At 41.1% G+C, this 210999-nt stretch overlaps 8 protein-coding genes and 1 long non-coding RNA gene across 34 annotated transcripts; 4 read left to right on the top strand and 5 right to left on the bottom strand.

Annotated features, from left to right (window-relative positions):
- The first annotated feature begins 4379 nt into the window (after window positions 1-4379).
- RFTN2 (raftlin family member 2) lies at window positions 4380-56666 on the top strand. 5 transcript variants are annotated; one of them, XM_042851690.2, is made up of 10 exons: window positions 4380-4518; window positions 4950-5096; window positions 10730-10913; window positions 15328-15439; window positions 17033-17330; window positions 23621-23821; window positions 30776-30897; window positions 37162-37265; window positions 48796-48874; window positions 53696-56666. In XM_042851690.2, the coding sequence occupies exons 1-10, from the start codon at window positions 4413-4415 to the stop codon at window positions 53963-53965; spliced, it is 1623 nt and encodes a 540-aa protein (XP_042707624.1). In that variant the 5' UTR covers window positions 4380-4412; the 3' UTR covers window positions 53966-56666. The 5 variants fall into 5 exon arrangements, with proteins under 5 accessions (XP_042707624.1, XP_005294361.1, XP_065416954.1 ...); XM_005294304.4 differs by having other exon boundaries at window positions 4382-4522; XM_065560882.1 differs by having other exon boundaries at window positions 4396-4522; window positions 4895-5096.
- LOC135974148 (uncharacterized) lies at window positions 37259-65440 on the bottom strand. 2 transcript variants are annotated; one of them, XR_010591356.1, is made up of 4 exons: window positions 65266-65405; window positions 58861-58978; window positions 47942-47983; window positions 39139-39277 (listed from the first exon to the last, which is right to left on the bottom strand). It is a non-coding gene; the product is annotated as an uncharacterized LOC135974148 (long non-coding RNA). The 2 variants fall into 2 exon arrangements; XR_010591355.1 differs by lacking the exon at window positions 47942-47983 and having other exon boundaries at window positions 37259-39277; window positions 65266-65440.
- On the top strand, window positions 60390-63666 carry LOC135974146 (uncharacterized). The gene is made up of 2 exons (XM_065560884.1): window positions 60390-61870; window positions 63531-63666. Exon 1 carries the CDS (start codon window positions 60535-60537, stop codon window positions 61816-61818), a length of 1284 nt encoding a protein of 427 aa, XP_065416956.1. The 5' UTR covers window positions 60390-60534; the 3' UTR covers window positions 61819-61870; window positions 63531-63666.
- On the bottom strand, window positions 62474-64750 carry LOC135974147 (uncharacterized). The gene is made up of 2 exons (XM_065560885.1): window positions 64038-64750; window positions 62474-63043 (listed from the first exon to the last, which is right to left on the bottom strand). The coding sequence occupies exons 1-2, from the start codon at window positions 64612-64614 to the stop codon at window positions 62568-62570; spliced, it is 1053 nt and encodes a 350-aa protein (XP_065416957.1). The 5' UTR covers window positions 64615-64750; the 3' UTR covers window positions 62474-62567.
- A 12482-nt stretch (window positions 65441-77922) lies between the features above and the next one.
- On the bottom strand, window positions 77923-107615 carry LOC101950505 (MOB-like protein phocein). 6 transcript variants are annotated; one of them, XM_008174250.4, is made up of 9 exons: window positions 106504-106636; window positions 103195-103359; window positions 88978-89040; window positions 88324-88424; window positions 86450-86492; window positions 86085-86171; window positions 82586-82665; window positions 81411-81522; window positions 77923-80215 (listed from the first exon to the last, which is right to left on the bottom strand). In XM_008174250.4, the coding sequence occupies exons 1-9, from the start codon at window positions 106600-106602 to the stop codon at window positions 80084-80086; spliced, it is 882 nt and encodes a 293-aa protein (XP_008172472.2). In that variant the 5' UTR covers window positions 106603-106636; the 3' UTR covers window positions 77923-80083. The 6 variants fall into 6 exon arrangements, 3 of the variants coding, with proteins under 3 accessions (XP_008172472.2, XP_005294359.1, XP_008172471.1); XM_005294302.5 differs by lacking the exons at window positions 103195-103359; window positions 106504-106636 and adding an exon at window positions 90316-90532; XM_008174249.4 differs by lacking the exons at window positions 103195-103359; window positions 106504-106636 and adding an exon at window positions 89771-89887.
- Window positions 106983-126670, top strand: HSPD1 (heat shock protein family D (Hsp60) member 1). The gene is made up of 12 exons (XM_005294297.5): window positions 106983-107203; window positions 108673-108848; window positions 111523-111775; window positions 112565-112647; window positions 113830-113925; window positions 115056-115149; window positions 117525-117693; window positions 118159-118258; window positions 122457-122702; window positions 124889-125063; window positions 125789-125967; window positions 126084-126670. Exons 2-12 carry the CDS (start codon window positions 108675-108677, stop codon window positions 126225-126227), a joined length of 1713 nt encoding a protein of 570 aa, XP_005294354.2. The 5' UTR covers window positions 106983-107203; window positions 108673-108674; the 3' UTR covers window positions 126228-126670.
- On the bottom strand, window positions 126526-145971 carry COQ10B (coenzyme Q10B). 5 transcript variants are annotated; one of them, XM_005294300.3, is made up of 6 exons: window positions 145621-145772; window positions 142183-142300; window positions 140464-140613; window positions 136099-136291; window positions 132733-132834; window positions 126526-128613 (listed from the first exon to the last, which is right to left on the bottom strand). In XM_005294300.3, exons 3-6 carry the CDS (start codon window positions 140586-140588, stop codon window positions 128446-128448), a joined length of 588 nt encoding a protein of 195 aa, XP_005294357.1. In that variant the 5' UTR covers window positions 140589-140613; window positions 142183-142300; window positions 145621-145772; the 3' UTR covers window positions 126526-128445. The 5 variants fall into 5 exon arrangements, with proteins under 5 accessions (XP_005294357.1, XP_005294356.1, XP_065416959.1 ...); XM_005294299.3 differs by having other exon boundaries at window positions 142218-142300; window positions 145621-145760; XM_065560887.1 differs by having other exon boundaries at window positions 143918-145733.
- Window positions 145972-147366: 1395 nt separating this feature from the next.
- Window positions 147367-158582, bottom strand: LOC101948872 (uncharacterized). Of its 5 annotated transcripts, none has more exons than XM_008174248.4 (4): window positions 158263-158582; window positions 155406-155583; window positions 150017-152120; window positions 147367-148768 (listed from the first exon to the last, which is right to left on the bottom strand). In XM_008174248.4, exon 3 carries the CDS (start codon window positions 152076-152078, stop codon window positions 150051-150053), a length of 2028 nt encoding a protein of 675 aa, XP_008172470.1. In that variant the 5' UTR covers window positions 152079-152120; window positions 155406-155583; window positions 158263-158582; the 3' UTR covers window positions 147367-148768; window positions 150017-150050. The 5 variants fall into 5 exon arrangements, with proteins under 5 accessions (XP_008172470.1, XP_065416952.1, XP_005294353.1 ...); XM_065560881.1 differs by having other exon boundaries at window positions 148588-148768; window positions 158274-158437; XM_065560880.1 differs by having other exon boundaries at window positions 147367-152120.
- Window positions 158583-168488: 9906 nt separating this feature from the next.
- SF3B1 (splicing factor 3b subunit 1) lies at window positions 168489-210754 on the top strand. Of its 8 annotated transcripts, XM_065562024.1 has the most exons (26): window positions 168601-168661; window positions 181406-181572; window positions 182952-183053; window positions 183596-183710; window positions 185560-185639; window positions 193144-193213; window positions 194741-194908; window positions 195126-195360; window positions 196568-196780; window positions 197141-197262; window positions 198106-198303; window positions 198405-198506; window positions 199017-199196; window positions 199821-199907; window positions 200118-200388; window positions 201643-201788; window positions 201878-202024; window positions 202185-202310; window positions 203278-203499; window positions 204174-204356; window positions 204460-204571; window positions 204683-204803; window positions 205341-205472; window positions 206774-207046; window positions 208098-208314; window positions 209921-210754. In XM_065562024.1, exons 6-26 carry the CDS (start codon window positions 193172-193174, stop codon window positions 210077-210079), a joined length of 3456 nt encoding a protein of 1151 aa, XP_065418096.1. In that variant the 5' UTR covers window positions 168601-168661; window positions 181406-181572; window positions 182952-183053; window positions 183596-183710; window positions 185560-185639; window positions 193144-193171; the 3' UTR covers window positions 210080-210754. The 8 variants fall into 8 exon arrangements, 4 of the variants coding, with proteins under 4 accessions (XP_005294349.1, XP_065418096.1, XP_005294350.1 ...); XM_005294292.4 differs by lacking the exon at window positions 193144-193213 and having other exon boundaries at window positions 168489-168661; XM_065562025.1 differs by lacking the exons at window positions 168601-168661; window positions 181406-181572; window positions 182952-183053; window positions 183596-183710 and adding an exon at window positions 184310-185242.
- The last annotated feature ends 245 nt before the right edge of the window (window positions 210755-210999 follow it).

Here is a 210999-nt window from a genome sequence, read left to right as displayed (position 1 = left end):
AAAGAAGTCCAGGTAATGATAGAATACTTGCCCTTCAAGGGCATGGAGCTCTTCAGCAACCAGATAGAAAAGGCATTCCTTTCCTTCATGTATTCAAGGGCAATGCTGAGATTCTTGGGAATTTACACTCCAGTGCCGTACCACAAGACATTCCTGTACCAGTCCCCACAAAGCATAAAATAATTTTATTTCCACATTCACCAACTGGAACACTTGCCTAAAAAGCAACCCTGTTAAAACCAGGAGGTGCCAATCATCCTTCTACTCTATTGTGCATCAGGCTCCCTCCCAGAGGCAGCAGATTTGACAGGGATATTGAGAGTCATGTCAACACCATGCCAGAAATTGCCTTGTCCCTACTTCCATTGGGCATGGTCAGAGATTACAGCCAACAAATATCTGCTGTACTTTGTCACCCATGGCTGCCCCATCCAATTCCTTTTTTGGCCCCCTACCTTTGCCCACTACCTTCCCCACCATAATTTTCTCTGTCCTTTACACTGCTCCATCTATTTGTGACTATAGCTAGCTGCTTCAAAGGTCAGGCTATTTCATTGCAAAAACTGTCAAAATGGATGCTGCATTTCATTATGTTACCAGCTGGTTGGTGTACTTCTCCCACCAATTAGTAAGGCTCTCTCCACCAGAGCCCAATCGACATACTTATCGTACTTCTGAAATGTGCCGATATCTGAAATCTGCAAGGCACATGAAGCAACCCACTCACATTTGTCAAGCATTATGCACCGATCTTAACTACTAGATAAGATACCAAGTTTGGGAGAATAGTATGCCAATCTCTATTTAACTGATGTAGCGGATACTACTCATTCCCATGATTCTGAGAGGGTACTTATTGACAGTCACCTTCAGTAGGATCCACACTGACACATAGAGAAGACAGAACGGTTATTTACCCTACAGTAACTGGGGTTCTTTAAGATGTTGTGGTCAGTGTGGATCCCACGACCTACCCTCCATCTTTACTTGTTTGAGTCATGAACTTAGAATTGCAAGGGAACTGAAAGAGCGTTGCAGCCGTTCCGTCCTGTATGCCCTCTCACTGGGTCATGAGGAGTGTCAGGGTGCATGCATGGCCCCAACTAACACTGCTATTCAAAAGATTCTGAGTTCATGCACATGAGGTGCATGCACACCTCCAGTGTGATTCAAACTGACTACATCATCTCAAAGAACCACAGTTATTGCAGGGTAAATATCCATTATTTAATTATGAAATATTCTCTTTAAACCCTATACTAAATAAATTTCTTACTTTTTCATGAACCGTGAAACAGTTCTTATACATTTAAATGTTGCTACAAAGAAACAACTAACTAATGTCGCTATAGCTTTTTAAACATACATTTTGTTTAACTAAAAAAAATACTGACAGTTCTTCAAAAAAAACACATTTACAAGTGTGAGAACTATTTTGCTGTTCATGTAAAAGCAAAGATTTTTTTTTTTAGTATTAGGTTTTAAGATTTAGTATAAGGTTAAAATAATAGTAGTTGCTGGGGGGACTGAGCCAATACTGAGCAATTCTGTATATAAATTATTTGAATACTGAAGTACCCATCCACTTCAGAGTGGATGCTGACATTTTCTACCTTCATTCATTATTCTAGGACTCCTGATTCGGGCAGACAGCATCATCCCTAGATCATGAGACAGTGGTCTGTCTGGACACTAGAAGGGAATTTAGCAGGGAAATGTAATTTAAGGTGAAATAGTTTTGTAGTCTGGTATGGTTCAACTCATGTAACTCTTTCATACAGTGTGCTTTACAGTCTAACTGTTCAGTTCCTCTCAAATTTGAGCCCAAAGTTTCTGAGAGCCTCTCTCATCTTTTTTTGTTCATTTTTTTCTAGATTTTTGAAAGTAAGCCAACTTTAATTTAACCCTTAGTAATAGGAATCCTAAAAGCATATTTTGTACATGCCTATACTTTATTAAATGTCTTATGTCAATAGTGATTGATATAGTTCTTATTAGAATGCTGATCTCTTAACCTTTGCATTCATGTGCCTGCGTCGTCTAAAGACCTGAGCATTCAGACCATAATTATGAGAGATGCTTGGTCCAAATATTCTCTCATTCCTTCTTTTTCTGCCTGTGGGTCTAGGAAGTATCAAATTTTTCCCTGTCAGTTGCATTTGTGTTGGATCTGTCTGAAACCTTAGTAACTAGTAAGATTAGTTTGTTTCGTTTTTAGAAAATTAGTACAGCTTTAAAGTTGCTTTAGTTCATTATGTGGTGCCCATCACTCCCTAATCTCAAAATGGAATATCAGGACAATAGGTCCATCTTTAAAATATGTGCAGTCTGCAATAAGATGTCTATTGCACATCAGCCCACCAGTGATTTAAAATGTCTGTGTGAAGACATCCTCAACAATGCACGGCCAGTGTTACTTTTGCCCCTCAGCTTGGAGTAAGTAGATAGACTGTTTGAGGTTGTCCTTCTCCTCAAAGACCCCTTATGGACTCACTTAGCTCCAACCAGTTGAGTCTCTTCTGAAAGGAGTAGTCTCGCAAGTCAGAGCAAGAAGTCTGATCCAAAACAGTTTCTAGGTCCTCTGATACAGTACTTGAGGTATGTTCTGTATCTCAGAAATCTTTGGTTCCACCCTTGGCTTAATTGACCCAAAGGAGCTATGAAGCACATTGGATGCACAGAATATGGCTTTTTTGGACTAATTACTGGTAAACTTCTTAAATGAAAGCACAAACTATGTATTAACATTATATACACTACAATGGAACAGGAGTAAAATCAGAGAACATAAAACTATTAATTTAATGCATTAGATTTTGGTAGTCAAAGAGAGGTTAGGACTAAAACTGGGTGAATTTTTTTTGGCAAAACCTTTCTTTGATCAAAAATACAGATTTAAGTCAACCAAAACATTTCACAAATTCATGTTGATTTCAGTGAATTGTTCTTGTCAAAACAAAAAAATATATAAGATTTTAGAAATGTCAAAACGGTTAATTGATGTTAAATAAACATCTTATTCTGATTTTGGGGCTATATTCACACACCGAAACCACAGGAGGAGGAGGAGCTGCCCCCTCATAACCTTTACCCCAGTGGTTAGGGCACTCATGTGGGACGGGGGAGATGATCTAGGTTTGAATTCCCATTCTGGAGCAGAGACTTGAATCCAGGTCTCCCCCTGCCAGGTGAATGCCCTAATCCCCAGGTTAAAGGATATTTTGGGGTGGGTCTACATACTTCAATGTTCAGTGCAGGAGGGACTAGAACCCAGGCATCTCCCTCCATCCCTTCCCCAATGAATGTCCTAACTACTAGACTAGCAGGTCATTCTCACGCTCTTTTCTCTCTCTGACAATCCAAAACAAAATTTTTCTGACTTTTTCGATTCACTGAAAATTCCAAAAAATGTTGGGTTTGGTTCAACCTGACCTGAACCAATTTTTTCCTCCTATTTTTTTTTTGAATTGCCAAAAAAAAAATATCAATGAATTGTCCAGTTCTAGTTAGGACACTGTATGCAAATTGACAGCAAAATCAAACTCCCTTCTCTCTGTGTCTCACCATAACCAGCTCAGCTAAAACAATACAGTACACGAGACCTTTCCAAAAGACCCCGCCTTTTCAAACTGCTATCCTGATGTAATAAAATACCACACATTAAGCCAAATTCTGTCCTCTATGTTTCATGGGTGCATCTCCCACTGAAATCACTGACTATTATCTTGCTATGATGTACATCCTGGTACAACTGCATGCACTGGGTTGTATGTTAGGGCAGAATTGGAACCAGTGACTTCAATGTGAGTTCTGTTCCTGCACCTGAAGACAAAATTGGGTCTACTGTGTCACTTGTGTCTATGTTGTTGCTACACCATATCCCATTTTCTCCACTGTAAAAAGCTCTTTTATGTTACAAGTTCATAGAGCTGTGTGATGTGATTTAAAACCATCTCTTTACTAAGATGAAAATCCATTGCTGTACTAATCACTGTAGCAAGTCTGATAAAAGAAAAGTCTTAGACTACTTAATGTACTTGGAGAATGGAAGGGAAATGGCCACAGAACTTTGTTCATACTGCATAACTTGAAACAACAGTCTCTTTGGTTTAACATAAGGTGCATTTTAGTATGACTTTTTAAAATAAAATATAACAAAAGTTGAATTATCTTATTAACCTGGATTTTTTAAAATAAATTTTATTGTAATCATATATACTCTTCTTGCCAAGAAAATTCTTTATTACAGCATGATCATGTTTGCTTTTCCATCTGAAAGAAAATTCCTGTGGAAAGAAAATAGGAACCAAACTTTCAAATCTAAAATAGAGTCTAAACTGCTTTTCATTTACTTTCCTCCCCTTTGAGATGCCAGAAGCAATTTCCTCTTGAAGCTGACTTCCTTTCTGGAAATGATTTTCGTCTCTAACCATGTTGAGACTCTCTTTTCTCATTCTTTCATTCTGACTTGCTCTTTTTCCTCTCATTTACAACTGCATCTGAATAGATCTTCTGACAGTAGGTAATTATATATGTTTCCCTCTAACTTTATTATTTCAGTTCTTTTTTGCCTCATTATCAGTCAGCCAAGAGGGATAGACAAAGCACTATTGGTGTCCTCTGCAACAGAACGCTAAGGGGGGGGCTGGCTGTAAATTGACGTGGCATGGAAAATCTCTGCTAAGTTGTAGCAGCTTGTACGTTTCTGTAAAATCAAGCCCACTTTTGCTGAGTTAGTAGCTTGAAGTCATTATGGGTGCAATGCTTATATGAAAAAATTAATAGAAAATGTCTTCACTTTCTAACTTGGGAACTGAAATTTTTCTGTCTTTGGATTTATGGCTACTAGTAAACAAAATCCAAGGCAGTGAAGTTTGTTACTTCTTTTTTTCAGAGTAACAGAACTTGCTGCTTTCCCCACCCCCTTTCCTGCAATTTTTTCTTTGCAGATCTTGCCATGGGGTGCGGACTACGAAAGCTAGAAGACCCAGATGATAGCAGCCCTGGAAAAATATTTTCTACGTTGAAGAGACCGCAAGTGGAAACAAAGACTGACTCTGCTTATGAATATGTATTGCTGGATTTTACTTTAGAAGGTATTTTTCTTCTATTTTATATCTTATAAGTTCTTGCAAAAGGAGGAATTACATTTTACTATTTTTATTTCTTCTGACTAAAATAAGAGAAATTGTAGTTCATTTACCTTATCAAAGGTAATCAATATACCAGCCTTTTACTTGGAAATATTAAATATAAGGTCCTCAGATAAAATTAAAGTTGAAACTTCTTACATATTAAACAAAAAAAAAGTTACACAGTTGTCCTTATTAAGGAAACTGGACAAAAATTGCTTGAAAGATTTTCCTAGATTCCTGTGAGCCAGATTCTGCCATCCTTATTGACTTTGAGTAACACACACTCACATGAGTTTAGTGTGGCTACTCACAAAAGTAAGTACACTCAGCGTGAAGTGGTGGAATCGCCCTAAATGAATAACTCTTTTTTAAAATGTATTCATCTTCCAAAAACCTATACTCATAACTCATTACTTTATGTGGAAATAGCTTCTAAGATGCTATAAGGAAACATTTTTTCAGCCTTATGGCAGATATTTTAGTAAGAATCTTATAGACTAGTTATTAATGAGCCTATTTTTAAATCCTTCTTTCTACATCTTACTTTGCAACTGCTTACGGGTATTTTAAAATTGTGCCTGAAATAAAATTAAAATCTCTATGTACATTTAGAGGCAGACAGTACTCTGTGGGGTACTTCCATTTGCAGGGTGTCCCGTCTCTAACAGAGTAATTCCCTGTTCCAGAAAGTTGAAACACAAATAAACAAGCCCAGATGGCTGCCCTCTGACAACAGACAGCTCTGTGCTGCAGTTACTTTGTAGGACCTCACATTTTATAACTAACCGTTTTACTAGATGTTCTTGTTGGCTGGGATTTAAAGTAAATACACTGATAAGTGGAAAGAGTCAAAAGGGGGGAAATTGTGATGTTATCTGTTATGTGACTTGGTACAGGAATATTTTAATAAATATAAAAGTCTGACCTCTATTGAACTAGGTATTTGAACTGCCAGATTACATTAATGTTCATGTTTATACATATTGAAATGTTGATGATTAAGTAAGTGGCATGACTTGATGAATAGAAAACATAATATTGTACTAAATTATAGTACTTGACAACCAACAGTATTTTTAGCTTTTAATTAGAAAGAGGAGTTGTTCATTCACGTGTTTGGTTCCGGAAACAAAACTTCTTTGTATTGAGAAGTAGTAGTAACAATATACTCCAGGACTAGAGCTGGGCTGTGTAATACATAAATTAACTACCTGCTGCTGTATTGCTATGAATGTGTAGGATAATAAAACTTATTTTCTTGACTCTGAAGTTTGTTTGGAGTTTCTAAATATTTCACTGTGTTCTAAATCATATTTTTAAGCACAAAAGTTTATGAAAACAGTGTGGAAGGGATGTGTTTTAAAGAAGTTAGTTGTTTTCAATGTTAAACTCAATATGTACTTAGTACGGGTGGGAGGGAAAGATGGCTCTTTTAAGCATCATCATATGTAATAACCGGTGTCGCATTGCAAAAAAAATTATGGCCATATTTTCAAACCATGGTGCATATTATTAGACTCATGAATCCATATTAGGCACTTGACTAAAAGTTATTTGATATTCAGTGCTGCCTAGTACCTCTAGCTTGCATTCACTTCATTGGGAATTATGGGTGCTCAACAACATTGAAATTCAGGTAACTTTTAGTTAGTTGCCTAAATATAGATTTAGGAGCCTAGCTTTAGGCACCTAAGTTTGAAAATATAGGCCCATCTGTGAAAAACAATGTCAGCTGTGTGCATATATTTTATATTCTCATGTACCTCTGCCTTTCAGAGCTAGGTTTACATGCACACACACAATATCTCAGTACACACTTGCTCTCGCCCTCTTTTACTAGGAAAATTCTAAACTATAGTGAACTTTGGTTTTGGTCATGGAATACAGGGAGTGGCCAATTTACTGTAGGGCCTGTTTTGAACCTGTACCTTTTCTCCTTCGTATAAACTATCAGCTCCATCCTGCATCTTGTTGCACCAGTATCTTTGGGATAAAGGGAGCTCTATTAAGAGCTCAGTTAATATAGTTTATGATCAACCAGCATGTATCACTTCTGAGCAACATGAATCTCATGCTGTCAGAGAACTGAATGCTGTCTTCATAGCACTTTCAGTGTCTACTGGTTGAGGAAAAAGAAGATCGTGCCCAGCATGTACTGCTCATTGTGTGAATTTTTATACCTAAGTACCTGATCTGGGCCCAAGTAAAAAAAAAATTAAAAATCTTATTTTGACAGCCTTTCTATCCCCACTTTACATATATTATTGTATACTGGGATGAAAGTATAACAAGCACAGCGTCTAAACTCAACAAGTTTATGGTCAAAGAAACAGAATGAAGAGCTTATCAAGGAGACTATTAAAACACACTGATTTTCTATCAAGCCCTTACACCAGTTAGAGCAGCCTAGGAACTATCAACCAACTAAGCAGAGCTAGAGCACATTGTGATCTGGCTTCTCGTTCTTGTCCCTAACATGCTCCTTCCTAGCTGTAGGGATGGTGGCTTAAGACTGGCTCCATGCCCACTGGAGGCTCCCCCACACCAGGAGAATCCCTAGGTAGGAAGATACAATCAGTCTTCACTTTGCACCACTTGAGTGGAATAAAGGGAGTGGGATAGAGTAGAGAATCTACCCAACTGTGGTATTAAGTGTCCATTTCTTAGTGCCAATTTTATCTCTGCAGCTATGAGGTGTGTCTCACATAAACAGCTTGACTAAAGTATTTTGGAAGGTCAACTAAAACGTACATGGGGATCACTAGAATTTTCCCCACACTATATAGTGCATTATGCCTCCTTCATATCTCTTCTTTTAGTAGAAAGGGGAAACCTGTGTCTATGTTCTTCGTATCAGCCTTCTGAAATTTCAAACAATAAAAAGTGCCCTATCATTTTGAATAAACACAAATGTATATAAAAAATTGATTTGCCTTCACCTTTTACATTTCAAATGTCTGGGTTATATTATTGTAACAGTTTTGATTGGCTGTTGTGAGAGAACACAATAAGATAGAAATTCTGTTTAAAATTTAGAATAGTTGCAACAGTTTGCAACATGAGGTAAGTGGGCCATGCCTTACACATACCTGCTTTTTTGGCTGTGGCATGCAGTCTAAGCTATCCCATATGTGTTTTCAGTAAACCTGAACATGTCCATTGGCTTCACTATGCAGAGTGTGCTTAAAGGAACTATGGTTAGGAATCTTATAGCTCTGTTCACTTAGGGCTCAATCCTGTCATCTTGCATGCAAAGGGTGGGGGGAGAAGATATTTGAAATGAGCCTCTTTTCCTACACCCCACCTCTACACAACTAGCAAGAAATGTTGCATTTGCACTGTACAATAGTCAATTGTAAGGTACAGCCAGATAATACAACAGCCCTTGCATCATGTCCCCAAGGGAGCATAGTTTGTATTAGTGGGAGTATCTAGATTTGTGTCTGCTAGTGCCCATTCTGCCATCAGTGCATATGTGGGGGTGCATGTTGTTCCTGCCCAGAGGAGCAAAAGAATGTTCCCCACAGTGTGTTGTCCAGCTGTTGTCAGAAATCTGCCCTGTGCCAGCAAGATTCCTGTGGCAGAGGGCACAACAGGCATCAGGCTTTCCCCCCAGATACAATTTAATAATACTTAGTATTTACACAGTGCTTTAATTTTTCAAAGTACTATACAAACATTAACTAATTAGTCTTTAAAAAACCCTGTGATATACATGTCAATATCATCCCCAGTTCACACAGGAGAACCAGGCAAAGATAGATTGAGACTTTGCAGACCACACTGCAGATCAGTGGCAGAGCCAAGATTAGACATCACAAATTTAATCTTAACCGCCAGATCCCAAAAGGCTGATTAAATGAAAGTGTCACGGTCAGTTACATATTCTACATGTGTGTTTACATGAGATATGGAAAATAGGTGCACACTCTCTGATTTGTACATTAGACAGACCCTTTACATGTGGGGAGAAGACATGCTGCCATGAGTATATTGTGCTACAGCACATCTCTTTTCTGGGGGGTGATTAAGAAGAGGGAGATAGGGAACCTGAATTGAACCATAAGGATTCCATTTTCAAAGTGGTGTCTTTATCACTGTGCATTTATGTACTTTTGCCCCTTTATATCAAAGAGGCTGAGGTAAAATCAAAGGAGAGTGAACTCATTTAAATTTAAGTTATTTTCTTTTGAGAGGGAGAGACAGACAAAGAGAAAAATCTTAAAACAGCACTTAAAGGGCTTTTTAAATCTAAAAACTACCATCATGGTTTCGGTATTTAATTCCAATCTGAGTCTCACATTGATACTATTGAACAACATAGTCCCTTCCTTCTCTTCATCCACCAAACGTAAAGTGAAAAAACTAGGAACTGTAAGAACTCTAAAATGAACTAAAGGACTTGCAGCAGGTGTTACTGCTGGAGAGTGTCAAATTCCAGTCAAAACAATCTCCTCTCTAGAGTCCACAGTTGTGCAGTGGGATAGAAAACATGATACTGACAACTGTATCTGGGGTTGTAAGTGAGAAGAGTGGTTCTGCCTTCTGTAAACACTGCTTGATTTTCAGAGAGGCTGAGCACCCACATCTCCAACTGAGAGTAGAAAGTACTAAGCACCTCTGAAAATTAGACCATCAACCTATTATGCAAGAGTGTTTGAACTAGTGAACATGAAACAATTCTTTCTATCTGTGCAAAAGCTGTGGGTCATCTCCAGCACAAAATAAAATGTGCCTCCAAAAGTACTCGTTTGTGTTTCTGCTAATTCAACTGGAAAATGTGACTATATTGAGCCATCACAGTTTGAGCACAACTCCCCAGTGTGACCAGGGGGAATTCTGCTAAAAACTGATGGCATTGTATGGCCCCTCGCTGCACACTGTTTGATTTACTTTGGGATGGGATAAGGATAGTATTAGTGTCTGAGGCCTTGTCTACACAAGAAAAGTGTTCTGTTTAAGTAAAAGTGTGATTTTTTAAACTGGTTTTGTTAAACTGGAACAAGCCTCCACGTGAACATTTATTTTGCTCTAAACCACACTTATTTCAGTTTAGCTTAAATTGATTAGGAATACGTTACTCTTAAACCAAAATATAAGTGTTCACACAGGTTTGCACTATTTTAACCAAATTGGGTTAACAATTGATTTAAGTTAAACCAGTGCAACTCTTTCATGTAGACAAGGCCTGAATCCCAATTTAGAAAGAGAGTTTTTATTCTGTTCCCTTTTTGTCGTCTTCCTTTTCATCAGGAAGGGTTGTTGGAGGTATAGATGCAGACACAGCTCTTACGCTCTATTAATAAAGCCAGACAGATCATTAAATTGTTGCCAAACTGATTAAAAGTTACTCTGATCTTCCTATTTTGTAAGATGTATAACTTTATCATTGTTTTTACTATCCCTCTATAATTCCTGGTCAACTGTGCATCTGCTATATTTTGTATATCTGTATAGTGGGGAATATAGATTTATTATATCTTTTGTGCTACATTAAGATATAGGTAAGTAGCTTATTTGTATGTATGAACACATGCATACTGAGTAACATTTGTGCATAATGTCCATGTTTTCTGTTCATTCAATTCCTTTAGTGTCCTCAAATCCAGAAGTTATCAAGATCAGTTCTGTGTTGGATATAGCAACAAAAGTGGAAGAATATTACATCAAAGGATATGTTGTAGGAGCAATTCATCCTATTATATTACCTGTTGGGCGAAGAAAGCACTTTCCTGCAAGTTATTTGTATCGAGTGGTACTATCACGACTCAAATTAAGGTAAAATATGCAGAGGAGAAAAATTATTTGAATTAAATGACATAGAACACATCGCTTCATTAATATTTTTAAAATTTGCAAATGGCTTTTCAACATGCATTCCTTGTAACTTTTAATACTAATCAGGACATTAGAAAGCACCTTCAAGGATGAACCAAGGGCTGAATACTCAAAAGCAGTGTTTCTCAAACTGGGGTCGCCACTTGTGTAGGGAAAGCCCATGGTGGGCCAGGCTGGTTTATTTACCTGCCCCCCTCCGCAGGTCCAGCCGATCACGGCTCCCACTGGCTGCGGTTCGCCGCTGCTGGCCAATGGGAGCTGCTAGAAGCAGCAGCCAGTTAGTCTCTCGGCCTGCGCCGCTTCCAGCAGCTCCCATTGGCCTGGAGCAGCGAACCGTGGCCAGTGGGAGCGCGATCGGCCGGACCTGCGGATGGGGCAGGTAAACAAATCGGCCCAGCCTGCCAGGGGCTTTCCCTACACAAGCGGCGACCCCAGTTTGAGAAACACTGCTCAAAAGGGTTTAGGTGTTGTGCATCACAATGCCAAACTTTTGGGCACCTGAATAAATCACTGCAATTCAAAGTCTGAATTATGACGTAGGCTCCTGTACATGAATGGGGAGAGATAGGCACCTTAGAATGCCATTCACAAAGGCCAGCAGGCTCTGCACGGAACAGCATAAACTAGCAAATGGGAAATGCTGACCAGAGGTGTGTGTTCTAAGCCCTACTTCTCACAGAGATAAGCACCTAAGACTAGGCTACAGGGAAGCACGTATCTCTGTAAGTCAGGAAAACCTCTTTTGAGTTAGGGCACCTATGCCATTTTAGCAAGAAGACGGATGTCAATCTGTCCTGCAGTGGCTCAAAAGCATAAGTACCCAACCTCAGGGGAGACTGTCAAGAAGCAGGGCACAAACCCTACATTGGTTGTGAGTTCTATAATTAGATTTCACCAACCAATTACCAAGTGTAAACTCCTCATGTACTATAACAGCTTTAACATGGAGCCACATACATTCCCCTTGGGTACTCCGATCTGTCTTGCTGCCCAGGTAAGTCTACCTTTGATAGATGGTCCTTTACACCAAGGATCACAGCAATGTTAAGGTTGCTCCCAGTCTCAAAGGACCAGTCACTTATCCCCAGTCAATTGCACCTTAGATCTCACACCAAAGACAATGCTTGTAGCCAGTCCTATAATAAACAATCTAAAGATTTATTGTACAGGAAAAGGAAATGAGAGATCTTTACAAGGCTAAACCAGATGACATACACACAAAATGAGTTACAATCTTAAGTTTCAAAAGATAATAGAAGCAAACTCCATATGTCCTTTAGGGCTAATCCAGGCTAAGCACTGGGGTTCTCTTGCTTATGCCTAGAAAACCTTACCCCTCAGAGTCCAGCATAGAGATACAATTAAACTAACTTCTTGTTAGGAGTTTTTATTCCCTTCCCCACTTGAGCTCTGAGCTGCAAACTCAGCGGATGGGAGGAATTCACTTGCATGACTCATCTTTATGGGAGAGAAATCAACAAATTGTTTCATTGTCTAATGTTCCACAATCCTTCGTCTGGTGTTGATGGGTCTTCCCTGCTGGGCAGGACACGACACCTTCAGTGGGATACCAGCATTTCACACTAGTAATGTCTCTCTCTTGTCTAGTGATTTACACAGTTACAGAGGCTTACAATACAAATGCTCAATTATCTTCTTATAATATGGGATACAGATGTTAAGTGAGATTAATGCATGCAGCAGCTTACAAGCATCCCATAAAGTCTAAGCACTAAACATATTCTTTTCATTCTAATACCTATTTTAACAATACTAACACACAGGTGAGCCAAACTGATTCCAGCTACGTATGTGTCAGTATTCAATTGAGGCATGGGGATCTTGGCTGGTCTGCCAGCATCATACTGGGGTGGGTAGGGAGGACCACCCTCGTAACATATAATCCAGTGGTTAAGGTACTCTTCTGGGAGGTGGTAGAGCCCATGCTCCAGTCCCCCCTCCACTTATGGAGGAGAAGCAATTTAAACAGGGATCTGCCACTCAGAATGAGTGCTCTAACCAGTGGTCTGTGGGATATTCTGATGTAGGGAGTCTCTCCCTTTCTCCTGTTAAAGCTGTTGCACTGTGGATAAATAATGAAAGACCCACTGGATCAGGGGGACTAGATCCTGGGTTTCCTACATTGTGGATGAGTGGTCTAACCAGTAGGCTACAGAGTCACTCAGGCTTGTGCTCTCCAGCCTAAATAACAGGGAGAGACAAACGAGCAGGAGCATGCACAAGCATGAGAATGACTATAGCCTGGTGTTTCGACCACTCACCAAGTAAACAGGGTGTAAATCTACCCCTCACTAGCCTGCTGCACCATTAGTGTCCATGTGGACCCTGCTACTGTGCATCTACCCCACCTCCAAACAGAAGTAGCCCAAAATCTCTCTCTGTGGGCTTTTTCTCAGAGCCACGTTCCCAATGCTTGTTCTGGCTGTGTTTGACTTTTTGCTGCTTCTCTGTTTTTCCTGACTCTCTCACACAGAGACACATCATTCCAAGCCCTCTCCCCCGATCCACCTTTGAGTTTATAAGACCACTGTGGAACCTGCTTGGGCCACATGATTCAGCTTCTGCTGCAGCCTTGCCTTTGTTTTGGGCAGAGGCCTCTGATGTTTCAGCTGTCTGGTTCCATAAAGAAACATAATTGTTTCTAACATTTATCCCAAGTGAGTGGCAGCTGTTACACCCACCAGTTTCAACGGGGTTTAACCCAACCCAAAACATTAGTTACCTTGTGAGTATACATTGCAAGTATTGATTTAAACAAAAACAAACTGAAAAAAGCTGTTGTGTGCCTTCTATGGAACAATTAGTAACTATTAAGACATGCTAGCTTAAAAATACCCAGTTACAAGCTTCTCTTCCAGTTGCCTCAATCCCACATTCATTCATGGATGCTTAGATTTACAGAGCAACAGTGAATACTTCCTGCCTTGTCTTAAACTTAAAACAAAGAGAGTCCTTAGGTTACAAGGTTGCAAGTTGGTCACTCTCCTGTTTGTCCTAGCTATTAAGGAACAAACAGATGTGCCTGTAGTGGGCATTCTTTGGTAAGTTGCCTTCAATCAGCGCCTGGAGGAGTGAATTCATTTGCAATGTGATTCTACACTGAAATGTGACACTGTAAAATTATATTGTGGGTTCAGTTTTCTCTCAATGCTTGCAGGCCAAACTGGCTCAACTGACTCATAAAATCATACGTTTTCTCATAATCAACCATTGGGATTACTAAACTTGGGATCTGATAATCAAGCTATGTTAATTCTGATTTATACAGCATCTTAAGTCAAAGTTTCTACAATCTAGCTAAAAGTTCTGCTGATACACAAGTCAGGAAACAACCCAATTTACTCTCATATAGCTGGAAAGAGGAGGAGGAAAGAGTAGTGAAAACTGTGGCTGATATTCTGTACCTCTAGAGATGCAGCACAGAAAACTTTATACTGCTTTTGCACCCTCCCTCTTCAGGCCTCTGAGGACCAGGAGTTGCTCTAAATTACAGTGCCCCTGCCTGACCACTGCAGCATATATTTGCCATTGCAGGAGGGAGAATCCCTCCCCACACTCCTTTCTCTACATCCTTGCACTATGGGGATTCTTTTACTGCATGCTTCCCCCTGTCCTGAAACCCCTGAAAAGCTCTTGCAAGCTCCACGAGTTTGAGTAAGATGGCCTGGGGGAGAAGGGCCCCCTCCTGGTGCCTCCCCACAAGAATCAGTATTTACACTTTGTGCTGTGGATCCCTGTGAACACATCTCCTACAGCTGTGTTTGTGCAATGAAAATACTGACCATTTAAATTGAAAATGTATGTACCGTATTGCAATTCTTAATGACGTTTTTCCAAGTAAGCAACTGAATAATAAACATACTGTGTAGCTAAATCTCTCTATTAAAGTTATTTTAGTCACTCCATGTATGCTTTTTTAAGAAGAGATCTTTAATCTATAACTATACAGCACTGATTATACCATGTAATTACTTGATGTAAATTGTAAAATATTGTGTTTGGAAATGACAAATCTGAACAGGGTACTGTGTATGTAGAACTCCAGAATCATGGCTATATTTTTGAGATTAAAATGACACTGTCTAGAACTATTAGCATTTTATGTATATTCACATACATTTATTTACATGCGATAGTGTAAGCTGAGGTTTGTAACATAGTGTGTTTCTATTATTTGAGAACACAGGATCACTTCTAAGCAGAAGTGTGAAAAAAGTATTGCCAAGCTTTCATTCATAACTTTTTTCAAAAAAGAAAAGAATTCTACATGCAAGCATTTTGTGCAAGTTAGCAGCAAGCTGCTGACAAAGTCTGCTTTCTTTCTGTGTTCCAGCCCGAAGCATACAGCACTCAGAAGACAAAGACACCCCAGGCTTTTGATTGAGGAATGTCCTTTAATGTATGAAACACTGACAAATGAGGTTGTGAAAGGATTGTTAGAAAAGGTATGGCAGTTTTTGACAAAAAAATTAACTTCTCTGCTCACAGGATTCTTAACTGTAACGTATGTATTTACATTTACAGGTGAATTATTTTTCAATTTGCAAATTTTGACCTTGTTTTCTGGCTTATAAAAACTACCAAGGCACTCGTTTAACTAAGAAGGAAGTGTTGCTTTTTCCCCTTCAGCACTTCTGACTTTGTTTAGCACTCTGTCTTGAACCCATTGAACTCAAACGGAGATTTCCACTGATGTCAGTGAGAGCAGGTTCTGACCTTTATTTTGTTGTTTTTCATGGTTTAGGCAACAGTAATCAAACTTTCTGTTGGGATATGCACATATAGTAGCTCCTTCTAGAATTTTGATGTAATATTGTATTAAATTAAAATCTGAAAATGCATATTTATTTGTTCCTTGTTAAGTAATATACTCAAATAAAACTGACATCTGTAGATGGATTTTCTAAGCAAGGACAAATAGATTGTCTCATCTCATTCCGTAAATTACAATAGGCATGCAAAAGTGTTGCTTTTATAGAAGTATTTACCTTTGATTACTTATGCAGTAAATCTTTTAAAAACTAAAGAACATTAAACTTCCACTCTAATAAACTTTGTCTCTCACTTCCTCTGCTAAGTTGAAGACAAGAAAGTTTTGTTATTACAAAAATTATAGTTATATAGTTGTCTAAATTAGTTGCTAGGGAAAGTTTAAAGGAAGAGCATCTTTAAAATATTTTAAGATCATTGAGGTTGTGGCTGAGAGAGCTATTTAGAGATTTTAAATGGCTGTATTAGAAGTACTCTGTAAAGTAATCAGAATTTAAAATGAGACAGTTTCATGTTTATACAAATTTGCTTTGGTAAGTCAGATATACATTAATACCAAATAAATATATTAAATTATAAATAAACTTAAAATAAGCATTTGTTCAGTCTTGTACAAGGAAATCTGAAGTATAAGCATTAGAGGAAATATTTTATTAGTCAAAAAATTATCCTTGAATTCAAATCTTTCCAGTATTTTAAAAAATGATTGAGTTGATAACCCATGGTTAAATCTTTTAAAAAGTTAAAAATGTAGTAATTTGGAGGGGGAATGTCTCTTGTGCTTCTAAATCCTTTAGGCACTTTTAAAAATCTCCCTCAACATTACTTGCTGCCCTCAAGATAATTTTGGTTCTGTTGCAAAATGGATACCATTTTTGATCCCAAGTGGCTGCATTTTAGTGGGTTGTGAAGTTCACAGACATGTAATAAAACGTTTGTTATTCTTCTACATGAAAGGTGCTATATACATTTAAGTTGATATTACTAACTAGTATTTTAACACATTTCTTGGGCGAATCATAGAAGCTACCCTGTTTGCAGAATTCCTATTGACTTCAGTGCATGGAGAGCTTGCAGAATTAAGCAAACTGATATTTGCCTTAAAATATATAACTTGAGAACTCCATAATCCTTAAGTACATTGTGTCTTGGATATATTTGCTTGCAAATCAACATCTTCATTTATGGAATATGTGTGACATAGAGATGTCCTATTGTCAACCTGTACATTCACAAAGTTTCAAAATAACTCTATTTTATACATGCAGGTCAATGAAGCTGCTAAAAGAGGGAAGAAGTTTGTTGGATTTATAACACAGCATTTTCCTCAGACTAAATTCTGTAATGGCACAAACACAGATGGAAATGCGGACTCTGAATCAGCACTAAGTATAAAGAGTAGAGAGCACAGGAAATACAATTATGACGAAAACTATAAAAACTGGAATGAAGGGACTTTGAGTGGTCAGTCATCTGAGAGTGGAATAGAGGAAGAAATTCAGCCAGAAAGGGGACAGTTACAGGATGCTGATTTCCCCAGCCCTACTAAACCAAGAAAAGGAGAAGGTAATAAAACACTACCTGTCTATTGCATGAGCAGGATAATTACATTGACTTATAGCAAAAAAGGATAACAAAAATGTAAAGTAAAATTTATTATAGTATATTCTAGCTTATGAAATATAGGTTTTAAAGATCTCTAAGTTTAAATACATATTCATTTTTAAAGCAGCTTGAAAAATAGAAAACAATACTAATTTTGTCTTCTGTAGTCTGTATCCAATATTATGTAGAAATTACCTTTCTCTTCTCATAGAATATCAGGGTTGGAAAGGACCTCAGGAGATCATCTAGTCCAACCCCCTGCTCAAAGCAGGACCAATCCCCAGACAAATTTTTGCCCCAGATCCCTAAATGGCCCCCTCAAGGATTGAACTCACAACCCTGGGTTTAGCAGGCCAATGCTCAAACCACTGAGCTATCTCTCCCCCCAAAGGAACAGTTTAAAAGTGAACTGTTAAAACTTTAGACTGTTAAAGCATAGCCAGTGAAAGCTCATTGTTTTTAGTATTGCAGGCAAATAACTTTGTATGACCAATGTGTGCATAAGAAAACACAACTGTGTGTGCCTGAAAAATAGTGTCCTATCATCAAAGGATAATTGTGTTACAAGATTTGTTACCCTTATTAATCAGCAATAAACTTTTAATAGGCCCCTAAGATTACACCACAATGATTCAAACTCCCTAACTTGAATTAAATTTAAGACAAATGGAACCTGTTAGGTGCTAGTGATATCATTCAAACATATTCCTCTCCATCCCATGTAATGCATAGCAGACTAATCTATTCATAACAGACTGATTTTGGTAACATACCTTCAAGAGGTACCCTGAGGAAACTCAATTTAATGCAATAGTGAAATCAAAGAGAATAATAGATAAATAATTTATTTACATTAGAGGAAACGTGCATAAAAAGTGGATTATACAGAAAAGTCATTGGTGAACATTTTTGTTAATGTGGCAGAAAGCTTAGTTACAAAAGGAAGTTGTAAAGATATTAAAATATACAACCCATTCTGTTTGAGAAGTCATCTAGAACACTGTGACTCTGGATGTCAGGCATCTTTACTTTGGCGATGTGTTCACTGAGAAAGAAAGTGTGTTCTTCTTTAAGTTAGCTGATACATGGGAACTAACATGAAGTAAAATCCTAGAGAAGGCAAAGCAGCTCCTAATTTTCACACATGAACAAGTCATGGTAAAGCTATGAGGGAGTCCAGAGTTTACCTCAACCTGATAACTCATATTACAAACTGCCATGTGTTCCCTAGGACCTCATGTTAGTTCCATGCAAGAGCTAACACAAGTTAAGAACAGACCTTTTTTCTACTAAAGATGCACCCTTTGCGGGAAACACAGAGAGGAACACATGGGTTTCCCTATTAGGCCTTTTTAGTCCATTCATCCTTCCTTCCTTTCTGAGGTGATGGCTATCAACCATGCCAGCCTGCTACCTAACAGGTGGATTTTAAAATGACTATTTAGCATAGTGAATTCTTTCATTATGTACCAGACACATTCAAATTCAATTCAAAGGCAGTTTTTCCACCCTCCTGCTAGGAAGCAAGTACCCTCCTTCATTTGAGGACTGCAAAGAAAACCTATTATTATTATTATTATTATTAAACCTGAATTCAAGTGGTTCTTGTGCAATATGCTGAGCCTTTATAACATGACCAGTTAAAGCATAACTCTTTCCTCCCAAAGTGAAGGCAGGTTTCATTAGTCTCAAAGATTAGTGGAATATAAATATTAAAATTGTAACTAAAAAGTCAGAAATCTTAGTCAGTCACAGCACTCTATACATGGATATTTTTATAACCAGTTTATCAACCAAGACATTTCCTGAATGCAAACATTTTATGGGAATCTTAAACGATTTCTATCCTGGATTTGTCTTACTTTTCTTCAGCTGTTAGTCACACGATCATAGAAGTTATTAGCATTTCTAAGATAATGACCATTGGAAATGTAACATCCACTCTTTTTGAACACTGCATATCACCCTTAGTTCCTTAAAAAAAAGTTACAAGCACACATTTTGAAAAAAATGCAATTAACTGCGTGCCATTCTGCATGCAGATTTGCATCCTATTTTGATATGCCATGTTCATCTCAATCTTTGTGCAGGAGATACAAAATAAAATTACATGTCTGAGTGCCAAATTTTAGGAACAGCAGATGTTCAAGGTTTGAATATCTAGTTCTGATTATATTACTACTGGTATGTAATATCTCTGGTAGACATGAACATTTGCATAAAATTATAATTGCACTAAGATTTTGTGCTTCCTATTAACAAATATGAAAGCATGAAGCAAAAACATTAACTGCGTTAAATTGTGTTACTTAACAGTACTGGTACAGATAAAGCAGTATAAGCCCCTGGTATGGATGCAGTTATACTGTATATAGGGGGTTATACTGTACAGGAACAATACCATTATAAGCACCTTTATACAGCTATAACTGCATCCACACTAGAGGAGTTGTACTCGTGTAGTTATATCAGTAAATCTGTCTGTCTTCTCACACCCTAACCAACATAGTTATACTAGTACAAAAACTGTGTGTAAACCAGGCCTTAAATGATCTGGTCAGTTGGACCATCTAAAACTGAGTGAAAACAAATTATTTTTATGGATGCATGTGTTGTGTGTTAACACAATACTACAAGTAAGTGTCAACTCACCAATGGGCCCCTCCATCAAGGCTGGATATGGCACAGCAGACTCTTCTCCTCTGGGATCCCCTGCTGATGACCACTCCAGCCCTAGAGTGGTTCACCTTTTCTCATGACTCAGCCCTCTAGCCAGGTCACGTTTAATCACACCCCACCTGGGATAATAGATAGTCCAACAAAAACAAATGTCCGATCCCTCCATCCAGTCAGCCACACACAATTTTGAGCCGAGTGGTCTGTACACTATTTTCTAAGAGCTTCTGATAGTCCGTATTCCCTTCTCATGGGCTTCACACCACCTTTCCAGTGGCTGGAAGGAGAACCCAGGCCTGCCCTCTACACTGCGTTCCAGTCCAGGGTCTCTAGGACAGGCAGTCAAGGTTCATTCCACCAGACTGCCTGCTGCAACCTCCCTTGGCTTCTCAGGCCAGATCCACAAAGCTACTTAGGTGCCAAGTCCCATTTTGTGGCACCACTATGATCCACAACACACACACCACACCACCTTACCCCATATGTTCCTAAACTCTTTCAGCACCTAAATTTTTGCAGTAAAAGTTATCTAGCTGCCTACGTTTCTGCCTCTGGGCATGCACATTCCTGTCTCACTCTAGGCACCAGGATGCCTCTCTCCCACCTAAATCTCAGAGCAGTCCATAAACAAGGGGAAGATAGGTGTGCCTCTGCCTAACTCATGTGTAGGGCCCAATCCAGTAGGCATGGTCAGAAACTACCTAAGTCCACACAAGACAGTGGCCGGGGGTGGGAGGGACAAGGAGGAGCTCCCTTATTACTTTAAGCCCAGTGGTTAGGGTACCCACTGGAATGTGCCCACTTCTGCCAGATGAGAAGGGATCTGAACAGTAATCTGCCACCTCTCGGGTGAGTGCTTTACCCATTGGGCAATAGCGATTCTCACTCTCATCCCAATTAATTGTTAGGCAGTTGTTTAAAGTTCAGCAACTTCAATAGGAGAGATTGAAGGAGATCTACATCAGAATATCCTGTAGCCCAATGGTTAGAGGTGGCAGATTCCTGTTCATATCCCTTCTCATCAGGCAGAGGGGGAACTTGAACAGGGTCAGCAGATCCTCCCTTATTCCAGGTAAAAACTCTAACCACTGGGCTCAGCGTTATAAGAGAGCACTTTCCTGCTGTTTTGTGTGCAGTTAGGCAGACTTTGAACATACCTATCAGATTGGGTACAGTATGAGAGTTAGGTGGAAGAACACTCATCTTCCCCTAGTTTGTGGGTTGCTAGCAGAGATAGGTGCCTAAATGCAGGCTGCAGGGAGATCCTATCTCTGCAAGATGGAAAGGGCTTAGGACACACCCCTCTCATCAGCATCTCCCATTCGCTAATTTAAGTGGCTACCTACCTAGCCTGTGGCTTTTGTGGATTGCACTCACAGTGCTGTTCTTGAGGCTTTCTACACACCTAAAAGTTATGCCCTGCTGCACTGAGCATCATAACCTCTATATCCTTTTGTGTATGTAGGCCCTTCCTACCAAATATTTTTGAGACTGTCTTTTCACCTTGCAAAAGGCTTCCTGTTCTCTACAGATCTCGTCATTCCCTTCTCCCAAAAAAGCAACCACAGTTTCTTCCCTATAGCTTCTTCTGCTCTAAACTTGGTCTGTTTATAGCACTACCCAGCCCTTTCCCAGCTGCATTTCATCTTTAATCACATCTGGCCCACCCTCTGTATGCAACCAGGTAGGTTAATTGGCCTCTTGGACCACATTAATCCTTTCAGAGTCATTATGGGGTACACACCCCATCACAGTAAACTATGCATACTCAACCAACTTCTAATATATAAATTCTGACTTGAATTGTCATTTCTACTTTGGCTGCTGTCCATCACTTCCCTGGAAAAGCTAGATTGCAGATGTTTTAAAAGGAAGTGACTTAACTAACTGTTGCTAGTAAAATGTTCTTCCTTATAAATAGATGGAAAATACTGGAATTGCTTTTTACCATTTTGAAAAGGACAAGGTTTCACCTTTCAAAAAACTATGTATTTTTAAAGGATAATGGTGGAATATAAAGAATCTATATAAAATGAACTACAGAAATAATGAAACAGTATCATTAAGTAGTACAGATGAAACAAAAAGGCTTTAAACAGTGGAACTTTAATTATCTAGCACTGATAGAAATATCCAAATGTCCCAAGAACCAGATAATACTGAACATACTGTTCACTTAGCTGTTGAGGAGCCTGGCAATTATCTTTCTTCTCTGCACAGCTTTCAATAACATCAGACTTCTGAGTTTTCTGAATAATACAAATATTCAGTATTGTTCAGTTACTTCAGTTTTCTCCATTCTGTTTCCTGGCCTACGCCAAGGCTGAAGAAAAGATATGTAGGGACAGGAGTGAGGGTGGACACTGAGGGTGAAATCTTGGGCCCATTGAAGCCTATGACTAAACGCCCTTGAAGAGCAGAGCCACTTGAGCGAGCTGTGCAAGAAGAGAAGGTCAGGCTCCCTGCATCAGGAAAAACACAGGAAAGGGCTAAAAGGCGTGCTGCAGTGCTCAGACTGTGCACAGATTTGCTGATGGGAGTCAGGTCCGCACACAGACACCTTTCAAGCTTAGTCCCAGAACAAATTCCCCACATATCCCTCATCTCACCCAGGAATATATCCTCTATATATGTTCTGTTTCTAGCTCTGAGGCAGTCATGAAATAGTAAATCTTAAGCCTGTCAATAGTCCAGAGTTGATAAATTGCCTAGTCTTCACCTCAGACTGTGGTCATTTTGGAGGGGGGAGAGGAAACATTTCTCTGATAGGTTTGTTTTTTAGATGGTGCTGCTTGAAGTTGCTCAGAGGTTTGAAATGTTAGTAGTCCCAGGGATTTGATTTGCTGATAAATTAGTCCAAGGTGTGCACACAAAAATGCAGTTTATTCCATGGCTTTGCCCACAAATATATCAGCATGTGGGTGAATGTAATTATATACCTATGTAGTAAACATTTATTTAGCTAAAGCCTTATATAACCAATCACTGCAGTGTTCTTTGATAGGTTTGGATTTGTGGAATTAATTCAGCTGGAACTCCATTTACTGGTGGTTATGTTTGTTGAGTAGAATAGTATTATTTTAATGCTTTGATATAGAAAATAAGTGAGACATTCATGTTTTTTCAGTAGACTCCCTCAAAAATTTAATGATTGTAATGGGCTAAAGGAATACCATCAACTCACGATCTAGTCAATTAAAAAATAAGTTAAAAATCGTTTCAAGCACTACACCTTCCCCTGAATCACCCTGATAATTCTTGTGGTTTTATAATGACATTTTGCTGCTTTTTTTTTATTTTTTTCCCTGCCATGTTGCCGTGTGAAAAGATCCACATAAGCAAAGAAAACTGACTAGTAGATTGACAGGGACACCATAAAAATTGTATACAAAGTACTCTCATTGTATAAAAACATTGAAAGTAGAGAAAAATAATTTGTCAAATAATAATCTTAATGATTATTTGTAATAAAAATAGCAAATAATATTCAGACAGAAGTGTAATTTTTAAGTTGATTGTATTCCTTTAAGGCATCACTTTTTCTGAACGTTTTCTTTTCTTATATTTTCCCTCAGATAAATTATATACAGTCTTCAATGTTTTTGATGATGACTCAACCTGCTGGACCTATCATGAGGGCATTTTGTCTATGAAAGTAACAAGAAAAGGGGCAGTCATTAGTACTCTGGATGCAGATTGGCTAGAACTAACCACATTTTATTATAAACAAGGATTGTCATTAATTGATTCTTTTGTATCTTGGGAAACTTCTAAAGGTAAGTAAGTGTATTTTTCATGAGATTTTAAACCGTTGTGTTTATTTTGCAAAACAGGTCAGATTTTGCTTCTTAATATGGAGGAGCAAATCTGATGTTCCTGTTTGTAAAAATGATGGGTACTATGGTAATTTTTGTCATTGCAACTTCACAGAATGTGAGACCTGATTTAAAGAGGGGAGAAAAAAAGCCTTTCGCTGTTTCCTTGACAGTCATATATTAAAATAATTGACATTTTTTGTTTTACCCAGCTCAAAGTTTTCCAAAGGGAAAAAATAGTATTGTATCAATTAGAGCAGCACTTACTGCTAATGCTATTTTATCAAATACTTATTGCTAATAATAATTACATATAGTAACAAAATATTAGGCATAATATTCTCAGAATGCATCCCTAATTCTCAGAATGCGTGTCAACTGCTATTCACAGAAGGCCTAGTCCTGCGATTTGTTGAGCCCTTCCAGTGAAATTCTGAGTACCCTCAATTACCATTGAGTATATAGTGTTATAATTATACTATAAGATAAATACTGAAGACCTGTTCCTGCAGTCTTTATTCCAGCATGATACATTCTGAAGTCAATGAGAGTGTTTTGTGTGTGTTAGGATGGAAGGATTAGGCCTGTAGGGTGAAATATTGGCCTCAGTGAAATAACCCACTGGCTTCACCGGGGCCAGGATTTTACCCCTAGTGTTTTTCTGATAGTATCTATTAACAAACTGCTATGTCCAAATTACTTATACTTTTGTTGCTTATGTACGCCAACAGGGTTCACCTGACCAGTTAGTGCACAACGTGCTGGTGCACTCTAGAATTTACACCCCAGCTGGTGCACACTAATGTCCTTAAATTTTTCTCCTTGGCTACTGAGTCTTCTTTATCTTTTCCATTCACTACCACAATGTACTCCTCACTTACTAAAATAAATGTAGTAATTAGAGATGGCCCTAAACCAAACCTTGCATCTGAACACCCATGAATTCTGGGAAAGTTTGGAATCTGTTCTAGAGTCAGAGTTCTTGTCTTTAGCTCATCTCCAGTAGTGATACCCCTCTTTTGTAAATGTTGTGATGAGGCAAATGTCATTTCTGATCATTCCAGATGATTAATGCACAAGCATCAGATCACCCACAACTGGTCAGGTGCTTGTTTTGGATAGTCACTGAGAATAGCCACATTATACTTAAACACAACACCATACATTGTAGAAGTTAACATTTAATCCTTTAATCATGTATTATCCAATCAGTAAAATATGACATATAGGTCACTCTAATTACAAAGCTAGCTTCTCAAACAATTCATTAAGGACCACGTTTCTATTAATCATTTAAGTAACAAAATTTCTATGTGATTGGGTATTATGTTGGTTTATAGTTTCAAAACTCTTTAAAAGTCAAGCCCAGATGTTCACACCAGCCTGAAGTTCCATTTATTTCAGTCACTTGGCAAGAGAGGGGGTTATTTCTTCTTTTTTCCAATAGTAGTTAGCCATAGGGTTTGTTGTTGTGGGGTTTTGTTTTTCATTTGTTTTAAAAGTAGCAAGATTTTACCAATGGCTCTATTAAAGGGGTTCTCAAACTGTGGGTCAGGACCCCAAAGTGGGTTGGGACCCCATTTTAATGGGGTCACCAAGGCTAGTGTTGCACCTGGACCCCAGCAAGTCTGAAGCCCAAGCCCAAGCCCCACTGCCCGGGGCTGAAGCTGAAGCTCAAGTCCCACTGCCCAGGGCTAAGGTTACATGCCCCCTACCCAAGGCAGAAGTCTTTGGGATTCAGCTTTGCACCCCGCCCGAGGTGGTGGGACTCAGGTGGCAGGGCTCAGGCGGGCTCGGTCTTTGGTCCCCCCGTCCTGAGGTCGTGTAGTAATTTTTGTTGTCAGAAGGGGGTCACAGTGCAATGAAGTTTGAGAACCGCTACTCTATTACTTCAGGACAGAAACCAATAAACCTGGCTTCTGGTCTCAGCTTTGACACAGAATTGCTGTATTACCTGGAGCAAGTCATGTAGTTCCTCTGGGACTGTAAGCTCTTTGGGGCAGGGACTGATTCTTACTAAATGTTTGTACAGTGCCTATCACACTGTGCCCTAATCTCATTTGATGCTTGTAGCAGGGTCTTTCTTGAACTGGCAATGGACCCTGCCAGTGCCTCAATTTCCCCTTCTTTGAGTTCTCAAAAAGTGTCCCTAACCTCTTTTGCAAATCAAATACTATCCCTTCTTGGGGTCTGGTTTATTAAAGTCACTCGGTTCCAATATCAACTTAAACCAAAACAAGTCTTTCCCCCACTTCTTTTTCTTCAACCCTTTGCGGGACTCAACAGTTCCTTCCAGTTCCTGCTGTTTCCTCAAGCCTCTTCCTCTTAAGGTTTCTGTCCTGCCCCTCACTGAAGGTGGCTCTATATCACTCAGTCATCTCTGGATTCCCTCAAGGAGCCTCCCAATTTCCTGCAAGTCTTTCTCCTTGGCTGTACTGAGGCTTCAGCGTCCAGCTTGCATGGGTGCACATGCGCTTGCTTGCTTGCTCTCTATTCTCTACATTCCTCTGGGCAGGGGAGCTCTACCAGGCCCACTCTGAGCTTATCTAGAGAAACCTCCCCATTCTCTTTCCTAACCTCTGATCTAACACTACTTTAAGAGAGCAAGCTCCTTCTTTTAGGAAGTCCTGTCCCTGGGCTACCATCATGTGATGCCTGGTCACCTGACCACCCATCACCTAGGACCAGATGATAAGGCACAGGTAGGGTTGAATCCAAATCCCTTGAAGAGTCAGCCCGTCCTGTGACAGATCCTCTGGGTTCTACTATACTACAAATGATACCTTCAAAAACTGTTTCTTACTAGAAAGTCTGTGGCTTCAGTATTAGACTACTGTACTCTAAGGTATGGTTAATATTTTAATTAAGATGGAATCATGATTAATATTTAAGTTATGTATTCTTCAACTGAATATGATATCAAAAACAGGAAATTATCTTACTGGATTGCAAAAAAAAATTATGTAGCAATTTCTTTTGCAAGTATTTGAAACTGAACTTTACATACCAAACGTAAATTTTTAGTCAAAATTAATTAATACATTGCTATCTTCCTTACCTAATATTAGTTGATTTAAGATTAGAATATAATGCAAAGAAGAGAATATTTTGTAGTAATACTCTGTTAGGTGAACAGACTTGAACTGCTTGACCTATTTAGCTCCTTGAATTTTACTCAAGTTATTTTGTGCTGAATGAAGAGTTTACGTTCCTCTAAAGTGGAATTTTGTCTATTGCCCAAGTTTTGTTGTTTTTCAGTTGTCCTAGATTCTAAATGGTCAGTGTTCTTTTAGAGATGCTTATGGCGGTCGTGTCTGAATGAATGGAGCACAGGACTTTAATTCAGAAAAGCTGCTTTGTAAAAGTTCATTGAAGTGTTTCTTCACAGACTCTCACAAACAGTTTATGCAAGACTCAAACTCATTCTGTGTAAAATAATCAAGTATATTAAGAGTGCTAGCTAAATAATATATTTTAAGGTAACTTTTTATGAGTCATTTAGTATCTACTTGTTCCCTGACAATTCTATCCCCATTATACCAATCAATTTTTCTGTTTATATGACAATTAACTTTTGCTGTGCATCACTTTAAATCTCTGTAAATCATGAGGCCACAGTTCTAAGCCAAATTCATTCAGTGCATGTGTGTTTGAGAAAAAGCTCCATTTTTCAGTTTGCAAACAAACAGGCATCCCAGAGTTGCTAAAGAATTATTTTAAAAGGCGTAGAATATAAAAGTGAGCAAGCACTTTCTGTTATTTGTGACTTTCATCAGACAGCATGATTAAGAGGAGGCGCTCCAAAAACTTTCTCTTTTCCCTCCCCCTTATACAATAATTCCTGCAACAATAACTTAACTTGGTTCTGTTTACCTAGTCTGATTAATCCTCCCACCTTGCAGGGTCATAGAACCTGGGCTCCAGCCCGAGCCAGAACATCTACATCTCAATTAAACAGCCACATAGCCTGAGCCCAGGCCAGCTGCAGGTTTTTAATTGCAGTGTAGACATACCCTTTGACTTCAGTGGGAGTGGAATCATGCCCTTAGACTTTAATAGATTTCTCCCAGTGCTGGAAATAGAGGGGACAATACCTGTTATAATTCATCGAGGAGAACTGCTTCAAACCAAAATTAACCTCAGCCACTGTTGGCCCACAGAATTTCCACAAGCCTCCCATTCTCCACAAGTCTTTACTATTTTGTTCTTATAAAGAACGCTCCCATCGTTAACACCTGGGGAATGTCTTACTTCAGCATTCCACACTGCCTCCTTTGAACAACTGGTGCCTCTGATTCTGCCCAGTCTGATTGTTATATATTGCAGTTGAGATCTTGGGAGTAACAATGCTGGATTAAAATGAATACATTTAAAGAGACAATCTAACATGTGGGTGGGCTTTTCTCCTTCTGATCAAGTGTCTGTAACCCGGGAAAGAGTTTACAAAGGGATTTGAGCTGAATTTAGCTACTGGATTCTTTCTTGCCTGATTTGTTTGTTCTTGACATCAACCTAAAAGAGTTTATATAATAAATTGAATATTTGAGCTGAAATCTAAAACCTTTCTGAACAAAAATAAATCAATCAATCAAATGGAATTTAAACGATGTTTCCCTCCCATCACCTTGACTACTTTGCTTGCGTGTTCCATCCTTTATCCTCGCTGCTTTTTTTTTTTTTCTTCTTTAATAGGTGTTGCGTTCTTTTTAGCAGGAATTGTCTTCCTATTTGTCTGTATATCACCTAGTACATTTTAGGCTTTATTGCAATATGAATAAATAACAACACATGTAGCCCAAACAACTGCAGAAATGGTCATCTGGCTCAGGCCCTATGGAAGTTAAAAAAGAACATTTTAGCAAAGAAAACAGAAGTATTTCCAGAAGCTATCAGAACAAAACTTGACAGTATTCTGTTTATTAGAGTGGTTGAACTAGTTCCTATTTTAATGCAAGAGAAAGTATAATGAATATTGAGCCACAACACAGTTCACTATTTCTAATGCAGAAAAAGCTATTGTGGCAACATTTTATTTCCTCCTCTGTTTGTACAACTATCTATGAGATATTTTTAAAAATATTATACTCTAGAATTTGTTTTGGGTACTAGCATTAGAAACTGAAACTCCACTGAAGTTGATAGAGTTTCACCAGTCACCAGGGAGGAATTTATCCCAAAATATTTTGTGAATGTCGTAAAAAAAAGCTGGAATTTTTAAAAATATCTCAGAGGTGACTTTTATTTCAATAAGTTTGTAAAATACACAAGGCTGGCGCTTCCACTAGGCGACCCTAGGCGGTCGCCTAGGGCAGCAGGATTTGGGGGGCGGCATTTTGCCGTCTTCGGCTGAAATTCGGCGCCGGGTTCTTCACTCACTCTGGGACCCGCCGCCAAAGTGCCCCGAAGATGCAGAGCGGAAGGATCCCCGCCGCCAAATGCTCAGAGGAGGAGCGCTGCCACTTAGGGCGGCAAAAACCCTGGTACCGCTCCTGAAAATACAGAAGACCTATCTGACAAGGTTGAAATATTAAAGATGAAAATATTTCCTAGTTTTGACTGTCTATTTCAAGCACCTACCTAAAACCTGAAGAGAAGGTCTGCAGTTAATGAATTTATAGAATTGAACTGTTTGCAAACCCTAATAAAGTGTGTGCAGGTGTATTGTATACACACAATCACATACATATATATACATACACACACATTTACACACCCAACCACATTTTGTGTGTGTGTGTGTAAAAATTAAACATTATACACTATTTCTGTACATGCCTGATAGGCATATATGCCTGTAAATATGTAATTTAATTCACATATCTCCAAAAACAGGCAAGATTTACTACAAATGCAGACCCAAAAAGAAGTAAGATTATTGTGACTCTGTTAATACTTAGCATTGATTAGGAAACGAATGTTTGTGATGGTCAAATTCATACCGTATTTAGAAAATTTATGCCCATCTGGTAAAATTCCAAGTCAGACCAACTGTGGAATTCTTTCAATTATTCTCCAAACAAAATTACAGTATCACAGTATTTCTGCATAACCATAAGTTATGTGACAGAGACACTCTTCTCTTTACATTCATGGTATGTTGGAGAGGATTTAAAGCTGATACTGTATTCTGAAGAGTATTTCTATTTTCTGTTTAAATTTAGTTTAATTTTTTTTAGTTTTTAAGATTCTCGGCTATTGAGGTACCACTACAGAAAGGGCTTCCAGATGGCTCTTAGGAGATGCACTATGCTATCAAACACAGAAAATGAACCAACATATGATGCACAGCTTTAGTTTGGGCCAGCTGGATATTATCAAACTCTCACAAGAAGTAAGTCAGGGAGGTGCTCTCTGAAACTTCCTTCCCATCAGGAATCCTCCTATATTTACTTCTGTTTCAGGCTCTTCCTGTGGCCAGTTAATATTTTTTTTAAGTGATTGTGGATAGACACTGTAATTTGTTTTGTTTTTCTTTAATCCTCTCCCATCTCCAACAACCATATTTGTTTTGGTCATACATATGTCATTTCAAAGTTGAGCATAGAGTTTTTGTATCTGTGTGCTTCATAAACAGTGGTTATCTTTCTGTTGTATAAGAAACAGAAATTCAAACTCAGATATGGCACTTGCTTGCTAAAGCTTTTAATAGTATGGAAATTTGCATTTAATTAATAGCTGACTCCCTGTAGAAAAGGGAAAATACCGTATTTTGATTAAGAATATGACTTCATAGCTTACAAAGTGGTGACTGAGACAGCTGAAAAAAACTTTAAAGATCAATTTATTTGATGCCTCAGATAATGTGATTTCAGTGGGACTATAAGCTGTGTATGAAGTTAAGAAGGTGTGTACATCTTTGTAGGATATGGGCCTAAGTCTTTATAGTTCACCTTACACATTTCCTTGCTTCCACAGGAGACCACATGACCAAATCTTTAGAAGGATTATTTATATATGAAGAAGGTGGTTCAGGAGTTCCAGGTTCTAACAGGAAAGGAAATGACACAATAGTTGTAGAACAATGGACTGTCATTGAGGTAACTTGCTATTTATTTACCAATTTAACATTTTATCTTTAATTTTCTGTATTGTTTTTTCTTAGTATGTTTGTATCAAAGTTAGATACAAGTTTAGTTTGCCTTCTTAGAGTCATCTTTACACAAACAAGACTACCATTGAAATCATAAGACTGAATGCTGAATTTGTGTATTTCTAATCAAATCCCTAAAATAGGTAAGTAAGATCTAGCAAATCAGACTCTACATGTAGTGTAGGAATTTGATCAAAAATACATGAAAAATCATCTTTCCCACTTGCTTAAGAGTGGCTTATTTGTTTTACAGACTATGTAATGTTTGAAAATGTGTTTTTAATTCATTTCTTTCTACATCAGTGGTTCTCAAACTGTGGGTCGGGATCCCAAATTGGGGCACGACCCTGTTTTAATGGGGTCGCCAGGGCTGACTTAGACTTGCTGGGGCCTGGGCCTGAAGCCAGAGCCCCACCACCTTAGGGTTACCATACGTCCGGATTTTCCCGGACATGTCCGGCTTTTGGGGGTTCAAATCCCCGTCCGGGGGGAAATCCCCAAAAGCCGGGCATGTCCGGGAAAATCGGGAGGGAGGGATGGAGGGCTCGGCCGGGGCCTCTTTGGCCGGGGCCGGGGTCGCGGGCATGGTGCCGGGCCGGGCGCGGGGCCGGGCGGGGGGTCGCGGGCATGGTGCCGGGCCGGGCGTGGGGCCGGGCGGGGAGCCGGGGGCGCGGGGCCGGGAGCCGGGCCATGGGCCGGGGTAGCGGGGGGTGCGCCGGGCTGCGGGGCCGCGAGCCGGGCCGGTTTAGCTGGGGGGGGGGGGTGCGCCGGGCCGCGGGGCCGGGCGGGGGTAGCGGGGGGGATGCGCCGGGCCGCGGGGCCGGGCGGGGAGCCGGTCCGGGGTAGCGGGGGGGGGGTGCGCCGGGCTGCGGGGCCGGTTTAGCTGGGGGGTGGGGGGGTGCGCCGGGCCGCGGGGCCGGGCGGGGAGCCGGTCGGGGTAGCGGGGGGGATGCGCCGGGCCCCGGGGCCGGGCGGGGAGCCGGTCGGGGTAGCGGGGGGGGGGGTGCGCCGGGCCGCGCGGGGAGCCGGTCCGGGGTAGGGGGGGTGGGGATGCGCCGGGCCGCGGGGCCGGGCGGGGAGCCGGGGGGTGCGCGGGGCCGCGGGCCGGTCCGGGGTAGCGGGGGGGGGGTGCGCAGGGCCGCGGGGCCGGTCCGGGGTAGCGGGGGGGGGGGTGCGCGGGGCCGCGGGGCCGGGAGCCGGTCGGGGTAGCGGGGGGGGGGGGGGTGCGCCGGGCCGCGCGGGGAGCCGGTCCGGGGTAGCGGGGGGGGGGGATGCGCCGGGCTGCGGGGCCGGGCGGGGAGCCGGTCCGCGGTAGCGGGGGGATGCGCCGGGCCGCGGGGCCGGGCGGGGAGCCGGTCGGGGTAGCGGGGGGGGGTGCGCCGGACCGCGCGGGGAGCCGGTCCGGGGTAGCGGGGGGGGGGGATGCGCCGGGCTGCGGGGCCGGGCGGGGAGCCGGGGGTGCGCGGGGCCGCGGGCCGGTCCGGGGTAGCGGGGGGGGTGCGCTGGGCCGCGGGGCCGCGAGCCAGTCCGGGGTAGCGGGGAGGGGTGCGCTGGGTCGCGGAGCCGGGTGCCGGTCCGGGGTCGCGGGGCCGGGCCGCCGGGGGGTGCGCTGGGCCGCGGGGCCGGGAGCCGATCCGGGATAGTGGGGGTGCGCTGGGCCGCCGGGGGCCGGCAGTGCTGGGCGGGCCGGGGGTGGTCGGCCGGGGTCGCGCCTCCCCCCCCCTTACCTGCTTCAGGCTTCCCGCGAATCAAATGTTCGCGGGAAGCAGGGGAGGGGGCGGAGACTTTGGGGGGGCGGAGTTGGGGCGGGGCTGGGGGCGGGGCCGGGGCCCCGTGGAGTGTCCTCCATTTGGAGGCACAAAATATGGTAACCCTACACCACCTGGAACCAAAAGCTGAAGCCCAAGGGCTTTAGCCCTGGGTGGCGTGGCTCAGGTTACAGGCCCTTGCCTGGGGCCGAAGCCCTTGAGCTTCAGCTTTGCCCCACCTCCACCTGGGGCAGCAGGACTTGGGTGGGCTCAGGCTTCAGTCCCCCCTCCTGGGGTCGTGTAGTAATTTTTATTATCAGAAGGGGGTCACCGTGCAACAAAGTTTGAGAACCCCTGTTCTGCATCCACTTATGAAACATTTTCATGCAAGGTTGCTGACTTAAATAGGTGACCAGTAACCACTGCCAAGTCTTCTGCTTTAAGTAACTAGTTTCTCAGTCTCCAATATGGTCAGGTCCCATAATCTCAGAATAGTCCCTTCTGTTCTCAGTAAATTTGATCACATATGTCTTTTTAATCGGTGCTCTTACAGTGTTACCCTTCTCAAGCTCCATTTACTATGACCGAATACACCTTCCACCTTATTTGCCTATAGGCCAGCTTTTGCTATGGAAACACTTACACAGTTTATTAGTGTGGCAGTTCAGCACACTTTGTGAAAAGATACAATTTTATACCCCGCATTTCTTTGGAGTTCTTATTGACTGGGCTTCAAAATTTTCAATTTACAATCCTCTCAAAAATTATAGTTAATGGAGTTGGGACTCCAATTTGACAAGGAGTGACATTCTCAGAACAAAATTAGACTGGAACTGTGTGAAATTTTTTGACAAACTTTTTTCAGCAAAATATGCAAATTCAGTGACACCAAAACATTTGCAAATTTGTGTTAATTTCACTAAACTATTTCAGTTAACAAATATATGTATATTTCTGAAAAAGTTGAAATCTTTCATTTTGACACTTTTTAAATTAAACATTTTGATTTTTCTTTTTCAAATGATTGTTTCAAAATTTCCTTTAATTTTATTTTAAAAAGAAAAAATGTTTTTAATTGGTCAAAATTGAAACAGAATGTTTTGTTTGACCAAAACTAATTTTTTTAATTTTTCAGAATTTCCAGCAAACTGAAAAAAATCGCTATCAATTAGCTCTAATTCAAATGCCTTTATACAGTATAAAGTACTATGTGTCAAATGGGGAAAAATTAAAATGTAAAGATAATTATTTTCTGGGCAAAACATGGACCTTATCTGCAAACATTTGGCACTTGAGTAACTTGACACAGGTGAGTAGGGACACTGAACTCAATCGGAGTGCACAAAATTGAGACATGGTACAAACAAGAATAACTTCACTGAAATCAGTGAAGTTGCACCTGCTTAAACTGAGGTCTGAATTTGGCCTCCAATACAGAACACTTAGATGTTTCCTTTGGAAGCTAGATTTGTTTGTAGTGCACAAAGGAAGGATTTCAGGTAAAATTTTCCAAAGTGCCCTAAATGCCCTGGAGCCCAAGTCCCATTTTTAAAAGTAATTTAGGCATTTAGAAGCCTAAACCTTACTGACAGTCTATAGGACTCAAACTCCTAGGTCACTTAAGTGTTTTTGAAAATGTTGCCCTTCCTCACAAGAGCTTTTTGCAGCTTTTTAAAAGCTTTGTTTTCATCAGAAAATGTTTGAGAATCCATTAGTTTTCAGACAAAGAAAAAGATTTGAGGTGCTTACATATCACAGTCATTCCAATGGAATATTCCTGACCAGCTCTACAGATGACCACTTGCTTCAGATCCTGAAACAATTGCTGGTGTCTTTTATCCTGTCCATTTTCTCTCTTGCCTCATTTTTTCTCTTCCTGTTTTCTTTTTTCTTTTCATATATTCTGTATTCCACACGCATGCCTTTTTTTCCTCCTTATTCCTTGTTGCTCTTTTTACATATTTTCACTGACTCTTCTGCTCCTCTCCAGTAGCTCTGCCTATACACTAGAATAAGCGTGGGCAAACTACAGCCCTCCAGATGTTTTTAATCCAGCCCTCGAGCTCCTGCCAGGGAGCAGGGTCCGGGGCTTGCCCCACTCCAGCCAAGGAGTAGGGTTAGGGGCTTGCCCTGCTCCGCGCGGCTCCTGGAAGCAGCAGCATGCCCCCCCTCCGGCTACTATGCATAGGGGCTGCCAGGGGGCTCTGCATGCTGCCCCCGCCCCAAGTGCCTCCCCCGCAGCTCCCATTGGCTGAGAACCATGGCCAATGGGAGCTGTGGGGATGGCACCTGCGGACGGGGCAGTGTGCAGAGCTGCCTGGCCGCGCCTCTGCGTACAAGCTGGAAAGGGGACATGCTCCTGGTTCTGGGAGCTGCTTGAGGTAAGCGCCGCCTGGAGCCTGCACCGCGACCCCCTCCCATACTCCCCCCTCCGAACCCCTCGGTCCCACCCCAGAGCCCTCACCCCCCCCCCACACTCCAACCCCCAATTTTGTGAACATTCATGGTCCGCCATACAATTTCCATATCCAGATGTAGTCCTCAGGCCAAAAAGTTTGCCATCCCCTGCACTAGAATCTGCAGCTCACGCAGTCCTAACCTGTTAGCGCTGCAGGCCTAGCAAGAGGAAAAAGCAATTTTTAAAAATTGTCCTTTTAAAAATTAAAAAAAATGGCCTCTCCAAGATCACATTTGTGGAATATATTGCACCTCATCCGTAACATATTTAAAAGTAGACTGGAGAAATCAATAGGAAGCATACTTTCATGAACAATCTTGCATTGACGGCGGGAGAGGCTAGATCTGTTTTCCATATTTAACTTCTGTGATTCTGTAATCAGTAATCTAGTTTTGATTGGTAATTACATAATCTCAGTTTCTAAAGCTAAGATCCTTGTATACTGTTATACTGCCCTTCTCTTTTCTTCTACTTCGTTCCCTGTTTCCACTGTAGTCAAAGCTGCCAATTTCCACACTCCTCCCCCACTCAGTGCTGTCCTGAAGCCTGATCAGCTGCTTTTTAGTATAAATTTAATATTTAACAATTCAAGTAAATGAAGGCAACTAGCCCTTTTCAAGGCCATCCTTCAGGAACTGTAGTATCTTTTGGAATTCAATCTTTGATCCAGGCACCAGTCCACTGTGCACAGTGTTCAGATCTCCTCCTATAAGTACTACAGAGCAAGCAAGGATGCAAGCTAAGTGGAAAAAACTCTTGATCCAAATGACCTATTTGTGTTGAGATGCCCTGTTAAGAAGCCATAGTAGCACCACTCCAAACAGTAATACATTAATGCAACCTAGGGAACTTTTAGTGCTTTCCAGGAGGATCCACAATGGGCCAGTTAGTGTGCAGCATACTTACACAAAGAAGTATTGTTGATACACAGTCCTGGAGAAACCACACAGGGAAGAAAAAAAGTTGATTGTTTTTATACCTGGGTATTCCAGCGATTTTTGGTGTTGCCTATTTGGTAAAGGCCATTTTTCTGCTCGCCTGCTGGGAGCATTCATGTGTGCTAGGAGCTGTTGCTGGAAAAAGGTGGGAAAATTGTATAGTAAAATAGGTTTCTAAGTAATTAGCACATTTAAAAGTTGACTTGTTCAGTTTTCCATCTGCATAGGTCCCAGATTCTTAGGATCCTAAAATAATATTTTTCCTAGATCCTGATAGGTTTTCTAATAATTATTCCTTTAAATGTTTACCTGCAAAAATCATTGGCTTTGAGCTTTACTCAGTAACTCAGTGACATGTTTGTTCAGAATGCAAAGTCAAAAATCAGGTTAAAAAAATCAATGTCATTAAAAATGATTATTCTAATATTATAATCAAACTGGAAATTTTCTGTTATGCCCCAAGTCAACAAAGTACTCGAGTACATACCTAACATTAAGCACCCAAGGTGCTTGCTGAAGTGTCTTGAAGAATTAGGGCTTTAGTCCTAAACCCATATACTGACTTAATACCCCCATCTCTTTGTTTTATCCACCTGTTGTCTATAGTCTGACACTAAGGCCTGGTCCCCACTAAGCCCCCACTTCGGACTAAGGTACGCAAATTCAGCTACGTTAATAACGTAGCTGAATTCGAAGTACCTTAGTCCGAACTTACCGCGGTCCAGACGCGGCAGGAAGGCTCCCCCGTCGATGTCGCGTACTCCTCTCGGCGAGCTGGAGTACCGGTGTCAACGGCGAGCACTTCCGGGATCGATCCCAGAACATCGATTGCCTGCCACCGGACCCTCCGGTAAGTGAAGACGTACCCTAAGATTGTGAATTCTTTAAGGCCGGGACTGTCTGTTTGTTATATGGGTGTATAGTGCCTAACACAATTACACCCTGGCCTCAAGGTGTTATTGCAATAAAATAATAATAATGTCAATTGTAATTTGTTACATTATATACGGAAATAAGGTAAAACTGCAGAGTGCATTTACTGTTTTTATATTGGTTTATTAATGTAGGGATGTGAAATTAAAACAGATTATGGACCTTTACTGCACACGCTGGCTGAGTTTGGATGGCTTCTTACATGTGTACTGCCTACACCGATCATCCGACATGACAGGTAACCAGAAAGTAGTTTAAAGCATAAAATATGCATTTCTGGAATGTACTATAAATATAAATCTCAGAGTGTATATTTGTATATATAACTGATCCATATACAATAAGGAAGAATATATAAATAATGTTAATGAGATTCAGGATGTAAGTAGCTTTATTTAGATAAGAGTTTGTGGATTTTAAAGAAGTGTCTTGTGATTTAGGCCATTGACTTCAAATGGTTTTGGATTAGGCCCTGAGACCTCAACTCAGAAAAAAATTTAAGCGCATGTTTAATTCTAAACATGAGAATAATCCCATTCCTATTTAGGAAAGCATTTAAGATTTTACTTATTCCATTTGACCTTACTGAATAAGGATGGGATAACTTTTAAGGTTAAAGTTAAGCACAACAGTGTTTTGCTGAGTCAGAGCCTGAGAGACTAGAAACATGTTGTTTCAACCACTTAAGAAACAACACTATCATAAAACCAGGCACATATTATTTATAGCAAATTAAGGTGTGTGCTAATCCAGCAAAATTGAGCCTGTTCATCTCCATTGATGAGTGTGCCATGTTTCATCATTATATTCATAGCAAACTAGTGGTGTAGTTTTTTTGTCACTTCAAGTAATTCTTACTCACTCACACTCTCTCTCTCACACACACACACACACACTTTCTAATGCAGGGGTTCTCAAATTGGGGGTCGGGATCCCTCAGAGGGTCATGAGGTTATTACATGGGGGGGGGGTCCAGGGCCGGCGCTTCCACTAGGCGACTCTAGGCGGTCGCCTAGGGCGGCAGAATTTGGGGGGTGGCATTTTGCCGCCCTTGGTGGAAATTCCGCGGCAGGGGTCCTTCCGCTCCGGTCTTCGGCGGAAATTTGGCGGCAGGTCCTTCATTCACTCCGGGACCCGCCGCTGAATGCTCAGAGGAGAAGCGCTGCCGCGTAGGGCGGCAAAAACCCTGGCACCGCTCCTGGGAGGGGGGTCACAAGCTGTCAGCCAGTCTCCACCCCAAACCCCGTTTTGCCTCCAGCATTTATAAAATGGTGTTTAAATATATAAAAAGTGTTCTTAATTTATAAGGGGGAGGGGGTCTCACTCAGAGGCGTGCTATGTGAAAGGGGTCACCAGTGCAAAAGTTTGAGAACCACTGTTAATGCATAGTATTTAAATCTCTTTTTAGATTAAAGGCTAAATTATACTTTTCAGATCTGCCCAGCAGATTTCACCTCTCTTATTCTGTTCTCACAACATATGCAGAATTCTCAGAGATCTCAATGGGAGATCCATGAATGCATAAGTTGGACATGAGTGTAATGCTTCAAGAACTGCTCAAATAAATGGACTTATTCCAAGTGAGTTGACACAGTACCTGACTCAACTCCCTTAAAGTGGAAAAAAAAAAGTATAACTGGCTAGTGAACTGTTTACTCAGGATTAGATAAAATCCCCTTAGTACAATTAGTTTTAGACAGGAGAAAGTTTTGGGCACAAAAAATGGCAAATTGGAGACCTCTAAAAATCACACCATTTTTGCTATATTCTGCAATTTCTCATCAATTCTAAGCTTGCTTTCTTTTTTTAAATTGTAAGCCCTTCCTCTTGTGGGGATGCTGTGTAAAATAACATGCTGTTACCCTTTTAACTCATCCCTGAGGAAAACTTTCTTCTCCTAATAACAGTAGCAGCAAAAGTGTGAACACCCAAGGAATTGTGAATTGCACTTCCTACAAAGGGACCATTTAAACGTTTGTATTATTAGCCGCTATATAAAATATTAATTAAGCCTGAGTCAAGGAGCTTTTCTAAAAGATGGGGCGGGGGGGGGGGGGGGGAGAAGGACATAGGCCAAATCCTACAGCTATGGAGAAGCTCCAGTACCCCTTCAGGCCCTGGTTTCTCTTCCTTGGTAGTTGGGGGTAGCAGGTGGCAGATTATCTTGAGCTGCTGCTCCTCATCAGCTTCTTTGCAGACTTCAGTCCCCACTTGTAACAGGCAAAAGTATCCAATTTACGCTTCATGGCCCTGCAGAGAGAACATGAGGCCACTTAACCAGGGGGAAAAACAAGGAAAACTAAACATTTCAGACATGGGTGTGTGCTGCAGGAAGTGCTCTTAATGAGTCAGTAGGTGGATACTCCTAATTTACTGTCAACCCCGTACCCTGGGCATGATGCTTACGTGATGATTCTTTGTGGTGTGCTGTCTTTTAAATAAAGCATAACATTACTGTTACTAATTGTGGTCATGCAAAAGGAGGGAAGTTGCATCCTGGCCAGATTTGAACCCGGATAGTTATATTATGGCTAAGTTAAAAAAAATAAATCTCCGCTGGATAAAGTATTTGTTTCCTGTCCCAAATTATTGGATATTGTTTGTGTGTACTGTTAAGTATATGTTGTGTTAGGGTGACTGGTGAAGTGCCTTTGGAAGAAACTCACTTAAAATGAATCTGATAGGAACTATATAAATGTAAGTCCCTAAAGGGACAGTGTGAATTGATAAAACTGTTATAAAGAAGAATGTGTTGTACCATCTGAGTAGAATTTCTATTGATAACTACTATTTCCAGGTCTCAATATAGCTATTTAAAAAAAAGAGAAAATTCTTGAAACACTAGTATTTGTGTGATAGGCATTATGCCATCATCAGATTATCCTAAGAATCCAAGTTAAAAGTCTGAATACAGAAGAGCATTCTATGCAGTCTATACAGCTGTTCCTTTTCCCAGACTTTGAACTCTGACCTCAAAACCAAGATAGAATATTAACAGGTTTCAGGAACAGTATCTAATAGACTACACTGCTAAGAATAGTCACAATTAGCATTTTTATCTCCAATAAATGGAACATTTTGGGAGGTCATTTAGTAGAGCACTAGGAATTCTGGCAAATGGTTTTTCTGTATCTTTAAACAAAGTTAACTTGTATAAAATAATTCTTAATTAAACTCTGTTTAAAAGTAAAGACTTAATAGCAAAATCTGCTTTCCATTTTTAATTTCTTCTTTAAAAGTTTTCTATTTTCCCAATTTATCACACAGAATCTGTTCTCTCCATTAACTATTAATGTTCATTGTTTCTCTGTAGAGATGTGATGGTCTCAAAACTGACATTAATAAAACTGACTGATCCTCCTCCCATTAATGTTAGCATAAAAACTCACATTTAAGGAAAGCAGGGTTGGGTTCTAGCCAGATTTATCATGTGATGAATGGGCTTTCTTTGCTGTCTCTTGTGGTTCTGATCTGAATCAGCATGGTGTGATGCACTGGAGTTCTAGATTCAACTTCTGAAACTTTTAATAGTTAGTCTACTTTACAAAATAAAAACTCCTATAAAGGCATGACAGCAGCAGTTCATGGATTTTTGTCTCAGATCTGGGAAAGCGAGTGAGAGTCTGGAAAGCCTGCCCTCTGCTCTAACTCCCTATCTCTAGGGTTAGGTCACATAGGACACAGGAAATATTTCCTTAAAAACAGTTTTCTTTGCTATTTAAAAACATAGCAGAGAAGCTGGACATCAGGACCTAAAACCTACAGCACTGTATGTTTGTGCAATGACATTTGAAAAACAAGCTGTGACTTTGTAGGAATTAGTCCAGTAATGCGGCATAGGATCAGCATTGTTGTGATTGTTATTATTGGAGTACAGTGGAGTGTGTCTTGGAGAAATGGATACCTGATGTGACTTTTTTAAAATATTTGAGGTACTGATGGATACTATTATCCTGCTAGCAACAAATGAGGGGTTTACTGAACCTTGGTAGGGGCAAGAACAAAATGGAGTTAAGACTTGTGATAATTCTAAATATGAAGTAAAGGGTATTAGCATTCTCTGGACCGTTTATTAAAGAAAAAGGTAATTTACAAAGAAAGCCTGAAATGTAAGAAAACATTTTTCAGACTCAGAAGTTATTTGCCAGTTCTTGGGAATTACCAAAAGTTCAGATGCTCAGGATAATATTATTAGTAATTTTAGGAATGAAATTTGTTGCCTCTTTTCTTAGTGGTGGATAAAGCTTTTGGGGGAAAATCTACCCAACAATGCCTAATGCTACAATAGTTACTGATACAGATTTACTCTAAATTCACATAATTAAGAGAGTCCTGGGGGGTCTAGGATTAAATCTCTTCTGCATCATTTTTCTGAAGAATTTTCCCTGTTGTAGCAGAGGACTCTCCAGTTGAAAGCAGAGAGACTGAACTCTCCAAACTAATCCACGATTGTTGGAAAGTCTGAATGTTGTTTAACTCAAACTGATGGCACAGCATTATTTTCAGGATCACAAACAAACTGAGTTTGGTATTAGAATTTACAACTCCGCTTCTTGCCTTCTTTTCCTAGGAAATGTCCCTAAACTTCATCTTAAACACTTGAAATATCCTGCATGATATCATCCACATACACAATATTCAAGCATGACAAATAGCATCTTAGTATCAGAGCTGGTGGCAACCTTAACAAGCTCCATATTTTTTTAAAGGACTGATTTAATGATCACATGTATATTAAGAAGACAAATTTATTGCCCACACACCATAAACAGACAAACAAATTGCCAGTGGGATTAACAAAAGAGTCTCTGTGCTCCTCTCCCATGACCACCCTGCCAAAAAGGACACTGGGGGAGGGGGGGGGGGGAGGAGGAGAGAAAAAACATCTCCCCTACAGAGATTTCAGCAGCTTTACTTTGTAGTGACCTTTATTTCCCCTTACTGCAGTCCCTGAAAATGGGCAGGACAGACAGTCTACAAGCACCAGAGGGCAAATATAGTGCAAAAAACTGACATTGCTGTAATTAGTTTATTGTCACTAATTACTTAACCTAAGTTCTCATAATGCATTGGACCCAGGAGAAAGCTGGAATGTGGGAATGAGAGGAAAACTTGAAATAGTTCATTTTATGTATTTTTCTCTTTCTAATTTAAATTCTGTGGCCATCCCACTGTCATTCAATTCTGTTGTGAATTAAGCCCATGGCTGTTTTGTCGTGTGCAGCATTTCAATAAGGCTGGACTTTAAAAATTGTTAGTTTGCCTGTTACCTACCCAGCATTCACCATCTCCCCTTTTCTTGATCAGAGTTTAAACATTTAAAAGCTTAATATTATTTGTTTTTCCATTCCTTTATATGAGATGGGATGTACAAATCCTATACAAAATCAGGCAGAGGCCCTGCCCCATGCTAGAGAAACCATTCAACCTGAAAGAGAGGATTCCCACCTGGTATCATTGAGGCAGGCATATAAGCAGGAGGGAAGTGTGTGGGTAGGAGCCTTTCGAAGCATATCTATACCCAAGTATAAGCCCACCTGACTCCCTAGGCTAGTCCATGCCACAACATCCATACTGCTATTTTTTTTTTTTTTTTTTTTTTTTTAAGTACAGCTAGCTTGTGTCTGTCTACCTGGGCTGGGAATCACGCTCCCAACTGCAGCGAATACATACTCTCCAAAGGGAGAAGATACTCATTCCCTACTCCAGGGAGTAAGAGCCAGGAAGCTCTCAGACCAAACCCCAACCAAGATGCATGAAGACCCCGAGAAACAGACTGGTTGGTCACACCTGGGGTCTGTAGTATTTGACTCTCCTCTTAATTCAAGGAGGTCATGAAGCAAGGCAACTCCCAGATCAAGAGGCATTAGTAGCTTGGGGAAAGTTGACAGTTTCATCCCCTCCAGAGGGCTGTACTCCTCAACACAGAGTCTGTTAAGATTGCTTATTTTCCCCATCCAAGAAAAGTGTGCAAAGGCAAAACTATGGGTATGTGAAACAGTCACCAATATATAGCAGTGGCCATTTTAAATAAGGTTGTACATTCTGTCCTTCCACCTTACCACTTATCTTCCAGTAGTAGTTACCTGGGTATAGACAACTGGGACCTTTACTCTCTTCTCCCCCTCAAAAAAAAAAAAAAGTGTTGGGATTTCATCATTAAATAAAGGAAACGCTGAGTTTGGAACAGAAGCCCATTTATCTCGCTTTATTACAAGTGGACAAATTTCCTCAAAGTCCAGAATTACTCATTAAAGTGATATTCAACAGATAGACCACCTTTTATATTGGGGGGCAGGTGCAAGGCATAAAATACTATGTCCCTGTGTTACCTTCCCTCCCAGATATTTCAGCACATTTTCTTTATACACATAGATGCCTCACTGCATGTTATCCAGAAGTGGATTTGTATACAGCAAAAATAATTATGTTACTGTTTGGTATCTGGTGATTCCAAAAATAGTAATTTATTTTCTTCCTCCCCTATGTAAAGTCTCCTATGAAGGTATTTCCCACATAGGAAATGGTCTGAGCCATTATTAATTATTTTTATTATTATTTTATTGTGGATTTAGAGCTTTTAATAGCTGCTGAGTTGACACCTTTTATCCACAGAAGTAGCAGTGCAGACTTCTCACCTTGCCCTGTTATTGCCCAGCTCCTACCAAGAAACAGTTTTTAGTCACCAGCAAAATATGCCATTTCCAGTGTTTTCTATTCATTAAAGTATAAGCAGATACAGAGCCACAAAGAGAATCTGAGGACATTTGTTAAAGACCTGGATTGGGTCAAAATGGACCTTTCCATGGTGGTACCAGCACTTATCTTGTGGCCTTATCAATTTCTGCAAAATGTAAGCTTTAATTGCTTTACAAAATTAGGTTTCTAGTTCTTATAGTTGTGAAAAAAACTTTCTTTCAGAACATGAACCAATACAGTACTGAGTCTGCAGACCAACAGAATGTAACAGCTCTAAAGGCCAAATAGTGAGTCCACCCCATCACTCATTGGAAACAGAAGATCCAAAACAATGTGCCCTTGCCATGGCTGCAATGCAGAGTTTCAGCAATGGGGGCACAGAGACAGAACTGACCTCTCCCCATACAAGCAGCCCGTTGTGGGTAGGGTTTATGTACAGTGGCGGGGTACTGTGGAGAAACTTGCATTCCGACAGCTAATGCTGCAGCTGTTCTGTGATTTCATAGAGGCCACCAGACTAGGGCTGTCCATCTGACACCTTTCATCAGTAGTAAATTCATTTAGTGTGGGATTTTCAAAAGCACTTAAGTGACTTAGGACCACTATTCTGTTCTATACTATATAGATTCATCCCAGTAGCTGAGCACTTTCCAGCATTGCACTAAGCAACGTGACTAAGATCTGTCATGTGTTTGTTCTCTGATCCTCTCCTCGGGGAGAAGTGTGTACAGTGGAGTGTGTTTGTTTTTAACTGTGTGTCTGTCTGTCTATAACAGGGGTAGGCAACCTATGCATGCCGAAGGCGGCACATGAGCTGATTTTCAGTGGCACTCACGCTGCCCGGGTCCTGGCCACTGGTCCAGGGGGCTCTGCATTTTAATTTAATTTTAAATGAAGCTTCTTAAACATTTTAAAAACCTTATTTACTTTCCATACAACAATAGTTTAGTTATATATTATAGACTTATAGAAAGAGATCTTCTAAAAATGCTAAAATGTATTACTGGCAGGGGAAACCTTAACTTAGAGTGAATAAATGAAGACTCGGCACACCACTTCTGAAAGGTTTCAGAGTAACAGCCGTGTTAGTCTGTATCCGCAAAAAGAAGAACAGGAGTACTTGTGGCACCTTAGAGACTAACAAATTTATTAGAGCATAAGCTTTCGTGGCTGTAGTCCACGAAAGCTTATGCTCTAATAAATTTGTTAGTCTCTAAGGTGCCACAAGTACTCCTGTTCTTCTTTTCACTTCTGAAAGGTAGCTGACCCATGGTCTATAAGTTTGTTAGAGAAAGGAAAGGGAAAGAAAGAAAGTCCCATTGACTTTCAAGAGCAACATTAAAAAGATTGAAACTTGAATGTTAACACTATAGCAATATAGTTCTAAAGTAAAAACATTGACACTTGGAACTTCCAGTAAGATGGATTCATCATTTTGAATATCTTTAAACGTTATAGTACATAATTCCTAATATATAACAATTTCTGAAGTGGAATTTACTCATCCAACTCTCTTTGCTTCTGCATTTATGTTTAACTTTGTGCATAAAAATAAAAGCCAATATGTTTTTTTAGATTTCAGGAACATGTGAGGGGAACAAAGATACACTGTGTAACCTGTGTCTCATACTTTCAGCATCCGTTGACAGTCATGAGCCATAGGATTCATTACAGTCAGCTTATCTTGGCAGGCTGATAACAGGGCACTATTGTAGTAATTAGACAATCTGGGCAGCATGTGAACAAATAGAAAATAATGTCAAATGTTACATAGTGCGGGCAATCCTAGAAACTATTGGGCTGTCCCGGCTAAATCAAACATCACATCAAAGATACTCTGCTGTGCCACAGAGAAATCATAAATGTCAGCCACAAAAGAGGTCTGTGAATTCACTACAAAGCTGAGACATCTTTTAAGATTATGTTAAATTGCCCTGAAAATCACTGGGGTGTTAAAATAAATACACACATAACATTTAGTGTGAGTGAAATTGTACTCTCCGATGAAAAGCCTGAGTAAATGCAAAAGAAAAGATAAAATTCTCCACTCACAACCCACAGTCAGGGCATAGGTAACCCAGGTTCAGTTGGATTTCAGCTACTACTTTTATCCAGAGATTCCCACTGTACTTAATCACAAATTGTCCTCTCTCCCATGCATGCTACCATGTAAGTGGATCGCTGAAGAGCTGAGCTCCAGAGTGCACAGGTGGCTGTGGAGTTCAACTACATTTTGAGATTTGTGCAGCCCCTTGATTATTAGGATCATTTCTCTTTTAAAGAAGAAAGAGAAGGCAGAAACACAATGAGAAGGGATGAATTTCCTATTTTGAGTCCAATTTTTGTAAATTGTAGGAAAGGCTCAGTTCTTACATTGGTGTGAATGCAGAGCATCTTCATTGAAGTTAGACAGAGTTACAGTGGAGTAACTCCACAAGTATCAGGAGGTAGCCGTGTTAGTCTGTATCCACAAAAACAACAAGGAGTCGTTAAGGTGCCACCGGACTCCTTGTTGTTTCCACTGTAACTGAAATTTACACTAGTGTAGCTGGTCATTATTTGGTCCAGTGTATAATAATTAGAGTATGGAATAACAGATAATAGGTGGCCTTTGTTTCTTTTACAAGTATCTGAACTAATTGATTTCTTCATGTAGTGAAACAACAGCCTGGAGTATATTCAATATGTGGGCAAAGAAAAATGCTTATAATGAAGAAAGAATGCTAAATAAGTATAACTGTCTGATTTCTTTCAATCAGAGGAGTCCCGAATAATATAAAAATAGAATAATGGCATGTCTTAGCTCATCATGAAGAAAGATACTGTTGGAATTAAATCTCGGATGTTTTAAATAAATTCAAGTTCAAACGTTTATCTGAACAGTGCTCTGAAAATGGCATTGTAGTGTTTTTGTTAACACCTCCTCCTGAAAGCATAAAATTGCTCTTCTGTCAAAGCAATTTTAAATGAACTCTATCCTGAATGAGAAATATCCTTCTTTTCCCCTTACCGCTGGGAGTTACGGTCATGTTAAAAGGCGATTAGAGTCAATCTCATTATCAGCTGCCATCTTTAAAAATACTGATTTATGTATAAATTAATTGCATCAATAACTAATGGTATTCTAAGTTGGGTGCTCAACAGATCTTAGAAAATGCTGGTGGTTCTTCTAATACTTTTTGTTGTTGTTGTTCCACATAAGAACTTGGTAGTACACAGTAGCAAATACATTAGGACTTGTCTACGTGGTGCAGTAGTGCACATCAATGGGGTGTGAATTCTAATGCACACCAACGTGTGGCTCATAAACTGACCTGTGTAGACCCTACTGACACACACTAAAAATTCCCTAGTGCGTGTTAATATAGACCCATTTCAAACAGTACAACATTAATGCACACTAGGGAACTTTTAGAGAACACCAGCAGGGTCTCCACAGGCCACTTAGTGCACAACATATTGGAGCACCTTAGAATTGTGCACTGATGTGCACTACCACACTGTGTAGACAAGCCCGTAGAGACCTTCATGCATAATAAAAATTGTTGCTCAGCCAACATCAGTCACAAAGCAGCCCTTGCCTACTAAGCCAGTGAGCACTCCTGAAAATTGTTTCAGAAGGATTCAAGTTCTCCAGCTATCTTTGGGAAGGTTAAAGTGCCATGATAATAGTTGGTTTTGGAATGTCACAGGGGAGAAAAAACAATAAATGACAATGTCTTAATATTCAAAGTTAATAATTACTGAATTCTCAGAGGTGAAAACTTATTAGAGGTGTTCATAATCACACACGTACAAAATGCATTTACATAGATGTGTGTGTATTTGTGTGTGTTGCATACAAAATAAACCCTATATGAATGTTCAGGTTGCAAAGCTAAGTACTAAAAATTAGGAAATGCCAGAATTAAGGTTGTCTATGAGTATACAGGTTTCTACGACATGAGCTAACTGTGAAACTGGCAGCAGTAGTAGGCTATTATCCTCTATGTGACTCAGCCACTAAAGGGTGATGAAACACAGATTTTTCCAGTGTGTTTAACAGCTATTTGACAGCAGCGGAATGTGGAGACTGAGGAATCCTGAATTCGATTCCAGGTTTTGGAGGGAGTGTGGTTTAGTGACCTATAGACCATTCTGCCCCTGTTCCCACTACTCACTCTCTCTCTGATCCCCTCTCCATCTGTCCATCCCTACCCCCAATTTGCTCCTCACCTCTCTGTATTCCTTCAGGTCAGGTAGCTTCCTCTTCACTGCCTAGACACCAGCAACAGGAGCATGGAGAGAGAGAGAAAGAGAGAATCTTTCTACTGTCAGTCCTGGTGCCACAACAGCCCCCAGCGGCTAGGAACAGTGATTAATTGCAGGAAAAGTCCTCCTCCCCACTGTCCAAACCATGGGATAGAGCATGCTCGGTTGTTCTGTGGAGAAGGAGCATGCTCATTACAGTCAATACATAGGAGCTGTGAGAGTATGGGGAATGCTAGGAGCAGACAGAATTTTTGGAGAATGATATTGACCAACTCTAAGAAGTCTCTATTCAGCATGTGTGAGCTGCACTTTTCAGAGGTTTATATCTTAAATTTTCATGGGGCAATAAAAGGAACATTCCTGCCACAAGGACACCCCATTTTCCACCCTAGTCAGCTAAATTTCAAGTCCCTGCTTCAACTTATGGCATTATTACAACTTCTCAGTAAGAGGGTTTGTAAGAATTTTTGAACATGGGCAAGACAACATTTTCCCTAATCTCTGCCTCATAAATGGCTGAATTATTTTATCTACAACTTTCCAAAAAAAACTTCAGGCCAAGACAAGCACTGGCATGGAAAATTTCAGCCCAAATGGTTAAAGTTTGGCAAAATTAAAAGCAACTGAAAACAGGGCCTATACAAGCAAGTGTTAGGCAACCTTAATTATAGGTGATACTATCAACTCCTTCTATAACATATGTTGTGTGTGCGCATCATAAAATGTACAGTTACCCTGAAAGTCTAGATAATCAAAAGCAAGCTACAAATAAATGTTATTGCCTCCAAAACACTCAAATTATCTGCTTTAACTTGCAGTGAAGGAAATCTGGCCACAAAGCAAGTTGTTTTCCTTCAGAGACCTGTTATGTGGAATTCAACTACCCAGACTCCAGAGGTGAGTAAAGATTATGTTCTTACTGAGTCAGTATCAGCAGATACTGTAGTTGAATATGGACAGAGATTGGTGGCTGCTGATTAACCTTTTGCATCAACAGTTTTAGGTAATGATTTTTAGTTTCATACAGAAGCAAACTAGGATTTGAAATCAGGGAATAAAGAGTGATAGAATGAGCCTTAACTATAGCAAGTTAGATGCAGGTTTCTAGAGGATATTAGCAGTTGTCTCAGTATAGGTCGCGTTGGGGTTTTTTAGTTTTGTTTTGTTTTTCCCCTTTTTGACTGGTTTGCATTTTATCTCAATTTTTCTCCAGCAGTGCAGTTCGTTAATAAGTGAAGCAGTACCTGGATGAAAACAATATCTTGTATATAGCCTAAAATCTATTATTTAGACTGAAATATTGTTTCCAGAATTAATCACTTATCTGGTTGGATATCCTGTAGCTTGTTCCTTCAAGAACTTTGGCAAGCCTTTCAATGCACTGCAACCATACAAATTCTACAGGTATTCCACATCATAAAGAAAACTTCATTCTGATCTCAAAACTAATTGAGAAGAATATGCAAGTGATAACATAATCTTTTGGTGAGCTGTGTGACAGGACATATGTTACCACATGGAAAAAAATGTGGTAACAATAAAAGGCCCAAGAATAGCCCCTGCAGCAGCTGAACTTCAGCTGCTCCCTCTTCCATTTGGGGAACTCCCTCCTCGTAGCAGCACTATAAAAGGTACATTGAGCATTATACAACTGGTGGTAATAACCACATGCTGTCAAGGGCCAGAGTTGCACAAGCAATTATAGATACGCAGTGTAGTAAATTCTGCCATCCACACAGCCCCACCAGATCTGGCAGGCAGGACAAATCCTTGTAAGACACTGCAGATATGTTCATCTGTATCCAGCCCCAAATTAGCAATTTCACAGATAAACATTTTTGTAATAGTATTGTGTGATATAGTAAGGACATCTTCCCTTTGTCCATCTGTGTTGACAACTCCATTAGCCTCCCAGAATCTCAGGCTCACCACCTTGAAGTCATATTTGAACCCTCCTTGTCCTCTCCTCACATCCAAGCTGTCACCACATCCTGTACTAATCTCCCACTCCCTCTCTGTTCCTGGTTCATGTCCAGATTATCTCTTGCCTAGACTAGCATAACTTCCTCCTCTCAGACCTCCTCCCAGATCTGAAGAAGAGCTCTGTGTAAACTCAAAAGCTTGTCTCTCTCACCAACAGAAGTTGGTCCAATAAAAAAGGTATTAACTCACCTCCCCTTCTTCCTCCTCTCAATGACTTTCCTGCCTCTTGTCCCTCCCTTTCCAATTTAATAAATATGTACAGCTCAAATAGTTATCTCCAGTCATGTCACATTCTCTTCATCACATACTTGCATTTTTTAAATCCTTTCACTGCTTTCTTGTCTCTTTACTCAAAGTATGAACTCCTTGCCTTCAAGACTCTGTATGCTGTTGCCCTTGCCTACATCTCAGCAACCTTCAACCTATTCCTCCTCTTAGATTTTGCCAGCACCTCAGGTTTTAATGCACCCTTTGTCTTTTGTCTCCAGCTTGTTGCTTTGCAACTTTTTTCACACTGCCCCTTTGCCTGGAACAGTTTCCTTCCTCCAGGACACCAACTGTCCTCAGTTATATTCTTCAAATCCTGTTATTTACTCTTCTCATGCCTGACATTAAATTCTTAATGATTTATCTCATTAAATTTTTTTAAATGACATCTTGTTAGTTCCAAATCAGTGTTAACTGTTAACAAACCAAACTATGTGACTTTTCTGATGTTTTCCTTTCCCTGTGGGGTTTTTTTTTCTGTATTATGTATAAATTGGATTTTAAATCTCCTCTGAGGGACCTTGTCTTCCTGTATATCTGTATTGCACCACACACACTACTAGTAATTATTAATTATTATTATCTCCACCACCACCTATATAGCAATTACAGAACAATTAAGACAGGTTCCCACTGTGAGAGGTTTAAAATCCAAGTAAACGATAGTTTGTTAAAAATAATCTGAGTGACTAATCAATCTTGTAAGAGTGCTCGAAGTTCAAGACAGGAGACATTTGTACCCACCCGTTTAAATTCTCTGTTTCACCTAATCTTGTGACGATCAGCAGTTGGATGAGCTTTACATCATTTGAGTTAAAGAACCATAAGGATAAGTTGTGCTGTAGCCATTCTTTTATTTCACTGTAATCTGAATTCCTTGACTTAAATATTAATGTACAGGAAGTCTGTATATAAGGAATAGTTGATGTGTATCTACCTACTGTCATATGGGACCTGCGAATTTACAACATAAAAGACCTCAGTATCTAAATACAAATGCCCTTTCTAACACTGATGAATGTTTTGTTTCTCTAGCAGGAAATCTCAATGCACTGAGGTCATTTCAGTGTGGAATGAGTAAGTGGTTCAGTCTGGAGCTGAATAGCATTTTTTAAACTTTTCCTGTTTTTCCATTTATAACATGATTTTTTGTCTAAATCTTAAACTTGACTAAAGAGACAAAATGTCATAAAGGATAAGTCATTTCAACAAAATGACTATGGTTTAGCAACCAAAAAATTCTTAACTCTATATTCCTCCATTTAATGGATGAAATCCATATGCTTACTAATTCTGCCTGACTAATGTAGTCTGTCTCACAAGCTGTGTACTATGCAGATAGATTTCAGGTATAAACTCAGTTATTGAGATCTGAAGCATTCTCCGTTTTTAACTTCTGCCCTAGAAATCCTTAATGAATAAATTCTCGTTACGATGATCCCTGCATGGGCTAGTTATAATCTGATCTACGTGAGGTATTAAATGTTGGCAAATTAATGTTTCTTTTTGCTTAGCAAGACCTGGGTGACTTCCATGGTACTGAGGATTACACTTTGACTTGTATTTTATTCCTGACTATGTCTCTTTTCTGATGGCTGTTGTGAAGTTTGCATTATGTTGAAGCTGTTGTTTTTCAAGAAACCTCTTTAGGCCCAAAATGTAGGTTTTATAAAAACAAGAGAATTGTTTGTTGTTTAAAAATAAAATTCTGATGGAAACCATTTTTTGTTTGGGTCTAAACATTCCCCTAAAGCATTTGCGGCTCAAACATTGCAGCACATGAGAGTCAGAAAGTGAAACTGACTAGGTTACTTCAGTCTAACTGGTTGAATGACACAAAGTAAATAAATAGCCTCAGTATTGCCTATCCCAACATTTAAATATAATGAGTCAAGCTCCAGAAACAATGAGATTGGCTTAAAAATCATGAGATTTTAAAATCATAATTTTTAGGTTCTTTTTATTTGCTTTCTCATAGTGGGATCTTTAGGGTTCACAAGCTTTAAGCTTTTCTCTGCAACTATAAGGGCTAGAAATGCACTTTATTTTTGTTTTCTAAGAAAGTTGAGATTGCCAGGTAATAACATGATTCTAGCAGCAGGGGCTTTAAGAAAAACACCAAATATCACAGCATTCATAATAAAAATCAGGAGTTGGCAACACTGTAAATATCAGCCCCTATCCTCCCTTCTACTGCGCAGGGTATAGAAGCCTGACCCCAGGTAGCAGCTGGTATATGCAGCTTACTTTTCTCAGTGGCAAGCAGCAAGGATCTGCACTGTTTTGGGGGAAATGCCCCAAACTTGTTCTGTGGCCCCACAAGCCCCCCGAAGAAAGCATTAATTAGGAACTGTCCATTTCCTCTCTCCTCCACTTCAGGCTTTATGATGGGATGGTAGAGTTTTGTCTGGCCCATGATTTCCTTACTTTACCTGAAGAGGTATAATATTTCAATGGCCTCTTGGGTTACAGGATCATATTAGTTTAATGTTTTTCGTCTAATGATAGTTATAACATTTGTTTCCCTCAACAAATGGTTCAAAGGACGGTGCAACTAAGTCAGAAAAGCAACCCTGAACGATAAAGCTCTGACACTGACCCATACACAAAGTTTTATTTGACTTCCTTCCTTCCTTTTGTGCAGGCCTCACCACCACCTCACTGAGGCAGCCAAACAAAATCTATTTCCCTTCTCTTTCTCCAGGGACCACTATTTCCCTTTAGTCTTAATGCGCAGTCTGTCATGTATCAACCACCTCCACATCCCTTTCCTTTAGCCAAAAGGGACATTTTTTAATAGTTTCAGAAGGGGTGCAGGAAAAAGTTCAAACTGTATAAGAGAGAGTTAATGCTGTCTAATGGTCTGAGAATGGCACAAGGGGTCAGGAACTCCTGTGGTCTCATCTTGGCTCTGACACTGACTTTGTGTGACCTTGGCCAACTCATTTAACCTAGCCATGCCTCAGTTTCCTCACCTACAAAATGGAAATAATTATGCCTATTCACAGGGGTGAAATGAGAAATAGTTGGTTAATGTTTGTAAATGGCTCTGAATCTGTAAAGTGCTATATAAGTGCTAAATAATATAACATCTACTTTCTGTTAACATGGGTCCTGTGCTTGCTCTAACCTTGGTCCTATACAGTGTCTTTCCTTGCCTTTTGATCTGAGGCAATTACTTTCTTCTTTCTCAAACTGAATAAATTCTTTCTTAAGTTTTATTCTTTATTTATCATTTCTATATTCCAAAGGCGTTTGTAATGTAGGGCAACTGTATTCTGGAACAAGCCAAAATATTCCTGTGGTGTCCTATAAATCTCCTCTGCAACTACTCCTTACATTAAATTTATATGTTTTAGGTGTGGAACCTTTTAAATCCTTTTAGCTGTTTATTCTGAAATCCAGGTTCTAACTCATTTTTTTGCCTGTTCTATTTAACACAGTGCTCAAACATCTCTTGTGTTTCAGAAAAAATCCACAAGGCAGCTCAGAAGTGACGAGAAAGGCAAAGTCTCTAGCAGAAGTATTGGATTAGACACAGCTACGTCTCACCCTATAGAAAGTGGGCATCCACCTGATGAGTTTCATCTGTCTCCTTCTAAACCATGTTGGATCAAGGAGGGATCTGCCCAATATGAAAGCTTCTCAGGATTCAATAGCAGCGATAGTGTGTTAAGGGAAATGGATGATGGACAGTTCGAGCAGGAAGATGGGGCCACTCAGGTCACGTGTATGTGACCCAGTAAGTAACTGTATTGGAGGGAACTGTAAATAATTAAAACAAATGTAAAGACTGAATTTACTACATTACTTTATATGAATTTGTATAATCCTTTAGTTTTCCCAGACTCGTGTTTATATATCTTTTGCTACTTTCTAGAGTTATACGGTTAGCAAATAATACTACTACTGTAAAATACCTTGGGTTTATGTCTGTTCTTAATGGAACATTGCATTTCTAGAACTCTGCTAACTTCATTGGTGATATTCTCAATGATGCTTATAAACAACAGGGAAGCAAACTTGGCAGATCAGATATGGCTTGTGGTCTAAGAGACAGTGGAGTGGGAAAACATAATGCTTTCCACAAGTAGAGGGAAATGGTATTTTTCTAAAAGAGTATCACAAATGTTGGAGGATTTAAAAAAATTAACTATCCAGTTCTTGACTGTCCTTTTAAGTTTTAATTGCAATTTTCAGTTTATTTGCCTTGTCTAAATCCAGAACCTGTTAAACCTAGAAATGTCAGTGCTGCACTTTCAGTCTCAATGAGAGTACTGTAGCAGGATGTACCTAACACACAAAGCCACATTCCAGCTTGCATATGTGCACACTGTTAAAACCAAAGGCAGTGGGAGTGTGTGGGGTGGATGTTTTCTGCCCTCATTCAGTTACATCTAAAAGAAAGGAGCTGTCAGGGACAATCCAAAGGTCCTCCTAGGATATGATCAGCACAACTAAATATTACCTTACCAATCAATTTTAACAGATCATTTGGAAGGCTATGCAAACAGTGTTACCAGTAAGATTATGGGTGCACACTAATGCTGCTTGTATGTAGCTCTGTTTTGGGGGTAGTCATGTGGAGAGGCAAAATTTGACCCATAGGATCACATATGAAAATATAAAAGCTATGTCTCAACTGAATACATATATTACTGTGTGTAAAATGTATTCACCTGTTCATAAAGTTCCTGGCTGGAAGAGACTTGCTTGTAGATGTAATTATGAAAACTATTATAGATCAGCATCTTCAAGGAGAGTAGCTCAAGAGGCTTGAGTACTGAGAAACCCTAACATTGACATAGGTGAATTGGAAGAGGTGTTAATAATGATCTTCTGCAGCTGTAGTGCAATAACACTAATTCAGTCACTGCCTAATTTGATCAGCCATTTAGCTTATTAAAAACCTCTGGAACCAAGTCATTAGTATAAAAATAAATTAACAGCTTTCATCCTTTATTCTGATCAATGTTGGGGTCTTTAGGCTGGTATTGTAGTTCAGTCATTTCCTATAGAACGTTGTCATTTAATAGAGAATGCAAAATTTTTAAATGAGAAAAGGATGGAGAGTGGGGGAAGCCAAAGACAAATGCATGTGCCGATGATAAAGGTGATTGAATAATACAAGTTTTAGTTGCAATCAATCACTGTTATGGACATTATAAGCACAAGCTGTCACATGCACTGTCACAAGACATTTGATTAACAGGATCAATCACTAATTTCATTTAAACTGATAGGAACAGATTTGGCCAAAATAAGAATGGCATAGTACTAAATGTAATTAAATGACAATCAGGGTCCTTTTACTACAGTTGGATGGAAGGAAGGCTGACCCTTCTCTTTCTTTAACCACTTTGCACACATGATGCATTAGGTAAAATCCTCCTCCAGTATTATCCCATATACATCCCCTTTGAAGTGGCTCTATTACAGTAGAATATTTATACTTCAAAGAAGGCCACTGTGTTCAAAGGGACTTCTGGCCAAGACTGGTAGTATGGTGGAATTCACAGTAGACAGAAGGAATGATAATTGGATCCTCAGGCCAGCAGGGTGGTGAGAACATGTTTATGTTATTACTGTGTAATGAGCAACACCGAATCAGGGAAAGGTTTAGTGCTGTTTCAGTTCAGTTCAGTTCCATGAGGTTGTTTGTTTGGGTTTTTTTTGTTTGTTTGGGTTTTTTTGTTTTTACAGAAAATCCAAGAAATAACGCACGTCAGAGAATGAAGATATTTTAATGGAAGCTGGTAACAACCCCTCCATTTAAGTTGCCTAACACTTTTTCTATTGTAGAAGATTCTTGCCAGTTTGTTTGGTTGGTTGTTTTGAGAAGCTGTAACACCTCTGGGTATTTAAATCTGGCAGAGAAAAACTCTGGGATTAGAGATGTGCCTTTACTTGTCCCATGAAATTCCATTCAGGTTTGGCGGCGTTCTAAATGGTTTAAAATTGCCATTTCCCCTCTCTCTCTCTTGGATTCTTCAGGAAAACGTTGGCAGCATGTCAAAATAATAACTGAATTTGAAAGTTTTAAGAGCCAAGTCTATCTCACAGCAGCGCACACAACTGGGTACACTAGGAACTGCCAGAGTAGCTTATGCAGTGGGGTTTTGGGAAAGAGCTTAGTTGGAGCTTCCCCCATGCCCTCAGCCAAACAGACACAGCATATGACTGCAGCATCTCATCCCATTTCTGGGGAGCTTGCTACACCTCCCAAGGTGGAGGGTGTGATGTGGTGCACTCTATATGGTTTTATAAAAATATGATAAGTGAATATAATGTAACTGGAATATGCTTCATGCAAAAGGTTTCTTGTAAGGTATCATTACAAAGCTTAATCTACTGAGTGTGATCATCCTATTTGTATAAATATACTACTCTTGTATTTAAAACTAGAAATATAAAATATAACTCTGAGGGTCTATTGTAATTATGCAAAGTGTGGGCCATTAATGGTGATTTGGAATCTTGATAACTCCTATTAACCAGGACCATTGTTTGCAGATGGCTGTGTTTTACCTGTGAGTCTTCCTGTATATGTGTGTGCTGGCAAGTGGGTAATGAAGTCTTGCAGTGACATGTGATCATGTCACCTGAACTGAAATCCATCTTTAACCTGGTGCTTTTCCAGTGAGGGGGGGTGAAAACCCAGAGGGACAGAGGGTTCCTGCCTTATGCAAAAGATATATAAAGGAGTGGAACAGAACAGAGGGGAGAGAAGAGCCATTATGACGAATCCCATAGCTATTGCCTGAGCTGCAATAAGAGCTGTACCAAGGGAAAGAATTGTGCCCAGGCCTGGAAGGTGTCCAGTCTGAGGAAAAAACTTACTGAAGCATCTCTAAGGGTGAGATTATTTGTACTCAGTTTGATTAGACATAGATTTGCGCATTTTATTTTATTTTGTTTGGTAACTTACTTTGTTCTGTCTGCTACTACTTGGAACCACTTAAATCCTACTTTCTGTATTTAATAAAATCACTTTTTACCTATTAATTAACTCAGAGTATGTATTAATACCTAGGGGAGCAAACAACTGTGCATCTCTCTCTATCAGTGTTATAGAGGGCAAACAATTTGAGTTTACCCCGTATAAGCGTTATACAGGGTAAAACGGATTTATTTGGGTTTAAATCCCATTGGGAGTTGGGCATCTGAGTGCTAAAGACAAGCACATTTCTGGGAGCTGTTTTCAGGTAAACCTGCAGCTTTGGGGCAAGTAATTCAGACCCTGGGTCTGTGTTGGAGCAGAAGGGAGTGTCTGGCTCAGCAAGACAGGGTGCTGGAGTCCTGAGCTGGCAGGGAAAACAGGAATAAAGTAGTCTTGGCACATCGGTTGGTAGCTCCCAAGGGGGTTTCTGTCATCCAACCCATCACAGTGACCTAGTCGAGCAGGATCTGTGCACAGCTGATTGCTTTGAGGTACTGGTAGTGATTTGAAGTGAGTTTTAAGTGTGGTGGCTGGAGAACCGACGAAGTGGTTACTGGTTTGTTATTTTCTGTTTGCTTATTTCGGGAAAGGGAAGTAGGGACAGAAAAGGAAGCAAAATAAGTAAGAATAAAGATTAAAAAAAAAAAAAAGCTAAAACTACACAAGTTGCAAATTGCCCAAAAAGACTGAACAATGGGCGCTGGGAAAGTCTCTGTTAACTAAGAAGCTGCTGAGCTGAGTGCATCTCAGTTTCAGTGAACTGCAGATGGGTGTGGCCCAACCTCTGTCTGTGCTGAAGCTGACTGGAGTGTCTAACTTAGCAAGACAGGAGTGGAGGGGTGCCTGTTCTGGCAGGAGGGGGTTCTCTGTGGTATCCCAGCTCATCGAGTAATGGTCTCAAGGAAAAACAAATGAAAATTGATGTACAATTTGACCTGGAAAAAGAAAAGGCTGCCCACCAGCCTGGACTTAAGAAACAAAGCAATTAAGACCCAGAAGCATGAACTGGCTGTAAAGGAGTGGAAGAGGGGCACAGAGACATGTATCCTGGAGCTGGAAGTTGGGGTCCTGGTGACTGCTGCGGTGGGAACAAACCCCAAGGACTCTAGCTGGAAGCAAACCCAACCTGAGTGAAAGGCAGGGGGGTTTGCTGGCCAGCGAAAGGTCTGTCATAGCTGGTAGCTGTGAGCCTACAGCTGGATCAGGGTCTCTTTCCCTTTTGGGGGACACAGGAGTGTCTGCCCCATAGGGGAGCCCAAAAACTAATTTTAGTATACTGCCTCTGCCATGGTCAGTGTCCAAGTCTCTGGCAGTAAGTTCAGGAGGAGGGTGTGACTATATGGTTTTATAAAAATATAAGTGAATATAATGTAACTGGAATATGCTTCATGCAAAAGGTCTCTTGTAAGGTATCATTACAAAGCTTATAATCTGAGTGTGATCATCCTATTTGTATAAATATACCACTCTTGTATCTAAAACTAGAAATACAAAATATAACTCTGTGGGGCTATTGGAATTATGCAAAGTCCACTGTGATGGGTTGGATTACAGAAACCCCCTTGGGAGCTGCCATCCGATGTACCGAGACTACCTCTGCTCCTGTTTTCCCTGCCAGCTCAGGACTCCAGCACCCTGTCTTGCTGCTCCACACAGCATATTCCAGTTACATTATATTCACTTATTATCATACCTCCAGGGATCCAGCACATAGTTTCAGTGGCCCACTCCTTCTCTAGGATAACGGCCTTCTTCTGCAGCCAGCGAATGTAGTTAGTCCTGTAGCTCAGGTGGTAGTTCGTTTTGCATTGCTGAAAGTTCAGGGTTCAAATGATCATAATGATGCAGGAATGAGGGGTGTAAGAGTTCTTACAGTTTAAAAAAAAAAGCTACATTTTTATGTATAAGGAAAAAAGTAAAAACATTTTAAAAAATGGTTTAGGTTGCAAAGTCTAGCACTTGCAGGTTAGGCAATCCCGAATTTAGGGCTGCCTATGCAACCTTCGTTTGGCTCCCTGGTGCCTATTAATTATGGTACATAAGAACGGTCTGACCCAATAGGGCCAAAGGTCCATCTAGCCCAGTATCCTGTCTTCCGACAGTGGCCAATGCCAGGTGCCCCAGAGGGAATGAATAGAACAGGTAATCATCAAGTGATCCATCCCCTGTCGCTCATTCCCAGCTTCTGGCAAACAGAGGCTAGGGACACCATCCCTGCCCATCCTCGCTAATAGCCATTGATAAATATATTCATGGAGGATAGGTCCAATTCTTTTTTGAACCCTGTTATGAAGTTGGCCTTCACAACATCCTCTGGCAAAGAGTTCTACAGGTTGACTGTGCTTTGTGTGAAGAAATGCCTCCTTTTATTTGTTTTAAACCTGCTGCCTATTAATTTCATTTGGTGACCCCTAGTTCTTGTGTTATGGTAAAGTCTTTAATTGCATGATCACATGCTGTTTTTTCTGCAGGACCCCTGCTTCAATAAGTACACAAGGGGAGACTTAAAAGTTAGGAAATGCCAGATTTATGTTGAATGCTTGACTTTGTAACCAGAAAAACAAATGACATTAAAAGACAGTTAATATATAATGAATACTTAGAGTATATCAGTCAAATCTGCAGAAGCAGCTAAATACACACCTACACACACACACAAAATAGGCAAATGTATCATTACACTATACCAAGAACTTTGTAACATGCAAACTTAAAGCTTTTTTCAAGTTATAAAAGCTCCAGTCCAACTACTTTTTGGGGGAAAGGGCTAACTTGTATTCCTGTGTGGGATAGTTTAATGGTAGTAAATCCTAGAGAACATAAAACTTAACTGCAACTTCAAGTAACATGTTATCACTGAAGAGTATTAAATTAAGTACAGTTAATCTTTCTGGGTAAAAGTTAAATATATTCACCTCAAAAAAACAAAAGCTAACATATACACTAGTTTAGAACTAATTTTTCTCTGAGATCAGCTGTTGGAATCTCAGGCCTTGTCTACACTACGAGAGTAGTTCGATTTTACTTGCATCGAATTTTTGTAATCGATATTGCAAAGTCGAACGTGTGTGTCCACACTAAGGACAGTAATTCGACTTTGTGCGTCCACACTAACGGTGATAGCGTCGACATTCGAAGCGGTGCACTGTGGTCAGCTATCCCACAGTTCCCGCAGTCCCCTCTGCCCATTGGAATTCTGGGTGTAGCCGGCAATGCCTTCTGGGTAACAAAATGAGTCGAGGGTGCTTTTGGGAAACTGTCGTCATCCGTCCATCACTCCCGCCCTCCCTCCCTGAAAGCGCCGGCGGGAAAACAGTTCGCGCGCTTTTCCAGTCATTGACAGCGCGGACGCCACTGTACTCCGAGCATGGAGCCCGCTGCGACCATCGCTGCAGTTGTGGCCGCTCTCAACGTCTCGCAGCTTATCATAAAGGTTTCCCTGAGGCAGATGCAGAAAAGTCAGGCAAGGAGGCTACGGCACCGCGGTGATGTCCTGAAGTCTGAGAGTAGCACAGACCTGTCAGAAAGCAGGCGACCCAGCGCCGAGGACATCACAGTGGCAATGGGTCATGTTGATGCCATGGAACGGCGATTCTGGGCACGGGAGACAAGCACTGAGTGGTGGGACCGCATAGTGCTGCAGGTCTGGGATGAATCCCAGTGGCTGCGAAACTTTCGCATGCGGAAGGGAACTTTCCTGGAACTTTGTGAGTTGCTGTCCCCTGCCCTGAAGCGCAGTGACACCCGGTTGCGAGCTGCACTGAGTGTACAGAAGCGAGTGGCCATAGCCCTGTGGAAGCTTGCAACGCCAGACAGCTACCGGTCAGTCGCGAACCAGTTTGGGGTGGGCAAATCTACCGTGGGGGTTGTTGTGATGCAAGTAGCGAAGGCAATCGTTGATGTACTGCTGCCAAAGGTAGTGACCCTGGGAAACGTGGAGGCGATCATAGATGGCTTCGCAGCGATGGGATTCCCAAACTGCGGTGGGGCCATAGATGGAACTCACATCCCTATCCTGGCACCGGACCACCAGGCCACCCAGTACATTAACCGAAAGGGATACTTTTCCATGGTGCTGCAAGCACTGGTGGACCACAGGGGACGTTTTACCAACATCTACGTGGGATGGCCGGGCAAGGTTCATGACGCTCGTGTTTTCAGGAACTCTGGTCTGTTTAGACGGCTGCAACAAGGTATTTACTTCCCGGACCACAAAATAACTGTTGGGGATGTGGAGATGCCTATAGTCATCCTCGGGGACCCAGCCTACCCGCTAATGCCCTGGCTCATGAAGCCCTATACTGGCGCCCTGGACACTGAAAAAGAACTCTTCAACTACCGGCTGAGCAAGTGCAGAATGGTGGTGGAGTGTGCTTTTGGCCGTCTCAAGGGGAGATGGAGAAGCTTACTGACTCGCTGTGATCTCAGCGAAACCAATATCCCCATTGTTATAGCAGCTTGCTGTGTGCTCCACAATCTCTGTGAGAGCAAGGGGGAGACCTTTATGGCGGGGTGGGAGGTTGACGAAAATAGCCTGGCTGGTGATTACTCACAGCCAGACAGCCGGGCGATTAGAAGAGACCAGCGGGAAGCGCTGTGCATCCGGGAGGCTTTGAAAGCAAAGTTCCTGAGTGAGCAGGGTAACCTGTGATTTTATAGTTTGTGTACTGAGAAGCTAAACCTGCCCCCGTTTCTTTACCCAGGTAATGTTGACTATCCTATCCAGTTACATACCCCCTTCACCCCCCCTCCAACACACGTGTCGAAATAAAAATAGTTCTACTTTGTTAAAGCACACCGTTTTCTTTAATACTGTTTTAGCGGGAATTTTTTAAAACTGGGACGCAGACTGTGGTGCGGGGCGGGTCTAGTGTTGTGATGCGAATGCAGCTTCTAAACTCAAGGATTGACAGGCTCCGCTGCGGTGGGATGCTTGTTTCAACGGAGCCTGTCACCCCTCCTGATCGGGACTGTGTGTATGGGAGGTCTATTTGACTTTGTGGCAGGGGGAGGACGGTTACAGATCCCATGCTGTGTGGCTCTGTGATCCTGTCTAAGGACCGGCGCTTAAGATCTGTAACTGCCCTCCCCCGCCACAAAGTCACAGAGCAACCCACCCCCCCCAACATTACATCAAAACAACCTCCCAGACTAACCGGGGCAACTAGTCACTGCATCACTGCACTGTGTATGTGCCCTGCTGCTGTGCCTGCCCCCGACTATGTACCCTGCCAAAGGAGACTGTCCTGTCCAATTTCCAACCCCCTTTCCCCTCCTCCTCCAAAAGAACATGATTGAAACAGTAGTTAACAGAAACGAATTTTTTATTATCAACTACACATGGCATTGGGAGGTGAAACTTGGACGTGGGCTTGTGTCAGGCGGGAAGGAAAGAACTTTTCAAATTTTGGGAAATGAGAGCCTTCTGCTACTAGAGCTCTCTGCAGGGGTGGAGTGAGAGTTAGCAGGGACTCTGCCGCCTCTCCTTCTTTGCACTTTGGGTGAGGTGGGTATGGGACTTGGTGGCGGGGGAGGGCGGTTAGAGATGGACTGCAGCGGGGCTCTGTCCTCCTGCCTCCGTTCCTGCAGAACATCCACAAGGCGCCGGAGCGTGTCCGTTTGCTCCCTCAGTAGTCCAAGCAGCGTTTGAGTCGCCTGCTGGTCTTCCTGCCGCCACCTCTCCTCCCGATCCATGTTGGCTTGGTGCATTCGGGTCAAGTTCTCCCGCCACTGGGTCTGCTGTGCTGCCTGGGCTTGGGAAGAGGCCATAAGCTCAGAGAACATGTCCTCCCGTGTCCTCTTCTTCCTACGCCTAATCCGCGCTAGCCTCTGGGAGTGTGATTCCAGGCTAGGTTGTGAGACAGTCGCAGACGGGGCTGTGGAAATGGGAAAAAGGGAGTGAATTCCTCTGAAAGATAAATGTAGTTGTGAACAAAGAACATAGTCTTTCTCTGTGAACAAGACCATGCACAGCACCTTTCACATGCGCACTCAGCACAAGGTCGAATTCTCGGCCTTCGCATTCTGTGCCTGGGGTCTTGAACAGCACATTTGAGAAGCGAGGCAGCACAACGGAATTTCTGTTGCAGGCAGACATGGTAAGCCGTACACTTGTGGCAGTTTAAAACTTTTATATTACCACTGGCCTCATTTCACATTTAAATCAATGTCAGTCCCTGCTGCCAGCAATCCGGCAAGCGGGAACTCTGCCCCTGTCCCACCCCCTCGCGGCTGTCCCCGGGAATGATCCCTTTCGGCTGCCCCTCTCCCGCCTCCACCGCGTGGCTGCAAACCAGCGGTGACAGTTCTGTAAAGGAACGGGAAAGCAGTCCCAACACTAACATTCCCCTACCTAATTAAAAGCAGGTCACCATGGCCGACATCACCCTGATGAGGATCTCCGAGAGCGACAAAGAGAGAATGCTCCGGGAAAGCCTCCAAAGACCAGGGCCGTATGCCGCCCTGCTGTGCAGAGCAATGATCCCCGAGTACCTGATAATCTCGTGGCGCGGCAACGTGTCGTACTTCGGAGGACCCAATAAGGCCGCTCTCCCCAAGAACCTCATGCAACGGCTTTCAAGTTACCTCCAGGAGAGCTTCATCGAGATGTCCCAGGAGGATTACTGCTCTATCCCCGCACATATAGACCGCATTTTACTGTAGCTGCAGTAGCAGGGAATACACAGTAGAGCGGCTTGTGCAGGACAATCACTGAAAACCGGACATTGCTAGATTTCTTTTCAAAACTTGCACTGCCCCTTACTAAACCGTTAAGCGCCTAGGGCACACTAATCATGAACAACCCATTCTTTTAATTGTTAATATTCCTGTTTTGTTAAAAATAAATGTTTAGATGTTTACAACACTTACTGGCTGATCCTTCACCAGATTCTGTGTCCGGGGTAATGGCTGGGGACGCTTCGTAGGGGATCTCTGTAAGGGTGATGAAGAGATCCTGGCTGTCGGGGAAATCAGCGTTGTGAGAGCTGCCAACTGCCTCGCCCTCCTCATCTCCTTCCTCATCTTCCCCGTCCCCTAACATGTCTGAGGAACCGGCCGTGGACAGTATCCCATCCTCAGAGTCCACGGTCACTGGTGGGGTAGTGGTGGCGGCAGCACCGAGGATGGAATGCAGTGCCTCGTAGAAACGGGATGTCTGGGGATGGGATCCGGAGCGTCCGTTTGCCTCTTTGGTCTTCTGGTAGCCTTGTCTCAGCTCCTTGATTTTCACGCGGCACTGCGTTGCATCCCGGCTGTATCCTCTCTCTGCCATGTCTTTAGAGATCTTCTCGTAGATCTTTGCATTCCTTCTTTTGGATCGCAGCTCGGAAAGCACGGACTCATCGCCCCACACAGCGATGAGATCCAAGACTTCACGATCAGTCCATGCTGGGGCTCTCTTTCTATTCCCAGACTGCACGGCCATCACTGCTGGAGAGCTCTGCATCGTTGCCAGTGCTGCTGTGCTCGCCACGATGTCCAGACAGGAAATGAGATTCAAACTGGCCAGACAGGAAAAGGAATTCAAATTCAAATTTTCCCGGGGCTTTTCCTGTGTGGCTGGTCAGAGCATCCGAGCTCGCACTGCTGTCCAGAGCGTCAACAGAGTGGTGCACTGTGGGATAGCTCCCGGAGCTATTAGCGTCGATTTCCATCCACACCTAGCCTAATTCGACATGGCCATGTCGAATTTAGCGCTACTCCCCTCGTCGGGGAGGAGTACAGAAGTCGAATTAAAGAGACCTCTATGTCGAACTAAATAGCATCGCAGTGTGGACGGGTGCAGGGTTAATTCGATTTAACGGCGCTAACTTCGACATAAACGCCTAGTGTAGACCAGGCCTCAGATAAGCAATGTAAATAAAGAATTATCTTTCCCATGTGCATAAATTGGAGGATTTTTCCATATTCTGTTCAGAGTTTAGGCTAGATTCACACCTCTTGCATGTTGGGGCAAAGGGATCTTTCAGAAGGTAAGTGTGGTTCGTCCAGAGAGAGTGTTTTTTAGCACATTCCCACTTTTAGAAAAACGGGTTTTTGTTTGTTAATTGAGAGACAAGCGACACCTCTAAAGTTAGTAAAAATAAAATCTGATTACCTGTTTAATTTCCTTCTCCTTCCTGCAAGCTTTAACCTTAGTTCAGTCTTTGTCCCATAGATAGTAGTGATAATCAGGCTTTAATATGTTACCAGCTTCTGTGAATCCTTTCCCAATCCTATAAACCCATTTGACAAATAGTAAAGCTGTAGGCTATCTCCCATCAACCTAGTCTACAATTATTATTCAGCTGTGCTGCGGCCCAGCACTCTTGTATTTCACTCATCTGATAGATGACATAGGAGTTTCTTCTTCCCCCTGCAGGAGGCCCAGTATATATACTATTTACCTCAGACGTGATTTTCCCAGAACGCTCACCCTGTATACTAGGGCTTTTTATTTTCTTTTGCTACATAACCAGCAAGTGTAAGGGCTTTTGTAACTCCTCACCGTCTGCCTATAAATTCCTGCCACAAACTTGAGGTCACTTAAGAGAGACTGATGTTTCAAAGGAGGACATTACGAAACAACATCAGAAACTTAAATACAGTCAGTCACTAGGACTGGTGGTATTCATCTAAAGGAAATAAAATACAGAATAAAATATCTATAGTAGAGCTCTGCCTGAAGGATAGAAATTGTTCCGTAAGACAAAGCAGTAACTTATCTGGTGTCCAGATTGAAGAAAAGCAGCTGAGATGGAGACAGGTAATGAGATACGGAGCTTTTCACCTCTCAGAATACTGCCCTACAAAGTTCGGCACACCCTCAACTCCCACTACAGTCACATTAGGTCACTCAGCACCTTGCAGAATTGGACCCCAAATTGCCAGTTCAGCAGCAACCCAAAGCTACTGCTGTTTGGTAGCCATTACGAAATGAGTTTGTGGCCTTCGTTCAGCTGAGCTACTGAACTGCTTTTTTCAAATCTATTTTTAACCAAAATATAAAGCAGTGCAGACAATTTGGGAGTAATTAAAACATTCTAAATAACTAGTGAAAAAAGGCAGCTAGCAGGAATGCTTAGAAAATGATAGACCTATCAGCAGACTCTGATAACATGCCTCCTAGGGCAAAATGGAATTGGCTAAAGGATTTATCAAACTGACAACAATTCTTTTTGAAGCTGTAGGAGAAATAGGCCTGGAAAAAATGTGGTATTTATATTCAGAAAAGGGGGGGGAAAGGAATGGTCCCAGTAATTACTTCTGGTAAATCTCTCTTTTCTTCTTAGCAAGATGGTAGAAGAAATGTTAGTGAGAGAATGTACAAGTTGAGAGGATAATTAAACTATGAGCAATCTGCACAGGTTTATAAAGAAAAACTGCACCAAACTTGATTGCTATTTTTGATAAAATTACAAAATTAGACCATGATACAGCAATGAGTTTTACAGCTCATTGCAGGAGTGGAGCCTTAGTGGACAAAAAATACAGTAGCTGTTATATTTTTACTTTTAGTAAAGCATTTGACATGCTGTCCCATGAAATTTTGGTTGGAATACGAATTCATGTGTGTTCTCCATGAGCACTGGCACCGAAATTGAACAGTCTGAAAAACCATTAAAGATAAATTAATAGTGGAGCAAGTCCCAGACCCAGCACCGATCATGGCGCCGTTCATCGTCTTGGTGTGGCTCCAGACCACCGTACTGCTCCAGATCCCAGCACCGCTCTCCTTCTCCTCAACGCTAATCCCCAGCACAGATCCGCTCTGCACTGCCCTAGCCCTCGCGGTCCGGATCTCATTCCTCGGGTTCGGAGACAAGATCGCGGTTTTCAGACCCGGACCGCTGCCAGTCAGACCATGACCGCCCTGAAGCAGGGGCAGGACTATGGCAGGGACACGGGCAGGGGACCCCGTGGGCGTACCACCAGACCCAGGGTGCACAGTTTGGTGCTTCCCAGTTGGCCACCTCTGAACCACGGCTGCCAGAAGCCTCCGTCAGTTGGCCCACTCCTGGGGGTGTGGAGGAGGTGTCATGCCCCCTCCCCACCTTGGGACCCCCTCCGACTCCAGTTCCCGAGCCTGGGTCCGTGGTCAATGACGCAGGGCAACAAGCCCCTGTGGCACAGGGGGGTCAGGATGACCCTCTCCCGCCCCCCATGTCCTCTTTGTCCTCCTCCCCTGACGAGGCTATGGTGGGCACCTCCGTCTCCGGGCCACCCTCCATAGATATTCATGCGCATCAGGACCTCTGGCACAGGGTGGCACACAACATGGGTCTGCAGGCAGAAGAGGTGGTGGAATCAGAGGACCCGGTGGTGGACATTTTGGCCCCGGAAGGTCTGTCGAGGGTGGTCCTGCCCCTCATCAAGACCATCCAGACCAATGCCAAAACCATCTGGCAGACCCCGGCCTCCATCCCCCCTACGGCCAAGGGGGTCGAACGTAAATACTTTGTCCCCTCGAAGGGGTACGACTATTTGTTCACGCACCCGCAGCCCTGCTCGCTGTTGGTTACAGCCATGAATGAGAAGTAGAGGCATGGGCAGCCATCCCCAGTGCCCAAATCGGAGGACACCAAAGGGCTGGACTTGTTTGGCTGCAGGGTGGGCTCCAGCTCTGGATTGCCAATCAGCAGGCACTCCTGAGCTGCTACAACTTTAACTCCTGGAACTCCATGCTGAAGTTCAAGGAGCTTGTGCCTCCTGAGTCCAGGGAGAAGTTTGGGACCCTTGTTGATGAGGGCAAGACGGTGGCACAGACCTCTTTTCAGGCCTCACTGGACGCTGCAGACTCGGCTGCGTGTACTTCATCCTCCGGGATTGCCATGAGGCACACCTCCTGGCTGCAAACCTCTGGCCTGCCCCCTGAGATTCATCAGATGCTGCAGGACCTGCCCTTTCATGGAGAAGGCCTCTTTGCAGAGCAGACTGACTCTTGGCTGCATAGCCTTAAGGACTCGAGGGTGACCATTAAATCCCTGGGTATGTACACCCCAGCAACCCAGCGGAAGCACTTCAAGCCCCACAGCAGCGTTCCTATCCTCCTTGGGCAAAGCAGGACTTTTACAGGCAGCGGGGGGGGGGGGGAAATGGCAGGAGGAAGCCCTACAACCCCCCGTCTGGGCAAAGCCAGGGCCCGACCAAGCCATCGTTGGGTTCCAAGCAGGCCTTCTGAAGGGACACCCGAGGACGGCATACCAGACTTACCCCCGGACCCTTCCCCGCCCTTTCTGAATCGCTTATTCCACTTCCACCGTGCGTGGTCCCAAATAACGTTGGACCGCTAGGTCCTTCGCACGGTGGAAGCGGGATACTCTCTCCAATTTTGTTTCTTCCTGCCCTCTTCATCTGGCGCAAAGGTGCTTCCTGCTCTTTGTGGTCAACCGTGAACATTACCAGTTTACGGCCCTTCTATTCGGCCTTTCCACAGCCCCCCGGGTGATCACCAAGTGTATATCAGTCGTGGCTGCCTTCCTCCATCAACGGCAGGTGCAAGTGTATCCCTACCTCGACGACTGGTTGCTTCGGGGCCACACCAGAGAGCAGGTGCAGTCCCACCTCCACCTGGTCAGGTATACGTTCCAACGGCTGGGTCTCCTCCTCAACATAGTGAAGTCGACCCTGGAACCAACCCAGAGGATAGAGTTCATCAGGGCGGTCCTGGATTCTGTTCAGGCGCCAGCCCTCCTACCGGACTTGTGTTTCCAAGCTATCGTGGGCATCATTAGAGGCCTTCAGTGCTTCCCGATCTCGAAAGCACAGGGCTGCCTGTGTCTCCTTGGCCACATGGCTTCGTGTACATACATGACTCGGCACGCCAGTCCCTGGCTCCGGCCGTTACAAGCATGGCTCGCTTCAGTCTACCGCCCGGGGGAGCAACAGCATGAATTCGGTGGTCACTGTCCCAGCACGGGTCCTCGCCTCCCTCCGCTGGTGGCTTGACCCCTGAGTGGTGTGCGAGAGAGTCCCCTTTCACAGCCTTTCTTGTCCCTGGTCATGGATGCGTCCACTATGGGGTGGGGCGCTCATCTGGAGAACCTTCGGACTCAGGGCCTGTGGTCTCATTCCAAGCTATCCCTCCATATCAACATCAGGGAGATGATGGCGGTGCGCCTTGCTTGTCAAGCCTTCCAGGCGCACCTGCGCGGTCGTTGTGTGGCGGTTCTCACTGACAACACCACGGCCATGTTCTACATCAACAAGCAAGGGGGGCCCCGTTCCTCACCTCTCTGCCAGGAAGCCATTCGGCTGTGGGAATTCTGCATAGCCCGCTCCATTCACCTGTTTGCGTCCTTTCTTCCCGGGATCCAGAACATGCTGGTGGACCGCGTCCGCAGGTCCTTCCACTCGCACGAGTGGTCTCTGACTGGATGTTGTCCACCCGATCTTCCAAAGGTGGGGGTTTCCCCAGGTCGACCTGATGGCATGCCACCTGCAGCAACAGGAAGTGCCCAGCATTCTGCTCCTTCCAAGGTTGTATCCCAGGCTCCCTCACAGATGCGTTCCTGCTTCCCTGGATGGGTCACCTGCTCTACGCCTTTCCTCCGTTCTCCCTCGTGCACAAGGTCCTGCTCAAGATCCGGAGGGCGATTCTGGTAGCTGCAGCATGGCCTCACCAGCATTGGTATACCACACTGTTGGAACTGTTGGTGGATGTTCCAGTCCGTTGCTGCCTCTTCCCAACCTGCTCACTCAGGACCATGGTCGCCTCTGTCATCCCGACCTGTGGTCCCTCCACCTCACGGCGTGGTTGCTGCCTGGCTGAACCCCACAGAGCTTCTGTGTTTGGACCCCGTAAGGCAGGTCCTGCTGGGCAGCAGGAAGCCCTCTACTCGAGCCACATATCTGGTGAAGTGGAAATGGTTTTCATGTTGGTGTGACCAGCACCGCGCACACGCCCTCCAGGTGCTGGTGCCCCTCATTTTGGAGTTCCTCTTGCACCTGAAACAGCAAGGCCTGGCGGCATCCTCCGTGAGGGTTCACCTTGCTGCCATCTCGGCCTTCCACCTGGGTGCATCTGGCCGCTTGGTTTTCACCAACCCAATGGTTGGTCGCTTTCTCAAAGGCTTGGACCTTCTCTTTCCTCAGATCCGGCAGCCTGTCCCTGCGTGGGACCTCAGCCTAGTCCTTTTGCAACTCCTGGGGTCCCCGTTGAAACCGCTGGCCTCGTGTTCCCTCCTGTATCTTTCCTGGAAGACCGCTTTCCTGGTTGCCATTATGTCGGTGAGACGCATCTCTGAGCTGAAGGCCCTCACCTCAGAACTCCCTTACACGGTCTTCCACAAAGATAAGGTGCAACTCCAACTGCACCCGGTCTTTCTCCCCAAGGTGGTGTCAGCCTTTCACACCAGCCAGGATATTTTCCTGCCTGTTTTTTAAACAAAACCTCATGCTGGTCCCCGGGAACAGCGACTGCATTCCCTCGATGTCCGCAGGGCCATGGCTTTCTACATCAAGCACACTAAGCCATTCAGGAAATCGACCCAGCTTTTCTTTGCAGTGGTGGACTGGATGAAGGGCCTCCCGGTCTCCTCTCAAAGAATTTCCTCCTGGATCACGGCCTGCATCCATGCTTGCTATGAGCTGGCCAGCATGCCAACCCCAGCTCTCACCGCACACTCCACTAAGGTCCAGGCCTCGTCAGTGGCGTTCCTGACCCAGGTACCGATCCAGGAAATCTGCAGGGCAGCGACTTGGTCCTCGATGCATACCTTCGCCTCACACTACGCCATCATCCAGCACGCCAGAGACGACGCAGCTTTCGGTAGAGCAGTACTCCACTCAACATTCCTTCACTCCGATCCCACCACCTAGGTAAGGCTCGGGAGTCACCTAATTGGAATCGATACGAGCAAGCACTCAAAGAAGAAAAAAGTTACCTTTGTAGCTGTTGTTCTTCAAGATGTGTTGCTCATATCCATTCCAAACCCACCCCCCTTCCCCTCTGTTGGAGTAGTCAGCAAGAAGGAACTGAAGCGGCGCCGGGTCAGCAGGGTCATATATTGAGCGCCATGTAGGCGCCACTCCAGGGGGCTCCACAGCCATCCGACAGATGCTGATTGGGGAAAATCTTTCCGATGGCCATGCACGCAGCGCGCGCACACCTAAATGGAATCGATATGAGCAATACATCTCAAAGAACAAGAGTTACAAAGGTGAGTAACTCTGTGTGTGTGTGTGTGGGGGGGGGGTTGTTTGTTTGTTTTTAAAACCTGACAGCATCTTGGTAAGCTTTGGTTTTGAGGCCCGCGATTTGGGCCCCCCCAGGTTAACACTAGACTGTTAAAGAAGAGTCAATGAAGAATGAATGTCTTGTGAAGCTTTTGGCACTGATGCTATACTGAATAGGCTAGCTACAACTGAAAACATGCCAGCAGGCAGGCATTTTACCCAGCTGATGACTAGACCCTTTATTTAACTTCATTCTAGGGTACAATTACATAGTAACTCGGGCATGTTGGGAATTGAGATTCAATAGACATTGCCTATGGCAAATTTTCCCTATTGCAGCAATAGCTTAGGCAGTCAATGCTGAGGAATGACAAATCAGACAGCTGTAAAATGACATATTTTGGCTTCTGTGACCAGGGCATATTGATGCCTCTGTAACAAAGAGTTTACACTGCTAGTGAACACAGATAAATGTTTGTCAGTCTGACTCTGTTCACCAATAATGTGTCACAAGCTTGACTACTTTTAGACTCACAGCTGACTTATGTTTTTATAATTGAAACAGGATCTAAGTGAGGACTTCAAAACCTAATTCATTTATTTTTTCAAGTTGCTGGTCCTATAAGCCAGCAACCAGGTGCAACCTCATTCTGAATCCTGACCCCCTAGTCTACTCCAAGAAATTAGGTTGTGCCTGTCCTTGAAAATGCCAAAGGCCGTTTAGACATGTCCATGAGGCTCAGGACTTGGCCAGGCCCTTTCCACTCTTCCTCTAGATCCTCTGCCTCCAGCAGTGTGGCGGGGCCATAGCAACAACTCAGCATTGCTGCCTTATCCACTGCAATCCTAATGGCTTCCCCCCTTTAATGGCTCATTTGGGGGGATAGTGAAAACATCTTTCATCATTCTCTCACCTTTTCCTTAGGGGACTGACAATTCTAGGGCTATAAACTGGCCATCAACAAGTTTAGGCTCAAAATTAGGGGAAGGTTTTTAACCATTCAGAGGAATGAAGTTCTGGAACAGCCTTCCAGGGAGACCAGAAGGGACCAAAAACCTAACTGGCTTCAGAACTGAGCTTGATATGGTGGAGGTGGTATGATGGGACTGCCTATGACAGCAGGTGGCCCATTGCCGACTGGCAGTAGCAAAAATCCCCAACTGCTAGAGACAGGGCACTACACGGGGAGTTACTACAGAGAATCCTTTCCTAGATATCTGCCTAGAGGGTCTTACCCACATGCTCAGGGTCTAACTGATCATCATATTGGGGGTCGGGAAAGAATTTTCCCTCAGGTCAGATTAGCAGAGACCCTAATCTAGTGTAAATGATGAATTTTCTGTAACTTGAAGTCTTAAAACTATGATTTGAGGACGTCAGAAACTCAGCCAGAGGTTACGGGTTTATTACAGAAGTGGGAGGGTGAGGTTCTCAGGCCTGCAATGTGCAGGAGGTCACATTAGCTGAGTCTAGGGCTTTGTTCCCTGAACAGGACCACCAGCTGTACTCCCCTCCAATGGGTGGAGCAAGCCAAAGGCCATGAGTTGCTCCACCTGCCTGGAGACACGCTCTCACACACAGGAGCTCTGCTGTGATTACCCCAAGACTGCAAGCCCTCACTTAGTCAAGGGAAGAGTCTCAGAGTCTAGACAGCCTGTTCAGGCCTTCCCACCAGCCAAATTGCCTCAAGAGACATGTCCACTAGGTCAAATCCGTCCTCTGCAGCTTTTGGGACACAACAAACTGAACCAACATCACCAATCAATGACTTTCCAGAGAAACTCCAACCAGGCTACTGCCAAAGAGCTGCAGGCTCCCATTTCAGCTTCTCAGCTGGGTAAGAAAGTAACTTAGCAAGGCATCAGGCATTATTTTAGACTCTCTTCCTTTTTAGGAATGTTCCCCTGATCTTCCCTCCCATTAGATTACACTGTTGAGGAAGGACTGTGCTACAGACATGCTGCATGGGATATGACCTCGATGGGAGCTGCAGTCAAAAGACAGACCCCCTTCTCCTGCAGGAACAATCATTCTGCCACCAAAAGGAAAAAAGGATTAAATCACTCTGGATCCCCATTTCCCTCCACAAGCTCTGGCTCCTTCCAAACTCTCAACTTCAGATCATAGACCCTCTCCTGCTTCTCAAATGTGGGGTTTTCTGCCAGCCATGCATGAAACCATAGGCGCCAACTTCTTCAGGCGCCAGTGGGTGCTTGACCCTCCTCTGCCCCTGGCCTGCCCTGACTCCAACCTTACCCCCCCCATTCCAACCCCTTCCCCAAAATCCCCCCCAACCCTACCCCCCCATTCCAACCCCTTCCCCAAAGTCCCTGCCCCAACTCAATTCTCCCCCCCCACCCTTATTCGACTCCTTCCCCACCTCCTACCTCCCAGCACTTGCTGTGGCCAAACAGCTGTAGCAAGCGCTGGGAGGGAGGAGCAGAGACACAGTGCACTAGGAGGAGGAGGTGGTGGGGCGGGGAGCTTGGCTGCTGGTGGGTGCATTAATTTTTCCCCATGGGTGCTCCAGCCCTAGAGCACCCACAGAGTCGGCACCTATGCATGAAACTGTGAGAAAAGTGGTGACAAGGGAAATCTCCTATCCACCACAAAGACACAAAATTTACCACCCCCTGTATACTCAGCCTTTGAAGAAATTGCTAAGGAAGAATAGGAAATGGTTCAGTCAGCAATCCCTGAAATTCTAGAAGGTTCCAAAACCCAAAGATTCTCCCAATTTTCCCTGAAGTTAATGCAGTGGTTCATTTCTGGGTAAAACTTTCTTCCCAAGAAATCCTGGAGGCATGAACATAGAAGATACACACAGGGGATGTAGAAGCTTCAGCAGCCAGCCTTGAGCCCTCATGGGTAACAATATACTTCCCTAGACCCACACTGACCTAATGAACTCCAGAACCATGATTAATTCAAGTCAGTACTAAAGGAAATAAACCTAGTTACAGCCACTATGTATGGATCCAGGTCTTATTCTAGACATCACATGAGTAAGGGAGACAGTAAAGCAAGAAAACTCACTGGAGCTTCATGTTCCTCCACATAGGCTCTTGAGATATATGGGTGGAAAGTATTGTATAGGATAACATTGCTTAATATGGCAGGTCCCAGTTAATGAGCCACAAAATAAAACATCTGCCAAAGGTGGAACTATTTGGGAACCTTTTGGTAGTTTCAGAAGAAATGCAAGGATTGAATGCACATGGAGCCTGAATTATCTTCTCATTGTATGAAGTGACCCCACCTGGTCAGGGCTGAAGCATATTGTTAGGCAGTAGGCACCTTACATTGCAGGTGTCTGCCTGTGCATTATACTAACAGAAATAGAGGACTCTCTGATGTCCCTATGCAAGTTTTCATAACTTAATTCACACACCATTATTTAAAACAAACCTTTTTCAAAGAAAGGAATCAGCTGACGTTAAGAGACAACTTTTCAAAAGTGCCTTCCAAATTGCTCTAGCAGGTTTTACATATGTATGTGATTATATAGGTAGATCTCAATTTAGCATTTGTGAATTGTATAGTTAAATGTGTGACTACTTGATTTGTGCATACAAATACCTTTACATGTGTACAAAACAATAGCTTTGAACATTTAACCCATAAAATGCACCATACTTCACTAAAAAGCCTATTGATGTGGGCCTTCTCAAAAAGCTGGATGCCTAAACAGTGGGATCAAAATTACTGAGCAACCAACAACTCCCCTCAGTGAATAAGAGCGATAGGGTGCTGATCACTTTTGAAAAAATCAGGTAACATATTCAAGTGCCTTAGTAAGGATGTAGGAACGCAACTTTAGGAGTATATTTTTACAACCTTGAACAAGACAAACCTTGGGTCAATGTATCTTCAAAATCAGCAAAGTCTACATGATTTCATTTCATGTAACGATAAGTGTAATTTAAATAATCCAGTTTCACATTCATTCCTGATCACAAATGTTGTCATAAAGGTGCAGTCAATCACACGTTGTCAATATGTATTCTACTCTCCAAAGTAGAATTCTGCTGAGAATGGATCTGTCTCAAACCCTCCCCTTCCCTCTGCTCTTTTCAGTTGCCATCCACATTTTTTCTTGTCACTGTTTTTTTTAATATTTTCTGTTTGATTTCTTCATTTTTCCTCAGCTCCCAGTAACCAATGAACATTGCATTTTTTTTTTTTTACTTTTATGGGAATTGAACTATACTTAGGATTAATACATCTCTATCTAAAAATGTATTTCCCTCCCCCACAAAAGTTTAAGTTAAAGTTGGAACGCTCTCTCTGACTAAAGCTTCATTGAAACACAAGGTTAAAATACAAACCAAGTCAAACTCAGGTAGGGGTGAGATTTTATTTCCATTTCACCAATAAATTGAGGCAGAGGTTGATGGGCACATCTTGAGAAGGGAAATGTGTCAGAAGGCTGGTATGCGGGCTGCCAGCACCTGAGAACACAAAACCCTGCCTTTCAGGTGGGGCCTATGCAAGCAAACCTGATCTCTGGCTTAAGCTAAATCTTCATTATATTAATCATTCTTAGCACTACTATAGAGTATTTCAGCTGTAGTTCTCAAAGTAGTTTAGAGGTGAATATAATTAACTTAATTTTACAGATGGGAAAACAGGCACAGAAAATAAGCGATTTGCCCATCGTCACATAGGAGTACAGTGGTGAGATAAAAAGGCATCTGACTTCTATCCTCTAACTTTAAAAAAGTACCTAAAACAAAAACTTAACCCCCATTTAGTGTGAGGGCTTTTGGACATCAAACAGAAACAATGGGGAAAATGCTCGTCATCAGTATTATTGACTATGTTGAGTAAGTTTACAGAGTCCTTGAGAAAGCTGAATAAAAAGAGCTCTGTGGTTTGCAACCACATGTATCTAGAAGTCTAATTGTCCTTGAAAAACTGAAGCTGTATTGGTTGAGGAGTAGGATCTATGCAGTACCTTTTGAGAATACTTATTAGGCGCATTTAAATAGCTTCTTATTGCATTTTAATGTTCATTCACATGTAAGTAAGGAGACTTACAGCCATGCATGCACTAAAGTGAAAAAATATACTTAAATTCTTGGCTTTGGATGAAGCGATAGATTCCAAAAGGGACAACTGCATTAAGAGAATACCCACTCCTTATAAATACTAGAACCAGCATCTTTCTCAATATGAGAGACCGAGTTCTTGTTGCTTTACAAACCTAGTCAGGAAAACTAAGCCTAGCGGCAAGTCACTTATTTTTCATATTCATACTCCAGTATCCCTGTTTGTGCAATTTATATCTTCACCAGCTATACAACATATGTTCTCTTACGTGAACTAGTTCAGTATTTACAAAATTACTGAAATAGTATTAAGAATCAAGCTTGAATTATTTACTGGCACATGGATTAATTCTCCAAAGAAAAATGAAGTAACTAATTTGATTACACAGCATCAAAACAGGAATTTGACTTGACATCTGTGAGCTACAAATGGGTCCCTTGTCTGTACACCATAACAGAAATACACTAAAAACTATTAAAAGTGGAGTTTGGGGATATAATTATACTGTTCATAAGCGTCTCAAGACCTTACACTTTCCAATTCCTAAGTTATTTCCTGTCCACATATACAATTTCTCACTGCTTCTGGTAATGTATGTGTGTCTAAATACAATAGTCTACTGCAGGGGTTAGCAACCTTTCTAAGTGGTGTGCCAAGTCTTCATTTATTCACTCTAATTTAAGGTTTCGCATGCCAATAATATGTTAACATTTTTAGAAGGTCTCTTTCTAGAAGTTTATAATATATAACTAAACTATTGTAAATTAAATTAAATTGCAGAGCCCCCCGGACCAGTGGCCAAGACCTGGGCAGTGTGAGTACCACTGAAAATCAGCTCATGTGCCACCTTCGGCACCCATGCCATAGGTTGCTTACCCCTGGTCTACTGTGTCCATCACATAGATATAACTGATTCATTCTCACTACAACAGTTTATGACAAATACCTCGGCAAGTGTAAAAAAAAAAATGCCAACACCTCCTGCAGTTCAGGTGCTACATACATAACCAGATTTTTAGTGGCTTCTTTGTAAAGTTGAGATCGTTTTTGTATTTGTGACTGGGAGTTTCTTAGTGTTAGAGGCAACTACACCAATTCAGCTATCAGTTTTTCTTAATTATGTTTGGCTAAAACTGACGAAGTTTTGGCTTACTTAGACCACAGTAGTTTATACCACTCAGGAGGAGATTAAATCTCTTATATTTTTCCCTTTAACAATTTATGATGCATAAAACAAAGCAGGAGTTTGGTTAGATTTCTAAACTCTCTCTCAAACACTAGTTACATTTTATTTATATTTAATACATTTGCTCTTCTGAGCAAAGAGGAGTCAGGTTGCTGTTTTAATAATTCCCAGCTGCTTAGTCCACAGAATGGAAGGGGTAGTTGGAATTTTGATTTTCAATACTGATTTGCTTTGTCCAAACAAACAATTGGCATGACATTTTGAATTAAAATCTCTTAGTATCTGTTTAATGTTGACTAGCAGAATTACTGTGGCTAAGTAATACAAATCAAACCATGAATCAGAAGAGACACAAATCGTTCAGGGAAAAATATTTACTGAACAAATCAATGGTTTGCTTAGGCTAACTGAAGTTTTATGGTACCACTCACATAAATAGTAGCAAGGAAAATATAAGCAGTGTTTCACTGAGGCAGCTTTACAGTATGACATAATATTAATTATGTGAATGAGAACAAACAAGATTAACAGTTCTGGAGGCTTTTACTAGAACTCAAAGCATGAGAGAAGGGGAAGAGAGAAGTTTAAGATTTTAATGAAGTTCTGAGCACTGCTCCACTATCTTCAATTTTACCAAAAATGTTTAATAGTGAAGAGCACCAGCTTTTTGCCTGTCCCAGGCCAATATAAGTTTGTTAAAGTGGCTGTACAACAGAAATATACTAGGGTCTATCTTGCAACAGCAGATTACTACAAAGCTAAATACATTTTATTACCTCCAAAGTGTAATCCTCTACCCTCAGGACAGATTTAAAGATATCAAATCAAGTCATCTGACCTGTAGAAGATAAACCTCAAGTGTGCAAACACAATAGCTAAAGCTAGTCACTAAGACTGCATCTGATGCAGTGACCCTGCTGACCAATAAATACAATTTTAAAAATGAAAACACACAAAAATCTGTGCCCAAGAAGGCAGCACTGTATAAGCAATTTAAGACCTTTATCTCTCCAGGTTCTCATTGTTTAAATGCTTAGGGTATACTTGACTTGTAATATTTTGTATTTAACTACTTAAGGCATGTTCAGTATATTTTGAAGAAATTACTATTTAAAAATAAATTAGCTCTCATTCCCAGGTAAGCATACCTTCAAGAGGAAGTATCATTTAGATAAATGGCTGGGCCCACTAAGGCCAACACTTTAACCTGTTTCAATACATAAACAGGCCCTCTACTATGTGAAGAAGCCACAAAACTTACTTTATCTAGGCAAGCTCCATTTAATATAAGAACACTGCTAGTGCTTTTAGACTCTCTTCATTTATGTACACCATTAACAATAAGTCTGCTAGAATAGTCTTTAAAACATTTAATTCTAATCAAATTCTGGACAGTTCAACACCATTAAGCAGCACTCATGGAACTTGTGAGTTATTGCAAATCTGCAAACAACTCCAACTATGGATGTATTTCACCTCAGAGTGGATACAATCCAGGTGAATGGATGAAAGCACATTATTAATCATACTCTCCACATGAATCAAAGTATTGCAAGGCTAGAATTCAATTTTTTTGCTAAGACTATAAACAAGACTATGCTAGTACATTGTTCTGTAGTGTAATATGAACACTGTGAGGTATAATCTGTAAGCAGTTATTATAGATATGCACAGGTATAAAACCACTAAGTACCTTACTATAGCCAAGAGGAAAAGTTATTTTCAGCCACTGCTATTCTTTTGAGAAGTCATGGGAGGAACGAAAGTGGAGGATTTTCATAAGAAAAAATAATCTTTCCTTTCCTTAAGACTCAACACATCACTTCCATGATGTAGACAGGCCTCCACTGTTACAGAAAGGCAAGTCCAGAAAGTACACAACTATCTCTCATATAGATCAAAAATATACTTTTAGTAGCATAGTAAAGTTATCCTTTTGGTATTACTAATACTGTAGTTGTGTTTAATATCATACAAGAATAGTTAATACTATATACGCACGCCCAAAAGCAGAAGTAAAACTTAGAAATAAATGAGTTCTTTGAAAAAAAGTAAGAGCTAAAATTAGGAATAAGCTACATTACAAGGACCTTCCTGCAGCATTCTAAATTTAAGGTACGTATTAAACTCAGAACTAAGGCTAACATTGCTATTTCATTAGAAAATGGCTTGTGTGAAACCTTAGTCTCACTTATCTTTTTTAATCAGACACATTTGAGGATTGTGATCCAATGATTGTTTAGCAGCAATTTTACACAACTGTAATTCTTTTATTAACAGGTATTATAAACAGATAATACTAATTTTATTTAAAAACCATGAGTGCCACATTGATGAATATACAGTTCATGAATAACTTAAAGTATTTCCCATATTAAAAGGCAATGCACACAGCATACAAAAAAGTATACTAAACAAAGCTATAATAAGGATACATGATTGAAGTGTCTAAAATGATATATACAGTACATAATGTCAATTGTGTGTTCAGTACAGTTGCTTTCTGTACCACAATTCCCATCATGCCTCACTTTCCCCAGACACTGAATTCTGCACCTCCTCTTCCAAAATTGGTACAATCAGGTTATCCTTGGACATCAAATTATATTTCATCACAAATTTAGTGAACCGGTGACACAAAAAGGTTTCATTCTGAGGATGGAAAAAAAAAATTTAAATTCCAATGTAAAATAAAATGCATTATGACATATACGAGAAGGGAATATTTCAAAGTGAATTGTGGGAAATTTATCATAAAAATCCTGGAGCATAAATAAATTGTCCCCTTGGTATTGTAACTTTTAGGAACATTGGGTGGTTTACATCTAAATAATACCACCACAAGGAATCCATTAGTAAAATAGTTTTATTTCCCCCTTTTATATTCATAAGAGTGGACACAAGCACCTATTTAAGCTTTAATCAATGTTAAAAGCACCCGAATAGGAATATATTCAAGTCCCACTATACCAAGCATGAAATCAGATAAGCAATTCTGTGTCAACTAAATTCTGGTCCACTATGCAAAGCCCTAACAAAAGCTGTATATAGGCACCTGTGGTAATTAAATCCCTCCCCCACCACACACCCCCACACCCCAACTAAACAGTAAACTGAGTCAGTCTTTAGCTGCTACTACAGTCCACAGGCTCCAGTAGTATGTGTACCCACTGTGCTCCTCCCCATGCTAGTCCTTAGCCTTGTTTTTACTGCTATTCACACATCTAAGCCCCCTTCCTGACTTAAAATTTAATCAGTTAAAAAAATATATATATAGTTTCAGGTAATATACATGCTCCTGAGTCCCCTGTTGATTCTGTGGCTTTACCATCAGACTTCCCAACTGTTAAAATGTTTCCTCCACTACTGTGTGAAAGATGTACACAAACAAGTAACTGACTGTACAAAAAAGTGCTGTCAAGCATAAAGTAAACTGAAAAAAATATTTCTCTACTTTCAATGATAATAATCCTAAGGGTTTCCTGTAACACTCAAAGGCAAGCAATTTTCATAACAAAGGTCACTGAAATGATCGTATTAAAGTTCTTGTAAAGCTTCCTGCTTCTGTATCGTGAACTTCTACCCACTTTAGGAGAACTATAATAAACAGGATTAAAAAAAGCACACATGAAATTGCTTAGTTTGAAGACCAAAGTCATTCACATAAAACTTCACACAATTCTTACATACATGTAACCTATTATGAACTGTACCTTGCTTGCTAAGGAGGTCTGCGTAGTGAAAGTGTTAAGAGAAGAAAATATGTAACAACTGCAGAACAACAATGCTTGGCATCACTTTAGTAAATGCACTACTGAAAGTACATGCAAAGTACTCAGTTACTTACTTCATATTCATCAAATATCTGCCGATGATGAAAATACGCATGGGAAAATATTCTGTAAATCCTACGGCACACTGATCCTAGTTTGGCTACAGAGGATTCCTTTATGCTAACTCTGTAAGCATAAGTCAAATGTTATACAGTACTCAGTTTTACAAATCTACAGGTTGAATACAGATATAAACATGCACATGTGCGCCTGTGTATTTAATTTTAGTTGTTTATACTGGATTAATTGATTCCACAAGAAATTCCAAAAGTTAGGTTTTGTGGATGACTGATATTTAAATTCTGTAATCATTATTCTTGAAAGAATTTAGTAAAAATATATTATAATTTTTATAGTATAGTATATTATACTTATACTTATAGTATATTATACAACTTAATATAGTATATTATAATACTACTATATTAAGTTGGTTGATTCTGCACATTTAAAACTTCATATTTTGATTGCAGAAACACTGGCTTCTTTCCACAGAAAGGTTTTAAAATTAATCTGGAAGGGGCTAGATTCCCCATTTCTAGCACAGAGGGATACAAACTGCACACTCCTTCCCCAGCGGGACCACTGTGCTCCATGGAGGCTCCTCCCCAGAAAACTCAGCTTTTACTTTTCCATCTGGGGTTCCATAAATTGGCATGGAGACTGCCTGAGAAACTGAATCTGTGCACATCCTTGGCCAGGCCTCTTTGCAGTCAGTGGTGTCCACTTTTGGGACTGCACTAGTTTGGTGTGGGCTTCCCAGCACAGCATGTCTAACAGTACCTTGAGCCACCACAACTCCCTCCCTCCTTTGAGGTGGGATTTTCCCCACTGGAGACCTAGCCTACACTGGAAAACCCAACTTGATTAAATTGGATTGGTAATATAGTCCCTTCAACACCTCTGTTTTACCTCTAACAAGCTGGTGGCAGAGCAGTACTAAAAGCAGGACCTCTTCCCATACTTAGCAACAACAGTAACTGTGGACATGCTGCCACATTTAGTATTTTTCATCATATTCTGTAATACTGTAATACAGTAATTTATTCTACTAGATACATGAAAAACAATTTGCATTACCAAACACTGTTTCAGATTTGTTCCACGTATGAACAAGATTTTCTGTAAGTAAAATAACCCCTCCCACCCCCCCAAAAAAAATTAAAGATGATGCTTCTAAGAGTTTTACCTGCTGGGGAAATATTTATTGCTATTCAGAAGACATGCAGCTCCATCAAGCGTGTGCCTGGTGTAGTCTATAGCAGGACACTAAAAAATATTAGGGGGGAAAACAGGTATGACACTGCATCACACAATATTTCACACAGAATTGTCTGACACATCATACAGCCATTTTGAATTCCAAAAGTTTTACAGAGTTTTTATAAGGGTTTGAGTAAACTTCCCCCATATGAGAGCTGTCTCCACCTCCCATGTTTTACTACTTATAGCTCCAAGTACCCCTGATTGGATTATTTCAGGAGAATGGTTGTTTTGGCAATGGGGCATATGCACAGGAGTAGATGTTCTAATTAAGTGTCTCTTTAGCAACTGACATGACAGAAGTTCTATAATGGAAGACCACTGCCAAAGAAAAAGTTCATCCCACCACCTACAAGTTAGTTTGGCTTCCATGGCTCAGTCATGAGGGCAGACCATGGACTGCTCCTCAGTTGCTTTGACAAGCAGGATCAGAGTCCATGATCTTCCCACTCCTTGTGCTCCACCCATTTCTCCAATAAACTTACACTAAATCCCTCCCTACCTAGGAGAACAAAACTCATTTTATGGAAAATTCAATTGCGTGGATGTCTGCTTCATCTTGACTGAGGAGAAAAAGAGTTAGACGGTAGATGGGATCATTTGTTTTCTGCGGCTGAGTTTTCTACTGCCCAAAACATGGGTTCTGAATAGCAGTACATGACTAAACACTGTGAGGTGAGGAAGAACAAGAGTCAAAGTTTCTCCCAACCCAGACATGGAGGTAACTGGGCTGAATGGAATTTACTAGTGCTTAAAAATATATTTTTTTTCCTTATCTAAACCTTAATCTGTGTACAGAACTTACCCCTTTGCTCTGCATGCTATGTACCTTTGGGGTGAACAGATACTGCTTTGTTTTGAAGAAGCTGTTTTAGAGTCTCTTTAATCAGCTGCTATCAGGTTGCCAAGGGGAAAGGGCTTACATGTGCCAAATACAGTTGGGTTTGTCAGGTTAACACAGTTAGTAAACAGGGAGGCTGCAGCTGAAAGATCCAGTCTAACAGTGGTAGGATCCCACAGATCCACCCAAAGAAGGGTGAAGGTAACAAAATCTGTCATGTAAGGGGTCTACTCAAGAGGGAGTAAAAGGGGTTGAAAATGCAGTTCACCTTGTAATCTCTTCATCTGGTTTAAATTAAAGGAGGCAGGACTTTGGGCAAAAAACTAGAACAATTTTAAAGGAACACACTATTATTATGGAAGACTAGGTATGAAGAGAGATCAGATAAGATAGACAGCTCTACTATCCTCTCAAACAGCAGCCACCAGGAAAGCCACTCTGAAGATAAGAAAATATAAGTTTACCAACTGGGTGGCTCAGACAGGAGCTTGGGTAATGTTCCATGTGCTTGGACATTCAGATACGTAACTCTGCAACCCTCACTGTCAGAATTTGAAGATGCATGCTCCTTTGATCTGCTCTTGAGGTGCTAGTAGGGTTATCTGATAACCCACAGTTTGTGAAGCTGCCTCTCCCTTTAGGACTGTGTTCTCGACAAGGCTGAATATCCATGTGGTATCTCATATTGTCAGGAGACTGGCTGGCCCCTGGAGAGGAAAGCCTATCCCTAGTTTGTGTTGATTTTCCCACCAGAGCAAAGATCTTTTCACCTGGATGTTCCAGGTTGTCTCCTAATCAGACTCCTGTGATAACTAATTCAAGTGAATGCACAACATGCTTAATGCAATGGTGCAAGAGGGACAACTATGGTATTTTCCTCACTCAATTTTAACCTTCTCTGGGTGTTCCAAGCTGCTAGAAAAATTCTCTTGAGGAAAGTAGGGCAACATTCCTGTATGTTGCTCAGAGTGAGGCAGGACAAACTGGAAAAGCAGAGAAAGAGCTGGAGAGTATGAAAATCCTGACGGTGATTGGTCATCATTGTCCCTGTCAACATACTAGAAGGAACCAGCCCTTGGTCTGTGCTGTAGCAGACCAAGCCATGGAAAAATTAAAATCCCTATACTTAACTGTTTTAATCATGCAGGGTTAAAGATAGATCTCATTGACCGAGTGACAAGTATTGCAAGCTAATACACTATACTTGGTTAGTCTGGACACATGAAACATATCAACACACCCATGAAGGGGTAGCAAAATATCAATTTCACTTCTCTTTTCATCAATACTCCATAATTATTCTGTACTGAATTTTAGATGACAAACACTGTTAGCTTGAGAATGTAGAAAATAAGAAGTAAACTCATGTAATATTTCATTGAGTTTTAGCCTGGCCACTTAACTACTTTCCAATTATTAAGAACATACTAAAATCAGTTTCAGTGAGGAAAGGGAAAAAAAATATGGAACTCTACCTCTGCTAAAAACACTAACCAAGATTCTGGATGGTTCCTTTTTTTTTATTTTGTATATTCACTTCCAATTCCATTTCTGTTTGAGAAAGTTTGTTTCCCACCTCCCCCAAACTTCTTTCTTCACTAACTTCAAAGGGAAGGTGTCATCATGTGCTTATTACACCTTTTTCCCCTCCACCAAGTGCACATTATTTCTGGTGAAAGATGTTGAACTTCTAGCTATGGAACAGGCATTTTTATTGCTCTGTACAGCAGGTAATGGCACGGCAAGCATCCCCAAACCATCCCACCCGAGTGCCTCAACCCTCCCCTAAAAGGAAACTTTCTCCAGGGCTGAGAAGAAAGTGCAGTCTCCATGGCTACTTAGTCCTTGATCTCTTTGCTAAGACTCTCAACGTAATAATGGTTGTAATGTGAACAGTTGTACACCAGGGCCTACCAATCATGCATCAAATATTACTAACTCTTGTTCATGCACCAGTACAGAGAAATTAAGTCAGACTAATCAGCAGTCTACAATCTTACTACCAAAATTTACTAAAGTAAAAAACCAAGGGCCAGAATGGTCCTTCCCAAGGAGAAAGCCACAGGAGGGTGTCAGAGGAGCTGAAGATGCAGAGGTTCCCACTGCAGAATGCCCTGCAAGTTGTCACCAGAAGCAGGGACTTGAGAGTCCACAGGGAGGTGGGGGGAGGGGGAGGAAGAGAGGAAGCCTTCCAACTCCATGAAACCGCAGAGAAAGGCAACTTGATCTGCTAAAAAAGAAATCCCTTTTCGTTACTCAGTAACAACTATGGAGGTGACCAGAGAAAATTTAATACAGATTAAAGCTATATTACTCTTCCAGATTCCCACACAAAAGGTGAGGGGGAAGTAGGGATCTGTATGAGACTGTTATGGAGAGCAGCTGGTTCCCTGCTCTTCTGCCTCCTATGAGTCACTATGGAGGATGTGAGAAGCAAGCAGGGAGTACTGCTATGAAAGTCGCATTCCCACATATCCCTTCAATTTGACTAAGACAAGATATGCACGGATGGCCCCTTCTGTGCATGGATCCCTGAAGAAAATATGAGCCTTCACAGATATATTTCAAAAAATACCCTCCTTACCTCTTTGGGAGTTTTATGGGCTGCACAAAGAAAAATCCATTGTTCAGTTGCTGTCATCTGAGTGCATGTATCTGGGTGGCATTCACTCTGTTGAAACAGTTGTTCAGTTAATAAAATACCAAACAGAGAAAGCAAGATTTGATCATTATTAATAATTTAACTCTCAATTCCTTAAAATCAGAAAAATATTTTAAAGCTACTTGATCAACTAAAGTCTTCTGGAATCCTAAAACTATGTTCCTAAAGTCATGCTGGCTAAAAATATGTGAACGAAAAGTTTGCAAAGCTTTGTGAGCTAATATTACATCTAAAAATACAAAAACAACCTGGTCTCTGACACAAAAATTAAATAAGAAGAGAGTTACCTGAAGCTTGACAGCAAGTCCATTGAGCTCGAGACAGAATTGTCTAGAAATTTAAATACAGCATTGTCAAAACAGTTTCCCTAATGGAAACATTTTAACGCAAAGAACAACTTGTCATAAACACTAATGGTTTTATGCATCTCTAGCACTTTTAATAATTACATTGGTCTCTTCTGGGGTGTAGAAAGCAGAAGAGGAATGAGATCAAATGTAAAAAATATGGTTCAAAATAATTTCAGCAGCTATGACAAATTTAGAATCTTGGACATATCTGTAGAATATACAAGGAAGAAAAGAATAAATAAGAGGAGACTATGAGATAACAGGAATACAAAAAGAAAAGTCCGAAAATTTTAATTTATTATTCGTTCAGAGGAACTCATACAACTATATTCGAGTTTTCTCCTTTGTCAAAAAGGATAAACTGAACAGTATTCCAATAGCAGAGACTAGGAATATATTATTTTCTCCCTTAGGAAAATCTACATTTTACAAATTTGCCTTTGATAGCAATTCATGTTTAAGAAAAAAAAAAAAGTAAAATCCCTTAAACATACACTGAAGAAAAACACATCATAAGGTGCAAACTGATCAAACCCATCTATGCTATACACCCTGAAAGTCCAATTCTGTGGCTTTAGTGCCATCCCCAAATGCTCAAGAGACTACTACTGAGACCTCCAGGAGTACCTCTCTATAAGCTAGCCTGAGTTGAGGTGTAATGCAGTGAGGCTATGTGTGAAAGCTGCTGATTGCCTCACTCTCAGGCACACTCTAGCAGACAGTTTAGAGAAGATTTAATGCTTCAGAGGAAGCAGGGTAAAATTTTCAGAAGTGACTAACTTAGGCACCTAAGTCCCATTTTCAAACGAAATATAGGTACTTAAGAGCCTAAGTCTCATTAAAAGTCATTGGGACTTAGGCTCCCAAGTGCCACATTTTTAAAGGTATTTAGGTGCCTAGAACCGAGGTGCCTAACTCTCATTTGGAGGCACAAACTTGAAACTATTCTTAGCCTTGAAAATGTATGTTGATGGAATGACAAGACAATCAAACTAAGAAAAAAACTGATTTTTTTTTCAGAATGTCAGGACACTAATCATAGCAAAGTGATGTAAAAATCAAAGCAGAATAAGGGTGGAAATATCAGTGAGCAGAATACTGAGTCTGTACTATAATAAAATAAAACACTTTCAGTAACAAGGACAGTTTGGAGACATAAAAGGCATCTAGGTACCCAGCTTAACCCCAATGTATTATAACAGCTAACAGACATAAAGAGAAGGCCAGAAAAATTGTCACGATTTCTCCGATAGTGACTGGAATAAAAACGGAGAACATGTTTACTACAAAACATATTTTCTTACTGTTTGTTAAAAACAAGCCTCATAGCTAAAGGCTATTCTGGAGAGTATCTAATGATTACAATATTCATATTGTAGTAAGTGAAAGTAAGGGGTTGATGAGATTGAGGCGGGGAGGTGCTGTGGAAACTCATGGCTGTCCTTTCAGTCCATACTGACATAAATCTTTGAGTTCAATTCTAGAAGTATTTAAAATAAACAAACACGTATGTTGACATCACACATTTTTAAAAGCAAAAGGGAGTTTAAGGGAATCCTCACAACAATGAACTTGGTAATCAGAAAAGGAGCAAATAAATTCCATTGTTAAGACTACAAATCTATTACTAATACATAATTCTAAAATGTTTAATAGTACAAAGTTTTGCTCTTGTCGGTTTGTTGTTTTTTTAAACAGTCGTAAAAAAATATTTAGAGTCTATAAGAGTCAGACTATTATGATTCATTACTACTGCTAATCAGTGTGGTGGGATTCTCGATTCTACATTTTGACAAAGCATGAATTCTTACCGTAAATGTTCATACTTCCATACACCTTCATCCTGTCCTTCAGGAGGTTCCAGGATTTTGTCAATGTTAGAACAGTCTGCCCTTATGTTTTGTTGGATATACTGAGAAGAAAAAGTAATAATTTCTCAAAGTTGTTTAAAGATAGTAAGACACCATATTTAGGACTGTGCCACAACTCTAGCTACTTTGATATATACCTAATAGCCACTACAGTAAGGATAACAACTACTTATTTCTTTAGTCTAGCTGAAATTGAGCAGCTATTTTGATAGACAAAAGTAAGAGGACAAAAAAAAAAGTAGCAATAGGTGGAGAAGGAACAAAGCAAATGTCCCAAAAATACAGTGTGTGAAAAACATGTCTTCCCTAAATGAGAAATGGTAAGAGGAGCAGTGAGTTTTACCAGGTAGCAATAAAACCTGTTCAGCTGGTGAAACCGGACACCAGGATTCTAGTGATTTCTACACAGAAAATTACTGTATTAACCAATACACTGATTTCTATTTCTCTATGGAATTATGAAGTTATTTTTGTACAACTATATCACAACCAAGAAGAGAATGTGCCCTTTTGCTTACATCTTGCCAGAAGTCACAAGATTTGGGTGACTAAACTTATACACATGAAAAAAATATTTATTAGAACAAAAAATACCTGTTGAACAGCTAGTGTGCTATCCATTTCTTCAAAAGATTCATCAGGCCAATTGTAAAAATCCTATGGAAAAAAACCCCAAATTTAAACCAGTTTAATAAAGGGTGGGAAAGATAGTATGTCATTTGCAGCAAATTCTGAATGCTTAATATCAGGAAACTTCAACATGCTGTAGGAAAATAACCTTTACAGTTTCAACAAACAGGAAACTACATCTAGAAAGAGAGGAAGCAAACAAAGTTGCAAAGGACTATATGGGACTAATGCTCAACCTCCTAAAAACCAAAATATGAAACTTACAATAAAGGAGCTACCACAAAGTTATTTCATATCTTAAAATTAAAGCTAAAGCTTTGCTTGACTTGTAATACTGGAAATATCATCTTTCATTCCTTTTCATATGCTAAGAAGAGTCAGATCTGGTTAATACTTAAAGACCCCAAAAAGAAGTCCAGGGTTCTGAAGGAAGTGGTATTAAAGTGATTTCACAAGGGACCAGCAAGATAGGAGTAATGGTACTTCCAGCAGCACCTCTGGGTTGTTATGATGGGGTGTTGGCCTAACTCTGCCAAGACACTTAGCTATTATTCTACCAAATATCCTGCCTGATTTTTTCTGATTGAATGTTTTGTTCATTTTCATCCTAAACCATCATGTAACATCATTAGATGCTGTTAAAAAGGTGTCAACTTTCACCTCAGAGGTGGCTGCCTGCCAGTGGCTGGGGAAGTAATTCATACACACACACGATCACGTAAATAAATGTAAGATTACGTTAGCTGGAGTCACTAACATTTAGCGACTAGGACTCTTCCTTATGACCAGAGACTCCTGAACACCTAGGCGCTGCCCTGGGAGGGGCTCCCGGCCAATCCCAGTGGAGAAAACACCTTTCTTAGCTGACAAGGCTACAAGCGGAACAGACTCATCCCCACAGCGGGCCGGGGGGGATCCTCACCCCCGGGCGCCGAGAAGCGCTGCCAGCCCCTGCGGGGCCGACAGAGCGAGGCCCCCGGAGAGCAGCACCGGCCGGGCGCGGGACAGCCCAGAGCGGCCCGGCTCCGGTGACAACCCGAGCGCGGGTCCCTGCCAGGCGAGCTGGGCCCAGAGCCCGCTGCGGGCCGCACCGCCCCGCCCAGCCCCGCACCCGCCCGCCCGGCGCGGGGACACGGGCACCCCTCCCGGGGCCGGAGAGGCCCAATGGCTCCGCGCCGGGACGCACCGCGCCGGCTCCAGCCCGCGGGAGCGCGGCGGCCGGGCAGGCCCAGCCCGCCCGCTGCTGCCGGCCCCTCGCCCCGCGCGGGCAGGAGGCGGCCGGGGCGGAGCGCGGCGCCTCACCTGGGCTTTGGTGCCCGGCCTGTTCCGCCTCAGCACTGCCGTCCCCTCCGCCATGACCATAGTGACAGCGGCGCCAGGACCCGGATGCGGCAGCCGCTGACGAAGAGGGGGAGGAACAGGCGCGGCGGGAGCAGAGGGAGGGAGGCCCAGGAACAGCTGGTGGTGGGGAGGGTGGGAAGAAGATGGAACAGCCCGCGTGACGACCAGAAAGGGGCGGAGTGTGGGGGGGGGGGGCTGTGGGTGAAGCAGCTTCCTCGCGGAGGGAGGCAGGCGGAAGAGCCGGTGGGGAGGCGGGAGTGGCAGCGGTAGCGAGAACAACCCTCTAGAGGCGGGGGGCGGTGCCCCGTGGTGCGCGCGCTATGTGCGCGGAGGGAGGGAGGGAGAGCTGGGTCACGGGGCTGCCACTGGCCGCCCCGCGCGCTGCCAGGGGGCGTGGGCGGGGCCTCCAGCGGCCTTGGCCAGGTTCAGAGCCAGGGCCTGCTCATACAGTGTCCCCAGCCTCTCACACCAGTCAAAAGTTCCCTAGAGCCATCTCCACCACACAAGGGTGGGTCAAGTCTCTTAAGAACTTGGGATCAACCCTCATCGCCAATCAGAGATTCTCTTGAACAAAAAGTAACCCTTAGGCCAGTCTACACCAAAAGGAAAAGTTCTAATCTCCCTTTCTCAGTGCTTACATAGCTTGTATTTAGATAGTCAGTAAGAAATAGGGCTTCCTTTCTGATTTTTCTCAAGAGGAAAATCCATGGTGTCTTAGAAATGTTACCCTATGCTTGCTCTTCAGTTACACGTCAGATGATAGGAACACATGGCCTCAAAACACCTCCATGAGGGAGTTTCACCTAAGAAAAGATCCTGGCCTCACAAAAATAATTAGTAGGATTCATAAATTCTAAGGCCAGAAGGGACTCGTGTAATCATCTAGTCTGACCTCTTAGATAACACAGGCCATAGAGCTTCCATGACATACCATACAACTTCCCCCAAAATAAGATATACCTACTTTTATCAGATGTGCATTTGGCTCCAAAAGGCTAGCAAGCTAACCAGGTTGTTGCTTTGCAAACAAGATGCCTGTATGTGCAGAAATTCCTATTATTATAATTTCTTCGAACATCCTGCTGTTGCATCCTGCCATTCTCTCTGACCTGTCTGCAGCAAGGACTATCTTATATCAAATGTATACACAGCTCTGAGCACAATGGGGCACTGATCCTCAAATGAGGCCTCTAGACATAAAAATTTTATTAAAGCTATTGTTAAAATTATATAATACACAGGTTGAGAAAAGAGTGTCTGTACATCTGAGTATAGTGCTTAGATTATCCACAAATACAAACTTTGTTTTTAAAATCATGAGATACATATAGTGCATAATCAGCAGTAACCCAAATTTAGGTGAGTAAATTTAAGAATACAGTTTAAATCTTAGCATCCAAGTATTTGGGTACATCACTCATGAAAAGTTATACAGAGAGTTGGTTGTGGAAAGCACATTTATCAATGAATGAAGATTGTCCCTCAATAGTTGAGGATTAGGTAGGTTGTCTATTTAGAAAATATAATCCATGAGACAAGTATTTCAGTTACTTTACCGACTGCGCTTCTCATCGGCACTCCAGCTCATCCCTTCTGGTATTGCCGATGTCCGGTGATGTGTTCTATGTAGATGTCCCTCGACCATCTGATGGTGTCAGACACCGTGAGTTGCCGCATCAGCCGAGCGTAGCGTTGACCAATTCCGCATTCTCTCAACACTCACTCGTTACTGGGGTCCCATGCACCCAAGGCTCTGACGATTAGTGCGCATGTCTGAACCTGGTAACCCTTAGCTCTCAAGGTTTCGGCCAGAGGTGCGTATTTCTCCACCTTTCGAGTTCGGGCATTGTGGAAGGCTGAGGTCCTGTTCTCAAAGGGCACTGTGATATCCACCATGATGATCTTCTTTCGGTCCACATTGGTGGTGATGATGGCCGGTCGCAACTGGCTGTCAGTTCTGGGGATGGTGGAGTTCACTGCAACCTTCCCCATGAGTGGCGGGATGGCTCTGGCCAGGCGATCTTGGATGGCGTTGTGTCACAGCTGCCAGTCTCTGGAATGGGGCTTGCAACTACACAGGACGTGGGGTAGCATCTCGTTGGCATAGCCGCACTTCCTGCATCGCTTGTCCCGATTCCTGTGGTGGACGGCTCCGTTCAGCAGAACACAGTTGAGCCAGGCCCTGGGGATGAACCTTCAGTCGGCAAATTGGGTGAAGCTGTCCCCGGGGAGGAAGTGGTTGCTGGCGTCCCACTTGCATGTCACCTCAAACGCCTTGTCATGCCCTGGCTTTCATTTCAGGTTTTCCATATATTGGCAGCAGATGATATCCTTCAGGTCCTCTCCAGCATAGTTCTAGCTCTTGGAGTGATGATAGTGTGATCCGTGTTCTTCACCTATGGCACCAGGACTCCCAGCTCCTAGCATTCCTTGCACCACGTCCCGCGGCAGACAATACGCTTCTCCGGGCATCACATAGCGTTGCGGGCGCAAGTCCAGAGCGAAGCAAAGTCTCCCCCCTCTCTAGAAATATTAGAAATAACATGGAAAAAAAATAGTGACAAAGTAGTAAAAAGTTATAATGTAATTAAAGGGGAATTTAATTCTTTTAGTACCGGGGGGAAAAAAGGTGTCAAAACATTATAAAAGCAATATTTTAGGAGGATACAGATAGGGCTGCAAAGTTGATCTGGTTTCTACCAAGCTAATATGTTAGTGGCAAAATGGACACAAAGCATCTCAGGTCCCTTCAGAGTGAAATGGCTAGAAAGGCTAATAAGTACCCCATGGCTGCAGGCTGCAGTGAGCATGCATGAGAAGGGTTGGCCTTGGTTCTGGGGTGAAACAAGCCAGGCACTCCCACCTGCACTGGCACCTGACCTGGGTACAGTAGCTGTCACTGGAGGTGCATATAGAACAAATGCAGATGTAGAAATAGAGCTGGCAAAGGAACAAACTCTCACCAAGATGGAACAGCTTCTGTAGGACAGGGAGGAGGGAATGGGGATGGAATATTCTTGTCAGGGTCTAATACCATGCTCATCATCATTGTTATCTGAGTGCTAGTGGGGGGTGACGGAAAGCAGAGAGGAGAAATGGAGATAGAATAAATTCTGCTGAGATGGGGATGGAAGTTAGGGAGGAGGAGGGAAAGTGCCTGCTAGTGGAGGACAGAGAGAAGGAAAAGACAGAGATAGCTATGCCTGTAGAGAGTGGAAGGCAAAATAGAACCACTTGGGAGGGGGGATTGAATGGGACAGGACAGATGGATCAGAAGGTGGATGAGACTGAACATCTTGTTGGTAGCAAGGAAGATAAAGAAAAAGGGGTGGGGTAAGGAGTTTTTATCAATTGAAAAGGTAAATAAATGATCTTGCTACATCAAAATGTTTGTAGCAACCTCTGTCCTTTAATAAAGGTGCATAAGGGCCACAGAGCATGCATTCTTATTGCACCAAGCAAATAAATTCTGAATGAGACACACTTTCAAACTGAAAAGTTTTTCCTTGCACCCCTTGCAGGGTCATCTTCAGTTTGATAGCACGTTTAGTGTAACTTTTGCCTATTCCTAACATTAAAGGGTTCATAATCTAAATTGTAAACTTTGTTTCCTGCTGTTAAATCATTCTGAGTTTTTGTTTTGCTTGGGGACTGTCACTAACAGCAGTCCTTTCTTGGTAGCCAGATTGACAGTCAAAACCTGAGCAAGATAAAATGATGGGAAATAAGGGATCGTCAGGGCTCCAATGCATATACCCCAAAACTACCTCAGAGAGCTGATAGTGTGACTGGGTTGGCAGTTCCATACAGGATGTACACAGTAATGTTGGACAGGTGACAGTTTAGTGCATTAGTGCAGTTTGCATTGAATGGTAATTAGCTTCCCGGCCCGCAAGCACATTGTAGGCTAGTATTCCAGGCTCAGCAATTGCTTGCTTTCTCAGTCAAAAGGTTGAACATGGCACTTCTATGTGAAGGGTGATAAAATTAGAGGGGGAAAATAGTGGCCTACAATGAAGGATTAGGTAAAAATATCTAGATTAATATTCCATCCTATTTAGACCTGGTACAATCCAAAATTAATGCCTTGAAAGATGGCATTCTGCTCAGCTAAGCATGGCACAAGGCAGACACACTCATTAGCTGGAGGGGTTCCCTTGCCACTAGGCACTGATCTTTTTCCTTTCCATACTTTCTAAAGGTTAACTAACATTTGAAGCACAGAAGTTAGGGTTTTGATAGCTGCTTGTCCCTGACTTTAAATGCAAGGACAGCAGAGCTTCCAAAATGCAAATAAATCAAGCTGAAAAAAAAACATCTGTCAGATGGCAATATGTATCCGCTCTATCAATCTACAACCAGGTCACAGTTTTTGCAGGTCAAAGAGAAAATAAATTAATGGTATTTTTTAACCAAGAAGTTTTAAGTGGGACTTTAAGCCTCTCTCCCTCCCAGTATTTAGTTACTTATGTCTGGCATTTGTCCAACCATGTTAAATTTTACCAAGTAGATGAGTGTTTAAAGAATCATTTCACCTTTTTTTTTTTTTAAACCTGCACCCTCATTTGTCATAAGTGAAAGTCAGAGAGAGTATTTGGCCAATTTATTTAATATTAATGAAATCATCCACCTAATGTGAAGCAGCAGTCAAAAAAGCAAACAGAATGTTGGGAAATCATTAAGAAAGGGATAAGAGAGAAAATATAGTATTGCCTCTTTATAAATCCAGGGTACACCTACATTTTGAATACTGCGTTCAGATGTGGTTGCCCCATCTCAAAAAAGATATATTGGAATTGGAAAAGGTTCAGAAAAGGGCAACAAAAATGATTAGGGGTATGAAACAGCTTCCATATGAGGAAAGATTAATAAGACTGGACTTTTCAGCATGGAAAAGAGACGACTAAGGGGAGATATATGATAGAAGTCTATAAAATCATGACTGATGTGGAGAAAGTAAATAAGGAAGTGTTATTTACTCCTTCTCCTAACACAAGAAGTAGGGGCTCACCAAATGAAATTAATAAGCAGCAGGTTTAAAACAAACAAAAGAAAGTACCGTATTTTTTCACATAATGCAGTCAGTCTGAGGAACTCTTTGCCAGAGGATGTTGTGAAGGCCAAGACTATAACAGGGTTTAAAAAAGAACTAGGTAAGTTCATGAAGGATAGGTCCATCAATGGCTATTAGGCAGGGTGGTGTCCCTAGCCTCTGTTTGCCAGAAGCTGGGAATGGGCAACAGGGAATGGATCACTTGATGATTACCTGTTCTGTTCATTCCCTCTGAGGCACCTGGCACTGGCCACCATCGGAAGACAATACTTTGGTTTGACCCGGTATGGCTGCTCTTATGTTCTTGTTCTTATTATTTCTGCAGGGTTAGGGCTTCTGGCTATAATGTGCTTTTTCACTTAGAAGCCTCACAAAGGCACATTCCTGCCTCATCATCACAGGGGATGGAGCCGGCCTGGGCAACAAAGTTTCATGAAGATAATACAGCTGCTTCTAGGCAGGATCTATAAGGTGGCCGAAGGGAAATGACATTTGAAAGGCATACCTATGCCCCCACTCCCACAATCAGATGTAGTTATTGAAAGGCTGGGGAGAAAGTCCAGGGGTGAATAGAAGTACCTGTACCTCCCCATTTCACCTACCTGTAGTCTAAAAAGCAGAGGAAGAAATAGACAACCTCTGATACGAGATAAACAGCTAGAAGTGAGAATTTTTAACAGGTGGCTGCCCTCCCCGCAATAAAACCTGAGGGGTAACTATTGGCACACAGTCATTGACTTCAGATTGATATGACAACAGCAGATAAAACACAGTTGCTAAGTCATCCTGTTCCTGCCCCCAGTGATAGCCTTGCAGAGAAAAAACAACCTTCACATTATATGCAATCTGTGCATATTGGTCCATCATTCATCTAAGCACTTTATTTATAGTGCAGAGTGGATTCAGGGCCACACTATTACTTTGCACTTGTAAACTATAACACCCTTTTTTCAAGAACCTCAACACACTTTACAAACATAAACAAGTAGGAAGGCATTATCCCAGTTTTCAGACGAGAAAACAGATCTTAAATCCCCCAAAATTTCAGTCAATTACATAAAGTTCAGAAGCTACATCCATTTTGGGCACTTATATAAGTGGCCTGATTTTCAGAAGTGCTGAAAATCTCAGAGACCTGAGAACATAAGGAGGGAGCAGAATACTGGGTGAAGTACCTGTAGCAACATTAGCATACTAAATACACCCAAGTGACTTTGGGCTGCTTGTACAGTACCTAGCACAATGGTGTCCCGGTCCATGACTAGGACTCTTAGTCACTAAATACAAATAATCAGTGGGATACATGCTAAGGAAACCTGTATCCCTCAGGGCTCCCTTGCTGAAAAATGCATCTTCCAAGACTATGATGCCCACTCCTGGTAGCCTGGTACATGGGGCATCAAGCCCCTAGAGATATCCACTAAAAATAAGACTCCTGTGTGCATTTTATCTTTTAAAGATTCTTATTCAGAGGGAGTCAAATATTAGGCTTACCCAGTGACCTACATTCAAAGACAATTTCCACCCCAGTTCTTATCTATGAATAGTTATCTTACAAAAACAAACTAGGCTGTTAATATTTTAAATCTCAGTCAGCTCAAAGATTCAACTTATCATGTGACCTGTTTAAATCCCAGAACACAAGCATCATCATAGAAGATAAGTGATTGCATCATAATTGCTGTGTAGCAGAAGGTGCATTTGCACAAGCTTATTAGCATTTGGATTACACAATCCATTGGTTTTAAAATAGTTAGGGTACAGTAATCTTCAGTTTCAGAAATAAAATGCATCACTAGAATCATGAAGTAAAATTGAAATGGGGCAGCTTTCAAGGTAGACAAGTGTTTAGGCTTCATTTTTATGCTAATACATGAGTTCGCATTTATTCAGCAGCTTTCATTCTAAAACACTTTACAGACTATCAGACAAGTCAATAGGAGTTTGTCTCAAACTGGTAATACCCACATGATTTTGCCCAATGTCATAGAATATCAGGGTTGGAAGGGACCTCAGGAGGTCATCTACTCCAACCCCCTGGCTCAAAGCAGGACCAATCCCCAACTAAATCCACAAATGGCCCCCTCAGGGATTGAACTCACAACCCTGGGTTTAGCAGGCCAATGTTCAAACCACTGAGCTATCCATACCCCAAGCAGACCCACTGAAAGAGGTGGGTGGTAACCAACTGATACTACAAAACTAGGACAGGGAACATTTTGGCTAAAGACACCAGCTCACATGAGATCATTAATGTCCACACATAACACAGGGGTCTTGACTAAAACAGCCACAGTTGGCAATCCTTATCTACCTTGGAAGATCAAACGACTAAGCTAACATTATCAGCAGATGATCAATACGAAATACAGTTATGGTTCCAGGAAGTCCAGCTTAGACCATTAAACCCTCAACTCACTATATTATTTAGAGAATAAAAGCAACATCTTTTAATAAAAGTCCTATCCTGTTGCCATTAATTTCAATGGGCTCAGGATTGGGCCTGTAATTTCCTTACATTTTTCTTGGAACATTGATTTCACAGTTATTTTGGTAGTCTAATATATAGATCGGCTTTTTTATAAGTAGCAGTATTTTCCATACTATTACTGTTAAAGTTTTGTCAGTAGTAGTAACAACTGTACCTCAAATTTCTTTGCTTAAAAAAACCCCCATGTATAGGAATCAGAATTCCATTTACGATGTAAGTAAATTCAATTAACACAAAATTAAATCAGGTCTTCGCAGGCCAAATATTACGCTTCCCTATTGAAAAGGAACATTCTGTATAAAGGTTTTCACACTGTTAAGTTTGAGTGACCTTGAATCTCCTTTTGAAGAAGTTAGCTTTTTTTTTTTTTTTTTTTTTGGTAAGAAAATGTGTACAAGGGTTGGTTGCTTGAGGAAACAATGTTACTTCAGTTAAAATTAAATCATGGCTGGGTAATATTTACCATATAAGAATGCTACATTTGTGTAAATGAACCACTGTATGTTCATGAATATGCTTTTCGATTAACAAATACCTCAGAACCACCAGTGCTATTTTCTTTGTAGTCCATATACTACATGATGGGAAAAGCCTTTAAACCCAGCCTCTTTTGCCATTACCAAAAAACAAACCAAATACACACAAGCTGAAGCCTAACTTGGTTCCCCCATTCAACCATCAGGTTCATAAACCAACACATACAAGGTCTAAATTTGTTATGGGTCTTGTTTAACCCTAATGTAGGGGGCTGGGAGAACTCCCCTGCAGTTGTTGCGCCCCAAGGGCTCTGCCAGACATGGAGCTAGATCCCCCCAGCCGGGTGGCTCTTATAAGCTCCATGAGCATTCACAGGGGGCTGGGAGCTAAGGAGCAGCTGCAACGCTGGGCACCAGCAAGAAACAGGAATGCTGCAACAGTCTGCTCCATGGCACCAGTCAGAGTAGCAGTTGCCCCACATTGCTTGGCTTCTGCTTCCCACCTCCTACCTGGACAGGTGGTGGGGCCTCGGATGCAGGGAGGAGGTGGGCGTTTGGGAGCTACCTCCAGGACTGCCCAGCTCTGACACTGCAGCCTGGGGGGCAACACTCCTGTGCCCCCACAACTCCACCCATGGGCTCCTGGCTTCTGGCCCAAGGGGAGCAGGGCCAGAGAGATTCAGGGCCACTGGGATCAGAGACCACTGGTTGAGAACCCCTGGCCTAAATCACAGTACACATTTCAGACAAATTAAAACTACACTTTGCTGCTGGTGGAAGAAGGGAGTAGCAAACTTCAGCCTCACTGACTGCTGAGTGGGTGCATCACAGAAAAGGCCAAGGTGGGGGAGTACAGCAGTGTCTCAACCTTTCCAGACTAGGGTACCTATTTCAGGAGTCTGATTGGTCTTACATACCCCAAGTTTCACCTCATTGAAAAACTACTTGCTTATAAAATCAGATGAAAATTCAAAAGTGTCACAGCACATGATTACTGAAAAATTGATTACTTTCTCATTTTTACCATATAATTATAAATCAATTGGAATATATTGTATTTACATTTCAGTGTATCATATATAGAGCAGTATAAACAAGTCATTGTCTATATGAAATTTTAGTTTGTACTGACTTTGCTAGTGCTTTTTATGTAGCCTGCTGTAAAACTAGGCAGATATCTAGATGAGTTGAGGTACCCCCTGGAAGACTTCTGTGTATCCCCAGTTGAGAAGATAATTCTGCTCCAGTGGTTATGTCTTTACAGAATGTGACAGGACTCAGAGCTAGCAGTGATGCCCTAGAAATGCACTGAAGTATATTTTGTAAAAACATTGGCATCTAATTGACATTAAGCTTCATTACAGAACATAATTTTGCTGAGTAGATACACAGCATATTAATAAGATTCTACTGTATAACTAACTCTACTGTATAACTAACATGAATATTCAACTTCTCTGCCTATACAATGTCTTTGTTTGAATGTATATAATTGTTATTTAATATAGAAGTTAATGTTACTATACATGATGTCTGGTTCATATTAAACCAAAAAAGATGTTGCCACAGGCAGGTTGAACAAGAAAAGAAGGTTCACCTAGTTCAGCAACAACAATAAAATACTACTTTTCATCTTTGCAGCACTCCTCTGTGGAGAGGGTTTAGTCCTTCATCTCTTCGTGTATTTTTTTGGAAACAGTGTTATCAGTACAATTGTACTGCAGGTGTGCATGGAAGTCATATTTGGATGTAGCCAGTTTCACTGTTTCTGGGGAACAGTAAGAGAAGCAGAATAATAATGAAACCACGCAAACATCTATAAGGCAGGAAAAAAAAATCACTAAAATTCCTTTAAAATAAAAAAAATCAGGACAGTTGAGAGGATATCAAAATTGAATTTTCTGAAATCTGGAAAAGAGTTACAAAAATTAAAATTAACACCAGCACTTTGAACTGTTCAATGGAACTCCAAATAAGAACGAACGTGTGTTTCTCTGACTGTACATATTTTATTTTGAAGTGTTTGGATCACTACAATGGGACTGTAGGAGTTATTTCAGAGAGACTGGTTATCCGTTTATTATAAAATAAAGAACAGGAAATTATTTACATGATGGAAAAAGATTTCAGCACTTTAGTGGAATGGACAACTTCATGATACTGCAGCCATTTGAGAAATTTAGTCCACATACTTTCCAAGAATGTCACCATCTCTAAATAAGTAATACTCCTGCAAATGGAGAGAAAAAAAAATAAGTTAATATCTGTTGCAGACAAATCTCACAGAACTAGTAACTGGCTCCAAGGTCTGTAGTCCCGGAGATTGATTTATTGCTGAAGGCTGAGGCCAATACTACACAATCAAAGGAACTATTAACCCAAAGACTTTTATAAATATCTGTTGCCCTGAGAGCCTGTCACTATGTTTCTTTCATTCCAGGGGATATTTTTCACCCCTTTGGGCAAGGCTCTGGGGTAAATTTTCCTGGCAGGAGCATCCTTTGAGACCATGTTCACAAATTCATGGGGATAGTAACATTAAGTGGTAGAAGGCTCTGGAATCTTCTCTCCTCCTCAGCAAGGAGGACATTGCAGTCAGCCCTCTATATATTTTTTTTCCTCCCAAGATAAGGTGGCAGGTACAGAGAACCACTTTCTCTCTACAGCTATGGGGAAATGGCAGGGGCAGAAGTGTTTCTCTCACAGCAGAGGATCATAGATGTGTAGTGTGCAAAAGCCACAGGGCCAGATTGATGCTCCTCAATTTGAATGTTAGCAGTTGTCTCTCACATTCAGTTGGTCAACAACACTATTCATTTTTTTCACATGGCCTATTAGCTAGAAGGATTTTAAAATAATCCTGAATATTAATAAACCAATTTAGTTTGCAATTATAAAGTTCAGCAAACAAACCTTGTCTTCCAGTACTACTTTAGTACCGCCATATTCTGGTAGCAGAATCTTCTCGCCAACTTTGACACTAACTGGCTGAATCTCTCCACTCTAAAGGGGAGGGAAAAAAAACAACCTTGTAAATTTCTACAAACATCCTACATTTGTTCATAAGCACACACATTTATTTATGAAAATTTATTTCAAAATACCTGTTAGCAAGTATGTCTGTAACAATACAGACAAAAAAAAATCCCCCCAGAAGTAGAGTGTTACACGGTTACCATATAGAGCCAGCGTGGCCAAACCAGCTTGTGAGCCGCATGCGGCTCTTTTACAGTTAAAGAGTGGCTTGCAGAGCCCCCCAGGCCTGCCCATTCTCCACCTACCAGACTGCCTTGCAGTGGGGTGGTGAAGCTAGGGGCTTCTGCCAGAGATGTCTAGCCTTTTGGGGGTCAAGGCAGGGCCAGAATTTAAAGGTTCACTCCTGCCCAACAGCTTAAGTCACACCCCCCATTATGCTCAGTGGGCCCTCTCTGCAGCTCCCAGGTGTTAGCTCTGCATGGAAAGGCAGCAGTAAACTGCTGGGAGGGGCTGCTCCTTTAGCTCCCTGGGGAAAGGCAGCTGCAAATGCAGCAACTCACCCTGCAGCTCCCAGCTGTTTTCCACTGCCTCTCCCCACAGCCACATCTCCCAGCTTGCAGGCTCCAGAAGCTCTTGTGCAGGAACGGGGCCATGCAGCACTATGACTGAGCAGGGCCAGCAAAAGCAGGCAAAAGTCATAGGAGGTGGGGAGGGAGAGGGAATGACCCCACGTGCACTTCCCATGCATTGCCTTTGGCTTCTGCCCAGTGGGGGGCGGAGGGGGTCTCAGAGATTCAGCCCCGGCAGGTGCATGCCGTGAGCCCCAGCAGGGACACCTATATCCTATTTTATACTAGTAAATCTGATCTGAACATGCTCATATAACTGCTCCTTAAAAATGAGAAGATTTGTATACATAGTTTCTCCCTATGCCTTGAAGGCTACATCTACATTTTTTGATTAATTGCCTTACTTACTAGACACCACCAAATACAGACCAACTTCCTTCCAGTTGAAGAATTTTAATCTACAATTATATAATATTTTTTACTTCAAGGTCCCAGAAGCACAGACAAGGTTTTCATCTCGAGGCCAAAAGACCAAAAACATCAGGACACTTGATCATGGCCTTGGATAGGCCAAGAGACTACTGACACTTGATCTTACTAAAACCAACACAGAAGTACCAGAAGTCAGAATATTTAAAATAACTTCGGTTAATTAACAGATGATATTTTGCACAGCACAAGAGTACCAATGATAGTATTTAATATAAGTCATGCTCTGGGTTTCTGTTCTGCTCCTAAACCTTGGGAACGTGTTATGTGTCTGCAGCAATTTAATCAGTAAGGCTATTCAGAAATTTAATTTATTGGATGATCCTAGAACAAACCTTTAGCCTCCCAGCACGGGTGCACTACATCATTTACCAATTCATGCCAGAGCAAGAGAAACCATCCTCATGGAAACACTTCTATAAAGAACTTATTTTCTTCAAAGCTCTTTACAACCATCAATAACTGTCTCTCTCAAAACATTTGTGAAACAGGTATTATTCCCCATTTTACAGACAGGGATAAAGAGACAGGAACACTAAATTGATTTCCCCGTGGTCACAGAGGTTACCACTGCCAGGTTAGGACTCAAGAGTTCTTGGCTTCTCTTCTTGTGCTCAGGCCACACTTCTTGTTTTTTTTTAATTTCTTCTTCTTCTTCTTCAAAATATTACATTTACTGTTTTGATCAGATGCAATATAAATGTAATTTTTTTTTTCAGATAACATCCCGCTTCTATCCCTTTTATCCAAAAAAGTTAGCAAGGTGCAAAATCTGGACATATTTACCTTTCCTTTGGATCCTGATCCAACTGCCACTACTGTTGCTTGTAGCACTTTTCCTTGAGATTTTTCCGGAAGCATGATGCCTCCTTTGGTTACAGTCTCAGCTGCACATCTTTCAACCAGAACACGGTCAAACAGGGGAAGAAACTTCCTAAATGCTTTCCCTGCCTGTTGAAACAGAATTTTATATTTTTGTACTGTACATAAAAAGGACCCATTAACATTTGAGACTGCAACAAAATTGCAATCCTAAGCTCAAAAACCACGATTTTACTATTTAAATAGCAAAGTAAGGACTGGAGTCTAAGCATCTGCAACGCCCACTGGTGTAATGAAAATTGCAGGTACTCAGCATCTCTCTGAATTAGGCCAAAAATAAATTAATATTAAAGCAAAAACGGATCTAAATTATTGTTGCAATAGACAAGTTTAACAGTTAAGATGCACAGAATTTTAAATAACTGCCTAAGATAACTTAAAACATTAACAGATGAGGAAAGCTTTAGGGAAACCCTATGTAGTTTAAACCTCTGTAGATCTAAAAAAAGCATAAGATATGTTATTAAGATTAATTACTTCTGATTAAATTAGTTCATATACAGACTGAAATCAGAGTCACCTATAGCTAAGATATCAGACACCCGTGGAACAGTTATTGTAGTTATTTTAGTTGAAAGCTTCAAAACAGAGAAGCAAAGATTAAGCATGTCACGTTGGTCAGGGCTTCTGAAATATTCAGGTTTAGCATTCCATACAATAATTAAGGTACAATCTTGTGCCAAGTTATTTGGGAGAAAAGACAATACACTCATCTTATTTTGCCCACTTTTGAAATTTGAGATAAGGTATACAAAAAAATGTTTGAAGGAATGCCAATATCTGCAAAAAGTTTTGCAGATACTGTCCAGTGATTTTTACAAAAGTGTTAAGATTTATAATTTTTCGTAAAGCTTAGCATATGATACACTGAAGTATATTACAAACATTGCCACTTTGAGTGAACAGAAAGCAGGAAGGGGGAAAGCAGCTTCGGGTGGAGAAACTAAATGCAACAAAAGTACTGAGGATTGCAATTATTGTTTTGAACTCAAGTTAGCAGTAGACAATGATAAAAATGTTACCAGCCTAGGGCTGTCAATGTCAGCCGTAACTACTGAGTCAGCAGGTAACAGTAGTATTTGAGATCACAGAGCAGAAGCCACATACAAGTCTGCAATCCCTGCAACTTCACTAAGCAGGCAACACAAGAAACGGAGGCACAGGGAGTGGGAACACATTTTAGTTCAAAAAATAATCAAGCTGTGGTCTGTGAAGAACTGCCAAGTCACATGGTGCTGACTCCCTGCTCCTTTCCAGTTGCTTCTACAGATGTCTGGACGCCACAGCCTGGACACTTGTAGAAGCAGCTGGAAACAAGGAGAAAGAACAAGAACCATTAGGGGCTGCTGCTTCATAGACCAGTGCTACTAACAGAAGCAGAGCGCTGTTATTCACAAATGTATTAGCTAATTGTAGATCATCCCCCCACTTCTATTAAGACATGGGCAACGCTATCAATATGTTGAAAACACTTAGTTTAAATAACTCAGATTTAAGCATCTAGGGCCTTTTATACTAACTCCTGTTTTTTTTGTGTGTGTGTTTTTTTTTTTTTTTTTTTTGCATCAGTGATTTCTCTGGCAGGAAAGACAGCAGGAGGGAAGGATCAATATAAGAAACAACAAGGAGTCTGGTTTCAGAATGGTAGTTAGTCTGTATCAGCAAAAAGAACGAGAAGTACTTGTGGCACCTTACAGACTAACAAATTTATTTGAGCATAAGCTTTTCTGTGCTAAAACCCACTTCATCGGATGCATGCAGTGGAAAATACAATAGGAAGATATATACACATACACACACACACGCAGAGGACATGAAAAATGAGTGTTGCCATACTAACTATAAGGAGAGTAATCAGTTAAGGTGGGCTATTATCAGCAGGAGAAAAAAAAAAACTTTTGTAGTGATAATTAGGCCATCTTTTTTACCCACAAAAGCTTATGTCCAAATAAATCTGTTGGTCTTTAAGGTGCCACCAGACTCCTCCTAGTTTTTGTAGATACAGACTAACACGGTTACCCCTCTGATACAATATAAGAAAGCCACAGCCAGAAAAAAGATGAAAGGAATTTTTTCCTCAAACTCTGTAGGGTTTAACATTGTCTAAAGACACATTACAGATGCCTAAGAATATTAGCTCACTCTCGCACATTATTGAGGTTTTTTTTTTAAAAAAAAAGAAGAAAACCAACAACATTGTTTCTGATAGGTGACAAAGCAAAAACATTTGAACAGAAGGACATCCTTGTTCTCCCTGTTTCTATTGGTGTATCAGTATCTAAATGACCTTGTGACCATGCAAGGTCACTTTCATGGATAGGCCAAAAAGAGAAAAAATAGTTTAATTAATTAAACTATATTAATTAAAAGAGATTGTTACTGGGTAAGTTACAGGTCAACTTGAAATACATGTTGACTTCAGAAGCTCCTGACAGCAAATTCCATTACTTATGCATGCTGCCTGGTAAAAGCAAACACTTTCATTTCACGGCTACTTATGGTAGCCAGAAGTTAGACACAGCACGAACATGGTCTTTTTCTACAGTCTTCGCTCCTATTCAGGTGGAATTTATATGTGATCACTGGCTTAACTTCTCAAAGGGGGGCGGAAGGGCTGGCTCAGCAGGCCCGCCGAGGAACAGACTGGAGGTCCATGTCGCTATCTAGCTCCGAGGCATGAAATGCAGCCTTGCCCGGGGGTAGCCACGTGCTCTAACCCCCCCCCCCCCGTGTGCGCCTCACTGCGAGGCTGCTGGGGGTGTCCGTGCCTATAGGCCGACTGCAAAGAGAGCGGGAGACCCGGGGGCCCCTGTCCCCGCCGGCTGCAATGGGGGGAGGGGAGGAGAGGGCGGGAGACCCGGGGGCCCCTGTCCCCGCCAGCTACAATGGGGGGAGGGGAAAGGGGGGGGGAGACCCGGGGGCCCCTGTCCCCGCCAGCTACAATGGGGGGAGGGGAGAAGGGGGGGAGACCCGGGGGCCCCTGTCCCCGTCCAGTTGCAATGGGGGGGAAGAGGGCGGGAGACCCGGGGGCCCTGTCCCCACACAGCCCCGGGGGCGCCCGGAGCAGCTCCTCCGCACACGATGTGCTGGAGAGAAACACGAGCGCGGCCCCTACCTGCTTCCCTCCCGCCTGCCCCGTGCTAGTTGCCCCAGCGCAGCAAGTCCGGCCGAAGGGCCCACGGCCAGACCGCGCGAGGAAACGGAGACACTCACCATGGCGCACCGAGTCCCTCCCGCTCGCCGTCCAGTGAGTCCAGAGCGCCGCACACCCACAGCTAATACACGTGGGGGGGTGCCACTCTGACTGCGCATGCGCCACCACCTCCCCTCTAGCGCCGCGCGCCGGAAGGCGGGGCTACTTCCGTTGTCCCTAGAAGACAAATGTTATTTCCACGTTTATTTTTTACTCTCGCAGGCGTTTTACGCCCTAGACCCGGATTCTCTATGCAGCAGAGCCGAACACCTGCGTCAATAGGTCCTCGTTACACCCAGCATCGGCCCAACGACCTGAAGTGACGTAATACCACCTTTGACCTGTGGCGAGCATGAGCGTTCCAGAAGGTTCTGGAATTGGGAGGCCCCGAAACCTGTTTGATTCATACGCGAGTAGCCGGAGCTCACACATAGGACGCATAGTCCCGCAGGCCCCGCCCACTCCCCGGCTAGGCCCTTGCACGATTGGCGGAAAGCCGCGCTCCGCCTCCAACTGGGACAAACGTATGCTGTTATGCTGGTTGCGGGGCCCGGCTGCACAGGACCCCACATGGGTCGCTGCCTGAGCGGGGGAGGGGCAGAGTCCGTGAGTGCTGTGTTCCCTCCTGGCTCCCGTCACTCGGTCACACCGCGCTGTGCTGCTCGTCCAGCTCCCAACCCGGACCGCGGAGCCGACTACTGCCTTGCCCGCCTTACACAGGTGAGCGGCCCGGCGCGGGCTCGGGGGCTTGTGCCCGCTGAGGCGGGGCCCGGCGCGGGCTCGGGGCTGCTGCGCCGGGGCCTCTCCTCCCGCTAGCCATGTGCGTCCAGGGCACCGGGCAGCCTCTTCCGGCGCGGTGCTGCCATCGGCGCTGAGGAGGCAGGGGACGGCTCCCCGCGGCTTCCCCGAGCCCTGCCCGCCGCCACGGAGCGCGCACGCCGCTTCCCGCACGTGCCCGGTGTCTCAGGGACTAGGGCGTGTGAGAGACTCTCCCCCCAGTCTCCTGCTGGGGGGGGGGGGGAGAGCGGGGGTGTGACAAAGGGGGGCCCCCGGCTCCTACCTTGGAGGGGTGAGAAAGGAAACGCCTGCTCGTGTGTGCGATTTCTCTCTCCTGCTCTTCTTTGTGTGTGTGTGTGTATGAGATTTTTCCCGCCTCCTGCCCTTGAGTGTGTGTGTGTGTGAGACACCCCGTCGCCTTCAGTCTAGGAGGGGGGTGTGGGACTGTGTGTGAGAGACATACGGGGTGCGTGTGCAGGCTTCCTACGTACTGTGTCCCCCTCTCTTTTGCACTGGAAGCATTACCAGCCATTGGCTACCCCTTGGCAGGGGGGCACTGCCCTGTTAGCAGGATGGTTTCACGCCGTTCATTGCTGGGCTGCAGTTACAGCCTTTCCCATAATCTCTGGGAGAAGGGGCCTCCATGAGGGTGGCTCCCCTGCCTGTGCAGGTTGGCTCATCCAGCAGCAGGGGGCGAGTGTCTCTTGACCTTGTTATGTCCTGATGGAGAGAACCATGTGGAAGGGGGATAGGCCTGGGTTTCTGCAGGCTCTCTCTGCCAGGCTGTTGATACTGTTGCATTTTTTTTTTTTAAGTTTATCACCAGATGCTCTCAGCCTTGAAGTGTTCGTTTTTCACTGTCACATTCTCTTTTTGAGATAGCAACTTTACTTTTAGGATGCTTATGCTGATAAAGCTGCTGAGCTCTGACAAACTTTCTTCTAGCCTGTAGTAGTCTCAGTAAAATATACTACTTTTCCTGCTTTATCATACATAATACTAGTATGCTCATAACACTCGTTGTTGCTATAATCTCTTCACATACAAAGAGTGAACTTCACAGTGCTCTTATGAGCTCAAACTTTATTCCCATTTTAGAGAAGAAGAAATTGAGGTGCAGAAGTTGTGACTTGCCCAGGATCACATAGTGAATCACTGGAAGAGCTGGGAATAGAATCTAGGGGTCTAGACTCCTGGAACTTTTGCTCTAGTATCCAACTGTTACAAAAATTACGACACTAAAATATTTGATCAGTCACCACTTTCATTTAAAACTCAAAACTACTAGCAACTTGTTGTTTACTCTAAATCTTTGGAGGAGTTTGAGAACAAAACACAGGAATATGGTTGTTCAAAGGACTGCCACAATAAAACTAATGTAGTATCTTAGTTTTTTTTTTCTTTTTCTTCAGAAATGCTCCGTTTATCAACAGTGCTACGTCACATGAGGCCAGTGTCCAGAGCACTGGCCCCACACCTACTACGGACCTATGCAAAAGATGTTAAATTTGGAGCAGAGGCTAGAGCTCTTATGCTACAGGGAGTAGATCTTCTAGCAGATGCTGTAGCTGTCACCATGGGACCAAAGGTATATTAAAAGCTATTTTTTGTGTAATGTGAATACTTGTACAGTACAGCCCTGTTTTGTAAACTAATTGGGGATTGAGGAATTCATAAAATCAAAAAATTGATAAAATGGACCATTTCAAAATTACAGTAGGTACAGTGCATAATTTATCAGTCATTCAATCACTGTGTACATAACAAATGGTAAATATATAGTGTGCCACACTCTTGTTGGAGAGAATTGAATCTCTTCTTTGCTGCTAAATGTGTCTTTCCAGTGCCACACAGCCACTTAAATCTTGGTTGAACAATTGAAATCACATTCAGTGGATAGAAAATTACTTGTAGCAGGATATATTTACGGTGGTTAGTGTTAATGGGGTCTGTGAACATACAGAGGAGAAAAAGAATAGAGGCAGCTTAACTGCCTGCAACAAGTTTAGGCTTTCAGAGTAACTAGTTGTTATGTCCTGCTTGATCATATGATGTTGGAACAAGACCTAATTTGGAGAGGGCTCATGATTAAAGCAAGACCATGGACATCATACATGCCTCTAGGGCAGTGGTTCTCAAGGGTGTAATAATAATGGTGGATGATGGGTGAATGCACCTTTAGGGCCCAATTTTCCAAATGTTTATCCCAGTGAGTAATCCTATTGATTGAAGTTGGACTACTCCCATGAATATAATTATACACATTAGGTGTTTGCAGGATTAAGGCTATGTATACTACTATAGAATATTTGTCTGTAATCAAGTTTGTCTCCAAAGGTAAGTGTCCCATCACTCTACACTCCTAAAGTTTTCTTTTTAAACCAAAAATACAAATTAGATATCTATCAGCTTAAGAGAGAAACTTTCAAGTGGGGAGGAGATTCTATTATTTTTAAAAACCATGATATAAATTACATAACCGACAGCGTGAGACTGGGTGGCTCAAAGCAGTTCTTTTTCACTGTTAATGGCTGCCTAGCTTATGAGAAGTTAGTTGGTCTGTCCATTTATTTCTTCATCACTATAACAAGGTGACCCCCAAGCCACAAACTGCACCATGATGTGTGTGCCTGTCTGTTTCCTCTTGGTCTAGCCATTAAAGAAATACTGTCTTTTTCAATGTTCAATTCAGTGGCCTGTCTGTAGTCATAGTTTATTCTTGTACGTGTTCAATAATCTGCAGAACCCTCATGATAAAATCATTCTTTCCAAAATCCCAAAGTACAGGAGGTTCTGAGCTTTTTTCCTTATCTGTTTCTGGGACATCATGTTCCAGAGCTCATCTCCAGGCCATCCACTTGAGAGCTCCCAGATTTGCTTCTAACTGTGACTTCTCTGGTAGCCCCAAGTCAAGCCTCTCCCAAGAGAGCTCCCTAGCAGTGTTCCCCTCACCCAGGCCTCCCTAACTGGGTCCTACCCATACTCTTGGGAGCCATTCTCCTGACCTACATCAATTCTATTGTTTCATGTTTGGTTACCCCTAACCAGGCTGGTTTTTCCCTTTGTTCCTAGGGGCCTCTGTACAAGCTTTCTTGTAATTCAGCAGGGGTTCACCAGCGTTGGCGAGTCCTCACCAGTAATGTTCTTTACCTTTTGTTCTTCCCAGTGGCTCTCTGTATCCACTTTCCTTTGCTGCTTCTGTTTCTCCCTGCATCTGTCCTTTCCTCCTCACGCAGCTGTTATCTGCCACTTTTTTCTGACTTTCTCCTTTATATGGGTCAGGTGGCTTCTCTTAACCCCATTTGGGAGGCAACTAATCAATCAGGGGCACTGGCCCCTGCCCATTCTTAAAGGAGCTAGTCACCTTGTAACAATTGGGAGTTGGCACCTTCTCAGTTTTTCTGAAGGGCAGAAGTGTAGTGGCTGTAGGTGAAAGGCTAGTTTCTCAAGGTGAGGGTTGAGAAAGTGATGAGACTGAGGTCAGCTCTATACCTAAAATGCTGCCACAACACCCAGTGCAGCTGTGCTGCCATAGCCCTTCAGCGAAGATGCTACTATGCCAATGGAAGATGACGTAGTTAATCCACCTCTGCAAGAGGCGGTAGCTGTGTCAACGGAAGAAGCCCTCCTGTTGACATAGTTAGACTTACCCATATGTGTCTTATTTGATGATGAATATGTGTTTGCTACCTTATTGCTCCTGTTGACTTTACAGGGATGAGAAGGATTGAACTACATTGTGTTCCATTTATTCATAACATACCTTGTTTGTGGAAGTTGGATGCTCTCCTTTTAAAATGGTACCTTATGCTTTCACTGATTTCTGGCTCCAAATAGAAGAACCATTATAAATCTCATTCTGACATTGGAAAGTAGGAGCACAAACTTTCCTCTTCATAAAAATAAGAATATATTAAGTGTGTGTCTTGGTGGAAAGTGGCTGTCTGAGGGTATGTCTACACTGGAATAAAACACCTGCAGCTGGTCCATGTCAGCTGGCTTTGTTTGGGCTGCAGGGCTATAAAATTGCAGTGTAGATGTCTGGGCTTGGGTTGGAGCCTAGGTTCTGGGATCTCCCCCCTTATGGGGGCCCAGTGCTAGGGCTTCACAAGCCCATGGACCATTCATGCGTGTTTTATTGCAGTGCAGACATTTTATGTTGTGTAGATGTGCCAAGTGGTAATTCTGTAGTAATACCTTTTGTCTGTGCTGCTTGGTATCATTTTAATTATATACCTCTTATGTATGTTGGATGATTTTAGGGTAGAACAGTGATTATTGAACAAAGCTGGGGAAGTCCCAAGGTAACAAAAGATGGTGTGACAGTAGCCAAGGCAATTGACTTGAAAGACAAATACAAAAACATTGGAGCCAGGTTAGTTCAAGATGTTGCCAACAACACAAATGAAGAGGCAGGAGATGGAACTACTACTGCAACAGTACTGGCGCGTTCCATTGCCAGGGAGGGCTTTGAGAAAATCAGCAAAGGAGCTAATCCTGTGGAAATCAGGAGAGGTAAGAATTTAACAATCTTTGTCACTGGTGCACTTAAGGTGTTCTCTAATATTTGTCTCTTTGGTTTCTTCTCTCTGCTTCAACCATGGCAAATTTGACTGGTGTTTTGAGATAGGAAAAGGCCACATGACCCTTTTGGGAAGGGGCAAAACATAGAAAGGAGTCTAACTTTGCTGGCAAGTGGGTGAACTAATATGGTCAGGCCTTATTCTTTTAGATACATAAATTTTATATAACCTGTGGTATAGAGCTCTTTTTTTTTTTTTTCTTATCATTGGATCATATTTACTTGTCATTCATCACAACAGATCTCAGTAAAGTCTGTCTTCTGATAGCCTTATCTTATGGAAGTTCTAAAACAGAAATGTTTATACAGTGCTTAGTATTATGTGCCTAGAGTATTTATTTTAAATTCTGTTTAACTTCTTTACCAAGTATTGTCATAGCTATCTCTGCTTTCCTTCCTCCCCTCACTGAATATTCTGTATGTACTTGCAATTTAAAATTGATAAGTGTTTAAAAAAAAATTGTAGATCTGTCAATGTGTCTTGTGTTTGTAAGATTGGGACAGGCTGTCCTTTGTCCTTGAAAGTGCATGGCCTAGACTCAGCAAAATAAGTACTCTACTTTGTACGCAAATGGGGGGGGGAAATGTGTTGCTGCTCTTGCATTGTTTAATTTGCATTACAATTTTGAGGAATTTAGAAGCTTATCATGAGACTTGACTGTTCTGCACCATGTAAATAGAATTCCTATGAGTAACCATAACTATCATATTCTTCTATCAAGGTGTGATGCTAGCAGTAGATGCTGTCATTGCTGAACTAAAGAAACAATCCAAACCTGTTACAACTCCAGAAGAAATTGCCCAGGTGAGACTTTGTTCCTTCTTGGTTTACTAGTTTTCTGTAACTGTCATAAATAAAAATTTCATCCAACAAGCGAAGATGTGCTATAGAGAGTAAGAAAATAACTGTAATGGATTCAGCTAAATTACATTTTGGGTATATGGCATCAACTTGCTATTGTGTTGATCAGACTCTTACTGCAACTCACATTGAAAATGCAACATTTTATCTTTAGGTCTCTGTAGCCTGCATGAGTCTCTAGTACTCTGCCTCAGCTTTCTCTAGCTGCTTTCTGTTTTTTCCTCTGATTCTGTAGCAGAGGTCCTGGGGAAGAGGGGGGCATGGTGGGTCCCAGGCATCCCCCAGGAGGGAGCACCACCCAGCCCCGTTCCACTCCCAGCCTTGCCCTCAGCCCCAGGCTGGGGCTCCGCTCCTGGTCCCAGACCCACCCCCAGCTGCGGCCTCATTACCCCGGTCTGCATTTCCCCACCCTTACCCCGGAGTCATGGCTTGGAGGGGGGCAGCTAGGAGTACGGGGGGCATGACCCTGAAAAGTTTATGGACCACTGCTCTATAGAGACCAGCTGCCTACTCTCAGGCCCCATTCAGAGGCTGTTAATGAGGCACAGGAGGGCTGGACCATTGGCCTTTAAAGGGTCCATTCCACTCTCTGATAACCAGCCTTTTGTTTAAACCAGCTTTGATCTTCAGCTGACTCATTAGCTTCCCAAGTAGGATCTGTCTTCATGGGACAAAATGCCAAGTGACTATTGCTATCTTGATTCACAAGTGAATACTACATATATTGAGGAAAGAAACAGCTATATATTAAACTCGTTTGTAATTGTTCACTGGCTATCTATGGAAGAAACATAAATGTTAAAATAATGGTTACATTTCTAGACTTCTCAGAAGTTTAACATGAGATGAAGACTTTAGGTCCCATACCAACTCTAATTTTTTGCTAATGAAAAATGGAAGAGACTTTTCCTGAAAAGGCTATAACTTTTCACATATCTAGTATTACATATCTAATCGCATGGCAATGTTAATGCTGAAATTATCATGTCATGAATTGCATCCTCTTGTTCTCTGACCTGTAACTCTTTAGTCTTATTGCTCCCTTAAAAAGTCCCTAAACTTAATTTCTGTAAACAGTTGATTAATCAAGTGCTAACGGGAAAAATAACTAACATCTCATTGAAGGTTGCTACAATCTCAGCAAATGGGGACCAGGAAATCGGCAACATAATCTCTGATGCAATGAAAAAAGTTGGACGGAAGGGTGTTATCACAGTTAAGGTAAGAGTAACTCTTATGCTTGTTGAAGGTTACCTGCAATTTTCTTGAAGATAAACTTGCCAAGTTAGGGGAACATCTGCTGAAAGCACAGATAACCAGAGTAAAAAGTGAACTCACTGCACTTGTAACTAAACTCCTTCCACTTTAATCTGAAATCCAGACCTGCTATATGTTGTTGGTTCTTGCTTTGTATGGCATCGCTGCATGTACTCTGCCCTCACTACAGAACTCCACTAAATTGGAGTTGGATTAGGAGTACATAGTGTTAACAAGCTGTTGGGCTCGCTATCATAGTTTTGCCTCATAGCCAGGGAATAGTGAAAAGAAACTCGAGAACATAACTTTTTTTTTAGGAGGACTGCTGCTTGCTCTTTATAGTCGGATGACTTACAGACCAAAATTATGCAGTGGTTGTAACATCAGCACAGTAAATACAGGAACATATGGAATACAGTGAATGGAAACTGAATCAGTGATGAGTTGGACTGCAGAGCAGATACATATGTCTAAACTAATGTGACATGCTGAATGGTTCTCAGTAGCCTGGATATGAGACATACCAGTATTTTTATGGTGCATAATACTTAAAGATAATTGGGAGAATGTGGCAGTTTCTTAACTGCAATAAATTGAGGTAAGACTGACTATACTGGCCAACAATCACTGGTTCGCAAGCCTTTTTCCCCTCTCCCCTTTTCCTTTCACTGTTTAAGTTATCTAGAACAATAAATATTGCTAAGTGGTCAAGATAATTTCTGTTAAAAGACTAATACAGGATGAATTTAGCTATAAAAGTAGAGGTGAACTTCCTTGATGTTTCTGATATAATTCTTGAGACCTTGTTTCCACCGCAGGAGGTAAGGATGTGTTTTACAGAACACAACTTGTGTGCACTGATACTTCCCCCTTAGAGACAATATCTCTTTTAGATTAACCCCTCTTTCTCTCCCTCATTGTTCTTTTCCCCCATAAAGGGGGGGGGGGGGAGGGCTAAAGAATACAACCACAGTGAAGGTAGCGCAGAGAGACTTGGATTACATGGTGATTGACATATTAAAAATGTGCATAGAAGCAATCTATTTACTACCTAAACTATAGATTAAATGTAAATTATCATCATATTTAAACAGGATGGAAAAACCCTGAATGATGAGTTGGAAATAATTGAAGGTATGAAGTTTGACCGAGGCTACATCTCACCATATTTCATTAATACAGCCAAAGGTGAGTTTGCAAAAGTTGCCATCAAAGTGCCTTGTGCTATAACCTATATGAACAAAAAGAAGGTCTTCCTAGAGAGCTTACAATGTAAGTAAAGTGAATTTTGGGTAACTTATCAACATTTATCCATAACTTTTCTGAACCCAAAGATGTTTCCCTATTTATATTCAGTTAGCTGCTTGCTTTTTTGACTAAAACAAATGTTTACCTTTTGCTGGCTGTATTGGCTCTGTAATACTCAAGGAACTAATAGAGGCGGTATCTAAGCCTCTAGCTATTATGTTTGGAAAATCATGGGAGGAGAGATTCCAGAAGACTGGAAAAGGGCAAATATAGTGCCCATCTATAAAAAGGGAAATAAAAACAACCCAGGAAACTACAGACCAGTTAGTTTAACTTCTGTGCCAGGGAAGATAATGGAGCAAGTAATTAAGGAAATCATCTGCCAACACTTGGAAGGTGGTAAGGTGATAGGGAATAGCCAGCTTGGATTTGTAAAGAACAAATCATGTCAAACCAATCTGATAGTTATCCTATCAAAGAAAGCTGAGTCTTGTGGATAAGGGAGAAGCAGTGGATGTGGTATACCTAGACTTTAGTAATGCATTTGATACGGTCTTGCATGATATTATCAATAAACTAGGCAAATACAACTTAGATGGGGCTACTATAAGGTGGGTGCATAACTGGCTGGATAACTATACTCCGAGAGTAGTTATTAATGGTTCCCAATCCTGCTGGAAAGGTATAACAAGTGGGGTTCCGCAGGGGTCTGTTTTGGGACTGGCTCTGTTCAATATCTTCATCAACAACTTAGATATTGGCATAGAAAGTACGCTTATTAAGTTTGCAGATGATACCAAACTGGGAGGGATTGCAACTGCTTTGGAGGATAGGGTCATAATTCAAAATGATCTGGACAAATTGGAGAAATGGGCTGAGGTAAACAGGATGAAGTTTAACAAAGACAAATGCAAAGTGCTCCACTTAGGAAGGAACAATCAGTTTGACACATACAGAATGGGAGGAGACTGTTTAGGAAGGAGTATGGCAGAAAGGGATCTAGGGGTTATAGTGGACCACAAGCTAAATATGAGTCAACAGTGTTACGCTGTTGCAAAAAAAAAAGCAAACATGATTCTGGGATGCATTAACAGGTGTGTTGTGAGCAAGACACGAGAAGTCATTCTTCCGCTCTACTCTGCGCTGGTTAGGCTTCAACTGGAGTATTTTGTCCAGTTCTGGGCACTGCATTTCAAGAAAGATGTGGAGAAATTGGAGAGGGTCCAGAGAAGAGCAACAAGCATGATTAAAGGTCTTGAGAACATGACCTATGAAGGAAGGCTGAAAGAATTGGGTTTGTTTAGTTTGGAAAAGAGAAGAATGAGAGGGGACACGATAGCAGTTTTAACTGCCGGGGTGGTTTAACACTGGAATAAATTGCCTAGGGAGGTTGTGGAATCTCCATCTCTGGAGATATTTAAGAGTAGGTTAGATAAATGTCTATCAGGGATGGTCTAGACAGTATTTGGTCCTGCCATGAGGGCAGGGGAGGGACTGGATTCAATGACCTCTTGAGGTCCTTCCAGTCCTAGAATCTATGAATAATGGGTGTGAGCCAGAAAACATAGCTTAACTTTCTGATCCTAAATTGACTTTTCAAAATTGGCAGGAAAAAAAATCTTGCTTACAAGAAAATGCCACGTTGGTCTCTCCAGAGTGTAATCACGTGCTAATGAAATTTAAGACTTATGTTTAAATGGAATAGAAGTATCATTTGATCTTTGAGAAACATCAGAGTTTATTTGCATGGCTAGTTCTTGCATTCCCTTGTAAAACTAGAGCATTCTTTCCTAAGTAAGGGCTGGGGAAAGGTAAAATCATCTTCACTTAACAAATTGAAGTAAAGGGGCAGGGTGATGTTGGTGGGTGTTCCTTTACCCCAGAATATACCTGGATGTGTGCAAAAGCTTGTTATAACCCAAAAGTATTATTTGTGTATATATTGTTCAGGGTTAAGTCACCAAATAAAAATTGAGGGTGTGGCACAGCTTTAAGTCAAAGTGCTAAAATTCTTAAGTGGCTTGATCATGTGCAGTAGTTTTCAACTACTTCTGACTATGTAGGAGTTTTCATGACAGAGAGAAAATAGAAATGCTATAAAATCACAAATTGGTATCAGGAGTAGAAATGTTACTTGAAACTAGTTTTTACTCTTTCATTTAATTTGTCTTAACTGCATTCTATCTAATATAAATGTAAATGGAGCGTGTAGTAGCCAGATTTGATCAGATCTGGGGGTTGTAAAGGGTACCTTCATATATACTTGCTAAAATAGAACACTTAGATAGTTCAAACAATACTTATTGCCTCTGCAGGACAAAAATGTGAATTCCAGGATGCTTATGTCTTAATCAGTGAGAAGAAAATTTCCAGTGTTCAATCCATAGTTCCAGCTCTTGAAATTGCTAATGCTCACCGTAAGCCTTTGGTCATTATTGCTGAAGATGTTGATGGTGAAGCTCTCAGTACTCTCGTCTTGAACAGGTAAGGCTTGAATAGGTGTACCTCCATATAGAACCTTGTCAATCTACTTCAGAGTCAGAAAACTGTGGTGTTCACTTTGTCTTTAAAAACAGCAGACGTTCCCGCACAGTTTACTCTGTAGAGCAATAGACCCAGTTGTATGTCTGAATTTGACAAATTTGCATTGCTTCTTATTTAGGTCTCCTCTCAGCAGTGCAGACAAACAGTAACCGCTGTGAATAGTCCCATTTGGGTGATAACTCTGAATCCTAGTGATTTGGTGGTTTAATTGCTAATCAGTTTAGTAGAAAAAGCCAATTGATGGGCTTGTGGGATCCATTAAGATGGCATTTTTGCTTTGCTTGTCTCACTTGCACTAAAATATCTTCATTTAGAACATTCTTTTGTTCTCTCAGCTACTGTAACAAGTGAACAATTTAACACTTTGTAAGAATTAGTGTTCTCACTGCAACTTTTTCTTTTCAGATTAAAAGTTGGTCTTCAGGTTGTTGCTGTAAAAGCACCGGGTTTTGGTGACAATAGAAAGAACCAGCTTAAGGACATGGCAATTGCTACTGGTGGTGCTGTAAGTAAATTATATGCATGTGTATGTAAATATGTACACATTTATTAACTTTGTGGCCAAGCACCCATTTGATTTTAACTTCCTCCAAAATGCTCCAGAGGATAAGTATTTGGTAACAGGGTACAACACTTTTCAGGTCACTGATTCACATTTGGTCCAGGGTGAACTGTCATGCCATTGTATAGCATGGTAAGTGGCCAGTTGTTCTGGCTGGTTATTAGGTGTCCACTTCACATCTGCAGTTATTTTTAAGTCTATTCAGCGTATTGGATGGGCATGGAACTGTTCTTGTCCATAGGTCATCGCTCCTTAAGAGACGCTTGATGTGACGGAGCTGTAGGAGAACCTGCACTGTGGCTGGTTTTTTGCCTGTTCTGGAACTACTGTAAAAAGCTTTAATATGCAGGGCAGTCAGATTGGCACCTTGAAATGTCTAATTTATGCACTTTTTAATTTAAAATGTTAATGTTTATGTATGAGTAAGTTTTGAGAGCGGTAGTGCAATGCAACTTTATCTGCTTGTGATCATTAAATAGCTTTTTCAATGACTGCCTTTTAACATCACATATAGACCCTCCCCAGTAATCTTCAGGGTAGTAGCTAGGTGGTGCCCAGGAAACTTGTCAGAGTTGTTCTGGAAGTTTTTACCTCTTATAAAACTGAACGAAAGCTTGACCAAAATTAATGTTAGTGAACATGTCATGACTTCTCAATGTTCAGTGCAGATGTAAATCTTTTAGAGTTTGGTCTGAAGGAGCGTGGAACGTTCTGTTGGGCAGTTTAATTTTATTTTTTAAAATCTATGGTAGGGGCAACTATAGTATTAAAAAGCCATCTTTATTTTTTTTGTATACAAGTCTAAAAACACAGCAGCATTATACGAGACCCAAACTAATTCATGAAAAGTATAGACTTCGCTGCAGTGCAAAAGGAAATAGGATAAACTAAATGTAAAATCCTCTAAATTCAGTTATAATTGCAGGCATCAGTAACCTAGAGAAACTCCTTGAAATGGCCTGACAATGTCTCTGTAACACAACTGTCACACCTGACATGCTGGAGATAAATGTGCAAAGTATTTCTTTTAGCTTGTCACTGCTGAGGTCTGTAAACTAGATTTCTTTTTTCTTAAACGGTGGCCAAATTCATCACTACATACAAGCATTGATAACAAGGTTAGGGACTGTTTATACAGGGAAACTTTCTGGCATAGCTGTAGCAGAATAACTATTCCATTATAGCTATTCAACTCCGCCATGTGGTAAATCTATTTTGGAAGTGACAATCAATGGGACACAATCATTCCGGGGTACAAAATCTATCGGAAGGACAGAACAGGTCATGGGTGGGGGGGAATGGCTCTATATGTGAAAGAAAATGTAGAATCAAATGAAGTAAAAATCTTAAATGAATCCACATGTTCCATAAAATCTCTATGGATAGTAATTCCATGCTCTAATAAGAATATAACGGTAGGGATCTATTATCAACCACCTGACCAGGACAGTGATAGTGACGATGAAATGCTAAGGGAGATTAGAGAGGCTATCAAAATAAAGAACTCAGTAATAGTGGGGGATTTCAATTCTCCCCATATTGACTGGGTACATGTCACCTCAGGACGAAATGCAGAGACACAAAATTTCTCGATACTTTAAATGACTGCTTCTTGGAGCAGCTGGTACAGGAACCCACAAGGGGAGAGGCAGTTCTCAATTTAGTCCTGAGTAGAGCGCAGGATCTGGTCCAAGAGGTAACTATAACAGGACCGCTTGGAAATAGTGACCATAATATAACAACATTTAACATTCCTGTGGTGGGAAGAACACCTCAACAGACCAACACTGTGGCATTTAATTTCAGAGAGGGGAACTATGCAAAAATGAAGGTTAACTAAAAATTTAACTAAATTAAACAAGACCGTGACTAGAGTGAAATCCCTGCAAGCTGCATGGACACTTTTCAAAGACACCATAATAGAGGCCCAACTTAAATGTATACCCCAAATTAAAAAAACACAGTAAAAGAACTAAAAAAGAGCCACCATGGCTTAACCATGTAAAAGAAGCAGTGAGAGATAAAAAGGCATCTTTTTAAAAGTGGAAGTCCAATCCTAGTGAGATAAATAGAAAGGAGCATAAACACTGCCAAATTAAGTGTAAAAATGTAATAAGAAAAGCCAAAAAGGAGTTTGAAGAACAGCTAGCCAAAAACTCAAAAGGTAATAAAATGTTTAAGTACATCCGAAGCAGGAAGCCTGCTAAACAACCAGTGGGGCCCCTGGATGATCGAGATACAAAAGGAGCACTTAAAGACGATAGTCATTGCGGAGAAACTAAATTAATTCTTTGCTTGAGTCTTCACGGTTGAGGGTGTTAAGGAGATTCCCAAACCTGAGCCGTCCTTTGTAGGTGACACATCCTGAGGAATTGTCACAGATTGAAGTGTCACTAGAGGAGGTTTTGGGATTAATTAATAAATTTAACAATAACAAGTCACTGGGACCAGATGGCATTCACCCAAGAGTTCTGAAAGAACTCAATTGTGAAATTGTGAAACTATTAACTATGGTTTGTAACTTGTCCTTTAAATTGGCTTCTGTACCCAGTGACTGGAAGATAGCTAATGTAATGCCAATATTTAAAAAGGGCTCTAGAGGTGATCCTGGCAATTACAGACCGGTAAGTCTAACGTCAGTACCGGGCAAATTAGTTGAAACAATCGTAAGGAATAAAATTGTCAGACACATAGAAGAACATAAATTGTTGGGCAAAAGTCAACGTAGTTTCTGTAAAGGGAAATCATGTCATACTAATCCATTGGAGTTCTTTGAAGGGGTCAACAAACATGTGGACAAGGGGATCCAGTGGACATAGTATACTTAGATTTCCAGAAAGCCTTTGACAAGATCCCTCATCAAAGGCTCTTACGTAAATTAAAGTTGTCATGGGATAAGAGGGAAGGTTTGAGAACTGGTTAAAAGACAGGGAACAAAGGGTAGAATAAATGGTAAATTTTCAGAATGGAGAAGGGTAACTAGTGGTATTTCCCCAAAGGTCAGTCCTAGGACCACTCCTATTCAACTTATTCATAAATGATCTGGAGAAAGGGATAAACAGTGAGGTGGCAAAGTTTGCAGATGATACTAAACTGCTCAAGATAGTTAAGACCAAAGCAGACTGTGAAGAACTTAGTGATTGGGCAACAAAATGGCAAATGAAATTTAATGTGGATAAATGTCAAGTAATGCACACTGGAAAAAATAACCCCAACTATACATACAATGTGATAGGGGCTAATTTAGCTACAACTAATCAGGAAAGAAATCTTGGAGTCATCATGGATAGTTCTCTGAAGATGTCCACGCAGTGTGCAGTGGCAGTCAAAAAAGCAAACAGGATGTTGGGAATTTTTAAAAAAGGGATAGAGAATAAGACAGAGAATTGCCCTTATAAATCCATGGTACGCCCACATCTTGACTACTATGTACAGATGTTGTCTCCTCGTCTCAAAAAAGATATACTGGCATTTGAAAAGCTTCAAAGACGGGCAACTAAAATTATTAGGGGTTTGGAATGGGTCCCATATGAGGAGAGATTAAAGAGGCTAGGACTTTTCAGCTTGGAAAAAAGGAGACTAAGGGGCGAATATGACAGAGGTGTAGATAAAATCATGAGTGGTGTAGAGAAAGTGAATAAGGAAAAGTTATTTACTTGTTCCCTTAATATAAGAACTAGGGGCCACCAAATGAAATTGATGGGCAGCAGGTTTAAAACAAATAAAAGGAAGTTCTTCACATAGCGCATAGTCAACCTGTGGAACTCCTTGCCTTAGGAGGTTGTGAAGGCTAGGACTAGAACAGGGTTTAAAAGAGAACTAGATAAATTAATGGCGGGTAAGTCCATTAATGGCCACTAGCCAGGATGGGTAAGGAATGGTGTCCCAAGCCTCTGTCTGTCAGAGGGTGGAGATGGATGGAAGGAGAGAGATCACTTATGTTCTTATAAATAAAATCACCTATTCCAGAATTACTCTGCTTCAGAAGCTAAGTAACTATTCCAGAATAAATCACATTTTGCCAGAATAGTGTCCATATCAGGGAGTTAAAGCAGAATAGTTCTTCCACTATAGTTGTGCAGGGAAATGTCTCCATGTAGATAAGGCCTTAGAATCCAAGCTTTTATATGATCTATTTCAGGTATTTGGAGAAGAGGGTTTGGGTCTCAATCTAGAAGACATTCAGCCTCATGACTTTGGTAAAGTTGGTGAGGTCATCGTGACAAAAGACGATAGCATGCTTCTGAAAGGGAAGGGTGAAAAGGCTCAAATTGAAAGGCGTATCCAAGAAATCATTGAACAATTAGAAGTTACTACAAGTGACTATGAGAAGGAGAAACTAAATGAACGACTGGCCAAACTCTCTGATGGAGTAGCAGTACTAAAGGTGAGGAACTTTAAACTTCTTCCTTTTTAGATGAAAAAAGCAGTTCTCCAACTATGGGGCAGGCCTCCCAAGGGAGGTGCGATATGGGGTTGGGGGGTTAAGGGAGCTCTGGCTGTCAGTTCTAGGTGGCTGGAGCTTCTGTAGAAGGGGCCATGCACACCTGGGAGGTGGGCATAAAGGGGACAGCTGGAGCCCCACCATTCAGGCTCTCCTCCCCTCACTTGGAGGTGGCAGGGCTCCGGCTCTCCAGCCTTGGGATGGCAGCAGCAGCGCAGAAGTAAGGGTGGCAATAGGATGCTAAGTCTGCTGGGAAAAGTGATATTATTTTAATTAATTAATATCACTTTTCACATTTCCATCTTCTGTACTGCTGGTGCAGTGCTGCCTTTAGAGCTGGGTGGCTAGCCAGTAGCTGCTCCCCACTCTGCCTTCCGAGCTGAGTGGCAGGATATTTATTGGGGTGGGGGCATTAAACTACTACAGACAGAAGGGGGGGGGGCACTGATCAAAAATGTTCAAGAATCCCTGGACTAAAACTATGCTATACCAAATGGACAACCAACAAAATTTTACTTTTCACTAAATCACTTTGACTCTTTAAATGCTTAGCAGAGATGTCATCTTTAATTTCCACTTCTAAAGTGCCAGAAAAAACCCACCACGTTAATCAAACCTGGTAAATTGGACCTCGGCTACGCTTTTTTATTTTTTCTCTTCTTCCTTCTTGTCAGGATTGCTTAAAATAGGGTGACATTCCTGTTCGACATTACATTAGTTTACGTGCCTTTTTCCCCTCTCAGGAGAAAAACCTGTCTATTAGAAACAATTATAGTGAAGGGTGTATGGTTATATCATTGATATTTTTCTTAAGGCCTGTCATGGAGCAACTGTGCCCTATAGCAACCCCTGCTGGCTGAGCATTGCACTGCTAATACTCCTGGCTCTCCACACACTGGTCTGTGCTGGGGATGTGGCTTATCCCTCCAGCCAAGTTACAAATTTCACCCCATCTGTGGTAGCAAAAGTCCAACTACAAAGTCCCCCAAAACCAAAAAGGATCTTCTACTCTTTGGGTGTTTTCACACCACCCTGTTCCCATTTTTCTGGGCTACTTTTTGAGTCTTTTTCTAGCTAAGGAATAGAATACATCTGGTTCCCCTGGAGTACCATTCTGGGTCCCTGCTGGACTCTGTTCCTTCCATCCTTTCCTGATCCACTAGAGCAGGCTGGCTCCCTTGGAGTACCTAGTCTCCTGCAGACCTGGGCTCAAGGCTTTCTGCAGGAGCCTGCATTTTCCCTGTAGTTCCAACCAGTGCGTGATCTCTCTCAGCCTTCTTATAAGGCCCAGGTGTGCATTAACCTATCACCTCTTTAATCCCACCCCTTTGGGCTGGGAAGCAGCTAATTAATTACAGCACAGGTGGGGCTGACATCTTTCCTCTAAGGGGCCAGGACCCTGTGACAATTTGCAATTTAACAACATTTATGTAATCCCTTAATGCTTCCCTAGGTGCAAGAGTGGGGCCTACTTGGTCACATAGGGCCTTAGTTCAGGAGAGGCAGTTTGGCTCACTAAAGTTTGGAAGCTGTGGAAAAGCTAAACTGTTAGGTAGTGGTGCTAAATTGGTAAGTAGAAATTGCCCAGTAGCTAAGGCACCTAGCCAGCTGCGGGTGCTCTTAGACAAAAATGGAGGTCTTAATTCTTTGTGGCCATTAGAAATCCAAAAGATGCTGTGTACGTGAATAGGGCTGTTAACCACTATCTACAGGTTTAATTTCCTGAGACAAGGTAGGTAAGATAATATTTATTGTATCAACTTCTGTTGGAGAAAGACAAACTTTTGAGCTTACACAGATCTTCTACAGGTCTTATTTCCTGTCACTTCAACTCTGATCCATTTTTACAGCAGGAATACATATTTTTGCTTTTCAGGGATGGATGAAGTGATACGTTTACACCTTTAGAAATGTAAAGCATCTTAATTGCAAAAGGCTCTCTACAACTGAAGTACATGCAGAAATTGGTCAAAACATTATGTTGCTTTTTGGCACTCAAATGGAAAAGTCAGTTTGTTACTGATGTTTAACTGGCCTGCAGTGCTTCTGGAGTCTGCAGCACTTTCTTGCCTTTGAGAATGTATGGGGACTTTACGCAACTGACAAGACATGTGGTTTGTTTACTCTAGGTTGGTGGCACAAGCGACATTGAGGTGAATGAAAAGAAAGACAGAGTTACTGATGCACTGAATGCTACTCGTGCTGCCGTAGAGGAAGGTATAGTTCTAGGAGGTGGTTGTGCATTGCTTAGATGCATCCCAGCACTAGATGTTTTAACGCCAGTCAATGAAGATCAAAAAATTGGTAAGCAAACTACTTGAGAATGGATTTTAATTTGAAGATTAACATTTTCCTTGTGATACTACTTACCTTCAAAAACAGCTGCACACTGTAGATTAGAATACAGTTCATTTCAATGAGTCCTTTATGGTTATTTGGTCTGGTTAACAAGCAACCTTTGACACTCCTCCTGATAATCTGTTTTACATTAAAAATGGGAAGACTCTTTCCTTGTGGTCTAATTTAGAAAAAGCAGGAAAACAGCTATTTTAAGACCATGGTATTTAATGCGAGAGATAACTAACCTATTACTTTTCTAAACAGTTAAACAAAATGGGTCTCTCTGATACTGCAGTTATAAGTAAAGATTGAGAACATTTCACTTAATTTGGGGAATCTAATTTGACAGTGGCTTCTAAAGATTCTTTAACTCAGAGCGGATCATACTGTATCAAGTTTTCCTACCCCTGTTTTGAGGGGGGAGTGTTTGTCTTTGGTTAGATAAGATCATAGCTTTATTTTCAAGAGTGATAATGGTAATTTAAACTGGTGCTTGAGCCTTGTACTAGTAATGGCCTCACTTGTAATAGATAATGACCTACTGCTGGGCACCAACACTTTCCTGCAGGAGGCAGAAAATTGTTTGCTCTCCTTGTAACTAATTAGCACATCAATAAGTTGGAATATTTGACTTGCAATAGATTGCATAGAGAATGTACTGTATTTAGAACACTAAATACTTTTTACAGGCATAGAAATCATTAGGAGAACACTGAAAATTCCAGCAATGACTATTGCTAAGAATGCAGGTGTTGAAGGATCATTGATAGTTGAAAAAATCATGCAAAGTCCAGCTGAGATTGGGTATGATGCAATGCTTGGAGACTTTGTAAATATGGTAGAGAAAGGAATCATTGACCCTACAAAGGTAATGTAATTTTTTTTTCAAAGAACTTTAAGGTTGTACCTTATTTTAATGTTGGGGGGGGGGGGGGTAGAGGGGAAGAACTAGTATTGAACTACATTTTGTTTCCATTCTCTTAGGTTGTAAGAACTGCCTTGATGGATGCTGCAGGTGTTGCTTCCCTCTTATCCACAGCAGAAGCTGTAGTTACTGAAATTCCTAAAGAGGAAAAGGAAGTGCCCGTAGGCGGAATGGGTGGAGGAATGGGAGGTGGTATGTTCTAATTCCTGGAATACTGAAACATCATGAACTGTGATGGTTGAGACTGACAGTTTGTTAAAAACTTCAGAAGTCAGTGCCAGGGGTGGATAGTGACTGAAGTGAGGCTGGTGTTTAAAAGAATCACTGTAACCATTAGTTACTGGATTTAATTTAACTGATGTAACTGTTTAGTCACTGTCCATGCCTACAGATAATTTATTTTGTATTTTTCAATAAAGACATTTGTACATTCCTGCTACTGGGTGCAAGATCCACATGCCAATGTTCTGCTTTAAATTTAATCAATTAAGGCACTTGAAATTCTGTTTAATCAGAATTTATTGGTGCTTGCCACTACTAGGAAAAGTTCAGATGAAACCATTGTGTGCAAGACTAAAAAAAAATTGTACAAAGACAAATATACAATTATGTGACAACCTCTATAATAAAAGATTGTTCAAAGTTATGAAATGTATTACCTTATTCACCTGTCTACAAACCTTTAACAAAAATCAAACCTAATGATACAGGGATCATATTTAAACTCTGCTAGAAATCTGACCTTTAGTGCTGGGAAGGGATGGAGTATTTGTTTAAGAAACGATCCTCCCCTCAAGTGAGAGTGAATATAGACCATGGGTAGTTTTGATGTTATAAAATTCTGGTGAGAAACATATCCAAGTCCACTGAATCTTGTATGTCTACAGAAGAATTAGCAGGTCTTGTAAAAAGTAAATTAGTACCCCTGTGATTGAAGACTAACAGTTTCATATCACCAGACATCTACTGGAACATAAAGAGGAGGAGATTTGTCACTGGTAAAAATATACACAGCCCAATATGTTTAAACACCTGAAGTTAAAGAATTAGACTGCTGCAGCTGCCTGAAGAATGTTGTAACTCATGATGTCCTCCAGGGAAAGTGAGAGTTTTCCTTCAGTTTAAAGTTTGCAGAGGACCAGAAGTCTCATGGTTCCTTGTTCCCAGCAAACTGTGAAGCTATTCTAGGGGGAGGGAAATTGTGCACTCAGTGTAGGGCCTGCAACGGATTTAAATGAACTCAGTTTAAGAATCTGAAGGGATTCAAGTTTTCTGGGTATCCGCTCTTATGTACACTTAATACATTTACCCCTTTTCCCTCTCAGAAAAGTCAAACTTTAGATTTGAAGCTAAACATTTCACTTAACTTCAGACTTGAGCTAATGCTAAAATTAAAACAGGAATTAGGCAATTTAATGTAATAGAAAAAGGATGCAGATCTATTCACTCACTTAGTTTATATCTTTAATTTGAGACAATTTAGCTCCAGCTTGCTTTTGGAGAGGAGGGGGAAATACAGAAAGTTATAACACAAGGGAATAGCCCTAGTGACTGGAGATAACAGTGCCAGCCTCATCAAATGTGTTCAAAAATCCTTGGCATAACTTACCCCTTTCATTCTTTTAATGTTATAGTAATCTGTTTGATGGGAGTACTGAATGTGAAAATTTAAGTAGATTTCTTCTAAAAAGCTTAATTGCTTCCTTTAGATCTTTTATTTTTTAAGTCAATTATATACTTTGTACACTACCACACTGATTTAGTTTAAACTCATAAGTTGTAGAACAAGTAATTGCTGCTCTTAACTTCTGTAATGTGTCAGTTTATATTTTTACCACAGCTACTAATGTAAGATGGCACTGCTTTGTCTACTAGAGCCTTGTCAGTTAAAATGTATTGAAACTGTCCATTAGGGGATTCTTCTTTCAGTCTTTTGGAGCATAAAACTAGTATTCCTGATGCAGGGAAAAGTAGGAAGTTAAGGGCAATTGTCTTAAACTTTCCCTGAACTTGTTTAGGTTGATGCTAATATCATGAGAATAAGTTACATATGTTCAAAAACTAATAACTTAAACATCATACACTTATTACAAACACTGCAAAAAAATTAACAGTTTAGATAAGGCAGTAATGCTGATGTGCTGTTCATTATATAATCAAACTGTTTGGCAAGGTAAAGGCAATCTTGATTGGCTAGCTTACAGTAGCTGCCACTCAGTTTGTTACAAACACCACACCCTGAATTGCACTTGAAGCTTAATATTCTATGTACATGGTTCCATATTATGTGCATGTTTTGTACAGCAGTATATTACACACAATGCTAAGTTAACAAATAGATGCCCACAGAGAAAAGCACCTCTTATAAATAAGGTGTACAAATTAGATTATAATAAAGATAGAGAGCTAACTTTTTTCCCTTTATGTGTGATGAATTTCATGAAACATTAGCTCCCGAGGTATACTAGTTTCTGGCCCATAGATTTTGGATGCTCTTCTTTCAAAGGCAGCTACCATCTGTTTAACAACTTCATCAAAAAATAGTGTAGCAAGTTGAGAGTGTAGAAGTGAACGAAACTCAAAAGAAACCTGTTTGAGAGATCAAGAAAAAGATATTTCTAGCATCTACCATTTCAGTAAATTGTCTTGCTTTATCAAAAAGTCCATCTCCATGTACTTAATGTGCATTCTATGGGAAGTGGGGCTGGTATTTTTGAATTGTATATCTAGCGCAATTTAAAAAAAATTTGTAGGAAGTGGAGCTTTAACCCTCTGTAAATGAAGTTTATATACAACTCTAAAAAAATTTCAAGTGAAAACTCAAGCCGTTCAACTCAGTTTATTTTTAGATAAACTGTTTCATACATGCTGCATCCCAGAATACTTCATTATTAATACAAAAGCATGATAGTTATAAAAAAAGTGAAGATGATGGGTGAATAAAGCATGCACTTATAAGTTAGTGACTGAGGAAATCAGACTTAGAAGTGTGGAAAGAGATTTGCATTGGTTAGAGTCAGGTAGGGTGACCAGACAGCAAGTGTGAAAAATCGGGACAGGGGTGGGGGGTAATAGGCACCTATATAAGAAAAAGCCTCAAATATCGGGACTGTCCCTATAAAATCGGGACATCTGGTCACCCTAGAGTCAGGTGAGTAAGGGCTAGCAGACATGGAGTTACAGCCAGAGACCATCTGAAAAGGGAAAAAAGGGGGGGAGGGGGGCTAGATCTTGAAATGGAGAGGGAATGTGTAAACACACTTGAACATAAAAGACATTTCATTTTAACACTACATCTAGTTTTTACCTTGACTGGTGGTTGTCATGCTATAGCTACATTTAAAGCAAGGAAAGAACAATATGGCAATTAGGGAGGGAGACCAGCTGCTACTCTTCCCCATCCATCTTTCAGTACCTAAGGCTGTAGCTTTAAGTTTGCTGCAAACTACATTCACTGCTCTCACCACCTTTGGATCTAAGTATTCCAATTAGTGAATGGTCTTCCCCTTAAACACAAAATGAGAACAACTGATTTTGCACAGAACTGATGTACTAGTTATAAGCAGCAAGCCCTCAGACTACTACAGTACCAGATTTGGGATCTTATCATTCTCTAACCATTTAACTATTCTTGCATTTAAACCAAAAATATTGGTATAAAACAAGAATGAGAAGAAGCTTACATAACTCATGACAGCCATGTTACTGTTTACGTGAAATAGCCTGTCATATTACTTTGTGCTGTCCATGGTTTCAGTTTAGTTAGGGAATACTTATCTACACTATAAACTGGACTCGTGTCTTAACTCAGTTATATTGGCTGCATACACAAGTCACCCTAGTAAGAGAAATCTTTTTACAAAATTCCCATAGGGTTTAGTAGGTGATAATTTACTACAATCAGTACTGAGCTGCAGCATGGTGTTATGATGTGCTCAGCTGCTGCAGGTGCCGTCTTTCCTGTAAGATGCTTAAACATCAGTGTCATTCTTCTTAAGAGTCAGTGTTAAGAATGGTGTCCCCATTAAATTCCAAATGAGGCACTCATAGCCTGCCTATAAATTGTCCTTACAGCTTCAAATAGATACAGCAGTCTTCATCTGGTGTTGAGTGAATATGGTGCTGCATATTAATCTACTTACACATTCCAGCACAGAAACGATTGTTTACGGGATAAGGGTTTTTTTTCTTGAGTAAAGTAGGAGTGATGTTAAGGCAAGCACATTTTGCAACTCTCAAAGTTCTTAAGGGAACAAGAACTCCAGAGCAGGGACCCAGAGTTGTCATGCAAACAAGTATCAGTTTAATTTCATTTAAGAACTTCTGATAGTACAGATTTTTCCAGTGAACTGCAAACACTATGCTGTACTTAAGGTCTGTAGGAAGAATGGTTAAAAAGGGCTATAACACAGTTTAGACTCAACTACCTCTCATTCAGAATTCACTGCTGACTTGGTAGAAGACTGGCATAGTAGCCTGTAGGAACAAGCAGCAGCTCACAGCTCAGATTTCTATTTTTGCATCTAAATCTACATCCCTAAAACTAAATTTTTAGTTGTTTCACTTAAACCCTCAATTATTGCAAATAACTTAGTTTTACTTGGTCACATTCTCTTCATTTCGCAGATGGGGAAAAGACTTATTAAATTACTTCGCTGTAGCCACACAGCAAGTCAGTGGCAGAGCAAGGATTAGCATTCCTAAGTGCCTCATTCAGAGTCCTTTTCTACACCCAATGAACTAAACTATCTCTACTTCTGTTACTGACACAAACCATTTACCGCTTCAAAATAGTGTGGATAGCAGAGGGCCATGATAGCAGTTCAAGTAAAGTTGAACAGTGTCTGTTTTAAGGCCAATTTTGACTCCCTTTAACAAGGTGTCAACCTAGATTGCCATAAAATGGTTTAGGTAAAAAGATTTTTTTTTAGTTTCTGTTTCCTTAGAACAAGGTATCTGGATTATGGGATTTAAAACCAGTCATTCTAACTTTTTCAACTCAGACAAGGTTTGGGATAAAGCCTTCAGCGTTTCTGCACAATAATCATCACTGGGAGCGAGCATACTGCTTTTTTTTTTTTTTTTTTTTTTTGAGGCACTTTAGAATAATACATTTTTCTGGGGAGCTTTTACGTTCTATGAGTAAAAGAGTTTGGGGGTCCATACATCTTGCAAGATTAAGTGGCATGTCCTGTGAGAGAACCAATTGAATTTTACAGGCATGTGCTTGTTTTTCTATTACTGAACTTGTGATGTCGCCAAGCCCAGTAAACTGAAGGAGATTAGCCCAAGCAAGAGAGTCTCAAATTACAAGAGGCACCAAAAGAGCTTTCTCCTATTTCTTAAATCAGGGAACTCCAGCAGGTGGCAACAGTATCTACACAGATTCGAGTACAGCATTTGCTGCTGTAGGCCAGGCTATATACAGAGGTGCAGGTTTACAGGTGGGTCCCTGGCTTGGGAATGACAACAAACAAACAAACAAACACACGCATACTATATAGAGAGACAGACACACAGAGAGAGAGGAATTAGGAGATAAATTTTAAAAACCGAATAACTAAAAAGAGAAAATAAATAGGAGAAACTACAGAAGCAGTAATACAAGGAAAAAGCTACCTAGAAGTATTAGCAAATCAGATATTGTCTCTAAAGAGACAACAGTTTTGAACTGCAGTGGTTTCCCATCATAGAACAGAGAGTTGTTATTTGCCCTGAATACAACTCCAGTGTAACTGTGTCTGGAATACTACATCTAACTGCAGCCACCTCATTACCAAACCATATAAACGGTATGCAGGCAGTTCATAAGGGAGCAAAAAGTGATTGGGGGCTGGAGCACTTACGTTGAGAAAAGATTAGAACAGAAGAGCTCATTACATACAGCTTGGCTAAGAAACAACCAAAAAGGGACTGGATAGCAGTACAAAGAAGGAAGAAAGGACTATACACAAAAAAGGAAGAGAGTCTACTCCATGCTAAAGAGCAGAGGGAAAATACCACACGTCCTGACTGAAATCTATTAGAGGTTGTGGAATAGGCAACCAACAGAAGTGGTGAAATCCTCTCCATTGGAAAATTTAAAACTAGAAGCTAACATGAGAACAATCCTGTATTTGTGGGGACATGGTCTATATCAGGGGTTCTCAAACTGGGGGTTCCAAGGTTCTTAAATAGGGGGTCATGAGCTGTCAGCCTCCACACCCCAAACCCCGCATTGCCTCCAGCATTTATAATGGTGTTAAATATATATAAAAGCATTTTATTTGATTGGGGGAGGGGGGTATGCACACCCAGAGGCTTGCTATGTGAAAGAGGTCACCAGTAAAAAAGTTTGAGAATCATTGGTCTATTCTATCACTGACTTACAATTATCCCATATGTATTTGTTTGTCTGGCAACCTGGAAAACACCAGCATTAAGTGTTTAGTAGGTTTTTTTTTTGGGGGGGGGGGGGGGAAGAATACTCAACCCCCTGAAATACTTCATTGCAATGGAAGCTAATGTTTTCATCCAAGAAGTATTTCTCATGAGGACTACAAAGGGAAATTTTCACATGATAAAATTTAACAGAGTAAGTTTTGTAAAGTTAGCTTGATTTTTCAGTGCATGTGCTTAGCATATTTTTCATTAGTAGCAGCACATTTGTGTTTAAGTACATTTCATGTCCCATTTCCAGCAGTCAGCGAGCTTAATTACCATACTTACTGAAAAATCCAAGGTACATGTTCTTGGATAACCTGGGATTCCTGGACCGAAACGCCATACTGTTTCCAGATGATTAAATAGTTTCCCATCTGTGCAGGATGCCTAAAAGAAAGTTCGAGTTAAGCTAGAATAAGTTCTTGTACATTAAATATACAAAGAAAGTTAATGTTTCCACATTTCACTACATGTTAAAGGGCATGGTGCAGCTAAGAATTCCTCCTGCATCGAAGCCAAGATAAGATCAGTTTACCTAAAATAATTTAAAGCAATGCAATCAAGTTATCTGCATGAGGAGCAGTTCTTAGGTGGAAAAAGGAGGGTGTGGAGAGGGCTAATTTCTGTTCTCATATCCACAGAACAGATTTCAAACCAGGTGCACAGAACTAAGATCAACGTATGTAGGAGAAGCAGAATAGTGCCCTAGTATTGTAAATTGCAATTATTTAGTACCATTGTGCTGTAAGTACCATAGTTTTAAACAAAGCATCTGATATTTAACCTTTACTGTTTCTTGTATATATGCACTGAAATGCCTCCAATATTCATAATTACACCGTATAAGTAGTCTTAATTTGTAAATATTGTCTTTTGATACTAAACAGTATTAGTGGCTGTATGTTAAACTACCGTAGGTCTCAAGTTCAGCCACCTTTGTAAGTTTGAGAGTTCACAAATATTCTATCACGAGAAATACATGTCATTAAGGAACATATTCTACCACTTTCACTGAATGAACAGTCTCATTGATTTCAATGTAAGGGTTTAATCTATAGAAGAATAGCAGAATCTAGCCATAAGTGTACATATTTGGCTTCAGTTCCCAGCAAGCAGTGTTTAAGGGTAGATCTGATTAGAGTCCTTGCCTAAAGCTTTATATTAGGGGAGCATACTGGTGTTGGCTTCATAACCTCCACTCTGGGATTAGAAGATCAACGTAGCCCTTATTTTCACTCACTCTTGTTTGCTGTCCAAACCCAGATTTGGGCTGGCCATACTTCCAGCAGAGAAGGACTGAACAATGCTCCCGCTTCAAGAGTCACCCAAATGCTGCTCCCCAATTGGCAACTCTTCTAGCCTCAATGGATGCATCAACACTAGAATTGTTTTCCTTCACATCTGCCACTGTTGATATCAACAATTCAACTCTGTCAGCAACAGCAATGGTGGGTAGGCGCTGCTGGTGTTTTAGCCACCATAACACCACAAGGTAGAATGCCAGCAGCTCCTTGTTTACGGTAACATTCCTACATTGCCAACACTGATGGATCTGAACGGTGGGAATTTTTAGGGGAAAAAATCCTCGTATAGACAAAGACAGTAGGTCTGGGAGAGACCTTAAGCACCAAAAATAGATTTCTCCCTTCAACACTCTTAGGGGTGAAGTATTCTAGTCCAGTGGTTCTCAACCAGGGGTCCGCGAGCCCTTTCAGGGGGTCCGCGGAGCCCTATGGCTGAAACCCAGTGCACTGAGCCCCAACGCTGAAGCCTGGAGCGGTGTGGGGCTGAAGCCAGCGTGCTCCGAAGCCAGGAGCGGTGCAAGGTTGAAGCCAACACCCCATCCTCCTTCCCCCCTCACTCTCAAGATGGGAGTGGTGTGGAGCTGAGTCTGGCACCCCCTTCCCTCCACAAGCCAGGAGAAGCGCTGGGCTGAAGCCAGGAGCCACACTAGGAGCCCCTCCCCCACCCCCACACAGCCCCTAGCTACCTGCTCCCTGCACCCTGAGTGGTTTTCAAGCTTCTTGAACTGACTCCTCTCTTTGAGTTATATTTTTTGGTTGCATCCCCCCACAGCCCAGACAGGCTGGGTGGCCTCAGTGAGTCAGGGGTGGAGGTGGCACTCCCTCCCTGGACCCCATTGTGCACAGCTGGCTTGAGCCCGACTTGCTCCCCCTCCCTCCCCCCAAAAAATAGAAGTAAAACTATGCCTATGCCCAAGGGTCCGTCCGTCCCCCCCCCCCGAACCCACTGGGCTCTGGCGTTTTTATAGCACGTTGAGGGGGGGGTCTTAGCAAGAAAAAGATTGAGAACCCCTGCTCTAGTTTTCTCCAAGACTAGATGAGCTCTTTTAAGGTGCGCTGTAAATTAAGAGATAGTTGATGAGCAGCCTGATGTCTACATTCAGCGTTATCTTTTAGGTCAAGAGCCAGTCTTGTAGGGAAACAGCAGGGAGAGAGTCCAGTCAGCATGTGAAACCTGAACTTTCTGCTGTAATTGTTCAGCTGTCTCAGGTCCATGATCGGTGGGAGACCACCTTTTTTCCCCCCAGAATGAGAAAGTACTTTAAATAAAAGCCCTTCCCCCCACTGTACTGTCTTGGCATCTTATATCTCCCATACATAACAAGGAATCCATTTCTCCTCTTAACTGTTTTATAAAAGGAATCCCTGGAAAGAATGGGGATGGGAGAAAGAACAGATTTGGGCTGTTTAACCGAACAGTTATCTTTGACACAAGTTATCTATGACAATTCCACTCCATGCTGCAAGAAAATCGAGGAGACAATTCCCAAGGTGAAGGAGAGGTGTGGGACGAAGAAGCGTAAAAGAAATAGAGATTAGGTTCCCAAGCAACCCTTGGATTTGAGCCTGAGTAGGTGTACAGGACAAAAGAGCAGCTGAAGTGCCAGACCTCTGCTTAAAATGTTGTCCTTTTAATCTGCCTTTTTGGTTACTGCCATGGTTGAAACTGTTATGAAGAAGGGTAAAAGGAAACAGATGAAAGTTATTGCCTCTGGAACGTGAAAGAAGATGAGGTAGGTTCCTTCTCTTCTGACCAGGTTAACCTGAAAGACAGAGCAGTAGACACAGTCTCCATCTTCTCATCAGTCTTGCTACTGAGCAAGCCTTCACCATTAAAGGGCTTGAGCCTTTCCAGCCAAATAATGTAAGTCATGAATGCTGGAGGAAAGTGATGACAATGCCACAGTTCTTGCTGAAGTGTCTGAAGCATCATACCCACTCCCCAAAGAAAAAGGGTAAGTCAAGATTAATTTTAAGTTATTTATATATATATATTATACACATACACACATACACACACACACACACACCTTATAATGAAGAGAACCAGGAATCTGTATATACACATATCACATAAATGGCTGGTTATTTCTCACATAATAAAAAGAATAAGGCAAAGATTTTTCTGCTTTGCAGCTCACATTTTAAAAACCATGTTCAATATCCCTCAGCTGTAATTAGGTCTTGAACAGAAGCTACACACAGTCTTTGAAAATACAGCACCACTCAAAATCATTTTTGAATTTTGTTTTGAAGTCATAGTTTCCTGTTTTCTTTAAAGTATTAAGTTTATACAATCGGATATTAGGAAAAGTTACACACAAGAAATACACAAAATAAGAATTACCTTAACCAAGTGAGGTCTCACTAGGGTAACAACTGATGTATATTTCTCTACTACAGGAGGAAATCCTATTTCTAAGTGGGCTTTGCAGTATCCAGAACGTTTGGATAATATGTCTGACTTTTTACACCAAGGAACAAAGAGTTTGTAGTCCTCCACAACAGCTACCACTTCATACATTTCCTGCATGGAATACCTGAAAATAGAAACATGACATTACCAGTTATAAAACTGTAGTAATTTAAATATAAAAGCTTTCCAAGTTACTATAAGTTACATGGGCAACTTTAATTTTGGTATTTCAAAAATGTATGAGTTCTTGACTTTGCAGCCTTACATCCTTTTAATATTTTAGCAGTAATTTATTCAGCACTGTAAATGCTGACTACACTTTACAAAAAGCTAAATAAAGAAGATTTCCATTCTAATAATAATACAACTTAGAATCTCAAAAGATACAATCAACTGAAGACAATATAGCTATTATTAAAAAATGTACAGGTAACTTGGCTAATTAAAAATAGTTAAGAACAAGTTGTAAGCAATTTGGTACAAATCAATATTTGCCCAAGGGAAGCAAGACATTGGAATAGATAAGATGCCACAGGTTGGGATGAGGTATGTTGGTAAAACTAGATGGGGAAGCCAGCACAGTGCTTACCCACCATCTGTTCTGTCAAGCTGCTGCTATTAGTCCCTTGCATTCGAGAGCTAAAGTCCCAACCCTACAAACACACAAATGAGTAATTTGTAATTTCATGCATATGACTAGTCCCTCATATCGTTAAGTGTTTGCAGGATTGGAGCCTAAGTTATTCAGTATTAAAAAAAAAAAAAAAAAAAAAGGCAAGCTAAAAGCCAATTTCAAGCAGTCTGAACATGCAATTCTTCAAGATAAACACTGTTGGTACTAAATTTTAGAAGTGTCTCAAAAAGGGGGGAACCTTTTAGTCTTAGGTTTTGGGGCTTTTTCAGCGACTTCTGTATCAAATGGACTTTACCAAAAACAAAACCAAAGAAACAAAAAACCTAAAAGGAAGCCATTAGGCTAAAATGCTGGATTTAATAAAAACCTCCCCTCTCCCTCTCCCTCTCCCTCCCCCCCCCCCCCCCCGACTTTTTACTCATTTACTCAGAATCTCATTCAAACCCTTAGGGTGAAAGCAAAGTGGAAATTCTAGTCTTGTCTTGAACTAGTTTTTAAATTAGGTAAATGCGGAACGGAATTTTTACTGATTCTGACCCATATACGAAGTTTCAGCCCAGAGTAAATATTTATATCACCTTCATTTGTAATGGTCAAACAAGGATATCAGAAGATGGGAAAAAATGTTGCTATTTTTCCTAGTTATCCATTAAGGCTCTTCAAATACTTCACAAGTGATTTTCCACAGAACAGTTTTTATACCTCTAGTTCAGACTTCTAGACAAATGCAAAATTGCAGTAAATTCTACAGAGATACAGATTCTGTAGATCTTTATCTTTTCATCCCACCCTTTAGCAAATCAGCCACATTAATGTTTAGCAGATCTGCATATGCTTTTAAAATATACAAACTTTAAAAATCCTGTATTATTAGGAAAGCTGATACAACTGCTAAAGGCAAAGCTGCAGTAGTGTCTCCAAAGTTGGTTTCTGTTGGGAAATGATTTTTGGGGTGGTTTTTTTTTTTTAAAGGGGGAAAGGGCTGCAAAGGGGTGTTGAGTATATGCCAAGTTTGAAGGGGAAATTGCAGCTGCTTTTGGAAAGGGGAGAAAGCGAACTTGCAGACACACACAAATAATAATAATATTGCAGCCATTTGACATGGTAATTGCCCTCACTGAGACCTGTCAGAGTCTTCCGAAGAAAACTGATTTTGATTTAACCAGTTATGACTCTTTGAAAGTCAAATTTTGTGCATATACAATACAATGAGTATACAAGAGCTTCTGGAAAACAACAGATCTAATTAAAGAATCCTCCTGCTGCTGTAGTCTCTTTTCTATCTGCCTCTAACCCTTCAACTCATAACTCCTCCTTTCTGCCTATTTCACCTCCTCTTTACTCTGTAACCACTCTCCCTTATCTGGCTCCTTTTCCTATTATCTTTTATCGTAGTGGGAAAACCTTAGCTCAATCCCATCTCCAGACCCTTCATTTCTTCAATCCTTCAGCATGCTGTGAACTTCCTAGTTTAACCCTCAAGATACATCTATCAGCTACCTCAGGAACTCCATTATCTTATCCCATCAGCCCTTGTCCTCACATCACCCTCATCCTGTGCCCAGCATTTTGTTGTCTTCCCTCATACATCTTGTTTAAACTTCACATCGCAAATTGCTGGGGGCATGGACATTCTTATTTGTCTGAAATGTTAATTACATTTATGATGCTTTAGAAATAGTAAGTAAGATCAGCCCATACCCACAAAGTGCTGAGCACCTCCTGATAAGTACAGAGTGCCCTGACTTCCAAAGTGCACAGTGCCTTGCAGGATTGGACCCTAAGGAAGTATGGGGATGGGTTTAAATTAAAGATTAAAAAATTGTAAGGAGCATTTGGAAAAAAAATTAAAAACAAAATTCTGATCTTGAGTTTCTCCTAAAACAACTGGTGACATTACAAACAATTAAAGGGCTGTGTGTTCCACTTTGCCTTTTCTGCTTTAGGTGTCCCAATGTCAGTCATCAAATTGAGACGAAAGAGATCCTGAACTCTTGCATGCTTCCTATCAATTTAAAATGGAGGTCCCTAAACTAGGGATGTCCGGGGGGCATGGTGGGCCTGGGCCAGCCCCCACAGGGGGCGGGGAGGGAGCACCACCCAAACCCTCTCTGCCCCCAGCTCAGCTCCAGTCCTGCCACCAGCCGCATCCTCGGCTCCTGTCCCCAGCCTCGGCATAGCTCCGCTCCTGGCCCTGCCCCTAGCCTCAGCCACTGGCCACAGCTCCATTCCTGGCCCACGGCCAAGGCCAGGAGCAGAGCCGCACCTGGAAGCGGCCCCATTCCCAGCTACAAATCCACCCCCAATTGCGGACCCAGCCCTGGCCCCTTTACCCCTGTCCGTGTCTACCCCCCACAGCCGGAGCCTCGTTCCTGGCGGAAGGGACAGGGGGCAAGGGGGGGGGCAACTTCAAAAGTTTGGGGACCACTGATTGAAAGTAACTCCTTAATGTTTAAAAAACATTTCATTCCATCTTTAAATATATGTCAACAATGCAGACTTATGAATCCAGCAATAATGTCACATTAACAAATATAATTATATGTCTGACAAATTAAAAAAAAAAAAAAAAAGCCCACACAAGTGAGAGACATATCTGGATTGTGGCCAACACTCCTCAGTACTAAGAGACCAAAGAAGTATAGTATTTCAGCTGGGAGGTAGTCCTTTTTCCTGCTCAGCTGTATCCAAGTTTATCAATTAAACAAAGGTGCTCTACAGGAGGAGAGATACTACACTGCAATAACTACAAAGAGGAGATGTGTCAAAAGTGAAAGGGAATGCTGTTTTTCCTGCATCCTAAAAAGGAAAGTTCTGCTTTGGAAAAATGAACAGAGAATCCATTCCAGAGAAAAAGGATCATAAACATAACAGCTGTTGGCCAAGTTATTCTTTTGGCTACACATATGTAGCTCACTGAAATTCAAGGATCACTTGCCATTTCATGCAAAGGCAGTGTTTGAAGAGGAAATAACGTGTCTCATATCCAGAACATGTGACTGGGAGGCCAAGAGCCCTAGCATGAAATCCTGGCTCTATTAAGATCAACAGGGGATTTGCTGTTGACTTTAATGGGGCCAGATTTCACCCTGGGCTGTAGCTCTGTACTTTTGTTTCCCCATCTATGAAACAGGGATAATGCTTCCTCTCCACACACCCAATAGCAATTTAAAAGAACTCAAGATCCTCAAATGAAAGGTGTAATATAAGTGGAAAGTATCAGCATATTCTTGGAGCAAATGAGGAAAAACTAATTGAGTTCATACCTTTGTTATTTTGCTGGAATTAGTTTTCTGCAGAAGCAAATTAAATGGTTAAGGCATTCTTTCCACTAGAAGGGGTAGCTTTTTTATTTATTATAATTTTTTTTGAACACCAGGTTTAATTTCTGGACAAGACAACAGTCACATAATAAACCTTTCAAAACTGGCTAGTGATTTTTAGTATCTTCATTTTTTGGTGTTCAATTTGAGGCACTTAAAAGGGGCCTGATTTTGAGGGGAGAGAGACTCTGCACTTTCTGAAAGTCGGGCTCCTTTAAAATCATTAGTCACCACTAAACATAAGCCATAAACATTTCTAGTATTTCTGGTTATCTACAACAACTTGTGGAAACCAAATGCACACAGATAAATCTATTTCCATAGTTCTATTATACAAACCCTATAATCCTTCTCTCAGAATATTCTTTTCTTTTATTTCCAAACGGTGAAGCAATGTTGAAGAAAGTTCTTCTTTCGAAGGTACGGTTTGTTACAGATGCTTGCATTGGAGGAATTCTGCTCATCAGAATACCACATGAAGCCAAGTGCCTGCAATTGTGAAAATGTTTTTTATAGTGTGTTTTTGATTAACAAAACAATTATTAATGCAATGAAGTGAGACAGACAAGGTGGGTGAGGTGCAATAAAAAGATATGACATGACCTATCTTATCTCTCTAATATCCTGGGACCAACATGGCTACAACACTCCATACATTAAAGTGAGACATATAGGCAATCTGTTCTACAGTATTGCTGAAAATTTTGGATTCAGATGTGAAAGTGAACTCCGTAACAGTCTGTAAGCTGTTCAAGATGCAACGTTAACCTTTTTTTGCCTTTGGTGAAACTAAAAATAGCTCCCAGTCACGGAAAAAAAATTGGCACACAGTAAAATACAAAGGCCTTCCCTTAAGACTTGGCTTCAAGTCAGTCTGAGGCCATACACTAAACTGAGTTCACTTTGACTTGCAGAACAGCATTTCCTGCTAATACATAAATAGTTTTCAGAAGTCATCTCTAATATTTTGTCCCATTCTGAATATGTGAACAGGAAAAGAAGTGAGATACGCAACTGAATGCCATTATAAATACATTCATATTTTTATGTTTCAGATTACAAGAAATTGGTTTCTCCTCCCCCCTTATTTCTCTTAAAAAGCAAGTTCCTGGGTGCATGGCCTTTTGGAGAGGAAACTACATTCCTTATCCTACTTTAGACATTTGTTTCTCCTGAAAGAGTTGAGATCATCATATATAATCTTGAACTCAAGTGTTTTCAGAAATAAAACCTCATCATTTACTTTTCAGAAATACTTATAAAGGTTATATCTGTATTCTGTCAATGAATTTAAGATTATGGAAGAATACAAAGCATATTTCAGTTTTTAAATGTGAATCATCACATTTATAGATCTATCTACACTGTTAAATTCTCAACTCTGCTTAAGTTGGGATCTATCATTGTTAAAAAGCACTAATATATTTTACACAAAAGTTAACCTCAGGAAGACCTGATTCCTGGCATCAATGCATTTAAAAGACAGAGCTCTACTATCTACCAGTGGTACCTCTCCCCATAATATCTAATGAACTATCTATTTCTATCATATTTCTAACAACACAATCAGAATTGTAACTCTAGATTCAAGCAGTCATATGGATGAGGAGTTAAAAATGGAACTGACCTTCCCCAATAAGCTGAAAGTTTTTTTTTTAACATAGCATACTTCTCCTTAACCACTGAAGTCTAGCAAGTTATGATAACCAAGTGTAAACTGCCAACTATTTAAAGAAGAAACTATTAACTTTTGCTAGCCTGTGAAACACCCAATAATGTCCTACAATAACCAACAGTGTAAACTTATGGGGCAGACATTCAAACCACCATGGAAGCATCACATACCTGCTCTGCACTCACCTCAATGGAGCTTTATTACAGGACATTCAAATAATGCTGTAATTATACAAGCCATTTTACAAACATTCTTGGGACACAATCCCTGCTTTGAGGAGCTTATATAATGGAAATATCTACTTGAGTAACTAAATTCTATTCAAAACTATCGTGAAGACTTTTGACAAAAATGCTTAAGCCCCTAAGAACTGCAATACTAACCCTCGATTGTACAACTACCCCAGGGCTACACTTGCATTTAGATCTGGTTCACCATGTTAGCAGGCCGAAAACCAATCTGGGAGGGACTTCAGAAGAGAGCAAAGAACACGATCAGAGTCTGGAGAGATAATATATACATATTTTGTGAGGTAATAAAACATGTGAAACAAGACCATAGACTACAAATATTTAAAACTGTAAACACCAGAGACAGAAAAGAATTATTTGGGATTGTATCGGAGATACAACCAGGAGTATTGGTATGAAATTAGGAAAGGGAAAGTTAGGCTGAATATCTGGAAAACCCTTGAGACTGTAGGACAGTTGTATCTCAAAAGATGTGAATACAGTCCCATAATTTAGCAACAGTGTGACAAGATGCGGCAAGGGGTACCATAGAGAAACAGTCTTGCAGTGCCAGAGAGATGGATATGGATAAGGATTTATTAATTATTTTATCAAATTTCTATAAACCTGGTCAATGCACTCAGAAAACTTGGGATAGGCCTTATTTTACATTTAAGTTAGCCTCTCTCAACCAAAGACAAAAATAAAACATGAGAGTTTTTAACTATGTATGTGATACATTGTCAAAAATAAATGTGTATTTAAATTTCTGTAATGATCAGTAAAAATATTTCAAACCATTTTTCCGGTAGACTTGGTTTGCAACTTCCAAATCCCAATCCTTTATGTTAAATAACATAAATAAGAACAATGAGAAATAACTGCTGATAGCTAATGTCTGGTTTAGAGTTTTAATACCATTCAAGGCAGGCATGATTAACATAAGAAGAAATTACAAGGTTAACAAGTCTGGGGAAGTTTCATATGGAATACTGCATCATCAGTTTATTTTCTCTTTATTTTATCTGAAGATAAATCAGATATCAAGAATGTGCTGTCTTCAGCTAAGATACAGGAAAGCATCCTTACAGAAGACATCACTTAAATACTGTAATACCAGTGGGACTTAAGTATAGGTGCTTTCTTGAATCAGACTTTTAACTCTTTCAAGGTCACATGTAGTAAGTAGCAAAGTATTTAGTCTAGGTATATAAAAAACAGTGCTCAACACTCATTGTTCATCCATCTTCAAACACTAAACATTCCCAATTTTGCAGTTAGGGAAACAGATGTAGCATATTAGTGATTTGTTCAAGGTCACAGAGGGCAGATAGCAGCAGCGCCCATATTAGAATTCAGAAGTACTTGGCTTCTAGTCCTGCATTCACCCCTCTCTAGCAACAGGGCAGCCAGCTTTCACATCTTAGTATACTTTTTTACTATTAAAGCAGCAAATGATTGGATTGGATATCTCCAAATGCTAGGACACCAACTATGGTACCACAGGGCTTTCATGCTCCACGGAGTAAACAGTTACTACTGTATCTTACATGTTCAAATAACAGACTCCATGATTTTATTAAATTACAAAAAAAAAAAAAAAACACAGATCTGTTTTAAGATTAAAGTTGATTAGAATCAAGTACTAGAAGAAGAGATATCTAACAAATGATAAAAAAGACTGAGATTAGTACTAAGGATGTGCCAGTGTAACCGTATTCATAGTTTCTCAAATATCAGTTTCATCAAGTTAATGTCAACTGGTGGCTGTTTTATGGTCTTTGACATCAATGTGACATAAGTTGATCTCATTCCAAATCCCAGTGGACATCAATTTCTCCCTCATTAGTTAGTTTGGTACTCAACACACAGGCAGAACAAAGCTCACACATTAGAAGGTTGTAAGCAGCTGCGTGGTGTTAAGATACCACATGGACATCTTTCCTTTTCACATAATTGTGCAGCTTTCCACAGTGCTCCTCTCTGCACTAGGTGACAAAGGAAAAAAAGTGCTTTATGGAAAAGTGGTCTGAATGTCTCTCCCTCTTTTATTAATAGCACGTTATTGATTAAAACATTAATAGATAGAGGTATGTATTTGGTGCATGCATTATACAAGTTGTTAAAGATAAGTTTATATACAAGTTTGGTACAGATTGAATCTATAGCTAAGTATTTGGTAGATCATGAACATAGTGCTTATAAAAACCCTAGTAATAGCTACCCTCCCCTAATTCTTTATCTCACTTTCAATGCAGAAAGTCCTGAACACACTATCATTTTAAGACAAGTTACACTTGGATCAAAAGCACCTAAACAACGTGTTTCTTTAAGATAGGCTATAACCATATTCAAATGTTACTAGGTACCAAATGTTACTAGGTATCAAGAGTCTAAATAACAGGCTTTTCTGTGTTAGACACGGTTTCTGGGAATGTTGTTTGTCCTCAAACCACACACATTAAATCATTTTAAAAAGCTACTTTCATTTAACAAGGATGAACTATTTTAGTATCTCCAGCCCACCTTAAACTTCACTTGAATAGGGACAGGACATAAAATTACATTTTTTTCCCCTCCAAAGAGGGGGAAAAAAAAGATCCCACATTTTGCTACTTCAGTCCGTGTCAAACAACTGAATGTAGTTTATGACATCATGAAGGGATTTCACTTCCAGCCTATTTATTACCAGTTTTAAATACGGGGAAAAGGGGAACCACACACACACCGTACCTCAACCTTAACATGGAGGCACAACCAGCAGCTCCCTAATAACAATAAAGACTGGAAGAGCCCTTTTATTATTTCACTCCTTATTAAGAGAAATAGTTTGAGACCATTTTGCTTTCCAAGTTTTCTTTTGTTTTCACACAACCTGCCTCTATAATTGAAAGACTGGGTTCAACAGAACCGGTTGTGACACAAAGTGGGTAGGTCTTGACTCTTAATCAACCTTACATTTATTAAAATGTCATGACATAGGTCTTGAAATATGTTTGAAATGTGCCCGAAAATTATATATATTGGTTCAGCTAGAGAGTGTGTCAGTTTGTAGACTGTTAATGTTCTGCAGTTCCTTCAAGCAGAACCAGACCTTTCATCTGCACTAAAGTTTTTTGGAATCATCACAATACTCCTGTGACAGTATTTCACCCTTAAATTATCCCCTTAACTCCAGCGTGATGTTGGGGTTTCCCCAGAGAATGTACCTAGCTACCTATTTATTGCCTTTGAGTTGGAAAGAGACTTGAGCCCCACGACCCCAAGTGCCCAAATCCTCAGCCAGACGGGGGCTCCGAGAGGAGCGAGCAGTTTCCCCGCCCAGCGCCAGCGCGTTCACTCTGGAGCCTACTGATCGCAAGGCGAATGTCAACGTTGTTAGTTACCACCACTCAGCTCCCGGGCGCCGGGTGGAGCGAGCAGGGGCCGCCTCTCACGAGCTGGAGGAGCGGCTCAAGGGAGATTCCCAGTGCCTAGGCGGTGGGAGGAGGCGCTCGCAGTACGGGAAAGAACGGGGGGGGGGGGGGGTCACCAGCCCCTTTAAACCTGCCCATGTCCCTGTGACTGGCCGGACGCGAGGACCCCACCTACCTGAGAACGCTTCTGTGCGGCGCCGTGAGCCTTTCGGCGAGCACTTTCCCAAGCGCCCGGCCGCTCCGCGCCATGTTCGGCCCCGCTGCCTCACCTCCCCATCCCAGTCAGTCAACCTAACGGCTGCCAGCGCCAGACCCGCCCCCATCTCTAGCAAGCCAATCACCGCGCAGCAGCCGCCCAGACGCCGCCAATCACCGTGTCCAAAGTCCCACACGTCACTGCTATGTGATCCGCGGTGTCCTACCCTCGACACACCCTCTCCCACACCCACCCCATGACTCTGGTGCGCGAGCGCGAGACAGAGCTACGGGACCGCGCGCAGTCACAAGGCTTAGGGCTCGCTTTGTCGGGGTTACATAAGGATGGGCGCAACAGGGGCGGGATGAGTGCTGGAATCAGCCCGTTGATTGGCCGAATGGCGTGACACTCAGTAGCCCTTAAAGTTACACAGCCTGGGGTCGCGAGGAGCAAGACACGGTATTGCGGCGTGTACCTCCAGCTCCCGCGCATCAGCGCGCGGGGCAATTCCCCCCACCAGCCTTCCGTTCCGTTCCCGCCTTCCAGCTCCCCCCACCGCCTAGACCCTGCCTCGTCTCCAAGCCTCCCCTCAGACTCTGCCGGGCCTGGTCTCGTTTCCCCGCGCCTCAGCCCACACCCCGGCTTGCCCTTGGTCTCCAGCTCCCGGCCCCACCCCTCAGATCCTGCCCTGTAGCCCCCACCCTTCAGATCCTCCCTAGAGCCCCTTTCCCTCGTCCCCAGCTCCCCCTACCCCGCCTCAGATCCTGCCCTATAGCCCCCTCCCCTTGTCTCGTGCTCCACCCACCCCTCACTGCCCTATAGCTCCCTCCAATGCGTCTCCCTTGTCACCAGCTTCCCCACCTCTCAGGTCGTGCCCCTTATCTCCAGCTCCCCCTCCCCACCCAGGCATAGTTTAACTTCTATATTTTTGGAGCAGCTCCAATCTAGTCAATGGGGCTATGTAATGGGGGGGGGGCAAATTCTGTGAGGCTTGCATTTTGGGGTGACAATACCCCCCTGCCTCACAAACTACACTATGCGCCCTCCACGGGCCCTGCCCCTAGTCTCCACCCCCCCCCCCCCTCACACAATCCAGACCCAGCCCTGTGGTGTCCAGTGCTCCTGTTCTCACAGACTCTGCTCCCTTGCTGCCTGACCCCTGCTCCCTCCCCACAGACCCAGCCTGTGATAATGTTTTTATATTTGTTATTCCTAAGAAGAACTGATGGTGTATTGAACTCCAAGTAATACTACTTTGTGCATAACCAGGAATAAGTTTACCTTGTGCATTTTACTCAAGAAGTACAAAGGAAGGTCACTGCCTCTAAACTCTGGGGCTTTCAGGGTTAGAGAGTCAGCATTGTAACCTTGGAGAAGTTACATACCTAAGCAGAAGCTGCATGTAGGCCTAGTTTCCGGGTATCTGGGCTCTGTTTAGGAGTGGTTAATATACTAGGAACTGTAAGGAATAGTATTCAGAAGATCCAGTTCCACAAGCTGCCATAGTTAGGGAACTATAAAATATTCTCTGCCAATAAAAACCAAATTAGAAGAGTTCCTATGGATTTATTTTCCTTTGAGGTGACCAGCTGTCTTCATACACATCACTAACTACACTGCTAGCGTTCACTAGTGCCATATTTTGAATGCCCTTGAGAATTAAGGACATTTAGCATCTCTCACAGTCAGGACTTTAGTTTATAACAGCAGAATTACAAGTTTGTATTATACGTTATATCAGTTTATTACAAAAATTTAGAATGTACATTAAAAATTAATAAAAGTGGGTTCAAAATAGGTATTACAACAGTTAAAATATTTATGGTGTTATCCTACACTGTTATAATTCCAGACTATTTTAAGTTATTAATTCATACTTGTACATAATTCATCTAATAAAAATACCTGTTCCAAAAGAGAGCACAAGACAATACCATTAAGAAATTACAACTATCTTACAATTATTTTAATAATCTTTAGCCTTTTTATGTACAATATGCCACTTTGAATTTCAGACTTCTCTTTACTCCTGAGGGAATTCTGTGCCACTGTGCATGTGCAGAATTTACATCCCCAGCAGATTTCTTTGCTTCCCCACAGAAAACTGACTTTCTGATAGAAAAGCAAAGGGAAGCCACAAGAGCAGTCATGTGACCCTCCCCAGCAATATGTTTCAGGTATCCAGGGCAGCTGGCAGAGAGGTAAATCACTGTGAGGCAGGGAACAGGACTGGGGAAGACCCGGCTGGTGGCTCCAACCCTGCACCAGGCTCAGCTGCTAGTCTGGGCTGGGCTGGGCTGGACAGGACTTCCTCTTTCCCTGCATGGCATCTGGGGCCAGGTCAGACCCACCCCCAGATTTCTCCCCCAGTTGCAGGGACCTCTGCAAACTGTGCCCCACCCCGCTTCCTGCGCCCATCGCTCCTCAGCTGCAGGGAGAAGGCTCCCTGTACAGGGAACTACTCCCCCATCCGCCCAACCCCCATGGATCTAGAACCCCTATACCCAGACCCTCCTCCTAAGCCTCACCCCCTGCACTCAGAACCCCCACAATGAGCCCCACTCCCCCTGCACCACCCACACCCAGATCCCCACCCCACCGAAACCCCAACCAGCTGCACCTGGATCCCCATCCAACTGAACCCCACTCCCCCAGCATCTGACCACCACTGAGCCCCACACACCCAAACCCCTCTACAGAGCTCTATCCTCCCCACACCGACCCCCTCTGCTGAGCCCCAACCACCTTTACCTACCCCCCCCTGCAGAGTCCCATTACCGTTGCACCCAAAACTCCCCAACAAGCCCCTGTGCATCCAGTTCCCCCCTACACTTGGATCCCCCACTGAGTCGCCTGCACCCAGGTTACCCCACACAGAATCTTTTCAACACACCCCTGGATTCCTCCACACTAAGCCCCGCCACACTTGGCTCCTGCCTCCCATACCTGGTGCACCTGGCATGGAGGGGAAGATCCCTGGGGTGTGTCCGGGGCAGGCCCAGTCCTAGCGCTGTGTCAGGGTTGGGTGCAGCCTCACCACTGAGTCCGTATCCCCAGGGGTAGCTGCACAATAATCTCCCACCTCTGTGCAGCCAGTGGCCTATGCATGCGGAGCCTCCACATTTATCTGACAAATAAAATGTGTAGAGTTTTTAAATTTTAAAATATTGTGCACAGAATTTTTTTGGTGTAGATTTTTTTTGGCACAAAATGCCCTCAGAAATATCTCTTAACAGAGTTGTAAGTACAAATTATTCAAGAGTAGTGCCCTCCAAAACTTATATATAAAAAAGCAGGTTTTATTTAATCTTCACCCAGCCATGGCTCCTGCCAGAGTATTGTACTGAGGCATAAAAATGTACTGTTAAGTTGTGTATCACTCAATATAAAAATATGCCATGACTGTATTACATTAATAGGCTAATGGGGAGGAGGTTTTTGGTGCACTGTCTAATCAGCATCTTCAGTCAAGTGTGCCCCCCACCAAATGAATTACTATTAGAGCAGGGGTAGGCAGCCTTTCAGAAGTGGTGAGCCAAGTCTTCGTTTATTCACTTTAATTTAAGGTTTCACGTGCCGGTAATACATTTTAACGTTTTTTAGAAGGTCTCTCTAAGTCTATATTATATAACTAAACTATTGTTGTATGTAAAGTAAAGAGGGTTTCAAAATGTTTAAGAAGCTTCATTTAAAATTAAATTAAAATGCTGATCTTATGCTGCCAGCCTGCTCAGCTCGGGAGTGTGGGGGGGGTGCAGGGCAGAAGGGGGGGGGTCAGGGCAGAGGGCTGGGGTGCTCCCAGCCCCCTGCCCTGAACAGCTCATGGCAGGGGGCTGGAAGGGATAGGCCCTGTCCCCTTCCCCAAGGTCCCGACCCTACCTCTTCTCTACTTCCTCGACGGAGCAGGGAGCACGCTGCCACTCCTCCCCCTCGCAAGGGCCATCAGCTGATCGGCGGCAGGGAGAGGGAGGAGGAGGGGCAGGAAAACACCACACTGGGAGAAGAGGGAAGCTTGGCTGCCGGAGAACCAAGCTTCTGCCTCCGCCCCCACAGGGGAGAGCGGTGGACGGGGGGGCTGAGTGGGGCTGGGACCGTGGCAGGCAGCAGCGTGCCACTCAAAATCGGCATGCGGTGTTTGGCACACGTGCCGTAGGTTGCCGACCCCTGTACCAGAGCATGCCTCATTAATTTTACTTTAGTTTTTCAAAAATCCTTTTCTAAAAAGGGTTGTGTGGCTTTATGCAATGTATCTTCCTCTATGAAAAGTAGTTCTTACTAAAGGAATGGGAAAACAGATTTGTAGATAGAACAAAATTTGAAATGCATGAGTCAAATAGTTCAATTGCAATGAGCCATTTTGAAAATCCTTGCTTACTTTTTTAAAAGAGATCCTCTTCACTTGAGTCTTTTCAAAAGATATCCTCCTCAGAGTCATCTGTAGTGTCCTTGCTATTAGCAATTGCATAAAACTCATTATTAAACAAAGATATCATCTCTTTGGATGGTTGAAACTGGTTGCAGCAAATCTTATTTCGGTGCATATAGGCCCTAATCCTTAAGATATTTTCAAGTAGGCTGTCCTGCAGTCTGTTCTTTAACTTGGTTTTTATCAAGTTCATTTGTGAGATTGTACACTCCACAGCTGCAGTGCTGAAGGGCAAGGTGAGAAGGGCAAGGGCAAATAATCCTAGCTCAACAAAATCCTTATCACCAACTTCATCTGTGTGTTTTGCAACTTCTATCCAGAACTGTTCTATTTGGCTATCTTCTGTGTTTGTCCATGAGACAGCATCCAGATTTTTCCATTGCTGTTTCAACTTGATATGATCCCCTCTACATAAGGACAAAAAAGACAGGGTTGAGAATTCAGGTTTTGTAGGACTTAGAACAACTGAAGGGCTCAGAGCACTGAGAGATTCTAGATGATGGACATTTGGAGGCAGTCGGAGCTTTATTTGCTTAGCAAACTCAAGGATACAATCTCGACATCTGCTTTGGATGGTCTCTACTGTATGTGAGGAAAGATTTGCATTTATTAATTCAGACAAGAACGCTGATCCAAAGTTAACCTCCGAAAGAGGCATGTAGTTCCTGTTACAGTGAATGTCATAATTTACAATGGATGACCATGTTGTAAAGACACAAGGTTTCATGACTCTTTGCACCAAATTCTGATAGAACAGCATTAATTCAGCAATAAGGTTAACTGGATTAACTGTTTCAAATTGAAATAACTTGTTGATCCTATTAGCTTCCTGAATAAGAGGCTGCAGAAAAACAAGATAGAGTCTATTTACTGGATCAGAATACATTTGATAGAGAAGCTCAGCACTGTAGTCCCTTTCATTGTCTCTTATAGACTGAAAGTGCAACATCAGAGTTTCATACTGATCAAGTACTCTGTTAATACAAGGGCTAATGGACAGCCATCTTGTCTCAGTAAGCTGCAGTATTTTCAGGAAATTCTCTCCAACACTGATGGCAGCATATAGTTCATGGTACCTCTTCTGGTGGAAAGTGCTATGGGAAAACCACAAGTATGTCCGTGAAACCATATACTCTATGTTCAATGGAAGCACATCAATGGCTTTTGAAGAGCACAAATAGAGAGAGTAACTTACATATTTGATGAAAACTCCACAAGGATTGAGTTCATAAAACTTTTTGAGCAATGAATTTTTATTTCCACATAAGCTTGTATTGAAACCATCAGCAGCAATCCCAACACACTTTTTTATGTTCAGCTTGTTGTCATTTAGAAATGTCAAGAGGGCTTCTGTGATAGTACCACTTCTAGTCAAGTTAATGATCCCTGCAAAGGATGATACAATACATTTAAGCTTGTTGCTAAAATATCTTACTATCAAGCAAAGTTGCCTTTGTGCTGATACATCTGTACTTTCATCAATGATCAACGAGTAGTGTCCATTGCCAATGTCTCTCAGAAGTTCTTCGTGTACAGTAGGACCAATGACATTTCTAATCAGTGTGGAGCATTTTGTTCTATGCAGACTAATGTCCTTCTCTGCTATCCCTCCAACAATGCAGCCTAGGTGATCCACTGTAAAAATGCTCATATGGCAAGCTATGTGTGCCGCTAGCTTCAGTGCACACACATTAACAGATTGATCCATTTTGGCTTGCGTGATATCATCGTCAAATGAATTTTGGTTTTCAACTTCAAATTCAAATGAATGTTTTTTCATATCAGAAGAACATGAAAATAAAGCAACATGTCTCTTGTGCTTTTTGGTTTTACTGTGTGCAACCAAATCACTATGATGGGCTCTGATTTCACATGCGCAATATTTGCATGCTGCCTTTGTGTCATCTCCTGGTACACTTCGAATCCATTCTTTTAATCCAGTTTCCCTTTCCCAATCTCGACAGTATCTTTTTCCATACTTTTCCCACTTCCCAAGTGGTTTAGGTGCCATCTCTGGTCATGTGTTATGGGCTTCCCCAAGAACATAAGATTCCTTAAAAATAAAAATAGTCAATTACTATAAATCTCCCAAGATAAAAGTAACATGAAAAATCTGAAATCCCTTATTGGAGGATTAAAAAAAAAAAAGAAAAGAAAAGGATTTCACCAATAAATTCTGACAACCAGTTCAAACTCTTCAAAAGGAAAAGGCTTGCTAAACCTTAACAAAAATTTCTATATGAAAGTATAACTCAGGGTCCAAATATTCAAACCTGTTAAAATTTCATCTGAATATGGGCTGCTAGTTCAAAAAGTTCAGAGTTACTTTAACAAAACTGGTAGGCAGCAAATTTTACAACTCCAGGATGCTTTCTTCTTCCCAAATGGGAAAAAAGTTATATAGGACATAATTAACATGTTCCCTCAAGCTATTTTACTAATAAATGTCTTGTGCCTAATGCCCAAGACTGGGCTTAGGAATTCTGGGTTCTATTCCCAGCTCTGTCCAGACTTCTTGTGACCTTCGGCAACTCACTTAAATCTCTAATTAGGCACCAAAATAAAAATGGACTGATTTTCAAAGGTGTTGAGGCCCTCAAGCTCTCACAGACTTTAGGGGAATTTGAAGATTATCAACATTTCTGAAGGTCAGCCCATTTGTGAATTTGTGCCTAATTAGAGATTTAAGTGCCTAAGAGTAGAAACACCATTTTAAAAATTTTAACCTCAACTCTGTGTTTTTGTTTATCCATTTATAGGGACAATACTTTTCTACTATGCAGATGTTCTGAGTCTTAATTAATGTTTTTAAAGTGTTTTGAGATCTTTGGATGGAAAGCTGTACGTAAGTAAAAATCACTGTCTAGCTTAACAACATCTTACAATCTTATATTACCCAATATATCACCAAAATACTCTCCATATAAAAGATATTAATCCCCACTCTTCCCCAAAAGTGCATACCGTGCATTAAAGGGAAAAAGTGTCCACAGGTCGTATTATACAAACTATAATATCAAAGCAAAAGGAGAATAGACTGCTCACGTGACTAGTAAGGGTCTGTAACTCTTGAGGACACTGGTTCTAATCAACTCCAAGTTGGTTGGGGTCAGATTTTTAAAGGTATTTAGATGTCTAAAGATACACGTAGGCACCTAAATACCTTTAAAAGTCTGGCACTTGGTGACTGGAAATCATTGCTGCCTGATAGCTGCTTAGTGATCTATGAAATTAGTTGATGGTTTCAGTCCAAAGCTGCCTACATCACAAGTTCCATCACTGCAACTATTACACTTGGTGCAGTCTTAGTAGAGAGGCCAAAGACAGAATCAGTCACATGGCTAGAACCACAAAAGAGCTTGGGCATTTCAGTGCCTAACTTTTAAGTACCTTGCAACCCACAGCCTTGCTCAGGCATGTAGGCTCCTTATACAATACATGGGAAGAGCTGGACATCTAACAATGGGATTACAAAAGCCAGAATAGTGAGTAGGAACCAACCTAAATTAGCCAATAGGAAATGCTGAGGAGAGGTACCACCACTCAAAGGCACTTAGGTATCCAAGTCCAAGCTAGACTGTCTATCTCCACTAAGGATTCTTAGCCAAAAACTCTTTTCTGGAATTACGGTAGGTATCTACGCTGTTTTGTTTTTTGAAGACATGCCACAGAGAAGGTGGTAGAACCTCCCCTAATAATTTTTAACTCAGTGACTAGACCAGGGGTCGGCAACTTTCAGAACGGGTGTGCTGAGTCTTCATTTATTCACTCTAATTTAAGGTTTCGCGTGCCAGTAATACATTTTAATGTTTTTAGAAGATCTATTTCTATAAGTCTATAATATATAACTAAATTATTGTTGTATGTAAAGTAAATAAGGTTTTTTAAATGTTTAAGAAGCTTCATTTAAAATTAAATTAAAATGCAGAGCCCCCCAGACCAGTGGCCAGGACCCGGGCAGTGTGAGTGCCACTGAAAATCAGCTCGCGTGCCAAAGGCGGCACACGTGCCATAGGTTGCCTACCCCTAGATTAGACCATTCACTCAGGATATAGATGACCCAGGTTCAATTCCCCCTCTGCCTGATGTGGAGAAAGGATTTGAACTTGGGTCTCCCATGAGAGTACCCTAATCACTGGCTATGGCATAATCTGATATGAGCCCCTCTCAATTTATCCTGTGGAAGCTGTTCCACTGTATATAAGTAATTAAATATGCAGTTGAACAGAAAGAGAGTGAGAATGATCTATAGCTGTTAGTCGCTTTGGCACTCACCTGGGATGTGAGACACCGAGGTTCCAGTCCAGCATATTTGATTATTTATAAAAGTGGAACAGTTTCAACAGGAGAGAAAGAGAGTTACATGTCCCAGAATACCCCTTGGGCCAGTGGTTAAGGAAATCACAAAGTAAAGGAAGACACATTCAATTCCTTTCTCCACCTCAGGGAGAATTGAACCTGGGTCTTTTACATTCTGGGTGAGTGCTCTAACCACGGGGCTAAACATTGTAAGGGGGCAGCACCACCATCACCTCCTCTTTTGTGTAGGAACACGTTATGGATCAGGCTCTACAGGCAAGATAAGCAGAGGAACACTTAGTTTGAGGACGCTGCCCAGGGCTCAGGTGCCCAGACACCTAGACTGAGGTGGCTGTGCATGTGCTCACTGGCAAAAACCAGGGGACTTTACCAAGGGAAATTTAAGCACCTAGGGACTTGGTGAGGCAGCAGGTGAGCAGGGATTTTGAGGATCTCAGTGGTGCTTAAACGTTGGCCTTAAGCATCTAAATCGTTTTGTGGATCTGGCTCGCAGTGACTAAACGTCACTCTCACCCCAAAACTGATCCTGAAGACTAAGGCATAGGCCCAGCGACAGCCGGTAATGAAGGCAAAAACATCCCTATGTACTTTTTTTGTGAATACATCTTCAAGGATGTCAATGGCCATCTTTCATGAGCACTAAATTCAGTTAAAATCCCAATATGTCCTTGGTTAGAATCCTATTTTCTGCATCAATCTAAAAAAGAAGTTGGTAAACATCTTTGATTTTTAATTTCCAGCTCCCAAGAAAAGTTTCCTGGGATATTCAAAAAACGAAATCCAGCAACATCATTTTCTTTTCTTTTTTAAATAAATAAAACAAAGTTTCAAGAAATCTGTGCAAAGAAACAACATTTCAACACAGTAAAAATACTCCAATGAAACATAAAATACATAGAAGACCGGAAGAAAAAATAAAGGGTGAGTATTTTAAGCCTTCAGAGCGTCAGACTTGATTTATTTAGTTATTTACAGAGCAGGAGCTTCTTTCTGCTGTTCCTTCTCTTCTGGTACCAACCTTTTCTTTATTCACAAGTATTCCTCTTGACCACCAAGTATTTTCTCTTCTCTCCGTATTTCTCTTGGTGTCCTGGGAGTGTCTCTATCACGGTTGTTGTAGAATGCTTACTCAACTCCATAGAAAAATTTTGAAATCAGCAACACTCCCTCTGTTCATTACCAGAAGATATCAAGATCTACCAAAAAATAAAAACCCAACCTAACTCTCAGCAACATATCTCAAGAATCAACAATTAGAAACAATCATAAAACAAGCTGTAAAATATTTTTCCATCTATGTCAGACATTTCTAACATGCCCATCATTATAAGGGAAAAGAGCAGGAAATGCAGTCTCGCTGTCTACTTTATGTAAATATACTCTGATATCTAGGTGATGGTCACATTAAAAATCCCTAAAAAGAGTAGAATCTAAGCCCCATATATATTGAGACACATTAATTTGTCTGTAAAAGATCCTGTACTTCATCTCTGCTACTTTTAGCAGTTATTTTAATTCCCTCCTATTCACCCATTATATGTGTTTTTTGCTTTGTACTCTGAACATTGTCAGGTTTGGTCTTGGCCTGATTGATCCACAGAGACCTACAAATCTGTGGATTTATATTCCCAGACCATTTTTGCAGATCGCAGATCAGATGTGAATATAAATTTTGTATCTAGAGCCCTACAAATCTGCAGATATCTGCTTTATATCCACGGATGGGATGCGGATACAAATTTTGTATTTGTGCAGGGCTCTACTGATCTATTCCAGTAGGGAAGTTCCACATTAAAGGTGCTTTTTTTTTTTTTTATTAAAACATTTATATCACACCGTCCTAATGACCAACAGAGAGCTTTTTTGATATTATTTAAACCTGGTTTTCCTTTTAAAAAAGAGAAGCCACCAGCACAATCAATCCTATAATACCAAATTAGAGCATACATTTGCAATAGAGGAAAAACTGACTAGAAAGTTAACAGATTCATTTCAACCTTCTAATTGTAAGTTAAAAATACTTTTACAATATCTAACACTTTTCAGAGTCATTTTATGTGGGCAAAGAGTGGTTCCTAATTGGAGCTTGCAGAGATGACCATATGTGATAGTGGATAATTACTGTTTAAAAACCATTGCATTTTTAACATGCTGTATTTACAACTGGTTCTATAGATAGCTGAATAGTGCAACTGTATGGGATGCGCCATTGGCAGCCAAAGCAATAATAAAGCTTTTTTTTTTTTTTTTATAAACAAGACGACTTTCAGAGTGCCATCCATCTAAATAACCAAGAAAGCTTTACACGTAACTGTTAAGCCAATATAACAATTCTGTGAGGCAGGGAAATAGGCCAAGTCACTAACCATTCTGTTTCAAGGTGATATAAATTGGTGGCAGAGCTGGAAATTAAACCCAGATTTCCTTTCTCCTAGTCCTGTGCTTTAGTCACAAGACAATGATAGAAAGTGAGCTTCACTAGCATGTACATGGGGATGTTAGGGCATTGAGCCCCTCTGGTGGGGCAAAGATGGAAGGAAGTCTCTCCTCACTAGCTTTATCATGTATTTAATTGTGAAAATACATACAGCATTGGCAAAATTTCATAAGAAATTGTAAGCTAAGAAAGGAAGCTGAGAACATTAACTCTCTCAAAAGTAGACAGCAATGGAGTTGGATTATGTTCAACTGATGGAAGGTCATCTAGAATTTGAAAGCAAAGCTAGATCTCTACATTTCAGATGTAATTTAAATGTATCAAGAACAGAGGTTCTCAAACTGGGGGTCGTGAGGTTATTATATGGAGGGTCACGAGCTGTCAGCCTCCACCCTAAACCTCACTTAGCCTCCAGCATTTATAATAGTGTTAAATATAAAAAAGTGTTTTTAATTTATAAGGGAGGGTGCTGCACTCAGAGACTTGCTCTGTGAAAGGGGTCCCCCAGTATAAAAGTTTGAGAACCGCTGATCAAGAATATTAGAAAAGTTTTCAGGTGAAACGAAAAATTATGATAGACATGAACTATTCAATGGAAAATACACAGTAAGTTTTGGAAGTATTATTGCATCTATTTATATTTTTAGGAAGTGGTGGCAGAGGCATGAAATTCCTGCTAATAGTTCTACAGATGCTTTCACTACAGTGATTCAGTGGCTAGGGTTCTTGGACTTGGAGACCAGGAGTCCAATTCTTACTCTGTCAGATGCTTCCTGTGTGACCGTAAGTCAGTGTATGACCATCATACAGTGGCACTGCTGCAGCATAAACACATCCTACATCAACAGAAGGGTTTTTCCATCAATTTAGTTCATCCACCTCTCAGGGAGATGACAGATCAAAGGAAAAATTCGTCCCTTGATCTAGCTGCTTCTACAGTGGGGGTTAGATCAACCTAACTACATCAACAGGACGTGAAGTTTTTCACAGCCCTGACCAAGGCAGTTAGGTCAATTTAATGTTTAGGTGTAGACGAAGCCTCTGTCGCTATGCCTCAGTTTGCCATCTGTACAATGGGAATAACTGCCCTTCCCTGCCTCTGCAGGTGTTGTGGAAATGTGAGATAAATACTCTGAAGGCTGAGGCAGGGACCGGCACTAGGGAGCCATTTCCGTACCTAGATCATCCCTCTCCTGCGTTATCCCTGTCCTGGCTCCTGTCCATAGTCGGTCTCTCTCTGGGGGCCCCCTCTCACCCCCGCCAGCTCGGGCTCCGCGAGCTCACCCCGCGCACACCCGGGCTCCGCGCGCCACTTTCCGCCCCACGCCCAAGGCTCTGGGCGCGGGAAGAGCCCCCCGCGCACCGCCAGGCCGGGGGCCTGCGCCCTTCCCACACCGCCGCCTCCCCGCCACCGCTGCCGCGCCTGGGCCCCTCTTACACGCAGCGGACCCTGAGCTCGGCTCCCTGGCTCAGGGGGAGCCGGTAAAACAAAGGCAGCACGCCCCGGGCACCAACGCTTCCGGACGCCGCCTTCCCATCGCCGCTCAAGCCTTGGCCCGGGCAACTACCGCTCAAGCCGTAGAGGCAGGGCCCAATCAGCGCCCGGTTCTTCTGACTGACAGCCCGTTGTCCCAACAGGGCTGGATGTCCGCCCAGACTCTCTGATCGACAGCAACGCCCCCCAATCGGCTGTTGTTCAAAGAGGTAGGGGCCCGGCGCCCCAAGGCGCTCACTGCAGGCTTGAAGGAAGCAGCGCACGGAGAACGTGTGCCTTTACAGCGCCACCTGCTGGGCGAAGGAGGGAAAAATTGCAATGTCATAACGGTAAGAACAGTTAGAATCTATTGATTATGCAATTAATCATTTGTTAAATATTTATATAAAATCTCACTCAGTATTCTAACGCAACCTGTCCCCCAACAAAGGATATCAAGGTGTTTTACAAATAGTGGCCCTTATCCTGTATCTGTATCCACTATCACAACTGCCTATGCCTAGATAGAGTCCTATGCAAGAGCTGAAGTCTGTGCTGCTCACAAATCCTGATGTAGGTTCAAGGCCTTCATGCATAAATAAGGAACTGTGAAATGCAGCTACTTCTGATTAGGAGAGCATCAGCTAACATGCTTCACAACTGCAGGATGCGAGGCAAGGAACGATTTTATCCAACAAGGTTGCCGGAGAAAATAGGTGGAATTTCAAAACGTGTCAGGGACTCTTCAACATCTGTGCACATTATAGAGATTCTGTCATCCAAAAGGCATACACAGCAACTTGGGCATGTAGAAAGTTAGGTTGTCAACTCTCTGCAATTTGCTAGGAATCCAAGGGAGGAGAAAGCAAATTATATCAGCCATTATCTTTATGGATTCGTCTCCTGTCATGCTTCTTTATAATATATAAAAGAGGCCTGAAGAGTTGTTTTTTATTTCAGACATGTGCTTTTCTGGTTGACTTTTATATTAGAAGTTAGATGTAACTAGACTGTTTTTTCTTGAAAATTATAGATTACTGGATAATTATGAGATTGAGGCACTATAGAAGTGAAGTTGCAGCTGGAAGAGTTTTTTATTCAGGCTCATTTCTTTATGAGAAGATCTTTTAAACTCAGACATCTTATAATTTCTCATGCAAGAAATTTTATGTCTGTTAAAGATTACTAAGGATTTAGGCCTGATCATGCAAAGATTTATGCACACATTTAATTTTGTGCACTTTTGAGTACTCCCACTGAAGTCAATGCAACTACTTACATTGTGTAAGAGTTAAGCACACGATTAAGACATCACAGGAGTGGGGTCTTAGATGAGATCTACACTATGAACTTTTACTGGTATAATAATGTCAGGTGGAGGTGTGATTCTTTACAACATTTTCATACCAGAAAAAAGCCTACAGCAGACAGTTATACCAGCAAAATTTCATTTGGGGAACTGGTGCAAGCCATATCAGTAAAAAATAACTCTTGCCTGTATAAGCTGCATCTTCATGAGGGGTGTTGCCAGTATAAAAATACCAGCAAACCCTTTGTAGTGTAGGCGAGGCCTTACAGAGCTCTCAATCCACATCCTGTAAAAAGACTTCTTAAAAAAAAAAGAGAGAGAAAAAAAAGCCTAGTTTTGTTTTTAAGTTTTTGGACCTCCATTATAAGTCTCATTTTTCCTTGGCAAGTCACCTTTAAAGACATAGAACAAAAAGCCTTCACTGACTTGTCCACTTCTCCCTCAAACACTTGTTTTCTCTCATACCAACCCAAATGCCTAGCACAGACACCCCAAAAATGTTTTTAAAGCCACCCCAGACCCTCCTTTAGATTCAATTCTGATAATGGCTGGAGAGGCTGCTATACTGTGTGCAGCTAGCCTACACTAAATATGCTCTACATCACTGTTACCCTATTCTCCCTTCCCCCACTCTGACCAATTTGTTTGTTTCATCCAATAATCTTGTTGGTCCAGATTGTGAGCTCTTCAGGACAGGAACTATCTCTGCTATATGTTTGTACAGCACCAAACAGTGGTGTCTTGATCCACAACTGTAAGTTCTAGACAGGCCTGTTGAAAGAGAACTTGAAGCCCCACCCTTTCCTATTTCACCCCAGTTACAGACTTTTGGTAGTGGGGCCCTGAGCTCAGGTACAATTGTCCCCACTTTCCTCCCCTCTCATCACCCCTGGTTTTAGTCACAATTTAATACCCCAGAAGTTATTAGGACTTTGCATTTCTATAACCTGGTTTTGGGCAGTTGTTGCCATCTTTTATAAAGCACCATGTACATCTTCATAGAATATCAGGGTTGGAAGGGACCTCAGGAGGTCATCTAGTCCAACCCCCTGCTCAAAACAGGACCAATCCCCAACTAAATCATCCCAGCCAGGGCTTTGTCAAGCCTGACCTTAAAAACCTCTAAGGAAGGAGATTCCACCGCCTCCCTAGGTAACCCATTCCAGTGCTTCACCACCCTCCTAGTGAAAAAGTTTTTCCTAATATCCAACCTCCCCCACTGCAACTTGAGACCATTACTCCTCGTTCTGTCATCTGCTACCACTGAGAACAGTCTAGATCCATCCTCTTTGGAACCCCCTTTCAGGTAGTTGAAAGCAGCTATCAAATCCTCTCTCATTCTTCTCTTCTGCAGACTAAACAATCCCAATTCCCTCAGCCTCTCCTCATAAGTCATGTGCTCCAGCCCCCTAATCATTTTGTTGCCCTCCACTGGACTCTTTCCAATTTTTCCACATCCTTCTTGTAGTGTGGAGTCCAAAACTGGACACTGTACTCCAGATGAGGCGTCACCAATGTCGAATAGAGGGGAATGATCACGTCCCTCGATCTGCTGGCAATGCCCCTACTTATACAGCCCAAAATGCAGTTAGCCTTCTTGGCAACAAGGGCACACTGTTGACTCATATCCAGCTTCTCATCCACTGTAACCCCTTTTCTGCAGAACTGCTTCCTAGCCATTCGGTCCCTAGTCTGTAACAGTGCATGGGATTCTTCTGTCCTAAATGCAGGACTCTGCACTTGTCCTTGTTGAACCCCATCAGGTTTCTTTTGGCCCAATCCTCTAATTTGTCTAGGTCCTTGTGTATCCTATCCCTACCCTCCAGCGTATCTACCACTCCTCCCAGTTTAGTGTCATCTGCAAACTTGCTGAGGGTGCAGACCACGCCATCCTCCAGATCATTAATGAAGATATTGAACAAAACTGGCCCCAGGACCGACCCTTGGGGCACTCCGCTTGATACCGGCTGCCAACTAGACATGGAGCCATTGATCACTACCCATTGAGCCCGACGATCTAGCCAGCTTTCTATCCACCTTATAGTCCATTCATCCAGCCCATATTTTTTTAACTTGCCGGCAAGAATACTGTGGGAGACCGTATCAAAAGCTTTGCTAAAGTCAAGGAATAACACGTCCACTGCTTTCCCCTCATCCACAGAGCCAGTTATTTCATCATAGAAGGCAATTAGGTTAGTCAGGCATGACTTGCCCTTGGTGAATCCATGCTGACTGTTCCTGATCACTTTCCTCTCCTCTAAGTGCATCAGAATTGATTCCTTGAGGACCTACTCCAAGATTTTTCCAGGGACTGAGGTGAAGCTGACTGGCGTGTAGTTCCCTGGATCCTCCTTCTTCCCTTTTTTAAAGGTGGGCACTACATTAGCCTTTTTCCAGTCATCCGGGACCTCCTCCGATCGCCATGTGTTTTCAAAGATAATGGCCAATGACTCTGCAACAAAACATAAGAGCAAGCAGACATAGATTTGGCTCCTTGCCTTAAACTATCTCTTTCTCCATTCAGATTCAATTGGCTTCCCTCAAAACAAACTTTGGGGATTTATTGCAAGTTAATACACTTGGGGTCACAGCACATACCCTCCAGCTGTACCTGTTCTGCAGTGTTGTAGAATGCAGTCCCAGAGCACAACACCTCACAGGGCAATGCACTAACACTGCTTCAGTTTCCCCTCATCTGAGATGATCATCTGGGCCTTCAGCACAGTTTGGGTGCTTTGGTGACTTAGTCCTCCAGCTAAATCACAAAAATCAACCCCTTTCAAGGTATCAAAATACAAACAAGTCTTCCACCCCCATCTTGGCAGGCAAGATTCTTCCTGCCTGAGGGACTGTCTTTTCCTTCATCTTCACCTCATTTCCAGCACTTCTCTCCCAGGCTCTAATCAGTCCTATATTCTCCTTATCTACAGGGGTCACTACACATCATCACAGGGTAGCAATATAGGAGGAACCTGTGGCCACCCTCTTCTATAGAGTCCCAGGCCTGGAAACCCCTCCAATAACCACAGTCTATTCTGCTTCTCTCACCCAGGGCCTCTTCCTATACTACAAGCCTTCCTGGCGGCCCTGCTTCTCTTTTATAAAGCACCAAACTCTGAAGTCTCCACTCACTGTTCTACTCGCTCTGGATTCTCTCCCAGCTCTCTTCCTTACCCCCAGTCCTGGTCTCAAACTTCTCCCTCAAGGCAGGGGGACCATAATCCTCCTTCCAGAAACTTCATTTCTAGCAAGCTCCTCCCACTTCCCCATTCTGTTTTACCCCAGGACACCCCTTCCTCCAGTTCTCTCCTGAGTCTCAGCTCCCCCTCTATCTAAAAAGCAGTGCTTTATCATGCTCAGGAGGTGGTGATTCTACTGGCACGTGTCCCCCATTATCAGCTTGGTTCCATTATTCCTTCCTGAGCAGCTGTTCTTAAATGGCCAGGCCTTGGAACAGGGTGGGTTGGCCCCAGGTTCCCACTGACAGTAACGGGGATAGCTCACCCTGTTACATGCAGGTATAACTTTTTTCAAGGCTGGCATTGGGTATATTAGTAAACAGGATCAGTTGCCTAGTGCCTTCTCTGTCTTGCCCTTCTGAGACTCACACATACATGCAGATTTTTTTTCTTATAACTACATTTAAAAATGTGAGGCCTTCTTCAGGGTTACATAAGGCTACTGTGTGACAGCTCCACTGGGATACAGGAGTCATAAACCCAGTAGAAATAACTACCAGAGAATCTCCCTGATGTGGGGTGGAGGGAGGCATAGAGCTGGTGGAGCATGATGGGGATATCACAAAAGGAAGGAAAGAATGTGTCAGAGAAGGGGCCATGGTAGGCAGCCATAAGTTAGAGTGGTCCTGGGAAACAGTCCTTTGCTGCTTCCAGAATCTGTGGGGGAGGAAGGATGAAAGCCTTGCCTCCCACCCTCAGACTGCACCAAACTCAGTCACAACACAAAATTGGGGCTAGGTTTTCTAGTTTACAGGAGATGGCCTATTCTGAAGTGAATTATTAGAAGTGTTCCTGGGAGTCATGTCCTCTTCAACTATTGAAATATGCCTTATTTCTCTGTTATGCTGGAGGATGTATAGTCAGAGCAACTATTTGTAACTAGAGATGGTCAAGACTCTGAATTTTTGTTCCACGGGAAATTCCATCATTTTGAAAATGTGTTGACTCCAAATAAGAAAGAAAACTAGAAATTTCAAAATTGCCTGTGGAAAGGAAATTAAAAAAAATGTTATTTTAGGAAATATTGAAAGATTTCCATTTGATTAGTCCTTCCCCGATTTCTAGGGTCTTCTCACACTGCCTCAACTCCGGGGGATTCTCTGGATTGCTCCCAGGAAGTCAGGGGTGGCCCAGGAAGTCCCCTGGAATCACAGGAGTCTCCCCCCAGGAACAGAGTGCCTAGAAACTTTTAGCAGGCTCCTAGCTATATGTCAGGGTCTCAAGCCAGAGATCTCAGAGCTTCCAAGCTCCCTGCTATGGAGCTGTGAGCCTAGAAGCCTGGGATTCCCTGCCTTGGGGCAGTCAGTGTGGCAGGGCCACCCCAGAGCCATGGACCCTGGGAGCTCCAGTCCTTACACTGTCCACATGGTGGCGATGCCCTGGAGTCATGGACCGTAGAAATCTGGGCTCCTCAGCAGCCTGCCGGATGAGGTGGCAGGAAACCAGGCAGGTTTCTAACTGAACCCTGCCCAGGCAGGATCCCATTGGACCCTTTTTGTCTATTAGCAGAAGTTCATCAACACTGAAATATGTCTGTGAAACATTTAGTTTTGACTAATTAGCATTTTCCAACAACAACAACAACAAAATTGTCAGAAAATTCCTGACCAGCTATACTTATAACCTTGCTGCTGATGTTAACTCTGCAGCACAACAGACATTAGAAGCCAAGCTTGAGATGCAAGAGAAGGAAAGACACTGCACACTAATCATTATGGGGAACACCATCACGTGACAATGACTCCAGTTGGTTACTGTCACCCGCAAACTCCTCAGTGCCAATTGTCAAGGGGGTAACAAGAATATCCTGATGTTGGTATGTACATTCTGGTTCACCAGAGAATATCACGTGAGGTCTTTACAGAAAGCCAGGATGACATCGGTCATTAATATTGTTGTGAAATGTATGTACTGACACTATGTAAGGAGTTATGTATGCATGCTGAAAATATGTTCCTGAAGTCTGTGTCAAGGCAGAATTGACAAACAGACTTCTGCCAGAGAAATATGTTTATTCACCTGTCTCTTTTGGGCTGCATTTAAATTAAGCATTGTAAACCAACACAATGGAAGCCCTATTTACATACAAAATCAACAGGGAGTCAGCAAACCGGAAAATAAACAACAAGGGGTCAACCTGATTCTGGGAACAAACAATGAACTTTGGGGGATATAAGGAGAAGGCAAAAGGAGACACCTTTATCCCTGCATCTAGGAAGTAAATGGACAGTGCGTTTATTTTCATGAAAATGGGCTCTGAACCAGGCTTTGTTGAAAACGCTGCAAAGGACATTTGGGGTGAGCTAAATGTATTTAGACTAAAGGTTAACCTGTTAAGTTTAGTCTTTAGAAAATGTGTTATACTTTTGTTTTATATGTAACCTCTTGTTTCCATTATTCTTACTCGCTATCTCTTAAATTTTGATAATTGACAATAAAACTTATGTTTTAACTATAAATATATCTTAGTGCTGTGGCGTTATACAAGTAGCTGATCCCGAGTTGAATCATTCAAGCAGGTGTGTATACTGTTCCTTTAGGGACAGCAGACCTGGTATTACTGTGAGTGTTCAGTGGATAATGGGCTGGCCACCACAAGGGAATGTTTCAAAGTACCGGAGTATACCTATTGTTAACCTGCAAGGCAAAGGAAGGGCTGGCATAGCCCAGAGGAGATTGTTTGGGTGATTAGCAGACTGGAGGCGTCAGGGAGCTGACTTCCACTAAAGCACAAGCAAGCCCCTCTCTCACTAGAGGCAGGAGGGTAACAAGGTGACTCACAGTCCTGAGTACCTTGAGAACTATCACAGTGGCATAGTCATGGCAGGATTTATCCACAGTTTGCTGGTTAGCTAAGGATCATGTTCCAAGCACTGAAGTAAGAAGATTGGAAACAGATAGAATTGTTACAGCTGATTATTTTCTGTTTATGTATTTTGAGTAAAGGAAATATTATAAAAGAAGGTTTACGATGAGTAACCATAATGAACAACAAAAAGACAACCTGATCTATCATAAGGACTTGAGGTCTAAAAGACTGGAGGTGTCAGGAAGCTGACAAGTTAAGCATAAGCAAGACTCTCTCTCGCTGAAGGAAGGAGGGTAACAAGGTGACTAACAGTCCTGGGTACCTCGAGAACTATCACAGTTACACACATTAAACTCCTGCTGCACTGAATTCTTGTCTATCTTGATCTCCTGACCTGGATCCCCAAGAGACTCAACAAATAATCCTTTCTGTGGCTATGGGAAGAAGGGGTGGGGTGTCAGTAAAGAGAGTCTAGCAAAACATGAACTGATAAAAGGGAATATAAAAATAAGGGAAGAGAAGAAAAGATCCTCACCATCTTCAGCTATTTGAATGCCCAGCTCAAATAAATGGAAAAATTATAACATTCCAGATAGATCATTCTCCAATGAAAACAGAATTAGACCATACAGCTTGACAAAATTTATCTGCAACACAGAAAACAAACTATAATAAAATATAAACTTCCTCCCCATAGCAACATCTATCCCATTAAAAACTCCACCATTTATCCCAATAATAATTCCAAACAGCTGTGCTAATCCATCTCAATCTGACTTTAACAGGATCTCTTAAAGTGCCCTTAACGAACTCAAACTGCCAACATTGGCTTGACTAATACATTCATTTAAACTTTGCTGGTACATCAGGAAAATAGGAGATATGATTTATGACATCTTTGATCACCTACTTGCTGGTGAGACCAGGTTGCTGACATCTGTCCAGCTAATCTACCCATTATTTGTATTTATAGAGCACCCATCATGGTAGTATCTCAGCATAGTATCACTGAGTGGCTGAAAACCATTACAATCTAATAGACGTTGTGAGCCTAAGTGAAAATGGTGGTGGTCTTGCTAACTCAGGAGAATAAAAATAAAAGCCACCACAGCTTTTGCTATAATTTCATGCAGTTTTCTGTTGCTCTTTGTTTAACAGAATACAGAGCCTTTCACCCCTAGGTTGCTAGTCCAAGTCCAATTCAGCTTTCTGCGTGTTTCCTTTAGGGTTGAAACTTTCCAGGTTTGGTCTGAGTCTAAAGGTGGTTTTTTTTTTTATTTTAATTTGAGAAAATCCACTTAATATGTTTCTGAGTTTAGTTAAGGTTTCTTTCAAGCCTTTCCAGCCAAGGCAGCCCAAAGGAACATACGGAATTAGCATAATTCCTGCGCGCCCTACACAGTGTCTAGCAATCACTTTTGTGGCTGCAATGACCAGCTGCTGTAGCCACATTGAGAAGGATTTGCAGGCACTTTGGGTCAGATTTTTACAGGAGTTAGGCACTGAGGCACTTTTTGAAAATCCCACTAAGTACCTATCTGCATCTTTGGGTGCCTAAATACCCTTTAAAAATACCAGCATAAATCAGGAGTAACTCCAGATAAGTCAGTGGAACTGCACTACTGTAAAACTAGCAAATAAGATCAGACTTGGACAACATGACTTTTCACAAAAAAATCCCCAAACACTTAAACATTACAGAAATCATGGTGGTGACACACTGCTGCCCATACTCGTAAGTAATAATGCTCCTGTATTCTAAAGTAGCAGCCTCAAGCACTGCTACTTGCTGTAGTGTTACTGCAGGGTCATCATCAGATCAGCAGTGACAGATAGAGTAGATCAGATGTCTCTCCAAGCCGTTTCAGGGTTATACTGATTTCCTGTGCTGTGGGTTTTGGGCCTGCTTGCAGGTCCCAGGCAGAGCAATCGTGTTGCCACACTGTGCTATATCATTCCAGTCAGCACATTGGCACTCAGGTGGAACTCTGTCACAGTTTGAGGATAAGTTGACACTTTCTTGGCATGGTGCTACAATCTTCTAGCACTGTGAAAGGCAAAGGAACAGCTGGCACCAATAGCATGGACATGACTCGACCTAGGGGAGAATACATAGCATTCCCTATATTCCTGATCCACCATCTTGTGCTCCAGAATGTTTTTTTGAAAACGTCTGTAGCTCTTATTGTTATGAATATAACTTCCAAAATATAAAGTAAGCCTAACTGATTTAGTGACTTCTGCCTCCGTTTTCTGGACCTGAGACAATATCTTTGAGGGATGTGAACTGCCTCATTAATCTCAGTGAGGTTTTAACTCAGAGATCCAATTATGAGAATTAAAATGTCAGCATTAACTGTCTCGCTGCTCTCAAAGCGAGTAAGAAAGGAGAAAAGGCCCATGCAATGAGCATCCGCACACTTTGCTGTGAGTGACATCACATTTTCGTGCCAGGCCGGGGGGGGTCCAGAGAGCACCCCAATCTGTCATCTCCAGAATCAGGGAGGAACGGCGCCTGGCAGAACACAGCCGGGCACCCAGGCTCCATGGGCGAGCCCAGCAGGACATCCGAGCCCCGCCAAGCAGCGTAGCAAGCGGCATCTGGCTCTGGCATCCCCCACTGGGCGGAGCTAGGAAAAGCTCCACCCAGCGCTGAGCCCTCACGCTACAGCGAAGCCAAGCACGCTGAGGGTAACAGGCAAACGTGTGGGGGGTGCCCGCTACAAAGAATCGTCCCCTTAGACTCCCCCTGGCGCTTTCTCACGCCCGTGAGGCCCAGCACTGCGCCTGCGCAACTGTTGCCCCCGCCCCGTCGACGCAACCGCACTTGCTCAGTGAGTCTCCGTCGCCTCGGACCGTCGCTAGCTGACGTACATTGCGCCTGCGCAGTGAGTCTCCCCTCCCCCCGCCCCTCGTAGCGGAAGTGGCTGGGGACTGGGAGCTCCAGTTCCGTCTCGGTGTTGTTCGCGCTGCACAAAATGGCGAAGATCGCCAAGACCCACGAAGGTGAGAAATGGAGCCACCCCCGCTCGGGTGCGCGCGCCTTGTTGCCCCCGTGCACCCCGTCGCCGGGCCCGGTTGACCGTGAGGGGAGCGGCGCAGGCCGCGGCGAGCGCTGGGTGGAGGAGCGGGCGAGTGGGCAGGGCCTGTGTGTAATGGCGTCTCTGCCTGCGTCTGTTCCAGGTCCCCCTCCCCCACCCCGGTCTGGCCTTGCCTGGCACCATCCGGGCCGCCCCGCCGCGGGAGAGCGGCGATGGGTTAGCGGCGGGCGCCGAGCGAGGAGAGCGGGGGTGGTGGACGCCGTAACATGGGGGCGGGCGCAGAGGGGCACGAAGGCGACGCGGTGGCTGGCGGGAGCGGCTGCGCTTCGTTTTCTGAAGGTGATGTCTGGCCCGTGAGCCCCCGGTCCGCCTCGGGTCGGAGCCCGGCTCTGTCCTGCTCAGTCGCCTTCCCGGCTCCGTGTAGAGGCGAGCCATGTGCGGATCCAGTCTGGATGTGATTCAATGACGGAAACTCCGCCTCGCTCCCCAGGCTCTCTCCGTGTTCCCATTCTCGTTGTCTTCCATTTAGAAATACAAACACGGGTTATTGTCTCCTACTGACTAAAAAGTGTGGTGGTATTCCCGCGTTACAGATGGCAAGTCCAGAAACACTTATTAAATACTGCATGTTACAATTTACTATCCTTCCACACCAGAGACTGGGAATTGGTAACACTAGTTGATCTTCTTGCGTAGTCTCTCTTTCGCTCGATCTCCTCCATATCAATAGTATTTATTTTGTAATAAAGTAGTTAATACTGGGTTGCTAGGGTGAATAGAGACACTTGTTACTTATAAAGTGCCCAAGTGTGATGTTCCTGAAATAGTTAGCCACTCTGCCCAAGTGAGGTTATACAGTAATCTGTCCTGATGAGAGCCCAATTCTATATGGTAGGAGCACCGTTGACTTCATTGAGGCTCTGAGTGGGTGTAAAAGGATCTCTTCGAGCACAGTCAGTTGCAGGATTGGGCCCTTAATTTGTCATTCTAGTAACTGCTGTTATAAAAGGTTTGTTTGGGTTATTTGTTGCCAGATTCATTTCCCCAACTGAACATATGCAAAAACTGCCTTGCCACAATATGTCTGCAATACTTCCTACTCTTGAAACCGCTTTAAAGCTAATTGTGAGATAACTGATAGAACAAGGGCACTTAGTAGTCCACCACACATATAAACAATTTCTATTTGAATGCATCATACATGACTCAAATGGAGGGTGTTGATCTGCCAGGATTTGTCTGTACTACCAGACTTCATAACCATAATTTACTAGTGCAGCTCCACTGATGGTTGTGATGGTGGACCCTGTAATGTAGATAGGGTGCATATGTTACTACTGAATTATGTGCAAATGATGAATTAGTTACAAAGCTTTCTACTTCAGAGGAACTCCTGTGCACGAATGCTAGCTCTTGGGAGCTCTTAATAGTTCACAAGAGCTGCAGATCTAGTTCCAGTTTGTGGGACAAGGCACAGGAAAGCTTACATTATTTTGTCAGAGAAGCTCTCTTTTTCTAAAGTTTGCAATGAGTTTGTGCACTGTAGTATATATGACATTTATTCAGGTGAAGTGATCTTGCAATTTTTCCACCTTCCTCTGCAGCATGGGGTGCAGGTCATTTGTTGGGATTATCTGAGTAGATCTAATTTAATTAGTTCCTGGTCATTTCAGAGGCCTTGGGCATTGGTGCACCTCAATCCCTCCTGTTGTCTGTCTGTGGGCTGTAATACCTTGGTCTAATTTCAGTTATTGGGAAAAGCAACAGAGGGTCCTGTGGCACCTTAAAGACTAACAGAAGTATTGGGAGCATAAGTTTTCGTGGGTAAGAACCTCACTTCTTCAGATGCAAGACAATTTTACAGATTCAGACTAACACGGCTACCCCTCTGATACTTGACAGTTATTGGGAGTAGTGTATGGATGCTGGGGTGATGTTGGTGGCCTATGAATGTACAGGATGTCAGACTGAATAATCTGATGATTCCTTTTGGCCTTAAACTCTATGACAGTGTGGCCATGTCTATGCTATGGGGACTATAGCAGCATGGTTACAGCACTGTAGCCATGCCAGCGTAGGTACACAGTGTAGATGTAGCGTACAGTGACGGAAGGGGGTTTTCTGTCACTTTAAGAATGCCACCTCTCTGCTGTGGGTTTGGTCAACATAGGTACAGCACTCAGGGTTGTGGATTGTTCAAACCCCTGAGTACCGTAGGTGTGTCAACCTAGATTTTAAGTATAGATAAGGCCTATCATTGTGCAGAGAATCTGAGTATTCTGTGGGTTGCCAGGGCCACTGAGTTTCTTTGGTGTCTTGTCTGTGCTACCAGACTTCATAACCATAATTTACCAAAAATGGTAACAATACAAATATAAATTCCAGTCTTGCAAGCATGCACATGCTTCATTTAACTAGCTTCATACTCCATTGGCCTTAAAGGGACTATGGACTAAGCATGAGCATGTTTGCAGGGTTGGTTAGTCTAACGGCCAAGGTGTTAGCCTTGGATCACAAATGAATCAACATGAATAACCACATTCGTGTTTTGGAAAAACTTTTTGGTAGTGTGTTCAGTGTTACAACTGCAGAGTGTTGTAGTATATAGCTATATGTTCCAAGAAGGGTGTCTCAGAAAAAAAAATTATCATAAAGCAATTTTCTAGGGATCAGAACAGAGAAATTAACAGCTTCAAATTCTTATTGTCAACTGGATAATTTAAAGGGAAGCTGTCAGGTATAATTATTTTGCTTATGTATGAGCATCTAAAGGGATTCGCTAGAAACAAAAGTGAAACTGAATAAGTGTGCTCAATGTCCAAACTAAGGCTTTGTCTATGCAATGGACCTTACAGAGGCACAGCTGTACCCCTGCCGGCATAATTAAACTACCCCTAATGAGCAGCATTAGCTGTGTTGGCAATTTTTTTTTTTTACAACCCTGACCAACAAAAGTTTTACCGACAAAAAAAAAAAAAAAAATCTGGTAGTGTAGACAAAGTCTAACTAAAGTAGACAAAAAATAAACAGAGTGAATTGGGAAAAGTAAATTAAATTAAAAATATTTCTTTAATATAATATGTTAATACCGGGCCAGATTCTTATACCTTTTCTCACATTGAATAGTACCTTACTCCACAAGCAGTCAACTGAAGTAAATGGAGCTGTTTGTGGCATAAGGTACTACCAATGTGAATTCGGTTATCACATTTTTTGGAAAAAAAAGTGCTTTGTCTAAATTATTTTTAACTTGAAGATATCAGTTGTATTTGTAAAGACTCAGTGCTCAATACCTGTTTTTCTAGCTAAATCATACTCATGATACTATGCTTTGTTTAAATACTATGGTTTATAAAAGTTACAAAATAGGGTGAAATGCAGAAAAGGAAGAATTAATACTTTCATGTTGTCAGATATTATAATTTTCTTCTTCAATATGAAAAGTGAAGAAAGAATTGGAATTCAGTTTTCTTTTCAGAAAAGTATAGTTCCTCTTCAGACTTAAATTAACAATTCTATACATTTATATTAAGGTCCCAAATCAGTAAAGCACTTAAGTAAATGTTTTGCTGAATCGGGCCTGAGATGATAATCATTTAATTTTGCCAGGATTTTTCAAGATAAATAGAAAGTCACCAAGCTCATTAACTGCCTTTAAATAAGCCTTTTAACTGATCTTAAACTAAAGTCTTTGCTGCCTAGCATAGTACTTTTAAAATATGCAATCATGCTACCTGTCTTTGATTTCCTACACTAAGCGGGGTTGTGTCTGATCAGGAGTTGTATGATGAGCTCTACAAAAAACACTTGCTGTAGCCCACCTCTGCCGTGTTGATTGAGCTTTTCCTTTTAAAGGGGTGTCTTCACTAGACTGTCTTGCCACAAAACTTTCACTATTGCTACAACATGTTCAATTCTATTGGTGGTAGAACTGATAAGGCTCCAGAGGGTTGTTTTAAGCACTGTCACAGAAACTGATTTACACAACATAGTCCGTAAGACATGACAGATATTGATGCCTTGGTTATTTGAGTGATATCATGGTGTAACTGAACCACTGGTAATGATGGGAAATTTTTGCAGCCTGTTCCTGTTGAAAACAAACAGTTGTGTGAGTACACAAGGAATGCAGAATTGGGGCCTAAATCAATGCTGACCTTATACTAAGAGGCACTGTGGTGTTTTAGTTACTGTCTTTTTAGAAAGAGAGAAACTACTATTCTGCTGTGAAAAATACCACAAAAGTGGCATGGTGCGGTTCCATAGTCATTGTATCTCAATGATTCCATATCAGATTTGCTCACAATTAAAATCCATTTTTCTATCTAGCAGCCCTGAAAACTGCACCTGAGCCCTCAGACTGGGTTCTTTAATTTTCACACATGGTAACCAGTTAAGGATTTGTCAAGTCAAATTATTCCCTCAGTTGCATATGTACAAAACATTCCATTGTAATGCCTACCATAATTTGACCTGTGGTGTTTTTTAATTATTAGTGACAGCGTGTGAGAGGAAAGGAATCCAGCTTTGATTTCCGATCTGATTTTGAGTTTGTAGAGCTGACAGATACAGTTAAAAAGATGTTTTTTTTCTAAACTAAGCTGTTTTTAGGTGGAATCAGTGATCCACTATAAACCTGGAATCCTAAAAGGCCATTTTAGAGATACTTCAAAGTTAGCTTGATTTGACTCTGTTTCTATGTGGCCCAAGATTCCAGATTTTAAAATAAGTTTTACAAAACCTAATATTAGTAGCTTTTAATGAAAATAAAGTTTTAGACACCAGGTTGGGTCACAAATCCTGTAAAATTTTTAAAACTTAACAGTTTTTAATTTAGTTTTAAAAATTTTACAGGATTTGTGACCCAGCCTGGTGTCTAATGCAAGATAACTGGAAAATAAATCTGACAAATCCATTCATCCTGGAAGGTAGAAATGAAATGAAGAGTGATAATAAAGAACACAAATAGTGAAAGGTTTAAAAAAATCCTTTCAGCTTTAATTATCCTAAGATGATATACCAGCTGACAGTGCTTCTTAAAAATTGATCATTAGACCACTTATGGTCATTCCAAATGTTTATGGGATTTCTGCAAGTGTGGGGTATAAACCCAGTGTTCTGGTCAGGTATTGAGTTGTGTAATTGTTTGGCCTGCTGAAATTGCCTCCTCCAGTTTTGATCAGATAATGTCTTTCTCTATTGAAATGAAGTACAATAGGAGCACAAATACAGCCAGACGTTTTGTGGGGATTTCTGTCCTCTTTGCTGATGAATCCACATCTTTGCTATCACTCTAGTTGATTTAGGGCCTGATCCTGCTTACATTGAAGATAGTGGCAAAGCTCCCATTTATTTCATTGGGAGGTGGCAGAGTGTGGGTATATATGCGATTAGTGTGTTGGGGCATCACTCAGAGGGCAGAGTTAAAGTTGCATGGACATATACTATAACTCTGTATATCCTGCTTACCAGAAGTTTGAGTTTGCCGAACTTGAATTGCTGGAATGGCATGAGATACCACTGGGCAACCTTAACTCCGTGTTAACAAAGTCCTTTGTCAATGAATTTCTTAGGGTTTTTTTTTTAACAGAAAAATGTTGTTGGTAGGAGTTAGTGGTCATTTAGGCAGTTGTAATGTGTGTAGCTGAAATGCTACTTCTGCCAGGTAATGATAATACTTAGCTCTTATATAGCACTTTTCATCAGTAGATCTCAAAGAACTTTACCAAGGAGAAAAATATCATGATCTCCATTGCACAAATGGGGAAAGTGAGGCCCAGAGCAGTGAAGTGAGTTGGCCAAGGTGAGCCAGCATGCTAGTGGCAGAATGGGAATAGAACCCAGACTTTCTGAGTTCCAGTCCATTGTTCACCCCATAGGCCACATGGTTGCTATGTGATTCCTAAGTGTCCCACCCCCCATATACTTTGTTATAGTCAAGTGGGATAATGGTTGTACTTTGAAATGTTTGGAATGTAGGCTTACGGGGTCAGTGAGAAAAATCAGACATGGTTTATGTCTAAAAAAAACTTGATGGTTTTATTACATGCTAGTTACAGTAACTTCAAGTGAGTTAGAGAAGACTGGTGTGTTTCCCTCCTGCCCTGGAAGGTACATCCCACCACTGCCATTTCTAGCTTACCCTCTCTTTGCTGTCCCATTAAGCCATTCACGGACCAGATGTGTACAAAAAACATTGGTAGAACCTGTGAACCTTAATACAAGCTGTTTTTTTCAGGTGGACTGTATCTCAGGAACCTCTTGCTCAAATGACCCAAAATTTGGATAACCAAGCCAAATTTCATGAGTAAGCATGTGTATTTTAGATCACTTCAAATAATCACCCTTTAAACAGAAAAGTCTTCTCAATCTTAACAGCTGGAGAGGTGGTGCTCCACTATAATATGTTATGAAACTAATCATCAGTGACTGCTTTGCTGTATCCAGCTTTCCAGCACAGGATAATCAAGAAAGAATAGGAGGATCTGAGAAGTGTGAAGTAGTCTATTGATCTCAATGTTTTAGTTCTCAGGAGAGCACCCCATGGAGATGAATGCAACCTGAAACTGTAGCTCTGAGGGGTGTGAACTTGTGTGTTCATCTGAGACCTTATCTACACTACCAATTTATGTCAACCTATATTACGTCAGCATACAGCTGCTGCAGTAATTAAATTGCTTTTGCATGCCCACACTATGCTCCTTGTGTCTAGGATAACCAGATGTCCTGATATTAGGAACTTTGTCTTATATATGCAATTAAATCCCTCGCCCTCTTGCCCTGGAAAAAAAGTGTCCCAATTTTTCACACTTGCTATCTGGTCACCCTACTTGTGTCAGCGGTACACGTCCTCATTAGCACGTGCATCAGTGCAGATAGCAGTGTGCATTGGTAGCTATCCCACTGTGCAATGTGCCACCATCTAGTGCAGGGTGTTTTGGGAAGGTTTTGCAATGCCTCATGGGGCCAAATGAGTCACGCAGGGGTGCTGGGAACATGATTTCAGCATCTCATAATACAATGTTCCATCCCATAATGTTTTGTGCCTCTTTTCAAAATCCCCGCAAACCTGCACGTCCCTTCTCACTGTCTGCCATGTGTGTCAGAAGTATGGATCCTGCACAGCTCTACTATTCTGATGAGCACTGCGAGCATGGGGCACCTGATCTTGCAGTATTTGCAAAGCCACCAGAGGAGCTGCGGGGAACATGACGATTCCTTGGAGGCTAGATTGCTGTTGGACATAGAAAGAAACAATTCAAAGTTATTGGCAGTATTCACGGAGCAGCTGCAGATGGTGGAGCTCTGGTTGTGGACCTGGTAAACGAGCACCGACTGTTGGGTTTGCACTGTTATGCAGGTTTTGGATAAGGAGCAGTAGCTGCAGAATTTTCGGATACAGAAGGCCACATTCCTGGATCTGTGTGCAGAGCCCTCCAGCAGTGACACCAAACTGAGAGCTGCACTGACAGAGGAGGAGCAAGTGGTGATTGCTCTGTGGGAACTTGCAGTGCCCGATTGCTACCGATCAGTCAAATGACTGTGACGCTGGGCAGTGTGCAGAACATTATGGTTTTGCAGCAATGGGGTTTCCAAAATGCGGTGGAGCGATAGGGAGATGCATGCCATGCCATCTATTTTGGCCCTAGACCACCTTGGCACAGAGTACATCAACATTCTGTGGTAATGCAAGCATTAGTGGATCACTGGGGACACTTTGCAACATCAGTGTGGGCTGATCAGAGAAGGTGCATGACCTACGCATCTTTAAGAACACAGGTTCTGGTCAGAAAGCTGCAAGCAGAGACTTTCTTTCCAGATTGGTAGATTACCATTGGGGATGTTGAAATCCCAATAGTGATCCTGGGAGACATAGCCTACCCCTTACTCCCATGGCTCAGGAAGCTGTGCACCAGCTGCTTCAACAGTTCCAAGGAGTGCTTCAGTTACAGGCTCAGCAGATGCAGAATGACAGTTGAATGTGCCTTTGGCTGTTTGAAAGGTTGTTGGTGCTGTCTACTGACAAGATTGAAACTCAGTGAAAAAAAATCCCAATAGTTCTAGCTGCCTGCTGTGTCCTGCATATTATCTATGAAGCAAAGGGGGGAAAGTTTCTGCCTGGGTGCTGAGGGAGGAGGGAGGGAACATGAAGGTAGAATGGCTGTCTCCTGATTTTGAGCAGCTGGATACCAGAGCAGTAAGAAGAGCTCAAACTAGAGCTATTTGGTATACTGAGGCTTTGGCTATGTCTACACTACGGTGGTAAATTGACCTACGCTATGCAACTCCAGCTACATACCTTAGGTCGAATTACCGCAGGGTCTACACCACGGGGGGTTGACGGGAGAAAATCTCCCGTTGACTTACCTTACTCTTCTTGTCAGGGGTAGAGTACAGGAGTTGACTGGAGAGTGATCTGCAGTCGATTTGGCGGGTCTTCACTAGACCCTCTAAATCAACGCCATTAGATCAGTCTCAGAGCATCTAGGAGTCTAGTACAGGCCACCTAATCAGATGGAAGAGGTGGATGAGGCTTTTTTTAAACAACTAACAAAATCATCCATAGCCCAAGATTTGGTGGTGATGGGGGACTTCAACTATCCAAATATATGTTGGGAAAATAACACAGCGGGGCACAGACTATCCAACAAATTCTTGGACTGCATTGCAGACAACTTTTTATTTCAGAAGGTTGAAAAAGCTACTAGGGGGGAAGCTGTTCTAGACTTGATTTTAACAAATAGGGAGGAACTCATTGAGAATTTGAAAGTAGAAGGCAGCTTGGGTGAAAGTGATCATGAAATCATAGAGTTTGCAATTCTAAGGAAGGCTAGAAGGGAGTACAGCAAAATAGAGACAATGGATTTCAGGAAGGCGGATTTTGGTAATCTCAGAGAGCTGATAGGTAAGGTCCCATGGGAATCAAGACTGAGGGGAAAAACAACTGAGGAGAGTTGGCAATTTTTCAAAGGGACACTATTAAGGGCCCAAAAGCAAGCTATTCCACTGGTTAGGAAAGATAGAAAATGTGGCAAAAGACCACCTTGGCTTAACCACAAGATCTTGCATGATCTAAAAAATAAAAAGGAGTCATATAAAAAATGGAAACTAGGACAGATTACAAAGGATGAATATAGGCAAACAACACAGGAATGCAGGGGCAAGATGAGAAAGGCAAAGGCACAAAATGAGCTCAAACTAGCTACAGGAATAAAGGGAAACAAGAAGACTTTTTATCAATACATTAGAAGCAAGAGGAAGACCAAAGACAGGGTAGGCCCACTGCTCAATGAAGAGGGAGAAACAGTAACAGGAAACTTGGAAATGGCAGAGATGCTTAATGACTTCTTTGTTTCGGTCTTCACCGAAAAGTCTGAAGAAATGCCTAACATGGTGAGTGCTAATGGGAAGGGGGTAGGTTTAGCAGATAAAATAAAAAAAGAACAAGTTAAAATTCACTTAAAAAAATTAGATGCCTGCAAGTCACCAGGGCCTGATGAAATGCATCCTAGAATACTCAAGGAGCTAATAGAGGAGGTATCTGAGCCTCTAGCTATTATCTTTGGAAAATCATGGGAGACGGGAGAGATTCCAGAAGACTGGAAAAGGGCAAATATAGTGCCCATCTATAAAAAGGGAAATAAAAACAACCCAGGACACTACAGACCAGTTAGTTTTTCTGTGCCAGGGAAGATAATGGAGCAAGTAATTAAGGAAATCATCTGCAAACACTTGGAAGGTGGTAAGGTGATAGGGAATAGCCAGCATGGATCTGTAAAGAACAAATCGTTTCAAACCAATCTGATAGCTTTCTTTGATAGGATAACGAATCTTGTGGATAAGGGAGAAGCTGTGGATGTGGTATACCTAGACTTTAGTAAGGCATTTGATACGGTCTCGCATGATATTCTTATCGATAAACTAGGCAAATACAACTTACATGGGGCTACTATAAGGTGGGTGCATAACTGGCTGGATAACTGTACTCAGAAAGTTGTTATTAATGGTTCCCAATCCTGCTGGAAAGGCATAACAAGTGGGGTTCCGCAGGGGTCTGTTTTGGGACCAGCTCTGTTCAATATCTTAATTAACGACTTAGATATTGGCATAGAAAGTACGCTTATTAAGTTTGCGGACGATACCAAACTGGGAGGGATTGCAACTGCTTTGGAGGACAGGGTCATAATTCAAAATGATCTGGACAAATTGGAGAAATGGTCTGAGGTAAACAGGATGAAGTTTAACAAAGACAAATGCAAAGTGCTCCACTTAGGAAGGAAAAATCAGTTTCACACATACAGAATGGGAAGAGACTGTCTAGGAAGGAGTACAGCAGAAAGGGATCTAGGGGTTATAGTGGACCACAAGCTAAATATGAGTCAACAGTGTGATGCTGTTGCAAAAAAAGCAAACGTGATTCTGGGATGTATTAACAGGTGTTTTGTGAGCAAGACACGAGAAGTCATTCTTCCGCTCTACTCTGCGCTGGTTAGGCCTCAACTGGAGTATTGTGTCCAGTTCTGGGCACCACATTTCAAGAAAGATGTGGAGAAATTGGAGAGGGTCCAGAGAAGAGCAGCAAGCATGATTAAAGGTCTTGAGAACATGACCTATGAAGGAAGGCTGAAAGAATTGGGTTTGTTTAGTTTGGAAAATAGAAGACTGAGAGGGGACATGATAGCAGTTTTCAGGTATCTAAAAGGGTGTCATAAGGAGGAGGGAGAAAACTTGTTCACCTTAGTCTCTTAGGATAGAACAAGAAGCAATGGGCTTAAACTGCAGCAACGAAGGTTTAGGTTGGACATTAGGAGAAAGTTCCTGTCAGGGTGGTTAAACACTGGAATAAATTGCCTTAGGAGGTTTGAGATACATCTCTGGAGATATTTAAGAGTAGGTTAGATAAATGTCTATCAGGGATGGTCTAGACAGTATTTGGTCCTGCCATGAGGGCAGAGGACTGGACTCGATGACCTCTCGAGGTCCCTTCCAGTCATAGAATCTATGAATCTATCCCCGCGGGAGTGTAGACCTGCCCTTCGAAAGACCATTTCATTAATGAGCTCCAGTAATGTGTGCTGCTGTAGTGCGCTCTGCCTGGCATTGCTCTTTTGCACCATGGTATGAACCTTGTGATGAGTGCTGTCTGTATAGTAATATAACATTGTAAATGCGCCTATTACTGTTGTCTGTGAATGATGCCTACCCAGCATATGTTGTGAACTAATAAAGATTAAGTTTCCAAAAATAGACTTTTATTCCATACCATGCAAACAGATACATTTATAGCTGAATAAAAATAAATAATGGGAAATGGGTTAGTGAGTGTCATTCACTAGCTAAGATAAATGTTGAACAGTTGAGGCCATTTTAGGCATGATCAGAACTTTGGTTTAATCCTTAGGTCTGCTCAAAAAGAATTGAAAATGTGTCAATCTTAAGAACAGACTTGGGGTAGGCTATATCTCAGGAACCCCGCAAATTTGGCTCACTTACCCAAACCCATGCCCTTCTGTGGCACACCAAATTGCAAGGCATGCAGATTTTAGAGAATTTAGAAGAGTTTACCTTTAGACAGAAAGGAGGTCTTAATTATAGCTCCACTGTAATTATTCATGAAGTAACTTTACACGTGGAATCCAGTTATAATTATCTGAATTGAATAATTTATTAGAAGGGTTCTGATTATATTAACCAATTCAAGAAACGTTTATATGAATACATTACATGCATTGAGGAATAGGATTAGTTTCTGCTGTCCAAATTTAAATTAGATTGCAAAATAAATATGGAAAATAATTTCCCCCAGAATATTTAGCAGAACAAAGAAAATAATGTTAGCACTAGTTGTTATAAATGAGGATAGGATTTTGTCACAGATATTTTTAGTAAAAGTCATGGACAGGTCACGGGTTGGCCATGACTATTACTAAAAATATCCATGACAAAATGGGGATCTATGGGTCTCCACACCGCCTGCAGCAGGCAGCTGCGCAGGGGCTAGGAGCCGCCCGCAGCTCTGGGGGCCTGCGGTGGCCAGAAGCTTGGGGTCCCCATCCCCCCCTGCGGCCAGGACCTGTAGGGTTCCCGGCCCGGGAGCTTGGGGAATACCCTGCAGCAGCCAGGAACTGTGGGGTACCCTGCTGCCTGCAGTGGCTTGGAGTTCTAGGGCCAGTGGGGGTACCCTGCGGTTCCTCCCTGACTAAATAATAGCCTTAGTTATAAATAAACATGAACTATATCCTTTAAGTCACAGTATAGGAAGTAGAACTATTATTTCAATTTAAGCAAAAATGTTTTGCAGTACATTAAGATATTGTTCTAATATAACTGTGCGTGAGAGATGCTACTACACCTCTACCCCGATATAACGCGACCCAATATAACATGAATTCGGATATAACGCGGTAAAGCAACACTCCGGGGGGGGGGGGGGGGCGGGGGGCAGGGCTGCACACTCTGGCGGATCAAAGTAAGTTCGATATAACATGGTAAGATTTTTTGCTCCCGAGGACAGCGTTATATCTGGGTAGAGGTGTATAAGAGGATCACTTTGGAATAGGGAGAAAAAAATCAGTCTTTTCTGTGTAATGTTAAATATTGCTATATTATTTGCGGGATTTTCTCAAAAGTCTCACCCCTTATCATGCTTGTAAACTTTGCTTTGACAACAAACTAGATAAGAATTCTAAAATTGATTATTTCTTCCTAGATATTGAAGCACAGATTCGAGAAATTCAAGGAAAAAAGGCTGCCCTTGATGAAGCTCAGGGAGTAGGCCTTGATTCTACAGGATACTATGATCAAGAGATTTATGGTGGCAGTGACAGCAGGTTTGCTGGATATGTGACTTCTATTGCAGCAACTGAACTAGAAGATGTAAGTGAAACATATTATTTGGTTTAGGGAAAGCCGTCAAAATAATTCAGATCTTAATTTTGTTTCTGTGAGTATTTTTAAATTAGTCAAATAAAGAAAAAAACTAGCAGATTTCTTTACAGATTGAATATTTTAAACTTAAAATTTCAAACTGCGTAAAATTTAAAATTTTAATTTACATAGATTCTAAGAGTAAAAAGAGAGAAAAGAAAAGGGATTGTCTTTTTGCGGATATTTAACTCCTCTCCTCAATAATGTCCTTAAATAAAAGACCGTCAAAATATTCACTCCCAATGTTTACAAAGTTTAGGCAAATATTTTAAGTCATAACCAAAATTCTAGTTGTGTGAATAGTCACAAAACGCCCATTAACGCCTCTGCCTATAAAGAAGTAGACCGTGTAGTTTAATAACCCAAGTATACTCTTTAAAAGAGTATATGGGGTAAGGAGAAGAGTAAACAAAACAAAAATTAAGCTGACACTTGTAATTCAAAAGTTGGTTACATAGTAGGTATTTTGATACTTGCTTACTAGTTTTTTGTTTTTTTTTGTCAAGTGCTATTAGTTGTCATTAGAAGAGGTCAAAGGCTGCATTTAAAACAGACCTCCTAATGAAAGGGATAAAGTCAATTTAATAACTGTTTTGCAAATATTTCAGTTCAAATGGCTTACTTTTAATAGCTATTTAATAGTATTATTAAAACTTTCTACTGAACTGTAGCAGGGAATGTCTGTACTGAATATAGTTAGATTACTATATGTATAGTGTATATATATTGTAGGTACTTTCCACATGAGAATTTCTAATAATATTTTGTTTAGAATTCTGTTTGTGATTCAGTAGCTATTATTGAGTTGGCAGTTTCTTTATAAGTTTCTGATTCCTACCAGCCCCCACCCCCAGATTTCCCATCAGAATTCCCTCCTGAAATTTTGTCATTCACATAGCCATTTTCTTTTCATAATTTCAGATTGAATTGCTTTACTGGAGATTGTGTAGAGTGGAGATTCTTTTTATTAGGTATATTACATGTCTCTGGCATCTTACATTTCCAACAATTGATGTTGGAGATCATCTGGTACTTCTATTTAACAAGTATAGACAATTTACTTCATGCTTGGCAACATGTGGCAGAACACATGATGCCTGCACCTTGGCAAGCTATATTTTAATAACGTAGGTAGGATCATCTGCTCAGCAGTTGATTTTTTTGGAGTAAAACTGTACCTTTATGAGCAGGGGGATAAAGTATAGAGTAAATGTAGCTGGTTCTATTTCGATACAATATAGAAATCCGTAGCTATAAAATGTAAATCTTGCAATATGCAGTTTAAAATAAACAATATATTTATCTTTCTGAAAATTTTGTTTTGACAGGATGATGACGACTACTCCTCTACAAGTTTGCTTGGTCAGAAGAAGCCAGGGTACCATGCTCCAGTGGCATTACTTAATGATATACCACAGTCAACTGAACAGGTGAATTTTCTTAAATTTATGAGTATAGCGCAAAGTCATTCTAGGTTTTTAGTGTAAGTGTTTTTGGTGTTTAGTAAAACATTTTACAACATATTATCCTAAAGTGGCTCCTGTAGCTTTTATGTTCCATATTTTTAAGACTTTAAAAGCCATTTGGAAAAATACATTAGTTCTTTCACTATGAAACTGGCAGTTCTATAATTACTAAAAACAGGGTCAAGTGCTTGAAAATCATCTTTATAAGGAGGAGAAAAAACTAGAATTAAGTGAAAGCAATTCATGTAAAGCATGGTAATGTGGTTTAGTCAGGAGTGTCTGCTGGACAGAAATTCACTGGTAGCAATCATTTTTTCCAGTTGTAAAGGGTAATCTCCTCTCAGTTTACTGTTCCGATGTTTTATGATTTGAGACTGTAAAATAAATCCTAACCTATATGACAATACTGGAAACCCACATGGGTTTACCTTTCTGCCACTCATCAGATATCTTTCATGCTGCTATTTTGTATAGTGGGCTAACAATCAAATATTCTTTACTTTAAGTATGATCCCTTTGCTGAACATCGTCCACAGAAGATTGCAGATAGAGAAGATGAATATAAAAAGCACAGACGGATGATGATCATTTCTCCTGAGCGTCTTGATCCTTTTGCAGATGGTAATTGGTTTCACTTTTTTATAGATCTTATCAAGTTTGTTGTCTTAAATTGTCTTTAGCCCTTTGATTTCTTTTGGCATGCTTATGAACTTAGTTTTGTTTTAAACATCCCCTTTTTTATATAGATTTTTATAGATTTGGTTGAAATCATAGATGTCATATTTTTCATCTTTATAACACAAGTTTTCTTTCCAGGTAGAAGGACAAGAAAATAATGAGCCATTGCCATAGAAACACAAAGGGTTAAAGGTTTCTCTTTTCATTTTGTTTTGGGTTGTGTACTGTACTTTGAACAACTTATGTATTTTGTGCTCAAAATAAATGTACGTTGAGTACATGGAAAGTTTTCATTCCAAATCATAGATTTACAGGATTATTGCTTTTGAAATGCTAATTCTCAAAATAGAGCACATAATTCTTACCATCTTATGTTAATGCAGGTAGTATAGCTGAGTGAAACAAAAAGCATATAAAGAGACTTTGATACTTTTAATAGTTCAAGTCTGTTCTGCTAATTTTAGTATGCAAGTCAGCACAAGGGGCATAATGGGCCTGATGGAAGCTTTCCTCAGGTGAGTGAGTTTCACAAGTGAAAATAAGGCGCCTGTTTGCTTAAAATTAGAATCTGTTGCAGGTTTTACAAATTAGAATTTCAGCCTGCATGAATTAATAGGGATATTAATTATTTTACTTGCTTAATTGTAATAATTGATATAAACATGTTTTGTCAGAATTCACAGGCCCATACTAACTGTCCTTAATTTCTTTCCTACAGCAGTACTGCTATATGCCAGTCCTGTCTGCATTCTTAAGGGTGCAGTTCAACACATCCTGTGTAAATTATGGTGAAAAAGTATTCCAAAGGAAAGTCCTATCAAAGCTAGTGTCAGAATGACACTGCCAATTGGGCAATGATCTTCAGTATAGAAAATGTTTAAGAATTTTATTTTTCCTAAATTGTAATGCTATACTGCTTGTATAGCAAATCTGCACATTTTTTTAGAATAGTGTGTCCATGATAAGTCTCATTTTTATATACTTGGGCTTCCGTAAAGTATTTAAAAGTTAAAATAAAATCTCAAGTTACACAGAATAAAACATGGTATACAAAAATCTTTTTGCCTGTGAGTATCATCGTGATGGTAAATGTACTGTATTACAATCAACTCCCAATTGTAATTGTACCTTCAGAAGAAGAGAGGGTCAAATAGTATAATTTCATTTTTTTATAATATAAGAAATGAAGCCCTTCTACAATATGACACCTCAAAATAAAGAACTAGAGGATTTTTTTTGTCCAAATTTGTCAAATGTATAAACTGGTCTTTATGCTAAAACATTTTGAATCATTATCTAGGTATACTGTAGTTATTCATAGTCAGATAACAAGTAGGATTTAACAGCTTACACAAGGTAATGTTTTGAATATAAATATCTTTCCAAAGTGTTACTAATGGTAAAGAGATAATTTTCTAGGCTTCTATTCTGCTGCTTGAAGTCAGAACTGCTGATGGACACAAAGGCACGAAAGTGTACGTATTCCGGATTAGCAACCCAGGAACCCATCACTTCTGAAGACTCTTAACTGTGTTGTCATTTTATCATTTTTATCTGCTTTAAAATATTTGTTTTAAACTGCAGTAGTTATGTTTGTGTTCAAACAGGTTAAATTGATCAACAAACTGAATAAACGTAAGATACGTGTAATTTTTAAAAAAATTCAATCAAAAAAGTAAAATTAAGTGATTATGGAATAATATAATATTAGAGCAGGACAATGAAAAAAGTAGATTTTTTTGATTATCCTGTACTTATTGTATTCCTGTCCTGTTGCTGTTCTCTTCTGCAGGAGGGAAGACACCTGATCCTAAAATGAATGCCAGAACATATATGGATGTTATGCGTGAACAGCATTTAACAAAAGAAGAGGTCTGTTATCTTTTTGATCTGAGCTTAATGCTTTATTTGTTTTGTCTTGGATTTTTAAAGGAACGCGGGCCTTAGGCTCCTTTGAAATCCAGTCTTCATGTGTAAATGGTTATTACTTGTTTAAATATCACATTTGTTTGAAAGCTTATCTACTAGGGTTCAAAATAATAGCTAAGATAACCATGGAGGAGGAAAATCTTTTTGTTGTTCCTTTAATACGCACAAAGTAAATTACTTCCTGTTCAGTCAGTTATAGTCAGATTCCCATGTTGATCTTTCATGCAGCATAGACAAGAGAGAGATTTTTAAAAAGTGATTGTAAAACCCCGAAACAATTGCCAGAGGATTCTGATGACAGATATCATATCTGAACGTGCATTTAGTTCATTTAAAAAAAATCTTAAATCACTAGAGAATTCGAGTTGATTGTGTTTCTTTAAATTTGGCCTAAAATTTAAATTTGTTTTTAAAAGAAAAATAAAGTATTTTAGAAGACTTTGAACTGGGTTCCCTATTTGGAATAGATTCCAAATAGGTTTTTTAAGACATTTTTTTGCTGCAGTATTTGAAACCCACGTATTGGGGTGGCTTATGAGACCTTATCCGTTCAGTAGCCTCCCAATACCTTATTCACTCGCTTCCCAAGAACTCAGCTTAACTCCAAACTTGTCTCTGAGGTTTCTTTATTGGCATCTAGTCAAACTACGCTTGAGCTGATCAGGCTCAAGCAAAAGGAGTGGGTACCCGGCATACAACACACCCAGAGTTAGAGCAAACCCTTTCCTTTAAATACGTTTACACATGACATTGTATTTACTATATATTACATCGTACATTTTGTGATTAGCTTGGTTACATTGTAGGAACCAGTCCTTGTACAGCATGCTCTGTCCATGTATGACTTACTCTTTACCTCATCTTCATATTCCTGATTTATCTTGTCCATTGTAAATGGTTCTCTGGGTGTTCCCCCTTATCTTAGCTAGTACAGCCTGCTGATCCATTTACCTCTGTAGTCCTGTCTCCCAAGATGTGAGGCCTCATGCATGTCTAACTACTCATGTCAAGCCACGCCTACATTCCACTGCTTTTGTTTTTGTTATTTATATTAGCATTCATTTAATTTGCATCATATTCCTGCCTCTTTGTGGTTTCTTTTTTAAGTTCACTACCCAGCAACTACCCAGTTCCCAAGACTATAGTACTTGTAGTTATTTGAACTACCATTAATATTAGGCTTAAAGTACACGCCATAGGGTGAAAGCTCACCTCACTCATTAGGGCGTAATTCTATCTTATAAATTTGCTCTGCCTTTAGAGCATCTTGCTGTAATTTTAACTTTGCTTTTATTTTAATTACATTATAAAAAACTGGTACAAAATATAACAATTTTTCCATTTATTACCCTAGGAAATTTAGGTGTGAAACAGTACCTAGGCCAATTAAAGTACCATTCTTAGGTCCATACCAGAAATAGTCCTCTTCAGCTGCCATACAATACTTGTTACCACTAGCATAGGCAGTTTTTTCTTTATGAATGTTCCAGCATCTAAACTGTACTGTTCTCCTGGAGTGAATCCACATGCTAGCAACTCTGTCTGTAAGACATTACACCTGCATATGTAAGTATCCCCCTAGGTGCAAACAGCAGGATGTCTGGGGCTTTCCAGATCTTTCGTGGCTTGCAACAGTATTTGAGGAAGGAAAACAAACGCCTTCCACCCTGTATGGGTTGCAGTGGTTTCGCATTTAACTTCATGGTATTGGACCCTGGTTAATTTTCTTACCCTGAGTAGCTGGTGTTACCTCTCTTGTCCCACATTTTTAACTTTTCTAGGGTGATAAAAGAGCAAGTTTTCTTGCTTCGTATCACTCACTTAAGGCTGCTTTGACTTTGGATAGCATGTATCCCCCCACATACTTCACATGATGATATTAGAACACATTGATTCAATGCTATACTTCTTTAAAAGCCATTACAGTAACTTCTCACTTAAAGTCATCCTGGTTAACGTTGTTTTGTTGTTACCTTGCTGATCAATTAGGGAACATGCTCGTTTAAAGTTGTGCAATGCTCCCTTCTCACGTCGTTTGGCAGCCGCCTGCTTTGTCCACTGCTTGCAGGAAGAGCAGCCCGTTGCAGCTAGCTGATGGGGGCTTGTAACCAGGGTGGACCAGCAGCCCCCCTATCAGCTCCCCACTCCCCAGCAGGCTATCAATCTGCAGTTCAGCTGTCCCTCCCCCCACTGCCCTGTGCTGCTCCTGCCCTCTGCCTTGGAGCTGCTCCCAGAGACTCCTGCTTGCTGTGCGGGGGGCGGGGGGGAGAAAGGAGGGGGTTAATGTCAGGGTGTCTCCCCTCCCCCCACTCCTGCACCCTGCTTACCCTTTCTCCACATAGAGCAGGGAGGGGACACAGAGAGAGCTTGGGGCAGCAGCTGCTGTCTCAACTTCCTGATCCACTTAAAAAGACAATGCACTTAAGAGTGGGTCAGCTTATTTAAAGAGGCATCTCTCTCTCTCTCTCCCACACACAGGGTGTGTGTCTGTCTCTGTCTGCTATGCTGTCTCCCCTCCCTTGTGTTCGTGCTGCCTTGTGTGAGAGGCTACATTAACAACAATGTGTTAATCCTTGAGAGCTCAGCCGAATGCTAGTTCATCATTTAGCAGCAAGGCATTCCCTGGGAAATATCCCTCTCTCTTCCACCTTCTAACTTTACCACCTCAACCAAGCTTCACAATCATCATAGCTGTGAACAGTATTAAATTGTTTGTTTAAAAAGTATACTCTATGTATATCTATATAATATATAGTTTTTTGTCTGGTGAAAAAAATTTCCCTGGAACCTAACCCCCCCTTATTTACGTTAATTCTTATGGGGAAATTGGATTCGCTTAACATTGTTTCGCTTAAAGTTGCATTTTTCAGGAACGTAACTACGTTAAGCCAGGAGTTACTGTATAACATTATATATATTATATGCAGTTAACAAAGCTTCATTAATTAATCCTTGGTTTTGCTCATTCAGTGGATGCAGTACTTTTGCTGGTACAGTATCTTCTATTGAAATGCTTGGTCATGTTCCCGTACATCTCTCTGTCAGCTGGTTTTTAGATTGACATACTAATTTCAAACAGTCCAGTTACTGTCCCAATCCTATTAAGTTTCCTTTGGTGTCATTGGCCTCCATCTGGGCAGTCTTCTGCATTCTAAAAGCTCCATTTTTGTCCAGAAAGTCCTTTCAACAGTTTTTAACCATATTCCACCATATTTTAGGGGGGCACAATCCTTTAGGTAAATGCAGAATGGTAAAATTCAGTAATACTGACACATAAACAAAACATCTTTGTACAACATTTCCTTAATAGGTCTTAACTCTAAATTATTTGCACCTGTTTTCAGTTTAGGATATTTTATTCTTTTATTTTTTTAATTTTTTTTTTTTTAATTTATTTACAAAACTCCACCATGTGGTTTTTGTTTTTCCTCACTTAGTAACATTTATTTTACACCACAGTTAAACAGAACTTTTGGATAGGATTTCAGTGGTTGGGCTTCACACCTTATATTTACTGATTTTCCTTGGTGCTGGGTTTGTTTCTGCTTTCAAAGTACATGGCCATGTGAAAAAGAAAAGAGCCTACTGTGGCTCCTCCTTGGAGCCCTTGTAGGACTTTAATTAAGTAGTATGTCTTCTTTACTAATTTAACTTGCACTTTTTATTTGCTATAACATTTTTTTAGCTGTATTAATTTAATTATATATTATATTAGTATATATTGAGTATATTAATTTAATATTTATATGAAGTGGAACTGTTTTGTGCTTACAGAGTGTTCGTGTACCCCTATACAAGTCACTCTCTGGTCACTCAGAGACACCTTAAGGTTCATTGTTCATATGCCCGCTTCTCTTATGCCCATTCTTGGAGATGAATTGTCATTTTATTTTATTATTATTTATTTTGCTTCTGCAGTTTTTTAGTTGTTTTACTACTGAAAAAGGGATCAAGGATCTTTTCCCACTATCCTGGTTCTGGCCATCCTTTTAGTGCCTATTTTTATTTGCAAATTTATATTTAACATTTATAACCTACTTTAAAAAAAAAAGTTAAACTTCATAAAAGCATTGAGACACCTGAAGGGTTAACTAACAAAGTTTTCTACATTTTCAAATATATTGATATCAATTACAAAACAGAATAAAAGTGTACAGTGTTCAGTCTATATTTATTTTTGATTACAAATATTTGCACTGTAAAAAACAATAAATAGTATTTTTCAGTTCCTCCATTACAAGTACTGTAGTGCAATCTCTTTATCATGAAAGTTGAATTTACAAATGTAGAATTATGTTAAAAAAAAACAAAAACCTGCATTCAAAAACTAAACAAAGTTCACTCAGTCTTACTTCTTGTTCAGCCAATCGCTCAGACAAGCAAGTTTGTTTACATTTGCAGGAGATAATGCTGCCCGCTTCTTGTTTACAATGTCATCTGAAAGTGAGAACAGGCATTCACATGACAATGTTGTAGCCAGTGTCATAAGATATTTACTTGCCAAATGCCCTAAGGATTCATCTGTCCCTTTATGCTTCAACCATTCCAGGGGACATGCGTCCATGCTGATGGTGGGTTCTGCTCAATAACAATCCAAAGCATTGTGGACCGACGCATGTTCATTTTCATCATCTGAGTCAGATGTCACCAGCAGAAGGTTGATTTCTTTTTCAGTGGTTCGGGTTCTGTAGTTTCCGCATCTGAGTGTTGCTCTCTTACACCTTCTGAAAGCATGCTCCACACCTCGTCCCTCTTAGATTTTGGAAGGCACTTCAGATTCTTAAACTTTGGGTGGAGTGCTGTAGCTATTTTTAGAAATCTCACGTTGGTACCTTCTTTGCGTTTTGTCAAATCTGCAGTGAAAATGTTCTTAAAACAAATAACATGCTGGGTCATCATCCGAGACTGCTATAACATGAAATATATGTCTGAATTTGGGTAAAACAGACTAGGAGACATACAATTCTCCCCCAAAGAGTTCAGTCACAAATTTAATTAACACATTATTTTTTAACGAGCATAATCAGCATGGAAGCATGTCCTCTGGAATGGTGGCCGAAGCATGATGGGGCATATGCATGTTTAGCATATCTGGCATGTAAGTACCTTGCAAAGCCGGCGACAGTAGTGCCATGCGAACGCCTGTTCTCACTTTCAGGTGACATTGTAAATAAGAAGCAGGCAGCATTATGTTCCATACATGTAAACAAACTTGTTTGAGCGATTGGCTGAACAAGAAGTAGGACTGATTGGATTTGTAGGCTCTAAAGTTTTACATTATTTTGTTTTTGAGTGCAGTTACATAACAAAAAAATCTACATTTGTAAATTGTACTTTCACGATAAAGAGATTGCACTACAGTACTTGTATTAGGTGAATTAAAAAATACTATCTTTTATCATTTTTAGAGTGGAAATATTAGTAATAAAATAATATAAATGAGCACTGTACACTTTGTATTCTGTGTTGTAAATGAAATCAATATATTTTAAAATGTAAAAAAAAAAAAAAATCCAAAAATATTTAATAAATTTCACTTGGTATTCTATTGCTTAACAGTGTGATTAAAACTGCAATTAATTTTTTTGAGTTAATTGCATGAGTTAACTGCAATTAATTGACAGCCCTAGTTGTTAGTGCTGTTTTCACTCCCTTATTTTCCTTGTGTGTGTCAGCTATCTGAGGCTTTAATAAGCTGATTGTTGCACTTAATTTTTTTCTTTCTCTGACAGGCAATTTTCAATTTGTTAAAAAAATCTAGTAAATCTGTTGTTTGAGCTAATTAATGCCCCTTGCATTGCTCTTATTTATTTTTCTACACAATAAAACCCAGATCACATCCCCACTAGTATATTCAGAACCAATCAAGCCATATCAAAATCCCTATTTCTTTTTTAGTCATTTTGACTAAATCATGCATAATCCCATTATTCAAATCAGATTGTCAATGATTTGCAGCAGCCAGCACAATTATTTACGCTCATTAATTGGAAGGGCCCATTTCCTTCAGAATAGTTGTGAAATCATCTTGGGGGGAAATTGCATATAGTGGTGGTAGTTGTCACCACCTGACCTCCCATTTGTATAATTTGATTACTAAGGGTTTTCATAGAATCATAGAATATCAGGGTTGGAAGGGACCTCAGGAGGTCATGTAGTCCAACCCCCTGCTCAAAGCAGGACCAATCCCCAGATAGATTTTTGCCCCAAATCCCTAAATGGCCCCCTCAAGGATTGAACTCTCAACCCTGGGTTTAGCAGGCTAATGCTCAAACCACTGAGCTATGGGTGTGATTGCATGAGTTATACTGCCATAACTGGGTTTCATTATCAAACCAAGCATTCTCTTCTTTAACCCTTCAACATCCTCTTTAACACTTTCACTGTAACATTTCACAACCCCACCGTTTAATTCCCTCTGAACTCTGCAGTGTTCATTTGTGCAAAAGCTCCTTTTAACTTCTTTCTTTTTCCTTAAATCACTTTGGCTTGGTCTACACTACCCCCCCTAATTCGAACTAAGGTACGCAACTTCAGCTACGTGAATAACGTAGCTGAAGTTCGAAGTACCTTATTTCGAATTAGTTGAAACTTACCTTGGTCCACACTCGGCAGGCAGGCTCCCCCGTCGACTCCGCGGTACTCCTCTCGGCGAGCTGGAGTACCGCAGTCGACGGCGAGCACTTCCGGGTTCGACTTATCGCGTCCAGACTAGACGCGATAAGTCGAACCCAGAAGTTCGATTTCCAGCCGTCGAACTTGCCGGTAAGTGTAGCCAAGGCCTTACTTATCTCCCAAAGGGACACATTTCTCAGGCAAATTCTTTTGGTGGCTCTGAACTTACCTTTTGTGGTTTTTTGCTCTTATTTTTTAACTTCATATACTTTGCCTGCAAAAGCTGTACTCACTAAATACAGCCTTTGACAGACAGCTGCTTTTTACTTTGGATTCCTGCAAATAGGTAACAGGCATTGTGTTCTCGACCTTTCAGGAATCTTTTCTATTTAGTTTGTTTCCTTCTCTACAACTTTCATTTATTCTTTATGCTTTATACATTCATTCCTTAAGGTGACACATTTTGTTTTTAAAATTTTAGCCATCAAAAACAATCCTTAAGAAACTGCTGTCTTGATTTGGGCTTTCTTTGTTTTAGGGGGAAAAAACTAGGTATTGATTTTTTCCATGGTTACCAAAGTGTCCTATTTTTTGAAAATTTCAGTGGCATTCAACAGACCTCTGGTGTGCTCAGCCAAGCATTCATTTTTTATGTACCTCTTTTTTCCTTGCTCTCTGGAATTCCTTTTTCACTTGATCCCACTCTCCCCTTAATACTTCTCTGGAGAGTCCATAGGGTCTGCCCTTAGATTTAACCTACTTCTCCAGTGTGATACTAAGTTCTTCATATTAAACCCTTAATTCCTTCCAATGCCATTTTCCTTAATGCTAGGTTGCGACCCTCACACTAAGGGGTGTATATGTTACCTGCTGCAGACAAATGGATCCGAGTTGCTGCACCAGTAAGTAGTGGTAGCCTCTGAGACTTTATCCGCTCAGGAGTATGTTGGGGTGGCTTCTGAGACATTATCTACTCATCCTCCAAGACCTTATCCACTTAGTTCCCAAGAACACAGCTTAACTCAGAGCTCATCACTGAGTTTTCTTTATTGCATACAATTAAACTACACTTGAGTTGAACACGCACAGGCATAGGGGCTGGGTACAGTGCATACCACATATCTGAAGTTACAGAGCAAAACTCTTCCTTTGTATATATTTTTACATTATATTGCATTTACTATACATTGCATTACACGTTTTGAGATAGGCTTGGTTACTTTGTAGGAACCAGTCCCTGTACAGCATACTCTGTCCAGGCACTGTTCATGTATGATTTACTCTAACGTCATCTTACGTTCCCAACTTACCTTATCTGTTGTTATCTTGTCCATTGTAAATGTTGTCTGGGTGTATCTTAGGTGGTACAGCCATTCTGATTCCAGCCTACCTCCCTAATCCTGTCTCTTAAGAGATGAAGTCTCATTTATGTCAAACCAGGCCTACAGCATGTTGCAGCACTAAGAACTCTAGTATGAAACCGACATTGATTTTTGGTCAAAGATGAGAAAAATTAAAAAGCGTAAACATTTAAAAGTTGATATTTAAAACTTTATTTTTTAATAACCAAAATAATGGTGCAAATTGCATGCGTGTGTGTGTACACACACACACGTGGCTTCAATGGAATTATGCTGATTTACCCCACTTGAGGATTTGGCCCATATTTTTTATTTGTCATCTTAATATTTATGTATATACTGATAAGTTAAAATAAAGAGTTCCATATGAATTATATATCCAAGTTGTCTAACGCAATCTTCTTAACATTTAATTAAGATCAGACATATAGCTAACTAAAACCTAAATGAATAGCTTCAAATATTACATGCTGTGATATAATTCATTTAAAAATATTTTTAAAATAATACTTTTCTAAGCACTTGGGTAAAGAAGTTGTTTGGTTGAGGCAAATGTGTAGTAAAGTTTTTAAATGTACATTGTCTTACTAATCACATACTGAAAAGTATTGTGTAATTAATCACTTTTAAAATAAAATTTGATTTAACTTTCCATTTGTAATACATCTAGAACTTTTTAGAAAGACAGTGGTAAGACACGTTTGGCCTAAAATACTGGTTTTGTAAAAATCTAATATCAATATAGATGTTTCTCTGAAACCTTTAAAAACAGTCCAGTGAAAACTTTTTTTAAATAAATATTCTACTGCAGAATGCTGAACACAAACATAGCAGCTTTATGCTAGTGTAGGGGAACTTGAAATTAAATTGACCAGAAATTGATTATAAACGGGGTCAAAATTTCATTGTCTAAGCTGAGAAAAATGCAAAAGGAAACAGCATGAAAGTAAATTAGATTTTACTGTCTCTGTTGTAGTAACCTACAATATTACCCTAAAGAAACTTGTTTTGAGAATTTTTTTAACGTGAGTGCCCTTCTAAGGAATAAATTCTCTATTTTTTTAACAGAGGGAAATTAGGCAACAACTAGCAGAAAAAGCTAAAGCTGGGGAACTTAAAGTCGTCAATGGCACCTCCTCCCAGCCACCTTCAAAACGCAAACGTCGTTGGGATCAAACAGCTGACCAGACTCCTGGTACTACTCCTAAAAAACTATCCAGTTGGGATCAAGCAGAGGTAATTATCACTTTATTGGTTCACCTTTGCGTTGTATAAGCTGTTAAAGTTTCCAGCAAGTCTTAAGAGTTCTACAGAAGCTCTTGACTTCTATAGATATCTCACAGACTGCACTTTTATTATACTAAATAGAAATTAAGCACCTACCTTTTATTGTACAAAATAAAATCAAAGGTAGCTGAGGAGTTTTAACAGCTTCTGCTTTTGTCTTGGTTAGACCCCTGGACATACTCCTTCTTTGAGGTGGGATGAAACTCCTGGCCGTGCAAAGGGTAGTGAGACTCCTGGAGCAACCCCAGGCTCAAAAATATGGGATCCTACTCCCAGTCATACACCAGCAGGAGCTGCAACCCCTGGACGGGACACACCTGGTCATGCAACTCCAGGCCATGGAGGTGCAACTTCCAGTGCACGTAAAAATCGATGGGATGAGACCCCCAAAACAGAAAGAGGTATTTCTGAAATTACTAGAATTGATAGAAAGGTCTGGACGGGTAATGGGATAAGAACTTTTCACTTCAGGCTGTCAGTATGAAAGCAAGTCAGGCCAGAAGTAGGGAAAAAAGTTACTGCTCTCAGACATCGAGTGGCTGATGTATTTTTCAGGTGCTAGTAGGCAGCGTTCTATCACAAAAATGTCACCCCTCATGGTTTTAGTAAAGGAAACTAAGGCTATGCAGTATGCGCACTACATCAGCGTGGCCATGGTGCCATAGCTACGCCACTGTAACCTTGTAGTGTAAATGCAGAAGGGATTTTGGTGTCACAGTAGGAACTGTCTCATGGAGCGACAGCAGCTAGGTTGACAGAAGCATGCTGACAGGACAGAGAAGTTGACATTGTATTGTCTTTTATGGATATATAGAAAATGTTGCTTATACTGTCAATTGGGCATGTTTCATAAGATTTATCCATTTATACCCATTTTTATATATGGAGATATACCTATCTCATAGAACTGGAAGGGACCTTGAAAGGTCATCGAGTCCAGCCCCCTGCCTTCGCTAGCAGGACCAATTTTGCCCCAGATTCCTAAGTGGCCCTCTCAAGGATTGAACTCACAACCCTGGGTTTAGCAGGCCAATGCTCAAATCACTGAGCTATCCCTCCCCCCAATTTGCTTTGACAAATTTTATTTGCCTGTTAGACTATAGAAAAAATCTTTGTCATATGTTAAATTGTTAAAATATTTTAACAAAGCAAGTATTGGAGTGTTTAATTTAATATATAAAATAATCAGTTTCTTTCAAATATGTTGCAATGATATCTAGTACTGATTGCTCAGATGAAACCAAAGAATATAAAAAAGACAGACTCTTTTCGTACCTAAGATTAAATTCTTGTATACATTCATTATACTGGTGGTAGACTTTAATATTAAGGATGAGAGAAGTTTTTGCTTACCTGTTTGGTATCTTTGCTTATCTGATCTACCAGTGATGGAGCTTGATGTTTCTGTTAGTATGTTGTTATGGGCAAGGAGATGAAAGAGTGGAATGGAATAGTGTAAGGAAGATCAGATCTTGATATTGTTGTAATGCTTCCCTTTTAGAATGTTTTGTTTGTTTGTTTTCACTTTCAGAAACTTTAGGATTTTGCTTGTAAGATCTGACTTGCAGCCATCATAATTTGAAAAAAATTGGGCTTTTATTTTTATAGATACACCGGGACATGGCAGTGGATGGGCTGAGACTCCTCGAACAGATCGAGGTGGTGATTCAGTTGGTGAAACCCCAACTCCTGGAGCAAGTAAAAGGAAGTCACGTTGGGATGAAACACCTGCTAGCCAAATGGGTGGTAGTACTCCCGTTTTGACACCTGGCAAAACACCAATTGGTACACCAGCCATGAATATGGCAACCCCTACGCCAGGTAAGATTAATCCATTAACTAAGGCTTCTGTTTTCTATCACTTCATATTAAAATGTAAAAATAATGTAGACTTATGTAGGCATCCCTGTTCTGTTTTTTGACTATGGAAGCCCAACTTTGTATTCTAAATGTCTGTAGCAATTTAATTCTGGTAGAGAACACAGAACAGTGTAACCTCAAAGTCTGCTGTGAATGTTTGTTGAATTGATAGGCAAGAATTGCTAAAGAGCTTCTTGAAAGTTCTAACTCAAGCGATTGGAATTCTGAGGCCAGTTCTGTACTCAAGTGCTGAATATCTCTTAATTCCAGACAATGTTAAAGAAGATAAAAATTAAAATCCTTTCTTTTACATATATGTAGGTCATATAATGAGCATGACTCCTGAACAGCTGCAGGCATGGCGCTGGGAAAGAGAAATAGATGAGAGAAACCGGCCACTATCTGATGAAGAATTGGATGCCATGTTCCCAGAGGGATATAAGGTAGTTGATCTGAATAAATCTAAGCAGTCTGTCAGTATAAATGCTGTAACATACTGGTGATACATTTTCCACTCAGAATATGGATTTTAACAATAAAATAAATGTTATGATTTGAATGTTTCAAGCTAACTACAGATGAATTCATGCTAACATTTGTCAGTTTAGTTATTGGTATTTTATAAATATCCATTAGAAGGGAAAAACTTAAGAGGTAAATTAAAGGGAGGGCAGTTTTTCTTCTGCTTCACCTTAGGGAGCTCATGCTGATTTCAGAAGGAGTTCCCTATGTGGAACAGCTGCAGAACTAGAGCCCATGGCGTGGTAAAACAGATCGGCCAGAGATTGAAAACTGTCAGTAAGACAGTATTAACATGCTACATTTAAAAAACACCACCCACTTATTTTAATATTCATATCAGACCCTTCACTTAAAGGCTAATATTTCCTCTCTGCTCATGAGATCTTTACAGTAGTACTTATGCTTGTTAGGACTCCTCTTGACATCATTCCTGTACTTTCAAGTCCAACAGCATGTACACAGTTTGAAATAATTTATTAGATCACAGTTATTTAATTTACAACAATACAAAAGTAGACTCTAAAACATATGCCGGATGACTGTCACAAATCAATAGAATAAACAGTTAACATGACAGACACTTGTATCAGTCGTTCTCTGCATTTTTCTGACATCTTCCCTTTTCTGAAGCTGTTGACGACTGTCAGGTAATGTTATTTTTAACATTCTGCTTTGCAGTCTGAAAATACTTTTTAGATTTTAGTGTTTAGATGTTTGTATCTTCCTTATTTCAGTGCATTATTTTTATCTTCATTTCACTTCAGGTTCTTCCCCCTCCAGCTGGTTATGTGCCTATTCGTACTCCAGCTCGCAAACTTACAGCAACTCCCACGCCATTGGGTGGTATGACTGGATTCCACATGCAAACAGAAGATAGGACCATGAAGAGCGTTAATGACCAACCATCTGGAAATCTTCCATTCCTAAAACCAGATGATATTCAATATTTTGATAAACTATTGGTAAATGAGATTTTATTGATACTGATTTAATGTCTCCTAATATGGGGCTGGAGATGGTAGAAAAACTGTGCATTAATTAATATATTTGTAATTATTTATAGGTTGATGTTGATGAATCAACGCTTAGTCCAGAAGAACAGAAAGAAAGAAAAATAATGAAATTGCTCTTGAAAATAAAGAATGGTACACCTCCAATGAGAAAAGTAAGACATTCTTCTGATGTGGACATACCACTCTCATTTTCAAATACTGTAATTTCCTTCCCATTTATTTTCAGTTTCCCAGTTTCACCTCTTTTTTCCCTAAAACTGCCAATGGGCTTGCTCCAAGCTGCTTCTTAAGGACTTTTATTTCTGTCTGTTATTTTTTCCTTCTTCTCATCTAGCTCTTGCTTTCTCTCTGTATTGTTTTCCCCTTATTTATGCCTCTTAATTTTTGTATTGGTCACAAATGTATTAAATAATTCAGTAAGTATTTGTTTTATAATAATTACATCTATAAAGCATTTTGTGACACGTTTATATGAAGGATGTTATATTTATTGTATCTTAAGATCATTGTTCCAAATGCATTTCTGGCAACAGCATGCATAAATCATTTGAAATCAGTAGAATTGCTCTTGATTATGGCTTGATTTTGCTCATTACATACAAATGTTGTATTATTTTGGTTTCATTCTGTGTGGTTTAATTCAGAGGGGTTTCTTTTTTTAGGCTGCTTTGCGTCAGATTACCGATAAAGCTCGTGAATTTGGAGCAGGTCCGCTGTTTAATCAGATTCTACCTCTGCTGATGTCACCAACACTTGAAGATCAAGAACGTCACTTGCTTGTCAAAGTTATTGATAGAATCTTATACAAACTGGATGATTTGGTCCGACCATATGTACACAAGGTCTGTTTCAGTGAAATTTACTTGAATATTTAATATTTGTTTTATGAATGCGTTCTCTACTCTATAATAGTTACTTTTCTGTGGCTCAGATTTACAGATATTTATGCATCCGTGCATTTGAATCTTCATTTTAAAAAAAAATATTTACATTATCGGTAGGAGTGCATAGTTAGAGATAGATTGTCCTCTTTAGACGTACAGAATTTAATACTAAAATGATTTTATATAGTAATTTACCAGATTTCATTTGCAGAATATCTTTTATAAATTGTATGAATAAAACTTAAAAGCAAGGCGGTCTGGAGGAGTTAATTGTATATTCATGCCCTGGAAGTAAAAGATTGTGGTGGCTGATCCATGCAATATTGCTGGTGTTGGCATCCTGTCTTAGAGGAGAAAGGTCTAGAAAATCAGTATGTGAATTAATGTTGAATGAGGGGGTAAAGGATTATTAAGGGAGATGATGATCTTTTGAATTTAATGAGCGTGGGAGCCATTGAATCACCATGTTAACCAGCCTTTTCTTAGGGCTAGAACTATTGAAGTGGACAATAATACTTGAGTTGAGAGAGATTAATTAATATAATTTGATGTGTTAATTTGTTCATTTGTTACTTTTTTCAGATTCTTGTGGTCATTGAACCACTGCTGATTGATGAAGACTACTATGCGAGAGTGGAAGGCAGAGAAATTATATCAAACTTGGCTAAGGTAATAACACTGCAGTGTCCTTCCTTTTTGTACTGAATGTGATAGTGTTATAACTAAAATGTAACTGTAACTATTTGACCTAGAGTATTCTGCTTTTTAGTATTGAAAAAGTAATGGTTATATGTGATAAGAAACTTACAAACCAGCAAAGAAGTTAAAAGTTCATCATTCCTGTATGCAAGTATATATGTTTTATTTTTTGTCTTTCAGGCTGCTGGTTTGGCTACAATGATCTCCACCATGCGACCTGATATTGATAACATGGATGAGTATGTCCGAAATACAACAGCTCGAGCCTTTGCTGTTGTTGCCTCTGCTTTAGGCATTCCTTCTCTGTTGCCCTTCTTGAAAGCTGTATGTAAGAGCAAAAAATCCTGGCAAGCTAGGCACACTGGCATCAAGATTGTACAGCAAATTGCTATTCTTATGGGCTGTGCTATCTTGCCTCATCTCAGAAGTTTGGTTGAAATCATTGAACATGGTACGTTCTGTTTTTGTTAAATGTTTTCTCTAGTTTGTACATAAGGCTGTTGGTTAAATTAAAGACTCAAATTCTTGAATGTCAGGCCTAGACTTTGTAATTCTAATAGAGACTATATCAGAGTATTCGTCTTTCCTTTTTATAGTTTTTGTCAAGATTTTGGTCTCTAGGCTGGTTTAAATAACTGTAATAAACCTTTATATGTGAGTTGTTATGGCTATAAAGCACGGAAGACAATAAGTTGAAAATAACTAGTACTTCTAATTTCTTTTGGACTATTAATCCTTTAGTTCTTATGTAGTATATTTCTTGCTCTTTGGACCATGTTTTGACTAGTAGATGACAAGAATACTGTTTTGATTCTTTATAACTGCATATTATCCTGCGTTCTCCATCTCTCAACAAGTCTTGTATAATTTAAAGTATTCTCTATATTAATGGTTAAATTACGGAGAACCCTTGGAATTCAATGAGCAAAGTGCGAGCCAATTCTAATTGAAGAAGTGTGTTTATTGATACAATAACATCCACATGTATCGAGTTCACACTACAGCACTTGAGATGACTTGTATTGTAATTGCTTGTTTTAGTGAAACATCTGCTGGTCAGTTTTAACCACTGTATTATGGAGCTCTTGGGACTTCATGTTGAGAAGATCTGGAATTCTAGGGACTGAAATGTTTTAAAATCCACAATAGAGGCACTTCATAGATTGTAAACAATCCGTTTACTTTTTCTGAAATGTTTTAAAAAATCAACTTCTGCAGTGTTAGAGCACAGCCTGATGTAGTTGGGTGTTTTGTTTCAATTCTGTTTTCTCCAAGTATTACAAAATAGCATGAGGTTTTTCATCTGGATTTCCCCTGCCCATGACTTCTCTACAATGATTCCTTTTTGTTAAATAGCTGCCCAAGTGGAAGCAGCACTTCAGTATCTTTCCTGAAGAGGCCTGAATCTTAAGAGACATTTGAAGCTGAAACTCCTCATTGTTTTTGATTTTTAGAAGTTTAGTGCAAACAGTTCTCTGTGTAAACAAGACTTTTTAATTCCAAAATAGATATTGAAGGTTTGTCCCAGGAAATGCTGAGCATAAGATGGAAAGGAAAAGTGGGGAGCGTGCTTTTACGCTTTAACAAAAGAAGAAATTTCCCCCTCTTTCCTGTCCTCTTGCCCACATTCCCCTGTTTTTCCACAGTAATTCAAGCTCCGTGGAATGGTGTAAGAAGCACTTACTGAATATAACTTGTTTTCCAGGTCTGGTGGATGAGCAGCAGAAAGTGCGCACGATCAGTGCTTTGGCGATTGCTGCTTTGGCTGAGGCAGCTACTCCTTATGGTATTGAATCATTTGACTCCGTTCTAAAGCCCTTGTGGAAGGGCATACGTCAGCACAGAGGAAAGGTATCTGTTTCTTCTCATCTCTGTATTTTGAATGTAAACTGCTGTATACGTTTTAATACCCATGACAAATATATTATGTATTAAAATAGGGTCTGGCTGCCTTTTTGAAAGCTATTGGGTACCTTATCCCTCTTATGGACGCTGAGTATGCCAACTACTATACCAGAGAAGTAATGCTAATCCTTATCCGAGAGTTCCAGTCTCCTGATGAAGAAATGAAAAAAATTGTGTTAAAGGTATGTCAAAATCACTTAAACACTGTCAGTGTAATGTTTAAAGTAAACTTGATATTACTTGTGATTTGGATCAATAAAAAAATCTGTCATAAAAAGCATTCTTCTAAAAAAAAAAAAAATGGTCTACAGCATTAAAACTTGTATTTTTATTCCCTGCTAGGTAGTAAAGCAGTGTTGTGGTACAGATGGCGTTGAAGCCAACTACATTAAAACAGAGATTCTGCCGCCGTTTTTCAAACACTTTTGGCAGCACAGAATGGCACTGGACAGACGAAATTACAGACAGGTATAGTTTAGTTTGGAAAAGATTTTAAACTGCTTTGAATTAAATTTATAAAATGGTGTATATAGAGAGATGTTTGATGATGGTGAATTTATTTTTGACTTTTTCAATGCACCTTGAGATGGCGTTCACTTTGGGCAGAGAGACATCGTGAGATGTGGATAGATGATTAAAAGGCTCAGCATTCTTAAATGGGATACAAAACATTTTGCGTCTAGTTTACCGGTTTGAATACCAGTCAGTTGGTAGTGCAAAAGTAATTACCATCTGATGGCTTATTTGTGCTATGTAAAATGACTGGTTGGCTTCGGTTTCTAGTTGATAGGTGTCTCCATCACAAAAGTGTTACCGGTATTAGCTCAAATAAACACCCAAGTTGATAGTCTCAGAGAGGACTTAAATGCTCCACTTTCCATCCACTCTAGTATTGGTCCTTCCAGTTGAGAGAGATTAACATTGCAATATGTTTTAAATCATTTTCAGTCCATCCTAACAGGAAACAAACTCTGGAAATTCACCCTATCACTGTGAATGACACAAACTCCCATTTAAAAAAAAAATGTGTTTAACTATCCGGGCAATACATCCACCTCTCACATTAGTTAAAAAACAGCATGTTTTGTAATTTTTAATTATCCATGCAGGGAAAACTCCCCCACGCCCTAACTTGAAGGCAAAGAACAGCCAAGTGGATTAGTCCATTTGCAATAATTTTTCTCAGGATATAGACAAGAATGTGAGATTCTGGAAATTTTTCTGCTTACCCACAACCTTAAAAATGGGTTCCTGTAACTTGGTTGTTGCCTGAGAAGGGTTATTCTATTCTTGAGAGTAAATGATATCTGCATGATGCCCTTTCTTTTCTTGTACCAGGCAAAGGATTTCACAGGTCATCTTAGAGGTTTTAGGAAGTCTTTGTAAACTATCACTCTCTGATTATTTTGCCCAAAGCTATATTTTTATGTTTCAGTTGGTTGATACCACAGTGGAGCTGGCAAACAAAGTCGGAGCAGCTGAAATTATTTCCAGGATTGTGGATGATCTGAAAGATGAGGCTGAACAGTACAGAAAAATGGTTATGGAAACAATTGAAAAAATAATGGGGAACCTGGGTGCAGCAGACATTGACCATAAACTAGAAGAACAACTTATTGATGGTATCCTGTATGCCTTCCAGGAACAGACCACAGAGGTATTGTTAGAAGATGCTCTTAGCAGTTAACTTATTTAATTTAATCTGTTTACACTGTTCTGGAAAAATTAGTACACCGGACCCTCGCTAGAACGCGCATCTATATAGCGCAAATTTACATATAACGTGGTTGCGGCCATGGCTCCCAAATTTAATTACTTTAATTGCAATTCATTTTAACGCATTCCCCGCGTTAATGCGGTACCGCGCATGGATCCCAGATCCCGCATTCTAGCGAGGGTCCAGTGTATTTACACTTGAAATCCAAACAAGAATTACGTGGGTTTTTTAATTGGAACAAAGAGCACTGAAATTTGTAAGGCAGTTCTGGAATATTAAAGTGGCATATATTATAAAGGTTGTAGGTACAAAAGGAGTTCAATAGTAAATGGACAGTTGATATAAGAGAGACAAAGTGGGCAATGTAATACCTTTTATTGGAACAACTTATGTTTGTGAGAGAGGCAAGCTTTTGAGCTTACATAGAGCTGCTCTTCTGTGTAAGCTCGAAAGCTTGTCTGTCTCAGCAAAAGAAGTTGGTCTAATAAAAGATATTAGCTCTCCCACCTTGTGTCTCTAATATCCTTGGACCAATATGGCTACAACAACACTGCATGCAATTAGTGATGTAGTTGATCTTACTTTTCTAACCCGTTGTTGTTGTTGTTGTTTAGGACTCTGTGATGTTGAATGGCTTTGGCACAGTGGTTAATGCTCTTGGCAAACGAGTTAAACCATACTTGCCCCAGATCTGTGGTACAGTTTTATGGCGTTTGAACAACAAATCAGCCAAAGTTAGGCAGCAGGCTGCTGACCTGATCTCACGTACTGCAGTTGTCATGAAGACTTGTCAAGAGGTATTTATTTCTCCCATTCCTCTTTTCCATAGAAAGTCATTTTTAAATTAAAGAAAAGTGAGAGAATTTTTGTTAACTTTTACATCTTGTTACTTGGTTCTAGGAAAAACTGATGGGACACTTGGGTGTTGTCCTGTATGAGTATCTGGGTGAGGAATACCCTGAAGTATTAGGCAGTATACTTGGAGCACTTAAAGCCATTGTGAATGTTATAGGTATGTGGGTTTTTCTGTGCCAGAGGCAAGTAAGGAAATGGGTGAGTGGGGCGGGGGTGGGGAGAGTTTAAGAGAATCTGAGACTTAATAAGGTGTCATTCTGTTGAACAGGTATGCACAAGATGACGCCACCAATTAAAGACCTGCTGCCAAGACTCACACCTATCTTGAAAAACAGACATGAGAAAGTACAGGAGAATTGTATCGACCTAGTTGGGCGTATTGCTGACAGGTGAGGAGTTGTGGTATACTTCTGAAATGCTGTGACATGTTAATTGCTTACATAACAGGTCACAACATTTACCCACATTTAATGTTTGATAATTTAGTTATCAGGTTTGGGATCTGGATTTTATAAATCTTTGGGGCTATTGGAGTTTCTTAAGCTTTATTACAAAGATTGTTCATATTAACAGTTCTTCATGATTAGTAAAATGAAATATGTAGATACAAAGTATGATCGATCAAGTATGCATTTGCAGTCTCGTATACTATTTAAATGATATTATTTGCTACTGTTAGTCTTTCATTGGTTTGCCAGTTTACATAGATTTGATGCAGATCGTAGAATGAAGCTTAATTCTATATGTGGTTTGGGTACTCTTTTATAAAAAAAAAAATTCACATAGCCATCCAATTAACTGTTTAAAAAGAGAAAAGGTGAGCCTATGTTCCTGTGTTAGTAGCATAGGTGTACATCTTGTAATCTGTTTTTTGCTTAAAAAAGGAATGATTTCACTAAAATACCTGCATTTCCTTTCTTATCCAGGGGTGCAGAATATGTTTCTGCAAGGGAATGGATGAGGATCTGTTTTGAACTGCTGGAGTTGTTAAAAGCTCACAAGAAAGCTATCCGACGAGCCACAGTGAACACTTTTGGTTATATTGCAAAAGCTATTGGGTAAGTATGTTGCCTTGATACTGAACAGCATGTGTAGGCCCTTTCTTAGAATGGTGGTGATTGTGGGTCTTGTTGAAAAAATAACATTGAATTTCTTTTGTTCTTAAAATTTTAGCCAAATTGTTGTTTAAAATATTTTTTTTGTACTTTGTTTTATTCACTTTATAGAAGGTAAACTACAGTCAGTTATGTTTCAGTAACATATGCTGTTTTAATGGACATGGGGCTGGTCTACATTACAGTGTTAAGTACATCGCTCAGGGCTATGTAAAATTTCACGCCCTATGTGATTGATTAAGCCGATTTAAGCCCCAGTCTAGACACCGCTAGGTTGATGGTATAATTTTTCCATTAACCTACCTATCACCTCTCCACCCCCTTACATCGCTGTATTAAGTGTCTACACTACAGCGCTAAAGCAGCACTGCAGCTATGCCACCGTAGAGAGAATTTTTGCACTATGTAGGGTTTCTAGTGTAGATATACCCTAGCTTTGCAGGGCAGACATGATTAAAGTACGTTTTTATGTTGGTTGAAAGAATAAAGTTAAGTTGTAGCCATCTTCTTCCAGTGCTTGTACTAGAATGGTTATAATTTTATAAGTTTATATGTTTTTCTGATTGAGAAATTGGAGGAAATGGTACAGTCGGGTGTTTCCTGGGTCCTTTCATACAATCTTGCTCTTGAGATTGTGGTTCCACAAGTCTCTTCCATTAGTGTTTTCTGTAATAAAGAACTTCAACAAAGAAATTGTTTTTGCTGTTAATTTGTATTCCCAATTTATAGTCTTGGCACAGACTGTAGATTGAAGCTTAATTCTGTATAAATAGTCTACATATTCTTAGCAAATGGTCAGCCATCCAAATAAGCAATCTATTGAAAACAGATGCCTTGTATCTAGAAGCCCTAAGATTGGGACCACATCATACAAGCACTGTACGAATATACACCCTAATCCAGCTAACACTTAGCATGTGTGTAATTTTGTGCAAGAGCATAAATGTTTGCAGGATCAGGGCTATAGTAACAGAAAATTCTTATTCCAAAGAGTGGAGGTAGCTAATTTGAGGCAAGATACAACAACTGAGTTCCAAGTGGTGAAGGATGGATGAGGGTCATGAAAAGATCACACGGGTACTTACGTTAGCTATTCCAAACTCACTGCCTTCTGCTAGTTCCAAATCAGCTGTCTCTCACTGAGATACAATCTATTATTGACTGACTGGTTTCTGACATTAAAAGTAACTTAGTACATATTTACAGTTTTTCACTGACAAACTTCTGCATTTTGTCTCTTCCAGACCCCATGATGTGCTGGCTACACTGCTAAATAACCTGAAAGTACAGGAAAGACAGAACAGAGTATGTACTACAGTAGCAATTGCTATTGTAGCTGAAACATGCTCACCTTTCACAGTACTGCCTGCTCTGATGAATGAATACAGAGTTCCAGAACTGAATGTCCAGAATGGTGTATTAAAATCTCTTTCTTTTCTGTTTGAATACATTGGAGAGATGGGAAAAGATTACATTTATGCTGTTACACCATTGCTTGAAGATGCTTTAATGGACAGGTTAGTAATTTATTGCTTAGGATACTTGTAGTCACATTCAGGTTCTCCTTGTTACATTAAACACACTTCCATCCCATGCCTGGTTCCTCAACAGCAGAAGATGATTGCTTCATCAAAAACGTTAATAGAATAACATATATTTTAGCTTGATGTAATTCAAGCCAACTTTCTCTGTGTTCCAAACAACTATACGTTCCTTTTTTGAAGATTAAAAGTTTGCAAAATGAGATAATTACAGAATGACTGACCCAGGATTTACCATATTAGGACTACTTTTAATCAGTTATTTTTCTAGGCTTTTGAGCAGCGTTAAATGATAGTAATTTCTCCTATGAAACTGTTAGATAATTTTTTATTAGCTGATTTGAAGTGTAATTTCTCTGCCCCATGCTGTTTGCAGGGAAGAACAGACGAGTATCATCAGAACTTTTTAACATTCTTTGTGTCATAAAAGCATTATTATTAGGGCCCTACCAAATTCATGATCCATTTTGGTCAAGTTCACGGTCATAGAATTTTAAAAATAGTAAATTTCATTATTTCAGATTTAAATAGCTGAAATTTCACATTGTTGTGATTGTAGGAGTCCTGACGCAAAAAGGAGTTGTGTGTGGTGGGGTCACAAGGTTATTGTAGGGGGGTTGCGGTACTGCTACCCTTAATTCTGCACTGCTGCTGGTGGCAGCGCTGTCTTCAGAGCTGGGCTTCCGGCCAGCAGCCGCCACTCTCCAGCTGCCCAGCTCTGAAGGCAGCACCGAAGAGAGTGTGGCAATACCACAACCCCCCTAAAGTAAACTTGTGACCTCCCTGCAACTCCCTTTTGGGTCAAGACCCCCAATTTTAGAAACACTGGCTGGTCTCCTCCATGCAATCTATATAGTACAGGGTTAAAAGCACACACAAGGCCAAATTTCATGGGGGGACACCAGATTTCACAGTCCGTGATGTATTTTTCATGGTATTCGGTAGGGCCCTAATTATTATGATTTCCAACAGAAAGTTTTATTTGCAAGTGAACTTGTTAAATAAACAGGTTATGTTTTCTTTGCAGAGACCTTGTACACAGACAAACAGCCAGTGCTGTGGTGCAGCATATGTCTCTTGGAGTATACGGATTTGGCTGTGAGGATTCTCTGAATCACTTGTTAAATTATGTGTGGCCCAATGTGTTTGAGACATCTCCTCACGTCATTCAGGCAGTTATGGGTGCACTGGAGGGCCTAAGAGTTGCCATTGGACCGTGTAGAATGCTGCAATATTGTTTACAGGTATGCTTACTTACGTTGGGGTGGCAGGGAAAGTAATTTTTCAAACCTTGATACTCAACAAGGAGGAAACACCTGTAAAGCAGAAATCCCAAAAGTGTGTTAAGGATGATAATTGACATCAGCTTCAGTATATGCAGTGTAATGTTGCCTTACGCCCCAGAAGTGGGAGAGTAATAGTATTACTTTGTGATTCAAACTATAATTGAAATACTGTATTCAGTTCTGCACACTCTGTTTACATATTTCTGGTGACAACATTTAGGGAGTTTAGAGAAGTGAAATGAAAGTAATCATGGGGCTGCAGAAAACACGTGGGGAATGAAAGATGAGGTTGATGATGGGAAAAATGAGTTTGACTAACTTGTAAGGGTATAACTATCTGCAGATGCTTGAAGGTAAATACAAAGGACTGAGAGGAACAATGGTGGTGTAAGAGAAAATAATGGATGAAATTAAATTGAATTTAGGTTAAATATCAGGAAACAAGCTGATAGTGATTAGTGTTAGTGCGTAGAATTGTCTGTTCATCTTTCAAGACCATTAAAACTAGATAGCTCAAAGCACTGGAAAACTAGACTGTAAGATAGGAAATATTCTCTCAGCACTGGGTTTGAATATTGTTTATTAGTGAACATTTATATTATGGTAGCATCCAAAGGCCCCATTGCTATACTGTCATAGGCAATGATGCTTCTTGTCCTGTGAGCTTTGCAGTCTAATAGACAAAACAGACAAAAGGCAGGGGAGTGAGGATATAACGTACAGGGAAATGAATACAGCGAGGAACTGACTCTGCTTCTTTAGTTGCATTTCTGGTGTTTTGTTTTGCTCTTTAAGATGGTAGGGTGAGGAGTGAGTAGGAATAAGGGAGTAGGAAAAGGAAAGAAAGGGCAGGGGGACATCTGCCGTTTCTGTTTTGTATTCTTAATTTGTATTTTCCTCACTGAAACTACTAAGCAATAGATTAATATTTCCCTAGAGCCTTAAAATTCTACCTGTCCTGAAGGGAAGGGGATGATGATAATAAAAACTTAACTCTTGTGTTCCATGTGTTCATCTCTGTGCTGTACAAAGGAGAAACTGAGTAGCATTATCCCCACTTAACAACTTGAGGAAACTGAGGCACAGAGAGGTGATGTGACTTCCTCTGGGACACAGCAAGTTAGCACAGCCAGGAATAGAACTTGTGTCTCCTGCTGATGTCCAGTTCAGTGCTATATATACTGGAGTTTGGGCTCTTCGCCTTTCTAAAGAGAGGAAAACAACCAGAAACTCATACAGTGGAGAGTACATACATCTGAAGAACAGATGAGACTTAAAGGGTGCAGAACTCTAAAATTTGAATATTTCCTTTCTATACGAAGTAATGACAAATCATTGTTTATCTTCATTAGAAAGTTAAACAAGAATAGCAGTAACAGGAGAGAGTTCAGTGTGTTTTCTCAGCTCAGACTTTTAGTTGGCATTTATTTTAATAGCTAAACTCCATTAAAAATAATTGCTTGAGGGGTTTTTTTGGTTTTATTTTTACTGTTATGCATAACTCACATACCAAGTGTGTAATGTACATTGCTTGTTAATTTTATATTTTGTTTTATTTTCCTAGGGTTTGTTTCACCCTGCCAGGAAAGTCAGAGATGTGTATTGGAAGATTTATAATTCAATCTATATTGGCTCACAAGATGCCCTGATAGCACATTATCCAAGAATCTACAATGATGAAAAGAACACCTACATTCGTTATGAACTTGACTACATCTTATAATCTTATTGTTCAGTCGTTTGTGTTTAATGCACAGCTGTTCCACACTTAAACTTGCTTCAAATTTGGCGATGTAAAATTTTAAAATGTTGCAGATCACTATTGAGCTGGTCAGAGGAGGAGCTAGAAATCCATTAGCATGATTTTTAAATAATCTGTCCTTTTTTTTATGTTAAACAGTTAAAGCCAGTAGTGACCAAGAACACAGTGTGATTACACAATGTACTGGAGGGATTTCATTTTGGATTCATCTTTATGAAGATTTAGATTTCATTCCTTGTGTTTAAAGGGGATGTTTATTTGAGAAATAAACATTTGTGTATAAAATACTAATTTGTGTGTGTGTTTTTGGACAGAGAGGCTTGTGAAACGAATCTCTTTGATAGATTGTTATGCATTTGTTTATGTAAAAAAGGTGGCGTACATTTTAACCCTCATTTTGTTATCCCCTAGTTTTGAATAAATAAGAAAAATGTATAAACTGTAGTTGATGTGTGTATCTTTTATAATGGGATAATGAAAATGTACTGTACCTGGTTGCCATAGTTTTCACATTCTCTTTGCATGGAAACTATGGCTTTTAGTTACTGCTTGCTGTCAGATTGCTTCAGTCAAAATTTCATGGCTGTGAAGATTAATTGTGCTGTCATTGTAATAAAAAAAAAAAAGCTGTTTCTAGATGGTCTAAGTAAAAATGCGTTGTCAGTTGAATGTGAACGTGAATCTGTTTCATAGCCTTTTAATCTGTGTATCTGCCCAGGATGAAAGTGACCAATGTAGTGCTTAGATCTGATTTAGGCCAATTGGATATTTGTCAGAAAAACAGTGCTTGTAGTACCTGACTTTGAGGCAGCTGCTGGGAGTGCTAAACAAATGGACAGGAATTATTGGAATCACTTTGTCCTTCCCAGCTGTCAGTTATA

The sequence above is a fragment of the Chrysemys picta genome, chromosome 11 (assembly GCF_011386835.1).
Source record: "Chrysemys picta bellii isolate R12L10 chromosome 11, ASM1138683v2, whole genome shotgun sequence".
Taxonomy (NCBI): Eukaryota; Metazoa; Chordata; order Testudines; family Emydidae; genus Chrysemys; species Chrysemys picta.
Note: the sequence above shows the minus strand (reverse complement) of the source record. Positions and strands in the feature narration are given on the sequence as shown.

What these genes read in the sequence shown, in the direction of transcription:
- RFTN2 (XM_042851690.2), top strand. Translation starts at nt 4,413, where the DNA reads ATGATTTTCGTCTCTAACCATGTTGAGACTCTCTTTTCTCATTCTTTC. An exon ending in GCTGGATTTTACTTTAGAAG is followed by an intron (nt 5,097 to 10,729) that starts GTATTTTTCTTC and finishes CAATTCCTTTAG; the next exon opens with TGTCCTCAAATCCAGAAGTT. An exon ending in AACAATGGACTGTCATTGAG is followed by an intron (nt 30,898 to 37,161) that starts GTAACTTGCTAT and finishes TTATTAATGTAG; the next exon opens with GGATGTGAAATTAAAACAGA.
- LOC135974146 (XM_065560884.1), top strand. Translation starts at nt 60,535, where the DNA reads ATGGAGCCCGCTGCGACCATCGCTGCAGTTGTGGCCGCTCTCAACGTC.
- LOC135974147 (XM_065560885.1), bottom strand. Translation starts at nt 64,614, where the DNA reads ATGCAGAGCTCTCCAGCAGTGATGGCCGTGCAGTCTGGGAATAGAAAG. An exon ending in ATCTGGTGAAGGATCAGCCA is followed by an intron (nt 63,044 to 64,037) that starts GTAAGTGTTGTA and finishes CCATTTCCACAG; the next exon opens with CCCCGTCTGCGACTGTCTCA.
- LOC101950505 (XM_008174250.4), bottom strand. Translation starts at nt 106,602, where the DNA reads ATGCGCAGTCAGAGTGGCACCCCCCCACGTGTATTAGCTGTGGGTGTG. An exon ending in TGGAAGTATGAACATTTACG is followed by an intron (nt 86,493 to 88,323) that starts GTAAGAATTCAT and finishes TTAAATTTCTAG; the next exon opens with ACAATTCTGTCTCGAGCTCA. An exon ending in CCCATAAAACTCCCAAAGAG is followed by an intron (nt 82,666 to 86,084) that starts GTAAGGAGGGTA and finishes AATATTTTTTAG; the next exon opens with TGTCCTGCTATAGACTACAC.
- HSPD1 (XM_005294297.5), top strand. Translation starts at nt 108,675, where the DNA reads ATGCTCCGTTTATCAACAGTGCTACGTCACATGAGGCCAGTGTCCAGA. An exon ending in CTCCAGAAGAAATTGCCCAG is followed by an intron (nt 112,648 to 113,829) that starts GTGAGACTTTGT and finishes ATCTCATTGAAG; the next exon opens with GTTGCTACAATCTCAGCAAA. An exon ending in ATGGAGTAGCAGTACTAAAG is followed by an intron (nt 122,703 to 124,888) that starts GTGAGGAACTTT and finishes TGTTTACTCTAG; the next exon opens with GTTGGTGGCACAAGCGACAT.
- COQ10B (XM_005294298.4), bottom strand. Translation starts at nt 145,694, where the DNA reads ATGGCGCGGAGCGGCCGGGCGCTTGGGAAAGTGCTCGCCGAAAGGCTC. An exon ending in TCTGAGAGAAGGATTATAGG is followed by an intron (nt 136,292 to 140,463) that starts GTTTGTATAATA and finishes TTCTATTTTCAG; the next exon opens with GTATTCCATGCAGGAAATGT. An exon ending in CATGTACCTTGGATTTTTCA is followed by an intron (nt 128,614 to 132,732) that starts GTAAGTATGGTA and finishes TCTCTCAAACAG; the next exon opens with GTTTCTTTTGAGTTTCGTTC.
- LOC101948872 (XM_065560880.1), bottom strand. Translation starts at nt 152,078, where the DNA reads ATGGCACCTAAACCACTTGGGAAGTGGGAAAAGTATGGAAAAAGATAC.
- SF3B1 (XM_005294292.4), top strand. Translation starts at nt 168,634, where the DNA reads ATGGCGAAGATCGCCAAGACCCACGAAG. An exon ending in CAGCAACTGAACTAGAAGAT is followed by an intron (nt 181,573 to 182,951) that starts GTAAGTGAAACA and finishes TTGTTTTGACAG; the next exon opens with GATGATGACGACTACTCCTC. An exon ending in TACGTCAGCACAGAGGAAAG is followed by an intron (nt 201,789 to 201,877) that starts GTATCTGTTTCT and finishes GTATTAAAATAG; the next exon opens with GGTCTGGCTGCCTTTTTGAA.